Source organism: Xiphophorus hellerii, chromosome 7 (assembly GCF_003331165.1).
Source record: "Xiphophorus hellerii strain 12219 chromosome 7, Xiphophorus_hellerii-4.1, whole genome shotgun sequence".
In the NCBI taxonomy this organism is placed as follows: Eukaryota; Metazoa; Chordata; class Actinopteri; order Cyprinodontiformes; family Poeciliidae; genus Xiphophorus; species Xiphophorus hellerii.
The window spans coordinates 31116008-31349522 of record NC_045678.1 but is presented as its reverse complement, the minus strand read 5'-3'; the positions used below and the strand labels follow the sequence as shown (position 1 = coordinate 31349522).

General features: G+C 42.8%; 6 protein-coding genes and 3 long non-coding RNA genes across 23 annotated transcripts; 6 read left to right on the top strand and 3 right to left on the bottom strand.

The window, feature by feature from the left end:
* Window positions 1-1445: 1445 nt before the first annotated feature.
* Window positions 1446-20360, top strand: plcd4b (phospholipase C, delta 4b). 2 transcript variants are annotated; one of them, XM_032568761.1, is made up of 16 exons: window positions 1446-1635; window positions 6931-6982; window positions 8410-8568; window positions 9255-9483; window positions 9622-9751; window positions 10715-10946; window positions 12112-12313; window positions 12440-12584; window positions 13643-13795; window positions 14775-14936; window positions 16155-16305; window positions 16420-16530; window positions 17339-17517; window positions 17603-17735; window positions 17812-17961; window positions 18993-20360. In XM_032568761.1, the coding sequence occupies exons 2-16, from the start codon at window positions 6964-6966 to the stop codon at window positions 19082-19084; spliced, it is 2247 nt and encodes a 748-aa protein (XP_032424652.1). In that variant the 5' UTR covers window positions 1446-1635; window positions 6931-6963; the 3' UTR covers window positions 19085-20360. The 2 variants fall into 2 exon arrangements, with proteins under 2 accessions (XP_032424652.1, XP_032424651.1); XM_032568760.1 differs by having other exon boundaries at window positions 1449-1635; window positions 16414-16530.
* On the bottom strand, window positions 19990-28238 carry znf142 (zinc finger protein 142). Its single transcript, XM_032568759.1, has 8 exons — window positions 27893-28238; window positions 26967-27077; window positions 26803-26871; window positions 25851-26666; window positions 25256-25433; window positions 22165-24829; window positions 21064-21169; window positions 19990-20984 (listed from the first exon to the last, which is right to left on the bottom strand). The coding sequence occupies exons 2-8, from the start codon at window positions 27073-27075 to the stop codon at window positions 20464-20466; spliced, it is 4464 nt and encodes a 1487-aa protein (XP_032424650.1). The 5' UTR covers window positions 27076-27077; window positions 27893-28238; the 3' UTR covers window positions 19990-20463.
* Window positions 28239-28608: 370 nt separating this feature from the next.
* On the top strand, window positions 28609-32364 carry bcs1l (BC1 (ubiquinol-cytochrome c reductase) synthesis-like). The gene is made up of 7 exons (XM_032568765.1): window positions 28609-29116; window positions 29744-29883; window positions 30015-30209; window positions 30292-30355; window positions 30427-30599; window positions 30676-30793; window positions 31902-32364. Exons 1-7 carry the CDS (start codon window positions 28797-28799, stop codon window positions 32152-32154), a joined length of 1263 nt encoding a protein of 420 aa, XP_032424656.1. The 5' UTR covers window positions 28609-28796; the 3' UTR covers window positions 32155-32364.
* A 1513-nt stretch (window positions 32365-33877) lies between these two features.
* LOC116723685 (sterol 26-hydroxylase, mitochondrial-like) lies at window positions 33878-39214 on the top strand. Its single transcript, XM_032568764.1, has 9 exons — window positions 33878-34125; window positions 34420-34601; window positions 35543-35742; window positions 35826-36023; window positions 36881-37044; window positions 37191-37357; window positions 37432-37513; window positions 37625-37825; window positions 38229-39214. Exons 1-9 carry the CDS (start codon window positions 33949-33951, stop codon window positions 38343-38345), a joined length of 1488 nt encoding a protein of 495 aa, XP_032424655.1. The 5' UTR covers window positions 33878-33948; the 3' UTR covers window positions 38346-39214.
* Window positions 39215-40735: 1521 nt separating this feature from the next.
* LOC116723684 (sterol 26-hydroxylase, mitochondrial-like) lies at window positions 40736-47826 on the top strand. Of its 2 annotated transcripts, none has more exons than XM_032568762.1 (9): window positions 40736-41347; window positions 42730-42911; window positions 44195-44394; window positions 44473-44691; window positions 45464-45627; window positions 45795-45961; window positions 46055-46136; window positions 46566-46766; window positions 47492-47826. In XM_032568762.1, the coding sequence occupies exons 1-9, from the start codon at window positions 41126-41128 to the stop codon at window positions 47603-47605; spliced, it is 1551 nt and encodes a 516-aa protein (XP_032424653.1). In that variant the 5' UTR covers window positions 40736-41125; the 3' UTR covers window positions 47606-47826. The 2 variants fall into 2 exon arrangements, with proteins under 2 accessions (XP_032424653.1, XP_032424654.1); XM_032568763.1 differs by having other exon boundaries at window positions 40743-41347; window positions 44473-44670.
* A 1394-nt stretch (window positions 47827-49220) lies between these two features.
* tns1b (tensin 1b) lies at window positions 49221-164783 on the top strand. 13 transcript variants are annotated; one of them, XM_032567637.1, is made up of 35 exons: window positions 49221-49333; window positions 83244-83358; window positions 90136-90173; window positions 110241-110279; window positions 120846-120887; window positions 124307-124356; window positions 125400-125571; window positions 126373-126423; window positions 126506-126628; window positions 127857-127921; window positions 128450-128533; window positions 128658-128770; window positions 128844-128904; window positions 129494-129569; window positions 132203-132332; window positions 132412-132477; window positions 132593-132709; window positions 143079-144551; window positions 146701-146781; window positions 149733-149914; window positions 149990-150128; window positions 153351-153446; window positions 153712-153738; window positions 155203-155377; window positions 155490-156502; window positions 156729-156815; window positions 158934-159062; window positions 159183-159275; window positions 160141-160218; window positions 160296-160364; window positions 160465-160491; window positions 160717-160885; window positions 161167-161235; window positions 162204-162233; window positions 162311-164783. In XM_032567637.1, the coding sequence occupies exons 1-35, from the start codon at window positions 49247-49249 to the stop codon at window positions 162447-162449; spliced, it is 5505 nt and encodes a 1834-aa protein (XP_032423528.1). In that variant the 5' UTR covers window positions 49221-49246; the 3' UTR covers window positions 162450-164783. The 13 variants fall into 13 exon arrangements, with proteins under 13 accessions (XP_032423528.1, XP_032423533.1, XP_032423527.1 ...); XM_032567642.1 differs by having other exon boundaries at window positions 132587-132709; window positions 149990-150065; XM_032567636.1 differs by having other exon boundaries at window positions 132587-132709.
* On the bottom strand, window positions 152456-168983 carry LOC116723080 (uncharacterized). Its single transcript, XR_004339898.1, has 3 exons — window positions 168794-168983; window positions 157869-157874; window positions 152456-152466 (listed from the first exon to the last, which is right to left on the bottom strand). It is a non-coding gene; the product is annotated as an uncharacterized LOC116723080 (long non-coding RNA).
* LOC116723081 (uncharacterized) lies at window positions 165891-181716 on the top strand. Its single transcript, XR_004339899.1, has 4 exons — window positions 165891-165901; window positions 168636-168638; window positions 176617-176621; window positions 181652-181716. It is a non-coding gene; the product is annotated as an uncharacterized LOC116723081 (long non-coding RNA).
* On the bottom strand, window positions 180687-185160 carry LOC116723082 (uncharacterized). Its single transcript, XR_004339900.1, has 2 exons — window positions 184423-185160; window positions 180687-181963 (listed from the first exon to the last, which is right to left on the bottom strand). It is a non-coding gene; the product is annotated as an uncharacterized LOC116723082 (long non-coding RNA).
* Between the last annotated feature and the right edge of the window lie 48355 nt (window positions 185161-233515).

Sequence of the window (233515 nt, the reverse complement as noted above, 5' to 3'; positions counted from 1 at the left end):
CCAATAAAATGTTTTTATAGTCAAAGTGATAAAGAAGGCTAGTAAGTTATATAGTAAAATCATTTTTAAAAAAATATTTAACCATTTAAAAGACTAACAATAAAAACAGTATTTGCTGAAAAATACATGTTGAAATTTATTTTGTAAAACTGATTTCATGTTGCAAAAAAGAGCTAGGAGCTCCTGAGACAATAAAACAGCATAATGATAAAGAGTTATTCAAAAACATTTTGTCTCTAAAGTCTAAATAAATACTGAAATTGAACAGCATTTCATTCCTTAAATGCCTGATGTTGCTAATTAGCATCACAGCAAAATTCTCACTAATGGTGCTGCAGTGTTCCAGTTTTTAATCTTTCCGTAAACAGCAAGAAAACTAGACTGCAACATTTATTTCTGTTACTTTTAGTGTCTTTGGTTTATGGAAATTTAATGCAGTGGCTTGAAAATTCAAAACAAAAATCAGGTAAAATCTAAATGTGTTATCAGATTTATATTTGGTTTTGTCTTACGTTTTGGGGAAGGTAATGAGAGACACGGTGGAAAGTCCAGGTTGTGGTTGGGAAGCTCTGGAGCCTCACCGCCTTAACAGGCTCATCTCCCGCAGCATCAACACATCATGGACTCCATTAACGCCGCAGACCAGGACGGATGGACAGGAAGCATCACGGAGGAAAAACACCTGAGTCGAATCCCGGTGGGAGACGATCCGGCGTTTAAAAGCTGCAGCGGCTCAAATGGAGCAGAGCGATCAGGCCGAGTTTCCGTCTGCGATCTGCTGAGGGAGACGGGCTCTTTACCCTGGGCTTCATCAACACGGCTCCAGTTTAACACTTTATTAAGACATGAAGGAGAGTCGATGAACGCTTATTACTGTTGTGAAATGTCATTCAGTAAATAATGATATTTTAATGCAACTTTGAATTAAAAATGTCATTATTTACAGAATGACAACAACAAAGTGTCACCATTTATTGATGACATCATCTCCTCGGTACAGCAACATATTAATAACATTACAGACGAGGGGAAAAGCAGATTGTCAGATTTCTGACAAAAAAAGTCAGAAATTTAGAGACTAATCTCAAATTTTCTAGAAAATCATAAAAAGTAAAAGATTTGTGACTTTTTGAGTTTTTCAAGAAAATTTCTGATGTGTTGAATGAACCTGTGTGATCTGGAGAAGATGGTTTACTGGGAGGAAAATAAAGATTTGCAGCCAGAGATCAGGACTCACTGTTTGGTTTGGTTAGATTTAAACACAGTTTTATCAGGAAGATCTCTCTCTCTACAATCAGAGGAACTGAGGTTGAGCCTTTAATGGAGGTTATTGTTCTCATGCATGGTTTAATGGCGGCTCTGTTTCCAATAATCAGGAAGCTGAAGTCCTGCAGCGCGGCGCTGATGCGAGAGGAGGGAGTGGCCGGGCAGGAAGGCAGCGGGACGAGGCGGTGCTGGAGCAGGGAGCGCTGCGGAGCCGCTGGGGAATCAGGTTTCTCACACCCAGCAGCAGCAGGACTGGAGGAAAGGGAAGGGAGGAGTCAGACTGGGACTCACTTCCCCTCCAGTACTCCCAGTTCTTAAAGCCTCAGACTCTCCTGGAGTCGCTCTGAATCCGAGGAGCACATCCTTCAGGTAAGCATCAGGCTGCCGTTTCCCTGAGTCATTCTGGCCTCTCTGAGCTGAGCATGCATGAAAACTTTCTTTCTGCTTCTGCTTCTAATTTACTCTGAAAATCCTGCTGGAGTTTCACATTCCTGTCATAGATGCATTAAGGAAATCCAGGATTACAGCTCCAGCTCTGACTGGGGCTTCAGCATTCCTGAGCTGCATAAACTCCCAGAAAACTTGAGAGCCGTCAGATGCTGCTGGTCCTCATGGCGCCTCCGAGTCACGCGTGTGTGTTTGTGTGTGATCAGTGAACTCCCTCATGAAGTGACTCACTGCCCCCAAAATAAAGCAACGGCAGCAGCTGAAGGTCTGGCTGCTGGGAAGAGCAGAGTGATGCTGGCGCGCTGCAGCAGTGGCCGGGCGCTGATGATACACGCAAACGTGGCGATGCTCTGTGGAAAGTATGCATCACTGTGACCAGCTCCAAACTCAAACAGTTTGCTGAAGGAAGCTGGAGCTTACAGACAATGAAAGGAAGAGATAGTTATTACACGGCAACCTGAGAAAGCGTTTGCTTTCCGGGTCGGTTTGTCAGCAGGCAAAATGCAGAGGCCAGGCTGGCGGTTCACCGGGTCGACTGTAACCTGGTCAGAGGGATTAAAGTCAGAGTCGTCCTTGATCGTTCTGCAGCTCATCAGTGACCAATGAACAGATTTGATGCAATGATTCCACCAAACGCCTGCTGGCAGCACCAGCGACGTACTGCAGGGTTCTGCCTCCAGCAGGTTTGCTGCCTCTCAGTGTTTTGCAGATGAGCCTGGAGAGAATAAGATGTTTTTCCTCGTTGACGTTGCTCCCTTGCTTTACCTTCCTCCAACTCTCAGCAGACCGTTATCCAAAATTGGATCCAGTTTGTAGCTGGAACTTTGTCTGCTTACTGTTCCTGTTGTACAGTAAGCAGAGGAAATAGCAAGGAGGAAATGTTGTTTTCAAACTTTTGCTGCTGATAATAGCGTCTGATGGCTAACTCTAGATAAACAGCTTTCTTTTAAAAATCACATAGCAAATTTGTTACGAACATTGAAAATGAAGATTGGGTTTTATTACTGAAATGGATCTTGTTTCTCTCAAAGCTGGAAGTAAATTGGTAGCAGCAACTTTCCTGCCACTCCTGGATTATGGAGACGTTTTATATATGAATGCTTTGACCAAAAGCCTTCAAGCACTGAATACTGTGTATCATTGAGCTTTAAGGGTTGTAACCGGTAGCAGACGTCTGAGTTGTATGCAGAAGCTGATTGGCTCCTTTAAGCGAACGGAGAAACAATCACATGATGATCCTGATCTATAAATCTCTACTCGGCTCGGCTCCAGCATACTTTAGCTCTCTTACATAGATCTGTTATTTCCTATTCTTTACGCTCTAATAACATTTTTCTTTTGCATGTTCCACGTGTTTGAACTGAAAAGGGGAAACAAACAGTCGGTGTTTTGGCTCCTTCAGCCTGAATCAGCTCCAGTCTGAAGTCAAGATGTCTGAACTGATTTCATTGGATTTATTTAGAGGGGTTCTTAAAAACAGGCAACGAGATTCTATTAAACAGTGTCACTGTTTTTAAATTGTTTTCTATTGTTTTACACTTGTGCTTATGTATTAATTAGTTTGATTTTGTAACCAGGTTGCTGTATTGCAGACTTTCTGCCCAGGTCCCTCTTGAAAATGAGATCTAGATCTCCACGGGGTTTACCTGCTTAAATAAAGGAAATGAATAAAATAAAATAAAAAATAAAAACTCAGCTTCCAGCAACTCTTTGGGCTTTAGGGTTTCTGTGCTTCCACTGGCCCATCATTCAGATCAGGGTCCTGCAGACGATTTGCCTGTCGACTGAACTGCAGCAAATGTGTTTTCTGTCAGGATCTGTGTTTTTATCTGTGTTTATTTTGAGTTTTCTGTGTCCCTGAGTCTCCGTGCTGTCCTGTCTCCCCTTGATCATTCCCAGGTGTGTCTCGTTTCTGTGATTACCCTCTGTGTATTTAATGCCACCTGTGTGTGGCGTCCTGGTCGGGTCCTAGTTGTTTGTGCGTGCTGTCTCTGTCTTCATGTCCATTCGTGTAGCTAGTGCTACCTGTGTTGAGCCCTGGTCTCCGCTCTGCAGTGCTGCCTGGTTTTGGACTTTGTGTTGGCTTTTTCTTCATTAAATCATCATTATTCATCTAACCTGGTTCCATTGCGTCTGCCTCACCACTCATCCACACTGCACCGCAAGACATTTTCAGCCTGAGAAACCAGGAAATCTTAAGTTTCCTCCATTCTGTGACAATCAGTGGCCTTGATTGAATCAGCAGCAGTGGAGTTCACCAGAACCTCCTTTGGATCACTGGAGTCCGTCTTTTCATCAACAGGATTTTCTGGCCAGAATTCCTCAGACTTCCAAAGAAAACTTACAATCCAGCTGCGGTTTGAAGGAAAGCTGGTCACTTTCATTCCCCTCAGTGCAGAATCAGCCGGGTTGCTGTTGGAACCAACATGCCTCCACTGGAAGGGCTTGAAATCTCTCTTATGGTGCAGATCCGATTTGCCACAAACGTATGGAAACGTTTATCCTGATAGTTGATTCAGAACTGATGAACTGTCTGTCCGACTCATCCAGCTGCAGCTCTGCGTTTAGCATGGCGACCGCCCTGGCAGCCCAGGCTGCAGCTGGACGTTCCAGTCGTCGGATCGTCGCAGCTTGTGAAGGCGTGACTGCGGCCTTGCCCAGTAAGAAAGCAAAGTGAATACGATCTCTGTTGTCTTTCAGCCAGATGCATGTTGCAGTACATAACAGTTTGTACTTTTATATCAGCAAAAGTATATAAGTGGCTTTAATCCAACTATCTTCATCTTTACTGTTTTGATTTAACCCACCTTTTCACATTTTCAATAAATTCATCAGTGAACATTATTTTTGCTTTAAACCATGTTTTATGTTTTACTTTTTCCTCGACTTGCAATAAATCCATTCAGGGATCATGCATGCATCTTATTTTAATGAGACTGTTGTACTTCTGAAACCAAACCATTTTGGATTAAACCTCGGATCCTTTTCTTTAAACAGCTTCATTTAGTCTTTCTACCACTTTATTGACGCTGTAGAGGCCAACCAAAACCTTTAGCCCAAAGCTTTAGCCCAAAGCTTTAGCCCAAAGCTTTAACCAAAAGCTTTAACCCAAAGCTTTAGCCCAAAGCTTTAACCAAAAGCTTTAGCCCAAAGCTTTAGCCCAAAGCTTTAACCAAAAGCTTTAGCACTAAGCTTTAGCACAAAGCTTTAGCCCAAAGCTTTAACCCAACGCTTTAACCTAAAGCTTTAGCACAAAGCTTTAACCCAAAGCTTTAGCACAAAGCTTTAGCCCAAAGCTTTAACCCAAAGCTTTAGCCCAAAGCTTTAGCCCAAAGCTTTAACCCAAAGCTTTAGCACAAAGCTTTAGCCCAAAGCTTTAACCCAAAGCTTTAACCCAAAGCTTTAGCCCAAAGCTTTAGCCCAAAGCTTTAACCCAAAGTTTTAACCCAAAGCTTTAGCACAAAGCTTTAACCCAAAGCTTTAACCCAAAGCTTTAGCACAAAGCTTTAACCCAAAGCTTTAGCCCAAAGCTTTAGCCCAAAGCTTTAACCCAAAGTTTTAACCCAAAGCTTTAGCACAAAGCTTTAACCCAAAGCTTTAACCCAAAGCTTTAGCTCAAAGCTTTAGCACAAAGCTTTAACCCAAAGCTTTAACCCAAAGCTTTAGCCCAAAGCTTTAGCCCAAAGCTTTAACCCAAAGTTTTAACCCAAAGCTTTAGCACAAAGCTTTAACCCAAAGCTTTAACCCAAAGCTTTAGCTCAAAGCTTTAGCACAAAGCTTTAACCCAAAGCTTTAGCCCAAAGCTTTAGCCCAAAGCTTTAGCACAAAGCTTTAGCACAAAGCTTTAACCCAAAGCTTTAACCCACTGCTGTGGTTCACCAGGTCAACGCTCTGACTGTTACCTGGTCAGGTGGATTAAAGTCAGAGCCGTCCTTGATCGTTGAGCAGGTCATCCGTTTATTTTCTTTGCACCAATGAAGCCAAAAACTTATTTTTTTACAACGATTCCACTAATCGCCTGTTGGCAGGACTTCGTTTCATTCAGCTGTCAAAAGCTGAGGAACCAAGAAATATAAACCGCTGACTGACCATTCACCCAATCACAAATTCATTCATTCATCATCTGATCCTACAATCAGCTGTCAGGTTCCAGCTGCAAGTGCAAACGCTTTGATTTTAATCTGACTTAACCTGAGCCGAGGCTAACAGGCAGAAACTGATTCTTTACAGGAGAAACATGAACACGGCAGAAGAGCAGTTAGTCGCTCAGGTTTAGTTGTTTTTATGCAACTAAATTAACAGAAAAGTACAATCAGACTGTAGAATCAAGAAATGACTTAAAAGACTAAAAGAAATTCGACGACAGAAGAGGCGACACATCTGGAGAAACACTAGCAGCAGCTACAGCGAAGCACGGTGGTGGCAGTGTGGTGATCTGGGACCTGGACGTCTGTAACTGTTGGAGCCATAATTACAACTGAAGGAGAGGATCTGACCAACATTTTATCTCTGAAGGATTTGGAGTGTCCCAGTCAAAGTTTGGCCTTAAAGCAGGCAGTTTACGCTGGGAAAACCGAACTTAAGCAATTCTGCCCAGCAGAGTGGGTCAGACATCTTCTGCACTCACTGCCAGTTTTCAACAAGTTCTCAAGTGAAGGTTGCAGTTACTGGATCAGGTTTGGTGGCTTTATTTCCTCTTAAGAAATTAAATCATTGAACAAAAGGGATTTAATTTCTTTGATGAGAGAAAAAACTATAACAGAAGACTTTTTCCTTTTCAATCAAAATGTCTGGATTTGTTTAGAGAGAAAACTGCAATACAGGCAATAAATCAGAGGGAAGTCGGTCCGGTCCAGTGCGGTCCGGTCCGGTCCGGGTCGGTTCTGATTCCTCCTCGTCAGCACTGAGCTGCTCTCTGCTTCCAGATAAGCAAAGATTCAGAAACTCTCCCATGCTGTTAAATGCCGTTTGTCCAGCGAACAAAGAGGAGCTGCTGCTTTCTTCACGCCGTGCTGGGAACGATGGTTTATTTCAACCAACAGACCAGTTCAGAAATGGCACCAGCCTGGTGGACAAACACAAATCTGAGCTGAGCTGTGAGGTCCAGAGAAAATCCTAAGAAAGTTTGAAAACCTTTCAGACAATCTGACTGAATGTGATTCTTTTTTAGTTTGGATTTTCAGACGACAGAAATTCACCAACATGTTTCTTTTACAGGAAAATATTCCCACTCATGTTCCAGAGATAAAGATGGAGCCTGAAGGTTCATGTGAGTATTTTACCTCCTCAAACTGAAGACTTTCAGTTTAATGAACACCGAGTCAAAATCATGAACTTTGACCTAATGGTTGTCATAACAACCAGAACCTCAGTAAATACAGTGAACCCTCGCTACATCGCGGTTCACCTGTCACGGTCCCGCTGCTTCACGGATTTGCATCGTGCATTGTGTTCTGCATTCTGATTGGCTAAACAGTCTCTCCGCTTCTTCTCTACCTGTGTGTCAACAACGTTGCGGTTTAATATGTACACGTACGTAAAACAGCTTGCCAAATTTAACATAATCGATGGTGGCATGTCGGTTTATAAGAATCTTTTTGCCCAGAAGAAAAAAGAGCGACAGCAGCTACCGATAACTATGATCTTCTCTCGTAAAAACACACCTTTAGAAGAAAAACCCGCTACAGAGCGGAGTCAGGCTGCAGCGGCTCAGTCAGAACAGAAAATACACGAGAGTCACTATTTGTGCTGCTGTACTTTGTTTTGTTTTTCATAATCATTTTTTATTTTCTCCCTTTCTAATCCAGTAACTCAGGTCGCGGTGGGGCGGCGCTGATCTCCGCAATTCGGGCAGGGAATCCGCTTTGAGTTCATATTAAAATTATTATTTTACAGTACAGTAGTTATTTGTAAAAAAGAAAAAAAAACGTTTATACAGTACTTTTTATTTGTTAAACAAATGTTTGGGCCTGTAAAAAGGTTTTGTTCTTTGGTTTCAATGTATTATTGAGTATTTTATTGTATAATAATTGTAAAAATAAAGGTTCCTACTTCGCGGATTTCACCTGCGGGTTCTTTTCAGAACGTAACACCGCGAAAAACGAGGGTTCACTGCACCAGGTTTTTACTAATCAGCATCCTGTTTATGTCATCAAAAAAAGAAAATCCCTTGGAAATATATTGGTTAAAGGTTAAATTGTGGGTTCAAGTTTGTATTAGAATTTGAAATTTCCAATTTTGGAGTGAAAAATTAATAAAAATGTTTCTAAAAGTAGAAACATTTCTACTTTTAGAAAATGTTCTTGCTTTGCATCTTATCAAAGCACGAACACAGCATTCTGATAAAAATAAAATCTGTTTGTTCTGATACCTTTTATCTCGTGTCACCTTTCAAATAGAGGAGAAAACCTTCAGTGGTTTAAAGCACGAAACACAGAGAAACGTTAGCATGTTAGCTTGTTTGCTAACAGCTATAGCACGATTATTGTGGGTTGGATCCAACTCTGATCAAAGTTGGGACTTCAGAAAGCGACAGTCACCTCCAGCGCTTCTTCCTGGTTCCAGTTCATACTGGGAGTTCTCAAAATGTTGCTAACTGGTTCTATCTTTTGAGAAGTTTCTGATGAAGTGTTCCCACCACTATTGAGATCGATGGTTTGTAGTTTTGGTCCTGACTATGTCAATAATTCCCCTCAGACGTCCAGGACGACCCGCACGTCAGGCTGATGATGGCGGGCTCGACCCTGAGGAAGGTCAAGTCCCGCTCCTGGAAGAAGCAGCGTCATTTCCGCCTCCTGGAGGACGGCCTGACGATCTGGTACAAATCCAGATGGGCGGGGAAGGGCCACTCCACCTGTGAGTGCAGAAACACCGTCAGAGCACATATGATCCGTCAGGAGGGAGAGGAAAACTCACATTATAGCCTTTGGCAGCATTTCTAACTAACTGGCGCCTGAAGGGAATGTAGCAACAAAAAGAAAATGTCCAACAGAACCAGGCCAGACGCTTAATGCAAGTTATGCATGAAGCTCCTTTGGTAATAAAAATTAATGTGATCCTGGAACTCCGAATACTTTGATCCTCATAAACATTGTCTTGATCTTGTTTCTCTTTTTTTGACATTTTTCAAAATGGCCACCAAGATGCGACATAAAGTTATGAAAATGGGTAACATTTTATGGCAATAATTGGTTCAAAAGGCACAAAAACGGCGGCCATCTTGGGAAATGGTCATTATCCTGACTATTGGGAAATCTGAAAAACACAACCTGAGGGGTTAGCATGCTAATCCTTATGCTTACCCACACTTGGAAGGTTTTTACAGGCGCATGCTGCACCAGAAGAAATGACAGTTTAGCTGAGATATGTGCACCGCTTTTTAAAAACAATGGAGGTAAACTGGTTGTAGATCAGCGACTGGGAATCAGACAGTTTGATGCAGCAGAAGTAAAGGCGGTTGCCATTCAGACGAAGCTGTGTTGTGCAGAGGTGAAGGACCAGAGGCAGCCTGGGCTAGCTAACGGTGCTAACGACTGTCTCAGTCTCAGTGATGGACGTGGAGGCGGTGCGTGAGGGCCATCAGTCTGAGGTCATGCTGAGCATCTCCGAGGAGTTTCCTGCCGAGCTCTGCTTCACCCTGGTGTTTCACGGTCGCCAAGGAAACCTGGACCTGGTGGCCGACTCCCCAGAGGAGGCCCAGGCCTGGATCCAGGGGGTCCGGAAGCTGATCCACAAAGCCCAGACCATGGATGAGCAGGAGAGGCAGGACCAGTATCCCACATCTGCCTTAACTCCCTCCAGCAGCTTCCCTTTTACTGTCTCCAAACCTCTGAATAAAAAATACCAAATTAAAGTTTTTAAATATGAGAGTTGATTCTATGACTTGAGGTTTTCCTCAGCGTTTCTCAGATGGGTGCGAGACTGGTTCCAGAAAGCCGATAAGAACAAAGACGGGAAGATGAACTTCAAAGAAGTGAAGAAGCTGCTGAAGATGATGAACGTGGAGATGAACGAAGACAACGCTCTGCATCTGTTTACGGTACGGATCTGACCTGATCGCAGGAGAAACTGGAGACTATCAGCCAATAATGACTTTGTTTTAAGACCTGGGCTGATTAACTAACTGATTGCAGGTGTGAGGAGCGAGAGATGAGGGAGGGTACACAGGGAAATGAATCTAACTAAAGAAGCCTTTTCGTTACCTTTTCTAGGAGAATCATTCAAAGGGTTACCCGTTTCAGTCCTTTTTTTTTCTCAGCGAGGCGCGAGCTTCTTTTCTCTTCAGTCGCGTTGTCCAGGCAAGAAGAAATGAGGCTCCATTAGCAATTTTTTGACTTTATGTAGTGTCACTCTGCGTCCCAAAAGTTCGTTGTACCACCTTTGCAGTTTGTCTAACAACAAATATTTGAATCACTCGACTGAAACCAAGTCTTCTTTTATGATGTTTACTTAAAGAACTCCAAAAGTACACTTACAGAAGAAATGAAAGGCTCGGTACAGATCGGTCAAAAAATTGTGTTGCTTCCACCGCATCCAACTGCAATCTGACCTCAAACGTGCATACGGGCAATATTAATGTTATGCATTACGTAGTGGAAGCCAAAATTACTTTTCACAATAAAAGTATCCCTTTATATTAACGAAGTTATACATTCTAGAAAATATACTCATCATGAATTTCTTAAAATTAAATTAAGCATATTTATACATTTTTAATCTAAATTATTATTCTATATGAATTCCCCATTAACTGGCTCTTACACTAACAGTAAAACAAACTAAACATAGGAAACATAATTAAACTAGAGAAAGAAAAACTAGACACAAGAAATAAGATAGATTCATTAAGAAGGAACTGAACTGCAGAAAACCAGGAACAAGACTGATCTAACCTAGAAACTATCACCGAATAATTATGAGACTCCAAAACAACCCAAGATCCCAACAGACGTTTTCTGTTGTTGTAAAGACGTCTTCTAAAAACCAGTTCCTTTGTTTCCAGATGGCCGACAAGTGTGAAAGCGGCTCCCTGGAAATCGAGCAGTTTGTCCACTTCTACCAGATGCTGACCCAGAGAGACGAGGTGTGGAAGGTTTTCCAGGACTACTCTGGAGACGGAGAGCGGCTGACGCTGGAGGAGCTGGAGACCTTCCTGAGGCTGGAGCAGGGCGAAGGGGACCAGAGCTCCCAGCATGCCCAGCAGCTGATCCAGCGCTACGAACCCTCTGAGACGGGTAGCTGGATGCATGAGAATCCCCCGTTCAGATCAGGAGTTATTCACACATTCACAGAATCGTGTTCAGGGTTGTTTTACCAGTAAGACGACTATTTATAGAGCAGAAAAGGTTTCGTTGGACGTAACTCCATGCAGTGTCTCTACTGGTTTCACCAACTCAAATTTAAGACTTTTAAAGACCATTATGAATTAAATTTAAGACCTATATCACAACAGATTTGTACAATTAAAATTTGCAGCCAAGCTTTTTATGCAAAATGCACGCCGAGTTACGTCGTCCAGCCAACTGGAAATAAACTTATACTTAATCCTAACTACTAGGTAGCAAGAGCAAATTAGCAGCTAGCTTTAGCCTCGACTGCTTCAAGTCTCTGACTGCAATGAAGATGTCAAACTTTGCCTGACAGAAAAGTCCAGCAAAAAAAATAAACTACATAGATTATAAGAGATTAAATAATTCTGTGTGGTGGGCAACATGGATTTAAAATTTTATTACGATATTTTGTGGTTCTATTGTGATAATAAAAGTGGCAATAAGAATTATTTAATACTTATTTTTTAGGCGACTGTACATCTGTGACTGCATGGCAGAGCAATCACAGACCCACAAACACAAATAATGTCCTTGGAAAACATTCCTATGTGTAAAACATTTATAGGACACCAGTCACACAAAACACTGTGATTTATTTCACTAAAATAAATCTGTGAATAAAATGCACATTAAATGCACATTTAATCACGTTTTCACCTCTACTGAACAAATAATGGAGAAAAATAGTAAATATAACCATGTCAACAATACAGACAGCTTCAGGGTTTTTTACAATATTTTGGAATTTATTGTGACAATAATAATAAAAATATTATTATGACAAGAAATGTATCATGATTAATGATAAGCAATATGATAAATGCTCGCCCTTATTCCTGCCACAACAAAATTTAAGACTTGTGATTCATGTATTTAAGGCCAATGTAAGAAATAATAAGGCCTTTATTTTAAATACATGAATTTAAGACTTTTTAAAGATGTACAGAAAAATAGAAACAATCATAAATTATTCTTTTTTTCTAAATATAACGGGTTAGAGATTTAAACGTCGTCACTGAGCAGCAGAGTAAAAACCTGTGATGTGTTTCGTGTCTCTGCCTCCGTCCAGCCGTGAAGGAAAGCTCCATGTCGCTGGAGGGTTTCCAGACGTACCTGTGTTCCCAGGAGGGCTCCGTATTCAACCCGGCGCTCCTGGAGCTTCAGCAGGACATGAACCAGCCGCTCAGCCACTACTTCATCTCCTCCTCACACAACACCTACCTGCTGGAGGACCAGCTGAGAGGCCAGAGCAGCCTGGAGGCATACATCCAGTGAGCACTGCACCAACTGCACCAAAACCACGTTTTCATGCTAAAAAGGCAGAAAGGAAAATGTCTGACTGTCTTTATGACTCTTGAGTCAACCTTGAGTTGGTAATAATGTGTCTCTGACTGCAGGGCGCTGAAGAGAGGCTGCCGCTGTGTGGAGGTGGACTGCTGGGACGGCAGCGACGGGGAACCCGTTGTCTACCACGGCCACACGCTAACATCAAAAATCCTCTTCAGAGACATTATCTCAACTCTCAAAGAGTACGCCTTCAAGGTGAGCACCAAACTTTGAGTTTTTCCAGCTGCTGTGGTTCTCTTCCTCTCTGCTCTGACCCAAACCAACCTGTTCCCCTCCTGGCCTGTGGGGGCGCTGTACCAAGAACCACTGAAGGAAACGACACAGAAACCTCTGAAGACACTGAGAGCAACTTCCTTCTTCACCAGATGGAAACACAAATGAAGTAGCGTCAGATTTTAACTCTTTAGTCTTTGGCTAAAGACCACAGTCATTTCTCCCATGATTTCTCCTGCTAGCGCTAAGCTAGCACATTTGTTTTGGTTGTATTTACCCAGAATGCCCTGCGCTGTAGTCCACTTCCTGATTTTGGAGCAGTCTGCAGTCCACTTGGCGTTCACAATGCATTCGAACTGAACCAGAGTTCACTTCAACCGAACCCAGACGAAGGTTTGGAGGACCGGAGTTTCTGGACAAACGGACTGGAGTTGGATTAAAGCGGACTGAACAGGGAATGCACCCTTAGATTTATGATGGTTTTTACAATTATTTAACATATTTTTTATATTTTAAACTTTATCAATCAATCAAGGTTATTTGTATAACACATTTCAGCAACAATGCCATTCAAAATGCTTCACATCATAAAAATACAAAGTCATAGAAATGCAGTTAAAACCTGAGCGTTTTGCCAAGTACCATCATCATAACGTTTACTGCACATCAGTCACTTCAGCTGAACCTGCTGGGACTCGTCGTTGTCCTGAAACTCAGGAAGCGTCACCATGGGAACCGTTCTCCTGACGATCTGCCTATTTGTTGTCACGGGAAATGCCACTAATGAATTTGCGATAACCTCTAATGTATTTGAGTGGCTGCAGAAGAGCCTTGACATAATTATCTTATAATGAACCCAAGTGAAAACAACTCAATCCTCAAACCACAATGTCCGTCCTCAGAGGAGGCGGCGCGGTGAGAAAAGAGCTGAATGTTTTCATCACCGCAGGCAAAGCAGAGGCATTTAACTGAGCTGAAATTTACCAAAAACAACAAGAACTGGTTACAATATTTGTGCTTAACGAGTTTTTCCCCTTCAGGTATCGGACTTCCCCGTCATCGTGTCCCTGGAGAATCACTGTGGCGTGGAGCAGCAGACCGTCATGGCAACACACCTTCGCCAAATTTTGGGCGAGATGCTGCTGACGGCCCCGCTGGACGGACAGATCCCCCACATGCTTCCCTCGCCTCAGGTCACAGGTTTCACTTTAAAGTTATTATGCTGTAAACCCACGATGTTTAACTGTTTTGTTCAGAGTTTGTTCTTTCAACACTTGAATGATTAAAGATCTCAGACTTGAAAGGTTTCTGTAGGTTGTCCAGCGGTGCAGGGTTTTTGAAAAAGTTTCTATCTAAGGAAAACCAGCGGAGCATCGAGTCACTGACCTGCAGAACCAGAACCAGAAAACTGCAAAACAGCTGAAACACTGATCACTTTGGGACAAACGCCCAGCTCTGCAGTTACATTTACAAGCGCCTGGTGCTGACCTCATTTAGAGACGGTTCTGTTCAGACGGATCGATATTCCGGGTCTTTGTTGGAAGAAATGGAGCAAATAGAAGCTGAGGTCAGCAGCCACACTGAGACGATGCATCGCAGTTTAACCTGCAAGTTCAAGTTTCACATTTAAGCAGCTGAAAGTGCTTCAAATATAAAAACACCAAACAGTCACCAACTGTGAATATTGATGAATGTTTCTTTTAAAGTGAAGAAGGCTGATTTGTGACTGTCTTCATGTGGCTCCAGGATCGTTTAGTTCAGATGGGACTAGAGTTTCTGGAGTCGGCTTCTGGTCACTGTTTGCTTCTTATCTAGTTTTTTTCCAGACTCTTCAGGTATTTATCGTCATTCTGTCAATAAAAAAAGTTTTTTCCAGACGTTGACCTGAACCATAAACCCTATAGATCCAAAAGTCTCGTTTTAAAAATTAATCAGCCTCCCTGTTGTTCTCCATTTAGCACTAATGCTAAAAGCAGTAGTAACTCTAACTTATGAACTCCTCTCCATTAGAGCACTCACAGCAATCAATGCTAAATGAAGTAATGGTGGAGGAACGCCGTGAGAGGCTCCACTGAGGGTCGATGCTTTGCTTCCTTCAGTTAGGACACAATGCAGTGAAATAAAATCTGGTTCCTGCAGAGACAAACTTATTTTTGTGATTCTTCACTACAGGAGCTGAGAGGAAAGATTTTGCTGAAAGCCAAGAAAATTGGCGGGTTGGAGACTCACCTGGACGAAACGTTGACTGACGAAGTCAGCGACGAAGACGAGACGGCGAACGATGACGCAGAGAGTCCGAGCGCAGAAGATCCACCGGCGGAAACGACAAACAAAGTGGGTCAGACGCATCGAACGCAAAAGTCAAGATAAACATGATTTACTGTAGAGTTAGTTTCTAATCATTATTGGTTCTCTGAAGTTCAGTCAGGAAATCAAGTATCGATAATGAAAATATTTCTCCTGGTTTTCTGAACCAAAACAGATTCTGGTTCCAACGGATGAAGTGCAGCGTTATGAACGCAAAAATAAAAATCTCAATATTTTCCACCTGAAGCTGTAAATTTGTTAGTGAGGACAGATCTGGCTCCCCTGGTGGTGGCTGAAAGACCAGCATGTCCACGGATAAATTAAGGCCTTAAAATGTCTTAAATTTATTTTAAAAAATGTAAGTTTGCCTTAAATACGTAAATTACAGCAGGACTATTTAGTTATTTATATTATGTTTTCTGTCTTGTAGAAGGTTGAGTTGTATACAGACATCTTCACTTCGTTCTGTGACTTGAGGCGGTTGCAGCTATCGCTAACTAGCTTCTAATATACACCTGTTAGCTAGCTGGCTAGCTGTTTTGAATCTGTTATGGGTTAAGTCCAAATTTATCTCTGTTTGCTGGATGATGTTTGTCTTCACCATTGGCTAACTTAATAAAACTTAAGTTAGTTAATAAAACTTAATAATTAAATTTAAGTTGGTGAACCCTGAAGATGCAGCAATCTACGGGCTGGTTGACTTCAACCCTCCTTCTCCACATTGTTCCTTCATAAAAGCTCATGGAAACGGCTAAATGGCAAATTAATTACGATACTACTGTTACCTAAGTTGTTTTTTGTTTCTAATTTTTGTAGATTGTTTTCCTCCAGAAATCTGAATAAAAATGTGACCCAAAGATTGATTTAAAAAGTACAGCTGGAGCTAAATCCTAACTTGCTCTGATTTAAACTCCTGAATCACAGATGAAGGAAAACAGTCGTTTTGTGTCTCTGAGGCGAAGGCTGCTTGAGGTTTAGCTCCTGTTTACTGGTTTTAGACACGATTTGTTGTCTGTTTGCTCTGACAGGATGTTGATGATGAGTCAACAGTCCCAGTGTTCATGTTTATCCACGTTTATTAAAACTGTTTAGCAAACCAGCGAAGTCTGACTTTCCTATCATTTACCAAGCCACTGCTGGTCTAACCGGATGTTTCTGTAACCCTGAAGAATCAGGCGTTCAAGCAGAAAATGCAACCATGAATCCAGTAGTTTGTTTTTTAAATATTTGATGTGTGTTTTGCAGAAGTCCAAACTGTCCAGGGAGCTGTCAGACCTGGTGGTCTACTGCAAGAGTGTCCACTTTCAAGGCTTTGAGCACGCTCGCTCTCAGGCTAAGTGCTACGAGATGTCGTCCTTCTCTGAATCCAAAGCAAAGAAACTCGCTAAGGACTCAGGTAAAAAGGATTTATTGTGGAAGTTATGACTTTTTAGACAGAACGTAGCGCAGTCTGTGCAGGAGCTCAGTGTTCAGGCTACAGGAGCTGCTGTGTGTTCCTCTGTAGGGTCAGAGTTCGTTCGGTGCAACGCTCGGCAGCTGTGCAGGACTTACCCCAGCGGCCTGAGGACCGACTCGTCCAACTACAACCCTCAGGACATGTGGAACGTGGGCTGCCAGATCGGTATGAGAAACACCGCCGCCTGCTGCTGTCAGATAAATACTGAACATTTCCTGTGTAATTTACATGAACATGACTTTGACTTTCAGCTGAAGGTTTGCATAATGCATCATTTAAATGTGGGTAAAGATTTTAAAAGCTAATCTTTGTTTGTGTGCCGTTTGAGAATCAGATTCACAAACTGTTTTGCACAGATTTCATCCTTCTGACCTCTGCACAGATCGGCCATTTCTAACGCTGCAGTCCAAAACTCCCAGCAAGAGTTTTGTTAATTCAGCATAATTAGCAAGTTAGCCGAGCAGCTAAATATTTAATTGGCTAAATAAATATTTAGCATGCTAACTAAACATTAAGTTTACAAACTAAATATTTAGTTAGCAAGTTAAATATTTAACCTCTAAATAAATATTTAACTTACTAACTAAATAATTAATTAGGAAGTTTAATTTGTTGCTGCTAACAAGCTGAATATTTAGTGAGCTAAATATTTATCTCTGTTTAATGTTTATCTAAATGTGACATTTATAAATGAATGAATTTATCTAAAAATGAACCACATTGTAGAAAGAATAATCCAAATTATTGCTGTTGATTTTTGACTTTGCAGCTTTACAAACAGAACTGTTTAACAAACGATTCTTTCAGGATGTAAAACGTTTAAATGTTCAAAGAAAGTCAGACAGGGATAAAGCGGCGAGTGTTTATTGATCAGAAGATTCCAGAAACAGAGAATCAACTTGTCTCTTTCTGATTCATTTTTATGTCTGGAAAAATGAAAGTTAATTAATTTATTTTCCTCTCTGTCTCAAAGTGGCTCTGAACTTCCAGACGGCCGGCCTGGAAATGGACCTGAACGACGGCCGCTTCAGGCAGAACGGTTGCTGCGGTTACGTCCTCAAGCCCGACTTCATGACAGACGCCGACAGCAGCTTCAGCCCGGACCGACCCGAGGACCGGCCGGGCTACAAGCCGGCCCGCCTGTCCATCCAGGTCCAGCTGTCCTCCAGAGCGGGTCAGAGGGTGTTTGGTGGGGTCAGGTGAGTCTCCAGGTGAATGTGTGTGTGTGTCGCGGCAGGTGATCAGCGCGCAGCAGCTGCCCAAGGTCAACCAGAAGGAGGGATCCATCGTGGACCCGCTGGTCAGAGTGGAGATCTATGGCGTCCCTCAGGACCAAACCAAGGAGGAGACCGGCCACATCAACAACAACGGTACGAAACTCATCAGCCCACCTGCAAAGCGGCGGGGTGTTCACCTGGCTGCTGACCTCTGACCTCTGACCTCCAGGGTTCAACCCCGTCTGGAACGAGACTCTGAACTTCATCGTCCACTCGCCTGAGCTGGCGCTGGTCCGCTTCGTGGTGGAGGACCACGACAAAACGTCCAGGAACGACTTCATCGGACAGTTCACTCTTCCCTTCACCTGCATCCAGCCAGGTGAGGCTACGGCAAGCCAATATCACATAAAATCAGTTTCATCTGGAACGTCATTAGAGACGTTTTGACCAGACACACCTATAATTTACGCGCCATACAAAGAAAAAGTAAAATAAAATTACAAGAATAAACCTGTAAAGTCATAATATTAGCAGAATAAAGTTATATTATGACATTATTCTCCTAATATTTCAACTTTATTCTCATAATTTTACAATTATTTTTTCTAAGTGTTGCCCTAATAATATGTTGTAACACTTTGAACATCCTGCATAATAACTTAATATATCTGCATTCACATTCTGACTAAGAGGAAGAAGTCAAAATAAATGTAATCTCTCCTCATCTGAAGAGTCGACATCTGTAATTACAGTTCAAGGTATCTCAAATGTAACTATAATTTGTCAAAATTTCATGTTTATGTATCTGAATGAAGAGCCTTTGTGTAAACTGGAGATGCTGCCACTAAGCTGTCCAAATAGATGCCTGTAGACTTTTGGATTTTCTGCACAAAATAGTCAGATGATGCCACAATAGAGAAAGAAACCAGCATTATGGGACATAAAGAGAATGCAAATGCAGAAATATGATAATAATTTCCCCTTTTATTCTCTTCCAAAACTTAAACAATTCACTTAAAACGGCTTTGAGGAGCTAAAAGTGCTGCTGAAAATTAAGCTTTCAAAATGTATTTTTTCTCCCTTTTTTTAATTTTAATATCAAAATGCTACATAAATCTGGGATGTTTTGATAAACAGAATAATTATTTAAAAATATCAATGATGTCATTCGGACTTTCCGATATCTGGAGTGTGATTACACATACTCAGAAAAAACGATTTTATGTCAAAATTGTTTGCCGTAAATTTTGCAGCGTCATTATTTGCTTTCAAGATATCTGCAATTTAATTTAACTTTACTTGGCATCATTAATAACAGTCAGAATGTGATTTCAGATATCTGGAATGTAAATGTGTTGGAGCTGATTTTATGTTAAACTGGCCTGCCATACATTAATTTTGTCCATCCAGGCTACCGTCACATCCACCTGCTGTCTAAAGACGGGACGGCCATCCCTCCGTCCTCCGTCTTCGTTAACGTCAGCGTCTCAGAGCTCACATGAAGGTCCCGGCGCCTCTGACCTCACAGCTTCACTCCAGTGTTCATGTTTTAGTGTTTTAGTTGCTTCTAAACTCATAGAAAACTTTCGAATGTTTACTGATTCCAGGAACGTCGTTTTACATTTTTATCTGGACTCTAAAGAATCACCTGCTGGGCAAAATGAGATGAAGGAAAACTCCAGTGTTACTTATTATTTAAGAACAAACAGGAAAAGAGATGAGACTGAATCATTCCAGTCAGACTGAAGCTTAAATTTAGACTTTGACTAGGACATTGCAGCACTTTGGTCCTCATCTTTTTCTGCCATTTTGTTGTAGATTGTTGAGGTGTAAAATGAACAAGGAAGGACTCAACGTCTGCATTTTATTCTTTTTCTCTGAGAATATTTTGAAGCTTAAAGATCCACAGATTTTATTGTTTATTTCACATGTAAAAACCACAGGACAGATACTGTTTTTATCAATTTAAACGAAATATTGTTACAGGAACATTGCCATGTTGTTAACGCTGCAATGCATGCTGGGTAGATTACGTATGCTAAGTGCTACAGCGCTAGCTCCGTCCAGCCAGAAAAGTTTTTTTGTGACTTTAGTGACATTAAACTCTTTGAATTTGAACCTGAGCGCGTTGAAATGTAAAGGGAATGAAGATGAGGAGGACCAAGAGGAGGAAGAGCAGAAAGTCTGAAAAAACTGGAGTTTGTGCTGCTGCTAGGAATGCTAACCAAGAAGGAGAGCGCTAGCTGCTGAGGTTTCTGGCTCTATCTGTTTACGGTTAGCATCAGGATCAAAACATTTTCTCAAGAATGATTTTTACAAAGTTTAACCATCCACTCATATTTCAATTTGTTTTGATTTAGAATTAGCGTCTGCTAATGTTTTTAGCTCTTGCTAATGGCATTAGCTCTTGCTAATGGTGTTAGCTCTAGCTAAAGTAATAAACAGTAGGTCACAAGCCATCTGGTGTTTAGTAGCAGTTTGTCTCAGTTTCGACGTTTCTGTGTTTTGACTATAAACTTTGCGTCACCGGCCCAGCATGCATTGCAGGTGGTAATAAAGATGTACAATATTTTAATTATGAGTTTTTATTCATCACAGTTTGCAGGTCAGTAGGAAAATGACTCTTTAAGATGTCTGAACATGAAGGATTTCTGCATGTTAAACCTGCCTGAACTAACAGCAACATAACTGGACGACTGTTGGAAACAAACGTCCAAACTGCCAGATATCAGTATTATACATATAAAAACAGACCTTATTAAAAACAGTGTGAACTGATGATGCTCTACCTTATGGCTCATTTCTTTGTTCATAAACACGTTTACAGTTTTTTTCTCAAATGGAACCAAGAGTCCATAAATATTCATACATCTCAGAATCTTCACTGGGTTTTGGTGTTTTGTTTTGCTGCTGCGTCTCCTTCAGAAACAGCTTCTTCGTTCCTGGCTGGAGGACGCTGCTCCCTGACCGCCGCGGCGTGCGGCGCCCCCTGCAGGGCCTCCTTCAGGGTGAGGATGCTCCGGTCTGAGTCCCGCACCACGCCCTGCTCCGCCGACTCCTCGGGATGATGCCGCCTCAGATGTTTGACCACCTGGAACCGCTGCTTGGCTCTGTAGGCGCAGTGGCGGCAGGAAAATGGCCGCCGCTCCGTGTGGGACAGGAAATGATGTCGGAGACCCGCCGGCCACCGAAACGATTTCTGGCACAGTCCGCAGGCGTACGCTCGGTCGTCCGTGTGCTTCTTCTGGTGGGTCTTCAGGATGAAGCTGGTCTTAAAGGCTTTGCCGCATTTCTCGCAGACGTAAGGTCGAAGGTCGCGGTGCTGAGTGTCCCGGTGTGCGCGCAGGGCGTCTGCTCGGTTGGTGCGGTACCCACACTCATCACAGGGGTATGGTTTCTCCCCTGGAGGATTAAACAATTCAGCAGATAAGTCAGATTGCCATTTTACTCTGGTGTTATTGCTGTGTTCTGACGTTCGTGCCTGTGTGCCGCGTCATGTGGTACTTCAGCTGCGTCGCCCATTTGCATTTGTAGCCGCACTCTGGGCAAAGGTACTTCTTCTCTTCTTGGTGAACTCTCATATGCAGCTTTGGTAGAAATGAATGGAAAATTAGATGATTCTTATTTTATTTACAACAAAGCAAATAAATTCAGCTTAAACACACAGCTGACATATTAGTGAGGTGAAAACCCGAATGCTGACCTCAGGGCAGCGAAGCAACCAGAGAAACTTCCACATATCATAAACATTAGTTATGCTAACGCTAACGTGCAACACCAAAATGCTAACTAGGTAACTAGGTTAGATACAACTCAAAGTACCCAGATTGCTGAGGTGATGCATTCTGGGTACAGAAAAAAACTGAAATTTCTAAACCACATCCTGCATGGAGAACGTGAGGAGAGGAAACAAGTGCTGCAAAAACCGTCTTCACCTACTTCAAAATAAGAGCGTGAATATTAATGTCTAACTACTTAAAGAAGAGTAGCGCTTTAGAATTTATCTGGAAGAATTAATTTATGAGAAGCTGAGTGCACTAAATGTTTTCAATGTTAGTAAAAATGCTAAAGCGTAAATTGATAAACTAGCTCCGTTATTGTCGTTTTAGCGCAGGGGTGTCCAAAGTCGGTCCTGGAGGACCAGCATCCTGCATGTTTTAGTTCTCTCGCTATGGTACCAACAACCTTTTCAGGAGGTCAATGTTCTTCTTAGGCCATTTAACGATCCATCATTTGATCCAGGTGCGTTAAACCAGGGAGAAAACTAAAACACGCAGGATGCCGGCCCTCCAGGACCGACTTTGGACATCCCTGTTTTAGCGGATTGAGGATGCAGAGTGCAAATCAATGATGAGGAACAATTGGGCAGAACTTCAACCACTAGACAGCAGCAAACTGCTTCCAACATGATCCTTGGTATGTGTAGAATTTGCATCAGTAGGTATTAGCGTAACATAACCAACTCTGGCAGGATTAAGACCAGAAGTGGTTTGAAGAAATTTCACAATGACAATCTACAACCTATACAACAAGAAAGTTGCATTCATTTTGATATCTGGGTGTTGGTCACCCAGGTGTCTACCTTCAGCCTGGACGGGTCTGAGCAGGCGTAGCTGCACTGCTCACAGCTGTACGGTTTCTCCCCGGTGTGAATGCGAATGTGCCACGTGATCTTCTGCTTGTTCCGGGTTGCGTACTCGCAGTCTGTGCATTTGTACATGCGCTTGCTCCCATGTGACCGGAGGTGCTGCTCCAACACCAGCTGATGCCGACAGGTGAACTCGCATGTGCTGCAGCGCAGAGGCTTGTCCTCTGATGACCCGTCCTCATGTTGGCTCAGAAGGTGCTGCGCCAGCAGCGGCCTTGTTTTGGCTGCGAAGGGGCAGAGCTGACACGGGTGTGCCAGGTGAGTCCTCTGATGAAGGCCGAGGCTTTCTTTACTCTGAAACTCCTCCTGGCAGGTGCTGCATTTCACCTCAGGGTGTCTGCTCTGCTGGTGCTGCTTCAGTGTCCCTTCGCTGCTGCCTGTAAAGTCACATTTCTTACATGAAAAGCAGGCCTGAAGTTGATGCGCCCGTTTGCAGTGGTTCCTCAAGGCAATCTCAGAACTAAACCGAGCGTTGCAGTGACTGCAGATGTGCTGCAACTCCCCCGAGTGACACCGGCGGCCGTGACGTTTGACGTCGTCGAGAGCGTAGCCGGCAAAGTCGCACAGCGGGCAGAAGTGTGTGGGCTGTTTGTCGTGGATGCGTCGCTTATGCTGGCGCAATTTGGACACTGAGCCGAAGGTTTTGTGGCAGGCGTCGCAGCTGTGACGGCCGACGCCCGTGTGCAGAGACTCGTGCTCCTCCAGGCGATGGCGCCTGGAGGAGCTGAAGGAACAGTGGCTGCAGCGATACATCCGAGCGCCTTCACGCTGCTGGCAGTGCAACCGATCCTCTACTGGATCCTGAAGCTTTTCCTCCTTATGATCAGAAAGAATGTGACGGGATAGAGAACGTTTGGATCTGGTTGAATAAGGGCAGCTGGGACACCGGACCTCAAATGGCTTCAGACGGCCTTTCTTTTCGGTCACAGCTTTTCTCTGACTACATCTTAATGCACAGTTTGGTCGGTTTTCTCCTGAACTACCATCATTGGTCTTTCCTACATGCTCCTCCATACTTTTGAGTTTTTCACTCCCTTCTTTGTCCGTTTCAGAAACGATCTGACCTGAAGTCTCTCGGCAGGCCTGGAGGTGTTTTTTAAAAGTTGCCAGCTTGGCTGAGGAAAAGCTGCACACCTCACATTCAAATTTACCGTCTTTTTTAACATAAAGGGCTTTGCTCTGTGCTAATTTAGATGTTTTAGTTAACTCTTCCTTCGCATTTGCCATGATTTGACCAGCCTGAGGTTCTGACACGGTGGGTGTTTGGTTGTGGGCGGTGCACGGTTCTTGCTGTTGATGTTTCAGTTCTGTGGACGTCTCGTTTGCAGAGGACAGAAGTTCAGTCTGATGTGAACTTGTTTCTCTGTGTGATCGTCCGGATTCTGCCGGTGCTGCAGCAGGATTTCCTGGTGAAGCTGTGTTGGGTGGAGGAGCAGGATGCTGATGTTTAAGGTGGTGATCAAACCTTCGCCTCTGTTTGAATCGCTCCCCACACGACGGGCACTCGTGTCCCTTTGTCCTGCGGTGACACCGATTTCTGCAGTGCTGGTCCAAAGCCGTCTCCTTGCTGGTTACGTAGGAACATTTGTCACAACGGTAAACGGCTTCAGATGGCACCGCCAGCATCTGGACCCGTCCCTCTAGAACCATGGCGTCTGCTTGGTCCTTGTCGTGTTTCCTCAAAGCTTTCAGTCGGACCTCAGAGTGTGACGGGTCGGTTTCCTCGGTTGGGAAAGCAGAACCGATAGTTGAAACTTTATTTTCCCCCTCAGGGGTGAAGGTCCGACCGTCCACAGACTCAACAGATCGACTCGGGTTGGTCGGAGGCTCACTGGCATCTTCTACGTCACTTTGCTCACCAGGTCCGTCTTGCAATCCCAGATTGTCTTCCTCCAATGAGCTGGCAGGTGTGGACGGGTCTGGCGCGGTTAAAGGCGGTGTGCTTCGGCAGATTTCGTTCTCATTTCTTAAAGCTGTGTTTTGGTCCTCGACGGTCGGCAGAGTGGTCAACAGCAGGGTACAGTACTGCTCCGGACTGCTGGCGGATCTTTCAGAAACTTCTTGGGCGAGAACCGAACCGTCGGCTTGAGAAGCGGCAGAGCTTTCTGTGCAGGCACCGGTTCCTGACTGGTTCTGCTGTGTACCGGCAGCTGGCGGTTTGGACTTCCTGTAAAAGTCCTCCATGAACTCTGCTGACTTCCTCTCCTGTTCCTTGGCTGCATAGTTCTCCAGCCAGGCTGCGTCTCCAGGGACGTAGCCGTGGACCTTCCTCTTGTGCAGGAAGAGGCTGATGCTGCTGTAGGACGAGTAGGAGCAGAGCGCACAGCAAAACTCCTTCAGCTTGGTATGTTTGCAGTTCTCGTGGTTCTGGAGCGCCTGCCGGTACCAGGTGGTGTATGAGCAGTACTTGCACTTATATGCAGCAGATTTCTTCTCCTCTCCAGAATGTTTGGCCAGCATGTGGTTGCGGAGCTCATACTTGCGCTTGCAGGCGTAAGCGCAGATCTCACACATGAGCGATTTAGCTTGATGCCGTAATTTGTGACTCTTCAGCTGATCCATTCGGTGGCATCGGTAGGAGCATTGATCACAGGAATATCTAGGAGAGACAGGCGGGTCATTTGGGTCATCTGACCTTTTACCAGAGAAAAACATGGTGGTTCGTTTTCCAAGTCATATTTTGAACGTGGATTTATAATACTACAGTTTCAAACTAAATACTTAAATTACAGTTAAATATTTACTTTACAAACTAAATATTTACTTTACAAACTAAATATTTACTTTACAAACTAAATATTAAATATTTAGCTCCAAGCTAAATATTTAGCCAGCCCTGTTATTTGCTAATAATTTAGTTAGCAAATAGTTTATTTGCAAACTAAATATCACTAACTCATTATTTAGTTAGCAAGCTAAATATTTAGCTTCAAAATAAATATTTGCGAAAGGATATTTGGAAGTGGTTAAATGATTTTTGTTTCCACAATAAACAGAGGGACCATTTGAAAAGTGTGTTTTGTACCTGAGCTCTCCGGCGTGTTTCCTCATGTGGACGGTGAGGTAATGCTTCCACTTGGTGACGTAGCCACACTCAGCACACATGAAGTTCTTGTGCTCAGTGTGAACCAGCATGTGTTTGGACAGGTAGGACTCGTCTCTGCACCTGAACTCACACAAGCTGCACTTGTGAGGTTTCTCACCTGGAGAGCAAACAGACGGTTCAGCCACAGCCAGAGAAACTCGTCCAGTTGGTGAAGTTAGTCAGTCAGGAATGAACAGCAATAATTTGGATTATTCATTTATTATTCATTTTTCACCATGTTATTCATTCATTTATAAATGTCACAATTTCAAGCTATATAGTTAGTTAAAAAACTAAATATTTAGCTTGATATTTTGGCCAGAGCTAAATATTTAGTGCAGAGATAAATTTCAGCTGCAAAGTAAATATTTAGTTAGCAAGCTAAATGTTTAGCTCAAAGCTAATTTGAAGCTAAATATTTAGTTTCAAATTGTGATATTTAGAGGTGAATGAGTAACACGGTGGCAGTGTGACTGAAAACCAGCCCAGGTTTAGTTTTTTCTGAAGAACTCAGATTGTTTCTGTTGCTCCTCACCGCTGTGCATCAGGTTGTGTCGCTTCAAGCCGCGTTTATGCGCCGTGACGTAGCTGCACCGAGAGCAGCGGTGGATCTTCTCGTTGGCGTGCAGACGCGCAACGTGCTGCTCGTGATCCACAGGGTTAAAGGTCACAAAGGGGCAAAAGTCACAGCAGAGCTTTTGTTGGCCGGTGTGGCCGAGTCGCCGGTGCTGCAGGAAGACGTTCTTATTGGAGCAGGAGAAGCTGCAGTCTGAGCAGTGGTAGGCCAGGTGGGTCCGGTAGTGATCCTCCATGTCTGCGGCGCATTTGAAGACGGCGCTGCAGGCGTGATGACGACACTGCGCCGCTCTGACCCCGTGCTCCTCAGCGGCGTGTCTGAGCAGGTCTTTGCTCTGGGAACTCTGGAAGGAGCAGCCGTCCTGGAAGCAGGACACCGGCGCCCCGTCCCTCCGGATGTTGTGTGTCTTCATGTGAGCCTTCAGGGTCCGGCTGTGGTGGAAGCTCTGACTGCAGGCGGGACAGAGGAAGCTCTGGCTGCTGCCAGCGTCCTCTGGATGCACGCTGGCCAGGTGGCGCCGGACGGCGTTTCTCTCCACGGCTGAATAATCACACAGGTGGCAGCGGTGGGCCTTCTCCCCGGCCTCCCGGAGGCGGTGTATGCGCAGCTTGCTCTGGCTGGTGAAGAAGCGGTCGCAGGTGGGGCACTGGAGGCTCGGGTCGGGGAAGTGCAACCGAAGGTGCTCCTGCAGGTGGGAGCGCATCTTGAAGCAGCGGCGACATTTGGGACAGGCGTGGGTCCGATAAACGTCCTCTGATCCCTCAGAAAGGTACGCTGGAGGACAAGAACAAACAACCACTCCTTCTTAGAAAGCATGTGGCGACAGTGGAGAGAAACAACTCCTTTAAATGTGAAGACACCTCCAGCAGAACCAGGGTCAATATGAGTGACCCCACCTCCTGAGGTTTACCTGCAGGTGGCGCTGAAGCGTTGGGGTTGTGTTCTGGTTGTTTCCCTGCTGGTGACCGGCTCCGGCTCCCTAAACACACGGGATGTTTTCAGGATGAAGAAGAAGAAGAACAATCAGCTTCTGCTGTTCTACATTGGGTTCTGATGTCTCCTCCAGGTGTTTACCTGGACCCGTCCAGACCGGCAGCTTTGGACAGCGGTGGGAGACGGACATGGACGTGTTTGAGAAGTTCTGTCCACATTCACCACATGATGGTTGCACCGCCTCCATCATGCCTGAAAAACACAAGGAGCTTCAACAAATCCTGATTTCCTTACAATTTAAATTAATAATCTAAATTTGGAAAAATATCTTTGAATCTTTTTAATCCAGCTAATTTATCATTTATTTTCAGCACCGCCCCTGATGTCTTGTTTACTCCAGTCTTTTATCAGTGACAGAGAAGATTTGATGCTCTTTTTAACCAGGTTCATGAATCCACTTTATCAGAAGAAAACTGGAAATTTGCCTCGGAGCAGTGATTCTCATGACCCAAAAGGGTATGGACTCAAAAAATAAAATAATAAAAAATAATAGACAAAAGTCCTAAAACATGATCTGCACAAAAAAACCAGATTCCAGATTCTCCTTCTACTGTCTGATTGAAGTTTCATTTGAAATAAGAGGAAGTATGAAGGAAAGGGCCGAGACGTGACCAATCATCAGTAAAGCAAGGTGGAGGCTGCGTCATGCTATGGGCAGACATTTTCAGCCAGTAGTGTGGGGTTTCTAGGAAACAACTGAAATTTTAGCATGAGAGGAATCCCAAACTGTCATGAACTCCCACAATAAAGCCGTGTTTTATTGATCATATAAAGTTTTCTGGTTGCATGTTTGAACAAATTTATGCTTTTTTCTCCAGTTTTCCCTCTAGAAAAGAAACGAGGGTCGGATCGAGACTTTTGCAAAGTTCTGCGTCATTATGAGTTACAAACCGCTGATAAACAAGGAGCAGATCTGTGTCACGGTAACAGAGCTGCTGCAACAACAGGTAATAAACAGATTTACAATCAAATAAGTCGCCAGCCAGACCTCCTGCCTGAGATCTCACCCTCAGTCCGCCTGACAAACAAAAGATCAACGTTCAGGTTTCGGTTCTCATCGCCTCCTCTCGTTTCTGGACTCGGTTCTGTTGTTGTTCTTCATCTGAATCCCTGGTTACACGCAGACTGGCCTGCTGCGAGCCTCCATTTACTCATTAATGTTGAGAGAGCGGAATAGATCGACTGTTACCGCTAGCTTAGCTTAGGTTAGCTAACTGCTAATCAGACGGTGCTGAAGTTAGCGTCCGATTTGTAACTCCAGCAACAGTAAATGTTCACACAGCGGGACAAATATAAAAATCAACATTTTGATTTTAATGTATTTATTTACTTAATATAATTTCAACCCATATAACCTTTACTTACTTGCACTGATTACTTTTTTTATTAATTAAATTGTATTTGAGTGGGAACAAAAATAGGTATTTTGCGTGAGATTTTCTTTTTGTGTTTTCATAGTTAGTAGACATTCTGCACAGATTAGAAACAGAATAATCTGGAACCAGGTTCAGTCCAGGTTTAAATTGTGTAAATCTTAAAGTGGGGCAAAAACCCAAAATAAGAAGTGAAATTTATCTTTGTTATTTTCACAAATGGAATAAAAGTTTGACAAATAACAAGTAATCGTTAAATAATCCAGGTGTTGTACTAGAATTGAAAATAATCCCGATTACATACAAAAGTGTAATAATCATTTAATAATGGAGCTTCGAATCAGAAGCTAACTTCAGTGCCGATTATCTGAACACCGGAACATACAATGATAGGTATTGGTGGAGAGTCGGAATGTTTTTCCGGTAACACAGGAAGTGTAGTAAAGGTCGCTGCATCACGTGGATCCTCCAGCTGCTGTGGATTTTACATTCATTGAGTTAAAACTCTGGTTCTAGGAGGGGCCGCGGGGCCAACATCATGCCGCTGTCGGACTTCCTGGACGGCCTGAAGGACAACCCGTACTTTGGTGCTGGGTTCGGACTGGTCGGGGTCGGGACGGCGCTGGCCGTGGCCAGAAAGGGAGCCCAGGTGGGCATGGTGTTCTTCCGAAGGAACTACATGATCACCCTGGAGGTTCCCAGCAGGGACAAGAGCTACCACTGGCTACTGAGCTGGATCACCAAGCACGCCACCCACACGCAGCACCTCAGCGTGGAAACCTCCTACATGGCCCACGAGAGCGGACGGGTCCACACGCAGTTCGACTTCCACCCGAGTCCAGGGAACCACATCATCTGGTGAGGAAAACCTCCAGTTCCGTTCAGTTAAACTTTGTTGCGCATCTAAACCGGATTTTACGACTGCATGCTGCCTTTATGTACACCTCGTTAATTTAATCATCGTATCATTTTAGAAACTTCGCAGATATCTTGTTCATATAGTATGTTGATGTGTACTAATTGTAGTAGATTTCAAATAGCTATTTCAATATATTATCCATAATATATTATTTATTATAGTACATTTTATATACAAAGTGTCCTTGAATGCAAGCTCGACCGTAATAACTACTATAGAAGCGCAACGATTTTAAAAGATGTGTTTCTGAATTGTTGATTGTGTGACCACAGTGTTTTAATATGTGGTCACACAATATTTATTGACAACTTTTGTGTAGTTAAATCATGTTGACCTTGTTTTGTATAACCTCTATTTCTTTTAGCAAGAAAAAAATTCCTTATTTTCCTTATTGACCAGGGACAGCGGAGGAAAAATAGGGTTTTGGCTAATTCTGGCCCATTTACAAAAATGTTAATTACTATGCAAATAAATTAACAAATTTGAAATAAACACACGCACAATCAGTATTTGATATAAAGAAATCAGCTGGATGTGGTCCTGGTCTCCTGGTACCTGGTCTCCAGGTACGGCAGGAAGTGGATCCGGGTGGAGCGGACCAGGGAGAAGCAGATGCTGAATCTGCAGACCGGGACTCCGTGGGAGTCCATCACCTTCACCGCTCTGGGCAGAGACCGGCAGATCTTCTTCAACATCCTGCAGGAAGGTACACAGGAAAACTCTCAGCCTTTGATGAAGGCTGTTGAAAACAATTATCTTAGTTATCTACCAATTATCGATGAAGCTAATTATATATATATGAAATGTCGATGTGGATGTTGTGATGGTGTCGTGCAGCGCGGGAGCTGGCGCTGAAGCAGGAGGAGGGACGCACCGTCATGTACACGGCCATGGGCGGCGAGTGGAGGCCCTTTGGGTTTCCACGGCGACGCCGGCCCCTCAGCTCCGTGGTGCTGGAGGCCGGTGTGGCCGAGCGCTTGGTGGACGACGTGAAGGATTTCATCGGGAACCCGCGCTGGTACACGGACAGAGGTGAAGGACCGGTTCTGGTGTCAGGTGGTGCCGGCCCGTCCAGGTCGGGTTGCCGGTTCTGATCCCGTCTGTGTGTGTTCAGGGATTCCCTACAGGAGAGGGTACCTGCTGTTCGGGCCTCCAGGATGCGGGAAGAGCAGCTTCATGTGAGTCGTCCTGCCGCGGCGTGTCGGTCTGAGCGTTTCCGCGGTTCTGACCCGGTCCGGTTCTATTGCAGTACGGCGCTGGCTGGCGAGTTGGGCTACAGCATCTGCCTGATGAGCCTGAGCGACCGGACGCTGTCGGACGACCGGCTCAACCACCTGCTGAGCGTGGCGCCGCAGCAGAGCATCATCCTGCTGGAGGACGTGGACGCCGCCTTCGTCAGCCGGGAGCTGCTGCCCACCGAGAGTGAGAGCCGAGCAGAACAGAACCGGCCGACCCGACCAGAACCGGAACGCTGACCGGTTCTCCTCCTCTCTTCCAGACCCGCTGGCCTACCAGGGAATGGGCCGCCTGACCTTCAGCGGCCTGCTGAACTCGCTGGACGGAGTCGCTTCGTCTGAGGCCAGAATCGTCTTCATGACCACCAACTTCATCGACAGGTGCAATATTGATTATTGATTATTAATCATTGATTATTGTCTCATAATTGAATTAAATGTTAATTTTTTTCCATTTTCACCACAAAAACTGCTTCAGACCTCAACATAAAATGACAATAAAATCTTTTATTTTCTGTGTTTTATATCGTTTTTTTTTTCCATGAGAAAACTTTTTCTAAACTATTAGCTGCAAAGGAGAAAATATGCAATGAGTTTATTACAGATCTGATTGATTTTATGCATTTACTTTTTAACCTTAATTATTTACATATAAAGGATGTTACATGTAGCTTCACATTTTATTCTTTTCAAATTGGTGGCATTTAATTGAACTAATTTAGTTTAATGTAAATCTTTGTTTCTTGTGATCCTGTTTAGTTACAATAAAACGTTTCATGGATTTCTTTTATCACTCTTCTATGGCGGCCCAAATGGGTCAAAAAATGCTACAGCTACAATGCAACAACCAAAAGCTACACTGCAAAAACAAAAACCACAACAGCAGTAAATAAATAGGGATAAACCTGCTAGCATAGCTTTCGTTGTTGCCTTTGCTTCCATTGACCCTTCTGGGCCACCGTTCTCCCCAATACTTGTCATTTAAGAGTCATTTAAACCTGTATCTTTTGGTCTATTTTGCATAATGTGTGTGTGAGTGATGCATTCAGGAACACCAAGAGAAAAATAGACTCCAGATTACATAGACAGATAACAGTGCCTATAGAATATATATATAATTGGTCGTCATAATGTTATTTTATACACCATCTGTGTCATAAAAACACTTCAGATGTGTGAGATGTTCTATTGACAAATTTTGTAATTTAAATTTTAAGGAGATATTTGTACTTTGAAATATAAAAATAAAAATATCATCAGCATAACCGGAAACTGTGACTTCAGTTTGACTTTTCCCGATGTTCTGAAGAAACTCAGATTTAAATTTTTATCATTTTAATCCATAGATGTGCATCTAAAAGTTTGTTCAGAACCTTTTGGAAGCTTTTTATTGTGCATCGGGCTTTGTTCTGATTTTTATAACTTAGCCGACAGCCTCCGCCTACAGTCTGCTGATGTCTTTGCTAAACCGCCTCTCTTGCTCTCCCAGGTTGGACCCGGCGCTGGTCCGGCCCGGCCGGGTCGACCTGAAGCAGTACATCGGTCACTGCACCGCCTGGCAGCTGGCCCAGATGTTCCGGCGGTTCTACCCGGACCAGCCGCCGTCGGAAGGAGATCGCTTCGCTAAGCTAGCGTTAGCCGCGCACACGGAGATCAGCGCCGCTCAGGTCCAAGGACACTTCCTGCTGCACAAAACGGATCCAGCAGGATCCATAGACAATGTGGCCCAAATACGAGGATGATGGATCAGAACCGGACTCAGACTGAACAGAATAAAGACGTTATTTAACAGAAAACCTCTAGTTTATTGTTTATTAAGTACAACAATAAACCAGACAAAGTTGATTAGATATGCAGTTTGTTTTATGTGGTAATATTTATTTGTAAAAAAGCTGCTTGTTTTCTGACCTGAAGTTTCTAAATATTGGAGTATAAAAGAGATTTTTTGGTTATCTGGGAATGTTTTATTCCACCTGCAGTTCTCATAAAATATTTTGAAAAAAAGTTACATATTTTAAGATGTTTTGCTGCAGATTCTGTGCTGAAATCTTTCTTTAAATGCAAACAATGTGAATCAAAATGAAAAACAGCCAGTTACTTGAACGTTCAGTGGCTTAAAAACATTACATATTAAATGTGATGAGATTGGACCACTTTGTAATTTAAAGTTTCCTACGGAAACTATAATTACATAGGAATAATGTAATTGTACTAAAAGCCAGTTTTCTCTACCTAGATGTAATCTGAATTATTTTCACAACATTTCCACCACCTAGCTCTGAATTTAGCGCTATAGAGGTGAAGCTATGAAGCTAAATATCCTAAATAAATGTGTTGCTGCTCGGGAAATTGATAAACATTTGGCCAATCAGCATCGCTGACCTTAATGTTCGCTCCGCCATAGAAAACGCAGGAAAGTCTTTGGTTGCCATGGTGATAAATTGATAATGGCGGTGGGCAGATAAGGGGGAGTAAAGACTGAATTCTCCATCTTGAATCGGAACAGAGGATTTTCAAGATGGCCGCTAGACTACAGGTGAGTTTTAGCTTCCATGTTGCTGTTTACCGTCTGTTGGCTCTGCTGCTACACCGACATGCTAACGCCGTTAGCCTAACGGTTAGCTCACTTCCTGCTTTCTTCTTATTGCTCCTGGGTTAGTATTCATAGTTTAAGTATTAGGGATAAAATGGCTTGTTTTTTGAAAATATGCATTTTTAAAAGCCAACCACTTTTGAAAATGCAGATCCGGTTCCTTTCTAAGAGCCAGAATCCCGATTAAGGAAAATGTTAATAGGCTAGTTTAGCTCTGTTGTTGAAATACTGTCCAGAAACAGCCAACATTTCATTTTCCTGCGAAAAAGGATTAGAGCCTCTGAATAAAAAATAATTCTGACTTTTTCTCAAAAGATTTTAGTCAGAAAAAGTCAGAATTTTTGATTTTAAAAACTCAGTTTTTTTCTCATTAGTCCTAATCGTCCACCGTATTTCCATAAGCTTATCCTGAAGTCTGGTTAAAAAGTCAGTCTCTTAGAAAGAAGTAGTAATTTTGAGATTAAAGTCCAAATTCTGTAAAACAAACAAAAAAAAAACTTAATTCTAAGAAGAAAAATTCATTCTGTGAAAAAAGTCTGAATTTTTAGAAAAAAGAGATTAAAGTGAGCATCCTGTGAATTTTTTTTCCTCATTGGCCCTAATCTTCTGTATTTCCTTAAGCTTTGCCCAGTTTATTCTGAATTCTGACAAAGTCAGAAAAAAATCTGAATTTTATGAAAAGAAATAAAAATTTTGAGATTAAATTGAGAATTCAGAAAAATCCAAATCTGTATTTTTTTCTCATTTCCTTAATGCTCTTCCATATCTCCTTAATCTTTGCTCTGTTTATCATGACGCCCCCTGCAGGTCTGGAGCCGCAGGTTGCAGCCCTCTGCCAGAGCTCTGGTTCTCCCTGTCGACGGGTCGGTTCCGGTTCGGCGGTGAACTGTGGACTGAAGCGAGCTGCTTGGCTCCTCCCACTGCTTGTTCACACTGAGCAGTAATGGCTGCCTGGTTGTCACGGAGCGCTGCATGTGGGATCGGCGGCGCGCTGCGGTGGAGCTCCTCTGCCCTGCAGGAGAAGCTGCGGTCGGTGCAGGACCTGCCGCACGTCAGCGCCCTGGAGATGCTGTACCGGGTTCTGGTCCAGGGCTACTTCTCCTCTCTGCACACGTTGCAGGTCCGTCAGAACAGAGTTCTGGGTTAAATGTCCAGCTGTCAGTTACAATCCATCATATTTTCTGATTCATCTCTATTTTTTGGTGTAACTGACCAACCTGCACCTTATTTATTTAGGTCTGGGTGTGTTAAACAGAAAACATGACCTTTGATCTCATAGATAAGAGCTGAATTTCAGGAAAACATGGCTGCAAATGTATATTTCTTTATTAATATTACTGCTGCAGCAATTAGAGCAGCTCTGCTTTTTTATTGCGTGTTAATGCTGCATGTAACCATGTTGTGCTGTCTGAAGGTCTATGAGAAGCAGCTCTATGGACCCATTTATAAAAACGGACGCAATGCGGTGTCAGTGAGCAGCGCCGAGCTGCTGGAGGAGCTGGTCCGGAACGACGACAAGTTTCCCACCAGAGGAGACATGGATCTGTGGACGGAGTACCGCGAGATGAGAGGCCTGGGCTACGGACCCCTCACAGAGTAAACACCATTCACTTCCTGTTCCTTCACCTCCTGTTCCTTCCCCCGGTGGAACCGTGCAGACAGTCACTGTTCCATCTGGCATCAGTCTGGTCGATTACCAGACCGATCCTGATAGAACTGGTGGAGTTCATCTGAACTCGATGGTTTCCACTCAGAAACAAAACAGATTGCTTGTTGGAGCACCAAGTGATTAAGGGCACCGTCACACCTGATAGTCTGGTACACTCAGTTCGATTGGGGACTTAAGGTCGAACATCTGAACTGTTTGAGCAACCTGTTCCCCTCCTCGCCTGTGGAGGCGCTGCAGCAGGAACCACTGAACCAAAAACTTCTGAAGAAGACAATGAGAGCAACTTCCTTTTCTAGAAACGTAAACAAAAATGGATTGCCATCAAATTTTAGCGGTTGGAGGATTTCTCTTTTGTTGTAAAGGACCACCACTCATTTCCCCGCTAACGCTAGGGTAGCATGTTTGTTTCGGTTGTATTTGCCCAGAATGCCCTGCGTTGTAGTCCACTTCCTGTTTCTGGTCCACTTGGTGTGTACATATGCATTCACCAAAGAATAAAGCCTGCTGTAGAGATTGGAGCTTCATACACAGTGAAAAGGGAATGGGCCTTAAGACCCTGAGGTACCTCAGATATAAGTGGAAACGGGTCACTAATGAGGAAAAACAGATTTAAAAACAATCAACTTGAAAAATACATATAAGAAATGCCAAACTAGAAGCAATAGAGGTTTAAACTATGACACAATGCAGGCGCATAGAATATAAATAGCTTTCTGGTGTTGCAAAGGAACTGCAACAAAAGGATTGAACCTAAAAAGTCTAACCTAACCTGATCGATCAATCCAGAAGGTCAGCTTCAAACCAAACATTTTCCTAAAAGCTCATGAAACGTTTCTGATGGAATGTGATGAGCTGTTTGTGCTGCCAGGGAAGGGGAGCGCTGGTACAAGCTGAGGGCGGTTCTCAACAAGCGGATGCTCCATCCCAGGGATTCAGCTCAGTACGACGGGGTGATCAACGCCGTGGTGACAGACTTCATCAAACGGATCAAACGTCTGCGTCTCTGCAGCCCAACAGGCGACCTGGTTCCTGACATCGCCAATAAGTTCTACCTGTTTTCACTGGAAGGTGTGTGCCATCAGTGTCCATAAGTAATGACTCTCTGAGAACAGATTTTATTTGCTTTTGAATATTTAGGTTTTGCCTCTCAGGTATTTCCTCCATACTGTTTGAGGCGAGGCTCGGCTGTCTGAGTGAGGAGATTCCTGCCGGTACCCAGGAGTTCATCACTTCCATCTCTCAGATGTTTTCCAACGCCGTTTATGTGGCGATCTTCCCAAAGTGGAGCCGCAGCCTGCTCCCCTACTGGCAGCGCTACATCGCTAGCTGGGATGGCATCTTCAGCTTTGGTGAGCTGCTGAAGCTTTACAGAAGAGCCAGTGGCCTAAACCAACTGGTGATAAATTTGCACTGAAATATTATAGATGCAAAAAGCTTAGTAGCTAGCAAGAGTATGTTAGCAGCTAGTTAGCTTCAGCTGCAACCGCCTCCGGTCATGAAGATTTCTGTGCCAGACAGAAAAATCCTGTAAGGTTAACTTGCATTTTTTTAATGAATTTAAGACATTTTAAGACTTCTTAACTTTTGGTTTTGCTTCAGGTTGGTGCTACCTCATCCACCGTAACCGACTTTCCTGCTTTCAGCTTCACTGTTCCACCTGCTTCTGCTAATTGTCCCACTTCTGCTCCACAGAGCATACCTCCATGTCTCTACTCTCACTGAAGAGCACAACGTCATCTGCAAACATCATGACTCCTGTGATAGCTCACCAGCTAAACTCTAACCATCAGCACTGCTTTTGTATCTTTGATATAATCCCATCTCTACCTATATCGGATTTACCAAAAATGCTAGAAGCTCTGCGACCAAATGGAAGATATTGCTTGGGGCGTGCTGTGGTGGCGCAGGGGGTTAGCACGCCCCACGTTTGGAGGCCTTAGTCCTCGACGCGGACGTCGCAGGTTCGACTCCCGGTCCCGACGACCTTTGCCGCATGTCTTCCCCCCTCTCCTCACCCTCCTTCCTGTCTGCCTACTGTTGAAAAAATATGAGCCACTAGCGCCGCAAAAACTCTTCGGAGAAAAAAAAAAGGAAGATATTGCATCTTGTTTGAAGACGTTTGCTAAGCTAAGCGGGTGTTGGCGGCAACTGCAGCAAAATTAAACTGTCGGGTCGTCTCTATTTTATCCGACTTCTGTTGTTTAAGGTAAAACTTTGATTGACAAGAAGATGGAAGACATTCAGCAGCGAGTGGACAACGACCAGGATGTGGAGGATGAATATCTGACGTACCTCCTGTCAAACTCCCAGCTGAGCACCAGAGATATCTACGCCAGCGTGACGGAGCTGCTGTTAGCCGGAGTGGACACGGTACTCGACTCATTCCTACGACAATAAAACCCTGACCCGTTTGTATTCCAGGGTTTGGGATTCTGACTCTAACTGGATTCACAATCCAGTTAGATTCTGACTTATCTACACTGTGATTTAAATGTGTCTTTGTTTCTATTTGAAAGACCTCCAACACCCTGACCTGGGCTTTGTACCAGCTGTCCAGGAACCCAGAAACCCAGAACAGACTTTATGAGGAGGTTTCCTCTCTGGTACCGGCGGACCGGATCCCCAGCGCCGCAGAGGTCACTGCGATGCCGTTTTTACGAGCCGTGATCAAGGAAACTCTCAGGTCAGACAGCATGGAGTGATGTTTGGTGTTAACTACATGCAGCCTGTTTGTAATCTTAGCTCATGTTTTTACAGGATGTACCCTGTGGTTCCTATAAATTCAAGGATCATAAAAGAAAAGCCTGTTGCTGTTGGTGGATATCAGTTTCCAGAAAAAGTGGGTCTGATTTTTGTTTTGTAATCCAATAAAGTAAATTTTCTCCAGATTTAGTTTTATAGAACAATAGAAAACAGGATTGTAATATTATTTCCTCTGTTGTTTTGCCAGACTTGTTTCACGCTCTGCCACTACGCCATCAGTCATGATGAGAACACTTTCCCAGAACCGTACCGGTTCAAACCGGAGCGATGGCTCCGTGACGGCCGCCAGAGGCCCAACGCCTTCGGCTCCATCCCGTTTGGCTACGGCGTTCGAGGCTGCGTTGGTCGCAGGATCGCAGAACTCGAGATGTACTTGGTTCTGTTTCGGGTAGGTACAAAACCCAAACACAGCATCATGATAAAGAAGCGTTCACATCCGGATTCAAACCAAACCAGAGTTCACTTGAACCGGACCCAGACTGAGGAGGACCGGAGTTCGATTAGCATTTACCTGACTTCGAAGCAATGCAGCAATTTAATAAATCATTACATTTATTTCAAAATTGAAGTCAAATTCATAGATGAATTACACCAAGATTGATACTTCGAAAGCGTTTCCTTCCCATTAAGAACATTGGATTTCTGTATTAAAAATCTGTGTATTAGTTTTATATAATTCGGTTTTCATTATCTTGGAGACATAATCATTAAAATAAATACTTAAAGTTTATCTGTCAATGTCTTTTCTACAATATTCTAAATTATTATGTATTTTTGGCATTTCTTCTCAGCTTATTCGAGAGTTTGAAATCAAACCGAATCCCACTGCGGATGATCTAAAGATCGTCAGTCGGGCCGTTTTGGTGCCAAACAAGCAACTGGACCTGCACTTTGTGGACCGACGATGAAGGAACAGTTTGATTTAACAGTTTAACTAAACGTCCCAAAAGTGCTGCTTCTGTTTTGTTTTCATGTGAAAACTTCTGTTTAGCTAAAACTAAAGTTATTGACAGTTAGCCTTTAGCTAGTTAGCTAGAGGCTAACTGTCATTATCCAACCATTCTATGTGCAATCACAGCAGGAATGTATTTAGGTCTGGATGATAGAGTTAAACTTACATGCATTTCCACACTTTAATTATTAATAGGGAGAAAAACTATTGAAGCACTTTCTGTATGCTAACGTCAAAGCTAGCTGCTGCTAACCGGCCAGGCCTTCCTTTTCCTGGAGAGTTTACATTGTTGATGAGCAGAAACAATCAGGAAGTTAACAACCCAAAACAGTTTTTTTGTTTAGCTAAATTCTAATGTTTGTAGTTTAGTGTGTATAATTTATAGATAAGGTTTCTAAAATTTATGTCATTTGGCCAAAATTGTCAAGTAAAATGCTAGGAGAAATACAGTATATATGTATTTTGTAAACTAGAATAAAAAAAAGATCATTATGTACTGGTTCAACAATAAGCTAAACAGGCAATATTTTAATTAAACAAATAGTCAGTTCTATTGTTGCTGGAAAGCATTGTATAAATCATTGTAGATTGAAAACTTAAAAGAGGAATTTTTCAGGTTTGCCTTATTAAAAGAAAGACATTTGTGTTATTAATTCTTTTGAATTGGTTGGAACAAACAGAAAGCAGATCTGGGTGAACCGAAGTCTGAGCTTGACTGAAGGTCACTGGGAGATGTGGTTCTATTTACTGTGAAATTTAAAGAGAATGCAAAAACTGTGGCTATTAAAAGATGAATACTTTATTGTACTGAATACATTCCATTGTTAAAAGATTTAAATTCGTCTAATCATTTTATCTAAATTATAATTTGAAATAAAAGGCTGTAGGTCAGATTAATGTGATTTTTGCAGTTCTTTATACTTGAGGTTATGTCTGTATGTGACTGTAGGTTTGAATATCTGATTACATGTTTGTCATAAACGCTAATTATGTTCAATTAATTTGCTTTTTATAATGTAATTAGTAATATAATGTTTTTACTGTTGTGGTATAATCTATATTTGTGTTCAGTTTTATTTTTCTAGTTACACAAATTTAAGAGATAATTTTTATCTTCCACAGATTTTATGAATGTAAAGTAATTAAATTATAACATCTTTATCTAAAAATATTTGTTTCCTCTTTTCTGTTTGCTGAAGTCATCCATCCATCCATCCATCCATCCATCCACCCACGTTTGCGCAGCTATCTTTGCGGGGACTTTCCATTGTCTTCCATTCATTTCTACAGCCATACCCTTATCCTTATCCTAACCCTAACCATTGCATACCTAACCCTAACCAAAACTCAATTCACACCTTAGTCCTAAATCTGACCCCTGACCCAAAAACAGCGTTTCCCCTTGTGGGGCCCAGGCTTCGGTCCCCACAAGGAGCAGTGGGTCTCCACAACGTAGTATATGTCAGGAAAATGGTTCCCACAACGTATTGGAAACAAACACACACACCCAGGTGTCATCTGCGTAGAGTTAGATACTCGCTTGCTGCTGTTGCCTGTTGGGAGCTGATAGACGGAGGAATAATGACTCTTTCTCTGTTCAGAACATTGTGGAATGAAGCATCATAATCTGCATGAACAGATTAGCTTTAGCTTCATGAAAATCTTTAAAATATTTTCAGAATTTGGTCAGGAAAAAGTCAGAAATCAAACATCCTGTTTGATAATCTCAGTTAGTCCAGAACTTCAGTTGCTGTGTTTCCATTGTTAGTGTCGAACACTTAACAGAAATGCAATTAAAATCACATATGAATAAGTTTGTTCATGCAGTAAGTCATTAAAAACATGCTCCGCCATCATCCTCCAACTACTTCCTGTCGTCTTCTTCGTGGATTGTGACACTTTGCAAAAAAAGTGTTTCCATTGCAGTTTTCCGAAGTAAACCAAAAAATTATATGGTCAATGAAAACGTAGATATTGACTTCTACGTCGAGACGAACAGGGTAACCAGATCATCAAGTTACTTTAAATTACTCAGAGTTTTGTGCCTCTGGTAAGGCACAGACCTCCAGTGGATGGGAAAGTTTGCAACATCAGAACTTATTTGGCAAATGTTTTCTAATGTGAATTAAAAATGTTGATAGAAACACGGCTAGTGCACACCTGTGAAGGTCAACCATCAGGTCATCCTGAGCCTAATGAGGGAAATGACCAACAGGTGTGCAGGCGCCAACAGACTCCCCCACACACACCAACAGAGATCCTCTGAGCAGGAAGAGGAGTCACTTGCACTGCAGGACTGGTGCAGTTCCTTGAAGACATTACTGTGAAACATTTCAGCTTGGTTTTCAGCATAAGGGCTTCTGAGTTCAGGAAAGTTCAGATTCTCTAAACAGTCGGACGTTTTGCTGTCAGCAGCTGGTGTTTCTTGCTCAGCCCCAGAGGTTGTGTAATCCAGAGCGAGGAGGTTTCACATGCTGGGCTGTTCCCTTAAAAGGGAAACCAAGCTTCATTGTTGGGAGCAGATCGGCTTATTAAGACGCTTATTAAGTCCGTCCAGACAGATTACACAACTGAAAAGGCTTTAAACCAGAGAAAACTGAACATTTCCTCAGACTCCTTCCTTTGTGGTTTGGGTCTTCAGACCTGGACGGGTTAAATCGTGCTCCGGACCGACCCCTCCCTACCACAGCAGCTTGGATGTAACAGGATCCGTGTGTTTTCCACTCACCTCCTGCCATGGCTGCGTGGCTGTTGAGCAGAGCGCTGTCGGGGAGAAGCGGCGGTCTGCTGCCATGGAGCCGGGTCTGCTGCCGGGAGGGGTGCCGGATGGCTCCCTCCGTCCTGCCCGCCCTGCAGGACAAGCCTCGGAAGGCCTCGGACCTGCCCCGGGTCAGAGTCTGGGAGATGCTCTACAGGATGCTGGTCCAGGGCTACTACAACCGTCTGCATGAGCTGCAGGTACCTGACCGCTCTGCAGCTTTCACACCTGCAGCCAAAGCCTGAAGCGCTTCCACATCCTGGTGCCAACAAATCTAACGCTGACAGCACGGTTCTGTTGGCGTTAGGTATGTTGCATGACCAAATCAAGGGCAGGTTTTGGTTATGCATTTGTTTTTCATGACCAAAGCAAATGCTGCTCAGGTAGCTTTACCTTTGTTTCTATTGGAGACGCACTGATCCGATTGCTAATGACGTCACTACTGGATGTTCGGAGAAACAGAACGGCGATATCTGAGGAGCGCGCAACGTTCCTGGAGATTTGTTTCCATATTCCTCCATGCAGAAGCTCAGTGTGGAGAAACCTAAACAATGGTTGAAATGCAGAAGCCTCAACGTGAGCAGAGAGAAAGCAGCGATGGCAACAGACACTGTTAGCTAGCGTTGCTAGCACTACTCTATCTGTGCTTAACGGGTTCCCGCCAAGTAATAAAATATGAAAATATTGACTCCTCAATGCCTTGCAGTTAATTTTTCCAATGAAATATCAGTTTGTAAAAGCCTGTGAATCGATTAGACCTCCTGTCATGAGGCGCTGACTGTCGCTACACCGGTGTTCTGTGTCAAACAAAACGATTCTGCAGCTGGAGTTTATTTGTAGTCATCAAAAAACGATTGGTGGGAATTAAACTGTGCATATTAATAACCTAAAGCACCCAATCAGAAACAAAATCAGTTCAGACGTTTCCCCAAAACAGCTTACCGTTTGTCCGAAGCTAAAATGGCCGCCAGAGCGCTGATCTAAATTTAGTAGTTTTACCTCATTTGCAATCGGCCCGACATAGAAAAATAATTCTACATATCAGTGCCGGTCTTTCTGATCTACAAGGGCTTTTCTATTCAGTCTAGTTCTATGCTTTATTATTTATTTTACATCATATTTAGATTCCTAATGGCACTTTCTGAAACATGTGGAAGAATTTATTTTTTATGCTTTGTGTTGCTTACTTTATAATTTATTTTACATTGTTATATCGTTCACCGCACTGACTGGACAAATTAAAGTTGTTTTTACGTTTGACCAAACTTTGAAGCTGTTGGTGTTTTTAGTTATTCTCTTCTGGTGCAAAACCAGTAAATGAAATTGTAATTCAGTCCATTTCTGTCTGTTTGGAAAAAAGAAACGGTTTAAATCAATTCAGATACTAAACCTCAGATATCAGTATGAGTATCGGACCGGAAAAAAGTGGGTCGGTGCAGCCGTAGTTTCTATAGCAACCACCAGCTAAAGGAGGGCGTTCCTCTGCTGGGAGCGTCCAGCTGAGGTCAGGTTACAGGTTTTTATCAGGATTCTGATCAGGATTCTGATCAGGTCTGACCGGGTTTCCCTCTCTTCCTCTCAGCTGTATGAGAAGCAGCTATATGGACCCATATACTGGAGCGGGATGAAGTCGGTGTCGGTGAACACGGCCGAGCTGCTGGAGGAGCTGCTGAGGAAGGACGAGAAGTTTCCGTCCAGAGGAGACATGTCTCTCTGGACGGAGTACCGAGACATGAGGGGGTTGGGATACGGACCCTTCACAGAGTAAACCCACACTGCATCCAGTTTGTAAAAACCAAACCAAACTGTTGTGATGGATGTAAAACAGCTTTACAGGAATAAAGGATGAACTGAAAGAGGCTCAATGACCAGAATTTTGCAACATTTTTTCCTTCCAAAATCTAAAAACAGAAAAAAATCAGGCAGACTGGACATACAAACATTTTAATTTTGTTTAAGAGAAGAGCTAGCTTAACACAGCGATCACAGATAACTTGACATCAGGTCAGGCTGAGGCAGCAGAGTGGTGGAAATAAGAAATACTGCCACCTGCAGGTCGGAGTTGGCATCAATACAAAGTTTTTGACAAAAATTTACAAAACTGACAAAAATGTTTTTGAGAAAATTTACAATAAACAGAAGTGATGAAGTCTGTCAAAGAAAAGATGGACAGCAGCGTTTTAGGCCAGCACTACCCAGGATCTTCCCTTAAATCTGGTTTAGTCGACATTATCGCCACCTGCAGGCAAAGCACAATTACTGCATTCTTGATTTAAGTGACTTCGTAGACCTGATTTTTATTTTTGAAACATATTTTTAAAAATAGCGACTCAGAACTTCCTATCACTGGTTGCCATGGTTATTCCCGCCATCTCCTGGATGCAGGGCGAAGGAAACCCCTGAAAATGACATGTTGTATTGAAATAATATAATGAACTGTGGAAATATTAATGTGTCTACACGTTTTTTAAATGCAAAACTCATGTCTCAGCATTTCCACACTGAAAGAAAAGTATATTGGATGTTTTTGTGTCGTTTCCTTCATTTGCTCTTGATGCAGCGCCCCCACAGGCGAGGAGGGGAACAGGTTGCTCAGCTGAAAATGAAACAAATGTTGCAACTTTGGTCCCAATCGAAGGAGTTTATCACACTGTCAGGTGTGAAAACACCTAAAACTGGCAATTCTGTAAAAACTGTAAATTCTGTTTAAATTTTGGTTTAATCAAATAAGGACTAAAATGCATTTTTAAAATCTGTTTTCATCTTTTTGTCTGAGCTGTCCAGGCTTTGAATGGTGTTTCTGCTGTAAATGTAGCTGCGCTGTGGAGCTCCTCAGGGCGCTGTGTTCGCACCACTTTGACCAAAATATCCTTTTAATGCGTAGGAAAACATTTCATATATTTTGACTTGCAAACCTAAACATCAAGATATGCATCACAACCACAAAACACAATTCACTCAACATCACCAACAGACTGTCAGCTTTGGGCTTGGTATTAATTTTCTCTCCATTGTTAGAAAATGTGATGAGCTGTTTGTGCTGCCAGGGAAGGGGAGCGCTGGTACAAGCTGAGGGCGGTTCTCAACAAGCGGATGCTCCATCCCAGGGATTCAGCTCAGTACGACGGGGTGATCAACGCCGTGGTGACAGACTTCATCAAACGGATCCAACGTCTGCGTCTCTGCAGCCCAACAGGCGACCGGGTTGTTGACATTTCCAATGACCTGTATCTGTTTTCTCTGGAAGGTGAAATGCAGCAAACATCATTCCCAAGAACCAGTACTCTGGTTTTTAATTTGGTGTTTAATTGTTTTTGTCACCCAGGAATCGCCTCCATACTGTTTGAGACTCGGCTCGGCTGCCTGGAAAAGGAAATTCCTGCCGGAACCCAAGAATTCATCAACTCCATCGCCCAGATGTTCTCCAACAGCATGGCTGTGGTGATAACGCCCAAGTGGAGCCGCAGTCTGCTGCCGTTCTGGGGGCGTTACATCGCCGGCTGGGAGGGCATCTTCAGCTTCGGTGAGTTGGAGAAACCAACTGGTGAGCATCGCAAGTCGGTAGTGCCATAAATCACCATGTTTTGCTGCCATGTGTCTGTGATAAAAAGTCACACAAGAGATGGAGGCTGTATAATATCGCACTGCTTTCTGATTGCCGAAAAAAACCTGCGTTTATTCAGGCCATTAAACATTAAACACTACGTTGAACACAAAAAGCAGCTTTCAGTTACCTGAATAAACACAGGTTGTTCTTCAGATGGTGTAAAAACAGCCTTCAGACTGGATTTACTGGTATTTATGGAATCCTGACTTGCTTGATTTTTTTTAACCAAATGTGAAGGAAAGGTGACAACTTGTGGCACTTTTGGGTTGCCGTAGGCGAGGATGAGTTTGTAAGAGTTGAGGATGCTCCAGAAACATCCTGAGTGAGACGCAGACACTCAGCTGAGGGTTTTTAACCATAACATAGTTGGAAAACATGAATACATGAATCATCATTCGTTTGCCTCGGAGCTGATTGGCTGAACTACTGAGAGCAGAAATGAGGAAGACTGTAAATGTTGTAAATGTCTACGATAATGCCAAGACGGCTTCCACCGTGTGCGTTTATTCATATTAAGGTATATGTGATGTTTAAACAATTAAAACAGGCAGTTATAAGAATATTAACTGATTTTTGGTGTAACATCAGGGAGCAGTAAACTCTACCTGAACTCTTAGCTCAGTTATATCCAACAGAAAGAGAATCTGATCAAACAAAACTAGCAATAAGAGATTGAAACAACACCAAGCTTCATTTGCTCTTCCTGTAGCTAAAACTTTGATAGACAAGAAGATGGAGGACATTCAGCAGCGACTGGACAACAACCAGGATGTGGAGGGTGAATATCTGACGTACCTCCTGTCCAACACCCAGATGAGCAGTAAGGACGTCTACGCCAGCGTGACGGAGCTGCTGTTAGCCGGAGTGGACACGGTACGCACACACAGTTCCTGAACAAGTCAACAGACTCCTTAGTTCAAGTATTTCTGACACACCAGATGCCTACAGCTCTTTCCAGGAACATTTTGGTGTTTATCAACTTTGTTGGTATTAATTTGTAAGCTACTTTCTGGTTGCATGTCTGTGTCTTTGTCTCAAAGACCTCCAACACCCTGACCTGGGCTTTGTACCAGCTGTCCAGGAACCCAGAAACCCAGAACAGACTTTATGAGGAGGTTTCCTCTCTGGTACCGGCGGACCGGATCCCCAGCGCCGCAGAGGTCACTGCGATGCCGTTTTTACGAGCCGTGATCAAGGAAACTCTCAGGTCAGACAGCATGGAGTGATGTTTGGTGTTTCTAACAAGAATCACTCTAATAACCACACACTGTTAACAATCTGCTGAACTGATCTTCAACAGGATGTACCCTGTGGTTCCTATGAACGCACGGATCATAACAGAAAAACCCATTTCTGTTGGTGGATATCAGTTTCCAAAGAAAGTGGGTCTGATTCTTCGTTATAAACCAGTATCATATATTTTGCACATATTTACTGTGAACATCTATAACACCTTTGTAAGCATCACTAGTGATGAGAAACATTATAATTAAAGGTTATTGGCTTCACAAACAACTGATCTTTAATTTATAACTTAAATGTTTTAAAAGTCTCCTTTCCTGGCCAGCTGGTTAGAATAAAAATAATCCACATGTGAATCTGCGGCGTCTTTTCAGGTTGGTGTCTTGGTCAGAATTTATGTTACCTTTTGTGACATCAGCAAGATGGCGTCCAGATCAGTCCGTTTGAGCAAAATGGAGACCAACACTAGTATTTACTCAGTGTAAAGGTTTAAGTTGGGTGGATGTCTTCTGGAAGGTTGAAATGGGCCGTGCTAACGTTCCTGAATCTGTTGACTCGTCTTTCTCCAGACTGGTTTCACGTTCTGCCACTACGCCATCAGTCATGATGAGAACACTTTCCCAGAACCGTACCGGTTCAAGCCGGAGCGATGGCTCCGTGACGGGCGCCAGAGGCCCAACGCCTTCGGCTCCATCCCGTTTGGCTACGGCGTTCGAGGCTGCGTTGGTCGCAGGATCGCAGAACTCGAGATGTACTTGGTTCTGTTTCAGGTAACAAACAATGCAACATTGTGATAAAGAAGCTTAAAAAGGTACTGATTCCAGAAAGATTAGAAATTCAGAATTGTATCATAAAACATTAAATAGTCCTAGCACACAACCCTGTGGAACGCCGTGACCAACTCTGGTGTGTGAGTGATGCTTCCAGCTAAGATAAGGAACACTGACTGATTCTTGATTCAGGGTTGGATTCAGATACAATCCAACCCTGGAATCTGTTATAAATAATGTTTTAACACTAAACATGAATAGAGCGGAGTGTCGTCTGCATAGAGTTAGATTCTCATAAACTGTTACTGCCTGCTGGGAGAAATAAAGACCTTTTCTCAACACAGAACATTGTGAAATGAAGCAGCATAATCTGCATGACAATATTATCCTTATCTTCAGAAAAAACCCTGAATAAAATGTGAACGTTTGAGGCACAGTAAACAGACAATAGATCAAAATATGAACCAAAAAAGAAGCTTTAATTTAACATGGAACCAATGAGCTTCCATAGAAATTCACTGAGGCATGAAACATCACAAACAGAAACAGATAAAGTCCAAGATCCACAGATCAGAACCAGGACCTTTCAACACCAGATGAGATCAAATTTGAATCTCTGAAATCAACGCTTCAGCTTCTCACCAATCCATCCATTTCTGAATTTACATAAAATTATTAAAATGAAGCTTCATTATCTTTATTTACTTTCTGTTTTTTGTCTTCAGCTTATTAATCACTTTGAAGTCAAGCCAGACCCGACGACCAGAGAGTTGAAAAGCATCAATCGAACAGTTCTGGTTCCAGACAAACAACTGGACCTGCACTTTGTGGACAGATGAAGAACCAGACCTGACTGAGTCCGACCGGGTCGACTGGGCCGTGGGATTACCGCATAACCACAGCTTTACGGGGGAGTGGCAGCAGATCTGAAACAAATGTGCAAAACAAAACGGCTCTTTTTCATTTATTACTGTAATGAGCATATTTAATGTTTTTACTGTTATCACTTCCAGCTTCTGTGGATGAACCATCAATTATCTGAGTTTATATATATATATATATATATATATATATATATATATATATATATATATATATATATATATATAAATAATATGTTTTGTTTGCTCACTTTATGTAAAACACAAAATAAATCTCTATGCTTGTGGTTTTGCTCTAACCTTCATCGCGGCTGCAGCTGAGATCAGGCGGACGTCTTCCCGCATCGAGCAAAGTGCTGAGAGAAGCGCCGTTTATTATGACGGAGAGATCAAAAGACTAAAATATGTGGAAATGATTTGGAAGATTAAACAATCTTATAACATAACCATAACATAACTTGGTTACATAACCAAGCAGCTGTGGACCATGAGAGCAAGAATCTGCTTCTAAGAGGCTGCAGGCTTGACTAGTTAACCAACTAAATAATTAAATCCAAACTAAATATTTACTTAGCAAGCCAAGTATTTAGTTTGAATCTAAATCTTTAGTTAGAAAGCTAAATATTTAGTTTTAAGTTAAATATTTAGCTCCAAACTAAATATTTTGAGCTTGCTAAATATTGATACAAATACTGATTTTTAAGCTAAATATTTAGTTTTTAGCTAAACATTTGGAGCTAGTTAAATAATTTGAAATGAGATATTTAGCTCTTAGCATGATATTTAATTTGCTAAATAAACATTTAGGTTAGAGCTAAATATTTACATTCTGAACTAAATATTTTGCTTAGTTAATATTTAGTTTGGATCTACATATTTAATTAGCAAGTAAGATAATTGGTTAAGAAACAAAATATTTTTCACTCTAATTAAAATTAAATATTTAGTTACTAATTGTGGAACTTATATGAATAGCATGGTGAAAGTATGACTTTGAAAAATGATGCCCATTCTTATGGCTAAATGATCCAGATTGTTGCCAGTTTGACTGTAACGTCAGTAGACTTGCTTTGCCTTGAAGCAAACAGCAGGGGGCGGTGTTGCTACATCAAAAAGCAGTTGAACTTCAGGGCCAAATAATGTTCGGAGTAAATATTTGAGTCCAGACTAACAGATGCCGCTGAATTTAAAATATGAAAACAGGAAGGTGCTTTAGTTTTATAGCTGGTAGTTAAAGTAACCAGAAGCTTTTTAAAACTTCTCCAACATGTGCGCTTTGATCCTGAGCGGCAGCACGAAGAGCCAATCAGAGAGCGGCTTGTTGGGACACACGTGAAGGTGAGTGAGTGTCGCTTCAGCTTCAGTCTGCAGACTACCTGTTTGTTCCCTCAGACTGGCGGAGCAGCTGCGGGAACACCTGGAAACTTCCCCGCAGGGCTGATCGGGTTCTCCAGCGCAGTGATGCCGGGCGGGCCGCGGGCAGCTCGGCCGCAATGAGGTCCTGATTCCTGGCCGCCTACAGCCGCAGGGAGCCGCGGGGAGCCGGGCGAGAGGCCGGGAGGAAGCCGCTCTGCTGGATGGGTCTGTGGAGGAGCTCGGATGGGATGCACGGTGAGCTTCATCTGCTGCGAAGAGGATTTTCTTCAGATGCCCCTTTACCAGCATGAGGACGAGAAGAAGAAAGAGGTGAGGAAGCTGCGAAAGTCTCAGGAAAGCCATTTTTAATCTGCTCATTTGGTTTTTATCAAAAGTTTTCTTTAAGTTAAAAAGTGTAACTGCTTTTAAGTCCAATTCTTGAACCTTTAAGCAGAAACAATCATGTTCCCATGTGGCGGTGGGCATTTAACGTGATAAATTTGATCATAATGAGAATTTAGATTTATTGTTACGATAGGTTTCAATTAATGACGTTTAAACCCCCCAAACTGTCCCCGTTGTTAGGATTGATACTTTTACCGTTTTCTCCAGTGTTTGTTCATTGAAAGGCTTAATAAATCCTAAATCCAGTCACCACGTGCAGTTTAGTGATATAAATAAAACGTCTTTATGTGACTGGTGTCCTAAAGAAACTCAGTAAAAATGGGAATTTAAGAGCATTAGTTCTGTTTGTAATAAATAGTTCTTATCATCACTTATCAGTATCATACTGCATAATATCATACTAAAACTTTAAATATGATGTATTAATAAGAATTCATGTTTTGTATGTTTTAATCTTCCATTTGGGAAATTAAAAAAGCAGCCAGTTGTTTTGGGCAATAAGTTAAAGAATTTCTGGTGTCTGGAAAAAGACCCCAATCGTTGAGTGGCACTGCTCTGTTACCTAGCAACCACAGCGGAGCTCCACCCGTTACTTAGCAACCTGGTCCCTTTGATCAACTGGTTTTCAGACTGTATGCGCTGCACAATGGCTGCTGGAAAACACAAGACAAGTGTTTTGTTGTTGTCTTGCCATCCAGAAATCACTTGCTGCATTCTGATTGGTTGTGCAGGAGGCTCCACTATTGCTTTTCAAAGTTGTATGGTTGTATAATTGCTCATCTGTTTGTGGCCATTTTCACATGCAAGTGTAAACCTTGAGGCCGACTAAAATCTCCTGACCTAAGAATGATTTTGAGCAGAAAATGAGATGAACCTGTTTTGTTTCGCCCATAAATCGATCCTAACCTGTTTGTGGAAGAATAATAAAACTTTAAGTCCATTTTGTCTCTGATCCCCGTCAAATCGTAGGTTTTTCTTCTCAGACTGTCTCCAGGTTCCTGAACTGAGTCATGTTCCAGCTGGGGAACATCTGGAGGATCTAATGCCTCCATCTTAACTCTGGTTCTGTGTGGGAGGCAGGTAGACCAGGTAGACTGAGTGGACCTTTTACCTTAATGAAAGGAACCTGGAAGAGTCCCACTTCCTGCTGCAGCTCTTAGCAGGCAACGGATCACAGATCCAGCTGATCACAGATCCAGCTGATCACAGCTGGAGGACCTGGGCTGGTTTGGGTTGTATCAGCTCCTCTCCTCCATCACAGACGTCTGTTTTGATTCTCTGATGTTTCTCTGTCTTCTCGTGGCGTTCAGCTGCGTTGTCGTCCATCAGAGCAGCAGGAGGTGAAGCCGATTCAGCTCAGAGCTGCTGTTTCCGTCCGGTTTGCGGGAAACCCGGCTGACGTCCCAGCAGGGATCCGGAGTCTGCCTGGGTTTGGTGGGAATGCCGCTCCGACCGGCGCCGCCGTGTTTCAGCTTGTTTTGACGTGGAAACATAAATATGTGGATGTTTGCGTGACAGACGATATCTGATCAACAATTTATCCAAAAAACAACAAGAGAGACGAGCGAGTCCTGAACACATCAGGAGGAAAAGCTTTTGGCTGATTTTATTATAAATACACATCTAATCCCAGCAGGGATTATTGAGAAGAGTTGGAATAATTTTTCCTGTAGAAAATCTGCTGCCAGATTTCTCCTGAGACTCGATCCTTAAAGGGGCAGTATCCTGTGAAATGTTATTTTGTTAGTCCCTCATCATACACATACCTGGAGGGTTGCTTTGATTCTTTCATGCTTGTTTGAGAAATCCTTTGATCTCCATGGTAACCATAGAGGTTGCCATGGGACACATACAAAGCGCTGCCTGTCTCTTTAAGAACCTCCTACTCATTAAGAACAGGAGGTTCTTAAAGAGACAGAGACCCAATTTCAAATCACCAACTTTCATCTGAGCCGTCTTTCATGTATAGAGCATTTTATATCAACGTAAAATAACATAATTATTTAATTGTGCTATGAAATGATCCTATGTGCCTGGATTATACATAATACTGCCTCTTTTTGCCTGGTTTTTATTGAGTTCTCTTGTTTTTTTAAATCTCCTCTTGGCTGTTGGACTGTTTAATTAGTTTATCGTGAAACACTTGTATCTTTAAATACCATACACATACAGGTTTACTTACTTGCTTTACTAGAAGCTACCAAAGACTTATGAAAAAAAGAGTTTTTTCCTGCAAAAATGTCTGTAATGTTTTATAAAACGGAGTGATGGAGTGGTGGATGGAAGCAGCTGAAAGTCTATTTTCTCTACAGAAGTTTAAACGTTGCTCCACTCAGACTCTGCAGTTTTTTCTGAGTTTTACTGATTTTCAGAACAGAGAAGTATCGTAATTTCTGGACTATTTTAATGCACCTCAATATGTGCAATTCTGGAGCCAATCAGAAAATTCAACTGCAGGAGCCACCGTTCAACCCAAAGATGGCAGCACTGAGGCGGTTTAAGGAAAAAATATATCAGAATGGAGCAAATTTACACAAAAATGTCAGAATTTACAAAAAAACAAAGATGAAAAGGAAAAAATTATTTTAAAAAAAGTTAAATGTTGTTTTATGATATTTATACAATAAGGTTATTTCAGGTTGTTAATTTACTTCCTCCTCTTATAATTTATAAATAAACCCATTTACTGTTGCATTGTTCAGGATAAATAAATATTGAAGGTGGAAAAAACATTTCAGTTTAAATACGGGAGTGAAAACTTGAGTCACTGAGTTAAGCAAAAATTATTCAGAACTTTAGTTTAGATTTCTAATAAGAAATAAATTAACCTCTAAGTTTGTTTTCCTGGGTAAAATGAGACAGGTGCCTCTAAAAGTTAATAAAACAATGTAAAAAAGTTCTAAAAGTAATTCCTAATTTGCTTTTTATTTTTCAATAATCAATTTAAAAAAGCAGATTAGCTTCTCAGCTGTTTGTTTTTCTCCTGCTGCACATGATGGACACACACTATGTCTCCAACAATGCACAGGTTGTTTTAGTGTGTGTTGGTGTGTGTAGCATTCCTCAGTGTGTTTCCTTCAGAGCTGTGAAGCTGTGAGGGTCCTGCATGCCGACGAACAGCTGGCTGAGGCCAACGGCAGCAGAGCTGGACTCTGCAAACGGCTTTTAGATCAGATCAATAAATCTGGGTTTGCTGTTGGATTTTAAGGCTCTAAATGGAGCTAACAGATGATGCTAACAGTTGCATATTGTTTCTTGTTTCTGCTCCATAGTAAACTTGAGGGAGCCGCTCCCAGCTCAGAATAGCAGATAGAAACTCTGGTGTCAAATGTTGAGCAGCTGATCGTTCAAATAAAAAGCGATCGCTGATCGGAGGACAAGCTGCTGCTGCTGCTCGCTTCCTGTCTGAGCAAAATGGACAATAACTTTTATTTATGGAGGTTATTTATATCGCATCAGTCATTTTCTGAAGGAGGGTTGATGCTCGGCATTTAAATATCTGCTTGAGGTGATTAAAATGCACCAGGCTGGAGTTTTTATTGTATTGTTTCTTGTTTTACAGCCAGAAAGTGAAGTGAGAATCCAGTTGAATATTAATGGTCGAGCTGCATCCTGTTTAGATGGAGACTTAAACAATAAAAACAAACTTTCTGAAGGAAAACCTATAAAAATGTTTTACAGCTTAATTATTCTGTGTCATTGTATTATAACAACATTAAAACAATAAACTTGTCAAATGAAATCTTAAGACGACTGGATGGAACTGTAAATAAAATCCTGGAGAATTATTTCACCACCTCAACATTTTCTGGTTGTTTTATCATCAGATTCTGCTTGATTGGTCAAGATTGTGCAGAAATATATTTTATAAATCATAGAGGTGGATGGACGGTCTGAGGGATGAAACTGTGTCTGTGGCGCCGCCCTGCAGGTAAAAGTCCAAACAGTTCATGTCCAGCATGTGTGGGATCTGCAGAGATGTTATCTGCTCTTTTCCTGACCCTTGACCTTTCAATCAATCAGTTTGTTAGATTGATTGATTGATTGACAGTCATAAAAGTCGCCATGCAGTCACCGTTTGATCTGGACAGAACTTTTACTGTGTGAAAATGAAACTTGAGAACTTTGGAAACGATGCTAATGGGCGGAGCCAAGCTGCAGCACGCTGAACGCTTTGTTAAACCAAAATGGAGGATGACTTTAATGTCTCTGACTCGTAAAGAGGACTTTAGTAGATCATGAGGATCCGATAGATGGAAGATGGAATCATTTTCAATAATCGTTTAGAACTGAAAATTGATTTTGAATTGAGTCGTGCCTCAAATGTCAGAGCTTGGATCATGAGATGATTGAAGAGGCTCCGTCCTCCAGGACCCGAGCTCTGATTGGCTGGACCTGATGGACGCGCGTTACTGAACGGCTGAACGTACTTTGATAATCAGGAGTAACAGCCTGAAACACCTGAAGGTTCATGTGTTCATGTTTTCCATCAGTTTGAGTTTCCCACCGCGGTGTGAGGCGGCCGGCGGGCGGTTTGGGTTTTCCTGGGTTGAACATGAAGGTATGAAGTGAACTCGCAGTCACCTGCGGCCCTCGCTGCATTCCAGCGGATGTTTTACCGTTCGGGACACAGAGCTTCCTCTGTTAGCGTCCCTAGGAGGCCGGTGGTTCTCCTCGGCCCGGCGGCGCTGAGCGGCCGCGCGCCGCAGAACAACGCCGCCTCTGTTGGTCTGCTGGGGGGGGAGGGGCGATTCAGAGGTCAAGTTTAACCGACCTGGAGAAATGTTTCAGTTTTTGGTTTTAGATTTTTGATGTGTAGAAATGAGAGAAATAATTTCTCCAGATTAATAAAAACGCTTCATTAATGGCCACCGAACATCCCAGTGTTTTACACTGAAGAGTCACCATGAGGCCTGTCATAACAGTTGCAATAAATAATAATATTTTATTGTTGTTGCAATAAATAATATTGTCATTTTGAGACCATTTTATAATAATAATAATAATAATGATCACGTCTTCCTACAATCATAAAACAGCAGCTGATTTCAAAAACTCCAGACTCCCCCTAGTGGTTAGGAGGACTTCTATTTTGCATTTTTTTCCTGTGATTTTTTTTTCCAGTGATTTGCATTTCTTTTGTTTTTGTTTTTTCCTTTTGTTTGTCTGATTGCGCCTCTCTGTGAGATGCTGACCTCTTCAGCCAGCCAGTGTGTTTCAGCAAATGTACTTTGGCAGGAAAACTCAATGTTGTATTTTTATTCTTAAATTGAGTCTAAATACATTTTTAAAGAAGGATTCATATTATTTTTGTTGCCACTTGTGTGTTTATTCCAGATTTGATAAAGAAACTCGTTTTTTTCCCTTTTTAAACATACAGTATATTTACTTTCTTTTGACAGAAGGTTGACCTCCTCAGGTCAGACCTGTCCATGGTGGTGTGAAGGCTGTGTGAAGGCTGTGTGAAGGCTGTGTGAAGGTGGTATAAAGGTGGTGTGAAGGCTGTATGGAGGCTGTATGGAGGCTGTGTGAAGATGGTATAAAGGTGGTGTGAAGGCTGTGTGAAGGCTGTGTGAAGATGGTATAAAGGTGGTGTGAAGGCTGTATGGAGGCTGTGTGAAGGCTGTGAAGGTGGTATAAAGGTGGTGTGAAGGCTGTGTGAAGATGGTGTGAAGGCTGTATGAAGGTGGTATAAAGGTGGTGTGAAGGCTGTATGGAGGCTGTGTGAAGGCTGTGTGAAGGTGGTGTGAAGGCTGTATGGAGGCTGTGTGGAGACTGTGTGGAGGCTGTGTGAAGGCTGTGTGAAGGCTGTGTGAAGGTGGTATAAAGGTGGTGTGAAGGCTGTGTGGAGGCTGTGTGAAGATGGTGTGAAGGCTGTGTGGAGGCTGTGTGAAGGTGGTATAAAGGTGGTGTGAAGGCTGTGTGGAGGCTGTGTGAAGGCTGTGTGAAGGTGGTATAAAGGTGGTGTGAAGGCTGTGTGGACGCTGTGTGGAGGCTGTGTGAAGGCTGTGTGAAGATGGTGTGAAGGCTGTGTGAAGGCTGTGTGAAGGTGGTATAAAGGTGGTGTGAAGGCTGTGTGAAGATGGTGTGAAGACTGTGTGAAGATGGTGTGAAGGCTGTGTGGAGGCTGTGTGGAGGCTGTGTGAAGGCTGTGAAGGTGGTATAAAGGTGGTGTGAAGGCTGTGTGAAGGTGGTATAAAGGTGGTGTGAAGGCTGTGTGGACGCTGTGTGGAGGCTCTGTGAAGGCTGTGTGAAGATGGTGTGAAGGCTGTGTGAAGATGGTGTGAAGGCTGTATGGAGGCTGTGTGAAGGCAGTAAACCTTTGCTACGTTTAGATGAGATGAATGAATTCATCTCAGACCAACAAGAAGCGTCGACTCGATGAGTTTGGATTTGCTCTCGGAGTCAAACTCGGCTGTTTTGCATTCATGGGATCGGAGAATCCGATTAAGGATTATTTGTTTGGTCGAGTCGTTGATGCGGAACATGGTCCAGGAAGTCTGTGGAATCAGGAATAAAGACGCTTCATTGAGCTGCTTAAAGTGACTCTGATTCAGCAGGCTGGAGGTCAGATGATGGATTAAGGCATGAAGTGACTGTATGCTCACTTCAGTCACAGTGATGTCTGCTTTTTAAAATGTAAATCAGAAGCTTCCTCCAGCCGTGTAGCATCGCTGCTACATCACACTCTCTGTTTGGCCCTCTACCAGCGGCTCCTATGGCTTTTGTTCCTCTGAAAGTGGCCTTTATCCTCCAGTTTTGTTGATTTTTCTCCATGTGTGGGAGGAATTTTCTTGTCTTCTCTCTGATACTTGGCAGGGCGATGAAGCATTTGCTTTTGGCAACGTTGAAAAGCCCCCCAAAGACTCTCTCTGGGGGCTTTTGTAGCCTTTCAGTGCACTTCCCAGTGATGGACAGGCAGCTCCGCTTGCCCACATTTCATCCTTTTTCCTCCAAAATGTCCTTTGTTGATTTTTCGTGGTTCCCTTTTCTTCCTTTCAGGACTTTTTCAGGAAAAGTCGGATGCTCCGGGGCCGTGAGGGTAATTGCTGTCACGGTGGAGCAGAAGTTAGTCGGGCTCCCACGTCGCCCAATCATGTTTTCATCATCAGGAGAAGTTTTTTCTTTGGGTACGTAATAAATCTCCCCTCTGACATGCTACATTTATTCTGAATGCAGGCGCGAAGAAAGACCCCAGGATTTATTTTCCTCTCTTTACTTGAACACCAAGCCTTGTAACAAGCTGAGGCAGATCATTGTTGCTGCTTCGCCCTCACTGGTCCTGCAGAGGAGCGGTTTGCACACCAACACATTCCGATGCTGCAGAGGAATTCCAGAGGTATTCACACCGGAATGACTTCACTCCGCGTCTTACTGGACTGAGAGGGAAACTGTGGCTGCGCTAACACTAATATGCTAATCGTAAAGAGTAGTTCACTAATGCTAAAGCACTTCAAAACATCGTATTTAGCTGAAGTTGATGCTAAAGCGCTATAAAAATACTTTATGTAGCAGCAGATAATGCTAAAGTCCCATAAAAACATTTAGCAGAAGCTAATGCTAAACTGCTAACTTCAAAATAACCATGCGCTAAGGATGCATAGCATTTCATTGACACATGATGGCTACCAACATGGTTGAAATTGTTGCTTTGGCAGTATCTAATTACTATCGTGGTATAGTGCTTTAGCGTTAGCATGACTAATGTTTATGATTAGCACTATAGGGTTAGTACAATTAACGTTTTAGTTAGTGGTGTGTGGAAAATGTATTTATGGGAAGCTAAGTGTGCTAAACATTTTCAAAGTTAGCGCTAGATGAAGAATTAGCTCTGCTATTAGCACATTAGCGGATTAGCAGTGTTTCAGTCAATGTTTTTATGCATATTTTGAAGTAGTTTGAGAAAATTTAAAATAACTTTCTAAATTTTTCATAAAAGTTAAAAGTTTTTCTGCTTGACTGAGGTGATTTTTGGCTTTTCCAATAAAGAGTTATTGCTTAAAGCGAGAGATAAAAACTCAAGACGTTTGCTACATGCTAGTTTGCTACCTCTACTTCCTGTTTTCCAGTCGGTGTAGCGTTAACATCTGGTTGACTTGCTTCAAGCTAGCAGACAGAAACACGCCTAATTCACATTTCCATTTTCCCAGCATTTTAAAAGTTCACGTAACAATTGGACGAACACATAACTGCTAATGAAGGTAATAGATTCTCTGAGGCCAACATAATAATAATAATAATAATAATGATATTAATAATAATAATGATATTGTTCAGTCTGATGTACCGGCCTTTTACTTCTCCACAGAAACTGTTGATTTCCTAGGAAATAAAGTCTACAGCAGATAAATGCGTCTGTGTGACTGTAGCTGAGTCATTAGTTTCCTGACCCTGATCCCTGTCTGTCTGTCTGTCTGACAGCCTGTCTGTCTGTCTGTCTGGTGGTCTGTCGGCCTGACAGCCTGTCTGTCGGCCTGGTGGTCTGGTGGTCTGTCTGTCTGTCTGGTGGTCTGCCGGCCTGGTGGTCTGTCGTGACGTCAGCCTCCTCCCCTCCAGCCTGTGCAGTTCGTGTGTTTAACTCGCCAGGCGCCGCTCTGCCACGTTCAGCTGAAAACCGACTGATTCTTTCTGGGTTAAAGTTTCATGACTGGAATTTGTTGCGTCTGTTTTTCATTAGTTGGATGATTTAAAGTTGCTCAAACACTCATAAGTTCATCATGTTGTTGACATCAGAGCCTCCTCCCTTCAGGGTTTCATCTTCATGCAGCTTAATTTGTCCAGTGTGAAATATTCAGATATTTCACAGGGTTCTGGTTCTGGTTCTGGTTCTGGTCTCCATCACTTCTCCTCTTTTGGTCCAAATAATCACCTTTCAGTCTCGTCTTCATCATTCAGGCTGCTCTGCAGGAGTTAAGATCCTGTTTTCTCAGGACTTTTCCTGATTATTGGTGAGAAAACAGATGGAAATGTTTTAGTTTTTATTGATGTGCTTAAAGTGAATCACGTTTCTCTTGTTTGATGTCAGATGAAAAGAAACTCTAAAGATTCTTTCCCATTTTGGCTTTTTTATATTTTTTCCTTTTCTCCCCTTTTTTCCATTTTTCCATTTGTTTGTTTTATTTCCTATTTTTCTTCTTTTCTTTTTCAATTTTTTTGCTTTTTCTTTCTTGTTTTTTTGGTCTTTTGAATTTTTTAAAACTTTCTTTGTTTTTTTCCACTTTCTCCCTTTTTTCTTTTGCTTCATGTTTTTCTTCTTTCCCTCTTTTTTTATTAACACATTTTTTCTTTTAATCATTTTTGGTGATTATTTTACAGCCTTGTTTTTTGTTGTAATCATTTCTAGTGTTATATCAGGTTGATTCTCAGTAACGATCATTTTCCTGTCATGTTTTCAGTTGGTTTTAGGATAGATTATCTTCATCTGTTGGTGTTGAACTCAACCTGCTCAGCTCCTCGTTCTTCATCCATTAAACTCATCCGTCCTGTGCAGCTGCTGCTCTGTGATTGGCGGCTCTGCAGTGACTTTTCTAAACGATGTAAGGACAGAAAAGTATTTTCCAGCGCCGTGTCCCATCAGAGCAATGTGAGGAAACAGCCTGGATTTTGTTTTATTGTGAAAATATCTGGAAACGAGACAAAATGATTCAGTCTTTGTTTCATAACCAAGTGCAGCTCTGCCTCAGTCTTTCTGTCTCTTAATGACATATTTAAAAAAAAATGTATTATTTAATTTGGATAATAAAAGGTATATAATGCTGGAGAAGCTTTGGTTTAATGAAGAGACCAGCAGGTTTTTATCTCTGACCTCACAGTCTGGCAGAAACAATGGAGCAAACAGTTTAGATAAAGTGTTGGAACGAACGGAGCTCGTTACTTTAACAGAGCCGTTATCAGGAACAGCTTATCTGCACCTGATTTCTCCTTCTTTTCTCTTTTTCTCCTTCTTTTCCCCTGCTCTTCCTCTTTTCTGCCGTGTTCCTCGTCTGTTTGTCATTCGGTGTGTTTTTATTTTACTGCTGCTAATCCGTGGCGTGGCCATGCCTGAAACACAAGTGCAGATTAAAATTAGACCGTGAGATTAGAGTTTGGCATGTCGGTGTTTCTGTGGAGCCAACGGAGCCGGGAACACACAGCCGCTCCAGATACTTTAATTAGGACATGAAGAGGATATTTATAACTTTTTACCAGGAGTTTAACTCTTTAAACTTTGAGTTGAATTAAACCGTGATTCGATAAAGTGCATAACTTTGTTTGGTCTGTCGTATGCCGGGAACAGCTGCATTTTAGAGGATGAATGCAGATCGTCATGGTAACTGATTATGAATGTAGAGCTGCAGCTAATAATTATTTTAAATAAATTATTCTGTCGATTAATCAATTCAAAAATAAATTGCCATATTCTGCAGATTTCAGGAGGAAAATCCTGCTGGAGGTCAAATATTTCCTGAAACAAAACCTGAAGAGTCTGGATGAACCAACAGCAGCAGCAGAGCGTTTTGTTCGGCCTTTATTTGGCCTCAGATCCTCCAGCAGCAGCTTTTGCTTCCAGTTCGGTCCGGTCAGTCTGGGAGTCCGCTCCGTCTTTTCCTGCCTCCTGCAGTCAGAAACCGAACCGCTGCAGCTCTTTCATCAGGAAGGAGGAAACAAACGTCAGGCTGTTTGTTTGGCGTCTGGGTGGGTCTGTGTCCGTCCCGTCCAACGAGACACAGACAGACAGAGACACAGACAGACAGACAGACAGAGACACAGACAGACAGACAGGACAGAGACACAGACAGACAGACAGACAGAGACACAGACAGACAGACAGAGACACAGACAGACAGAGAGACAGACAGACAGAGAGACAGACAGACAGACAGACAGACAGACAGACAGAGACACAGACAGACAGAGAGACAGAGACACAGACAGACAGACAGACAGAGACACAGACAGACAGACAGAGACACAGACAGACAGAGAGACAGACAGACAGACAGACAGACAGACAGACAGACAGACAGACAGGACAGTCCTCGGTCCATCGGCGTCTCAAAGTGACAGTAAAGTGGATTTTCCAGACGCCTCATTCTGACCTCCTGTCTCCTGAACACAGAGCCACTGGGCTGGAAGAGAAAAGCAGTTGTTTCGTTACCTTGGAAACGGTTTCAGTGGATCTGATTTCCCTCTTGGTGCCAGATGTTGACAGATGTGCAGGAGCTCATCTGTCTGTCCAAGAACGTGGCAGCAAGAAGTTTTTGAACAAAAGTGATTGTTTTTGATTAATTGATCACAGAATCTGAAATGTAATCATAATATTGGCTGAATAAAGACACAAATCACCAGAACAACGATTTTAAAATGTTGAGAAAAAGACGTTTTACTGAGAAAAAAGCTCCTAATCAGGACCTGACAGCTTCTTCTTTCTTCTTAATAAACTCAATCTTTTCAAACTCCTTTCAAATTACATCAGATATTGAACCATCGCCATGGTTACGGTGGCGCTGATCGGTGGGTTCCTCAGCATCACCACTCACAGACCTCAGACCGGCGGCCATCTTGTTTCAACCATTCAAACCAGCTGTACAAGTTGAGGGTCATGACCTTTGACCTTCTAACTGAAGGCTGTAGAGACAGAGATGAAACTCTGGTGTTGAGCTGAAACGATTAATCGGATTAATTGTGAAGAAGCGATTTTTGCAATAACCGGCTAATTTAGTAATCGATTAATTGTTAACTGGAATACACAGACACAGTCAGAGCGTTAACAAAACAAAACTACAAAACATATACAGGAAAAAATGATCAAGGAATTGAATTATTGACATCTCTTAATGTATTTCTAGCCATATTAATCATTTGAAACAAATAAATGTATTTTTTCTCTCTTAAGGCTCCTGGATTCACCTGTTTGGTTTTGTTTTTTTTCTCCATGTCTGCATCGGATCATGTGTTAAATTAGTCAGAACATGTGAGAACCAGAGCGTGTGCAGCGTTAGATCTGATCTTTATTCACAGACTTCATGACTAATTTAGTCTGCTTATCAGGTATCAGTTATTTCTGTAAGAACAGCAGCTGCTTCCACCGCTGCTTGTAACCGAAACTCAGAGCCTGCAGTGTCTGAAGTGACCAGCAGGGGGCAGTGAGCGCTCTGAGCTCACAGAAAGCTCCTGTTTCTGGAGGCTTTCTGAGGAATGAATCCTGGATGTTTCACTTCAGGTTTTCAGATTGTTCAGGATCCATGAACACAAACCGCCTCCGTCAGCTCTTAGCTGCTCCTTCCTCTCTACAAACCGCCTCATGTCCGCCTGCGTTCCCCCTCTGGTTCTTATCTTGGTGATCAGATCGTATAGTAAATATCGTGGTAAATATGTCGGATGGTAAATATCCAGTTTCTGTGTGCAGAACAGAAACATGGCCACCATTTTGTCAGCCAGAGAAGAAGACGCCTCCTCTGCGTCTGAAACCTCTGTGAGTCATGTTGAGACTGCGGCCATGTTGATGTCCCATGGATCCAACATGGCTTCCATTAACCGTCCCTCTGAAGCCAGAGGGACGTCCTTGACCTTTGACCTCCCTGTACAGAGCGTTGCTTTGTTTGTCTGCAGCCAGGAGGCTTATTTTAATGACTTAATAATAAAAATAGAAGTTTGAAGACGGTTTAAAGTTTGTTTTCTGATGGAAAAGTTGCAACAAAGAAAAAATGTTGGAAACATTTGAATCTGCATCAGGCTGTTTCCAGTCTGGACTTAAAAAAACTGAGAAAACACAAGAAGTGCTGTTTCTGACTGATTTTTTCCTGTTAGCAAACCATGAGGATAATGACTGGATGTAAATGTTTTGGAGTCTGAACTTGATAAAATGCTATTTCTACCATTTAACGGTTTGGACCTGCTGTCGTCTGGACCAACCTGTCGGACTTCTCTGGGTTCGTTTGGAGCAGATAAGAGAAAACAATCGACTCCGGTTGTTCCCACTTTCCATGCAGTGATCTCTTGACTCCAGCTTTCCACGTCGCTCACGTGTTTCCTTCTGCACCGCTGGAACAATGCAGCTCAGGAAGCTGGTGGAACGGAGCCAGACTGCTGGGCTGGCGCTGGTCAGTGCGTCCCAACGCTCCCAGTCCATCGGCTCTGGATCTGTGGAGGGAATAACGGCTCCTGGTTCTTCAGACCCAACTCAGCGATGTCCCTCTGGCTGGTGAGTCTGTCAGGGGTCAGGGGTCAAACCCGACAACACAGCGTCAGGACTGATGCTTTGGATTGTTTTGAAACTGCTTTTAGCAACGAGCATAAAAGATTTCTGGAATCGTTTTTCTTTGCATTTAATCAAGAGCCTCCAAGAAAACAGGAAAAAGTTAGAAATTAACAATAATTTTGGTTATTTAGTTTGTCATGAGAAGCAAAGAAATTCAAAAGTTTATGTTTCAAAGTCAAATTTTCACTGTTATTCATTAATTTGTAATTGTCACAGATCCAAACTAAATATTCAGAGCTAAATATTTAGTCAGCAAACTATATATTTAGATGGGGGCTAAATAATTAGTTAGTAAGTTAGTTACTTAGTTTGAGGGTAAATATTTAGTTGATATGCTTTTCAGTTATCAAGCCAGATATATATCGTTTGGATAAATATTTAGTTGGAGGGTAAATAAATTTCTAGTTTTAGCTTCAAACTAGAAATTTAGTTTGAATCTAAATAAACTAAACATTTAGTTTGAAGCTAATTGTTTAGTTTGAAGTTTGAAATGAATGAATATTGAGAAAACAGTTGGACTTCAGTCGAGTTTTCAGATGGACGGTTCTGATGTTCTGGTTCTGATGGCCGTTTTTATGGATGTTTTCTGACTGGATTGCCTGACGGAGTCGGTTCCCGTTCACCCGATGATGTCGCCACCTGCAGACTCGCGTTCTGACAGCGTGACTGGTCACTTCCTGTTCTGAGGGGAACAATGACCCGTGACCCGGTGACCTCTGGTCTAACCAGGCTGAGCGCTCAGCCGGCCCGGTGTGACCCGGCCGAAACCGACCCATTGTTTGTCCTGCAGAGAACAGGAAGACAACAGTTTGGTTCCTTGTCTGTTTGCCAGGATTGTTTCAGTTCAGGAGCTGAGCAGTAACTGGTTACATTCACTGCAGTAACTGGTTACATTGACTGCAGTAACTGGTTACATTCACTGCAGTAACTGGTTACATTCACTGTAGTAACTGGTTACATTCACTGCAGTAACTGGTTACATTGACTGTAGTAACTGGTTACATTGACTGTAGTAACTGGTTACATTCACTGTAGTAACTGGTTACATTCACTGTAGTAACAGGTTACATTCACTGCAGTAACTGGTTACATTCACTGCAGTAACTGGTTACATTGACTGCAGTAACTGGTTACATTCACTGTAGTAACTGGTTACATTCACTGTAGTAACTGGTTACATTGACTGCAGTAACTGGTTACATTCACTGCAGTAACTGGTTACATTGACTGCAGTAACTGGTTACATTGACTGCAGTAACTGGTTACATTGACTGCAGTAACTGGTTACATTGACTGCAGTAACTGGTTACATTCACTGTAGTAAGAGAAATTAACCCTTGGTTGGCTGAGAGAAGCTGCTGTTGTTAGCGGATGTTAGCGGAAGTTAGCAGTTGTTATCGGATGTTAGCGGATGTAGCTGTACATCAGATTTACTGCCACACCCAAAGCGAGTTCATTCTAAGGTTCTAGCTAGCGATGAACTGATCTGATCTGTATTGGTCCCGATGTCGACAATAATTTGGATATCTGTGACGATCTATTCAGTCTAGTTCTATGCTTTATTATTTATTTTACTTTATTTTTAGAATTCCAGATTAAACTTTCTGAACCATTTGAAAGAAGATATGTTTGTGCAGTTAAATTTTGTTAATTTGTTTCTTTATTTATTTTACATTGGCTGTTTTTCTCCTGATTCCACTGACTGAATAAATTATATTTGTTTTTACATGTTTGGCCAAACTTAGAAAACTATATTTAATTGCTCTGTAATGTTACCAAATTAATTTAGTTCATTTTTGTCTGTATTTGAAAAAAAAGGAAACGTTTTAAATCAGTTCGGTTGTTTTTCTGTATCGACCGATACTCAGATATCGGTATCGGTATCGGAAGTGAAAAACTGGATCGGTGCATCTATAGTTCCAGCTCTGAAATCTTGTATGTAAAAAATATTTTAAAATTACACATATTAAATCTTTTCTCAGAACCTTGAACGGTTGGTTGTGGGTTCGGTGAGAAAGCGGTTCTGTATCATTTGTTCTGGTTCCATCAGGCGGGTTGGACCGATTCCAGATTAAAACGCTCCTTCGTTTCCCCGCGCCGTCGTTTCTACATTAAACTGCAGACGCCCCTCTGCCCCCCCAGCCTTTTCCCATCATTCTAAGTGCCTGGCTCCATACCAGGCGGTTCTGCCCGACCCAACCCGCCCCGCCCATTTCTGTCCTTAATGTCGCTGCATCCAGAGACGGAAGGCTTGTTGGATGGAGGGATGGCGCAGGAGAAGAGACGTGATTTTGCTTTAATTGGACAGAAAGTGTCCTGTTTTCGTCCCCGGTGAGACGAGCAGAGCCGGACGGGTCCAGGACGGGTCCAGGACAGGATGGGAGGAGTTCACTGGTGCCTCCACATTGTCTTCAGTTGGGCGAAATTGTTCTTCTTCTGCATCTTTCCGTTTTGGAAGCTGAGGAGCGGCAGCAGCCAGGTACAGCGGTGCAGCACTGAGAGGCTGAAGGACGGCTGCCGGAAATGATTTCGGTTTTTATCCTCAGTTTGTTCAGATTTCTGGTTTCTAAAAGCAGCTGGAAAACACCGAGCCTCTCACTGGAGAACAGTTGCTTCTCTGAGGTCATTGCTAACGTCTTTCCACCCTGATGCTGTGCTGACACACACACACACACACACAGACACACACATGCACACACACGTATGCAGACTTTACTGGACATCTGCCTGGAGTATTAGGAGTAATGATGCCATGTTAACTTCCTGTCTTGTTCTTGCTGAATATTGTGAGATTTTTGCTCATTTTGAGTTTCTGCATCTTAAAAATTCAGGAAATATCGTCTACTAAATATCTCATCCAAGCAGTTGCTGCTGTAGCAGTCAGCAACTCAGTGTTTCAGCTGTTTTTCAGTTTTCTGGAAGTTTGTTCCAGATTTGTGGTGCATAGAAGCTGAATGCTGCGTCTCCAGGTTTGGTTCTGCTCTGCGTCAGAACCAGAACCAGATGACCTGAGAGGTCTGGAAGGTTGCTATGACAACAGCAGGTCCTGGAAATGTTCTTCAGCTGATGGAGGGCCGACTCTATGTGAAGGTTAACGTCAGAGTTCAGCCTGATCTCTAGTTTCCAGCTCTAGATTTATTTCTTAGCTAGGCTACTTAGCAGAAGCAGAAGCTAATGCTAAATCAATACTTTCACTATTATGCCTGCCCTTAAGCAACGATTTAATTTTGACATAAACATGTTCTATAACACCTTTAGTTACTGTGTTTATGTCTATATCTGGCTCTCTGCTGTCTGTCTTTTGTTTTTTTCTTGTATGAAATGATTATTGAGAAAAAAAGAGAGAAAACTTGAGAGGAAGCAGAACTGCTGTGTCCATATCACCTTCAAAATAAGAGCATGAATATTTGAAGTCGATAACCAAAACTTCAACTCGAATTTTGATGTTCATTCATCTGAAAGTTTACAAAACAGCCAAATAAATTAGCTCTTTAGAAACTATATGGAAAAATGTATCTGAAGTTAAGTTGGCTAAAGCGCTAAGAGATTAGCAGATTAGCAGATTAGTGTATTAGCGAAATTGCTATGGAGTATTACACAGAGGAAGATGAGACACCAGAACCAAGGATGATGCAGGAATTCAATCAAAGGAGCCACAACCAAACATTACATAAAAGTGAACATAATTCACAGAAACCAAATATTTCTCTTTAAAACATCCTTTGTATTGATTTGATATATTTGTGAGTCATAATAATCAACATTACAAGAAATTACGGCTTGAAACATTTCAGTCTATGTCCCTGATTTCAGAAAGGGAAATTTGTATATTATATCCATCCACTTCACAAAGAATATTTAACGTTTCTCCTGTTTGTAGTTTCCTGCTCTGGTTGGTTTCCTTCATGCTGTGGCTGCAGGCGGCCTGTAGGGGGCGGCGTTGAGCTCTGTGCTGATTGGCTGCAGCTCCTTCAGAGGACAGAGAAACGTTTCAGCACATGTGAGCTGAGGGGGGCATTGTTTCAGCCGAGGGGAGTCAGAGCGGGGCAGGGTGTGTCCCTGGTGGGGGGGGGTTCTTCCTCTCTGTGTCAACAACCCCCCCAGCCCCCACCCAACCCATGTGAGGACACGCCCCCCTCTGTCATCACTGCTTCCTGTTTCTGCTGCTCTCTGGGCTCATTTTGCCTCGTGGCCACCAGAGGGCGCTGCAGGTACAGCTGGGAACAGCCTGAGGTCCTGCTGAGCTCGTCTTCATCATCTTCCTCTTCATGACGACCTCCAGATTCTGTCCGTCACCATGGTAACTAAAGCTGGTACCAAGGCCTGCTGGGAAATAAAGATTCTCCATGAGGATCATCAGCAGAAAGAAATCTGAAATGTTCTGGTAGACGGCTTTGTTCATTTATCTCTGTTGGTTATTTTTCTTCCACTCAATTTTCCATTAGAATTGGAGTCCTGCTACTGCTTTCTAACTCTCTCTCAACCTGTTTACCTGTTTCTCTCCTAGATGAAGCCACTAAAGGAGCTGTTACTACCATTGACTTTTTACAGTAACAGTAGTTATGGTTTCATCCTGATCAAACTTTTAAAATGTCGTAAAAATGCCAAGTTTCTGTGTTTCCATGAACTGGTTCAGAGAATCAAACCGGCTTCATAAAGCATGATGTCATCATGTTGACGCTACGCATGGCTGGAATAAACAGGAAGTAGAAGATGCTAACTAGCATGTAGCTCGAGGTTTGGTGCCTCTGGTCAGGCACAGAGCCACCAGTGGATGGCAGCGTTGAGTCATTAGAACATGTTTTCATCTCCACTTTAACTCTTCATTGTTTAAGAAAAGACAAAAAAACGAGCGTAAAACTTTTTTTGCAAAATTGAGAAATTTATTCTGAATTTTGCCGTTTCTGTTAAGCTTTTCTAATGCGATACTTTGTAAAAAGTCAACGGAGTCACAGCTTTATGAAGTTCTCTTGGTTCAGTTCTTCTGTTTCCTCAAACCTCCAGTCGACTGGCAGATGGCTTCTGGTTCTGGTTCTGGTTCAGGTTCTGGTTCTGGTTCTGCTGGAGGTTTCTTCCTGTTAACGGGGAGTTTTTTCTCTCCACTGTCACCACATGCGGTGCAGGAACAGGTTACCGATCAGCTGGTTGGTTCCAGTTATCGGAATCTGTTTTCATTTTATTTTATTTTACTGTACATCAGTGGTTTATGGCAAGCCATTTTAACATAAAATCAGCTTCAGTGCACTTTTATTCCAGAAATCTGAAACTGGTTTATAGACAGACATATTAGTTTATTAATATAATTAATAATCTAATTACATTCTAACTAGTCTTTAGTAATTAGACAGAGGCTTTTACAAATTCGCTGTAACACAGACTGCTACAGGAGATCTTTCCTGCAAACAGCCATCAGCTACAATAACTCTTTGAATTAATGAGTTAAAACAACACTGAATTTCTCTTTGGGAATCAATACAGTATTTTTCAATTGAATTGATATTAAATAAATTATGCCAGATTTATCATTAAGTTGTCTTTAATTATAAATATCTGTAATGAATTACTGACTTTCTGAAACATTTTCCAGGTATTAGCAACTAAATTATAACTAGTCATGAAGTAAATTTAAGAAGTTTTTTTTACTTATAATATTTCTAATTAAAGATGTATTAAAGATATAAGATTCAACTTTTGCAGAGATTTTGAGCAAATTATGACTCAGCAAAACTAAATTAGTGATTTCTACAACTGTTAGTTTGACTCCAAATGAATTAGAGATATAATGAAGTTTTAAAAAAATCCAGATTACTTTTTTATTTCAGATATTTCTATCAACATTTTGACCAGTCAGAATGACGTCACTGATACTTTGAATAATTATTCTGTCAGGTTGTCGTTTCTCTGAGCTTCATGCTAATGAGATTAGCTCATTAGCACCTGGATGCTAACTCTTCAGTTTCAGCTTTTATTTTGATTTAACTTCAGCATCAAAGTTGAATTTGATTTAATTTCAGAGCCTCGTTTTGAAAGATGCCAGGTCTGAAGACGGAGTGGACTTTCTTTTTAGCCGGGCGTCTCAGTGTGGAGGAAATGCCAGCAGATTAACGCTGTGTGTGTGTGTGTGGGGGGGGGGGGGTGCGTGTGTTTCTGGGTGTGTCTGACTCTGTGTGTTTGAACAGTGTGTGAGAAACTGGCAGACCTGAATACAACACAGCAGCTAATTGTGAGCCTGAGTGGGTGTGTGTTTACGGGTGTGTGTTTATGGCGACGGAGGGTGTGTGTTTACGGCGACGGAGGGTGTGTGTTTACGGGTGTGTGTTTATGGCAACGGAGGGTGTGTGTTTGTTTGTGTTGCGTCATCAGGAGCTTCCAGTCCAGATCCGAACACCGGGCATGCTGGGAAAACCTCCGACTGGATGGAGAACATCTGAGAACGTCAGTCTAACTCAGATTAACTATTGATCACTTTTCTCATTTTTCATCTTAGAAACAATAACTTTTATGTAATTTATGAACAACCTGAACTGAAGTAAAAAAAACAACAACTTTTTTTTTACAAATAAAATCTGAAAAGTGCGGCGTGCATCAACCTCCTCTGGTCTTCTAGTTTAGGTTCCACCTATTTTGAAGAGAGCTTAGTCTGGACTTTGACTAGGCCATTCTAGCCCATAAATCAGCTTTGATCTGAACCATAACATCTCAACTCTTCTTCTGCTGATTTAACTCCGTCCTTCCACAGCATGGTGCTGCCACCACCATGTCTTCTTCTCTTTAGATTCTCACACCTTTTGTTTTACATAATATTTTATAGAATTTATTTTCTGTATTGGTTTTGCTGAAATTTGTAAGAAAGAAATTAAAGTTTTTGACCAGATTTACATTTGAAGCAGTAGTGTATGTAAACTTATGGACCGGACTGGATGAGAATCTGATTTTCCTTCCTGCACATATTTGATGATGCTACTTGTGTTTTTCTATCCTGCATTTGTTTTGTTGAAAGTTTTAATCGCTCTAAATTAAAGAAAGAAAAGTTTTTTGTTTTTAATGCAGATTTTCCAACCAGGACTGAGACTAAATGTCGCGGCTGCATTTCCTGTTGTCAGGGGAAACGTGTTCATCTGAAGGGCAAACGGAGGCAGAGCTGATGAAATATTAAAAAGGACGCAGAAACAGGAGGGGGAGGGGCAGAGGGGCAATGAATGAAATGAAAGGCAGTGAGAGTCGGAGGTCTGAAGAGAGAGAGGGAGAAACGGGCGAGCGGAGCACCCCCTCCCCCAGCCAAACCCCCAGCTGGAGGAGAAACGCTTTGTGAAAGTTTCCCTCAGAGCAACGGAGCGGCTCAGAGAGGCAGCCTGGTTCTGATCCGGAGCGGACAGCGGAGCACGGTGCGGTCCAGAGGGGTCATGACCTTCCTGCGGCCAGCGGCCGGGCTCACCCTGAGGAAGCATCATGCCGTCCGTCTCCCTCAGCCTGCCTGCGGCTCGGACCTGGGTCTGCCTGTCCTGCATGTTCTGGGTGAGATCCGTCAGAACCGAGGCCGAGCGGCGGCGCCGGGTCAGGAGATGCTCTGGGTGGTCCGACGTGTCGGGGGCTGGGTGCGGGGCGAGGGCCCGGCTGCGTGGGGCCTCTGAAATGAGCTGCTGCTTTCAGCTCAGGGAGAAAGTTTTAGATTCAGTGAGTTGGTTTCATGTGAAATGGTTTGGTTCTGATTTGTCTCAGAACGTTTGTTGGGTTTGGTCGTCATTAGACGTGTGAATCTTTTACTCTCATGTTTTCATTCTGAGTTTTGGTGTAATGATTGTTTCTGCTTCAATCTGTCGCCAAGCAAAAGATCCTCATGATCTGATCCAGTCTGAACGACAGATGGAGACGTTAAACCACTTTTTCACTTTTATTCAGCTTTAAACGGCAGTTTTATGTTTAAGTAACTATATTAGTAATTATATTACACTTTTATAACACTATGTTCTAAAAATCCCATATGTATCAGATATGACTTAAAAGAATGTTTACTTTGTAATCTTATCACCTTGAAATTGGGTCTCTGTCTCTTTAAGAAGCTCCTGCTCTTTCTGAAGCTCCACCTCCATGAAGTCATCCCAACATGGCTCCTCTGTCAACCCTTTAACGTTTTTACCAGCATTTCACTGAGCAGCAGCTGCTGTCACGAGCTCAGCAGCTCCACCAGCTGTTTGCTAATTGCTGCTGGCTAGTCTGAAGGAGCTGAGTGGGGGAGGAGCTGTGCCTCCAAGGTGGAGCTAAGTCCACTCAGGCGTTTTCACAACTGAATGGTTGCCATGGAGATGAAAGTATTTCTGAAACACGAAGGAATCAAGGCAACGCTCCAGAGAAAGACTTAACATGATGGAAAAACTAAAGTGGTTTTTTTTTATGATACTGGCCAAAGATTTAGACTGTTCATTTTTAATGAAATGAAATGTTTTACATTGTATCTTATATAAAACTCACAGGCCAATATGAAGATTATATACATTTTTATTAATGTATATAATCCTCAAATATGTGACCAAATATCTTTTTGGGACCAACATGGAGCCAAATCACATGGGACATTTTCACCGCTGCATGTACTTTAATGTGCATGAGTAAAATGCTTATTTTTATTTATTTGTTTTTTGGGATGGGGAACCAGAAGTTTCTCCATCCCAGGGGCCCTGATTCTCCTGAATCCGGCCCTGGGAACGCCACTGGTCGTTATCCACTGGAAAAGCTGGAAAAATGTTTCCAATGCGACTTTAGGGAAGGAGTCTGAATGTTTTTGCTCCAGTGTGTCGGCGCTCACAGCCGGGTTGTGTTTGCATTCTGATCTGGTCCGGTCCGGTCTGTGCTCCGGTCCGGTCCGGCCCGCGCTCCCCGTGTTTGGACCTCCGTCTGACATTCCGTCTTTAAGCGTTACGTTTGTGCGGGTGTGAAGTGGCGTTCCCGTCGCTGATCGCCGCTCTGAGATGAAAGCGGTCGGGTCTGAATGGACCTTTTCAGATCCGTCCCTCCTCATCGGGCCGCTCTCCTCCGGGACACGACCGCACCGCCGGCGCCCGGCGGGGGGGCCGGATAATCTCACTGAGCTCTTCATCAGTTAATTACCATTCTTCCTTTTGAGGAACGGTAGGCGAGGTGGAGGGGCTGGGGCTCCGGGTCGTAAAGGAGCTCAAAGCCCCCCAGCTAAGCCGCGGGTCACTGATTGACTGGATCAGAGCGCGGGGCGACAAAGCGGGCTCACTTAAAGGGGCGAGGTTCAATCTGAGCCCCGTGTTGAAGGCTGAGCTTTGTTTGGTGCTGAAGCCTCTTTAATTTGGACTCACCTTCCCTCCCCCTCCGGATCGGTTAATATCTCTGATTTAAAATCCTTTGTCAACTTAATCCTCAGCTATTTGCTTTTAGCTTCCTTTCCAGACACGATTCTACGTTTGCCAGGAACTTCTGATCTTCTGCTTGAGCTGGAAAACAGTTTATATCTTTAAAGTGACACTTTGTTTGGTCCAGTTTCTGCAGAATAAACACAAAAACTGAGTGTCAGGGTTGAAAGTGTCCCAGGACAGGTTCAGGTTGGGAGTTGTTCTTGCTGAGCGTTTTAATTAATAATCAACTTCAGCTCCTAGTTTCTGTTCACTTTCACTGCAGTAGGATCTTAATGATTAATGTCTGTAGAAAATCCTCCATTTAAAATCATATTTGGTGGCTTTAAGCCGATTGTTCTGAGTAGATCAGCTCAATACGTCCATCCACAGGCTTCATTGTCGTGACCTTTCACCCCACAGCTTTAAAGGACCTCCCAGAATGTTGAAAGCCTCCATTAGGACCATAAAACACTAAAAAAGGACAATTAGCAACTTGCAGATCAGGGAATCTCAATGTTTTTATTACAATAAACTAGGATTAGTAGTTTATCATTAAACTAATAATGATAAACTAAATATGTTTAGAACTACAAATGGACTTTATTAAATAATTTAACACTGTAAAGCTAATAATGTAAACACTTTGTCTGAAACTGTACTGTATAAATCAATTTTATATCATATTAAATGTTTCAGAGCTCATTATAACCAGATTATTATGGAGACAATCAGGTCTGGAGCTCATGTTGACTCTACAGCTGATAACTCCGTCATGAAGAGGAAATCTCAGGATGAAAGTCTGAGTTCCCCGTCCAGGAAACGGGCCGCCTCAAAGAACCAGACAGGATCCGCTCCGCAACCTGGAGGTTCAGGAGAAAGTTTGCTCCTGGATAAACGCTGATTCCTCCTCCAGCAGAAAGAAAATCCAGAGGAAAGTCCTGGGAAATGGCCGAAACGACTTGAAGGAGGCAGGAAATGAAGCCAAGACGCTTGGGGCAAACAGTCGGCGCAAAATAAACACAAAGCCGTCAGAGGAGAGCTTCGACCCACCAAACACGCTGAATAATTAATGAAGGCCAAAAAGGAGTCCAGAGATTTTATCAGGTTTCTCAGAGACGACCTCGGAATAAAGCCAGAGTTTTCAAAGGTGTTGACATTCAGGAGTCGTTGTTATTCTGGATCAGATTGGTGCCAAGCGACTGGAAAAGGTGTCAGTCGGGGGGATTTGATCTCAGAAACTGCGGCTGCTGATCAGGTGTGGATCCGATCCGTCTGAGCTCAGCAGTCGTTTTTTAAAAAAGTCCAGCGCCACCTAGTGAGGGACTCAAGGTGGTTTACTGTCACAAGCTGAACATGATGGCTTTCACATGATGCTGATTTCTGTTTATTTAAAATTGAATGGACATGCAGACAGAAAAGAAAATACATGAAGAAATAGAAGTAGAGGAGAGAAAAATCATGAGGAAACACTCCAGAAGTCACCTGCAGAAAGAGAGAAAACACTAAACTTTTCTACGTTAGTGATTTTCTGACCGCATCTAAATGAAAGTATTTTGAAAAGCTGTGATGGAAACACTTTTTTTGCGTCACATAAATCATGTGATCCACAACCGGATGTTACTACTGGTGGAAAAGACAAAGAAGACGACAGGAAGTAGGAGGAGGATGATTTTTAATGACTTTTTGTATCAACAAACTTAGTCGTGTGATTTAAATTGCGTTTCTCAGTTAACAGAAACGTCGCCATTGTAAAATAGTTTTTCGACTTTAGTGAAATATTGACATTTTTGGCCCTTTGTAATGGAAGCAGGTTGTGACTGTTTACAGCTTCCTGTTGTCATCAGGACCGTCTCCACCTCCTCCTTTCCCAGCTTCAACCTCGTTTAAATCCTCTTTTCTTTCTCTCTGGAGTTATTTTGATCCCCAGCCTGTTGTAAGACGAGCGCTCCACGTTTTAAATCCAACATCTGACCCATCTGGTTGCTCTCGTTGCGTTGTGGCGATCGGTGATTTTTTAAAATCTGTGGCTGGTTTCATGTTTGAAATGTGTGAAGCAGCAGAATAATGGAGGTTAACACTTTGCTCCACTGATTTATGCAACTTGTGGAGCTTTGTTTTGTCCTCCCACCCACCACCAGCAGACCCCCCGCTTTGTGTTTGCTCCACTGGATACATTCGTCTCAACCCTCCCACGGCCTGAAGACTCAGGGATTCAGAATCAAACCGAGAGTCACTTCCACCTTTATCCTGTCAGAAAAATTACATCTTTTTTACTCCTATTTTAATGAAATAGTTGGGCTGTTTGACCTCCTTTCTTAACATAAAGGTTGTGTAATTTTATAGTTTGTTGCGTAAGAAGAGTCTAATTGCCATCATTCCCACAGCTCCACATGGTTTCATTGTCCTCTGAAAACCAGATCTGGTAATTGACCCTTTGACCTCTTGCAAGGTCCACAGACATACCTAACGGACCTTTAAACCTGTGTGGATGGCCCATCATGTAGAACAAAGTATGACGATAGCAACACACCTGGCATCAGGACACTGTGAATTCCACACTATTGATCCCAGTTTACCTGAACTATTCAGAACAACAAACTCCCTTTAAAGACAGAATATCAAGGATTTCTCATGAAGAACAACCTGAAAATCCAAAATGGCATCCGTCCCAGATTAGCTGCTCTTTGTTGCCACAGTGCTGTGTAAAATGCTGAGTAATGGATAGAGGTTAGCTTGTTTTGCTAGCAGCAGTTAGCATACAATGAGCACTTCCAAACTGTTTTGTTTTCCTTGTTTTTGATCCTCAGATGTGTCATTATCCATGAAAATACAAGGCGACAATTGACCTTAGCTCACCTTAAGCCTTTGCTATCACAGTTAGCATGTGTCCAAAAGCTAATTATGATTTAGATTCCTTTAAAAAATCCAGAAAATATTTTTTGCCTTCTGTAATCTAAAAGATTTAAGAAATTATGGGGAAATAATTTACTTCAAGAATATTTAAAACCTTGTTTATCAAGGATCAGGGCAGCTAAAGTAGAAAGCTGATGGGACCGTCTACAGGTCACATTCTATACGCTGTGGTTCTATCTGTCACTCAGACACGTCAGGTTCATAAACTAACTTCTATGTTTCAGGGATGACATGTTACTGGTTCTAATGATTACCCTGGTAAAGAGTAGCATTAATATTTAGTTTTAAAGCTTGATAAAACTAAATATAATATTAAATTATGTTATTTAATATTAAAACAATATTGAGTTTATCAAAAAACGTAGAATGTTTTGTTGATGTTTATCTGGAAGGCAGTGAAACTACAGCAACCCGAGAGCATAAACTCATAAATGTAGCCGCACTTTGGTCCAGCCAGGCTCTTTATGCTGACTGCTAGCACAAGGAAGCTACATCCTCTCCTCCTGCAGCTGTTAGCGCCTAGCGGCTAATGCTACGTAAGTAAACATTCATGCTTGATTCAGATTGACCTGGTTTGGCTGTTTAACTTGTTCCCAGAATTTCAGGTTTACTGGGCTGCTTACACTCAGCAACACGTCCTGAATAATACTTTTGTTCCTCTGCTTTGTAGTGCAGTGCAACTTTCACAATAAAAGCCTTAGAAATGGTGAAAAAAAATCTGGACTGTCTGAAAGTTCAGATCTTTAAGGAACTGGAATTAATGACTTAATGCCGTACAGAAAACCTGAAAGTGCTATAAACATCCTGGTTCTAGTGAAAATGTAAAAAAACAAAAAATAACACTAATTTATCTGCAGTGTTCTTACATAATTATGACCTAATTGTCTCCAGTTTTTCCTTGAGTAAAAAAACAAAATTCTCCATCTGCCGCCATCATATTTGAAACATAATTTTTGCCTTTCTGCTATTATTATTATCTGACTTGTATCCGTTTTATTGATTAATGATGTTTTGGTTCAAATATTGCTTTTGGTTTATTTTGATCTTTGTAGATTTTCAGTTGTTCAGGTTTGTTTTTCCAAGTGGTTATATTCATATTCATATCCATGAAAGCTGCAAAACTCTAATATCCTGTCTGAATAAGATGGACAGAATATCTGGACATAAACGTCATTTTCTAATATTTAGAAATAATTTTGACCTTTCGGTCACCTTGACCCCGACATGTTGAAGTTATGAGTTTAATTAAAACGATAAGAAGCCCAAAGTGACTCCCAGCAACGAGCTGCTGCGTTGATCAACCTGACGTCTCGGGTTAAATTCTCCTTTCATGGGAATGTTTCAGCAGAGCTGCTGTTGGTGTGAAAACCCAGAACCGGTTCTGGTCCAGTCTGAGTTCTGCTGCCAGAGGCAGAACGTAGAGGCCAAGTCAAACTGCTGTGAAATGTCCTGCGTTTGTTTCTGCACAGATAAAAACCACAAAGCTGACCCGGTCAGCTGCAGCCTGGTTCTTCCTGACCCGGCGGGTCCGATCCGCCGACGGGTGACCTTGACCTCTTGACCTCTGTTGTGGTTCAGACCTCCTGCAGTGGTTCTGCGGACGGTCCAGATGGTTTCATGTTGAACTCCACTGTGTGGTTCTCAGTTCTCTCTCATTCATGTTCTGCAGGAATCGTTTGTTTTCTTTGGTTCTGAAAACGGTTCACTGCTTTGTTTTGTTTAAACAGAAATCTCCTCTGTGATTTTCTCTGAAAACAAATGAAACTGAAGCTTAATATCCTGCTTTATATGGATTTATGTAACACATACCTGAGTCCAGGCCAGGATAGCAACATGAGAAACGGAGAGGAAACAAAGACAAACCATGGAAACATGAAGAAATGATTCTGTTTATGCTAATTTACTCGTTAACATGCAGTCGCCTCATAAATATTCATCAAATTTAATAAACTTATTGGTAGAAATGAACAGCTGAATAAATCCAGAATGATTACTGTCTCTTTAAGTGATGAGGGAAACCAGATGATGATGTCATGGTTTTGGAGACTTCTGATTGGTTAACAGAACCAGTTGAGTTAATGGGAGCCAGAGCTGTTGACAGGATGGGATAGTCAAAGGCCGCTCAGCCAGACTGTCTGAACCAACATGTTGTTTTGTTTGTGTTTCCAAACTCATAAAAAATGAATCAACTTTCATTTCTGCTGCTAGATGAAATGAACTGGAACATTTCTAGAAAACCAGCCTAAATCAATAAATGTCCTCTATGAATTATGAATGAATGCATTGAATCAGAATCTGAACATAAATAAAAGTAACTTCTGGACTCTGTCCCCAGAAGGGATGCAGCCATATGGTCCCCATGGCAGCTAGCATGTTAGCATGCTAGCCTGTTAGCATGCTAGCTGGTAAGCACAGATGACTGCAGGCATCTGATCGGTGGGCCGCTGCCTTCTCTCTCTCTGGGTCCAGATTGTTTTATTGTTCTGACTCTGTTCTGACCCGGGCCCACTTCCTGCTGCCGGTCCGATCCGTTAGCGACGACGTTTCTGTCCGCTGCTGGATCGATACGACCTTCAGCCACAAAAGTTTCCCAGAACTGGAAACAGATCGGATTTTAGCCGAGCCTCCACCAGAACCAGAACAGTGTGGATAATGTGCAGGTTCACAAATTGCATAAAGTTGTTGCTCCACTTGTTGTTGATGGCTTTTTGAAAAAGTTTTTGCTTGTTGAGTTTTTGGAAAACTGATGCTAGATTTGTTTCTCGTGGCTTTCTTGAAAAAGTTCAGGACGTCGCTAATCGATGTTTTGAGAAAAAGTCTCTAGACAATCTGAGAAGTTAGACAGATACAGTGGAAATGTCACTCATTGGCTGCGGTGTTCTTGGCCACGCCCCTCAGCATTCCCTGACTCCGCCCACTCTGGTAGGATTGTTTGTCTGGGGGCGGGGCCTTTAGTTCCACGCTGGCGGCTCTCTGTTATAACCAGAGATTTAAATTCAGATGAGCTTCAGTTTATTAAAGTGAAAATAATCAATAACTGCTGCTGAGAGGCGTCTTAATTTATGTTTCTGAGTGATGTCATCCGCTGCCCCAGTCAACATGGCTGCCTCTCACTGAGGTCATGTTTGAAGTGTAATCAGAGGTGAGATCGCTCTCTGCTTGCTGACGTTATTCAGCTGGAATGTCTGGTACCGGTCCGGGTCTGGAACAGTTTAACATTACCTAACTGGGTCTGGTTCTGGTCCAGGTTCTGGGCCTGGTTCTGGTCCAGGCGGACGGGTCAAACTGAACGTCCTTTAAAGGAGATGTAATGAGGCTCAGCTCTGATTCCTCTAAATAATTGGATTTTTTCTCGTTTGTTAAATTTCTTCAGTTCTGATTCAGATCCAGAGAATTTCCACAGCAGAAAGGAAACCACAGTTCATGAATTAATACCTGATTGAAATTTTGTTTCACAATCGTGTCTCCTTAGTGCCAGTGACCTTTGACCTCTCTCACCTTCAGCTTCATGCATCATAACATTATTAAAATGATTTGGTCTAGTAGAAAAGGTTCTGTGTGAAAAACAAAGTTTCATTTTGTGGTAGAGACATTTTGATCCCATCTCAACCTGTCAGTTAGTTTAAGGTCTGGTCTTTGACTAGGCCATTGGATAGCTTGTTTCTTTTCCTTCTGTGTTGTAGATCCGTTGCTGTGTTTTGGATCTTTGACCTTTGACCTGCTGACTGAGGCCTGCGGAGTCAGGCGGCGCTCCGGGGCTTCATGCCGTGACGTTGGGCTGGATCTGGTTTCCTCCTTTTTTTACTTTATTATTTACAACTTTTTGAATTTTTTCTTTTAAATCTTTGTAATAGTTTATTTTTCTTTCTCTGGAGGAGGATGGACTTCAGATAGCTTGGCGATGACCTTTGAACCCTTCCCAGATTGACAGGGTTCCTGTTGCTGACGTGTTTCTGCCTCCTGATGTTAGTATGAAACATTAAACTGTAAATATGTCTAAAAGTAACAAAAGTCCAAATAAAAACACTATTGAAGGATCTTAAACTGTTTGAAATTAGACATAAAGATTCTTTCTGCAGGAGTAAATCAGAGATGTACCAGCAAATATTGATCATTGATCAGTTTTGACAGTGTGAACATGTTAATAGCTGGTAGGAGTGATGGCAGGGTGAGGGTGCGCCGTTGTCTCATTAATGCGCGTCCGTCCACACAGTTGCTGCCTGTTAGCGCCTGTGTGCTAATGAGCGCTAGGCAGGGATTAGCATGCGTCTCTAAGGGAACGGGGGTCAGTTCCCAGGAGGGGGGGGAGAGAGGGGCCTGTTCCCACCCTGACCCCGCCTCCTGGGTCCTCTCTGTCTGTCTGGAACCATTTCCTCCCTCTGTGACCCGGTCCGTCCCAACGGGTCACAGCAGGCAGAAGAGTCAGAGGTTCTGGAGAACACTGAACCAGAAAATAACCAGAGTGGGTCCCACCGGGTCCCATGGCCTCTTAGCGGCGTCCTGGCTCAGCGCTGCATGTCAACTCGGTTCTCCGAGGTCAAACAGCGTTTTGTTCAGGAAGCCATCTTTGTTTTATCTTCACCTTTTAGGAAGTGCTGCATCACCAGCGGGCTGCTGGCTCTGCCGGTGATACGGGGAATTAGTGCCTGGAGGCCTGATGAGGAAAGGTGTTGCACCATATTTTGACTGTATGAGGCGCTGTTGCATTTTTTTTTTGTTTTTTTTACCCCTCCAGGGTCTTTTTCCTACATTTTGGGTAAATTCTTCCCAGAATTTCACATGTGGATAAACTTCAGACAAAGTCGTATTGCTTCCCTTTCAGAGCTTTTTCCAGGAAAACCTGAACAGAAACGGAGAGAAGAAGCAGAAAAAGTGGAGAGAAAACTTTAAAATATTGAGGGAAAGTCCGACTCTGCTCTGCTCGACTTCCTGAAACAGAATAATTCAAACAAAAACAAAACCAGTGGAGGCTGTGACCCCCCACCTCGCATTCCCAGTGGGCCTGACTGGTTCAGTTTGAGTGTGAATGGGAGAACTGGGAGACCGGGGTTGGTGAGAATGCAGCTGAATAGACAGCTGAAGCTGAGGCTGATGTTTGTCTGGACTGGAAGGAAACGCTTTGCATTTTGTTAAAAGTTGTTTACTGACGAAATGTTTCACACGGTTTCTCTGAGTGGAACGTCTAGTTAGCAGAAAGACCAAGTTTAGTTTCTTTCTCAGTGTTTTTAGTGAAAGGCTTAAAGCTGTAAAATGATTCCTAAATGTTAGAACAGAGTTTTCAAAGTGTGATGTGCGTCTCCACTAGAGGGCGCCAGAGTTCTTTATAAAGTAAATCAGAAACAGAAACTGCTAACATTTAAGCAACTTCACAGCCTCTGCCAGGATCAGAACGGATCGGTTTTTAGTAAAGTGAGTAAAGCTAACTTTACAGTTGATGGATTGAACTAGGCCATCTGCGCTCCAGTAGTTTGGCCTCATGGACTTGGTTACACACCTCCAAATTCTTGTAACTCTGCACACATTGCGTTCGCCAACTTTCTCCTAAACTGGACGATGTAGAAGGTGCTCTTGCAGAGGAGGTTCACCTGTACCGGTAATTTTGTGATCTGCCCATTAGAGTTCGTTTGGAGAACACTGCACCAGGTACAGCTGAACCTCCTCTGCCAGAGTAATTCCAAATTGTCCAGTTTGGGTGAAAGGTGGCGAATCCGATCTTGGGGGCGGGCCAGCACTCCGGGCGATGAGCGTTGGCCCGGTTCAGTACATGAACTTTAACCCCAGCCCTAAGGAGACAGTCTGGGCTAGCTGGCTCTCACACACCTCGAAAACCCCCGAGTTAGAAAATAACTCGTCCTTCCTTCCAGTAGGTGCTGCTTGAAGCTTTCAGCATGTGGAGGTGAGTGAATCTTTATAAGCGCAGACAGAGAGTCTGCATAGAGTTACATGAGGTTTAATTACTTTATTATTATTGGACCTTTGCTGAGATATGTGAGTCACACTTGCTTACATTTTGTAGCAGTTGGTGCACAAATTTTCAAATGGATTTAGGTCTGGACTTTGACTAGGCCATTTTAAGACATGAATCTCCTCTGATCTAATCCATCCCATATTATCTCCATATGTAACCTCCACTCCAGTTTCTGGGTTTTCTTCCTGGATTTAGTTTCATCCAACTCTGACCTGCTTCACTGCCCCCACAGCATGATGCTGCCACCACCATGCTTCACCAGGAGGGTGCAGTTTCAGTTTTCATGCAGGCTACACAGTGCCAGTCTCTCCTGAGCTGCATATTGACTGACTGAACTTCAGACCATTTTCCAGTAACAGCATAATAATAACACAAGAACATTCTAATGAACATTTAACACTGGAACTGGAAGACATTTTAAATAAACAAACAGATGAAATGAATAAAGAAACAAACTGAGAGCAAAACTCCAGACTGAAAACTTTTATCATCCAGGTTTTGTTAAATAGAGAAAAACAGTAAATCATGCAAACGGAAATTGAGTTTGTTTTAATTTATCACGTGGTTAATAAATTAATAGATTATTGCATCAGGTCTATTTTGCTATCAGTTCATGTTTTTGATGCTGAAACTCTCTGAAGTCTCCATGGATACGAAAGCAGGCAGAGACTCCCTCACCCCCCATGTTGTAGTTAATTCATCTGGAATCTGGAAAATGTGTTTCATGCATAAATCATCCCTAATGACACTGAAACTTGTCGCTCCCCCAACATCGTAACTCTAACTACATTCATTCCCTGCTGGGAAGGAATATATTAAATTATCTCATATATTAGATTATCTGGGTTTAGGGAGCCTTTTCCCAGAGCCTGACTGCGCCCCCTGCTGGCGGCGCTCGGCGCTGCAGCCCTGTCTCCTGCCAACATGGCGCATCCTGCACAGCCACGGTCATTATTCCAGCCTGAGCAGATTAAGCTAATCGCGTTATGTCGTAGTGAAGCGTAGCCGGCGGCGGAGAAGAGGTCCGGCTCTTCTGCTGTTACCATGACAACCCCAATAAAACAAACACTGGGCTGTCTCCAGACCTGGTAAAAGAGAAAAAAACATGATGCAGCAGTTAGAAACTTTACATGAGGAAAACTTAGCAATAACAACCAAAGAGCTTCATTTGCTCTGCAGCTTAAAGATGAAGCTCAACTTTATGTCCAAACGGCTGATTTATCACCAAACTGCAGATCTGATGATCCAGCCTCATCATAAATTACATTAAGAAGAAATTACAGGAATCTCTGGAAAAACCCTGGCGTTAGTCCAGTTTGTAGTTATCGTTTAATCTCGTTAGCTCATAATGTTGCAACAGTCAGTGTTATTCTTCACTCCCTGTAATAACCAGTTCATTCATTCATGTGAACAGATGGAAGTTTGTTTTCTGTAAACCATCATGTGACAAATGAGGAAAAAATCAGAATTAAAAAGAATTTTCAACAGATTTGGTTCTTTTTCACTCTGAGTCAAACCAACCAAATCCTTTGAGCAACCTGTTCCCCTCCTGGCCTGTGGGGGCGCTGCTCCAAGAACCACTGAAGGAAACAACACAAAACAAGACACTGAGAAAACTTCCTTTTTCGCCAAATGGAAACAACAAAGGAGTGTCTGTAAGATTTCTTTTTTGTGTTTGACTAAAAACCACGACGAATTTCTCCAGCTAGCGCTAGGCTAGCATATTTGTTTTGGTTGTATTTACTCAGAATGCCCTGTGCTGTAGTCCACTTCCTGTTTTTGGAGCGGTATCCCAAAAAATTGTGTATTTAGTGGATTTTACATTTATGTCTTGAGTGAAGGAAATGACTCTGAATGCCTTTGTATGAATTTAACCTGATTGTTTTTGGGGCCACGGCCGCCGCTAGCTCCATGTTTTTGGGGCCACGGCCGCCGCTAGCTCCATGTTTTTGGGGCCACGGCCTCCGCTAGCTCCATGTTTTTGGGGCCACGGCCCCCGCTAGCTCCATGTTTTTGGGGCCACGGCCACCGCTAGCTCCATGTTTTTGGGGCCACGGCCCCCGCTAGCTCCATGTTTTTGGGGCCACGGCCCCCGCTAGCTCCACTCTTGGAAACGGGGCTAGCATCTGGAAAATCTGTGATTAATTGTTTTGACAACACAACTTGTTGATTTATTTTTGACTTTCTCAGGGTTTAGTTGTTTAGTTGATCATATGCCTGCCATCACCACTAGATGTCCTCGGTTGCCATAACTACCACCTGTTTTCTCACTGAAGCTTCAGCTCCTCAGTTGAATTCACAAAGACTCTTTAAAAATGTAAAATCTTGTTTCTGACTTGTCTCCCCGTCCTGCAGCCAGAAGAGTTGGAGGCGCTCCACTCTCACACGTTCCGGGTGAAAACGTTCAAGAAGACGAAGCACTGCGGCGTCTGCAGACAGAACATCGCGCAGGACGGACTCGTCTGCAGAGGTGAGTCAAACCCTGAATGCTAAAGCGCTACATCACCGTGGTATCTAGACAAAGCTAATTCTAACGTGATTGTACCAACATGGTATATAGCAGAAGCTAATTTAGGGCAAGCTAAGTGCACTAAACCTTTTCCAAGTCAGTAGAAACACTAAGTGAATAATTAATTCTCCTACTAGCGTGTTAGCACATTAGCGGACCACACATGCCCGCCACTCTTGATTACCAAAACTTACACTTTATTCAACTTAATGTTTACAAAACAGCCAATTAAATTTACACTTTCATAATTTATCCATAAAAGCAGAAGAGTTAAATAATTGGCTCCACTCTTATGGGCATTAGTGGAAGTGTGCCCCCTGCTGGTGATTAGTGTCTCACATGGGACAGGGTTGGTCTGGAGATTTTTCGTCCGTGTAATAAATCATGTTTCATCTTTAATGGGGGTGAAAACTTTTCGTTTGGTGCCGTTGTGGAGGAGGAAGTGTCTTCCCCTGATGTTTGGTTCTGCAGAACTTGCTGCTGTAGTTTTCCACGCTCCGGCCGGACCGCCGTTCCAGCTGCTTCCTGCCTTTCATCCCAGATCAGCAGAAATAAAACGGTGTTGACGTTCCATCCGACTCTCTACTGAAGGAGCCCAAGGTTTTCCTTCAGTTTGGATCTTCTCAGATCACATGTCCTGGAAAAACACGAGCACTTCCTGTTTGGCTGTGCAGCTGCAGGTCATGATGATGATGATGATGACGATGATGATGATGATCTGGCTCCCAGTGTAATGGGATTATATTTTAATCCAGTAATATCCATATGATGGAGCCAAACTGCTCAGATCTCCTGGAGTCAAGAAATCAAACTGGAGGAGCAAGTGAGCCCCCTGCTGGATGGGCTGAGATACTACAGCTGTTCAAAATGTTGCAGATTTATGAAGATAATCAAAGATTTTAGTTTCTAAATGAAGACCTTTAGTCTAGTATCAGAAGCTCTTCTTCTCTTCCTGCCGTTCTGCTTTAGTTTTCTGATCCGTATTCATAATTTATCGTGTTTCTGGAAAAAAAAATGTTCAAAGAAAATATGACCAGATGGTTCTGTGTGATTGGTAGACAGTGTTGGTGATATTTAAACACCAAATATAGTCTTAAAACGATAAACACACAAAATATCATTTTCAGTGAAGCTATTGCAATGTTGATTAAAAGTAAAATAATTTACCTAAAATGGATAATAATTAGTCAGTATTTGTTTGAGTAACTTAATATTCTTAGGCTTTAAATGTTTCATTTTAATAGGTTTTATTTTCCTAACTCTGGACGTTTAGTTTGTTAATTCCTGAGGTTTGGTTCAGGATTTTAATTTTCTGTTATTGGTTTTAATTTATTCAAGTGAATGCAGGATGTAGGAATTACACTGCAAAAACAGAAAGTCTTTTTTAGTGCAAATACTGTAGGCTAGTGCACCTGAAATAAAACCAAACTAGCTCAGAAGTAACTTTTCAGCAAGAAATATTAGCTTATTTTAAGTAAATTTTCGAATATTGACGAATTGTTCCACTGGCAGATTTTTTCATTTATGGGAAAAATGTCTTATTGGTAGAAAAACAAACACCAAAAAAAAAAAATACTCCAGAAGAATATTTTCTAATATGAGATGAATGAATCATATTTTTAGGATTTGATTGAGATAAAAATGCTTTTATCTCTTTTGATCTTCAGTTTATGATGCCCATTTGGTGGTTACCATGGTTACCATGGAGTCAGATGAATAAAGTACATCCTGACCACCAGGAGGCAGCAGAGATGCATGAACTTGTTTCTGGTTTTCACTGTAAATTTCCCACAAACTCCATCCAGATTGTTTAACCAGTGTGTCAGTTTTGTTGTATTAACATGAGGTGTGTGTGTGTTGGGGGGGGGGGGGGGGTGAGAAAGCAGCTGTTTAAACAAACGCAGTGACACACACAGTAAGGCGACAGAAATGGTAAACAAACAGGAGTCGGTGTCTGTTTTTGTCAGGAAGATCCGAACATGAAGCGAATCGTCAGCAGAGATTCTTCTCTTCCGTGTCGGGAAAACAGCAGCAGCAGCTGGATGAAGGCGAGTCGTTTCCTGCTGTACTCCCACCCGGACCGGTCCGGCCGGGGGGTGGAGGGGACCCGGGGGGGCGTGGCCTAGGAGATGACGGGCGCTGTATGAGTCAGATGAAAGCTGATAATTTCCGACATTAATACCAAGGAACACAGGAAGCAACTGGACCGTCTGTCATCATCTACACATTACAGCAGCTAATCTGCAACTAAATGGCCTAGTCAAAGTCCAGAGCTCAGTTTGGGATTCTCAGATCAGAACCCTGAGGATCAGAAGATTGGGCCAAAATTCCTCCTCATCGACCCGACGGATTTTTTCACAGGATTGTTTTTCCATAAAAAGTTAAAAAATTAAGCGGAGCGGTTTAAGACTTATGCACAGTGACACTGCCAGGACAGTGTGTGTCCACGGTGTGTGTGTTCACGGTGTGTGTGTTCACGGTGTGTGTGTTCACGGTGTGTGTCCACGGTGTGTGTGTTCACGGTGTGTGTTCACGGTGTGTGTGTTCACGGTGTGTGTGTTCATGGTGTGTGTTCATGGTGTGTGTTCACGGTGTGTGTTCACGGTGTGTGTGTGTTCACGGTGTGTGTGTGTTCACGGTGTGTGTGTGTCCACGGTGTGTGTGTTCACGGTGTGTGTGTGTTCACGGTGTGTGTGTGTTCACGGTGTGTGTTCACGGTGTGTGTGTGTTCACGGTGTGTGTGTTCACGGTGTGAACAGAACGGGGAAAGTGGGCGGGGAGGAAGAGCCCCGCCCTTGGATTGTGTTCGGCGGTCCGAAGTGGACCCGCCCGGACCCGAGGGGGAAAACGGTCCGAGGAGAACCAGGGAACACTGCCCCCCTCTTCCTCCTCCTCTTCCTCTCTGCTCTCCCTGCCTAAGAAGGGAAAGTCGGACCGGCTCGGTCCGCTCTGTAGTGCCGCTCTGCTCTCACCCAATAAGGAAGTTCTGGCCGTCCTCCATGCGGGCCTGGACCGAGCCTCACCGGGGAGTTCTGGCCCGGCTGACCGGTCCTGCTGCTTATCGGGCCGACAGACCAGAGGAGGCTGAAATCACAGAACCATCAGAACCAAACCAAATCCGGCTGATGGGAAACAGACACAGGAGCGGGTCAGAACCGGGCTCAGAACAGAACCGGGCCCAGAACAGAACTGGTACTGCAGTTTTTAGTGAATAAAATCACAGTAATAAAATAAAGCTGTAAGTTTATAAGGAAGTGATTTTGATCAGAATCTGATTATTTCTGCTGCTGATAATAATTTGATCCTGATGTTTTCAAGATTAATTATTTCATTATTTGTAAAACCAATAATTATCAGGTAAAAACCTGAAAATTAGTTTTTGTTTTTAATGCTGAATGTTCAGTGAGTGAATAAATAAAAATAAAAGCTTCTGCATTTTAAAAAATGGATTTTTAATGGGAGTTTGTCACTAAAGAAAAATATCATTTGGAAAAGAAAAGCAATTAAAAGTTTAATTTGCATTGATGCAAAAATAAAACGTCCAGAGACTAAATGGAATAAATGGAGGATCAGAAAAATAGAAGAAAAGCAGGAAATCTAATTCAAAGTCTTTATTTATTCTGTTATTCAAAACGATTAAAATCAGTTATTTAATCTGAGTTTTGATTGAATCATGATAATCAGCTCATGTTTCTGCTGTGACTCTGATATTCCTGTCGCCATGGCGAAGACGGCGCTGGGAACCCGGCGGGTCGCGGTGCCACCCGCGCGCCGAGGCCTGTAATCAGGAGGTTCTGACCCGACATGCCAGGCGGTTCTGAAATAGAACCCAAACGGGCCATGATGTAATTACACATCAGCTTCCCACCGTCTCCACAGCAGCCGGTTGACACGCCTGAAATCTGTATTCACATCGTTTCAACAGGAAGTACTCGCACCGTTTCAACAGGAAGTACTCGCACCGTTTCAACAGGAAGCACTCGCACCGTTTCAACAGGAAGCACTCGCACCGTTTCAACAGGAAGCACTCGCACCGTTTCAACAGGAAGCACTCGCACCGTTTCAACTTTTCCACATCGTCACGGTTCATCAAACGTTGCAGTTTTTAATATTATTTTATGCGTTAAGTCAGTTTATAAGTTAGTTGAAATAACTGCAATTACTTCCAGAAGTAGAAGAGTCAGAATGGCCTAGTCAAAGTTTAGACCTTCATCCAATCACTCTGGCTGAGCTTGACTTTCAGCTTGTTGGTGCTCAACAAATTTAATAGAACTGCCACTAGGTGAGGTTCTGTACAGAATATAAATGCACGCCGCACTTTTCAGATTTTTAATTTGTGAAAAAAATAATTTCTCTTCAGTTTTGTTCCGTCACATAAAATCATAATAAAAAAAACTTTGAATTTTGTGGAAAAATTGTCAATATTTACACTTAAAGTTCATCATTTGATGATTTTATATTAACTTTTCGTCATATTATTACAGCGTTGTCCAAAGTGTGGCCCGGGGGCCGTTTGTGGCCCTTGGACTGCAATAGTGGGGCCCCCAACCTCAATTTAAAAATGCTACACAGCTTAATAAGAGTAAAATTTCTAAATATTTCCAATGTAATTTTATTGCAATAGAAAATATCAAATAAGTTTTATAATAAAAGAAAAGCCGACTGTGCTGGACCCAAATCAGCTTTTATTTAATTTATTAAAACATGACTAAAAGTTAGCAAGTGATAAATCCTGTTTTTATAACAAAGTAAATTTCAGTTAGTTGAGCTAAAAAAAAAAAAACTAGATTTCTTTCTTTTAACACAACAAAATCATTTTTAAATTTTGCATTTGCAATAAAAAACATCCATTTCCCACAAAAATAAAAATAAAAACTTTTTTTTGGCCACCAAGTGACAGAAAGTTTGGACACTCCTGTATTAGTCGATCAGTAACTTGAATCTGTGAGTGTTCATCCGGATCATTTGATCAATATTAGTTTTATAAAACAAACGTATTTTGTTGCAGATTATTGAGTCTGACTTCAGAACCAGAACCGGGCCGTGTTCTCGTTGGTATCGGATGTTTACGCGCGGCTCGGCGGTCCGACGGCCGGCCGGAGGAATGCGTCTGGCCTCAGGAAGAATAACTCATTACAGGAGGAGGAAAGCCTTCCAGGAAAAGCACACGGCGCTCCGCTTTGTTTGGAAAGCCGACACCTCTGCTGTGTTTGGGTTCCCGGTTCTTCTTGAGGTTCTGACGGTTTACGAGCTGCTGGTCCAGGTGCTCCAGTCGGCCCAGTCTCTGGTCCCGGCCTGGTGGGAGTCCACAGAGGGGACATGGAGACGGAGGGCCAACACGTCCAAATGGATGAGAAACAAAATACATTTACCCTGATTTGTTATTTTAGATTTGAATTCTCTCGGTTTCGGACCTTTTAAGGTTCGTTCTTACGTAATCGGAATGAATCCTGAAACAGAACCAGGAGGGAAACTTTTTATGGGTATGAAAATTAATCCAACACAGTTATGAAAGCTTGTTTTTGGTTTGGTTGTTTTCCAGTTGAATTCATTTCTGAACATCTTTGAAATCCATTTAGATTCATGAAGCTTTCACTGAAAACCAGCTAACTGGTGAGCGCACATCCGCTATAGCTGAGCCAATTTTATCTTGGCTTCCTCTAAATACATTTTTCCGGGTAGATGCTGAAGTGCTATTTTACCGTATGGTTTTGGAAACATTCAGTTTAATAAAGTACAGCATCTGTTTTGAAGTTGAAGTTTTAGTAATCGACTGTTAAGAATTCATCAATGTTAGCCGCTACTGTGTTGGTAGGTGAGCAGTTACCAATTCTGCCCTGTGGAGGGCGATATAACACACCATCGATGTAAGGGTATCAACAGGATTTAAATGAGTGCCTCAGCATCAGCTTCCACTAATTATTATGTAGGAGTATCACATTAGCATAGCATACTAATGTTTAAAATCAGTTTTTTTTTTCTTTTGAAAAATTTTATTGTTACTTAACACATTTTAAAAACATGGCTTTTTACATTTATACAAAAATGTTTCTAATCTAATGTTTAAAATCAGTGCTTTAGGGTTAGCATAGCTAACTCTTTGGTTAGCGGTGCCCAGCATAGCAGTTGTTGTTCAGGAAGTGATTCTTTGGTACCGACTGTTCTCTCATGGTTTCAGTTTTGTAGCTGCTGAGTGTTGCTAACTCTGCTGCTGATTTAGCCTGGATGGAGAACGCGAGGAGTGCATAAATATAAATGGCTAACTAATTGAATAATCCTTAACAGTCGATAACCAAAACATGAACACAGATATTTAACTTTATTCAACTGAAAGTTTACAAAACAGCCACATAAATTAGAGCTTTAGGATTTATCCAAAAATTAATTCAGGGGAAGAGCGCTAAATGTTAAAGTGCTAAAGAGCTAAGCTAAAACGTAGCTTCGATATTAGCATATTAGCGGACGTTTGCTCACCACTGTTAACCAGTTTCCTGACAAAGCTTCATGAGTTCAAATGGATCAGAAATGATAAATTAAAGCTAAGTGTGCTAAACATTTTCAAAGTCAGCAAAAGAGCTAAGTAGAAAATTAGCTCGGCTATTAGCACTTTAGCTGATTTTTCATCCTTCTGCTCGTGTTGAGATGTTGGGCAGGTCCAGCTGCACAGAAAGCTTGTTGGGGCGTTTTCATCTTAAATGTCTGTGGAGTTAATCTTGTTTCTCTCTGTGTTTTCTCCAGTGTGCCGAACGGCGTGCCACAAGAAATGTGAAGCCAAGGTAAGAAGCAGATCGTTCTTCACCTCCAGACTCCAAAGGGAAGCAAGTGTCTTGATGAAAAGCTGACTTTAGGCCGGAGTCAGCTTCCTTTTAGGGCCTGTAGATGTGGAGAGGAGGGGGGTCTCTGGAGAGTTTATGGTTCAGGAGGAGAAAAAGAAATGCTAAGAATGTCTAAACAAGCTCTGAATGTACCAGAATATGTTTACATTGGATGAGCTTCTGCGTGTAGGAGATCGCCTCAGGTCTAAAAATAAAGCCCTCTGGATGGAGCCGTTTGATCCTCTGAATCATCCTCCTGTTAGAGAAAGATGCCATTTAGCTTTACAGCTAAATCCGGCCCAAACGCATCACCCTCCTCATCCAGCAAGAAATTATTTCTTAAGAAAGATGGCTGGGTGCCATTTAACCTAAACCTTACTGCAGCGTTTGAGCTCAAACTAACAAAGACGACTCCATTAAGTCATCGGTTCTGATTCTGTCCGACCCGCTCCGGTCTTTATGCAGATGAAGATCACAGTGTGCTGAACAAACGCGGCTCACAGTCGCTGATAGCGTTCAGGAAGCCGCAGGCGACGCCGACGTCCAGAATGAACAAATCAGCCACTTTCCATCTCCAAACCCGCAGCATTATTTCCTTTTCTAAACATTTTGGCTGATATTTGTCATCGCTTTGGACAGGAAGTAATTTGCTAACAAGCCTGAGATGAAAAACAAGGGAGTGACTGCGACAGGGTCAGGCGTGATCGCTATCGGCTCTCAGTCCAGACTGAAGCAGAGGATTGTTTTTAAAAGCAGAACCAAAACCGGTTCCATAAACCACCTTGTGGATAATATTAGCTTCATATTTAACCTCCAAACAAATGGTCATCAGACCTGTTTGTTCACAGCTGGATGTAAAATATGTGTTCAGTCTTGTTTGCAAAACTTCTCATCAAGGTGACGACGGAAAGGAGCCAAAAACAGCAGCGAAGGGATCAGAGCGCGATTAGAAACGGCAGGAATTTCCTCTAAAAGTCTGAATCCTTCGGCTTTTCCTCCATTTTATTTGGAAAATGTTTTCAAAAGGCTGAAGCTTCATTCTGCCAGAGGTGCATTTCCATTTTCAGTAAAAAAACAACAGATAAACATATTAATTTCCACAAGAAATTAGAACAAAACAGGCTAATTAAATCCTGCTAACTGATGTTAGCACAAGGTTTTAAGGCCTGATATTGATATGAGTCATAAACAATCAAGATGCAAAGAAAATGTTTTGTAGGTTTAGTTTGTTGTAGAGAGGTTAATATGCAGCTTTTTGAGAATAGTGTTTGATACTTACTGTAGTTATTTTAACCAGTAGTCGACACATTTCTGCTAATTTGCTAATAGCCGAGCTAATTCTTAATGTGCATTTTTGCTAATGTTGAAAATATTTAGCGTAAGTGCTTTACTTGGCTGTTTTGTAACCTTTCACAGTTTGACTTCTGTGTTGAAGCTTAAGACGTTTATATTCATACTTTTATTTTGAAGAGGGTGAAGGTTGTTCCATTTAAATGCTAGTGAATGTTTAACACCGGAACTGGAAGACGTTTACATATCCAATATAAATAAACAAAACAATTATGAACAAAATTATCTTTTAGAAAAGGACTAGTTAAGACCAAAACAACAGAAATTAGTCATCCTATTTTTGGTAGAAAGAAAATAATCATAAATCAAGCAAATGGAAATTATTGATCTCATCTTGATTTATCATGTGATTAAGTGGTTTATTGCTTATTGTATAAACACGTTCTGCTGATATTCAAGGCTAAAGATTTGATTTCCAGACATGAGGCTGAGATGTTGCAGAGTGAAGAGAAAACACAACTTTTGATGTTTAGCACGACGTCATCAGCATACAGCTGGACATGAGAACTGCCAGCAGCTTAGACTCCATCATTAATGTAGACAGAAAAAGGTTTGGCCAGAAATGGAGCCCTGAGGCATACCTGTGGATGTTTTACATGGTTCTGATGAGATGTTTTCAATCGTCAGCTGTTGGACACGGTTGGTGAGATAATAGATGAAGTCAAACTCTCCACCCAGAACTTTACGACGTCAGATGGCATCAAACCATGAAGAAGCTCTGTGGTTCGTTTCGGTTCAGTAAAATATAGAACAAGATAACTGCTATGATTAATGTCCTGATATTTTGTTTGTTAAATTATTGACAGCAAATTCACCAAATCATCCCGAGATGGAAACTAAGACTTTGTTTTTCTAGAGCAGTAATGAAATCTATCTGTTGAGAGGGAAACGGTTACGATCCTCCCTTCAGAAGGAAAAATGTCCATAAAGCAACGTGCAGTGACACGCCCACCTGCTTCCTCATGTTTTCCATTCCTTACTTCAGGATAATGAAGCACTTGTTTTCAATTTTCCAGCTCTTTAAATTCTCCAGATGAATGTTTTGACAAAGTGGAGTCTGGGTGACTTTGTTATTTCAGATTTGTTGTTTGTGACCCTTCAGTTCTTTCAGCGGGTTCAGGGTCCTGTTAAAGGCCTCTGGCGCGCCGATGAATGTGTTCCCCTTCATTCCCACCTTTGTGCCAAAGGAAACGCTCATATCTCCTTCTGAGGAGCTAATTATGAAAACATTTCCAGTCATAGTTGAGTTTTTTCTTCATGCTGAGCAGGTGTGAGGCTCTCTACTGGAACTTTTAGAGGACAAATCAATTTATGCAGCAATAAATAACAATCACAGTGATTGGTTGAGTCACTGCCCTGTCCTACAGAAAGTTTTATGGCTATTTTGGTAATGGGTGCAAATCAGGAGCTAATATTTCTGAGGTATTTGAGTGGAAAAACATTCAGTGGTGCAGCCAGCAATCATTTCAAACTGGTGTATTGTTTAGTGGCTCCTGAATGATTATTAATGGGATTATATCAGGACACTTAATGTTACCAAGTCAGGGTCCTTAAAACACTTTAAAAAATCTGTTTCTGCCTTTTACTGGTGAAAAACTATTTTGGACTTGAGGTGTTGAAGACGGGCAAGTCAGAAGTTTTTCCAACATTTTTCTCATATTTGAACGATCATCTGAAAATATAAATTTCCTGCTTCAGCCAGGAAAACAACACTCCACCTTTCCTTTGTTATTTATTACCTCCAAACCGTTCAAACACCTGCAGGCACACATGTGAGGAGATTTAAAAATATATACAATCAGATAAATATTGGTTAACTCAACCCAAATGAAAAGGTTTGTCTAAGTATCCACATATTAATATTAAATTGTTGGTAATATAAACGCATTTACTTCACAACTGTATAAAGTATTTTAATTAAAAGTTCTAGAACAACATACATCATTACTTTCTCCTTTTAAACTTTTAGTACCAGTTATTATTATACAGTTTTACAGCAGGCTGGGCTAAAGGGGGGTAGCTGTTAATGTCAAGCTAGCATGCTATGTAGCGGCTAGCTAGCTGTTAATGTCAAGCTAGCATGCTATGTAGCGGCTAGCTAGCTGTTAATGTCAAGCTAGCATGCTATGTAGCGGCTAGCTAGCTGTTAATGTCAAGCTAGCATGCTATGTAGCGGCTGGCTAGCATGTTGATAGCCATAATGCTACAGCCAAAAACAAAGCATTTTTGTTTGCGTAGCAGCATAGATTATTAGATTATCATTTTATGTTTTTGTACCAGTTGATGTTAGATAAAGTTTTAAAGCAGAGACAGAAAAATGTCTCTAGATTTTCTGTTGGAGGATCTGAACGTGACGAGACTTGAGTTTTTTGGTCGATTTGTCCTTTTAAATCAAAGTGTTGTCTCTGGATTTCTGCTTTACAATAATACTGTATCAGTAGGCGCTAGATTAACCAATGACTAGTCACTGATAATATCACGTTCAACAGATTCTAGAGATTTCAAAAATAAATTATCTAATAAAATAATCGCAATAATTCTGCATTTTATTAGGTTTTTTGAAATAATTTTCCTCTGAAACTTTTCTAGGAACCCGACAAATGTTGTTAAAAGAAGCCCAAATTTTACCAACCCGCAAAAAGTTGTTTTTTCCATCTGAATGTTTTGGAAAGTAGAAATGGTCCCTCAAATCGGTGCAGGTGAACCTGCTCTGCCAGAGCGCCGTCCAGGCCGGCCATTTTGAGAGCAAGGTGCTCTGGTAGAAGTGTCGGTCATATCAGTGGGGCGATCTGTTCATACGGAGCCACAGTAGCTGCAGAAAGAGGCTGAGACTGATTAAAGACAGGCGCAGCCAGCAGCTATCATGCTAACTCAATTAGCAGTCAGCGGACAGAACACATGCTCAGCAGCCTGCTCTCCAAAACATCAAGAGGCTCAGCACGCTGATTTCCCAGCAGAGAACATCTTAAACATCCACTAAGAGGTGTTGAAAAGTGTCAAACTAGAACGTTTCTGGTATTTAAAGCAGTGAGTTTAGCGTTAAATGAGCCGTTTGAGCTCAGGTATGCTAATAACAGGGCAGCTAGCTGCACTGATCTGTAGCAAGAGCAACAATCTGTCATGTTCTCAGCTGCAGCAGCAAACAGCTTTCACAACCAGCGCTGGCTGCCGGCCATGAGTTTGGTAAGAGTACAGTAGTGAAATGTGCTTAGATACAGCGGAGAAAACAAACAGGAACGCCCAGCGCTGCACACCATGGAGTAATCAGGAGTTTAGGGAAGGAATGTCAACAATAGGCCAAGTGAACGGCGGAGACAGTGATGGAGGAGCCGGGATTTAAAACGCCACTCCCCAGATCTGCCAGCAGCATCAGAACGTTCTGCGTTTCTGTTTACACACATGAACGTTTCACCTCCTCTTTTGGCTGAAAACGACCCCATCGCTTCGGTTTGGCCCTTTCTCCTTCAGATCCCCACCCAGAAATCTGCTACATGCTCATTGCTGCCAGGCGCAGGATTTTCCTGATGCAGCAGGAGCGGAGGCGCTCTGATGCTGTCTGGGAAAGCCTGAGTCAGACTCTGGAACCGGACCGGACCGGACCGCTCTCTCTCTCTCTCTCTCATTAACTCTTCATCTTTCTGTCTGGATATCGAGAAGTGAAACGATCCGACGTTAAATCCTGGAGAAACATGGATTTTATGTTGTGTATTGATTTCATGCTTCAGTTTTAGAGATTTTTCACAGATTTTTTTACTTAAGTTTTTATACTTTTCAAAGGTTTTTATTGAGAAATATGTGAATCTAATTTGCGACAGACTGGTGACCTGTCCAGGTGACCCCGCCTCTTGATCGGAACGTTAGCTGGAGAGGCAGCAGCTCCTCCCGACCCGACTGGGGACCAGGTGTTAGAAAATGGATGGATGTGAATCTAATTCAGTCGACTGTCAGTGTGAAGATCTGGAAACATTAAAGAGTAGCTAACGCCAAATAAACTAATAAACTGTTTTTGTGTATAAATTGACTAAATATGTTCTTTAGGGCTCTATCTTTATGTTTCTGTGAAAATTGTGATTCTAATACCAAACTGTCTGTGCTGCCCTCTGTGGGTAGAAGTTAGCTACTGCAGTTGATTTTTTAAAAATTTTTTAAGTCTCAATTTATTGTTAGTTTCTCCTTTCAAAACAAGTTGCTAGATTTGGCACTAATCAATTTTTGTCAAAATTTGTCACTAGTTGCTTTTTAAAATAAGCCATAGATTTGAGGCTAGTCAATTTTTTCAATATTGTTGCTAGTTTTTTTTTTTTAGAACTGACGATATTCCCTTTTTTGAAAAATTTGCTCATTTATTACGAGTCACTTTTCCAAATAAGTCTAAGTTGTCGCTTGTCGATTTTCTTTTTTAAACAAATTGCGAGATTCGTCACATTTTAAAACATTTGCTAGATACGTAGCTTGTTGATTTGTTGCTAGTTACTTTGTCAAAAGAGTTGCTAAATATGTGACTAAGTTGTCAGGTTGGGTACCTGACCCCTGACCCCTCCACTCATCCAGACTCTTGGCCACGCCCCTCTATGTCTCTCGGCTCCGCCCACTTTGGTCGAATTTTTCCAGAATTGTCTGGGGGCGGGGCTAAACCTTTACATCGGGTTTACTTCCACTTTAGAGTTTGTGAAACCAGAATCTTCTGGTTAGAACAGATAAAGGAATATGAACATCCCCACATCATAACACCTGAGCCGCCGTGCTTCACAGTTGGATTCAGTGTTTGCGGATCAGGTAACAAACTCTGGACCCAAACGCAACAATGTTGCCGTTTCGGCTCTTCCATCCGTTTGAATCGTCGTTTTCTGTTTCCCCAAAATTGGAGGTAATTAAAACTCTGCAGCCTCAGTTTGATTCTACGTTTTTCACAGTATTCTCTTTAAAATCATTTGCAGTGAAACATTTGACTCCATTTCAGTCAAAAATCCAACCAACCAACATCTGCTGCCTTCGTCTTCGCCTGCTGGAGGAGCTGCGTCACCGACTGAACAAGACGGTCTTATTATTGTAATACTTATAATTAATGATTCATTTACACAGAATCATCAGCTGCTGTTCAACACTGTTGGGTTTCTGTTACTGAACTACAGCTCATAGTAAATTGATTGGTGACTGATCGGATGGCATCCTGCTGTGACGTAAAGCGTCCATGAAGCTCCAGGTCTGGAGGGAAGAGGCGCTCCATTATTCTGGCCTGAAAAGTGAAAGAGAAACTTTAGTTCAGTCAGAGGTTTGAGTTACACCTCAGGAGCTGGAGACATAAACCCAGCGATGCTTTTTTCTGATGGTTCAGGTATAAAACCAGCCGTCTGTCCTTCCTTCCTTCTTTGTCATTAATAGCGAATGAAATGTCCCGACATCTGGGAGCGAGACTGCAGTTAAAGGTGCTGCCTTCCATGTAATTACCTCCTGCCAGCATCAAAGCGGCGGCCATGTTTTCCATGTCAACGTATAATTTTTAATGTGCAGCAAATTTGCAGCAAACATTCCTGAGTCTGTTTGTTACTGGGAAACAGCAGAGGAGGCTCTGAAAGCAGCTGCTGCCATCGGCTCTGAGTGGTTCAACTTTTAAAGGTTATAAAGGTTCCTGTTAGGTGTTCTGGTGTCACTGGTGTCACTGGTTTCACTGGTTTTCCCCAGCCTCGCGGCTCGTTTGCAGAAATCCCACAGACTGGGATGATGGAGAGAAATCCACTGAAACGCTTCTGATTGCTGTAATTACTCCGCTTCTTTATACTCGACGTTTAACCGCTTTACACCAGAAACTTTCCACTTCAAAGCCAAACTCTCAGCAATTTCCATGTTTTGGTTTCTGCCAGGCTGATTAGCAGGATATTATACACATTTAACTGTTAGTTTTACGGTTCTGCTCACCTTTCCAAGGCGAGGCAGAGAGCAGCAGCAAACCTTAACAAAAATATGTGATTTCCTTTGAAAAATGTCTCATAATGGAGTGAATTTCAATAATATGAAGTCATAGTTTTAATTTTCTATGTGAGTTTTTGAGGAAAAGAAAGTAACTCACTGTTAAATAAAAATGACTAAAGTGTCTAACAGGTACTGAAGAGTTCATAAACACACCACAGTTCATATAAAGTCATATTAATTAATCCCAAAGAGAAACATTAAATATAATATTATCTTCAGAGAGTTGTTGTGGATGTTTATGCTGCAGCAGCAGTCAGTGTTACAGAGAATCTGAAAAAGCCTCTGACTGAAAAACAGTCAACATGCTAACAGCTCAACATCCAGGTGACATGTTGCCATGGTAACATGTCCTGGTTGTAGGGACCGGTTATTATAATCGTACAGTTTATCGTTATCATTACGAGAAACAATATCATTTATTTTCATTATGAAAAAAGTTAGCATGATAAAAATTCAGATTTACTTCCCCGATAAACTGAGAATTTTATAAATCAAAAACCTGCCGACATGTTTGGATTTCTTTCAAATTTATGAAATTAATTGTTAAATGTGTGAAACTAGTGAACTTTTCTGAAAATATTAATAATTTTCTTCCATCCGTGTCTCATTGAACCGGCGTCTCGTCCTCCAAACCGTTAGCTTAGCTCTGCACTGCCTCCAGTCAAAAGACTCTTTCATGCCAGTTCCTCTCATGTGGCAGCTGTGCAGAAAGTGAGAGTTGCGGTGTGTGTGTGTGTGTGTGTGTGTGTTGCAGGAGGGCGACTCATATTTAACCTGTAACCTGAGAAGCTGATAACAAGCAGAGAATGAGGAATGAGCTTATGAGAACATCAGAGTCAGAAAAGTTTCTGTTCCTCTCCTTTCCTTCTCTTACGTGGGAAATTAAATTTCTTTCTCTCTTATTTCATGTCTGGGTTTGGATCTAGATTTGTAGGTCTAGGTTTGGGGGTAATTTTTGTTTGGCTTTGTTTGAATTTGGGTCTAGATTTGGGGGTTTGGGGTCTAGTTCGGAGTTTGGGGATGTTGGGTCTTTTTTGGGGGTTTTGAGATTCTGGGTCTGGTTTGGTTCTGTTCTGGGTCCGGCTGTGGGAGGAGGTGGATCGGTCGGAACCAGAGGGTGGAGGAAGCCTCCCAGTGCTGCACTGCGCCGCCTCTCTCTCCTCTGGCTGCTCTCTGCTCCTCTCACACATTACGACTCCTGAGGAATTTTTATGCTCATTTTCTTGGAGGAGGGCTGAGAGAGGGGCACACACACACACTCTTCCCTCCCTGAAACACACACACACACACACACTCTTCCCTCCCTGAAACACACACACACACACACACACTCTTCCCTCCCTGAAACACACACACACACTCCTCCCTCCCTGAAACACACACACACACTCCGGGCTCCGCGCTGCGCCACGATATCGCAGTGGATCTGTGCTCAGCCGTCCGGCGCAGGCGGGAGGAGGCGAAGGCGATGCAGCAGTGAGACCCGGAGAGACGCAGCGATCCGGACGGGATGGCCACGGCCGTGTTCCAGGTGAGGAGGGCCGTTTGCTCCGGTCCGGTCCTCATCAAGTTCTCTGTGTTGGTGTGAAGGACTGGTTCAGATGTGAGAGCGAGCCTTCAGGAGTTTCACGCCGTGTTACTGTAATCTGAGTGTTTTCTGTGTAAAGCCGGGCTGGTTTCTCTCCGTGTGTGGTCTCCACTGGAAGGACTTTTCCCGGTTCGGCGGGACGAACCGCCCCGCGGTGAGAAACCCGGCGGCGCTGGGGAAATCTCTGCCCAGGCTTCCAGCTGCCTCCTTTTTATTCCTGCTGAAGGGAAAAGTTAAAGTCAGATCCCTGCAGAGATTTGCAAGGCCAGCTGTTCAGAGACAGCTGTGAGAGCGGAGCAGCTTTTGGGTTTTTAACATCAGATTAATTCATCTCCATGGATTCAAGGGTTTTGTTCCTACAGTATGAAACAAAACGGCTGTTTTGTGTTAGACCAACTTCTAAACGCTTCATTCATATAATTGTGCGTCATTTCTGATTCTCCTCACTGTAATTCATACAGGTGACATTATTATTATTACTATCTATCATGTGATTGAGAGAATGAAAACCAACAGCACAGACTTTAAGGTCAACTGGGGTTTAGTGCAGCTGTCTAAAAGCTGGAACAATACTCAATATGAGTATCGCTGCTGGCGCCGATATTTACCGATATGTTTCCAAACCTCATCGCTGACGACACAAAAACCCTGAAGACACGGAGGCAACTTCCTTCCTCACCAAATGGAAACAAAAATGGAAAATGGAGTGATGTCAGATTTTAGCGGCTGTAGGATTTCTGTTTTGTTTCTGGCTAAAAGCTAGCACATTTGTTTTGGCTGTATTTACCCAGAATGCCTTGCATTAAAGTGGACTAAGCACACCGGTGGGAATGTAAAGACATCTAACGTAAACTCTGAGTAAGAATTTTGGATAACCTGATAAAATAAATCGTTTCATAATTTTAAGCCTAAGATAACCAAACTGTATGCTGATGATGTGTTTTTTTATTTACCCGTATGCAAATCCAATCCAGTCACTGTCTGATAAAACGGCAGACACCGGTCCGACTAGATGAACGTCTAGACCTGGTAGACAGAACCAGGATCCAACTTCACCTTGAATCAGAGCAGAACTGGATTTTGTTTCTGCTGCAGTATTTCTAGCTAAAGTTAATCTCATTAAGAAACTTGTTTTCTGCTGTTGAAGGAATTCAGTAATTAAAATTTTCTTGTTTGAGCGACAGAAGCATCGAAAGAGCCTCCATTTTGAAAGAGTTTATCATGCTAACGATTAGCTGCTAACAATGCTAAAGCTAGCATGTGCAGCCTGACTAAGCTACGCTGCGTTCCAGCTAACGTAGCCGGAGATGCCGGGATTCCAACATGGCGGCGCCCAACAAGCCGTTGTTCCTGATCTCTACCGACGTTTTCAGCGTCACTTTCCATAAGCAAACACTTTGAGCTGCAGCCGTTTATGTAACATTGATCTTAGACACACCCTCACTGTGTCTTATTAAATAAACATGTTTTCTCCACAGATTACTAGTGTTGATACAAGGAGCGGCCATATTGAAACTATCAGAATTATGAACTTTACTGTATTTTATGAAATAAACATCAGAAAGTAAATTGGCAACTGGGATCAAACTAAAGTTATTTTGGTTGGAGGCCATCCTGCTGTAAGTTAATGTTCAAATAAAACCAGAATCCCCCCCAACCCCCTACATGTGTTTGGGGGGTAACCTTCTGAAATAAGTGGCTGGGTGCGTGTGGGAACGGGACTTCAGCGTGTGGACTCTTCATCAGGCGGAGGAAGACGAGGAGCGGGGCCGTTTAGGAAGGTGTGAGTGGATTGACCGCCTGTCTGGGATTTGGGATAAAGCAGTGGTTCATGGACCGTTTCAAAACCAAAAAAAACACACCAGCGTGGAGTTTCATGCTCCTCTGCTGATGTAATGCTTCTGCGCTCGATGTGTGTGTGGGGGTGTGTGTGTGTGTGTGTTTCAGTCCTTGCAGACACAGATTAACTGCTTGCATCACTGTCTGTTAAGCTAAGCTTTTTGTTTTTCAGCCACCATCGTCTCATTGACTGAGCAGCTTCTGTTAATGAATAATTAGGTTTAAATGCATGTTTTTAATGAGCTAATTATAATTTTTGTGCGTTGATACTGTACTGTGCGCTGAGGTCCGTTTCACCCGCTGTCCTCTGGGCTCCATGTTGGCAACCTGCAGGACTTTGCTCACATAAATAAGCTGCAGCGGTGCCAGAGCTCCAGCTTTTAGTGTAATTAATAGCATCCAGTCAACAGAGGGAAGTTTTGTGTTTATGGCGACGGGCTGCAGCAGGAAGCTGCTGTCCCAGCACTGTATGGACCAGACAGAACCAAAGGCTCTGACCATTTATTGGTACTATTGTGATAACGACAAAAATGACAAAAATAACAGTTTATAATAAAGTTTTTAGGCAACTTTATGGCTCCACAAATATAAATACAGCTTTCCAAAGAGTTTCTTTAGGACACCAGTCATATAAAAAGAGTGATCTGTGTCACTAAGCTGCATATTTACTGGCATGCTTATTGAACAAAGAAAGAACAAAGAAAATAGGAACGATAACAATTCAACAATACAGGGAGTTTGGGACGTTTTAAACATTAAAACATTTAGCCATTTGTCCTACAAAAGCTGGGCTAGCTTGTTTGTTTTGGTTAATTTTGTTTGAGTAATTTGTTAGTGAGAAGATAAAGGTTTCATGTATTCCCTTGAAGTTAATCAAACAGTTAAATGTCATTATTATCAGTTTATAAATTAACAATCGATGATGATGGGATTTTTTTGACTCTCAGTCATAATGACAAGCAGCAGAACTACTAGCGCCCCCTGTGGGAATCAGTGAGACGATTATCCGTCTCCTTCCTTCAGGTTGTTGAATATCCTGGCAGACTGATACTTGGACTGGTCCGTTTCTCCTCCATGTGAACGCTATGTGAAGCATGTGGCCGGCGGCTCTGGCTGGAGAACAGAACCTGTTTTCTTTCTTCTCTTATCAGGACTGGAGCGTCGGGGGAAAGCAGTCTGGTTTCCGTGCTTTTAGCCGCCATATTGTTTGGGTTTTTATGGCTGATTGATTGGGTTTGCCGGCAGGAAGACGGGAAGCCGAGCTGAAAGTTCTGCATTGTTAAAGCAACCTGGATGCCGATGTTTTCTCTTCATCAGATGTTTGAAATCAGACCATAATGCTCCTCCAGCCTGTCTGGACCTGCAAACAGCAGCTGTGGTCCTGCTCTCCACGATGGATTATTAATATTTTTGGCAGTGATGTTTGTTCTGGAAACGCAGAGCAGCGCTGATTAATTGGAGAGAAAGATAGAATCAGAACATCTGGTACCAGAAGTCAGGAGGAAACTCCTCATGCATCAGGAAAACAGGGAGTCTGTCTGTTTAATTAGCCTGAGGTTCAGTGAAGATGCATCCATAAGAACAGAGACCAACGAGCAAAAAATAGATTTAAGGGCTGCAGAGTCGGTGCTGTAGCCTCCCAACTATCCGGGTTTAAATTTATTATTTTTTTTCTTATGATCGTTTATCTTCTATGGTGGTTCACAGGTGTAGACATGATGTAAAACACATGAATGATTCAAACTCTACAAGACAAAAACAAATGAAACAAAAAATGCACCACAAACAGGAAGTATAAGACGGAAGTCCTCCGGGCCACCAGGGGGAGTCGACCACCAAATCAAATGAGACCAGACTCCCAGTAAAGACAGGGTGTCCTAAAGAAAACTGGATTAGGGTTGATCAATATGGCTGAAAAGCTTTTCAGATATCAGTCTACTGATGATTATTGATTAGTTTTAAATATCTGAAATGTTGACAAACTGATGATGCGTTTCCTGTTTTCTCCGTTTCCCCTCAGTCCGTGTTTTTATATTAAGCAGTTATGAGGCGCGGTGGTAAACCTGAAAATGCTGCTGCTAAGTTACCCAACAGGCTGTTGCTAGGCAACCAAAGAGTGCGTGAAGCCTTTCCTCTGCCTACTACCCCCAGAGTGCTTTACGGTTCTGGATTGGAGTTCACTGAAATCATTCAACATTCTGTCAGACATATTATCTCTTGATGTTTGTCACAATTTGGCATATTCCTGAATATCTCAGACTCTAGACTCCCCCTAGTGGGCGGGAGGGCTTCCGGTTTGTGGAGGGGTTTTACACTCGCTGATGTTTTTGCCATTTGCAGCATTTTATCTTCCATCTCCTGCAGTTGAAGCATTTTCAGTTGCATTAGTTGTTTTGTTTGCGAACGTTGTAATTCTAACCAGCTAGTAAAAAGGTCCATGTTGGGTAACTGGTGCATGAACTCTGACCTGTGTGAGGTTCCCTCCAACCACCGACCGGAGGACACAGGAACCAGTTGTTGGTCCAGTTAAAGGACAGTTTCAAGCTCAGATTGAAGATGAATTGCGTCATTGCAGTGACTTCAGTAATAATCACAAACCTTCAAGTACAGCTGGAGGACGCTATGTGTGACCTCCTGACCCCTGACTCGCTGCGCCACTCGGTTAAACCTGCTGTTCTTAACGAATGAATCAGCTGCTGGAAGTCTGACTCTCGGCTGTAAAATGGCTGCTGAAGCAGAACAGGACCTTCTCTACAGGTGTGGACCCAAAGAACCAGTCCACCTCCAGTAGAACTGGGTGTCTGTCGGTTCAGGACCGCTCAGTCTGGCTCCGGTTTCCAGAAGTAAGACGCCACAAAGGCGCAATTTAGACCAATTTAATGAATTAAACCAATAAAAATACCAAATAGCTTGTATTTAAGGATGGCTGATATGAACAAAAAGTTTATCACCATTTTTGTAATTGATGCTCCAAACTGTAAACCTGGAAGTTCTGTTAGGAACATTTGGACCAGTCAGATCTTTAAGGGCTTCAAGTAGACAAATAAACTTAAAAAAACTGGGATTATAATAAAAAAGCATCTCTTCTAATAAATTTACCCAGAACATTCCTGCAAGTGTCTTGATGGTTTATTTATTTCGGTCTTTCTGCTCTAATGGCTTTTACCGAATCAATGCAAATCTCTGGAAACAAACTGGAGCTGACTGGTGCTGTAAACACATCCCAGTAAGGCGGCGGCCATCATGACCAAAACGAAGATAAAAGAGAAACAAACGCAAACACACAAGTGCTCCGTTTAGGGACGTAAATCACTCCCTCAGACAGGGGAACAGTGTTTGGACTCCGTCGCTTTCATGCCCTCTGCTCCATTACGCTCAATAAATCTGAGGCTTTCCAAAAGTTTCCCTTCAGGGACGCGGAGAAGCCGTAAGTTTCCCACAGACTGATCAGCTCCGGAGAAAAAAACGCCGTTTAAAGAGGCAGGAACTGACGGATGGTGAAACGCGATCTGGACAACTGAGATTACATGTAGAAGCTTTAAGACTCCTAAAGCAGTGGTTGCCAGAGATGGCACTTACTTTCAGCGCTGTGTCGGGTTCTGATGATATAAGAACCGGCGCTGGCACAGTCAGCCGTGACGGGCCCAGAGGAGCCTCTGGTACCAGTTACACTTCACAAATTGAATTTACACACCGAATACTTGAGCTGGGCTTTGCCAGATGCAAAGATCTGGATAAACATGAAAGCTCTCAGGGCAGCGATGTGTTTGTGCTGCCAGAGTTCAGATCCAGGAAGGTTTTTTCTTTTAGCCTCCTGGCATCGCTCTCCTTTCCTCAGTGAAACCAGCTAACCTGCACGCTAACCGTTTCTCTAACCTGCACGCTAACCGTTTCTCTAACCTGCACGCTAACCGTTTCTCTAACCTGCACGCTAACCGTTTCTCTAACCTGCACGCTAACCGTTTCTCTGCTCACAGCAAAGCTCTCCAGCATTAACTAACTAATGAGTCAGTTCATCATCGATGCTTTACGGGTTTCTGGAACAAAGCACATCATTAGCGGGGGATTTTAAACGTATTTAGACCTGCAGAATGACATAAATCCCATTAGCCGACTGTATCTGGAGTGTGTTAGCGGCTAACAGGAAACTTGCTGCATGTGAGCGCTGAACACGACTGACATGGACGTTTGTCTACAGGAAATGGGGCCTTGTTTAACATTGTTAACATAAGTATGTATGGTATGCAACAACACAATTATCCCTTATTATATTACACTCATTTGAATGCAGCCGATAAGCATCAGCATGCGTTCCTCCTCCCAACGCACCACAGCGCCGGGACAAAGACCCTGTGTGGGTTTCATCTGGACACATTCACTGTAATTTACTTTCTTTGGCTTTATAGCTGTAATGTATGCTAATAAACCCCAACATATTTAATGGGAGTAATAAACAAGGAGCCTAAAATGGCGACCATTTACTGGTACTTGGAGCATAAAGCTAACATGCTAACGCTTTCTGATTGACTGTAGTCTAAATAGTTTTATAACTGTAGCTAAGGTAAGTTTTACTTCTGTTAAATGTTATATTAGAAGTAGTATTCTCTAGTTTAAAATATTTGTTTTATTTACTCCTGGTTGTATAGAAAAGCAACATTATCAGCATTTGGAGCATGAAGCTAACATGCTAACTCTGTCTAAAAGACTGTAGCCTAAGTACAGTTTGTAGCTGTTTGTAGTTTGTATCTGTAGCTAAAGGAAGTTTTACTTCTACTAAAAACAAAACATTTTAGGACGTCTTTCCTGTTACTCAGCAAAACGTCCGGAAAATTTCAAGTGGAAACCAGAAAAAAAGTAAAATTTTAAGCTGATAACTTCCAACCTGTTGAAAACGCTCCGTGAGCAGCGAGCCAGTGAAACCTTGATCCTATCATCACAGAATCTCATAACTTCTTTTCCTCATTAAATCTATTTTCCAATGACTTGAAGATTAGATGTGTACCTTTGAAGCTGCTGAGGGATCGTCCTGCTGCTGCCATGAATCATGAGTTGGTCATGGGTGACTCACATGCTTTAATTTAAATCTGATTGGCCAGCAGATTTCTCAGATTAGATTAGCTGAAGGTTTTAGTCTGGAGTCTTTTTCACACTTTGGTTTCCTCCGGTGGGGTCGCGGTTCAGACTCTCTGGGTTTGATCCTGGTTAAATGGTCCAACATATCGCAATGCTTCATTACATAAAAAAAACAGGAACGACATTTACATTTTAAGAGAGTTAAAGCTCTGAAATAATTTAGTAAACATTGAATAAATGCATTATTGATTTAAAATTTTACTTCCTTTTTTTGTTGCAAAAATAGATAGTAAATTGTTCTACTTAGTTTGTATTTTCTTTCATTAATTTAGATAAAAATGCACTAATAATAAACATTCATTAAGTTTTAGGTCAGTGAACCAATCAGGGGGTTGCATTAACCAAATATTTTCCGGCATTTTTCTAAACATTGATGGAACACTTTGATGTCATTTTGACAGTTTACTCCCCCTGGTGGCCTGGAGGACGTTCACTTTGTGGAATGAGTTTGCAGCGTTTTATACTGGCTGTTTTTCTGTTGCGTTTGTTTTATTTATTGCAGGTTTTTCTTTAATTTTCTGGGCTTTGCGGCGTCATTTTCTTTAGATTTTGTGTGTGTGTGTGTGTGTGGGTGGGTGTGCGGGTGTGTGTGTGTGTGTTTTGGAGAGTTTTGGATCAGTTGGTTGCAGTTGGGTCTTGGACTCAGGCTGGTTGTGTTCAACCCCCTGTTTGCCATCTTGGATTCTGTTATAGAAAACCTGAAATGTTTGATGAGAGGAACAAAGGACTGTTAGTGGTGAGCGATTGGGTGAATGTTGACATAAATACAAACTATTTACATGAAGGTTACAGTTCCAGTAACCTTCATGTTTTCCTTAAGCGTTGCTTCAGTCCCAGCTGCTGCTTGGTTTTCCTGGTTCTGCTCCAACGTTTCTTCTCTTTGTTTCATGTGGATTCTTAGATTTCTCTGCTTCAGGGAGACTTTTAGTTTGTCAAAACAACTCCTAGTTCTGTTGTCTCTGCTTTTTGTCCCGTCACCTCAGCCTGAATCCTGTTGTCTTGCAGGCGTGTAAGCAGATACTGTAAATATTTTGTCGGTATCTCGGCCTGTGATGGTTTGCTTTCTGCAGGTGGATGGGCTGTCAGCGGTGCGCCGTGCAAACATGGAAACACAGAGCAGACCTGCTGAGTCCGCTGCGATAAGAGCCGACTTATTCAGGAATAACTTTAAGATGGACGTAAACACTGCGTCCATTGCACATGCATGCCATCATCTGCTGATCAGAGCTCATGATGGAAGGAGACGATGTTTCCACGTCGCAGTCTCAAACTGTACAAACCGAAGCGCAGCGGCTCCTCCAGCAGAAACACAGAATGTGATTAGGGTCATTTCCTGTTTAGAGAGAGCATTCCTGTAATCCAGACAGAGGAGCAGCCATAGAGACATGCAGAAGTGACTCACGTGTTTCTGTGTCGTGGTTTTCCAGCTGCTTTAGCATCACCTGCTGCCCGTTTCCACCTGGTTTCCTTTAAGCGCTGCTGATCCATAACCCTGATCAACTCTAAAAGGTTTCCTTTGGATCATCATTTAACGTTTAAACATTTAAAGAAAAACTGTCATCAGATGAAAATATCAGTCATGACTTTTTAAATTTTATTTTAAATACCTTGATCTCCATCACCCTACTGTAAATCATCCACTGTAACCAGATGATTATTTGATACAAACATTCAGTCAGAAACTGGTTACAGATTGGCCTGTCGCATGACAAATTATTCTGGATGATAAAGTTATCGCGATAAATGATAATATTGTTGCTTTGAGACCCTTTTCCAGTAATATAATTGTAATGTCATAAAAATAATGCATGAAGGCATTCTATAATCAAAACAGCAAATAAAAGTAATTACGAAGTAGACAACGTTCATCATCCAGTTTGGATTGAAAGAGAAAAACGGTAAATCATAAAAATGGAACTCAGCTTGTTTTAATTGATCAATAAAAAGTTTAAAACTGAAAGTTTTCTGACCCAACAGTGGTAATCTGGTTAGTTAAACAGATTTATTTGAGTTTAAAGAGCCGAAGGCCAAAAGAAAACGTCATAAACCTGGAAAACTGTAGAAGTTACCAGGAACTGGGCTCCGGGTCCAGCTCTGGTTCTGGTGAACACCTCTCGGTTCGGACGGTTTTCAGACATCATCCGTCTCAGCAGGATTGCGCCGCAGCGACACTAAGCAGACACGTCGCTATCTGCAGCCGTGTGTTCATGCAGCGGCGTGATTAGTGTCGGATGGAGGAGATGAGAGCCGGCCTGGTGAAAGCTGCAGGTCCGACCTGCTGTAGTCATGGAAACGGTTTTAAAGGAGCATCAAACCGTCGACTCCTATCAGCCGCCGCTGATAAAAACTCCAACTGCTGGAAATGAAGTTTGCAGGATTTTTTTCTTCCAGTGTTTGACGGGAAAGAAACATCCTGTTTGCTTGGATCCTCATCAGGATGGATCCCACCTTTTTCTATGATTTCAGTCCTGGTTAAATGCTATTATCGTTGAGTTCTTCCTGTTTATGGCGGCGCTGAGCTCATGGGACGACCTGGACCGCAGCCGGGTGCTAATCGGATCAACTGGGCCATCATGAGGCCTTCTGGCTCGGTGTCATGTAGGTCTGTCAGAAAAAACACGAACAGAGACGGAAAACCGGAAGAAAGGAAATAAACAGGAAGAGAAAAACTGACAGAAAATGAAAACATCAAAGCTGCTGTTTTTGACCACCGGAGGGCGCCAGGCCAGGCTTTTAAAGATGCATCAACGCATTTCGGCTCCAAAATATAAGACAAACATTTTCACCTGTATTCATTTGTTATCATGTTGTTGGCTGTTCCTGACCAGAAGTTTACATACACCCAATATAAAGACACAGCCACCTTTTTCCCTCCATCTGAAGTGAAATCAGAACAAACTTCTCTTGTTTTTAGTTTGTTAGAATCACCAGAATTAATCATATCTTCATTTTTTAAGATATATATTTTTTGTAACTTTATTTGATTATCATTGTTTAAACTGGATGATTGGGTCAAACCTTTTCCAGAAGATTCTCCCAGCAGTTTGCTGGAGTTCTGGTCGGTTCCTCCTGACAGAACCGCTGGAACTGGGCTAATGTTCCTCACAACCTCTCCAATCTGAAGTGACGGAGACCGAGGCTTTGAGGCGGCCACCAAAACATCGACTCTGTCACCAGTTTGGGTCGGAGCTTGGAGTTTTGTCCGTTTGGAAGACCAACCTGTGCCCAAGCTTTAACTTTCTGGCTGATGTTGTTTCAATATTTTCGCATAACATTATTTCCTCATGATTCTGTCAAGTTTATGAAGTGCACCAGTGAAACATCCCCACAGCATGATGCTGCCACCACCATACTTCACAGTGAGGATAGTTTCGTTACCTCAACCATCAGACCAGGACGTCTCTAAAAACAAAGATAATGGCTTCCTCCTCGCTGAGCCTTTCAGCTCATGTTGGTGCAGGACACGCTTCGGTTCAGTCCAGTTTACTCAGAACCAGAACAACAAATATCTTCTAAAGACTCTTAAGGTCATTTCAAGTCAATCATCCAAACGTTCCAACTGATCCTAGTCATCAAGCATTTTGCTCGATTAATTATTGACCAGCATCTTCACAGGACCTTTGTCTTTTGTTTGGGAGACGATTTGGACATTTTGGACCAGAACCGTCTCGTTCCTGAGCGGTACGATGGTAGAACGTTCCCATCATGTCCGTACCTGACCAGAGGAACGCGACTCCTTCACGCATCGATAAAATTATCAAAAGGACGAAATGGACTGAAATGGACTAGACTGGACTGGGCCGGACTGGAGCAGACTGGTTCGTCTGATTTCCTTTGACTTTCCCATTGGGTCGAACCAGAACGTGCAGCAGTAAAACACTTTCTGTTCCACCCAAACATCAGTTAAAGTTTTGGCCAAAGTCATGCAGCCTGATTCTGACCAAATGTAAGTAAAGTTCTGATTCTGAAGAAAGTTGGATTAAATCTTTAAGAAATGTTGTCGCTTTACCAAATGGAAGTAAGTTTAGTGATTCTGACCTGAAATGAGACGTTCGATGAACTGCAGACATTTTGAACCACTCTGCTTGTTTCTCATTCATCTGGTCACAGAGGAGGATCTGACCAATGGGCTTTCTGTTTGTTTCCAGGTGTCTTCTTCTTGTGTTCCAGCTACAAACTACGAGCTGGTGAGTCTGAACTTTGACTGTTCCTCATTTTGTTGATGTTTTCTGTTGCTAAAGCATGAATTCAGCCTGAGTGTGTTGTGTGATGTAGCGTCAGTAGAAGCGGAGCGTGTTTGGAGAGGAGGACTCGGGCTGCGTTGCCTTTTTTGGTATGGCTTTAAGAAGCCGTGTTGGGCTTGGATGGGATTCCTCACATGTTGTGTGTTTAAGTGGTTTTGGGTGCCTGACAAACCAAAGCAAATATCCCCTGCACTTTACTGCCCTTGCAGAGAAAACGTCTGGGTTTTCTTTCAATAAAAGCTGCCATAATTAATCAGGAACATGCTGTTATCCTCACAGATGCTTTTTGCTCGAGATGTTTTCTGCATGAAGACATCTGGTTGAGATGTGCACAGGGAGGCGGGGGTGAAACTCACTTCTACCTTTCTGAGCTCACTCTCCCACAACCAAACTGGCAATATTCTCTGTTCATCGTGGATCCTGAAGGAAACGGGAACCATAAACCGCTCTGCCAGGAATCTGCTGACTAATCATAACGTTTTGTCCCTAAACTTAACAATAAAGCTCATGAGTAACCCTCAAGTCGTTTTCACACCAAACCAGAACAGGAACGTTTGTAGAAAATTGGTGTTTCATCACAGTTAAATAGCTTTTGGACCAATCCAAGCCCGGTTATTTTCATCCACACTGAAAGTTGTTGCTTGACCTTAAACTTGTGTTTTAGTGCTGAAACCCAACAAAGATTAACTTCTCATCCCTAAATCTTCCCATAAATCTGTTGTCTAACGCTAATGTCGCTGGTTAGTGATGACTAACCCAGACCAAGGCTTTCCGTGCCAAAACTGAACAACTGTGGTCTAAACCCAACCATGAAACCGTTGCCTCACCACGAAGCACTTTCTAACTCCAAACAAGTTTTTCTTCATGCCAAAACGTAAACAGCTGCTTCATCATTAATCTGTTTCTGTCACATTTGTTTTGTGTAAATCCTAACAAGGAGGGCATTGACAAAGTTAGTAACCAGGAAATTGTTGCCTGATCCTAAACTGTAATATTTAATGTCTGAGCCTGACCTGCATGTTTTATTTCCCAAATCTAAAAAACAGATTCCTGACGCTGCTGAATAATGGAAGACCTGATATGTTGCCAGTTTGACGAATCCTAACCAGACAGATTTAGTTCTTCAATCTCTACTGGACTCGGTTGCTCGTGTTAGTGTTAGTTGCCTTAACAGTTTGTTTTACAATTTAACTGGAAAACTGTCTATTGTCACCTAGTGACTAACCAAGTGATTTTAGTCCTTAAAACAAACCAAAAAACTGCTGCCCAGACCTACACAAGCAGTTCTAGTCTTTAAACCAAACAAGAAAATCATCAAAACTTCACCTAGTCTTAACCAAGTGATTTAGGTCCTCAAACCTATTCAAAAACCAATTCCCAGGTTATAGTCTATCAAATTAACTAAAAAATGGCACCTAGTACTAACCAAGCAGTTTTATTTCTCAAACCTAGCAAAGATACTTTGACTAGTCCTTAGTTATAGTCACCAAATCTAACCAAAAATCCATGGCCTAGAACTAACCGAGTAGTTTTAGTCCTCAAACGTCACCAAGTCCTAACCAAGTCCATCACCAATTGGTTTTAGTCTTTAAATCTAACAAAAAAACTGTCGCCTAGTCCTGATTTAGTAGTTTTAGTCCTTAAACCCAAACAGAAACTTCCAGAACCAGGTCGGGTCGTACAGAACCAGGACGGGTCGTACAGAACCAGGACGGGTCGTACAGAACCAGGACGGGTCGTACAGAAACTGAACGTGTTACATGTAGTCTGGATGATGAGAACAGCTGGGAATTTCTCAGTTTGGTGTTTTTATGCGTAATGTAAGTGAGTAAGACATTCCTGGTGCTTTTACAGTATCTGTCACTTCCCAGCATGCAACAGGAGCTGGATGATGCGCTGCGTCTCCACGGCGTTCCCACCGCTCCTTGTTTGGCAGATTCCTGCTCTCACTGCCAGAGCAGAGATGATTTAGTGATGCGTTCAGGTGCCATCTGATTACAGCCGCCATATTTTACCTTCCTGAAGGGAAAATGTTGGCAGCGAATGCGATTCTTTTCTCCTCTAAATCCTCAAAATTCCAGGGATTTGGATGAGCTGCATCTGGACACAAAGTAACTTTAATATCAGAAAATTCTGCTGATCATGAAGAAATTAAATATGTTCTTTTTTTTCTTGTGTTAGCCACAAAAGTTATTTATCTGCAGCGTTTTCCAGGTCAGCCTGATCCCAGCGGTATTCACAGCAGCCATGGTGGGAATTCCTACCATCCTGGACAAAATACAACCTGACGTTCAGAATGACTGTAAAACCAACCACAAGCCAGCAGTCCTGCTTTAGAGACGGGGAGATTAAAAATGAGTCTTCAGAAGAGAATCTGGGCCGTCGTGTTGAAGGGTGGCGCTAAAACGAAGAGCAGCAGGAACGATGGGGCGTCAGTGCTGCAGATGAAACCAGGGAAGAATAATCGGGTTCTGGTTCTGGTTCTGGATTTGGGCTTCTACAGTTAATTACATTTTAAACTCCTTAAGGATGAGAATGCCGCCATGGTGGTTCATAAATACCACAGATGTTGGTTGATACTTTTACCGCTCACACTAAGGACACTAATAGAAGCGCTTTGCTGCCATCTGGTGGTCAGAATGTGAACTACAGCTGGTTAAAGGAAGTAGAACAATAACAATAGATTTACTTATTAACCTTTGTGCCATAATAACATTCTATGTCCTATGGGTCAAAAATGACCCGCCCTAACAAAAGCCCCAAAATAAAGCAAATTAATTGAATTTTAAATCCACAATCTATTTTGCATGATGAAACAATCTGTTATTTATCAATTTGACTCAATTTAATTATTTTTTTATCATGTATTTTTGTTACACAATACAAAAAGATGATCAACAGTATTACACCCTTTTACACAGTAAGGTTTTATTATTGTAATTATATAAATGTGAAATTATTACTTCTGAATTAATTAGGCTGAAAGGGAACAAAAAGTCAACAATTTGAAACTTTTTAGTCAACGGTTCATTTCTTTATATACTTTTAGGAAGTGAATTATAAAAATAACACGTAACACAATAAAACAAAATGTTGCTTGATTTTGTGAACATCAGCTCTTATATTGTGTCTCATAATTATATGAGATGTTCAACACAAGAACATCTTCTGCTCACCATAAGGTGTTTTTATGCTGAACATTCTCAACACAAGATAAAGAACATTTTCTGTTCAACATAAGATGTTGAACTTATAAGATGTTCTTAGGTTGAACATCTTCATCATAAGCCGAAGAACATCCTGTCCTTCCTTCCCCACATTGAACATAAGATGAAGAACATTCCACTTTGTACACAAAATGTTCAACACGAGATGTTCCAGAAAATCTTCATAGCATGAAGATGTTCTTCACCGTATGAAGACGCTCCTACGTTGAACATCTTCAGCACAAGAACTTGTTCAACATAAGATGTTCAACTTCTTATGTTGAAGATCCCATGTAGGTCAGTATGTGCAAACATACAACGTAGCACCTTTAGTGAAACATCTACTCATGGCGTCAGCAAGGAACCAACAAGCAGAACTCAGATTCAGCGTACCTTCATGTCCTCTATACCTAGTTTATGTTTCCTGTTGTGTTTGGGAGTTTGTATGATGTGGGAGGGCAGGTGCAGATTGAGGGGGCAGGTGCAGATTGAGAGGGCAGGTGCAGATTGAGGGGGCAGGTGCAGATTGAGAGGGCAGCTGCAGATTGAGGGGGCAGGTGCAGATTGAGAGGGCAGGTGCAGATTGAGAGGGCAGGTGCAGATTGAGAGGGCAGGTACAGATTGAGAGGGCAGCTGCAGGTCAAATGCCAGTTGAATTCGTACATCAATCCAGTTTCTTTGATATGTGTGTATAGATGTGTGTGTGCGTGTGGGAGGGGGCGGGGGAAGTGTGTGTGGGGTGGTGTGTGTGTGTATTAGAGAGAGTTTGTGTGGCCTTTGAACTCTTTTTCTGGTGTTTAAATGGTTTTATAATTCGCGGGTCCAGAATGACCCACAAGACAATCCTTCCTTATGTACAGCTCACATGGAATATAAACAAAAACAAAGTATCACTTTTCTAATGACAGGGTCAATTTAGGAAAAGTCATCAAATTGCAAGTCGGAAACCGGCTGGTTTACGGTGTTATTTCTACAGCTAAACGTGGTAATGGGTCACCTCTGGCCCGCAAGACAACACAGGGTTAATACTTTACTATTCTATATGTCAGAATAGTAAACATGTGACCAAAACGATAAAAGTTATCTCTAAGTTTAGGTATGCATCTTTTTTGCGACACTAGGCACCTAAGGAATGGAAATTAATAATATAATGTATTTTTGTAGAAATAGTAAATTCTGTGCTTTTACTTCCATTATTAAACTTTGAATCAAATCATTACTTTATATGAATAAATGTGTAGTTACATAAGAAGATACCGCAATAACAGAGTACTAACTAGAGATGTTTACTCAGTTATCAGGCTGGAGCTAACGATTATTTTACTAATTGATTATTCTGATTCTAATCAGATTAATCAATTGACCTCTTCAGCTTATTTTATACAATATAAGAAATACATTAAAATATGCAAATTAACAAATAATTTAATTCTTTTAAATCAAATAATCAAAATTTTCTTGCCAAAATTGCAATAACAGGATTCCTTTAGCGAACTCATCAGCAGCTAGAACAAACAGCTAGAACCAGAACCGGAACCAGAACCAGAACCAGAATGATGACCAGGTCCATTTAGGATCTGCAGTCAGATGTTCTGGTTCTGGTTAAATTAACCCAAAAGGTTAAAGAGACGAGAATCATTTCTACTGCCTGGAAAAAAGAGGAAAGTTTAGAGTCAGAGATTTCTGGGAAAAGAAAATAAGAGGGAAGGAAAACATCTGTTCTTCCGGATCGCATCAAAGGTTTTTTTTCCTTCCTTCCTTCCTTCCTTCCTTCCTTCCTTCCTTCCTTCCTTCCTTCCTTCCTTCCTTCCTTCCTTCCTTCCTTCCTTCCTTCCTTCCTTCCTTCCTTCCTTCCTTCCTTCCTTCCTTCCTTCCTTCCTTCCTTCCTTCCTTCCTTCCTTCCTTCCTTCCTTCCTTCCTTCCTTCCTTCCTTCCTTCCTTCTCTTCCCTTGTCCCCTCTTTCTTTTTCCTGTCCTTTCCTCTGTCTTTTCATCCTTCCTTGTTTGTTTCCTCTCTTCCTTCTGTCCCCTTTTCTTGTCTTCTTTTCTCTACCTCCTTTGTCTCATTCTGTTCTTTTCTTCCTTCTTTATTGCCTTTATTTTTCCTTTCTTCTTTCTTTCTCTTTACACTTCCTTTCTACCTTTTGTCCTCTTTCTTTTCCTTTTGTTCTTTCTTCTTCCCTTCCCTCCTTTCTTCTGACCTCTCCTTTTCTTGTTTTCTCCCTTCCTTGTTTCCTTGCTTCCTCTCTTCCCTCTATCCTTCTTTTATCCCTTCTTCTCTTGTCCTTTCTCTCTCTCTCTTTCCTCCCTCCCTCCAGCTGCAGTACTTTTGGCCGTATCTCCCTGCTGAGCTTCATTGTTTCTAAACAAGAGCAGGGAATTCTGGGAAGTTGAGTCTGTTGAGTTTTTCCCTGCGGTTTGAACCAAACGCTTTAATCAGAGAATTAAACCAGTGAAGTTTTTCTGTTGCTTCATTTTGGAAACATTTACAACCTGTTTGGTTTTTTTAACCCTTTGTGTCCCACGCTGCCTCTGAAGCCAACATGCAGTTCCTTCATCTCTCCAGCAGAGGGCGCAGTGTGCCTCTCTGGTTTCCTGTTTCCAGCACCAGATTGGTTATGGAGTTTTTTTTTCTTCCTGCAGTTTTAAATATCTGGAGACCCGCCCATCAGATTTGTTGCCATGGTTTCAGGATGCTGTCACTTTAAACACATTTTAGTTCATTAAATAGCCAAAAAACAGGATTTGACATGAACCGGGTTTAAAAGATGGACTCTGCTGGGTTGGGGCGCAATATGGAGGCGGTGCGCCGCGCTCATTAAGCAGATTATTACTGTAAAAATCTGTTTAGTATGAACACAAACATAAACATTCAGGTCATATGTTTATCATATTTCCCATTAGCATTTCAAGAAGACTGCCATTTTTTTAAGATGGCCGCCCTTTTTCACCCTTTTAAACCAATTGCCACCATAAAATGTCACATGATAACAAATGTGTGAAAGTAAAACAAACCAGAGGGAATAATTAGCCAAACATCGTTTACTCTGAACTATAAACATCATAAAGACTTTATTTATCTCTGCAATCCAAATCATAAATTCAGCTTAATATTGTGGGGAACACACAACATTAAGCTAGGAATGCTCATGGAAAGTTGAGTGGAAGGAAAAAGTGTTACGTGCATCACAGCAGCTGAAGAATCCTTCCAGCAGGAGGTGAAGTTGGTTTCCTCCTCAGAAGCTTTTATTGTTTATCAGAGTTTATCTGAACGTTTTGATCTGATCCGGCGGTTTGAATCTCCCGATTTGGTTCTGGAAACTCGGAGCGGAACCGGGTCGGCCTGACAGAGATGTTTCTGTTCTCAGCCGTTTCCCTCGGAGGAGATAAAAACCCATGTTTTCTGTTGGCTGAGTCGTTATTTTTAGTGTCTGACATGAGAAGCTGACGCTCAGCTGACTCGGCTTACGGCCGCGGCGTGACTCCAGAGAACCGGACCGGACCAGACCGGCCCGTTAAAGGAGCAGCCACACATTTTAGGGGCTTTGCTTATGATTTCTGCTCTGCTGCAAAAATCACACTTTTCCCAATTTTCAGATTTAAAATCGGCTTCAGAACCAGATATAGAGGAAACTTGTTTTAACCAGAAACTAAAATCAGTTTTAAAGTGAAAATCAGTCGACTCGGGGGTTTGGATGAATACGACTGACTGGGACCGGACCGGACCGGACCGGTCTGCCAGCAGGTGCAAACAGAAGATGGCGCCCTCGGATCTGAACCGTTTCCACATCATCCTTTGTTATAATGAAGCAAATCAGTGGAGAATCTATTTAGAATAAATAAAATTATGTCTTTATTATAACTTTATTCTGCAGAGAATCTGAATTTCTAGTCTTAGTGATAATGAATCAAGTCAAAATGATCAAAATCAATTTTAGTCTGCTTAATGTTTTGTTAAATTATATTTTGAATAATTCTTTAAAAAATGTTTTAAGAAAGCGCCAGGCTAACCGAACAAAGGTGATTTAAGTTGAAAGATTTTGTGCAGAAACCTATTTTTGTTTAAATGTAAACTGATGGAACTTTATAAATTGCATAAATCAAATGTTTTTTTGTTTAAATTGTTTTTTCCCTTGTCAGTCGAATAATTTAAACAGAATCTTGAGACTGCACAGAAAAATCATTTCTAACGCAGAATTTTAGCGCTAATGCAGCATTTTAGCACTAATGCAGCATTTTAGCGCTAATGCAGCATTTTAGCACTAATGCAGCATTTTAGCGCTAATGCAGCATTTTAGCACTAATGCAGCATTTTAGCGCTAATGCAACATTTTAGCGCTAATGCAACATTTTAGCGCTAATGCAGCATTTTAGCACTAATGCAACATTTTAGCGCTAATGCAACATTTTAGCGCTAATGCAGCATTTTAGCGCAAATGCAACATTTTAGCGTTAATGCAACATTTTAGCGCTAATGCAACATTTTAGCGCTAATGCAATGTTTTATTCTCATTTGGCCTCATTCTATAAAATGAGGTTTTTCCAGCTTTGATCTCTTCATCGTTTGAACCCGATGAAAGTTGGTTCTGAAACAAGTCATTTAATACGGCGTTCAATTGGCCGTTACTAAGGAGCTAAAGCTAGCATGAACAGGTTGCTATGAGCCGATAGCATCCCATAAACATCCCCCAACATCACTAATAACCAATATCATCCCTTCACAGACCAGCTTCATTTCACCGAGAGTCCGGAGTCTCAGAGCTCAGGTCCGAGTCAAGCCTCCAGTTTTTAGTTTTTCTGATTTGAGCCGTTTTCATCGACTGACTGAAACCTAAACGTTCAGATGTTTAAACTAGAATATTCTGAACGATTCGACTCTGAAGACGTGAACTAAAGCTTCCTGGGTTTTCCTCCAAATGTGGACCAAACAAAGTTTTTCTGCTGTCGGCTCCAACGTGCTCACGCTTCCTCCTGCCATCTGGCTGCAATTACACAAAGAGGAAACGCACGTTGAAGCACCCGGCTGGTCCTGCTGCATAAACACACAACAGGCTGTGTAGGTGTGTGTGTGTGTGTGTGTGCGTGTGTGTTCGGGTGTGTGTGTGTGTGTGTGTGTGGGTGTGTGTGTGTGAGATGCCTGTGGCTGCGCGCCGCAGGCTGCATTTAGCGCCGCTAACAGCAGCCCGCTGCGTCCTGCAGGCACGGCGGCTCTTTCCAGGACTGAAGGGACGAAGGCCGGCGGTTTCATCTGGGCGTTCGGCGGGTATTCTCGGCCGTTGGGTCAGACTATAATTTACCCCCTGACTTCTGTCTGTTTATGCTGCGGCTCCCTGCAGAGGCAGGTCATGCTGCGGGCCGACGCGGGACGGCTGCTCTGCTGCCTGCGACAAACCAAACATGTTCGAAACTTCCAGAAAATTTACGGATAATCAAGTGGCTGCTGCCGACTCTTCAGATGATTTGGCTGTAAATGTTGGTGAAATGAAAAGAGCAGCAACTAAAATGTAAGGCAACTTCCTGTTTGCGTCCTGGTTGCTGCGGTAACCGTATGACGGTTCCACCACTCCCAATGTTGGAACAAAACAAACATTTCTTCATCTGGAGATGATGATGTTGCTCATCCAATCACAGCCTCTGTCACAGGCTCCGCCCAGATCTAACACCTAGATCTACTGATGTGTGAAATGTATGGAGCTACATTGAGGACAATGTTTCTTTAAAAAAGAAATGTTGAAAAAAATTATATGAAACTGAAATAAAACTTGAACTTGAAAATGTTTTACATTTTTTCAGTTTCAAATTTATTTGACTTCCAATTTTTTCCCCACTTTTTTCAGTTTCAAATGTTTTTTTGCCAAAAAAAATTTCTTCAGTTCCAACATTTCTTCTTCAGTTTGAAAACTATTGCAAATCTTTTTTCAGTTTTACTTTTTTTGAGTTTAAATGTTTTTTTATTTAAATTTTTACATTTTTGTTCTATTCTGTGGCTTCAGAATAGTTTTGAAACAGTTTTTTCCCCCAGTTTTATTAATTTTTTAAAACAAACTTCTTGGCCATAATGTAGCTCCATAGTTGGTTAAGGTTAGCAGCTGCTGGCTTTAGCTTCACATCTGATCCGATATTGACATCATGCCATGGTCAGATACAGATATCGGATCGATCTGGTTCTGGTTCTGGAAGGCCGAGTTCAGCCCAAAGGTGGAAGCTGATTCTGATGGATAATCTAAACCCTGATGACCCGTTTTAGTCCAAAAACCCAAAAGTTGGTCAGAATTCAGGCAGCATGACGATCAGGAAGCTTTTACTCTCTCTCTCTCGTCCCTCTCTCTCTCTCTCTCATCTCTCTCTCTCGTCCCTCTCTCTCTCTCTCTTGTCTCTCTCTCGTCTCTCTCGTCCCTCTCTCTCTCTTGTCCCTCTCTCTCTCTCTCTCATCTCTCTCGTCCCTCCCTCTCTCTCTCTCTCTCTCTCGTCTCTCTCGTCCCTCTCTCGTCCCTCTCTCTCTCTTGTCCCTCTCTCTCTCTCTCGTCCCTCTCTCTCTCTCTCATCTCTCTCGTCCCTCTCTCTCTCTCGTCTCTCTCTTGTCCCTCTCTCTCTCTCGTCTCTCTCGTCCCTCTCTCTCTCGTCCCTCTCGTCCCTCTCTCTCTCTTGTCTCTCTCTCGTCCCTCTCTCTCTCTCGTCTCTCTCGTCCCTCTCTCTCTCTCGTCTCTCTCGTCCCTCTCGTCCCTCTCTCTCTCTTGTCTCTCTCTCGTCCCTCTCTCTCTCGTCTCTCTCGTCCCTCTCTCTCTCTTGTCCCTCTCTCTCTCTCGTCTCTCTCGTCCCTCTCTCTCTCTCTCGTCCCTCTCTCGTCCCTCTCTCTCTCTCTCTCGTCCCTCTCTCTCTGTCCGTTGCTGTATAAGGCAGTGGATTCTCTGCTCTTGGCTGATTTGGGTGGTTTTGTCTCTGTGTAAATATTTGTCCAGTTGGGAGATTAATGAGTCACTGAGCAACATCATGGCCGCCGCCGGCTCTTAAATATGAGCTAATGAAAGATCACTGTAGTTTTCCTGGTCGCTGTAGTTTTCCTGGTCACTGTAGTTTTCCTGGTCGCTGTAGTTTTCCTGGTCGCTGTAGTTTTCCTGGTCACTGTAGTTTTCCTGGTCGCTGTAGTTTTCCTGGTCACTGTAGTTTTCCTGGTCGCTGTAGTTTTACTGGTCGCTGTAGTTTTACTGGTCGCTGTAGTTTTCCTGGTCGCTGTAGTTTTACTGGTTGCTGTAGTTTTGTAGTTTTTGTGTGTTGATAATTTTCCGTGTTTTGCTTCTCCACAGGCTCCGAGCAGCAGCCTCGCTCTCAAGCATGTAGACACCATGGTGAGTCCAGACGCGCCGTCACTGACTCTGTGTTCATGCTGTTATCCAATCTTTACTTGGATTAGACCGTCCAGGAAACAAATGTAGGAATCCTGGAGTTGAGGTCTTTCCCAGCTTCAATTTTTTAAATTATTTGTATTAATTTTTATTATTTTATATTTATATGATTATTTTATGACTTTTTAATCTATTAAATATAAAGTTCTATATTGTTAAAATCATTATTTATCATTTACTTTATGATTATTTAATATTTAATTTTTATGGATTTTATTTTTCCTAAAACTATCATAAGTATCATTTATTATTATCTATTTATTACTGTTATTTGTTTTCACTAATAGAATTATTATTTCTTATAACTATTTTAGTATTAACATTAACATGGTTTATAATTATTATTTTTATATTAGTTATTGTAATTATTTTTCATTATTTTGTCATTTTTTATTGTATTTCTTGCTACTTTTATTAGTTATTTCAGTTGTTTTTATGTCTTTTATGGCTCTATTTTTTTTAGTTAAAAATATTTTTGTCTTTATTCATAAGTGTGAAGCAGCGATGTGAAGTTTTAGATCACTGTTATTATCGTTAAAGTCTCTGATCCTCGTTAATCCAGAAATGTGCAGCAGATGAACTTCATAATCCGACATCAAAACCTAGACCAGTAAAATCAGATTATCAGCTGATGAAAAGAATAAATCCTGGATCCTGCTGTGATCTGTAGGAACTCTTCAGTTCTGGGTTTCTCACATCCTGGATCCTCCGACTCTGTTTAGTTTGGACTCGTTTTCCTCTGGCGGTTTCTTTCCAAAGCAGAGTCCCACGGTTTGTCTTTGTTTGTGTGTGTGGTCGCTTTTATCGGCATTTCCGAACTTCGCCCAGACTGGAGTGCCAGCTCAGTTTCTAAACAAGGTTTTCTACTTTTAGCCTCGTTCCAAACTGGGAGCAGAAAACACGACCAGAGGTTCTGCTTGCGATGCTTCCTGCAGGACGGTGGCGGCGAGTTCGGGTCGCTCCGCCGCTGATGTCAGGCGGACGCTGGCTTCGCTTTGCCTCGCAGCAACAAACGCTTGTCTCATGACTCCACTGATCCTCAGATTCATGGAGAGAAAACGATGTTGATGTGAACAAACACGCTTCAGTCCCACATGGGGGGAAGCTTTGGAGGCGGGGAGGCTGAGCATCAGGGCAGAGCTGGCTGGAGGGGGAGGGAGGCCGGAGCGCGAGGGGCGGAGGAGTTCTGCTTGGCCCGGCTGGCCTAAAATTAGAACTTTTTTCTGCTGGGCTGAGAGGGAAAAGGGAGAGGTCTCCGGAGGAAAGTTCAGTGCTGCGCCGGAGATGAACCACGGCGGCTCTCTGCGGCGGCGGCTGTCCTCCCTGAGGGGGGCATGGCGCTGGAGCACGGGTCACCTCTTCAGGAAGGTAGGATGCAGGCGGTCCGCCGCTCGGCTCGGTTTGCTTCGGTTTGATTCTCCTCCATCCTCCGGCTCTGTCTCTGATGTGTATTTTGTTGGGCTGGTTGTGAAGTCGGCCTCCAGATGGTTCTCATCTGGTCCCACCTCCTCCGCCTCTCCAGGATTCACGCGGGGCGTCTGTCCCTCTGCCGGGCCGGGTCGACCTGGAGGCGGATTTAACCGCCACAGCTTCAGGATTTAAGGGAGCGCCGATGGTTTCTGCTGCTGCTGCTTCACATTTTTACAACCCAGACAGTGAAAGTTTGATTTCCTTTACTTACCCACATGGCTGCACTTTGATTGAAACGTTGTGGCTCATAAAAAGCTCCACTCAGAGGAAAGCAGAGCTGCTCTCCATGCTGGAAGCCTGAGGCTAACGATCGGGTTGCTCTGTGCCTGCCTGGTTCGGCTGCAGCTTCGTGGGAACTGCAGGAGCAAACCCAAACAGTCCGAAGCGTCTAAAAATGCCTGTTTTATGCTGTGGCTCGGACTGCAGGAATGTCCTCATTAGAGCGTATCGCCTGGATCTCCAGATTCCCATGAATCCCCCGGGAGTTTTCCTGTAATCATCAGAACAGAGGAATGCTGCTTTCCTGACGTTCCTCTGCAGAAGGTCAGGATCTACTGGCTGCTTCTCATGGGAAACCTTCTGCTCTACGGGCCTTTATTTAAGAAGACCTGATCGCTATGGAAACGGTGGATCAGGTTCTGGGTAGAGCGGTGGGGTAGTCATGATGTGGGAACAGCAATTTGTGCAGCTCATTGAACCAGCAGCTGCTTCTGAGTTACAACAATTTTGACAAATAAACGTTGGATGTAAAATCAGTCAAGAGTCTGAGGGGATTTCAGAGTTTTGACACAGAATCATGTTTCTCTCTTTTCTTGGTGAAGCTGGTAGCCAAACTGGGAGTTTTATCTGGTTATCTGAGGAAGCGGACTGGTTAGTCGTCATGGTCTCCATGGTAACCAGCTCCTCATTCGGATCGTTTTTCACTCTGAGATCTTCCTGCTGCTGCAGATGGGTTCAGTTTGCTGGAGGAGCACAGGGGGTTAAACCCCCCACCTCTCAGGGTCATGTGACCCCGCCCCCCACCAGGAGGAGGGGGAGGGGGTTGGGCCTCCCGGGCCTCCGTCCCTGTTGGGTTCAGTGGAGCCAAACAGAGTCAGGCACCTCCAGATCTAAACCTCCCTGCTGCTGCAGGAACACGTCATGTGAACCAGAAACCACACACACACACGCACAGACACACACACACACACCCGCACGCACACCTACACACACACCCCCCGCACGCACACACACACACACACCCGCACGCACACCCCTACACACACACACACCCACACACACACACACACACACACAGGCTCATGGTCTCCATCATGTTGAGGGTTTTGCTGCAGCAGAGTTTCGCTCTGATCTGCTGACTGAACCATGAAGGAGAACCATAAAGATCAGAGCAACTTCCTGTAGAAACAGGAAGTTCATCTGTTAGATGGTTCTACTGTTTTAAACTGCAAAACTTTACTGAGTAAGAGAAGAAGAGATCTGAGTCCGAATGAAGATCAGGATGGATGGATGGTTGGATAATTGGTTGGATGATTTTCCAGACTTTTCCAGACTCTGTAGAAACTAAGCTCTACAGAAATCCTGGAAAATCCTTGAATTGAGCTGTTTATCCTTCAAAGTTTGAGTTGTGTAAATCCCGTGGTTAAACATGACGGGGTTGTGGGTTCAAATCCCAGCTGTGTTTCCGCCAGTCCCAGTTAGTCGGGTTTCCCTCCCAGTAGATCAGACCGATCTGATCAGAACTCCTGGTTCTGGTTCTGGTGAAGCTCGGATCTCTGACATGTTTTCTACAGATTCTGTGTTTCTCTCCCATCAGGTTTCAGTTCATCACAGTTTAGATCGAAGCGTTTGTCTCAAATTTCTGATGTTTGTTGGTTTTCTGTCATTTTCAGGGTTCAACAAAATCCTCGAAGAGCGTGGAGTCACGGAGACGACCGTCCAGGTCGGCTTGCTCTCCTTCTGCCTCACTTCTGCTTCATTTCATCAACATTTGCAAACGGACACAGTTCCACTCATCAGTCTGTTCAATAAGTAGTGATAAAAATGGAGAAATAAAGATCAGGAAGTGATGTTTGATGGAATAAAGTTGACTTTCAGACACTCTGTTTTTCCAAAAACTAGTTGTGACAAATCGAGAAACTTTTACAAAAAGCAACTAGTGACTCGTTTAGCAACTTTTAAAGAAAAAAAACCTAGAAAAGTTTCTAAGTTTCAACCTTTCAACAAACTGACTAGCGACAAATCTGGCGACTCTTTTCAAAGCAGCAGCTGACCAACCAGAGAGGCGACCCGTTCCACTCCGCGTCCACATTAGAAATGAATCACATGCAAAGTTTGGTAATGCTAACAATCAATGCTAGCAAGGCTGCTACTCCACCTCCTGACCCGCCACCAGGGGGCGTGTGTGACTGGTGTCTGGTTTTATACCAGAATGGGGCTGAGTGTCGCCTGACCGCTGGAACCAAAAGGAAAATCCAACTGCAGTACCAACGTTCAACCCAATGAGGGCAGCACTGAGACCTTTTCAGGTCAAATATTGCGGAATTCAACATGAAAATGTCACAGAAACATTAAGTTATAACCGTTAGGGACCAATTTAGACATTGAATCTGTAAAAACAGGTTTAGGTTTCGTTACTCTGTTGAGTTCTGGCAGATTAATTCAAACTAAACGATCCAGTTAGTCAGTTCTGGTTCTCTTCTCCTCTGACTCGTGTTAACTGACCCGATCTGACTCCCAGCCGTCCCGTCAGAATCCTTCCCTTCATCACATGATGAACTTGCGAGGCGCTCACATTTCTCTGAATCCCTCTCGCTGTGCGGCCGCACGGCACGTCAGCAATCAGCTGCAGGAAGTGACTGATGTCGCCGTGGATTCAGCGTTTATGCTGCAGGCTCTGCCGTCTCCATATTAGGATGTTTGAGGTGAAGGAATGTGAGCGAGCGGCAGAGCTGCTAACCTCTGATCTGTGCTGTTTGCCTGCAGGAGCGCGAGTCTCCTCCAGGCGCTGGACGAAGGCTACGAACTGGACCTGATCTACATCACAGAGCGGATCATCTCCGTGTCGTTCCCCAGCAGTGTGGAGGAGCAGAGCTACGCCGCCAACCTGAGGGAGGTGGCCTCCATGCTGCGCTCCAAACACGGACACAGCTACCTGGTACCAGAACTCACTCATGTGCTTCAGCTTCACGTCCAGCTGCCATCATGAACAGTTTCTGTCCAAACAGTGGAAATGTTTTCTGGGACTCAGCTAATGCTAAAGTCCAGCAAACTACACGTCTACGTTTGTGATGGTAGAACAGAAAAGGCTTTTTCCAAGCAGCAGGTAGCCTCTAGGTAGCATCAGATGGTTGTCATGGAGATCCATGCTACTAGTTCATTAATTGTAGCTTTGGAGATATTTTCACCTTCTGCTAATTACAAAGCTAATTTTTAGCTTAGCGCTTTAGCATTTACATTACCAACCAAGAGAGTTACTTAGAGAAATACTTGCAAAAATTAAAATTTCTTAATTGTTTTGAAGGGCCTAGTCACGTTTTCCTTGTGACACACGTGTTAGCATTAGCTTCTGATAAATGCCATGTTCATGTAGCGCTTTAGCATTAGCTTCTGATAAATGCCATGTTCATGTAGCGCTTTAGCATTAGCTTCTGATAAATGCCATGTTCATGTAGCGCTTTAGCATTAGCTTCTGATAAATGCCATGTTCATGTAGCGCTTTAGCATTAGCTTCTGATAAATGCCATGTTCATGTAGCACTTTAGCATTAGCTTCTGATAAATGCCATGTTCATGTAGCGCTTTAGTTTTATCTATATCTTCCACTAAACTAAGCAGCTGCTTTTGATTTTTTAAGGATTTTAACACAACTAGGATATAAAAAATCTAAACTTAACTAAATGAATTTGTCTCTAATGTGTCAAAACGCCTCTGTTAATATTTTTTTGGTTTATTTTCAGCTCTTCAATCTCAGTGAGAAACGTTATGACATCAGTCAGCTCAATCCGAAGGTGAGTTTCTGCTCTCCACTCGTCTCTCCCACATCCTGATTGCTCTTCATCTAATCCTCCTCTTCCTCTTCCTCCCTCCCAGGTGTTGGACTTCGGCTGGCCTGACCATCACGCTCCGGCTCTGGATAAGGTCTGCAGCATCTGTAAGGCCATGGACACGTGGCTGAGCGCCGACAGCCACAACGTGGTGGTGATCCACAACAAGGTGAGGCTGGGAGGGTGCAGTTCCCTCTGCAGACAGCAGGGGGGGGCTGTGGGCTGCTCTCTGGGGCTCCAGCTGTGGCTCTGATGCCCGTCCTGGTGGAACAGGGCGGTGTGTTTGTTTGGGTCAGGTTCCACTCGCAGGCTTAGGAAAACTCAATCAGAACCGTCATCATGGCTGCTCGGCTTTATTTACTCTTTCGCCCTCAACAGTACCATAAAATCTCAACTTGACCAATATTTCCCTGTTGTTGCTTCACGTTAAACTTTTGTGGCGAGCCGCACTCATCTGGCGGCAATAAAAACAACATCCAAGAGCAATTACCGCGCTGATGCCCCAAAATCTCCCAACGCCTGGATGTTTTCCTGTCAGACCCGCTGCGCTCCTCGTTTTCAGGCTTCGTTCCAGTGCGTTCCCACTGGGAAGTTGCCATGACGACTGCAGCTTTTTTTATTATTATTATTTTGCTCGAAAAGTTGGGAAATGTAGCTCAGAGGAACCGGGCCATGTTGGGTTTCAGCAGATCAACAAATCATTTCCACTGGCTTGGTGCGGTTCGAGCAGCTGCAGTTTATAAGGCAGAAACGCTTTGAGTCGCCGCAATCTGCTGCAGAAACGGGAGGAAAGTCACTCCAACCGATCTGCTGCAGAAACAGGAGGGAAGTTACTCCAACCGATCTGCTGCAGAAACAGGAGGGAAGTTACTCCAACCGATCTGCTGCAGAAACAGGAGGGAAGTTACTCCAACCGATCTGCTGCAGAAACAGGAGGGAAGTTACTCCAACCGATCTGCTGCAGAAACGGGAGGAAAGTCACTCCAACTGGAAACAAGAGAAAGCAGAAGCTTCACTTCAAACCGCTTCACTGTCATAACATCCGTCCATCGTCTGTTTTCAGGTTTTAGGTTCAGAAACTTCTTGGCTGAAAAAGTTAACAAGTGATTTTAAATTCCAGTTTCTAATGAAATTTAACCCGATCCATTCAGCCCAGTTGGTTCCAGTTAGTTGTTTCTAACTGGTCAACTGGGTCGGTTCTTGTCCGGGAACCTCCTGAGGTTTGCAGATAACGCGGCTGTTATTGGTCTGTCCCGGGATGGAAATGAGTCCGGTCCACCGGTGCGGTCAGACCTGCCCGGAACAGTACCAGGTCCAGACTTGGAGCGGACTTCTGCAGGTCTGGGGTTCTTCTGGGCGGCGCTCTCCTTACTGATGCCTCTCTGGTCTGTTTTCAGGGGAACCGGGGCAGAACCGGCGTGGTGGTGGCAGCCTACATGCACTACAGCAACATATCTGCCAGGTGGGTCCGGAGTCTCCGATCAGGCGCCATGTTGATGGCCGGACCATGTGATGCTTTCAGTTCACACATCTTCCTCAGGAGCAGCAAACTCCAAGTTATCAAAAACAATGAGATACGCTCCATGTAATTATGAGCAGAAAGCAGCAAGTTAGCTAAAACTGTCTCTGCATCATAAGACTCGGATTATGCCAGATGGTCTCTGCTCTTTTTTTTCATGGGTTTGTTTTTAGGATCAAATGGTAACAATGAGACGAACACATGATGTTTTCAGATCAGCTCCCTTCACAAACTTCACTTTCTGCCTTAATCTGATTCTCCTGGAAGCTTTTCTGAAGCTGACAGTGAGCGACCTGAGAGCCTTTATTAGCAGCAAGCTGCCTGAATGTGATGAATATGATGGATTATGGGTAAATCATATTTACAAATACAAGATGGACTCTTTGGAAACAGTAACGGTTGCTACGTTAATCATGAAGGTGATGGTGGTTACGGTAAGCGGCGTGCTAACCTCGCCTCTGTCTGTTGCAGCGCTGACCAGGCTCTGGACCGCTTCGCCATGAAGCGCTTCTACGAAGACAAAGTTCTTCCTGTGGGCCAGCCGTCTCAGAAAAGGTCAGTGACCCAATGACCTTGTGATCTTGCTTGTTTAGACGTCCAGCATGTAACTAGTTGTTGGATTAGGAACAACGACTATAGATCATCTGTGATCTGTGGTCCCGGTTCTCTGATCCTTCAGGTATGTGGAGTACTTCAGCGGCTTACTCTCCGGCCAGATCAAGATCAACAACAAGCCGCTGTTCCTTCATCACGTCATCATGCATGGCATCCCAGACTTCGAGTCCAAAGGAGGTCGGTGTCCCGCGCGGCTCTCCATCTCCGTCTGACGCCTCCAGCCGTTTTCTAACAGCTGTTTCTGCCGCAGGTTGTCGTCCCTTCCTGAAAATCTACCAGGCCATGCAGCCCGTCTACACATCTGGGATCTAGTAAGTCCTAACAGAGGCTCACGCTCAAACAATTTACAAGATTCCAGGGATGGAGAACTCTTAAGGGCTGGGTAATAAAGCCCCTGATTTTCCTTTATTGCCTTGTAGTATCCCCTCCTCTCTTGTATAAGAGGTATAGGATATGAATTTGTGACTAGAGACCCAATGAAAGAGCCAGTCAGGCATCCATGTGGACGCCCTCAAGGTTGTTCCTACGTGAGGACCCTTCAGGGTTCCAACAGTCAGAGGGGAAACACAACTTCCTTTCAATTGAGGGGACGATTCAGCTCTTCTTCTATGGTACCCCAGCTGAAGAAACGCTTTGAAACAATGATTTGGGAATCTACAGGAAGATTTCCCAACTTTTGTAAATCTCAGATCTTCACCGAGCTCCTTGGTCATTTTACATCCAACACGCCTTAACCCCTGTGAGGTTAGAAAACCTTGAACACCTTTCTCCACCATGAGGTCACTCCTGAAGAACAAATGGGCTCATATCCACCCGGCAGTGGGACGGCGTTGGCTGTTTCCACCACTGAAACCAGGAAGATGATGTCATCATCTAACATTTTGTCTCTTCTTCCTGCAGCAACGTTCAAGGCGACAGCCAGACCAGCATCTGCATCACCATTGAGCCTGGTCTTCTTCTGAAAGGAGACATCCTGGTAAGAACCGAGCCGAGCCACAGAGCAGGTGGTTACTGGGAAGGAGGGCAGGGTTCCAACTGGTTCCAGTATATGTCCAGGAACCTCTCAGGAACTTTCCTTTGGGAATCCATGGGAATGTTTGGACCTAAATCAATAAATGTTTAGTCATGGGAAGCCATACATGTGATGTTTAATGGATAATAATATGTAAAAATATCAGTTACAAGCCCAAATGTTCATATCTGTGTGTCCTCATTATGCATGAAATATATGTAGCTGGTAATTTCTTTAAACTTACCTTTCTGTTGTCCACAAGCTCAGATGTGCAGCTCAATATTTACTTTCAATCTAAATATTTAGTTTGAAACTGTGGCATTTAATAATGAATGAATGAATAACATGGTGAAAATATGAATCCCCTCTTTATTTACTTATAATAAGCTAAATAACCCAAATTGCTGCAGTGTATCATCAGCCTGGCGGGCCACCAGGCTTTACTTGCACCCCCACCAGGTTAAGCATCGTTTGTTTATTTTAGGGTTTTTTAATGTTCACCTTTAAGACTTTAGCTGGTGCTTTGGTATTGTTAATAGTGTCATCCGATAACATAAATATCTAGTGATATTTTCACATTTTTAACTCAAAACCACGGTGGGCTGCTGGATCTCTGCCCCAGCATCGGTACCGCCAGGCTCAGGGAAACCCTGCTGCTGTTAATACTTCACTCTGTAACTTTACAATGGAACCCCATAAAACCTCTTCCGGACCAGAAACAGTTTAAAGTTCTATATTTTCCTCAGTAATGATCATTTTAGATCCCGTAAAAAAGCGGCATGCCCAGCAGGCGGAGTGATTCCGGGTTCTGGGGAATCTTGTTGGTTTTTTCCCAACAGGACGGCCGTGGAGAGCCGGCTCTGTTCGAACACTCTGCAGAGGTTTATGGGGATTATTGACAGAAGCAGTAAAACGAGGGGAACGACTGCCGGACTGGATCCTGCAGGCCTGTTTATAGAACCTCATTAGCATACAATGTGTTTCTGGAAACCGCGATGCAGCAGTGGACCGCTGCGGACTGTTAACTCTGACATCCGGTTCTTTGGGAGAACCGATCCGGCAGTCATGTTATTGGTTTTATTTCCATCCTGTCGCTGAAACCATAAAGTTCTCCAAGAGCCGAGTCCTCCGGGTCCATCAGAACAACCACTCTGCGGTTCTGCTTCTGGCCACAGACCCAAACCCGTATCTCATCCCGTGTTTAAGGCAGACTAATGGATTCTACTGAATTAATGATCAGACTGAGCGCCGCGCTGAAGCTTGTTGTTGTTGTGATTACAGGAACGGAGATGATGTCATTGTGGGCCGGGGGCCAACCCGACGGGGCCCGGGGTTCTCTGATTTATCTTTAGGACTTAAATTTATCCTGAACATTCATGCTGATTCATTTTCAGGATGTACAATGTGAATGAATTTCTTTACATTTAGGTGAATTTCTTATTTCTAACAATCATTAAACAACAAAAAGAAAAATAGCTTCTGGTTTTCCATCCAGTAGAAAGCAGAGGGACGAAATTAATGCATCAAATCATCTGATCTGAGCATTTATCTGATTTTTACTGAACTCAGTTTGGTCACTGATGAGTTTAAAGAGCAAGAAGAAAAATCTGATTTGTCAGTATTTGAGCTGCTGCTGGTCATCCAGAGGAAACTGGCTGATTATAAAACTGAATCCAGAAAAAGAATCGTTCGACGTTGTGACTGAATCATTCCTGAATGTGAACACAGATCCAGATCTTGTGTTTATAGTGGAAACAGGAAACATTAAGAAGCTGCTTCTGGTTCAGAGCTGTTAGGAAATAATAACAGAAACATCCCACCATGTTCCTTCAGGTTTGGAAAAACTGAATTTGTTCATATTTTTGTTTTTGGTTCCTTCTGGAGAGAAATGTGAACATTTGGTTGTTTGAAATCGACCAGTTTTGTCTTTATTAAAGGTTTTCTTCCTGATCTGTCTGGAGCCAAATCTCTAAAAACGAGCATCATGCTGCCACTTCTGTGCTTTAGCATAAGGATGATAACAGGGAGAGATAAACTTCATGTTCCTTCAGATTTTCCAGACGTGTTAAAAGAAGCTGCTTCTTCCACCAGAGAAAGTTTTCTTTGTTGAGTTTGAGGTTTGACCCGGGGTTCTGGTGGTACCTCTGGACTCAGAACCAACTCTCACATTGAGGCTCTAATCCTGTATCCAGGGGTGTGCACAGACATTCTGGGGGCTTGGTGTTCAAGTGGGGAAAAGGGCCACCCTGTGCGGCACATGGGCCTGATTCAAACCATTAGCCACATGCTAACAAGCTTGAATCAAGCACCATTACATAAATGTGAGAGATAGTTAATGTAGCCCAGAAATGCTACTTTGGGTCACACAATATAAAAAACATTTAAAATATTATTCTTAGAAGGGCACTTCCTTTGTCCAGGGGTTAAAGGTCATGTGCTCCAGCACCACATAGCCTCTCTGTGCTCATTCCTGCCAACAGCTGTTAGAACCCAGATGAGCTCCTGGGTCAGAGGTATCAGGACATGCGGTGCTGTAGCAGTCTGTGAACCATCCAGCGGTCTGACGGTGACCTCTGTCTGCACTGTTTGACCCCCAGCTGAAGTGCTACCACAAACGCTACCGCAGCCCCTGCAGAGACGTGATCTTCCGGGTCCAGTTCCACACCTGCGCCGTCCATGACCTGGGAATCGTGTTTGGGAAGGACGAGCTGGATGAGACGTTTAAAGGTAACAGGGAGCTTCTCCTCTGGGTTTCACCTGTTTGATGTAAAAATGATTCATACTTTAAAATGCTTCCTTTGTTCAGATGACAGGTTTCCAGAATATGGAAAAGTCGAGTTTATTTTCTCCTTTGGACCAGAGAAAATCCATGGTAAGCATCAGAGAGTTCAAACCTCTGTCTTTACCTGTCAGTCACTGTAAAGTCCAAGCGTCTGATGTAAAGACATTCACGTCTTCTGCTCCGTCTCTTTGTACTTCTGGTCAAGGTATGGACCACCTGGAAAACGGGCCGACCGTCTCGGTTGACTACAACACCCAGGATCCTCTGATTCGCTGGGATTCCTATGAAAACTTCAACCAGATCTGCGAGGACACCACAGATGGTGAGAACAAGAGTCTTTGATTCAGTCTAAATATTCAAGAGGAATAAAGCTCTGCAAACATTGTTCAGGTGGAACAGGTGATTAAATGCCGGTTCTTCTATGCCTCGTTCTTACTGAGCGGTACGGGTCGGTATGGGTCGGTACCGACTCTCCTCCATGGGCTCAACCAGTTCTTCCCCAGTCCACCAGATTTGTCTCCAGTGGCAGATCCAGTGTGGTCCTTCTTCTTTTTTGGAACCACCTCAGTGTTGGTACCAGCCGGTCCAAGCTGGATACTGTCCACACATGATTTGATTGGCCCGTAGATTTATTCCAACCTCCCCACCATCGTTTTCAATCCATGATGAGACTCTAGTAGTTACAAATGGGTAATTCTCTGGTCAAACCTTGAGGTTTAAATAGTGGAGGAAGAGTTCACACAATGCCAACTGGACGGGCCAACCTGGAACGAACAAGTAGACTGAGATTTTGGAGAAACTGGTTTGGAGACGCACACAATGACATCATCAGCGCGGCGACCACATCTCCCACTCACACACTGGAGACACACCCGACTTGGCTATACCAGACATCAACCACTGAGAGTGAGGCTATGGAGCAGAGAGGCCCAGTGAGAAGTTGGACTCTCACTGGGCAGGCAGTTAAACCCAAAACACCAAACATCATCCTAGAGCGACAACAAATGTGGCTGACACAAGCAATGACGTCTTTCTGTCCATCAGTCAATGGACAGAAAGACGGTGTTGTCGGTGTTGTGTGATGCCCGTAGCGCCGCCCTAACCGAACCGTTGTCCTATGAACCTTTAACTGAAGGAATGATGCAGAAACAGTCAGAATGCTGAACTGTGTCGACCCGTTCTGAAGGTGTATAAACCTGTGGTTGGATCCAACTCTAAGGTCTAGTACAAGGACTGAGAGATTTACTGACTACTGGACCTGGTAGTTTGTCTAAATAGATTTGTGTTTCGTGGACTTGGAGATTCGCTGTGGCCTTCTGGGTGAAGGTCGTCTCAGCTCTTGGGTTTTGTGCAGCCATCTGGTTCCTGTAGGACCAGACTGAGAGCTTGATCCATATTGAGACTCGATCCCACCAGGGTTGGGTTGGTTCTGTTCCAGTGCAGCAGGTCTTGGTGCTGAGCAGCTGGATGGAGACAGATCCATCTGCTCTAGATGTCACAGTGTGAACACGTTTCTGTGTTTGACAGGACTGTGCTATCATTGGCACAAAGACCTCTGAACCAAAGCTGCTCTTGTTTTCTTGTGGGCCGAGACGGAGCGTACCGTTCCCGACGATCTGCTCTGCATCAAAAATATCCTCACATCGTAAACTTGTTGTGTTTTATTATCTCCTGAAAATCTCCCCACCCTGGTGTAAATGACGGCCAATGGTGAAGGGAGACGGTTTTATGGCCCAAATCATCTGCGGTGAAATGATCACAACAGAGAAGCCAACCGGGCCCAAGAGACCCGGGTCTGCAGACATTCCTGGGCCGAGCCACAGGCATGGAGCGAGGTTCCCCTGAGGCGGCCGCGGTCGCTCTGAGACCGGAGCGCCGCTTTCTGTGCCACCCAAAAAAGGAAGCGACGCCACGCCCTGAGCAGCACCGAGGAGCCGACCCGGCCCGGACCCGAGCCGCTCAACAAAACACTCTAACAGGAAGTGTGTGTGTTATGGGAGGGGTCAGGCTGCTGTCCTCACATCCCCTCCCCCACCTGTTTTTATTAGGCTCCCAGTTAGTCAAAGGTCAGAGGTCATTTGGCTTCCCTTTATCACAGCTCATAAAGTGTTGCAGCCTGAAATAGATGTTGCTAAAATAGAGCAGGTGAAAGTCTCACCTCATTCTGCGGAGGTGTGTGTGTGCGTGCGTGTGTGGGGGTGTGTGTGTGTGGGGGTGTGTGTGTGTGTGTGTGTGTGTGTCACATCATCCTGAACTAGTGGGATCAAAACAAGACAAACCTTTTATAAAACCAGCAGCCATTTTAATTTTAATACATTTTATTAATTCTTCTTAAATTCGGTTGTTTAAAATCTGAATTTAATTGATTTTATATTAAACTTTAATTTATTACAGTTTTTCTGTATTATGAATTATATTATATGTATATAAAATATTCAACATGTCAAAATGATGAGACTGAACTGGCTGCATGTTGCGATGATGATGTGATTTATGTAGCAGAACCGTTTGGATCCACTTCAGACTCATGAACAGAACCAGTTTGACCCGGAGCCGTTCGGCCGGCGCTCTGGCCCGGAACCATCAACCTCTCTGGTTCTGGGTATCAGTCAAAACTCATCTGTTTCACACGGTTCTGCTCAAAAACTGAGCTTCTGGTGGTTCTGCTGAAAATTCAGCCAAACCTGCAAAGAGATGGTTCAGATCCGACCAGATTCATGTGGCAGCGTGGCCTAGTCAAAGTTCAGATCTAAATTTGAGTGAGCATCTGTGGAAGACTTGAAAATTGATGTTGGAAAAGTTAATGAATAATGGAGAGAAGTTTCAGCTCTGAGTTCGTCCTTCCAGATGACTTTCGGTGGATTCCTGTCAGAGCAGTGAACACTCAGCGTCTCAGACAGAAACATGCTGGATACTTTCTGTTTTTCCCTTATTTATCAGAGTTTGGAGGCAGGTTGTTGTGTTTTTGTTTTTTCTCGGCTGCAGGATCAAACTCAGCTGGTTTTTATTCCCCGGTTCGGCTGCGCCTGCCGCTGCTCTGAGGAGCTGCAGGAGTTAACGCAGACTCCTGGTCCAGCGGCGGGGTGACGCAGCGGGGCGGCGACTCTGTGCTGCTCTGCTTCAGACTGCTGTCTGCAGCCCAGGGTTCGGCTGTGCTGCTGTTTTTCCTCTGTGACGCTGTGGGAAGAAAAGCTGGGAGGACATGTGAGTCGGACCCTCCGGACGCAGCGGAGCCACAGCCTCTGATTCACCAAGTAACATCAGGTTCTGCATTATCCTGCTGTCTGGATGTTTGAACTGTGTGAATGTTGATGTTGGTCCGGTGCTTCTGTCCGTTTCGTCTCCATATTTTGATCATTTCTGGAATCTTCCTGGAATGACAGAAATGGAGAAAAACCTCCAGAGGTTTCAATCGTCTGCTTGAGTTTCAGTGGTTTAGAGACCCATCAGCCTGAAGGTTCAGATGTTCTCCTGGCTCAGCTGTGGTCGGGTTACCTGAGGTTCTGTTACCAGAGTGCAGCAGTGACTTCATTAGAGGAGTAACGTCTCCAGGACAAGCTCAGACCTCCAGTGACCTTGATTTCTCTGTAAACAGATTTTCTCCTGCCACAAAGTTGCTGTTTCACCTCTTCCAGCAATTCCTCGATGGCCTCATGCAAGTTAGCTCCGGGTCGTGGTTGTTTTCCCAGCCGAGCCCGGTCCGTCTGTCCGGTTGAGCTCCTGCAGTCCAAACAGCAGAACTGGGCTTCAGGAAGTCAAACTGAACTGAGCCCAGAAGGATTCAGATTAGGATTGGAGCCAGGACTTTGTTTTCAGCTGTAATGTGAAGCTTGTTTGTGGATAAGATGGAGTTGGATCATTGAAAAGATCTATAACTGAGACTTTAAAATCAACTTCACTCATTTTTAGCATTTTGTAGCTATTAATCTGTAAACAACAACAATTTAAACTAGATTTGACCCGGATGTAAGAAACGTACGGCAAACTAAACGGCTAGATTCCCAACATCTGTCATCAGTTACATTTAAATATTTATTTGATTGAAGTTATTAAAATAAAAGTGGATAAAGTTAAAATGAGATGTTGGTTTTTTAAATATTGTTTCAAAAGGAAACCATGAAAAGAATAACTGGGCCGAAAGCAGAACCCTGAGGAACTCCTACAGGTTACGGCTCAGGATCTGATTCATGTAAACAGTTGGTTGAAAGGCAGCATATGAACCGTGTAAAATGGATCCCAGGAAAATAATTTCTCCATGTGAAGACGATGCTGACCCATTCCACCGCCGGGTGACCTTCAGTGGTTCGCTGAAGGTCACGTTCCATCATGGAATAAAACCCAAACCTGACAGTTTGAGACACTTGTTGTCGTTCATCTGAAAGTTTCCCTGAGGTTTGTTGGTCGTCCCTCCAGCAGGACGCTGACGTCTCGGCCTTTGTGTTGGCAACAAGCTGCCGCGCTATCGACCCGAGTCTGGTCCCAGACTTTGGCAGATTATTCTGCTTTGACTCCAAACAGCTCTGGTTGCGTAACGACCAAGATGGAGAACCAAAGGTCCTCTAGTCGAGGCTGCATGGGACACAGAGACAACAAGTGCCTTGTGCTGTGGAGTGTCCCTGTTTGGCCATGAAGGGGCCACAGAGGCAGAGGGCCTCTGCAGGGCGACCGGGGATACGGAGCTTCGTTAACAACCAAATGCTTTGTTAAGGACTTCCAGGAGAATTAATGGTGTATCTGCCTGTTTTCTTGTAGTCTGTGAGCTCCAGAGCGGTGCTGGTTATCTGCTGTCCATTATGTGTTGGAATGAATGGGAGGTCTGTTATCGTCTAATGGAAACAGCTTTATTCCAGCTGTTAGCAGTCAACAGCACGGCTTTATACAGCTGATTCGGCTGAACGAGCCAAACACGACCAAAGATGTCATTAATTATGGGCCTTTATCCATCTGGATAAAAACCATACATGGACAGAGGAAAACAAGGTAATAGCAGATGATGCAACCCCTGATATCCGTACGTTAGCTGCTTCCTTCTGGCCAAAGCTGCTGCCTTCCTCTAACCGCAAATGATTAAACTAGCATAAAGGTAAAACTCAAACTTCTTTTCTGTTAATGTAATTGTACATGTATGCTGCCATCTTTTCATAAAAATTCCTCCTGACATTTTCAGACATCAATTTCCCCATCACTATCTTTCTATTTATAAGCACTTTAAAACACCGAGACTAACAAAGGTATTATACAGAAATCATAAAAGCATCAAATACAAATCTTTCCCCTGACTCCCTTTCTTCTTGTTGCTAAGTACTTTCCTTGTGTTTGTTAGCTAGCTAGCTAGCTAGCAATCTCAGCTTCCAAAAGAATCTGAAATGTTTGAAGCCAAATTAAGAGCCTGAACCACCAACCTTTGGTTTCCAGTCGTCCTCCCAGCATTCCCAAAAACATCATGAACACATGACTTCTGTGGTTCTGCTGCCTTATTTATTGTCCTGCGGCCCGTGGGACCTGTTAATGTGGGTCGTTTATCTTCCTGAATAGGCCCGTTCTCAGCAGAGCTTTGAGACGACGAGGCCTCGGCTTCTCTATCAACTCATTCTGGTTCCACTGGGAAACTGGTTTCTCTTTGGTTACCGTCTTTCTTTTGATACTCCTGCTCCTTGTCATAACATGATACTCCTCGTTCCACATGGAGCCGTGTTTTATTATCATGAAGCGACTACAGTACAGACCAAAAGTTTTCACACCTTTTAATTCACTGAGTTTCCTTTATTTTCATGACTATTGACATTGTAGATTCACACTGAAGGCATCAAAACTATGAATAACATGTGGAAATATGCACTAAACAAAAAAGTGTAAAACAACTGAAAATAGCCCTTATATTCTAGTTTCTTCAAAGTAGCAACCTTTTGCTGTGATTACTGCTTTGCACACACTCTGCATTTTCTTGATGAGCTTCAACAGGTAGTCACCTGAAATGGTTTTCACTTCATAGGTCAACCTGCCCTGTCAGGTTAATAAGTGGGATTTCTTGCCTTATAAATAGTCATGAAAATAAAGAAAACCCATTGAATTAGAAGGTGAGTCCAAACTTTTGGTCTGTACTGTATGTTGGCACATCCTACATCAGTGGCTGGTCGCATTAGATTTTGGTTTATCGTTTCATCAACAGCCTTTCTAACCAACCTGGGGAAAAGCAATCACCCCTAAACCCAAAAGAACCCAAAACGATTGAGATTGAGGTCAAGAACTGATGAACAGAGTCGGAGGATGTTGAGTCGTTTCCTTCAGTGGTTCTTGGTGCAGCGCCCCCATAGGTGAGGAGGGGAACAGGTTGCTCAGAGGATGTAGTTGGTTTGACACGGAGCAGTGAGAAAGAGAACCGCAGAACCAAAGTTGCAACTTTTCAATTTGTTTCCCAATCAAACCAAAGTCTACCAGACTAACAGGTGTGGAAACATGACTGGATCTTTGTCGTAATGTGGCCACAAGGTGGAGCTGTTTTGACTCTGGTGCTATATGTCAGTGTGGACGGTGTTAGTTGTTGCTACTTTCTTATTTGTGGTTTCTTTAAAATTGCTGACGTCATGATTGAAAATCAATGACCTTGTTTGTTCCATTATCTTGTCCTTTATTTTCCAGTCCTAAACATTTTGCACTTCCAGATATCGACTCACCGCAGCTTCTGATGAATATTGGATGAGCTGCAACACAAGTGCTTATGGGACCAGTGTTTTGGGGAGGGAGGGGTTATGCACTTTGCCAGTTTCACTCAGATTCAGCTATGCTTTACTGCATATTGTTGCAGATCTTGTGTAAGTATCTCCAAACCCTCTGCATTACTGTAAGTAAGAATCATTGAGCTCCGGTTTACAGTAAAGTCAGCCTTTGTTGGCAAATCAATCGTTCAGCCATTACATTTGTCCAAATACGGCCGCAGACTAAACTTACATACGATTACAGCATCGTGCGCCTCTGGGGCGTATTAAATGTAAATACATGTAGAGCTATTCTGGTCCTGCTATGAGTCGCCGTGGGGAACATTCCCAGAACGTGTTTCATGATTTCTTTTTATTAATGCAGCCTTCAAACGCAGAGAGAGACCAACGGGAGCCGCACACATGTGTGTTTGTGTACGGACGCCGCAGGAGTAACATGCTATTTCCGTTGTAACGGGGGTATCTACTGCCACTGGGGTGAGAGGCCAAAGTTCAAAGATGAAGAGGTCAAACAGTTGCACCATATGGCTCACAGAACCTTAAAATATCTGGCACCACCTAAACGCGCCTTAGATTACAGCCGTAAAAAGTTTGAGTTTATCAGCTGCTGTTCTTGTTGATGAGGATCTGAGAATGAAATCAACTTGTGTTTCCCTCCACACCAGCTCAACACATGCTGCGTCTTATCACAGGGACGGCTCTGTCAAAGGTTATTTGTAGAGGCTTATGTGGATTCATTTCAAGCAAATGAAAACAGCAGCAGACGCATCAACATAAATAGTCATTCGGACCGCAGACGAAAGTGTAACGTGACGGATTAGATGTCCTGTAGTACAAGAGGAGATGCTGTTCGTTCGTCACATCAGTTTAAGGGCGGATGACTAAAGTCCTGGAATCGTCAGTTAACTTCCTCATCAGGGGCAGAACAGAGGCGTAGGACACCGAGACGGTTGGGGGAAATTTGTTGGACATTTTTAGACTAATTAAAAATATTTTTCATATTGTTATAAACCTGCTTTGAATTGGTGTAAAATATGTTTATGAATTTAAAAAAATGTGATCCAGAGTTTGGAGTCTTCTGACAAAATGCAATAAAGGAACTGAATGGTTCATATCTTCAAACAGTTCAGAAAGAATGATTCTTTCATGGCAATAAATCAACAGAAAACAGAGTTAGCGGTTCTCGTTCTTCTGTTTGGTCCATCTGCCTGCAGCAGGGTGGAGCTCCTCCTGCAGCAGGGTGGAGCTCCTCCTGCAGCAGGGTGGAGCTCCTCCTGCAGCAGGGTGGAGCTCCTCCTGCAGCAGGGTGGAGCTCCTCCTGCAGCAGGGTGGAGCTCCTCCTGCTCTCCAGCTTGTTAAATGTTGGATGAAGTTCTTCTTTCCATTACAGCCATGTTTTTAACTCCAGCAAGCAAACTGAGCAGCATCCAGGTGCAGGGAGAATAGGTTCTGAATTATTTAATGTTAGTATAATAAAGGCCTTTTTGCAGTTTTCATCAGAATTGGTGTGTAAAGGAAGGATGTGTGTGTAATAGAGTTGGATGAGGCTCCATCAAACCCCGGTCTGTGGAATTCGGTGGCCCCTTAGCCTCCACCTACACGCACCATCACACACGCTGTTGTGACAGACCTCCCACATGCCCAAACAGAACAGGGGCAGCCTGTGGAGCAGAGCGGACCTCAGCAGCCTCAGAGCAACACCAGCAGCTCCAACTCAGACACAAAGTGGCTCCGCAGAGGGAGGAGGAGCCAGGATCTGACTTTCAGCCTCTGCTGATCCGACTTTCTGCCGCAGGGCTTTCCCTCCGTAGTTTGGGGATGAATGGTTGTCTGTCACTCACACAGGTAGGAGACCTGCTGGCTTCCCGCTGTTTCCCTGGACCAGGCTGCAGCGCAGCGTGTTGAGGTATTAAATCTGGGAGTGTTGACTGCAGGACAGGTGATAAAAAAGGTGCTGAAATTAGAGCAGAGAGCGCGAAAGGCTCTTCTTTCATGAGCAATGTCTATGTTTATCTGCAGGACTGTGTGCACAGCTTGATATCAGAGTGTTTTTATGAGCTTTACAAATATGCAGTGATGACTTGTTCAGACCAGCTGGCCATTCAGGGACACCTAATAAAAACCCCAAAATGGACAAACTTGGTCCCATTTGGGTTTGAGCAGTGTGATAGTTGGTATCACTGCTGCCTTGCAGTAAGAACTGGGATCCCGGCCTGAGCTCTTTCAGCATGGAGTCTGCATGTTCTTCCTGTGCATGTGTGGGTTCTGCCCAGGTACTCCAGGTTCCACCCAAAGTCCAAAAACGTGACTATAGGTTGATCGAGTTGGAATATGTTGGCGAGTGGAATGGCTATTTTCACCTGGTTGTTGACTGAAGTTGGTTGTGGTCCTGCAGCTCTGGTAGAGCCAGAAACCTGGCTGGTTCACCTGAACAGTCAGTGAAGGAGAAAACAAAGCTGGTAAACAGTTTGACTTACTAAGCAACATGCAGTTTTTGGTTTAAGTACCGTTTACTTAGCAACCAGAATCTGATGCAGGACATCAGCACCACCTGCTGCCACGGCTCCACCTGGAGGTAGCTTCTTGTCCTTCAGGCTGAGTGGGACCCTGAGGCTCAGCCAGCAGGTTAGATCTCTGATTGGCCAGGGCACGACGGTCACAATAACCGCCTCTTCTGACCCTCCTTTACCAAGGTTTAGAAACTGCTGCCTGACATTTCCACATAGGAAGAGATCCCAGAACTCACCAGATCACCTTGATATCCAGGAGTCAGACGGGAAGGGATGCTTGGGTTTCTTCCTGAGGTTGTTACCATGGCAACCCACCACTTAGATGAGTAAAGACGGATGAATGAATCACATGGTCACTGCCCATTTCTCCTCTGCTGTGTTTGCTTTTGTCTAAAATGAAATGAATCCAGCAGATGAATAAAAATCAGTTTTAAAAACTCATAATTACATATTTATTCAACTGTAGGACTTGAACCTTTATAAGTTGTGTTTAAAGCTATATTGAGTGTCTTTTCTTGATCATCTATGCGTCACGTCAAACATGAACACGTTTATATTCTATGCCCTCCCTTCCCTTGGCAGTCTGCCTGGGTCGGCCCGGGAGGCTCCGCGGTGCCACTGGGCCTCTGAGAGCCCCGTATTCACTACCACCGAGATGAAGGTTTCTATAGGCTGCAGAGACACAGGCAGCGTCTTTGTGCAGCTCCTTTCTCAGCTGGACAATCAGAAAAGGATACATGTCCATGCTTTGATATGGGTTTCTTAGAACGTTTTGTGAAGGAGGAAAGAAACAGGTATTGCTTTTATCTGAACTCTTACCCATGTATGACGAGCAGAAAGTTTTAAATCTTTAGTCCGACAAGTTGACTGCTTGTTCACCAATGACAGAAAAGAACTGGGCTTTGTTTGTGGTTCTGTTTTAACTGTCTAAGTTCCTCTCCTGGTATGTTGTACTTGTTTTTTAAACACAGGAGAACCCTCCTGGCCTTTCTTTGTCAGAGGAAGGAAAATTTCCAGTGATGACTAAATCTTTCTGACTGGGACACCCTATATCCTTACAAGCCTTGGCTGCAGCTGTAGGCTGTAAATACAAGAAAAATCTTTGTCTGATTGACCAGTATTAGTCAGATGGCACATATTTATATGGTTAGCTAAAAAAAGAGGGGCAAACCCTGGTGATTTCATATTTTCCACAGCACAATCTGCAGTAAATGTTCATTTCCTGAAGCTGGTAGAAAAGTGGAAATAAGCCAGCAGCGCCGTTGGCTGGATAGCCTTTCTTCATAGCTGCACACACTTTTCTTCTTAATGTCTTGATTTATTTTTAGTAGTTTGCACAGTTGTATCGGTAGTTGCCGAGTCACTGTGGCTATGAGAATGTGTGGGCAGCTGAATATAAATGGGTTCTGAAGAACAGACACATTGTTGATCAGACTCTAAACAGACTTCGTTCTATTTGTTTCAGACGTCATTCACACCCAGGGGCCTCTGGACGGGAGTCTCTATGCCAAAGTTCGTAAAAAGGAGCCAGGTGAAGGAACGGTCACGTCAAATGGCCTTCCAGCCACAGCCGTTGAACACGCTCTACCTGCTGGTGACCACGCCCTGTCAGTGAGCAGTGATTCAGGAAACTCCACTGCCTCTATCAAAACTGACCGAACGGATGAAGCCACATCAGCACCTCAGACTTCCACTGTGAGTCAGACACACGTCACCGTGGACGAGGTGGTACCTTCAGTCCGTCAACAAGCTCCACCAGCACAACAACCAATAAGTCCCAAGGAGAAGAAGGAATTAGAGCAACTACTGAGTGGACTGGAGGGGCCCTTGCACAGACAGGCCTACGTGTCCACGCCAACATCTGCTGCCGCTGCAGGAATGCTTCACCTGGTGCCCGCCCAGGTCCATGTAAATGGGCACAGTGGTATTGATCGTGAAACGGACATCCTGGACGATGAACTGCCCACCAGTCAAGAGGGCAACAGTGTGGACAGTCTGGGGACGTTTTCCTCCACAGATGGACGAGCTACACCGGCTGATCTTTACTACCAGTCTGACCCGGTTATCAACGGCCAGGAACCTGTGCCGTATCTGGAGCGCAACATCCCAGAGAAACCTCTGGAAACCATTCAGCCACATGTTGGCAGATCTGATAAACCTGTTGCTCTGATCCAAAGTGATTTAACCCCATCATTGGAAAATTACATGGCTACCCAGAACGGCAACTTGTTTCGTTCTCGTTCCTTTGGTGCCGAGCCAAAGTCCATGCCACAGGCTCCCACCCGCACCACCAGCAGCAGGGACGCCGTCCAACGTGGTCTCAATGTCTGGCAGCGATTTGGAGTTCCAGAGGAGCCAGTAACTGAAGGAATCACATTCAGTCCACTCCCATCTGTGTCAATGTCCACTCACCACAGCCTGCCGCAGTTCCCACACCGCCACAGTGCTTCTCAGGAAGAGATCGAGCAATCTATCGAAACCCTTAACCTACTCATGTCGAACCTGGAGCCCAGCCGTTCAGTCGTATCAAAATCCCAAAGTGCTCCACTGAGGGAAATGGTGGTGACCACGCAACCGTCCTTCTCCCAGAGCCAAACTAGACCGTCCCTTCAGACTGATGCTGCTCCAGTGCCCAGCCTGGCTAGCAGTCTATCAATAGCTCACACATCATCTGGGAAGCCAGGTTCACCAGAGCCCTCACCTTTCAATCGATCTCCAAATTACTCCTCTGCAACCAGTGGTTCATCACAGATCCCTCCCTCTTTAAGCCCCCACCTTCAGCTCAAACCTATCACCAGATTCCCAACAAGTATCCAGCCCTCAGACGTCTCAGAGCCCCAAAGAAGCCCAAGTTCTGCCTCAGCATCATCTCAGCCAAGAGACGGTGAGCCAGAGGAAGTCTTCAATGTAGAAGGTCTGGTGGCCCAGAGAGTGGCAGGTAAGACCTTTTTATCTGTTGTGTTAGAGCAGGAGTCTCAAACTCCAGTCCTCGAGGGCTGGTGTCCTGCAACCTTTAGATGTGCCTCTGCTGCACCACCTGAATACAATAATTAGGTCAATAAGGCTCTGGAGAACTGATCTACACAAGGAGGAGGTAATTAAGCCGTTTCCTTCCAGGGTTTTGTACCTGTGGCAGATCTAAAAACTGCAGGACAGCGACCCTTGAGGACTGGAGTTTGACCCCTGTGTGTTAGAAAATAATGTCCTACCTTTTTTTATTCTTTTTTTTGGCCACTAAACATGTACACACCCCAGTTTGACCCTACTGGGTTCTCATCTGCCATCAATCTGAAGAAATTAAATAATCTGGAATAAAGTTGGGCTGCAGTTTCTTGACATGTTCTAATCTGCAAACATCGCCAATGCCAGATTTTGCAGAGGTTAGAGAGCATACTAATAATGTTACTATTCAAAGGTAACAGTCAGGAGAAGGGTACAAAATGAGATCTACAGCAGTATGTCAACTTTCTATAGCACAGTTAAGCCATTCATATTTAGAAACAAAATAGGATGACTGACAGAAAATATTTGCATTTCAAAAATTACACAGAAAAAGTGTGGCTGTCCAGCGGTCCACCACCGAAGGGTCAGCAGAAAGTACTGGTCATTTCCAACGTTATGTCTGGACTTGGTTGAAAAACAGATTCATTCAGGGAAAACATCCAGGCTTGGCTAAAATCTCCTAAATCCTTGTGGGAGAGCGTGTTCTGTATTCTGGTTTGAAGGAAACCAACTGGAATGTTTGGGCCACAATTCCAGAAGTTCTGATCGGCACAAAAACAACACGGGTCATCACTGACAGAAAACAAGCCCTGTTGTGAAATGTGGTGGTGGCAGTATCTGTGGTTAGTTTTCTTCAGATGGAGCTGAGGTTTCGTTTAGGCGGATGAAGTTAAGAGTAGTTCTTCATCAGTTTTGACCAGTAATGTGAAGCTGACTGCCAGAACGTTACACACTCGTCTTCAGGCAGCCTGAATGCAAACCCAAAACAAAACCTTACCAGAAGAAAATATATGTTTTGGTGGTCCAGAGATAAATCTGATCAAATCTGAGGGGTCGCCTGAAGAGATTGCCTCCCAATTTGAAACGTGAAAAACTTTTACAAGGTGGGGAGAGTCAACATTACGCCTCGTGTCCACTGAGGACACCGGATGGGTCAGGACAGTAGCTTCTGTTTCCACTGTAAAATGGAAACAGAAAATAGCAGCTTGTACTGCATCATTCCTTCAGCTGTTTGTCCTTACGGTAAAGGTTTGGTCCGGTTAGGGCGGAGCTGCTGACATTTTGTCCATTGCTTGGGAGACGAAAAAATGTTATTGCTTGCAACAAGCACAAGACATAACAGTAAGCCACACTCGTCATTGTAACGTCATGATGCCATGTTAGGAGACTGGGTCTAACCCCGCCTGCCCAGTCAGAGTCCAGCCGCCAGTGGAAACCAGGGATCATCTACCCAGCTTTTAGCTTCTCTGCCCTGTTCTTCTCCTGGTAGATCAGTTTATTTTGGGGTCTAATTGTACAGAACTTAAGTCTCATTAAATGTGCAAACAAAAAAAAATTTTGATTTAAAAACCTGGAGTTTTTATTTCATAAAGTCCACACAGCTTGCCCTCATTTGGTCTTTATCTTCTGAGCGGCAGGACAGAGACCAGAGCAGAAAAATGGCCGAAGCCGTTAGCTGAAACATAAACATGCTCTGCCTTTATCTGGTTTCCTGGCCGTCTCCATCACTCAGCCTTAAACAGGAAGAGGTTTCCAGTCCGGCAGGTTGACAGTGTCCAGATAAAAGCATCTGACATCCTGCAGATGGGTTAGCACAGGGACATGAAGCACAGCGACGGAGAGAAGGCATTCTGGAATCAGAAACAAGCTTCAGTTCGTTTTAGTGCTATTCAAATGTTTAACTGTTGCTGTTTTATTTGAGTTTTCATGTGAGAGAACGTTGTGTGTTCTGAACAGGAGCACATGATGTCTGTTATCTTGCTCTTCTTCTGCTGTTATTTTCAGATGACCTCATCCTCCCTCTGCTCGTCTTTCTTCCAGTTTATCATAATCTCCTTTCTTTCATCGTTCATCTGTTTGTCCAGAGTACTCGGCTCGAGTCCAAAACATCAACCCCAGCATGACCTCTTCTCAGTCTGAGCACCGCCGCTCTCACTCCCTCTCGGGTTGGTTCTCCCAGCCGGTCTGAAGGAACGCTTCAGGAAAACAGGACATGATTTTCCTTTTGTCTGAGCGTTTCTTCAGTCTGACTTCAAATCTCTTTCTGCTTCGCCTTTTCAGTGTGGTGGGCTTTTGTTGGCATTGAATCGTCTTTGTTTCACCTCTTCTTCCTCAATAAAAACTCTTTCCGTCATTCTCCAGCTTGAGAAACATCAAACTTTCTCACCGCTCGTGTTTGTTCTGAGCTGCAGTTTCCTCTCTGAAGGTGAAGGAGTGGTCCGAACAGACCAGAGGGGATAACTTTAAAGTTTCACAACAACGGGACAGAGGAGGAACAAAGGAGGCTCTGTGTCCTGCCAGGAGAGAGCGTGTCACAAGATCTGTTTTGCCAAAGTTGGGGAACAATGCTGCAGCCAGGATACACTGGCCTCATTCAAAACCACTTTTATCACTTGAACCGTTTTCACGATTTACAAAAGCAGACAAAGTAAATGCAGACCACAGTTGTCCTAGTTGGAAGCATCAGTGGACTTGTGTTTGTCCTCCGGAAGCTGGTGGCCCAAACTTCACCACGGAGGAAGATTCAAACCATGGAGGTGGAATTAGGTAACGATGGGATTCACATTTCATCAGAGCTGCCTTTACTTTAGTAGGTAGTTTGGTTTAACAGGAGCAGGTGTGACGATCAGAGGAAGCCACATGGATCGATCTCAGACTCACCGTCATGCTGTGTCCACAGAATGATCGGAGAAAAGGCCTCATGGTTCTGGGATCGGCAGCTGTTAACCATTAGCCGTTACCATGGTAACAGCATACTGTAACAGGGAGGTGTGTGTTTTTGGACACATCTGGGCCTCCGTTTTAGAGCTCTGTCTCTCAGTGGGTGTGTTTCAGTTTTAAAACCAGGAAAAAAACAGAGTTTTCCTGAATATGAGGCGCAGTAGAACAGCTGTTCTCATGTCCTCCATCTTTTCCATTCTGCCTGACTTCGTTTACAGCTGAGACCAGGCATCCGTCCAGCACAGCTCTGCCTTCAGTGCCTGCACACCAAAGTACAGCAGCAGAGTAAATTGCATTTCCACTTTAGCTCAGAAGCCAGAGGTTTCCCACACTGCCCAGAGTCTCAATCCAATATGGCCACCTCATGTGAAACTGTTATGAAAGTTGAAGAAATAAAATGTTTATTGGCGCTTCTGATAGTTTGTATTGGATTAGACCAGCAGTGTAAACAATGTTGTAAGCCTGTAAACTGGACAGCTAGGATCTGTCCTCCCAGCTGTTAAACTAAACATTTAGCGTTGTAACTAAATATGTGGCTTCCTAAATAAATATTTAACATTTTACACATTTTAAATGATTTCCATCAGTAATAAAGAGGGAGAAAATGAAATACTTTATTTGGATGTAAAGCATCTGTTCGATTGTCTTGGTAATTCTTCCTCCTGGTGAAACTTTAAAACTGCCTCAGAACAAACACAATAAACTAAAATGTTCTTTGTCTTAAACTTTTTTTTTCCTGCCTTCCTCCAATAAGAACAAATCTTGATGCAAAATGTGATGATCTAACACAGCGGTCCCCAACCTTTTTAGTCGCGCGGAGCGGTCAGCCCTTCGCAATTTTGCTGCAGACCGGGGAGGGAGGGGGGGGGGCGGCTAACCCCCCGCGATAGGCGAAATTCGCGAAGTAGGAACCTTTATTTTTACAATTATTATACAATGAAATACTCCATAATACATTGAAACCAAAGAACAAAACCTTTTTACAGGCCCAAACATTTGTTTAAGAAATAAAAATACTGTATAAACGTTTTTTTTTTCTTTTTTACAAATAACTACTGTACTGTAAAATAATAATTTTAATATGAACTCAAAGGGGATTCCAGTGCCCGAATTGCGGAGATCAGCGCCGCCCCACCGCGACCTGAGTTACTGGATTAGAACGGGAGAAAATAAAAAATGATTATGAAAAAAAAAACAAAACAAAGTACAGTAGCACAAATAGTGACTCGTGTATTTCACTGCTGTTCTGACTGAGCCGCTGCATCCTGACTCCACTCTGTAGCGTTTTTTTTTTTCTTCTAAAGCCCGCGGTGCAGGTGTGTTTCTTCCAGAGAAGATCATAGTTATCGGTAGCTGCTGTCGCTCTTTTTTCTTCTGGGCAAAAAGATTCTTATAAACCGACATGCCACCATCGATTATGTTAAATTTGGAGGGGCTGTTTTACGTACGTGTACATATTAAACCACAACATTATTGACACACAGGTAGAAGCGGAGAGACTGTTTAGCCAATCAGAATGCAGAACACAATGCACGATGCAAATCCGTGAAGCAGCGAGACTGTGACAGGTGAACCGCGATGTAGCGAGGGTTCACTGTACTCTGATGTTGTTTTGTTCCTCATTCTGCTGCAAGTTGGCTCAATTTTGACGCGCAAGACGTAACCGGTAAAATCCGGTTTAGGATTTTCAAATAAAAGATCCGGAAGTAGTTCATTATTTCTTGCGCGGCCCGGTACCAATTGGTCCGCGGACCGGCCCGGTGGTTGGGGACCACTGATCTAACACACGATTCTGTTTCTGCCGTCATTTTTCCAACTCTCCACTTTACACTTTGTTGCCTATTTGCATAAAAATCTTAACTCCAGTCCTGTTTGTTGTTGTAATGCTGCTAGCTTTCTGCCTGGCTCTCCAAGTTGAAGCAGATTAATGAAAATCAGCTTAACTCAGCGCTTTGAGGAGCCGCCGGTGTTTGATTTTATGAAAAAAGGAGCCTGTTTATTTACCCAGGTTGAGAATTTAACAGCATTTATTGGATATGATGCTAAAATGTTGGTGTGTGTTTGCTCCTTTAGCAACTTTCTCCAGTGTGCATGTGGAATATGAAAGGATACTTTGCTTGGACCAACAAGCATTTGTCATCTCTGACCTTTGACCCTCATTTATACATCACCTCAGGGGTCCAGGCCCGTTCAGCACCTCCAGATGAACCGACAATCCTTCCCCGACGTCGCATCACCAGTGAGGGACACTCTGATGACGCGCTGTCCCCAGATGTCCCTGTTCGTTCTCCAGTGCGGTGCGTTTCTCCAGAGTTCGTCAGCGCCATAGCCATGAACCCTGGGGGACGGCCCAAGGAGGTAGAAAACTCGCTCCGGATGCATCAAAACATTTAAAGTGATTGTTTTCTGATTGGATTTTTTCCGCCTCTACAGAAAAACATGCACAGCTACCGGGAGGCCTTTGAGGAGATGGAGGGAGGCCCCATCAGTCCTACACCCACAGCTGGTGGTGAGGCGTTACCCCAAACCCCCGCCTTCCCCGTCTCACCGCAAACCCCTTACTTCAATCTGTGTAAGTGCCCCCCCTCCGGCTGACAGATGGCACTGTGGAGCTTTGACTTAGATACTCATGTAATTCATACATGATTGATCATTTTTAAAATACAAGTTAAATTACAACCAACTTCTCTTCCTGTTTGAGATTTTCCCCCCATATGAAAAAACAGGAAAGAACGTTTGAAGGATTATAACCCTGATAAAAAATGTGACCGTTCAATCTAGATGTTTAACTCTTCTTTCTATTAGTGTCTTATAAGTCATGTTGTCTTACTAACTTTTTCAGTTTATTAAGTTCTGTTCCAGTTAACCTTTTGCCAAGATGACCTCTAAAAAACATGCAGAAATAATGTTCCTTCATTGGCTTTCAGACGTCTCAGGCTACGTTCACACAGCAGATCTTGATGCTCCGTTATGACTTTGTTACGTGGTTGTTCATTCATTGAACGTGACTGTAATCAGACTTCTGTTTATGGAAGCAATAATGGACACTGCAGTCTATGAATTGATTTTCCAATTTGGATCGAATTGTTACTCTAAATAATTAAAGTAGCTCACTGTCTTTCTGTTGATTAGCTCCATCCAGAGTCAGCACTGCTTGCTTCAGCCATTGTTTGTGTTCAGATTTATTGTGTCTGGATTCTTCTATTGTAGTTTAACAATGCATGTAACACGTCAGCAACATAAGCGTCAGATAAAATGAAACATGACCATTCAGACTTCAGACTCTTTAAAAACTATCGGATAGGTATCTGATTTGTACCCCATATAAAAGTGTCATAAATCAGATTTTTTTAGGGTTAATAGATTTGAATTGGGTCATTCAGAGTACCAGGCAAAGATGGAATATGGGTGGCCTTCACCTGTTATATGAATGTAGCCTAGAGGCTAAAGCACACCGCATCCGTTTTGGTCTCTGATCCAACAGGAAATCAGATTGGATGATGTAGGCATCAATTAACACGGGGTCAACAGGGTCTCACAGACCGTTGGTGATTCCTCCATGACTGCATCTCCAAGGGACCAAGATAGCCCTGGGTCTATTTTGGTCACACAGCAAATTGAGGGGAATGTCATGAGTGAGACACAGTGGCAAAGTAAAACAGGGGGATATACAAACTTAAATCTTTTACTCTCTGAAAAAAATCAGTGTACTTAGACATGGTGGGAACTCAGAATTACCAAAATAAATTAAAAAGTGACACGGCGATCTTCTTCGAGCAGCTGGCGGGATTTTCCAGTTCTCTCTTGCAAATACTCAATCTCGCACGTCCGGTGGTCCGTAGAGAGACGGCTGTGTTGGAGTCTTCGTCAGGGAAAAATTGCCGAGTCGGATGCAAGTGATGTGTTTTGGACCCGAGTTAGCTTCCTTATAACTTACATGCCTAGTTTTTAGTTACACAGCTCAGTTCCTCTGCTGTCGTCTTTACGTCTTCATTAACAGGTAACGCTGTTCTTAAGAACACTAGAGTTTTCTCAGCTTGGCACAAAATGCAGTGTATTAGTAAAAATGACCAATTCCCCAGCCAATCTTGTTGAAAGTGCATGTTTGAGGATCAGTGCAGTCTGTTCTCAGTAGAAGGTGCTTCAGTCTTCATGTCTCTCCCACTCGTACCATCTATGACCAAAAGGTGCGGTTTCAAAGAATTGATTGCGATTCTTTGGTAAGTGGAGGGAGTCCCACCGTCCCAACCCGTCAGCCATACTGATCCCTGAACCCTGTTCTGTGCCTGAGTGTCTCTCTGCCCATCACTTATCACAGTCCTGCACGGCTTTGGCGTGAAAATCACACTGAAGAGCAGCACTGTGATGAGACTGCAGAGCAGTCAAAGCTTCAAATGAAAACTTGTCTTTACAAACCAAACTCTCAGCAGCTGCTGCTCTTCCTGCTCCTGTGACTGAGTTCCCATTGCTGCCCTGTTTCCCTGCTACAACCTGCTTCTTTCATTGTTACCTTTTGTTGTTGTTCAGAATAATTACTTTTTGGCATGAAAAATGCTAAATCATCTCAAGTGATTCAGCAGGAATAAAACCTTTTCCCAGAAACATGATTTCACCAGTGTTTAGTCGAGTCTCTTCCATACTTCATTCAAAGCTGAACAGTCGATGTGCCGTCACATGGTATTACTCACACCTTACATACATATAAGACGCAGACCACCTGGGGTCACCTGGTGCTTCCAGCAGTAAACGCCATAGAGAGAGAGCCACACCTTTCTTCTCTTCCACTGACAGTGACTTTGCTATTTCCATTCAGGAGTTTTTAGCCATTTTGACAATCTTTATAGGTATTGTGTGAATATCCATACAAATTACCGTAATTTCTCACCATGTCTGATAAACGGTCCTCAAAACTAGCCATGTCGCCTGCAGACACAAAAACCGGATAGTTGAAGAGAAGCAGTTGAAGCGAAATATTAACACTGCCATCAGGGCAAATATCTGCATAAAACATGGCAACAAACTTCTGGACAAATTCCACAACATTTTGCACAGAGCTGTGTGCAAAATAGTTTGACTCAAGTCTGGTGACGAGAAGGAAAGGAAGACACATCCTAATTTCAACGCTTTGGGTGAAGTAAGGGAGAGCCTTTAGTTTCATACATCTTCATAAAAGATTAAAAGTTGTTTAACTGATAATGTATGAGCCTGTAAATCATATTTCTTAGTTTTAACTGGTAGGAAAAAAGTGTCAATTAAAAGGAGTAAGCAGGTATTAGTCCAATAAACTCTTTTATGATTAGAGGTTAGGGCATAAAAACCTTTGCCTTTATTTCAGTTTATCTCAGTTTGAACTTAGATGTGTTTATGTATCTTTAATGTTTAATGCCTGATTTGCTTCATGGTCCAGACAGGCAAAGACCTCAAAACCTTTAATCAGAGGTTCTTCATCGGTTCATTGTTCAACTCAGCTCTGCTTTAATGCACCTTGTTCTACTAGGAGTCAGGTTGGGTCAGAGTTTGACTGAGATTGGTCACATGCATGTTTTGATCCTCCATCAGAGCATGAAGCATGGGAACACCCACCTGAATATGTCCGTCTTTGTACCACCCAGACATGCTGATGGTTCCTTACCTGGTTGGTTGTTCAAATCACATTTCTAAGAGTTGGCAGAAATAAAAATAGCATCCTAAATGGAACCACAGTTTGTAAGTCAGATGGTCAACAGGTAACCGCTGTCAGCATGGCTGTAAGTCTCTGTCTCTGTGTGGTGCTAACTGCCCCGTTTCCCTCCAGGTCGGTCTCCTCCTGGTCTTGCCAAGACTCCTCTGTCAGCCCTGGGCTTGAAGCCTCACAACCCGGCAGAAATACTCCTCAACCAAACAGGCTCAGGTTGGTCCTGAAACCATGAAGATGTCTTTAGGGTCATAGGTCAGGGATTACTGTGCAGTGACCTCTTAGTCACTGTAACAAGACCTTCAGGTCATCTGAAGAAACAACAATGAAAATAATGTTTAAATCAAAAGGATGGGATGTTGATTTGCTTAGAGCTGTAAGCTCCAAGAAAGACGCCGCCATTACTAGGACTGTGAATTCCTACATCATGTTGTTCTTTACAATATGTTGTTTCTGCGTTATCTCCAATGATGCCAAACAGATGATGAGAGCAGTGAAAGGGAGGAAGGTAAGAATTGGAGATTGTTGCAGTAGCCACCTCATTTATCTTAAAGGGCGATTATCATCATTTTTATAACTTCTGTTCAGGCTAATAGCTCAGGACAGGTTCCTTCCCTCCCACCAAAGACCTGTCTAAATTGAAACACACAAGGCATTCAGGAACACAAAGTTGAAAGTTGGCACAGAGTGTTGACGTTAATTTTAAAACATAAAACTTGGGCATGAATGCAAAAAAAGAAAAAACGCCCAACCAGGTCAAAAGTAGTCATAGTCAGCACTTTGAATGGGAGTGAAGATTAATATGGTGATTCATTCCATGAGGAGGAAGAAGTCAAAAGAAACAAAACAGAAACACCTTACCCAGAGATTTAGGATGTTTTCACAGTCAGACTCAGTTTTATTGGGGACCAAAACTGCAATATTTGTTCCATTTTTTAGCTGCTGTGGTTCTCTTTCATACTGCACCGAGTCAAACCAACCAAATCCTTTAAGCAACCCGTTTACCCACTTACCTGTGGTGGTGCTGCACCAAGAACCACTGAAGGAAACGACACGAAAATAACAGTTTCTGGTCTGCTTGGCATTCACATATGCCTTAGAATCGCATTAGTTCACTTCCACTGAGTCAAAAGCTAGGTTTGTAGGTGGACCAGAGTTTGCCTTTTTGGTTCCTTATCAGAGTTTGATTGCACATTCACACCTCCCCAAACAAACCAGACTTGAAAAATCTAGCTCAGTCACAGAAACATGCTGCAACAGCTAATTTTTAGCAAGGATGTTTTTTCCAGCTAAACTTAATTCTCGTGAATAGCTGCCTCCGTCTCTACATCTGATGTAGCTGCATTGTGTAGCGTTTTTATCCCTCAAGCTTTGGTTTGTTCCTTCTTAGGAATTCCCATTGTCCACTTCCCCACCTTTAGGGTTAGGCTTTACTTCCACAGAGCTCCTCCTCATTTCCTGGATGTGCTCACTCTATCCTTTCACTTTCTCCAATAAGCGGGCACACTTGATCCCGGCTTTGAGAAAGTTTTCTCGTCTACAGAGAAATTTGTGTGGTACTGTTCAGTTCCAGGAAATGAATCATTGTTGACATATATAGTAATGCCATTTTGTTTTAGTGGGCATCTATCAAAAGGCTAATTGGGGTTACCAAAAAATTGACTGGATTTTTAAAACCCCTTTATTTGTCTTATTTTAAAGGGTTTGTAGGTTTTCTGACTGGTGATGATGGTGATACGCCCTTTAAGATCCGTCTCACTTGTCCTTGTCAGCATCATCAGCTACTCATTTTATTTTATTTTTTTAAAGGAGCATTCACTATTAGTTCCTTCTCCTTTGACTTGATTGTTCCATTGTATTAATCTCTTGCTCAAGGGGAAAAAAAACACAAATCAGAAACCAATCATCAAAAATGTACAGCATGAGGCTATACATTTAAATCTTACACTTTTTTTTTTTTTTTTAAATCAAGGCCCAAGAAGCTATGTGGAGTCTGTGGCGAGGTCGGCAGTGGTAGGCGGACAGCCACCAACATCAGCTCGGAGCCTTAGTCCTCCTGGAGACATCAAGCAGCGAGGTCCAAGCCCAACCACTCATACACTGAACCCACCTTTATCCAGCAGCAGTCCCATCCAGGACTCACAGGGGTGAGTCAGTTACATAGTGCCAAGTCCTGGTCCTCAAACTAAGGCTACATTCATACACCAGGCATATGCGATCCATACAACCCAACTAATAGATTTCTTCCCTCAATTGTAGAGATCATCTCCAAGCAGAAAGCAGCATTAGCACTCCACCCCAACCGACTTTTGATTCTGGGTTCCACTCACACCCTCCAGAGAGTTCGTACTCTACTCGCACGCCATCAAATCAAGACCTAAATCCATCCACTTCTCCTTACCTGGACTCCAGCTCTCCAACCTCTTCCTACTTTGGATCTACAACCCCAACACTGTCCTATCTTGGTCCTAGCAGCCTACTGGGAAGCTATCCAGGCTCTGAACCCAGCCCACCTCTCTCAGAGCCCTCAAAGACCACACATGGCAATGAAAGTCTCCAGCTACAACCGAACATCCACTGCTCCAACTATAAGCCCGTCCTCCAGCAGAACTTCAGTGTCAAACAAGATGGATCCATCCAGACAGGTCAAAACCCCCCATCTAACGGCTTTGAGATAGTAATGGCAGATCTTGGTGGCAGTCCGATCCTTGGTCGTCATCTGCCTCAGGGAGCACAGAGCAGTCCAGTTCTCAGCAGACAGACTTCTCAACACAGCCCGATTCTCAGCCGGCAGCCGTCCCTGGGTCAGGCCATTCAGAGCAGTCCTGTGCTTAGCCGACAGCCATCTATCACACACCCTCAAGGAAGCCCAGTGTTGGGCTGTCATCCATCTGTTACACAAATGTCCCAGAGAAGCCCCAGTTTAGATCGTCATCCCATGCACAGTGGTTACACCACACCAGATGAAAGACATGGAAACTTGTCGAGGCAGAGTAGCTCTTCGGGATATCAGGGGCCACCCACTCCCTCCTTTCCCATTTCCCCTGCTGGCTACTCGGATGGGGGGATGAGTGTAGGTTTCAGGCAAGGTAGCCCAGCCCCTGGCTTCCAGCCACAGCTCCCAGAGAAGAGACGCATGTCGAGTGGCGATAGACCAAATGGAGCACTGTCCTATGGGACGCTAAATGGGAAGATCATGTCCCCAGTGAGTGGAGGGAGTACTCCTGGCTACTTCCACACCCTCTCAGACTTCTCACGGTTCAATATGAATGGTAAGAACATAAATTTTGACAACACATACTTATTCAGATGTTCAGAGGGTTCTTCCAAGCTATCGCTAGCAGAATTAATAAATATCTGAATTCAGATTTGTCATGTCCTCAAGACAAGATTTATAATGTGATAAAAGAGCCTTGAAGCATTTTTCTATAACTGTATATCATCATATCTCATCTTTCACAAACAAAGGTTCTCATCGTAGTTTTATTTTTACTGCAGATGGAACCCCGGAGACCAAGCTGAATGTTAAATTTGTTCAGGACACTACCAAGTTCTGGTACAAGCCAGACATCTCCAGGGAGCAAGGTACGCTGCTTTTAGACTGTCGAGTTCACGTTTTCAGCCTCTGTGGGGTAACTTGTTTTAGTTGTTGGAAAAGAGGCTCCTCACATTCAGAAGGAGCAGTGTGGATTTTAATCCTGGCTGGGGGATATTGGACCAGATCTTTAACTTAAATAAATCATTGTTTTGTTGTCTTAACCATGTGTACTTTGTGGATCTGGATGAGGATCACTAAACAGCCCCCTTGAGGTATTTTGTGTGGGGTTTTGTGTGAAAACAATTTCTTTCAAGGGCTATTCTCTCTTTGTATTCCCAAAGCACTGACTTTGGGAATACAAAGACAAAGTTTTCAGAACAAATTTGTCTTGTTCTGGGGTTGGAGTGTTTTATGTTCATGAAACATATCTGAAAGTGTAGTTACGAAGGAAGGGAGTGTCTGTTAATCTCAGGATATCATCTATGGTTCTGTTGTCATCAGCATCTGAGGGGAACAAAAAGTAGAGCCACTGCTCCTCCCCATGAAAAGTAATCAATTCAAGTAATTCAGGCATTGATCAGGATGCCTCCTTCATGAATTCTTTCATAGAAGTAGTGAGGAACTGGCTCTAGCACCAGCCCTGGTTAAGAAGTTGAACCTCAGCGGTGGAAAAGCCCTTTTTGATATGAACCTACCTTTTAGGGTGTTTCTAAGCCTGATTGTCTAGTGGACTCTGTTTGTTGACCAAAATTGCAACATGTATTGAAATTTCAGCAGGTATGGTTCACTTTCACACTGCACTGTATCAAACGAACCAAACGAACGTCATTGAGCGCAACCTCCTTCTTTACTAACTGTTAATAAAAATGGAGTGGCGTCAGATTTTATTGATTGTAGGATTTTGCTTTTGTCTTTGGTACAAGAACACAAGCCATTTCTCCTGCTAGTGCTCGATACACATGTCTGTTTTGGTTGTATTTAGCCATTCTGCACTGCACTGTAGTCCGCTTCCTGCTGTTGGGGCAATCCCTAGTCCACTTGGCATTGCATTCGAACAGCACCAGAGTTCACTTCAACTGGGCCAAGGGCTGCGAATGCACCCTTGGCTTCTCCCACCAAGCATAAGTCTGGACACTGGCTGGGTCTCTTCAAAATTCCTTTTTTTGTTTTGCATTATGAATCAAGTAAGGAATCATTTACAGTTTATCTTGTGTTCTTTAGGCTTGGTTAATGGTGGGATATGCACATACTTTTAGAAGGTGTGTTATGTTTTCATTTAATGCTGCACAGATGGTTAAGTATTCATGGTTTTCACTCTGAGATGATGGACATAAAATCAGTGACCCTGTAACATCATTTTGTAGAAATAATGAATATGCATGTGGTCTTTGGTTTGGGTCAGTTGCCACCAGCCATCCTGCATGCATTTTCTCCCTTGCGTTATATTGCATCATCTTGAAATCATGCACAACTGCAATGACATCAGGCGCATGCAGTTTATATTTAGTGCAGTCCCAAAGAGTGAAAACCACAGCATATGTAGAGAATTACTGAATATCTCATTCATCTCTCTTAAACTGTCACATGTGCAGAAGTGCAGCAGTAAGGACTAAGGATTGTCTCCTGAGTGTCTGAAGCAAGTCGTCATGCTGGAGACTAAGCTCATGGTTTACTTCTTAATTTTTTTAAATTTGCATCATTTTAGAGCTTTATTGCTTCTTCCTATCTTTAAATGTTAGCACTCAAATCTAGTTAGTGTCACCGCTTTGCTATGGCTAAGAGGTTAAATTGAAAAATTACAACAATCTATATTTGTTTTGTTAAAAAACAAACACTAATGTGACCCTAGTATTGTGATGTTCTTGTTACTCTATCTGCTGGAACAAAGCTCTTATTTTTGCCCATTATTCTTTTAACATCCATGCAAATCAATATCTAGACATTAATCTCATGATACTCATATGTTTTAAAAGATTTATACCAGAATAGTGTCTGGAAACTGAATAATCAGAGATTCTCTTGTATAAAAGTATCAGTGCTCTACAGAGGCACAGTGATTGGCTGGTTGAGCATCTGAAGGCGGTCCCAGGGCTCAGACGACAAAATGTTGCTCTCAACATCCACACTTCCTCTGATGTATTCATAAATATGTTGTGTGATTACAGCCATCAACCTGCTGAAAGACAGAGAGCCGGGAGCCTTCGTCATCAGAGACAGCCACTCGTTCAGAGGGGCGTACGGCTTGGCCATGAAGGTGGCGTCCCCTCCACCCTCTGTGCATCAGAGCAAGAAAGGTAGGAGGCTTCTGTACTGCAGCCATTGTTGATTTGGCCCCAGTTAAGGTTGAAATAATATCATGACAACAAAGAACTGAGAACTGGTCCGATGTTAATCGGTTGTTCTGTGCCATGCAGGTGACATCACCAACGAGCTGGTGAGGCACTTCCTGATTGAGAGCAGTCCTAAAGGAGTGAAGCTGAAAGGCTGTCCCAATGAGCCTTATTTTGGTAAGCAGAACATCAGCAGCCATCTTTGTACAATTAGACAAGTCAAACATAAGCATATATCTGCTTTTCTCTAACTTATTAAAATGGTGTCTTTATAATCTACATTAACACTGTGGACTGTTTTCAATGGGTTCAGGTCATTAGAGCAAGGGAGCCATGTTAGCAGTTTTATCTATAATACCTCTACTGGCTACTTGGATACATGTGATGGAAAACTGTCCTGCATGAAACCAATGTCTTTGTTTTCCTGAACCACTGTTTGAAGAAAATGTCTTCTAGAAACTAGCAGCAGGTTCTGAAGTTAATTTCGAGGCATTCTTTAATCCAAAAAGGCCCAATCAGCTCTTTACAGTACCCCACCTCACCCATCCTAGCAGGAAGTGAACCTCTGTACCTGTTACTGATCCACCAACAGGATCATCCATCTGGTCCTTCAAGAGCCACTCTCATTTCATCCATAAAGCCTTTGTAGAATCTGTCTTCAGACATTTCTTGGCCCAGTCTAGATGCTTCAGACTCTTGTTCAGCAGTGTTTGGGTGAGCTCTGAACTTCTTGTACTCTAGTTCCTCCAAGTAGGTGGCAGTTATAGTCTATGACAGATGGATTCCTGGTAGCTTCAGGATTGATTCTTCTCAAATCCTTGGCAAGTCATTGGTGTCTTTTTCTCTCAACCTGCTTCTTGCAACCCAAAACATTTGATGGTTCTGTGAACACACCTTGACATCTTAGCTATTTCAAGAGTGCTGCAACCTTTTGAGAGACTTTTGGTGATTATTGACTAAATGTCTCCTTATTTTCTCTCACAAGTTGAGGCTACTTTGAGTATGAAAGATTAATTGAAAGAGTTGTTTTTCTGTTTGGCAGGTTGTCTCTCTGCTTTGGTCTACCAGCATGCCATCACACCTCTGGCGCTCCCCTGCAAACTCCTCATCCCTACCACAGGTATTGATTGACCTTCCACTCTGTTTTTAGAATTATTGCTTTAGGTTTTTTTAAGGTTGTAAATGTGCTTTCTGTAGATCTGATGGAAGAAGCTCCAGAGGTCACAGCTACAAACCCGCTGGCTGAAAGGCTGAAACAAGGAGCAGGTAACACATCAAAAACATCTAATCCTGCTGTTGAAAGTTCAGTTATCTGGTGTCAGAGGCAGCGTTTAGATTCTCACAACCTGACTCCTTGTTATCTCAGTGCAGAGGGCCCCAGCTGAGTCCCATGGTAAAACCATTTTCACATCTGGAATGTGCATCTTACATGTTGGTCTATGTTCTTAACAGCAGCGTCCAGCATCTCCTCAGTAACCTTTCTGTGGAATGATTTTCCTCCTAAAACTCCCAGATTCCTTCCTGAAGCATGAGCCACGTTAAAACATTTTCTGCATGAACAGAGGTGATCCTGCTCAACACGTTTGATCTATCTGGGGTGATTTCTCTCTCCTCCCAGCATGCAACGTTCTCTATATCAATTCGGTGGAGATGGAATCCCTGACGGGTCCCCAGGCTGTTGCCAAGGCGATTTCTGAGACGCTGGCTGCGGCTTCGCCCCCCACCGCCACCGTTGTGCACTTCAAGGTGTCTTCCCAGGGCATCACGCTCACTGACAACCAGAGGAAGTAAGTCGGAAACATCCTCCCCGTTCTGACACCAGTCAGAATAACACAAGGTTTCGGTTTTATCTTTAGGCATGAACCTTACCAGAGATACATGACGCTGCAAAATGAACTAAATTCAGACTACCTAACCACACATTCTCAGACACAAACTGAGTGTTGTTTAGATAACATCGTGTAACTGGTGAATAAACTCAAAATGACCAAAACATTCTGGTAGAAACTTTCCACAGCAACATTTGTAAGCAGTTCCATGAAAAAACTGATTTTTTCCTCTTTTCCAGGCTTTTTTTCCGACGCCACTATCCTGCTAATACCGTCACCTTCTGCAATACAGACCCTCAGGACAGGAAGTAAGTCAGACAGAAATCTAGACTCATGATTTCTTTTGTGGTCAACCCTTCCCTTGTTTGAATGTATCAAAAAACAAAATGTGAAACAAAACTAAACCAGCTACAGTAACCAGCTTTCTCTCTAAAAACTGGATTGGTGGAGAATTTCCAACAAATCCGACATGCACTGATGGGCTAACTAAAACGTTAGCCGTGCTAATCATATAGCATGAATCATTAACATTAGTTTCACTAACCCTAAATCGCTATATCATATCAAACTTCAATGCAAATTATATTTACCCTTGAAAGACTACAACCTTCAAGCATCAATTATGTATATGTATAATTACATAATAACTTACATGTTGTATGACACCTTTAGATATAGTATTTATGTTTATATCTTGTTCTCTACTGTCCATGTTAAAACTTGAGGAAACAAAAAATGCTGTGTAAACAGACTTCAAAATAAGAGCGTGAATAAATGTCTAACAGATTTTAAACTTTACTCACATGAAAGTTCATAAAACAGCCAAGTAAATTACTGCTTTAGAATTTATTTTGAAAAATATTTTGCAAAAGCTAAGTGTGCTCAACGTTTTCAAAGTTAGCAAACGTGCTGAATGAAAAACTAGCTCACTATTAGCAAATTAGAGAAAATGTGCCCTCCACAATTTTCTTTTGCAACAAAAATATTTAGGCCAAGATGACTAACAATTTTAAATAAGGTGTTAATTACAATCTAGTTTTGAATCTGTTAGAAAATGAAGGGATTACAGATTTGGAAGCATTTTTGGGAGTAAAACCTTTGAAAGATCAGAAGGATTTTAAAATTACAATTTAGTTTCCTTAGAGGCATGTAAAGAAGCTGTAGTTGTGACTGGAGGTCCATTTTTCATCCTTACTATGCATTTGAACAGTTCTCTGTGTCCAGGGAAAACATGAGAAAAAGAAATCCCTAACTTGTGTATTTTTTACCCTTCCAGATGGAGCAACCCCGAGGGCGGCCCAGCCAAGTGAGTGGCCGCTCCATCAGCAGCGTTTCCTGCCGAATCCGACCTTCCTCCTCTTTAAATCTCTCGTTTCTTTTCAGGCTCTTCGGATTCGTGGCGCGGAAGCAGGGAAGCACAACGGACAACATCGGCCACATCTTCGCGGAGCTGGACCCGGACCAGCCGGCCAGCGCCATCGTCAACTTTGTGTCGAAGATAATCGCCTCGCAGCCCCGATGAGGAGCGGGCTCAACCCCCGTCCCTCTTGGCCCGGTTCCTTTAAAACCTTTGGTTGCTTTTCATTTCTTCTTCGATGTCGCCCTTTTTTCTTGCTCTGTCTCCTTTAAGACGTGTGGTTGTTCTCAGTCGGGCTTCAGAACAGAGCAGAGGAAGTGACGGATGGGGGGTAGCTGTGTTTGACGGGGGGGTAATTAAGCCTCCAGGGAAGAAGGAATGATTGTGTGCAAATGTGAACATTTTTATGTTGTTTTTTAAGGAGGAAGTGAAGTTGTGTGAAAGTGGATTGTTTATCTTTCAGACTGCTCAACCAAAGATTTAACAAAGGTAGTCCAGGGTGTGAACCGCGCACGGCCGAGGGAGGGTCACAAGTACTCTTTTGTAAAACAGATATAGCTGCTTTATCCAAAAAAAAACAAGTTTCTGTCTGTATGTACTGATACTGCAGGTCAATCCTGCACCACTGCTGTCTTACATGAAACACTGTTGGACATTTTGCAGCTGGTGGGGGTCTGTAAATATTCTGAATGGCTTTTATTTTGGAGTAGGAATAGCAGACGACATCTGGCGTTTGTTTTCTAAAGCTTTGGAAAAAAAAAAATCCACGATGTCTTAAAGATGCAGGACTGAAGCTGATGACCGTCACTGTGCCCTCACTTCATGTCCGCCACCATCGCAGCAGTTTAACTCACGACTCAAAGGCTCAGAGCTGATCGTTCTTTACGGCTCTCGGGTTTTTGTCTGTGGAAACGAGTCAGATCGCTCACCCTACTCAAAAGTAAGCTATACCTATAAATATATATGAGTTCTATATATAAACTTCCATTGGTTTAAGATATTTATTTTTTTGCTTCATTTTAACTTGTATACCTGTATTATAAAGTATACATTACTAAAAACAGAGAAGATGGCTGAGAAGTTGTAAAGCGTGTGCTTTTAAAGTGCATCACTGTTGTTTTGAATGTTTTTCACGTTTTGTTTTCTTTTAACACTTTTGTTTTATGTTTTATTGGGGAAATATTTTGTATCAAAGAATATTATCAAAGTCCAAATTGGAGTTGATCTAAAGTGAAGCCAGAAACAAATGATTTGTTGCCTTGAACCTACCTAGAAAATACATCGTCCACATTCAGTACCTGAAGTATGTGGGATGGTATCGAGGTCCGGTCCAATACGGTTTTCATTCTGATCCCTCAGAGTCGGTTTAATTTCTTAAAACCCAACGAAAGCAGCAGCTGTGATGATGAACAGGTCAGAATCTCTTTACCTGTAATGTACAACTGGGTCCACTCACTGACCACAACGGGTCACCACAACCTTAACCATCCAGGAGGAACGGTCTGACCTGGATGCAGACCATTTAAGGAGACGAAAACGTCTAGAATTGTTTCATGGAGTTTAGCGACACAAAAGCCCACTGCTGACCGTCCAGAACCCTCAAAGTAAGCCTCTACAAAGCAAAGACAGGACAAAGATGTGAAAGGTTGTGAAAATTAATGCACTTACATCTACACCAGAACATGTAGGACATAGAGATGTTAAAGCGGGTCGTCCAGAGCTCACACACTCCAATAACACAATGCAGACCGCAGTCCTAATAGGGGACTGAGGCCTATACAAGCACTGTGCCTAATGCAAACCCAAAATTTCAACCCAATTCAGCTCCATTGATGCATTACCTAACAAATGTAAACCTCCTCATATTCCCAAAAGACAGAGGAAAGATTTCAGGATGAGAACCGATTCAACCGGACTCTTCGTCTGCATGTGCGACGTTGAAAACCCAAATCCTCCCAGTCAGGTTAAATGAGACACTACTGCCCTCCTGTGGTGCAGAAGAAGAACTACAACAGATTCTAATTCAGTGTTTTAACTGTATTGGATGAGAAATCAAATCTGAGAAATTAAGAACTGGTTGGCAGCAGGATGATTGATTAGACATATTTGGAGCCTTATGATAAATTTTTAAAAATGCAGCACTTACAGGGTTTTTGTATCTAGAATGTATTTATTAGCTGGGGGGCTTGCACGCTCAACTGTAACCGTAATGCTGCTGACTAATCTCTACACAGCATCCAGTTTTACTCAAACCAGGCCCGTCGGTAGTTTATAGATGCTCTTGACTCGGCTTATGCAACAACAAAAAAAATTTAAAACGTCAGTTTTTGCTTCCAAAACAATTACTGAAGTAAAATGACTTTGAGCTAAGAGTCTGGACTGTAGAGTGTATGAATGAGCTGCGATTTCTGTAAAGAGCTTTGTTGATTTTGGTTTGCTACATGGTATGCATTTTATCATTTCAGATTGATAAAAACATTAAAAAGCAGTACAAATCAACATGTTGGGAGTTTTATTTGTACTTATGAAGAGTCAGTTTCTTTTGTTGACTGGAGAAAAATCCCTAAAGAATCAAACTTTATATGCTTCTTTGGGTGGCTATTACTGGGATCGTAGGAACGTGATGTGAAGATTATTATACAATACAAACAGAAAAGATTTAAGATACAATTTCTGCATAGACATTGTAAAGTTTTAACTCTGGTTCGTATTAGAGAGGCAAACAATCTTTAATCAGTTGCTATATTTGATATTTGATGTGGTCTCTAGAGCTGACCTCCCCTTTAATAAAAGGGTTAACATTTTTAAAAATATTTGTTTTTATATTATATTAATTCATTGTGCAATAACTCAGTTAGGGTTCATCAGTCATTTTAAACTTGAACCTGTATGAATTAGTCTACAACCATCTAACCCTCCGAAATGATAAAAAGTTTCACAAATCACAAAGTTAGGTAAACATAAATAAATAAAGTAAATAAAGCAATTTAGGAAAATTATTCCACGTCTATTATGTTAAATGGGATTTTGAGCTGCATTATTGAGGCATTTAATGTACAGTAATATAGGGTTTCTATAAAAAAAACATGGAATCTGGAATAAGTCTGACAAGCTCTTAACGTTTGAGATTAGACTAAAGCTCATTAATACAATATAAATAAATACGTAGCATAACGTTTTAAAAAAGCGGTCAAATCTTCCATTTGTAGAAGTGATTAATCGCAACCTACTCCAGTAATTAGACGGCACTCGAAGGTGCGCATTTACTCTATTTAGCTAGCAATAGCGGCCCCTTTAACTGCAGTTAGTTTAAAATTATTTTAAACATTTTATTATCTAAAATAAATTAGGACAAAAGAAAGACGTTTACATTTTTTTAAAAAAAAGAGCCTTTCACAAGAAGAACAGCTAGCAATGATGCTAACTGACAAACGGCTTGTTTAGAAATACCAATAAATCTAAAACGAACATTAGATGTTTATATAACATTAAAATGACTAAAACTGTAAAAACAAAACAAAAAACATCGAACTCACCAGCGGTGAAAACTTCTTGTTTCAAAGCCAGATGATCAAAATAAGCAGCAGAAACTTTCAGGCGCGCCACGGACACCACAGGTCAGAGACGTGACATTTTGTTTAAAGGTACAGTTCATTTATTCAAACAAACAGCCCTCAGTAAAAGCATACATGTCAATAATGGCGGCTCTAAGACGGACCACTGCAGGATGGGAACAAAAAGGTTATTAGATGTTCTGACCCAATCATTTTGCTGTCACAATTTATTTTCATTTTAAAACTATAGAGAAAAAAGTCAAAATAAATTTGAATACGTGATCATTTTTATTCTGAAAATTTTTACCCTAAAAGTGGTTTAGAATAATACAGAAAATTGTATCGTGGTTAAATCAGTTCTTTACATGTAACTAAAGGCTCACCTGTAATAATGCGCCTGGCCACTTGGTGTCACTGTTTCCTTTTCATACATACAGTTGCCCTCTGGGCTACGTCTACCCTGTAACATCCGCTGCTTTTGGGGACTTTAATTTCATGTTTTCCAATTTCATCTCAATATTTGCTTTTCTTGCACATACAGCCTTAAAATAATGATAAAAACAATCAATTTCTGGATAAATCTGAATAATAAACATCGTATTTTAGAGATTTCAGCAGGTCAGGTGCTTTGTTTCCCTATATGAAATCTTCACACAGTGCAAAGCCTCATTCTTCACAGCCTGTAAAGGTTCTTTTACAAGTAAATGAAGTTCAACCCTAGTTCATGGGAAAATGTAACATCACCACTGGAAGTCCTGCATAATGCTTCCTGAGAGGAAGCATTATGCAGGACTTTAATCCTTTCATCTCCCTTACAGCATGGGATTGAATTGTGATTCTGGAAAATGGTAATTTGTGCCTCCACAGGGAGTCCAGATGATGAGTTGGGGGTCTTAGATTGTGGTTTTGGGCAGAAGAAAGGTTGTGTGGGGGGGAAATCTGCATTTGGGTCAGTCTCCTTTTGGATTCTGACACATTTTTCACTCCAAGCCCAACTATTGCCTTGCATCATACATTAACTGGCCTGGGTAGGTCTTATTGTAAGTGTAAATTTCAGCAACATAAACATATTTTCTCTCTTTGCTGTGATTTTTAGGGTTGATTTCACCAGAAAGAGATGCTGCATTTCCTCTCAAGACCCTGAGAGTTTTCTGAGCGTCTCTGAGCTGCGGAGACTGAATCCGGTTTTATGAGGACAGAAATGGGTAATTTAGGTTTTGTGTCTCCAGTCGCTGTAAACATTGACTTCATATTTCATCTACCAGGTTCCACTGAGGTGCTTCAAGCTGCCTGATTGTTGCTGTTGTTTATAAATGGGAGAACAAAGACATACAGAGAAGCTGCAGCATTGACCTCTGACCTTCCTGCAGGTCAGTAACTGACAGACCAACAGAGACAGATGTGTTTCATTTCATATCAGCTGATGAACTAAAACAGGACCAGGACTTTACTAAAGAGTAGCATATCAACAGAAAGATAGCGCTATAGCTAACTTTGTAAACATTTAGCCCACTTAGCTTAAATTCATTTCTCAGGATAAATTCTCAGTCGCTAAATTACTTGACTGTTTTTTGTAAAGTTTAAGTTGAAAAAGTTTGACATCTGTGTCGAAGTTTTGGTTAACTGTTCAGAATTCTTCAAGTATTTAGACGTTTATATTCATGCTCTTATTTTGAAGTCTGTTTACACAGCAGCTCTGTTTTCTCTCATTTTCCCCCAATAACTTTATATAAAACAAGAAACAGACAGGACCGATATAAAACAGATCAAGACTAACATAAGCACAGTATCTATAGAACATGCAAACTATTAATTTCACTGTTAATTAAATTGGTGCCTGAGGATTGTAGTCTTTCCAGAGCAGATATAATAACTAATTATAACTAATACTGCTTTAGGGTTAGTAAAGCTAACTTTTTAGTTAGCGGTGCTGAACACTGAACTGCTAAGGTGGTTAAATACGAACAAGAATCAGTTCATTTGAACTTGGTTGAGATGACTTTACTTTCTTTTCAAAAGGAACTGGTACAACAGTGAATGTCAGTTAGAGATAATGAATCGCAGCCTGTAGCACCTTTTAGGTGCCGAGCTCTAAAATAATTTAATGTTCGTCACAACAGTAAAAATCTAAAAGAGAAAACAGAAAACTGAACATAAAACCCCACAAGTTATGAAAGAAAGTCTTAAAAGGGACGAAAACATTTGCTTTGTGGATGGAACCAGATGAGCTCTGGGTGCGTTCGCTCATCTCTGACGTCTGCGATGAATGAAGGTGTCCATACGGGTCCAGGCGGAACGGCCTCGTCCAGAACGCTATCTGTGACTCACTGCTGCTCCGTGTCAGAGGGAGTGTTTCCATGTTGGCGCCTGTAACGGCCAGAACAGTCACCATCTGGACCGTAAGGGCCCTCCTGGGCTCCCACCTCGCATCCCTGACTCAGAGAGAGGCTAAAAATATAAAAATCAGGATGTGATTCCAAAACACACGACAGCCTGAGAAGGTCCTCTGAATCTGGAGCTTCATGTTTGTCTCGTTTCCATAAATAAAGATAAAATGACTCAGACTCTTCAGATAGGAGACATGATGGAGTCACACATCTTAGAAATCATGCCAACACTTTCTGTAAAATTGTTTCTTGAAGTTTGGGATGTCTTCATAGAAGAAATGCTTACTTTTGTGGCCTCTGCAACACTTCTAAGAAAACACTTAGGCTGTTTAAAATATTCAAATTTGACACAAACTTCATCTGGTGTTCTTGAGGAAATCCAAACAAATGTTGAATACAACTCCAAGCAGCTCGTCATGGAAGCATGTAAAATCCAGAACAGAATCTAGGTTTGGATTAATCTGCTTTAATCCAACTCCAGTCCGTTTGCCTAGAAAGTCCGGTTCGTTTGGGGTGTGAATGTAATCAAACTTCTCCAAACCTCGATCTGGGTTCGGTTGAAGTGAACTCTGGTTCAGTTTGAATGCATATGCGAACACCAAGTGGACCGGAAACTGCTCCAAAAGCTGGAAGTGGACTACAGTGCAGGGCATTCTGGGTAAATACACCCAAAACAAACGTGTTAGAATAGTGCTAGCAGCAGAAATGGCTCATAGTGTTTAGCCAAAAACTAAAGAGAAATCCTCCAACTGCTAAAATCTGACGCTTCCATTTAGTTTCCATTCGGTGAAGGAAGTTGCTCTCAGTGTCTTCAGAGATTTCATGTCATTTCCTTTAGTAGTTCTTGGTACAGCGCCCCCACAGGTGAGGAGGTTTTCCTCCCCACTGTCGCCCCCTGCTGGCCAGGAGGAGTTGATGCTTCAGGTCAGCGACTCGATGCTCTGATCAACTTTATGCCATGAGGGCCAAAATCGTTGCACTTGGTGGTTGTAAAAAGTATATGAAGACAAACCTTTTGTGATTTTTTTCTTTAAATCTGATTTGCTGAATCACTGTTGATACAAAACATAAAAAAGGTTTGCACAGTTGCATAATGATTGGCCAACAGCTTCAGACTCTGGGGCTGATTGTTTTCTGATTTGGGTTGAGCGCTTTGTGTTATTTATCTGTAAAATTTTGCTCTACAAGAAAAAGAAGTGTTTATTTGCATCAACCAATTGTGTCTGCATTGAGGTTGGGGGCCATGAATAACAAACTGATCTGTTTGATAATTAGGATCAGTTGGAATGAATGTGTGACTGAATTGATTTGAGGTGTTTGTTGTGAATCGGCGCTGTGGAAACAGAGTTGACCCATCCTTATGCTGCATTTTGAAGCGTTTTGTGAGGCCCATCAGGTGGGCCCAGTTGTTTCTCCTCGCAGCGCCGCTGGCTTTGGGGACGAATAAATTATCAGCTTGGATTCCTGCTGCTGTGTTTGGCTCCAAGCGCTTCATCTGTTGTGCATTAAACTGTGGAAAGCAGCATTATTGGGAAGCTTTATGAACTCCATCCATTTTCCAGTTCATGCTGTTTTCTATCATAATCTTTACATATGAAGTGGAAAAGTGAGCGAACGGGGCCAGGTTTTAAAACCCGGCTGCTGCTGAAGGTCGGGATGAGAAGAGCTCCAGGTCAGATTAACAGACTCACACTGATGGAGAAAATATGAAACTTCAGACCAGAATTTGGTCCATTAGGACCTCAGACTTCCTCTGTTTTTCATTTTTGTTACGCTTAAACATCAGAGACAAGCTGAATAAATACAAAAATTATTTTAATTTTAAAATTTCTTCATGGAAAAATGTTAACCAACCTTTGTCCCCAATGTTAAAACATAAATTAACTGTGATGAGTGGAGTCAGAGTTTAGCGGTTGGAGGATTTTTGTTTTGTCTTTGGAAAAAGATGCGTTTGATTTGGTTGTTTTTACCCAGAATGCCCTGGTTTTAGAGCGGTGTCTGGTTTTGATGTGGATGGTGCTGCTGTGTGAACCTCAGCCGGCCGATCATGGTGGAAAAGCCTCCAGAGCGTCTGACTTAAATACTTGCCAGCAGTGGAGGAAGCAGTTTTTAGGTTTAAGGGCTGATTACTTTCCAGGCTGGTTTGATTAGTTTGTTCCTTCACTAAATGAAATCGTTGCTTGAAACCAGCTGCTTGTTTGTCTTCGTCTGACAAGCTGCAACATTTTAGGGTCACATAAAATAAAAAAGGAACCAGAGGAAACGGTCAAATACAACATGTAGTCTGACGAATATCTAAAAATATCAAGTTTTTTATGGGTTGATCAAATCTTTCTGTGTAAAATCTGTAACGGGGATAGAAACTATCAGCGCTCAGCTTCACCCTCTGTTCTCCTGACATTCCCCTCCCTGCAGCCAATCAGCACGCCTCAGAGGCCTGAAGCAGATGGCTGCAGAGGTCACCAGGGGTCAGCTGAGGTCAGGTCGGAGCGCCGAGGTGTTGGAGGTCATTGCAGGATGCAGGTGGGTGAGACACATGTCTCACACAGATGTGCTGGAGTCAGAGCTGTGAATCATGAAATGGAGGTTTAATGATAATAAATACAAACACAAAGCAGCTCAAGCCTCCAACATGGCCGCCGCAGGTAAGAAGTAAATAAAATAAAAATGAGTGAAAGGACGTTCCCTGGTTTCAGCTTCACTTCATGCAGATGATGTGATTTTATTGATGATGATGCGTCCATCAGGTTTTGCTGATACAAAGATCTGAAAACCAATGCATGTTGATTTTATTCAAAAAAGGGTTGACAGCAGGGCATTCTGGGTAAATACAACCAAAACAAAACAAGCTAGCTTGTAGTCTTTAGCCAAAGACTAAAGAGTTAAAATCTGAAGCCTGAATTTTAGTTTCCATCTGGTGAAGAAGGAAGTTGCTCTCAGTGTCTTCAGAGGTTTTTGTGTGGTTTCCTTCAGTGGTTCTTGGTGCAGCGCCCCCACAGGCCAGGAGGGGAACAGGTTGCTGTAACGGTTTGGCTGCTTTGACTCAGACAGAAATGCAGCAGCTGGAAATCAAACTGAGTCCACTGGAGTATCAGGTGTGAAAACGCCCTTAGATTCAACATAATGTCTAAAACCTATAAAGGAAGCCTTGTTAGGTTTGGCTCATGTGGTTAAAAGTGTAAGAACCAAGAAAGTGAGAGGAAGATCTTCACACGCCGTGTGAAAGAGAACCGCAGCAGCTGGAAATTAAACAAACGTCGCAATTTTGGTCCCCAAACGAACCGAGTCTACCGGACCATCACGGGTGGAAACATTGTCATTTTTCATTCAAATAAATCAAGCCGTAAATGAGATCCAGCTGACTGACCTCCGATTGTCGCCCAGACTCCCTGCTGTGAGCGGATCATGGCGTCTTCCATCGTGTTTTCACCTCCGTCCAACGAGCCGCCGGCCTCCATGATTTACCGAAGCACAGCGGCGTCCCCGAGGACGCAGACTGAGGAAACACAGGGCAGCGACTGACACATCAGGCTGTGTGTGTGTGTGTGTGGGGGGGTGTGTGTGTGTGGGGGTGTGTGTGTGGGTGTGTGTGTGTGTTTGCACGTCACTGATATCTCTGGGAAAGTCTTCTGCCGCTCAGACCGGATCTTGGCTGGCAGATGCATTCGCCTGGTGGGACCGACAGAAAGCCAGCGCCTCTGTGTGTGTGGGTGTGTGTGTTGGGAGGGGACGTAATGCTGTAACCGTGGCAACAGTAAACAATCACAGGTATCGAGTTCATCCCTGATTTCTCTGTGTTTTCCCCGCTCGTTGCCTTTTGCAGGATGGGAGTCAATTCTTTGAAATTTATGATATTTTTAAGCGCTAAACCAGTTCTGGTGTTCTGGACGGTCTGCTCATATGGGTTTGGATCGCAGCGGGGGCCTGAGGTCGCTCATTTATCCTACTCTGTCCAGTCGAGCCCTCCGGAGGGAGCGCGGCGCTGAAGCGCTTTAACAGACGCGCTTCGGATTCATTTGCTCACCGAATATTAAAGAGGAAAACTGATCCTGACAAGAAGTTTCCCGCCACATGGTCCAGAAAGTGCTAAGTATCCTGTCGTCATGGCGACAGCTCCCTGCCACACCTGTTGTTATGGCAGCTCCCATGTGAGGAGTCGCTGGTTTAATCACCAAAACCCATTCTACATTAAATTTAAGCTTTCATTTTGTTTTGCATTAAATGTTGCATCATCTTTTGAAAAAAGAGCGCTCACATTTAGAATCGTCACTTTATTTCTGTTTTCAGATTTTAAAATAAAGACTACCAATATTTTTGCAATAAAGCAATAGCAATGGATCCATTTTGTTCTATGAGATGGTAGTTGTGGAAAATTACATGAACATTTCTTTATTTCTTTTCCTCTAGAGTTTAGTTATGTAAACTTATTGTCTGCACTGTGAAAACAGAAAGTTTCCAAACTAATCACAAAAAAGGTCAGAAAGGAACATTATTGATTCTTTTCTTGAGGAAATTTACTGCAGTTACTCCAACAAGTCTGTAAAATCTGCAGTTTTATCTATATTTTAAAACCTTTTTACTTTTTATAAACAGCCACAAGATAGATAGATAGATAGATAGATAGATAGATAGATAGATAGATAGATAGATAGATAGATAGATAGATAGATAGATAGATAGATAGATAGATAGATAGATAGATAGATAGATAGTTTACGACACCGATCCAAAGCGTTAAGCAGCTTTACGGACGGTGAAAACGAGCCGCCACACCTGCTGGAACAGAAACAGAGCGAGGTCAAAGGTCGTCCCCGACCTCCACTGGCTCAGCGCACAGCTGAGTGTAATTGGGTTCAGGGGTCAAGGTCAGGGAGCAAACGGGCTGGGGGTCGCGACCTCGTGTGGCCCGGCTTGATTGAGCGATCTCTGGCCCGACCCTTGAAGCACCTGCCTCTGCAGTCGCTCTCTATGTTTCCATAGCAACGCCGCTGTCGGGGTCAAAGGTCCTAGAAACGCTGAGTAAGCATCGTTCAGCAGAGATAACCTGAGGAAAAGTATTCACACCCCCACAGACTTCAACCCAAACAGAACCTGTTCATGTTCAACAGCAAGAGAGACCCAGACAACACAGAGGCCCGCCAAAATAAAAGAGGAACATAATTACAACACTGCAGTAAACATGGTGGTGGCAGTGTGATGATCTGGGACTAGTCAAAGTATGGGCTTAATTCCAACAGAGATCCTGTAATGTGACTTTAAAGAGGCTGATCCTGCAGGAAAAGGCTCAGCTATACCAATTCAGCAAAGAGGATGGGGTCAAAGTTCATCCACAGACATGGAAAACATCCAGGTGTTTCCAGGAGCTGGCAGCAGCTGGTTTCCTGCTTCGTTTAAAATTTATTCAGCCGATTTTTGATATGAAACAGTTCAGCTGAACAAAAAACTCTTTTTTCACAGAACTACAACCAAATGAAGCGGCTGTTTGACGTTTAGCGGACGGTTTAAAGCTGCTGGGACAGAACATGAGTCTGCTTTAGCTGAGCGGAGGAGATGGAGCTCAGAGGAAGGCGTGTTTGTTGGGCTGGCTGCGTGTTAATGAGCGGCAGATGGCCATGCAGGGCTGCAGCCTGCAGCTCCAGGCGGCCTGGCAGGAGGCTCTGGCTCCTGGCTGACCTCTGCCTCCACCAGGCTGCCCTCTCTCACCCTCCTCATTAGCCTGGCTGCGGCGGCCAAACACGGCCGGGCCGGCGGCGAGCGCCCCGCTTCTCCATGGGAACATGCTGCCTCTCATTCCTTCGCTCCCCGCCCTACAGGCTCCGTGGTACCGACACACCGCCAACCGGGTCGCTGCTGCTGCTGTAGGTCGGATTTACAGTAAAGTCCCAAACAATCCTAATTATTTAAAGAGGCCAAAAACTAACAGAAACTGGTTTACTGATTTGCTGATGAGCTCAGCTGTGGTTCATGGACGAAACCAACAGGGAGTTTTTGGCCCAACTGATATCAGTCCGTTCTGTTGGGCAGAACGGACTGATATTGGACCCTAACCCTTTAAAAACTGCTTCAAATCAAACAGTGGTGCGGACAGATCCGCTAATCTGCTCATAGCAGATCAAATCTTTTGCTTGGTACTTTAGCATTTTGCAGCAAATGTTTTAGCATTAGTCTAGTTAATTTCAGCTGCTTTCAATCCTCATAAACATTTCCACTAATCCACTAATAGCAAAGTTAATTTTCCATTTAACACTTCAGCATTTTTGTGAACTTTGAGAACATTTAGGCCACTTAGCTTCCAGGGTGCTAATTAAACAAATACATGCAAAAATTCACACATTTGACATGGTTTGTTGCATAAGGTCATCTGGATGAATTCTAACAATTATTCCCATGAGAACAAGATAATGATGGAAATTCAAAGTAAAAGCCATGAATCGACTCATTGAGCAGGAACTTTGAAGAATGACCTTCTCATAGCTGTAGCCTTTGGTCTTTATTGCAGACAGAAGGTTCAGGCTGAACTTCAGGCTGAACAGGAGGCAGTGAAATAAGACACAGTTAAAGAAGTGCTAAAGAGACAGGAGGAGCATTCGAGAAGCCAATTTGTTCAACAAGTTGAACTCTGTCATCTCTCACCTTCATTCTTCTCTGGCAGTTTTGAGTCACGACCACATGGAGCAGCTTTCAGCTCATTGTTTTAATTTTATGGCCTGAACTTTGAATGAGCCGTTGACTCTCTCGCTCATCATCAACCCCCCTCCGATAGCATCCAGACAGCTGCCACACGGGTTCAGAGCAAACGAGCAGCTGGTGGAGCTGGACAACGGTTTGAACAGATGTGTCTCCGAGAAGACATCCAGACAGTTCATTTACCGAGCCAGAGATCCTTCAGACGGGCCGAGTGAGCAGAACCTGGGAGAAACGTCCAGAGAAACGTCAGAGAGACATTCAGCCACTGTTGAGGGAAGCTCTCTCTGCTCGTGTCTTCCAACAGCTGTGTTTCTATTAACCATAAAATTTTGCAAATTGAAATTATGAAAATAAATTAGCTTAATGGAAACACCAATTTTGAAAAAAAACTCATGTTTTTCAGTAAAGATTTTGCACTAGAATGATGGAGTTTCAGAGACGTGATCAACAGCCCGATGTTACTACTGGCGAAAACGCCAAAGAAGATGACAGGAAGTGGTCGGAGGATGATGACTTGTTTATGTTTTTTCTGGCTCCATCAACATCACAGTTGATAAAAAGTTGTGCATCGTTCCAACGCGTTGAATCTATATCTCTTCTGTAAAATGGAAAGACTTCAAAACAGAACATCTACAAGAAACTACTGTCCATCCAGCTCAAAGTGGTTCTCATATTTTTGGAAGCTGGAAGACCTTTAGATTATTAGTGATCATTGAGATAGAAAAACTTAATTTAGGGGTGACCTCTGACCCCTAAGCTCTCTCTGACGTGAAGCCTGGCAGCTTGGGATTGGTTCAGCTAACTTTTCCACTTTTCCTTGCAGAACCACATCTGGCAGAAGAAAAGACTCCTGAAACAACCCCGGGTTTAAGATTTAAAGTTTCTGTCTGACCTAAAATTCAGCTCTCGCTGATATTTTCGTTTCCCAGATCCAGCTCTTGTGCCCAGAGTTTCTGTCAGACATTTGGCTTATGTAACATACGACCATGTAAACACACACCCTGTGCCTGATGGTGCTGACATCGATCCCCGCTAAATCATTCCACGGCATGCGATGGGCGTTCACCTTCAGTCTCGTTAAAAGTATTTTTAGCTTCGGTCTCAAGGTCCACACGGCCCGTCCTTCTGAACATCTTCCTGATAAAAAGGCATGAAATATGATGTGTTTTTAATGTGAAACATGCTCCTGCACGCTCTGTTCTCGAAGTGTAAATACAGCTCCAACCTCTGAATGAGCAGCCTCATCCGTCGGTGTCAGGGAGCGATGTTCCCAGAGTGGATCTGAGGTTTAATCGACAGGCCACAGAGTATTTTAGCCACATCTGGGATCCTCATTACAGGCCTGAAGCTGCAGCACAGAAGGGAAGAGGACGTGTTTTAGTGGTGAGGACGGTCCAGCGAACAAAACGGAGGAAGGAAACCAAAAGTGGGAGGAAGAAAATTAAGGAGAATGCTTTCCTCTTGGTGCAATGGACTGGCGACCTGTCCGGGTGACCCCGTATCTCACCTGTTGACCGCTGGAGGTCGGCACCAGCACCCCCACTAACCGCACTAGGGATCAACATGTTAGATAACAGATGGATGGATGGATGGATTTCCTCTTGATTCTGTGATAATATCTGCCTTTCTGCTGCAAAAATGACCTCAGTTTGTAAACTAAAGTCCAGTCCTGGAGAGAAACCTGCTTAATCCACTTTAGTCCAGCTCCAGTCCATTTGTTAAGAAAGTCTGGTTCGTTTGGGGAGGTGTGAATGCTAACCGAACTCTGATGCAGACCGATAAACAAACACTGGTCCTCCAAACCTCAGTCTGGGTTCAGTTGAAGTCAACTCTGGCTCAGTTTGAATGCATATGAGAACACCAAGCGGACTGAAGACCAGTCCAAAAGCAGGAAGTGTAACAACGTGCAGAGGATTCTGGGTAAATACAACCAAAACAAACGAGCTAGGCTAGAGCTAGCAGGAGAAATGGCTCGTGATTTTTATCCAAAGACTAAAAAGAAATCCTGACGCCTCCATTTTAGTTTCCATTTGGTGAAGAAGGAAGTTGCTCTCAGTGTCTTCAGAGGTTTTCATGCTGTTTCCTTCAGTGGTTCTTGGTGCAGCGCCCCCACAGGCCAGGAGGGGAACAGGTTGGTTTGAGCAGAGAGAAAGAGAACCACAGCAGCTGGAGATGGAGCCGATGGTGAAGTTCCCAAATCAAACTGAGTCTACTGGACGATCAGGTGTGAAAACATTCTTTGATTCAACCCAACTTATAAAATCTTTAAGAAAGTCCTGTAGAGGTGGACAAACCAAGAGATCTACACCTACAACCAGCACTTACACGAGTTACCTTATGTTGGGAAAAATCCAGTGTGGTTTGGTAATAAATTCACGTCGACGATTCCAGTTGTCTTCTGTTTCCAGTTTGTAAATCATCCCGTTACCCTCGATTCACAGATGGAAAGCTAAAGCACCTTCAAGAACCAAGACAGAAACGTTCGTTGGCCCGGCCTTGTGGAAAAAGAGTCGACGAGGAATGGAAGTCGTCTTGGTTTTGATTCAGGCACTCACAGCGTTTTCACATCTGTCGTTCGTTTGCTTTGGTCCAACTCAGTTGATGAGTTTGATAACGTAATTTTTTCCACTGGTTTGGTTTCTTTTCACACAGAGAAAACTCAACAAGAGCCAGAATCTATCACCTCAAATGGAAGTAATTCATCCATACATCGTTTATACCTGCCTGACCTGACCTGGCAGGGCTGAGGTGGAGCTGTGCCTAACTCCAGCAGCTGTTGGGTGAGGGTCAGAGGTCACTAAATCCTATTATGAGTGAAGTACATTGACTGATTGGGAAGTCTTGAAAGTTATGTGTGACTTTACGCTTTAGGAAAAAGAAGGACAATATTTATTTACCAGTTTCTTTACCACATCCCACAATGCAATGCAGACCTGGTTGAGGTGTTTGGATCAAGCTGGTATCTGTGTCCTTTCACTCTGAGCCGCTCTAGTTTTGTTTGCGTCCGAGATGAATTGGAGAAGATTTTCTTGGTTCGGTTGTTTTGGTTGTTTCTATGCAAGTGAACGGCACCAGGGGAACCGAGCCAGCGCTGCCGTTAAACCGACCTCGGTCTGTAAGAACCACCTTTTTAAGATGATCATGACCCGGTTAGGACTGAACCCAAACTGACATTCCTACCTTTACACAGAGGAACACACTGACAGCTGGAATAAGATATAGTGGTCACCAGAACAGAACCAAAACAGCCAAGAAGGTTTTATGGTTCCCCAGAGTTCAGCCACCAAACCCAAACTATTTCCCTGTGATCTTGTTCTTCTCTATGAAACGCAGCTTTTTCCTTTCTGTGTGCCGATTTTAGTGAGTCCTGTTCTTTCCCTGTAGTCTGGATCCAGTTGAAAGGTGGTGAGCTTCCTGTGCTGGGTCCACTCCAAGGCCCCACTGAGCATATGAAAGGTCTGCAGAGGAAAAGCCTAAATCAGCTGCTGAGGCTGAAACTCATTAATTCCTGAACAGAGTTGGTGGTTTGGGATGACCGGAAGATCAGCAAAAGGGATTTTTGTTTTATGAAACAGAGAGCTCTGCCATCGACCTGAATCCGGAGATGAGGGGGAAAAGGTGGAGAAGTGAGAAAACATCCCAGATCTACAGCGAAGAGGCTGGCTTCTCAAAACATGAGAGACGGATGATGGAAAAACACACGACTACTTTTTCCAACGCTCTCCTCCAACAACAGCTCGCTCTTCCATCCAGCGCAGCTGTATCTGCTCGACTGCAGCCAGGTGATGTAGGAGGAGCACAGTCTGCAGTCAGTCGGCAGTCGGTCTGCGGTCGGTCTACAGTCGGTCTGCAGTCAGTCGGTCTGCAGTTGGTCGGCAGTCGGTAGAATTTGATTTTATTTAAAATCTGGTGGAATATTTAAAGTGTAAATCATCTCATCGCCGGCGTCCAGCAGAGATGAGGCCGGATTGTGTTTCTGATCACGGCGGCTCTTTAACTGCTGGAAACAAAACAAGCTTCGTTCCTGTGAAGTCACAAAGTTCATGCATCGCTTGTCCTTTAAACGTATTTCTAATTTATTTCATCGCATTGTGAAGACTTCCTCCCATAAATGTTACAACTAATAAATAAAAACATTTATCTCAGAAACTGCAAACGTTTATAAATGTGATTTCCAAGTCAAAATTCTTCTTTTATTTCTTTTAGGTTGTCTTTAGATGAGAAGGAAAACAACATCTACAGGTTTTGTACTTTCAGTTGCACTTTTTATTTATGTTAAAATGATTTTAGCAAAATACATATGAAGAACAAAAATAAATCATGACAATTAGCATATTAAAAACTAAATATTTAGCTACTGATATGCTAAATAGCATTTGCGCATTGCTAGCTAGCATAAAATATAAACTAGTATACTACTAATACTGTATGCATTACATACAATTAACATAACATAAACCTTATTAGTAGCTGATTTACTAGCTAACGACATGCTAACTAGCATGTCGTTAGCTTTAGCTAGCTAACATTGACTAACTTATTACCTAGTTAGGAGCTACTAATTAGCTAAGTAATATTATTGTTGGTCGGCATGACAACAGTTAAATAATTCAGCAGCCACGTCACACAAACAATTTCTAAACAACCACAGCAATTAAATATGACATCAATATATTTAGAATAATGAAAACTTAGCAACATCACTGCAACAATGGTGTAGAACCAAAATAAATGGTTTTATATTTTGGTTTTCTGAGTTAAAAGTTATCGTTATTTTCCGAGGCTGTTCTCAGATTTCCCGTAAATTCCTGAGCCTTTGTGAAGTTAGCGTATCTTCATCATGTTTGAGCAGCTCTGCTTCAGAACCGCCAGGTACTTGCAGGCTTGTGTTTGTTAAAGCGACGTGCTTTGAACAATGGCTTCACTGAGTCTTTGAACTCTGTCACATTGGAAAGCTGGTGGCCATGCTGGCGCCTCCATCAACATGGCCTCCTGAACGTACTTAACACGCCGCTGTTTACAGAAGCTTTATCTGCAGGAATAACTTCTACAGCTGATTACAGAGCAGTTTGAAGCCTTTCTTTATATCTGTCAGGGTTTCAGACTCTGAGGTATGAATACTGACAGACGACGAAACTAATGTGAATTTGAAGAAAACTATTCCTGCTTCTCTGTCTTGGCTTCTTGATCCCAATCAAACTAATTTTATTTTTAGACAATCGGTAAATGCAAACCAACCCAAACCGATCTGGTCCTGGTTCTACAGAACTACAGTGTGAACCAACATCCACAAACGGAGAACTTGAAACAGCGGGAAACCTTCCCAGGAACCACGGGCCGACCCAAATTACTCCAACCGCTCATCCGTCGTGGGTTAGGCTGCAGCACATCAGCAGTAAGATAAAGTCGATGCTTTTACCTGAATTCAGGTAACTGAGTTGGTTTGAACCTTAACAGACATTCATGCTAGAAAACCAGTTTGAAAGCAGCAGGAATCGTCCATGTTTGTGGTCTGAAGGTCCCTCAGCTCCACTAAAACTTCTCCCTGTTTTGAACCTTTCTGTTGACTCTGACTCAGGTATTATTTAGTGACTGGTATGGAGTCCGAGGGGCGTTGCTTCCCTGACCTTTAAAAACCTATAAACCTATGAATCATGCACCAAAACAATTTTACCACTTTGAAAGGTGACTTCAATAATTCAAGGTACACAACTTCTGTAAAATTTTATATGTTTTGCAAAAGATTAATAAAATATTAAAACAATCAGATTGGATCTTTTGGAAAATGGCTTTATTTATTTTTTTTATTTTATTTTATAATTACGCCTGGAAATAAGGGATGATCTCACCTGTTTTCGACAAAACACTTTTCAGTAAATGAAATAATTTTTTGTAATGACTCTGTTTGTTGAATGTTGAAGTTTTATGATGATTGGGAACCAGGGAAAGTTTTTCCCAGCGCCCACAGCTGTAGTTATTTTTATCCTTCGATCAGCAGGCGCAGCACTTTGTTCGACCCGCTGCATGAAAACCAGGAAGTGCAAGAGACTGGCCATAAAACGCGGATGGCTGCAGGACGGATCTCTGCAGGAACCGCACTCGTCTTCGCAGTCTATGTCAGAGCGCCAAAGTTCCTGTCTGAAAAGGTCGAGATCAGTCTCACTTTCTCCCAGCGTGAGCGCCGAGCCGAACGAAACGTGACAAAATAACCGCCCTGAGCAACCGCCGCCATGCGCTAAATCACAGCAGCAGGTCCGCAGCTTTTTGTAACGTGGGACCAAACGCTAACAGTAATGAGATGTAACTGGAGTGAGCCTGCAGGAGAAAAAAGTAATTTAGTTCGAGTCAGAAACTGCAGCAGGGTGTTAACCGTTCTTCTCACAGATCTCAAACACAACCACATCATAATGAGAAATTGATGAAGCTGTAAAACTGTTGGCTCATGTTTGGTCCTAAAACTCTTTGGTTGTTGTACAAGAAGTTCTGTTGTCTAAAGTTTTCCTGCCTTCACAGATGTTTCTTTATGTGGTCCTATTGGGAAAATTAGTTCGTTAAAAAGAGCAACCAAGGCCGAACTCCAAAGTTGGAGAGTCTCTTTTCAGATGATTTACCTGAACGCCAGTTAGGAGAAAATGCAACGAGTTACTAAATGTGTAACGTGTCGCATTTCCTGACAAACACAGCAAATGGTCTTGATAACTTGCCTGTGCCTGGAATTAGTGTCCTGAAAAAAAACCAGCCGGAAACGATGGCTCCTCGACAGGAAACGACGGCTCCTCGACAGGAAACGACGGCTCCTCGACAGGAAACGACGGCTCCTCGACAGGAAACGCCGGCTCCTCGACAGGAAACGACGGCTCCTCGACAGGAAACGCCGGCTCCTCGACAGGAAACGACGGCTCCTCGACAAAAAACAACGGCTCCTCGACAGGAAACGACGGCTCCTCGACAGAAAACGACGGCTCCTCGCCCGGAGACGGCGGCTCTTCACCAAAAAACGACGGCTCCTCGACAGGAAACGACGGCTCCTCGACAGGAAACGACGGCTCCTCTATGGATCAGGAAGTGATTATTATAAGGAATTATTCCTCTGCACTGCGAATCCTTTCTACCAGGAACCCTCTGACCATAACAAGTACACTGACCCCGTCAGTGTACTTGTTATGGTCAGACTGGACTGACCTCTGACCTCTCCATGACCCCGTCATGCTGCTCTGAGCAGCAGCTGAAGCCGGACGATCTCAGCAGAGGCTCCAGGAATGTTTTAAAAACACAGCGGGCTTCCCATTACTGCCAGACGAGGTTTATGGGAAATCTGGAGCCAGCGTTACCATGACAACAAGACAATTAATTACAACGCGTTACAATTTTTAACATATTTAACTCATATTTTCTCCTAGCCGGGAACCTTTGTATCTGCTCGTTTCTGGTAATTGAAAATGTTGCTTATTTTGTCAATAGTTTATATTTTAACAGAGGGAGAAAAGAGGCAAAAGCAAAGGAGGAGGATTAGCAGAGCTGGCTAACAACTGATGATGTCATCCACCATGTTGCTGTGGAAAATCGTCTCTGCTGCCTCGACGTTGAGCTGTTAGCATGATGCAGCAACAGTCTTCAGTCAGAGGCCTCTTCAGATAGATTCACTGAAGCACAGACTGCTACAGCATCACCTTTAAAACCAACTGAGGATGTTTGTGATGAATAAAATATTTTTGACTTTTAAACCAGAGAAAGTCCAGCTGGGAGGAGAAATGAGGGAAGAGTGCAGAGTTCCTCAGATGCTGCTTTCAGGGAATAATTTGGGATTTGATTCTTGGATTAAACTTCACTTTTATAACTTATTTCTCTAATTTTTTGCTTCTGTTCTTTTCACACATCTCTAGCGATGTGGAAACACCAGCTGGATGAGTTCAGGTTTGATTTGTTGGGAAGCAAGCAGCTCATTTCTCCCGGTTGGAGGGAGCGCTGTGACTGGGCCGGGCCCGGCAGCGCTCCTCGTGCATGTCAGGGTTCTGTCTGCGCCGCGTGGCGGGCCGCGCCCCGCCATCTGATTTGCACCCCGCCGTTCGCTGGCAGCCGGCCGTCCGGCTCCTGCAGCGGCTCAACCAGCGACCCGCTGGGCTTCCTCTCGGTTGCCACTGTACCACACCTAGCGTGAGCCGGGCTTGAAGAGAACCAGTGTGTTCAGATTACAGCAGGAATCTATAAAAGCCATATCAGCGGAACCGTCTGTCGGCGTGGGCAGCAGTCCGGTCCGGCTCACTGGTACAGAAACTCTAATCAACGCTCAGGTTTTATAGCCAGGAGCCATGTTCACTCTGCAGGCAGAAACATCCTGGTCTGCTGCAGACCTATGGAGCGCTATCAGCGCCAAAATTAGGACGGTCACACACCCAGGAAACTGCATCCACTCAGAAACCAGCTACTGGTCTGATTAACCATCGACCAGCAGCGCTAAATGAGCACTGGGTGCTGGCTAATGAGCAGGATAGCACTAGCTAGTATTAGCTGTGGACAGGCTAACAACTAGCATGCTAGGCTGGTCACCCACTGTATTGCATTCTTACTCGGTTGTCCATTAGCACAGATAGCCTAGCATATGCTATGGATTGTATGTATATATTCTAACAACTAGCATAATTGACTAGTCACCTGCATATAATGTCTGTTCATTAGACCAAATATAAACATGGTGTAATATTATACAAAGCTGAAGTTGGCTTCTGATTCAGCTGATGGCTACAGGTCAATTCCACATAATTTTTCACTACACTGAGCATCTTTAATTAGTTTAAAATACTTTATGGTACCTATTTTTATGGATTTTTTTCTGTTTAACAGGAAAAATTTGGAATTGAATTGCAATCTTCAATCACAAGCCAACTTCAGCTCTGTACGTACGTTACAGTGTTTTTATGCTTGATGCCATGTTGGATTACAATAAACTGACAAAAAACATGCCAATGCATCTAATGTATGACGCTTATTTTTCTTGATGAAGTTTATTTTAAAGAACAAAATAGGCTATGCTAGTTGTTAGCCTATTCAAAGCTAAGGCTAGCTAGTAGTCCTTCTCTTTTGCTAGCGCCGGTTCCTCAGTTAGTGATGCCATTCAATCAGTAGGTAGCTTCAGCATGGATATAGCATTAAGCTAAAAGGAAGTAGCCACTGCTTGGTGCGTCGTTGTCTTAATTTAGCGCTGAAACCGAGTGACGAGATGATTTAAATATTCACTCATTTAGACAAACCACGTCTTACAGGAGTCTGAATTCAAATGAGTGAAGCAGCAGCAGCATGTCTGAGGTGCAGGTCTGTAATTCCTGCAAACAGGCGGAGAGCTTACAGGGCAGAGAGTTACAGCATGAGAACCATCCAAACATCTGGTCCCGGCCGGCTCCAGGAAACTAGAACATTATGATGCACGCATTCAACACGGCCAGCACAGATTACATGAGCTCACTCTGCACGCGCTCAGTCCAAAGCAAACATCCTGAACGGCCGATGGCTCACCTGATCGGCCAGAAGCAGCGAAACGAAACGCCGAGGTGAAAAGAGGAAGACAGGAAGAGACGTAGGACAGAGGAGAGCAACAAGATTAAGGAAAGGAGAGAGGAAGGAAGAAAGGTTTGGCCCCTGGTGCCTTGCTCAGAGGCTCTGTGGCCTGTAGGGATGGAAGGTAGCGAACCAGCAGCCATCAGTTTTCAGACGGTGATCACCAACAGAAGCGACCATGCTGGTGTGGGCAGCCATGTTTATCTTGTTGCAGCGGCGTCAGAACCGAGGAGTCTGGTTCTGAAGATCCCGCTGTCCCACCTGCAGCTGCGGTCCGAAACCGAACAACCAGAACATCTCCAGGGTGATTCCAGGAAAACCGTCTACGCTGTGATTTAACTCCCAACTGATGGAACCACGGCGGCAAAGAAATGGAGAAGGAAACAAAAGGAAATGTCCTTCCGCTCGTTAAGGTCCCGCCGCTCCATGTTTGTCTGGACTCTCCTCTCTTCCTGCGATTGGAGGAAACCAATCCGGCGCTTGACGCCTCCGCGAGGCCACTGGCTCAAAGTTCAGCAGAAAAACTCAGCTGAAGTTCAGCTAGCACAGGAGCAACTTTCTGGCAGCGGATCAAAGCAGCTGCACCTGATTATGAGACGCCATCTTGTCCCTTCTGATGCGTGTGACAGCCATTTGACCCCAACAGCTGGCCCTCAGAGGAATCTATTTATAGGCCAGCTCAATGGGAGCCAGGTGCTTCCAAAACGCCGACCAACCGGCCGACTCCAGACCGCATGGCTGGAAAAACACCAGCGGGATCGGGAAGCCGCGCGATCAGGGGGATTATCCTGACCTATGAACCCTCCGGTCAGAAAACTGGATGAAAACATGCAGGGCGTGAAAACTTCTGCCGTTACAATTTGGAACAGTGTAACTGTTCGGATTAGATCTGCTGTTTTTGTGGGCCACAGGATGCATGACGACCTGTATTTGTGCTTTGGGTTTGTGCTAATTGTGTGCGATTTGTGCAACAAGCACGATGCGCGTTAGCAGATGTGCTCAGTGGCGGTTTCTGATATGCGCAGACCCCTACAAAAAACGGAGCCTGTTAAGACACACAGCAGGCTGGAGAAAACAGCTTTTGGGTTTTGGTTTCAACATATATTTTTAAATATGGTATCCCAAAAATGCCATGTCTGCTGTTAGGGTCAATATTGAAATTTATATTATTTTTCAAAATGACATTTTTAAAGAATCTTCATTTTTAAGTAAGCTATTTATACTGTGCATTTTCATGTTTTGCAATATGATTTATATTTCTTTGAATAATGTCATTACAAATGAGTGTCAAATTGATTTATTTTTTAAGTAATCAGCTTTGAAAAACCTCATCTTTTTCTACTCAAAGCTGGATTTGTGGCAAGGTACATCTACCCCCCAAAATGTCAAAAACCTTTAGACATAATGGGCTGAAACTTTTTCTGCTCTTTTCTGGTAATACATTTAATAGAAAAACGCATTTAGAGTACTAAAACTGTAAAGAAAAAAAAAGACTGCCGGTACCTATTTAAAGTCAGTGGAGATAATATTTAGGGTTAATGCTTCACATAGCATAGCTAACCTTTTAGCTAGCATAGCTAGCCTTTTAGCTAGCCTAGCTAACCTTTTAGCTAGCACTGTCCACCACTAATTTGTCCTGATGCCAAATGTTAGGACAGGATTAGTTTACCATTAGAATTAGAACTGCTTAATTTCCTGTTACTGCTCAGCTCTGGAGGGCTGGACTTTGAGTAGGCCATTTCAGGGCCTTAATCATTCTTCTTTTTAAGGCATTCCGTTGTATTTGTATCTGTTGTTTGGGATCTTTGTTTGGTTGGTGACCCAGTTTGGTTATTCGGGTCTAAAAAGGCGATCCTTGTCCGCTCTGTGGCTGATAGGAACCAAACGAGCTCAGACCATCAGGTTTCCTCCATTTTGGTCCAACGTCTACAATCTGGTCTCATCTGTTTGGAGGACGTTGTCCCAAAAGTCTCATCCTTCATACGCAGCTCTGCCGACCTCAGTCCTGCCACCATCTTGTTTCTAGAGAGACTAGGCTTCCTCCTTCAACCCTTCCAAGCAGCTATACTGCATCATATTCATGACCTTTGACCTTTGACCTGCTAACTGAGGCCTGTCGAGTCTGCGGTTCATTTCTCTGATCTCTGACTTTGGGCTGAATCTGCTGGGACATCCAGTACTGGGAAGGTTGGCAGCCATCTTGGGAATAATCTTCCTCTCTGGAGATTGAGGGACTTCAGATGATTTGGAGATGACCTTTGACCCTTCCCAGGTCAACGCTAAAGAACGAATCATTTTACCTCGTCCTGATAAGTAGGGACTGTAGAGTTTGAACAGGGTGAACTGTGGTGACTGCTGCTGTACTTCCAGAGGTTTAGAAATGTAAGTTTTCTGAGAATGAGGCACGAAAGGTGAACTTATGGAAGTATTTAACAAATCCAACTTTCCTCGGTTCGGAGCTGCCAAACATAGCTTGGGAACCGGCCACCTCTGAACCCAGGAAATCCAGACAAGGCCTTCCTGACCGCAGATACCATCCGCTCCTCGGCCTGCCAGCCTCCTGATCTTCTCTCCATTACTTTAAACCTGATCCTTTAAGTTTGCATTGAAAGAACAGATTAGTCAGTATTTTGGGGTTTAATGCACCACAACCAGGCACGGTTCTGGTGTTTGGCTCTGGGTTTAGAGAGAAACAGGAATGCTGAAGAACAAATGTGGAAAAATGTTTTCTCTTTCATAAAGTAAAGCTGCTAGAGGATGTAAGAACTCACTGCTGTATCTGTCCGGTCTCCGGTCAGGGCTTTGGAAACGGTGGCATGCTGCAGTCCAGACGTTTCAACGGAAAACATTTCATTGTCTACAACTCAAAGCGCTTCATCTGAGCGTCCTGGATGGCTCTGGATGTTTTCACTTCGAAGACATCCAGAACCGGGACCACCGCTTCCTGGACCCACACAAACTGAAGCTGCTGCTCACCAATCAAAGTTCGGGCCAGTAACGGCTTTGGCTGGTTGTTCCAGATTATTGCAAATGGTCCCAGTTTTCTGGAACCACCTCAGGGTGGATCGAGCTGATCTATCGTTTTGAAACAAAGTGGCCCAAATCCTCTTCTTATTACTGAAAATAAATGTATTTAATCAAACTGAAAACTAAATTTCTTTCTTTTAATACAAAGCAGCATATCAGGGTCTCTGCAGAGAACAAAAGGAGAAATTTCCGCCAAAAAAACTAATAAATTTTGACATTTATCCCAGAAATTTTCTACATTAAACTCGAACATTTCTGAGAGTCAAATGTTTTGACTTTGAAACCTGGAAAATTTCCACGTTTTTTCTAGAAAATGACTGAGATTAATTACTAAATTTCTGAAGTCTTTGGTTGGAAATCTCCTCCCCATTTTATTTGTTTTTATTTACAACGGCCCTGATACTCTGTAGCAGCAGGTTTTGTTTTTCTAAATCCATTTCAGGTTTTGGATCTTCAGTAAAAATCCATTTTGAAAAATCTAAAAATCAAAACAATGGCTCCTATATTTGCTTTATTTTAGGTTGGGGGTTTTTGGCCTGCGATTACGTTTGAGGCAACAGTTTTGTCCCAAATGATAAAAAGTTTGGACTGCTGCAGGTGGCTTAGAGGTGACCTTTGACCCTTCCAGATGGATGGAAAGCAGAACTTCTCTAAAGTGGTTTTGTTGGACAGATCTGCGTTTCCAGAAGTGATCAAACTGCTTCCATAAAGTCTCGCTCCCTCAGCCACTTTCACGCTTATGAAACATTTCTCAATCCTCCGAACTTAATCCAGGCTAATCCAGGCTAATCCTGCGCAGTAAAACAAGGCCGCATCGAGATTTCTGCTCGGCAATAAACATGGCCGCAAACATTATTGTAAGGAAATATTTCACTTGATTAAAACTTAAGGTTGAGTAAAGAAAACTTTCAACAAGCTGCTGAAATACCATCTGAATAACTGAAATGTTTTTTAGCTTGTAAATGTAGCAGCAGGTTTTGTTTTTCTGAGGAGCTTTGATTTTATTTCTATATTTACATTTTGATTCTGAGAATGTTTTTTACACATATCTCCACATCGAGGCCCAAAATGCTAAAATGTTCGCAGCCTGCCAGTAGGTGTGAAGAAAGTCTGAGTAAAAGTGCAAAATATTTAAAATATCACATCCACAATAACATAAAATGAATGAGTTTCTAGTTTAATGCTGCAGGTTTGTCTCAGTTTCTTCACTGCAGAAAAAAGTTTCTTTCATTTTTTCACTCTTTTCCTCTCAGGCTTTCTTCTGCCAGTTTTTCCTTCAACCTAACTTTCCTCTTTTTCTACGCTTCTGTCAAGTTTCAATTACATTATTTTGTATTCTGAATCCTTTTTTTTCGTTTTTTTAAAACAAAACAACAAATTTATATATTTTACTTTTTCAGCTGATTTTATTAAATGATCAGTTATTTGAATGCACCTGTTATAAAGTTCTTCACATTGTTGCTATTTTCAGAAGAGGAAAACATTTGCACTGCTAAGCTAACTGTGTTAGCTTGATATATTAGCAGTTAGCTTTGTTAGCATAGCACTTGTTGGAAGCCAGTTAGCGTAGCAGTATTTGTTGTTTGGCAAATAGTGATGAAGGGCAACATTGAGAACCATCTCAGTGCTCCAAAGGTTTTGGGTTTGAGTTCTTGTAAGTCGTTGTTAGAGCGACTCTTAGCAGCAGGTAAGATGCTAACTACTCGTCTCTGCTCTAGATAACCACCACTGCCAACCGATCAGGCAGTATTTGTGTTTCCTGATGACGAAACCAGCAGCAGGTAAAACAGGCGAAATCTTGAGGGAGTTCCAGGCAGATGATCCGTCGTAAAACCCGACAGACGCAACGGCCACAGAATCAACAAGCACAAAGCAAGCAAACGATACTGTGGCTGTTTTCTCTGGGATGGTCCTGAGCCAGCAGAGCGAGGAGATGAACGCATGAAAACAAACTTACACACAACCTGAGTCACGAGGACGGAGCCTTCCCATTGGTCGAAACCACAAACACTCAGCTCGCCGCGCAGGAACGTTTCCATCAGCGTCGGCTTTACTCAGCAATCTGAGTTCACTAACCCACTCAGAAATGATCCACACCTGCTTCTCCAGGCTGATTTTTACTGGAGTGCCCAGGGAGCCGGACCGAGTCCGGATCCGAGTCCAGGACGCCACTGGAAAATGCTAAATGTGACTCAGATTTTCCTGGTTTTCCTGGCGCTGTCATGGAAGGTTGTGTGAAATAATTAGATAAAAAAGAAATTATTAATTTTTTTATTGTAAAGTTTCTGTTTTCTTTAAATACAACATTTCTGGATTTATTCTTTGACTTAAACTTTAAAGTTTCTCTTTTTGTTTTTGCTCAGATGTAGAATCTAATTAGTTGAAAGTTTAAATATAAGCACCTATAAAGCAAGGGTGTCTAAAGGGAGGTAAGGGGGCCAATTGCGGACCTAGAAGTCATTTTGTTCGGCCCTTGACCGAAATTCAGAAATGCTTGGTTTTCAAAAAAGTGGAAAGTACAACACAAAGTAGATATCTGTAATCAATAAAGTTCAGTTTCATAGTAAATATGATCGAAAACATCCAGTAATTTAGTAAACTCTGATAAACAACTCAAGACTCAAACCCTGTTAACATTTAGCACTGATTTTATGTTTCAATAATAATCCACAGCTCTGGAGCACTCAGACTGTTTTACTAAATCTATAATTTTTTTATGGCTGTCCAGGTGAAAGGGAAGAAGGAAATGTTAACATTTTGTTTCTCATTGACTTTCTGTTTTGGTCAAACGTTTGGACCTGCTGCTGCTGAAGTTGCATCATCACCTTCATGGATCTGGTGAACTGGAGTTAGACGCCTTCAGGCTCCAGTGACTATTTTTTATGAATAACTTTCATAAAAAGGAAAAGGTCTCGGGCGTGCCGTGGTGGCGGAGGGGTTAGCGCGACCCACATTCAGAGGCAACGTGGCCTCGACGCGGCTGTCGCGGGTTCGACTCCCGGACCCGACGACGTTTACCGCATGTCTTCCCCCTTTCCTGTCAGCCTGCTTTGAAAAAGAGACACTAGAGCCACAAAAAGACCCCTTGCGGGGCGATAAAAAAGGAAAAGGTCTCTTTAATAGAAGAGTTCTGGTCCATTTCGGTGGTTTGTAATGAAGAATAATCTTTATTTGGTTGTTTTTATTGGTGCTCACAGGTTCCAGCCAAACTCTCAGCTCTTTGTTGTGAAAATAACTTCTTCCAGTTCTCCTGAGGAAAAGCTTTTCTTCAGACCACCTGACAAATTAATGAAGTGGCTGCAGATCCTTTTTATTCTCTTGGCAACGCTGCGAATATTTGTCGGTGCTGGCAGGCCTGGTCCGTAGGACGGCTCTGTCTGGGTTTCGCTCCGTCCTGGTTGGCATCTGCTGCAGACAGCTTGGCGGACGGAGCGGCCGGCCGCTCCAGAAGGGACCGGCCCGTGTTTACTGGAGCTACGGCTCGCAGCAGCATGGGTGGCCCGGCTGCGCCCAGGCATGGAAACACCGCAGCCGTCTGGTCGGGTCAGACCCACAACATGACAGCTTATAAACCACCTGCTGGCGCTTTCAGTGCGGATGTTAGCTTGCAGCATATTGGTGGCCCCTGAACCCGAAAACAAAAACATCTCAGCGCTATCTGTGCCTCTCTGCATCGACTCCTGGAGGAGTTTAGAGAAACCGGAGAGACCTGATGCTGTCAGGAAGTAAAGATGAAAAGTCCAGAAGGCGACGAAACTTTCGGTCTCTGACCTGTTTCATACGGTGGCCCAGAAGGGTCAACGAAACTCTAGAGCCACAGAACTTATCCTAGCAAGCTTAGCATGAACTCTGTGGTGGCTCTTGTTGTTGCTCTTGTGGCGTTGATGTTTTGTGACTTTTTGTTGTTGCTCTTGTTCCTTTTTTCCGTTTTTATTTTCTTGCTGATGATGTTTTGAATCAGTTTATTCAAACTCTGAATCCATTTTGACGAGTCGTTCTGATGCTTCGTTGCCTTGTTTCAACCATTGACCAACTGAACTCAGTTGCTTCCTTCACATGTGAGCAGAATGGATGACAGTAAACCAAACTGACTGAAATCTGATGTGGATTCTTAAAGTTCTCCTTGAATCTGGAAACAGGTCCAGCGTTGACCCGTTCTCGTTTCGAGGTCGGACACGGAAGAAGTCGTGTTTGTTGTGCGTTTGACCTTCAGCGACCTCTGCTGCAGTCCTCCCTCGGCGGCCGTGTCAGCATACATTTTGCATGTGAACTCGACTCAGTGCATGATAAATGCAACATGTGAGCCTAGAGGCGCCGGAACGGGGGGCCAGGGGGCCCCCCCATTTTACGGCCCTGCCCCGCTGGTCCCGCCAGACATTCACAGGCTGCACACAACTCTGACAATCCGTGACTCACATCTCTGTGTTTACGCAGACAGATACAGAGAAAACCTCCAGCTCTGAGATCTGGACCAAATCTAATCTAAGGCTCCAGATCAACAGTCAAGGTTTACACACATGCAGCAGCTTTGGGTCGGGTCGGGATCGTGAACCGGTCTGACATCTGAAAAAAGGCTTGGACTCTGATCCGGTCCAGGTCTGAACCAATTCTGTCTAAAACTGAAATGAGATTTCTGTTTTTGTCACCATTTCTAGAACCGTGACCGGATCAAATGCTCACCACACTTTGCCCAGAGCAGAACATTTTGGCTCAGGTCGAATAATAATTGCGTGAATGTTTTTTTTTTTTTCTCTTTGCTCTTCCAAAAGCCAATCAGCTGCTGCGGCGCCGTAACGTCATGATGCACTGGAGCCACCAGGTTGTCCTGCTGCTCTAAACTGGTATTGCTGGAGGATATTTGACATCTATTTTATTTTTTTAATGTTCCAAATATTTGTGGGTCAGTCGTGATTTTTCTCATAACTATCTGTCCTCGGCGTGTTGTATCGTTCACAGGACGCCTGCAGCTGTAGCCACTGTGTGGACCTTGAGATTTTCCTTTAAGTAAAACAGAAAAGAATAATTTTTGAATTTTTTTCATTATCTAATCCTCTTTACTATTAACAACACTTAGGAGAAAAACAGATCTATTGTGTCAAAACGTTTTGTACGTAGCGAGTCTGTGTGAGTCCTGCAGGTCAACACAAAGCCTGAATCTGATTGGTCAGTTTACTTTTGTAAATCTGGCGGCTCGGCGCTTTTCCTGCAAGCTAAAAATGAACAAGGAGTTTGAATCCTGCCGTAGTTCTAAGATCGGTCGTTTGGATCCTGCCAGAGTAAAGAGAATGCTCTGAGTAAAACTGCCTTCTGCTTGTTCCCCACTGACAACAAAACATTTTGTTCTGATTATTTTCCACCAAATCTCTACGACCGCAGAGAGTTTAATAGCAAACAATCATTAAATCAACCAGACCAGCGTGGTCGACCCAAAACGTTGTCCTAAAGGTAAGAGATGTTTACTGTTTACTTCGGGACAAATTGCAACAACAGCAACAACAACAGCAGCAACAGCAACAACAACAGCAGCAGCAGCAACAACAGCAGCAACAACAACAACAACAGCAACAGCAACAACAACAGCAACAACAACAACAGCAGCAGCAGCAACTGCAGCAACAACAACAACAGCAACAGCAACAACAACAGCAACAACAACAACAACAACAGCAGCAGCAACAACAACAACAACAGCAGCAGCAGCAACAACAGCAGCAACAACAACAACAACAGCAACAACAACAGCAGCAACAACAACAACAACAGCAACAGCAACAACAACAGCAACAACAACAACAACAACAGCAGCAGCAGCAACTGCAGCAACAACAACAACAGCAGCAACAACAACAACAACAGCAACAGCAACAACAACAGCAACAGCAACAACAACAGCAACAGCAACAACAACAACAACAGCAACAGCAACAACAACAGCAACAACAACAACAACAACAGCAGCAGCAACAACAGCAGCAACAACAACAACAACAGCAACAGCAACAACAACAGCAACAACAACAACAACAGCAGCAGCAACAACAGCAGCAACAACAACAACAACAGCAACAGCAACAACAACAGCAGCAGCAGCAACAACAGCAGCAACAACAACAACAACAGCAACAGCAACAACAACAGCAACAACAACAACAACAACAGCAGCAGCAGCAACTGCAGCAACAACAACAACAGCAACAGCAACAACAACAGCAACAACAACAGCAGCAGCAGCAACAACTGATTTGGAAAAAATCTATTTTGCCTGATTTTAATTTTTGTCATTTTGCAAAATACAAACATTTCCACTAAAGTTTATATTCTGGTCCGTCTGATGACGTAACCTTATAATACTAAACGATTCTTTTTTACTCCGACTTTCTTTGACTGGCACTTTTCACTTTAACTTGATTTGAATCTCTTGAATATCATTTTTGGGTTTCCTTCCCGCCTCTCCTCGTCTCTCTGCTCCCATCGGCTCCTTCGTTGAGATCGGCGTTGTTCGGTTCGACGCGTTCTCAACCGAGCCGCTCGCCGTTTCTTCCACGTTTCCAAGCGTCAAACAAAACGAAGTGGAGCAGGGAGTGGAGCAGCCGGCGTGATTTATGCTGGAGAAGTGGAAAAATGTGTTCCAGCAGAAGAAAACGTGTCTGATGGATAGGAACTGGAGGAAAAGGTGAAGAGGAACTGGCGATGAAGGAAGGAGAAATACGAAAACAAAACCAGGATGAAAAATGGAAAGTCAGAGAGGAATGAGGAGAAACTTCATCACGGCGGCGTCCAGCAGCAGGAGGCTGGTCTGATCATGGTTCTGGTTCTGGTTCTGCTGGATGCAGCCCTCAGTTCAGTCTGGCTTCAGAACAACCTGACTATAAATTACTGGGATGTTTACGTCTAGATGTGGTTAAATCTGCCAATTAGACTCATCTGGATCTTCTGTCAGTCTCCGAACAGAGACGGGTTCGTTAGAGCGGGAAAATTCAGGAACAGGCTGGAAAATATCCGTTATGAAGTCACAACAGAGATGGAGGACGGCGTCGCCACGACAACCAGCAAGACGGCGCTAACGGCAGCAGCTAGCATGCAGCGAAGCTTTTGTTGCATTTTCCTTTTGTTCTTACATTGTTGCTGTTTTTGTTGTTGGTGAATTTTATGTTTGTATCTGAATTATTTTGCGTTGAAAATCACTCTGAAACATTTGTGTTAATATTCTGATACAATTTTAAAAACTCTGAAAAACATTTTTATTGTTGTAAAACAGTAAGATTAAATAAGGTTTTTATTAATTAGTGAATGCTGGAAGTCAATGACTTGACGCTGAGTTTCCTTAGAAACCTTTTAAACTACTTTAACCCTAAACTATTACCCCGTTTTTGCTAACTCCAAAAACATTTATCTCAATTTTCTGTTTAGCGCTTTTGCCAACTTTTCACTTAGTTTTCCCTACATTTATATTTCTGGATGAATTCAGAAACAAATAAACGCAGCAACTGTTCAATCTTCCTTCCAGTTCAAATCAATCTGGTTTTAACCCGACCAGAACCAGAACTGGTCTGTTTGTCCATAATATCACACCAAAAGCAAAAGAGAAACCCCAGTATTTGGTGAAGGGTAGAACTCGTTCCATTTTCAGGGTTTTATCCTGATAATCTGTTATGCATGTTGGTCCTACTAATGAATGCTCAGTTTGGATTTATTTGCGTTCTGCGGAGGATGAGGTCTTTATTACTTGAAGTGATTAGATAAAAACAGCAGAACCACCCTCCCATCATCCACCAGCAGCTAACACGCTGCCGAGTCGTGCTCGTTAAAATCTGCTGGACGACCCAGAAGTTCTTGGTAAATTCAGATATTAGTTGGTTTAAAACCTTGACGGAGAGGAATGTGACTTTTAAACGGCGACCATCCATCAGTTTTACTGCAGCATTAATAAAGTGTCTGGAAACGGTTTTTAAAAGTCAGGACTTTTACTGAAGAACAGTTGATTAAGAACCTGTGAGGTACTCCCTGATATCCGCCTGGATAACTCTGGATCAGGAATGTTTCCGGATTTATTTGGTATTTTGGTGCCGTAGTCAGAGCAGCAGCTGCACCAGCGGATGCAAACTGGAAAAAGTTTGCTGAATTTACCCAAACGCCTTCCTGCTGGTGTTTTATGGAACCTTCCGCTAATAGAGCTAATTTTAAGTTTAGCTATTTAGCAGATTTGCTAACTTTGAAAACGTTTAGCACACCAGTTTTTGCAGAAGCAATTTTCATGAGCTAGCACAATTTGCTAGAGCTAACAACGTTTGCTGGCGTTAGTGAACTAACGCATTGGTAAGAGCTAACACCATTAGCTAGAGCTAATGCCATCAGCAGGAGCCATTATGATTAGCTAGCGATAGCACTTTTAACAGGAACCAACGCCACTTGTAGGAGCTAATGCCACTAATTAGAGATAACACAATTAACTAGCAATAACACCAATAGCAGAAGCTAACACCTTTGCAGAAGCTATTGCCATTAGCTACAGCTTACACTATTAGCAGAAGCTAACACCATTATCAGGAGCTAAAGCAACTTCAAAACAAATTGGCAGATAATAAAAGAACTGAAGTGATTTCTCTGATAAAGAAAACGTTTTGATCCTGATGCTAACCGTAAACAGCTCGACGCAGAAACTTGTCGACTCTTTCCTCTTCCTCCATTAAGCCCTCCTTGTCTTCATTTCCCCTCATCATTTCTACATTTTCTTCTATTTTGATGCACTCAGGTTCAAACCAAAAGCTCAAAACATTACTGCACAAAAATTAGTGTTCTGGCTGGAGAGAGATAGCTAACACTTTAGCACCTAGCATACGCCATTTACTCAGAATACATTGAAGCGTTAGCAACACTGTATAACGTGTAACATAACATGTATAAACACTAAACATTCAACAGTATCTTTAGCATTTTAATGTTTCTCAAATAAAGTCTGTTAAAACTAATCTAGGATCCCTTTAAGAACCAACGTAATGATTCTGGTTTGGCCCAGTCTGCCAGTCTTCATATTCTCCTTTATTTTCTGTTTATTTTCAAAAGTGAAGGTTTGTTAAAAATATTCCCTCCACCCAACAGGAAGCTCCTCTGATCCGTCAGGTTGGCTGTGGACTCTGCAGGGCTTCCCAGGCCTCCTGCCTGCTTCCACCGCCCCCCGTTTGCAGTAATATATATATTTATATATACATATATATATACAGGGTGGTAATTAAGCCCAGGATCAAAGGGCCTCTGCTTTTTAAAGGCGTGTGAAGGTAAAGGAGTCTGTAGAGTAAAATCCCAACAGACCACATCTTAAAGTTTAGTGTGAGGTGGACGGCTGCTGCTTTATTCTGGAAACATGGAATCACTGGAAAAAGGATAAGCTGGAAGCAAGAACGCTGCTACAGCCACACCTTATCAAAACACGGCCCCTAATTGGGACACCGAAGCCATCTTTCATGAGATGAAAGGAAAACGATTTTAAAAACAATGTACTAAACTTCTGAACCGCTGGTGTTTAAAGCAGAACCAAGGATACGTCCGTCAGGGCGGTGAACACCCTCTGATGTTCAGCACAGCTCTTTCCTCCTCGCCTCACATTTTCCACCAGTTTTCACACGAATCCGCTGTGAGAAAATCCCGGCTGTGAAGCACCAAGATGGCGGGAAGATAAAGTTTCTCCTCTGGAGAAAAACCCAGAGAAGATAAAGAACATGGTGACCCGGTTTGGTTTCTTTTTCAGAACTGAAAACTAAAATTTGATCATTGAGTCGACTGGAAAACCAACAGCACCACCAAACTCAAACTGGACCTTTGGACTTTTTCATTCCACTTTGATTCCCAGTCAGAGTTTGGAGGAACCTCTCTGTGAAGTCATGGTTCCCCTCAACTCTTCTTCTGATTGATCCGGGTCAAACACGGCGCCACGCTCACCAGGAAACGTCTCTCCTGCTATTTACTTCTTACTTTCACATAGAAAGTTCTGCTGGTTCAGTTCTGCTTCGTCTTCGTCTCAAACCTCCAGACGGCCGCTGGTACTGAGCCAGGTTCTGGTTTTGGTTCTGTTTTCCCGTATGTGCAGTGATGTCATATGTACTGAGCATGCTCAGTGGAAGTAAGCACGGATGCTAATGGTGGAGCATGTCTCTTGAATCTGAAGATGTTGTTGAGGGCCAAACAGTAACAATTTGGCCCTCACTGCTGTCCGCCATGTTGTTGTTTCTCTTGGCGGACGCAGAATGTTGATGTTTGTCGAGTGTCGGTGACGTTCAGGTCGGCCGTTCAGACTCAGGTCACATTTAGAGCCACATATCCAAGTGGTTTGGGTCGCATTTCTAAAAATCTGATCTGTTTTGCTCAGACTATCATGAGAAGATCAGACACAGATTTCAGAATGACCAAAAAAGAAAGGCTGCAGTGTGAACGCAGCCCAAGCTGAAGTTATGCTGCTACAGGATCATTCTACTTCTTTCTCCTTTTACTCTCCAATTATGCACTTATTACAATTATTGGAGATAACTTGAGTTCCCAGTTTCTTCAGACTTTGACCTCACCTTGTTCCTGGACCTGGTCTAGTTTTACCTCTAAATCAGGGTTTCTGAAACGTTTTCAGGCTGAGAATCATTTTCCCCAAACGCTCACAGGTCACCGAAGTAACAACATCTAAATATGTGGAACCTGAAATGAAAATATCAGTCTCTTAACTCATTGTCTTTGTTGCTCTTAATGTGAAGGATGGCACTTTTTTATAAACATGACTGGCCACAATAAAAGCATGAACAAGTCTACTGATGTGTTTTGAGTTGTTTACAGATTCTGAAAGTATGAACTCTAAGCTCTCCTATGACAGAAAACACATGGAGATAAAAACAGTTCTTTGTGTGCATTAATAACGTTTTAGGGTAATTTGTAAGAAAGAAACAGACTTGAGTTGCTTTGGCAAAAACAAACATCTTTCAGCCCAATATAAATAATTTTATTTTAGGCGTTAGGATGCAGTTAGTGAGCGTGGGGCGCAGTGCTGCTCAATGCTCTGTTACAGCCGCATTGCATTCAGATCTATTGTAATAATGTTCAAAAGCAAGTTTCCACCATTTTCTTTTCAGTGACCTGATCTTAAGCCAATATTATAAACAGAATCTTTTATAAGCTAACTGTAGCGTTGCACTGTTAGCTGACATCATGGCAGATAAACAGATGTTCACATGCAGTAGCTCCCGCAGACCGCCAGTTTGAGATGGACTGTTTAACCGTTTCCGTACCTCAGACAGGTCCGCTAACCAGTCCTCTGCTTCCATTAGCGCTGCTGGATAACTGTTCAGTGTTTTTACTGCAGAACTGAAACGTTTGCAAAACAGAATTTGTGTCCCTCTCAAAACTAAGGCTGCACTCGATTAAAGCTCTTTGGGAGACTCGTGCGACGTCGCCGTTCGCCCACGAGTCGGTGTCGCTCCTAACCTAAACAGCACATTTACAAGAAGGACGGAGGAAGAGAAGCCCACGTCAGAGCGTCACAGTTGTAAATATTATTGGGAAGATGTTTGCCAAAGGGAAGAGACAGATAAGCAATAAAACCACTAAGTATCGGGATGGAAATCTGCAAGGAAGTGCTTGAGCGTCGCATGGATGGTAATTTATGACTCCTCTACTTGGCAAGATTTAAACTTGGCATCTCTGACTGTTCTCGCTGAAAAAGCCGCAGAGAATCCAGCACGCAAGGATACAAGCGATCACTCCCAAGCTCTCAGCAAGGAATAAACACGAATCTGGGCCCTGCTGAGGCAGGCGATGGTTGGAGACGCAGTCATGAAGGATGGGGTCGTTCTGGACAAACGCTCTGCTTCTGGCTGCAGGCTGAGGGTCAGAAAGGCACGAAAGATTCACAGAGTCCCGACAAGAGTTCAGTTTCATCCTCTTCAAACCTGATTCCACAAATATTCAGGGATTTTCATCAACAAAACAATGCAAATAAAAAAATGTTTTTTCAAATAAATGAATGGAAATACAGTAAAACATATAGTTATACACATTTTATGATCAAATTTAAAAAAATTTAATTTAAAGTAACACTACAATGTAATAAAAAAATGCATTAAAATTGTTTTAAAATACATTTTAAATTCACATAATGCAAAAATACATATCTGTTTAGAATAAAACTTATTTAAAAATAAATACAACTTTATACAACAATACCAAAATGTATAGTTTACAACAAATTATTTTAAAATTGTAAATTCTCCAGATGTGTTTTGCAGTTTTACAGAGAATAAAAGATATATAATTCTTGTAAAACATATTAAAAATATTAAAAATACTTGTAAAATAAATCTAAAATTAAAACAATGCAAAAACACAGCTTTGTGTAATCAGAAACTATTTAAAAGTGAAATGAAATTTCTGAAACATTGACTGGTGTTCTCAGATGTTACCAGTTATGTTCAGAACTAAAGTAAGTAAAAATATAATTTTCCATAAATGCATTCTGCAGTTTTACACATAAAGTCTCAGATTTGTTGACGAAGCAGCAAGATTTAGAGGAACCCGACTTTGTTTAAGGAGGCCGAAGCCGCGTATTTGAAAACGTGATGTTTGGGGATTCCTGAGACGGAAGAATTGGTTCAGAGGTGGCAGGAAGTCCGGCTCTGGTCTGAGATCAGCCAAAGAGTTTAATATTAAATCATTTCTGCTTCATTAGGAGGTTTGAAGGTAAACAAATCAACTCCAGTCATAACTTTTTAAGCATTTTTCTGTTTACTAAAAATTCACAAGATGCTAAAAAGAGCAGAAATTTAGGGCGTTTTCACACCTGCTGGTTTGGTAAACTGCCACATTTGTTCCATTTCCAGCTGCTGTGATTCTGTTTCTCACTGAGGGAAACATTGTTTTCCCAGCGCATTACAAGCCTGGCGGGTCGTCCAAAGCCCCAACAGGCTAAGCATCATTTGTTTAGTAAAAATAGGGCTTTTCTACACCAGTAGCAGTAAAGACATATTAAGCTAGGTTAGTAGTTGACATGTGGGTTGCGCTGTTCCTGCACGGTGGTCTCACACGCCATTATTTACAAATTAAAATGCCTGCTCTCGCACCTCTGAATTTTTGTAATAAAAAAATTTTAAAAATCCAACAAAAATATGGGGGGCCTCTGGAGGACTGTCACAGCGCCCCCACCAGGCTCTGCAGGTTTTCTGGGGAAAACTATGCAACTAACCAAATCCTTTAAGCAACCTGTTACCCTCCTTGCCTGTGGGGGCGCTGCACGAAGAACAAAACAATAAGAAAACCTGCTGAGAGCAACAAAATTTAAACAGAAACGGAGTGGTGTCAGACTTTAGCAGTTGAAGGATTTCCCTTTACTCTTTGGCTACAGATCACTAGCCACGTCTCCCGCTAGCGCTAAGCTAGCTCGTTTCTTTTGGTTGTATTTACCCAGAATTCCATGTGCTATAGTTCACTTCTTGCTTTGATCCGGTTGACATTGACATCCGTTTGAACCGCGTCGGAGTTCAACCGAACCGAGACCAGGGTTTGTAGGAGGACCAGAGTTCGGATTCGCATTCACCCGTCTCTGCTCAGGAGTCAGCCATGGGATCGGATCAGAACTCCAAACATCTGCTCAAAGTTTCCAAGGTAGCGTGGTTGAGACATTCACACCGACTCCCAGAACACGCCTCGTGCAAACATCTCTGCAGAGGAGTCAGACGGAGCAGCTGCTTCCAATTTCTCCATGAATGGAGTCTGGGAAAACACAACTGATCAATAGGCTGGAAGAGGAGCGCCACGCCCGCGCTGCAGACGGGACGTATGGTCTGTCAACATCTGGCCCGGGTGTGGTTTCCACTCTGAACATCCCCCACCTCTTCTCTCAACTACATCCATAAAGATCTGAAATGATATTTTATTAAGGACGTTAAATCAGCGGAGGCCTCCCGTTTACCTCGTCGATTCAAAGAAACAGGTCCAACCACAGCAAGAGAAATCATCAAGACGTCCACATTTAATAAGTTCAGAAGAAGAAGCTCTGCTTCCCGACACTAAAATGACGAAAACTGTTTTTCGCTCAAACAGCTGCAGCTTGATAAGAAAACCCTGCAACTGAGAATCTCAGTCCGTGGGAAAGGACGGTCCCAGAGGTCCTAAAAAGTAACTAAAAACACATTTGGTAGGTACTTCAAGGCCAAAGCACAAACTCTTGATTCCCAGAGGGTGAATAACTTATGATTTGGAAACTTAACATCTGTAAATAGACTGAATTTACGACCGGACGAAATGGTTTTAGTAAGATTTTGGCTCATCGTTTTGATGGACATCTAAATTAAGACTCAACTTCCCACACTTTTTCCTCAGGTGGTTCATTGGGGCACAGAAGCAGAATAGATGTTGATCCGGTTCCTGTATTCCAGATGGTAAAAAAAAATCAACTTTCTGCACATCAATCGAAGACCTGAGTGATAAAATTAAAGCTTCTTTGAGTGAAAGTTAATGCAGACATGAGCAGATTAATAGGCTGTCGTTCTGTTTGCTTTAGTTCAGACTCTCTAAAGTCCAATCTAATCCATTAACATCTAAACTACTCTGAATAACTATATTTTAAAAATCTCCCAGCGTAGCTAAAAGGACTTTAATGCACCAGTAAATTCCTCGGTTTCGGCGCCGGTATGGGAGAGCCCAGACACCCTGTGGATCCGTGATCTTGTTTTTTCGGTCATGACCATTGAGAGTTTTGCCTTTTGGTTCAGCTCCCTCTTCACCATGGCAGACCGGTTCTGTTCCCACACCAACCCGTCTTTCAATCGCCCGCTCCATTTTCCCCTCATTCCCAAACAAAGATCCCGAGATATTTCAACTCCTCCACTTGGGGCAGAACCTCTTCCCAACCCGAAGGAGGCACGGCACCATTTCCTGGCTCAAGACTCCAGACCGGATCTGAACGTATTGATTCTCATTAGAAATGTTTGATGATTGGATGATTAAACCCAGTGACATCATCGTCTCACCAGTAAAGCTCCCATTCCAAGTCAACTTGGACTCAGAGGTTCTGATTAGGCCTGTCATGATTCGCAGTAAATCAATTAACTGCATGACAAATTAAAACAAACTCCATTTGGATGTTTCATCGTTCCTCACTTTCTACCAAAAACTGGATAATAAAAGTCTTTTGTTTTTGTTTACAGACTCATAATTCATTTTATTTGTTGTTTTGTTTATTCTGGATATTTAAAATGTCTTCCAGTGGTAAATATTCACTAGAGTATAAAGTTTATAGATTTTGAGAATGTTTTATTATGCTGTTAGCGTTATATTTCTGGAACATGGTCTCAAAACAACATTATTGTTTATTGTGATAACAATCATAAAATTAAATTTGTTATTGATTTTCATCAGTGAAAGAATCGCATCATCTGTAAAATTAGAGATGACACCAAAACGGATCTTCTTCGTAACCTTCTGTCCTGAAAGGTTACGATCAGAACCAGCAGCAACGCAGCAACCTGAGCCGAGTCCAGCTGTTATATATTAATATTCCTTTGGACATGAACAGGGCACGCTGCTCAGTCTGCACTGAACATTCAGCTGTTTGCATAACTTTCATTTCTAGTGGGTGAAAACAACATGACAGTCACCAGCGGACCCTGAGGTTCTGTAAGAGGAACAGGGAGGGTTCTGAAGTACTTCCTCCATATGTTCGGGTCTTTTCATGCCTAACATTCTTCATTGTGCAAACATTTCCTGCCAGAGACAGAGCATGACTGAGAGCTGTGCACGTCTGCAGGAGTACAGGGTACAGGATGCACCTAGTATACAAACAATGTGATCATCGTCTATAAAGGTCTGAAAGCATCAGCGTCCAAATGGAAACAACTAAAATTAATGTACAATTAAGATTTTTCAAAGCAAATGGAATTTATCAAGAAGAAATTCAAAATCTGCTCTTAATTTAGTCAAAACGTTAATAAACGCATCCAGTGCCCACCGATCTGGCTCCGGTGACATTTATTGTTCTGATGTGACTTTTTAAAATCCTGAGAAACACAAAACTGGTTTTCATTGGCCAGAATAATCAGGAATCCACGTTAAATAAACCAGAAAAAAGAGCTGCTAACAGAAATCATGATGAAAATTCGAGGAAATATCAAAAGTTTTTAAAGTCTCTAACTTTTAAGATATTTATTACTAAATTCTTTTTCAAATGTATTTTTATGTAAGTTGTGCTTTAATTCCTTTAATAAATTCTTTTTAACTATATTACATTTTTAAGTAAACTTTTTAAAAAAATATATATGTATTTTTAATTTCTTTATTTCTAATTTGATCATAATATTTTGAATTTTATTTTTAAATTTGTTATATTTATAATTAAGTTTTATTAATTTTTTAATTGGTAGTGTTTGGGTATATTTTAAGAGCATGAACAGTGTCATCACATCCCTCACTGCAGCATTTAATGCAAATCCCATTGATCCCATTGATCCCATTGATCCCACTGACGCATCATCATCCAGCAGCTGAACCTGCGGCTCCTCTGGGTTTTCACAGGCAGGAGCTTTGAGCAGCAGCAGCGGGGAGACGATAAATCAGCGGTGATTCCCATCACCGTCGTCCCAGGCGGCGCTCAAACCGATCCGGCCGTCAGCTTTGCTCCGAAACATACGGGCGAGATAAAAGCTCCTGCATCACGTAAACACAGCTGCTGCTAAGGAACTGGTGCATGGCCCATGAGATGAACTTTGACCCAGCTTCTGGAGAGAAAACGTGTTTTCTCTGTGAGGCAATCCCTGCTGTCTGCAGCGCCTCTGCAGTCGCTCCGTCCCGCAGCATGCCACCTAAATCAGACCATCTGGGGCTGGAGCACGCAGGCTGCAGCTGCAGCAGAGGGAAGCCGGGGAACGGCTGCAGAGAGAACGCTCTGAATCAGATAGCGGCATTCAGCGATGACATCACCGTTTCATAAAAGCAGTGAGTCACGGGCTAAAAATGCAACCGTACCAACCTAAACCCACCAAGTAGCAGAATGAGGAACGTGCGTTTTCTCCTTTAGGGGAAGCAGATAAAACCGAGACTGACACAAAGAGAGATGGAGGCAAATAACGGAAGATTTCCCAGAACATTAAAGCAGCACCAGCTGGATGTTTATTAAAGAACATCTTTAACTTTCTATGTGTTGTTTGCTTTTCTCAGGAAACTCTCACATACTCGGGTGTTTTTCACTTTGCTGAGGAAATGTCATTTTTGCAGTCTGAGCTTAAAATGTTCCGAGTTGGCACCACCTTGTGGACGGCAAGGACTCGAGTTTTGAGTAGCGTCTGTCGTGGAAAAAAAACTATTTCCAAGCACCGTTCAGGTGAAATCACTCAATCAGGTTTATTCATATATTGTGCACAATACAGAGAAGCTTGTAGGACAATCAGTAATAAAGCAGGTCTGCATGAAAAGCTGCCAGGCAGAGACACACATGAGTTTTATACAAAGGGATAAGGGATCCTAAGCATGGGAATCAGACTGGCTCCCATGCAGCTGGGAAAAACAACGTCCAACCTTGTGCATGAAACCCAAACAGCTTTAACTTGGTGGGAATATACAGAACTTAGAATAAACATGTAGCAATACAACTAGCAGGTGTGAGCTTATTGTCATTTTTCCACATCACGTCTTACAAAAGAGCTTAGAAAACATAGAATAAGCTTAATAACCTCACATATCACCTTCATCAGTGTTTTTAAGCTAAAAGGTAAAAATGGATCATCCATTGATGCCATGGCCAAAAATTGCAGGAAATGAAGGAATCTGTGACGAGAAATCAGAGTGAGAACGAATCAGAGGGATGCGGCTGCTGCACTCCTGAACTCGACTCTGTTAATCTAAGGCTGCGTTCACACAGCAGGTCTTGATGCACTATGCCGATGTTTTGCTGAATTCAGATTTTCTGTGTGAACTGTTTATGACCTCAAAGCCAAGGATGAAGCGCTGTTAACGTAGGCATGGATGGATTTTAAAGTTGTTGACCAATGGGAGCAGAGAGTATCATCACAAGATCCTAAGACGAGAAAGATAAGAAAGTTTTACATGCCTGGCTTCTTCTGGTGCAGAACTATGATGCATGTTTCAGTTCAGTCACATAAAAGTCAGATAAATGTGAGGCGACCGTTCAGACTGCTGAAACGCTGCGTGACGAGTTACGTCGACATCAGCTGAACTGGACTGTTGGGACCAAAAGAAAAATTCAACTGCAGTACCACTGTTCAACCCATAGAGGGCCCAGAGGCAGCTTTAGGTAAAATATTTGAGAATCAAATAAACATAAATAATTTGCACACAACATAAAGTCAGAACTCTTAAGGACCAAAAGGAAGTTTCATTAACCAAAACCAAAACATTGATTACTATTAAAGGTTGGAAACATTTATTTTTCCACATTGTGAGACAGCTACTCTGCTAACAACATATTAGTTGACCAGGATGGTGCAGCCTTCAGTGAAATTAACGAGGAAGAAATTCATTCAGGTTTGACCTGAATCTGCCCTCTAAGTTCCCATGGACAACCAGCAGACAAACACCAATTACTGCCAAAGTTTACTGATAAACACACCAAATGTTTGACGCCGAGAGTAAAACTGGTTTCATTTCAGCGCAGTAACGAATAAACACGGGCTGGGAGTGAACATTCTTCTGGCAGAAGATCAGACCTCTGAGTCCTCATTATGGAGGTGGATTATTTTTGTTCCCACTTTAAAGAAGAGTTTATAGTTGCTTGGGTGCACTTATTTAAGGTGACCACTTTTAATGCCTGCAATAAACCAATTTGGCTTAATTCACACTGAGAAAAAAGAAACTAAACTGACATACTAAACTTAAAGTCCTGCAACAGAATAAATACAGTTCCAACAATATTTATTAAGAACAAATAAAACTACATTATAGAGAAAAAGTGTGAGAGAGTTAGGAATATTTGAGGAGCAGAGACTGACATCCTGAGGTTAGAAGACGGGAATCAAACCCGACAGGCTGGGCAGGAGCGTTACTCAGCTGACAGGACAGCAATTAGTCAACGGGGCAACAAATCTGGCTTTACTGGACGAGTGGTGAGAAGAAAACCAGCGCTGAAAAGACAGAAGTCGTATCTATGTCTGGAGATCACTCCAAAAGCAGGAAACGGACCACAGTGCAGGGCATTCTGGGTAAATGCAACCAAAACAAACATGCTAGCCTAGCGTGATTATTAGCCAAAGACAAAAGAGAAATCCTCCAACCTTTAAAATCTGCCACTCCATTTTTGTTCATGTTTATATAAACAAAAATGTATATTTAGAGAACGTTGCTCTAAGTATCGGTTCATTTCCTTCAGTGGTTCCTGGTGCAGCGCCCCCTGAGGCGAGGAGGGGAACCGGTTTCTCAAACGGTTTGGTTGGTTTGACTCAACAGAGAAGAAGAAAACCAGCAGCTGGAGATGGAAGAAATGTTACAGTTCTGGTTCCCAGTTGAACAGAATCTACCAGACTATCAGGACGGAAAAACACAACGTTTTTGATGCCTTCTCAACCTAACAAGAACATGGGGTCACCAACAACAATTTCAGCTAACTGCAAATAAGGCTAATATTAGCAGTAATTGTTAAGTAACAGTTACTTTTGTTACGGCTGCAGTGGGTCTCTGCCCTTTTTCCTTGTAGGGTTCTGGATCCAGGCCTTCTGCAGGTGTGATGTTTTTCCCTGATTGGTGCTCTGCTGCTTTAAAAGCTGCCATGCTGCAACTTTTCCCCTCTCCCTCCTCAGAACCCCATTTGGTTTGGTTTGTATCTTATGGTTGAGTTTTGTTAGGTTTGTTTTGCATTTGCTTATTTCTGGTTGGTTATGGGTTTTGCATTAATTTATTTTGGTTTCTCATTTCAGGTAATTCCCTTTTCAGGCTTTATTTCTTTAGTATAATTTAATAAATTAAATTTTCATTTAATCAGAAAATCCTTGTGTGGTCTCCTTTAATGTTACCCCACCAAACGAGCCTGGTGGACGTAACACTTTGCTATATAGAAAATTGTAACAAATGTTGCAGTTTTGGTCCCCAACCAAACCGAGACTACCAGGTAGGTCCAGCCTAAATAACTGGGACAGTCAAAGCTCAGTTGGAAACACTTCATACCTTATTATGGGAAAAACATCACAATCAGCCTGAATCACTCTGTCGGCCTACTTCACATGCAGAACGTATGCCATTATACTGTGCAGGATTTCTTCAGCTGATAAATGCCATCATCTTATCAAGGCGCAGTCCACGCACGGAGCTGAGGTGTTCATGTTGTGGCTGATGTGAAGCGATGCAACCGTCTGACAGGCTGCTGACCTCACGGTGGGAGAGGATGTCGGTGAGCAGCGGAAGAGCAGGAAACGGAGCCACCGCCCGCCCTCCGGTTTCCACTGAGCTCCTAGGGATATTATCAAATGTTCTGCTCTGCAGCTGAACCAGAGAAAAACTTCAAATATTTGGTCCTGTTGAGGTAAAGTTCAACCAAAGTTCCCTAATTATTCTCTGGACATCTGCCTTCTTTTCCTTCCATGTAATTCAATGATTAAAACAAGACAGTGCTGCTAAAAGACCAAAGTCTCTAGGCAGATTGAACACATTTGACAGGCTGCTCATTTAAAACATACATGTGAAGTTAAAGAAAGATACTGGTGAAATGAACGCTTCAACTGCTTTCATATCTAATTTTGAAAATGAGCCTAAAGGCTGTAAAAACAAATTTCTTAAGCCATCAGTCATTTCACTAAATGTGTTTCAGATGATTTTAAATTCAAAAATATCTTCTGGAAAAGAGAAAACAAAAACTGACTACTATTCTGGCAGTAAGTGTAAAGTTTAAGGTTAAAGTTTCAATGAACGGTTTCTTAAGGCAAAGCAACAAATACTTGACCTTACCAAAGAACAACTATTAAATATTTTTGTATTCTTCATCTTCGATCTGCGGTTGTGGGTTTTCTCTCCAAAACAAACTTGAGTCACCATCAGGAGGCGGTGGGATCGTATCCTGTGTGGAACTTTGTTTGAAATCTGTCCTGGCACAGATTTCAAACAAAGTAACGTCATTCACACACATGTTCGCTCTCCGGTGATCTGTGGGAATATTCCCTCTAATGTCCGATGAGTGTTGCCAATGTCCCGGGAAGAAACGAGGCATCTTTCCAAAAACGGGTTGCACCCAAAATGGTGTTGGAGGAAAAACAGCGAGTTTATCTTCAGAGGAGCACGAACTAGTCACAATAAAATTTTAATTCGGTAGCACGCAGATGTTTAACTGAGGGTGGATTCACACGAGCCCCGTTCAGTCCGCTGTAGTCCAAAACGAACCGCTTTAGTCCGGTCCGTTTCGGGAGGCATTAATGCGTAACTGACCTCTGATCCACCTACAAACCTCGGTACCGGTTCGGTTGAAGTAAACTCTGGTGCGGTTTGAATATGTTAACGCCGGAAGTGGCAGGAAGTGGACTACAGTGCAGGGGATTCTGGGTAAAAACGACCAAAACAAATGCTAGTGTTAGCCTAGCGCTAGGAAAAATGGATTGTGAGAAATCTGACGCCACTCCCTCTCTGTTTACATTTCATGAAAAAAGAAGCTGCAAGGAACGAAGGAAGCAGAAAAACTGGTGGTCAGTTGGTTTTTGTTTTGAAAAAGACAAATTTAAGCTTGTTGTCTTAGCAATTTATAGCGATACGAAAATAGTATATGCTTGAAAAATACCACCATGGGATAATTAGAGGGGCCATAAAAACTGATATATATGTGGACTACTCAGAAAATGTTGAAAGGTTTCATATATAATTGGACCTGTTCCCCTGTGGTCATTAAGCTAATCGGTGCAGGCTGAGTTGTTTTTATTTTATTGCGTAAAGTCAGATAAAAGCCCATTAACATTCATCAGCCAAGCAGATATCACCTGAGGTAAAACCACCCGCATTTATACTAGCTTTAGAAACCAATCATGAGGTTTCAGTATGATGATCAGCAGAAGTGAAAACCTCTACAATCCCACATGAAGCATGATTTGTGCCAGAAGTGGAGTTGCCTGCATGAGGCTGTGTGATGGAAACAGTCTTCCCTCTGTCTCTCTGGAGAAGCTTTAAGGGAATAATGTTTGGTCTGTAGCTTTACTGGATGGACTTTCAGTGCAGCGAGGCCTGAAACGCAGCAGCACAGCTGGAGGAACCCTCAACCCCTGCATGGAAGAGGAGAACTACCCCGTCCTTTAGCTGCAGACACAACAACAAGAACTGAAAACGGTGGACATTACGTCTGCCAAAGAGCTTTGTCTAATATTTCTTCTGGACAGTAATACATTTTTCTGCTTGATTTGGTGGCGCAATGGAGAACAAAAGAGCGAGAGGTGTGTGTGTCCACTGAGGGATTCCGGACATGCCAGTTAGCTGTAGGGTGATATTTGACATTGGAAAAATTCTGAGTGTAATTTGTCAAAGCTGACAACACGAATAGGCCCAAGCTGAAGCTGTGAAAGCACTAAGCCCTTAGTAAAACAGAGGAACTCCCAAAGAGGCTGAAATCTGTTCCAAAGCCATTCTTTTCTTTTCCAAAGCTAGTTTTCTTCAGATTTGCCTGGAATTTGTTGTGGGAAAATGAGAGCAATTCTTCTTAGAATCAGAAAATGTTTTCCAATCGTTCTTTCTACGCACGTCATGTTTGCTTTCAGAAGCAGGAAAAAAAAAATCTTAAGCAACTTTATCAACTACAACATGGATGTCGTGGTTGAGTTAACAACTGTTCCACTTTTAATCACTCACAACCAGGAAGCCACTGCAGCCACTAGGTCTGTGGTTAGCTCACAGAGGATTGAGTGGCTAGCTTAAATAGCCTTTAGCTTTAGATGTCAGCCGTTAAGCTTACGTAGTTCTTGGGTAGAATAGCTTTTAGCTTGAGTAGTAGCTAATCAATTCTTAGCAAAGGTGGATGCAAGCTGTTAGGTTTTAGCTTTAGTGGTTGTTATATTTACTAACCTTTTGGGATAGAAGCTTTTTATTTACATAGTTGTTAACTTGGGTAGCTTTTAGTTTTAGTAGCTGTTACTGTAGGTGGCTGTTAGCATAGGTAGCTTTTAGCATTAGTAAAACGTAGCCTAGATAGTTGTTAACTTATAGCTTTAGCAGCTGTTACCTTAGTAATTGTTAGCATAGAAAGGGTTTAGTGATAGTAGCTGCTAGCTTCATTAGTAGTTAGCTTAGATAGCTTTAGTAACTGTTAACTTGAGTAACTTTTAGCTTTATTAGCCATTAGGTTGGGTAGTTGTTTGCTTGGGTTTATTTCTTGTTAGCTTGAGTAGAAGCCCATTTAATTTGATGTTAGCTGAATTACATTTAAGGTTGAGAAGTTGCTGGTTTGAGTAGCGCTTAGCTCAAGTAGCTGTTAGCCTGAGTAACTGTCAGTTAACTCCCTCGATCGCAACCATCTTCAGTTTTCATATCTACAATAAAATATCCCTTCCTAAGCAGAGAAAAGCAAAACAAACCAAGTACTGTGTGGTGAGCCACATTGCAGCAATAGTAATATTTTTTTTAAAATACGTAGATACATTTTTAGTATTGTAAAAAGCACATACTCATAACAATGCAAATACCTGAAAAATAAAAAAGACAAATAATTAAAGAAAAACAGTAATATGACAAGAATGAAAACTTATTTAATTTCATCCAAATCAAATAAAATTAGCCCAAAAAAAGGAAATTTCCTTCACATTCTTTAGAAAAGACAAAACAATCCTGGAGTCCTGCACACAGTAACTGATTTGCAGTAGATATGTGAGGCATGCTGGGTCACTGATTTCTCTGGTCTGTAGATGATTATGGAGCTGAGTCAGCGCCGCAGCAACGAGGGGAAAACTCCCACCGATGAAAGAGGAGATAGACGTTTCTCTGCACTGTACAGGTTCCACTTAGCTGGTCCGATAAATTTCCCTACACCAACCGTGACGTCCCCCAAAAATGTCTAACCACCCCGGCCACAGAGGCCGTTCCAATCGAGACTACATCACAGCCGTCCTTTCTGACAGAGCAAGAAGTGCTCAGGGTAGATAAACAGTTTTTTCTCTGGACCTCGATAAATGTGCAGAAACATCTGTTTTGTGACTTCAGGAATCACTGGAAAATATGAGCAGTGGTACGTCTATGTAATAGATGGGTTTGGTACGCGAGAACGTGGTCTTAAAGGTACATTGTGCTCTGTATGACTAAGCAAATAATTTCTCATTTCTGTGATGACAAGATGATTTCGAAACGGCTATCCAGTTTCAGCAAGCCGCAATATTTTTTAAGTCCAGAGCCAAACGTATCTCTGTGCTTGCTCTGCATTTGATAGGCTGTAATTATTATTGAAAGGGGTTTCTCAGATTTTTTATAACCACTTATCTTTTGTAAATCAGTGTTTCACAGTCCTGGTCCTCAGGGTACAACGTCATGTGTGTTTTAAACACTTAGGTAAGAACAATTATTACTGTAGAAAAAGGGAAAAGCAAGACTTAGAGTTATAGAAGAAACTCAGCAGTACTTACTGGTCTTTTCACACCTTATCCAATTGATCCGTTTTAAACGGACCAGAGTTTGTTTCCCCCCGTTGATCCAGATTTTTTCTACGGATCTGAATACACTACAGCAAAACCTGGTGCGGCCCAAACAACTGGACCCAGACTCTTTCTGAGGTGAAACTGATCTAGTGCGAGCTGCAGGAAATCAACACCTTTTTGACCTTCATGAGCCACCGTTGCTCAGGATCCTGGTAAAAAAGCCCTTCAGTGTTGCTATTGCTGCATGCTGTGATGTAATGACATCGTACCTTCCCCGAGGTCCACTGCTGCCAGCATGTTGCGGGTCAGAACATGCGGAGCATCTCATCTCCTTTGGCTTGCACCAGGATTCGCCAAAGCTGCTCCAAAATTATGAATGTCCCATTGCAAAACCAGCGTTGAATGAGCTGCTTTGCACATTTAAAATGGCGTTCAAAATGGAAGTATAGTTTTAATAACAATACAAATGTGCACAACAGAGATGCAGCCTGACGGACCTCCACAGATTGTCACCAGCATTGTTTAGAAATTATAGTCTGCTTGCGAAAAAGCACAATGTGAACGCAAACTGCACCACACACAAAAAAAGTCTGCGTTGGTCCGAACCTTTGGTTCTGTGTGAACGCAGCCTGGAGAAATTTGATCTTCATGTTACAGATGGTAATTCAACACATTTGGTAGTTACAAATCTCTCTAGCATCAGCGAGAAGAGCATCCGAGATCATGGAGTTGCTATGGGGATCATGAGGTTTGGGGTTTGACACACAGAGAGCGTCCAAAGACCCGGGACGAACCAACAGGGGACACGACACCCGCGGTAGTATCGCGTTGTGCCGATGTGTACGAGCTCAAAATTTCACATGCACCAATTTTCGCCGGTTGCTTTGCTGAAGGAGGACAAGCGATTGTTTTTCAGGGAAAAGAATGGAGAGGGAGCGACGTCACTTCCTGAGGGTTGAGTCTGCAAAGTGGAAATGTTTTTGTCTCAAGGGGCATTTCGTCCTTAGCATGCTTTCATGGCTATTAGATAGGCAAAGGCAAGACAAGTTTATTTATGTAGTGCTTTTCACACACAAGGCAATCCAGAGAGCATCACAGGATGTCAAAGGAAACAACTCCGCATAAGTAAAAGAGCATAAACCAAACAAAGACCAAAGTCTGCCTCTTCGGGTCAAGGTCAAGCTTTTTCCTAGTACAGTTTGGACTCCGTCAGGGGTTTCTCTGGTCACTGATCCCGTTTTTCGCTGCTGTTTGTTGGGATCTTAAGGTGTACTCATGAAGAGAAGGGTGTCTAGATTGGGAACTTCTGAGTTTTTCAGGGTAATTTAGTTCTGATAAAATCTTGAAGTCATGGTTATGAAATCTACTCCTCTAAACCAAAGGGCCTGAAGTTGAAAAGTGATTGATCTTTCCTGGTCATGCAAAGGACTTTAATTATCCTAGCAACTTATTCAGAAGGAGCTCCATTATATGAGGAAGCTGGAAGTAGAGTCTCTGTTCTTCTGCATAAAGAGGAGTCCAGGTGGTTCAGGTATCTGAACAGGTCGCCTCCTACCTGCCTCTCTACACAGGTTTGTCTGAGCATGTCCCACTGGAAAGAGACCCTGGAGAAAACAAATGGCAAGTTGGAAGGACGAGATTTCCTCCATGGCCTGGAAACAGACATCTAGACATCTCAGGGTGTCCATGCATCCATGAAACATCTTAAGTTAATGCATCTAAAATTAAGGCCTTAAAATGTCTTAAATTCTTTAAAAAAAGTTTTTTATAAAGTAATTTGGCCTTATATACGTTAATCGCAAGACTATTTAGTTTATGTAAATGCAGTTTATTCTTCTCCGTCTGCCAAAACTGTGAGACAGCTGCAGACTCGAGGCGCCTGAGGCTACCGCTAACCTGCCGCTAATGTATCCTTGCTAGCTAGCTTTTTTGCATCTATCTTGGGTAAGTGATTTAATTTATTGCCAGCTGACTGGATGATGTCTGTTTTCACCGCTAGCTCAGTTCTGTTGCCAACCCATACGACACTAAGATGGACTCACTTATCTGCCAGAGCTTGAAATTAAATACAGGAGCAGTTTCTCATTATAAACTCATTATCAGATTTACATCTTGTTAAAAGCAAAATATCTCGTTTAAGTAAGAAAGGTCATAGCAGTAAAACAGCAGCCCTTCTTGGGATGGCTAAGTGTTGTCTACCAGAAGCCTCAACAAGGAGTCAGGGGGGAGCCACTTTATGCCTTTTTAAGAAGTCCTAATCTGTCAGAGGAATGTAATTTTATCTCATTATAAGGGAAAAGTTTGTCGTTATAATGAGATATAAAACTTTCCTCGTTAAAACGAGAAAGTAACGAGAAACTTTTTAGTTTTAACAAGTTTTAAATCTTGTGAAAGTTTCTTGTTATAAGGACACTCTGCTCCTGAATTTATTTCCTCGCTCTGGCAATTAAATGCTTCTGTAAGGCTAGGTACATTCTGTGCCACTAAACTTTTAAGCCGGGCACTATGGGGGTTAAGGCTGTGGAGAGGCATCTGCAGAGCGAGAAGCACAAACCCACTGCCAAGAGTCAAAAACAGACCTCAGAAACTTTACAGTTTTTGCTATTCTTAATCTTATTGCAGCAGGAATCCCCCCATCTTCACTAATATTTAGGGGTTTTCTGTCTTAAATTTTATTCAAAGTGGAATTAAAAAATCTCAACTTGCTGGAACCTGCTGAACCTCTGAGTCCGGAGAGTGTTGCTAAAGAGAGGGGTGTAGGTTTCCCACCTGGACCTTCAACGCCTACAACCTAATCTGAGATTCGAGGAAAACAACAGATGGATGTAAGATTGGCGCTGCCAGCCAGGAAGTGGCATGGCGGGTAAAATAAGGTTTGAACACATCGCAACCTTTCATAGTAAACATATTTCTAAAGGTGCTGTGGACATTAAATGTTCACCAGGTGTTGGCAAGAACCCAAGTAGAAAGAAACCAAAACAAAACTAATAATGTTAAACAATGTAACATATTGAGCGCGCTTACTGATATTTAATACTTTGTAGAAAAGTCTTTATTCGTAGTGACGACTTCATTGCGCCTCCTGAATGGAGAAACTGGCCTCATTCATTGCTCAGGTGTGATTTCCACACATTCTTCCACACAAACAGTCATTAGATCTTCTATTAACTCTGGTTTTTAATTCTTTCCATAGATTTTCAGTTGGATCCATGTCAGGTTGTTGGCTGGGCCAGTTTAGCCGATTTCTTTCTTTCTCTGAACTCAGTTGAGTTTCCTTGGCTCTGTTTTTGGGATCGTCGTCTTGCTTAAATGTCCCCTTTCATTTAATCTTCATCAGTCTGGTAGATGGCAGCAAATTTCCCTCAAGAATGTCTCAGTACATTTTTCCATTCATCTAGTAACATACACAGAAAAACAATCCCACACCATGATGCTTCCAAACGTCCCCGTTGTTTGGGTGTTTTTGGGGTGCATGTCCTCCTAACGTGGTTGAGTTATGGCTTCCAAACAGTTCAGTTTTGCTCTCAGCTGACCAGAGTGTTTTCCCAGTAATTTACAGACTTGTCCAAATGTTGTGCAGCAAACTTTAAACAAGCTTCAACATGCTTTTTCGTCAGAAGTGGAGTCTTGCATGGTGAGCGTGCATACAGGCCGTTGAGTACATTGCTTACTGTTTCCTGTGAAACAGTTGTACCTGCTAATTCCAGGTCTTTCTCTTGCTCTGTACTAATAGTCATCGGCTTTTGGATATCTCTTCTGAAAAGTCTTTTCACTGATCTGTCAGAAATCGTGCGAGGTCTTGGCTGCTTTATGGTCGAATTATCTTCCACTTCCAGATCATGGCACCAATAGAGGTTTAGAAATTCTTCTGTAACCAATACCATCAGAAAGTGTTGCAACAATAAGGTTGTGAAGGTCTTGAGAGAGTTCTTTGGCTTTGCCCATCACGAGATGTTGCTTGTGCGACACTTTGGTAATGACTAGCTGATATTCATTTGTACTGATAATGGGCAGGACGGCTTCCTGGTCATTTTTCACCTCTTTTTCTGTGTGGGAAAGGGAGGTGGAGGTGTACATTTAACAACTTATTTGTTTTGGTTTCTTGGGTTCTTACCAACACCTGGTGAACATTTAATGTCAACTGCACCTATAGAAATGTTTTCAATGAAAGATTGTGATGTCTTCAGTATATGAGGCTTGTTGGTTCCCAATTCCTTTACAGAAGTAGAAACAAACTGCATTCACTACAATAACTTGACACATCTAGTGTCTCAGTTGATGTTTTTGGCAGCTGCTATAGCACTGGAACTGGTTAGGTGAGGTGAAATTCCCCAAAAAGTAGACAAGACAGCAAGTTTGACATGACTGCCAAAAGAAAAAGGACGCCTGTTTTAAGGTAGAAAATCGTCCATTATCATCCACATCTGGCATTTCAGTCCTTAAGGACACAAAGCCTGGAACTTGGACTGTCATCCCGGTGAAATCTCAGTTTGGAAAAAAGCAGATTATGTTGATCTGCAACCAACGAGTTGAACCCTGAGTTGCTGCTGACCTCAGTGTTTGTGTTAGAATATCATCTTTTCATCATCCTCACATTTATGAAACCAAAAACAGGAGATTGTAAAACCCCTGAAGTGTACCATCTGCTATGATGGCACACGAAGCGGAAACCTGTACTTGCTTTTGTAACGACCAGGAATGCACCGTCCTAATTCCCTTTCCAAAGCCTGAGAGCAGCAGAAGAAGAAGCAACAGGGCACATTGGCTGCGAGTCCTCCAGGTCCAACCAGCACATCCTTGGTCTGGTTTCAGGGGAAGAGCCAAACAATCTGTGCTGGCTTGTTTGAGTTGGAGAGACAGAGCCGCTTTGAAACGACAAAGAGGATGTATAAAAATGGAAAGAAATGGAAGAGGAAGCAGTCTTTTTGTGGAAATGGTCTTAAACTCACACTGCCATACTTCACTGACAGAGTGGAATTTGGACGCGCTCAAATGCAAACACATAAACACAGTACAGTAAAAGGCCGGCGAGGGATGGTGTGAGCTAATCTGCTCTGCGATTCTGAGGAAAAAGACACAAAGGACGTGGCACTTCTGAGAAGAGACGCCATCCGTCACAGGGAACTTACAAGAATAAAAGCTACAAGTCAAGTGAAAACAGTTTGTTAATAGCTGTAGCCGTTAAAAGTAGTTCTGAGAAAACACGATCATATACAAGGAGACAAGCCAAATATTGAGGTTTCCACCAGAAAGAGGAATTTCACAGACAAGAACAATGATGAGAAATTTGGATAAAACCACAAATTAATGCTGAAAATGACAAACTGATCAATCTCACATCCTCAATGCTCTCTGAAATCCTGCTTCACTTTGCTACGTTTTTTAGACAAATTTCGGTACAACTCTCTTCAGGTCAAGCATTTTAACCAGTTGGAGGTTTTGACTAGGCCATTGTAGAACCTCGATTCCTCTCTCTTTCAGCCATTCTGCTGCTGGGTTTGGGATCACGGTTCACTTGATGACCTGTTTTGGACTCACCTTCTACTCTGAAATGTGTCGGCATGCAGAAAACATGGTGGTCCACTCAGTGACTGATCTGCTGGTTGGTTTCCTCCATCATGGTCCAATGTCTCCACTTTGGTCTCATCTGTCCAGAAGACATTGTCCCAGATGTCTTGTCCTTCCTTCAGATGCAGCTTTGCTAACCTCAGTCCTGCTGCCATCTTGTTTTCAGAGAGAAAAGGATTTCTCCTTCCGCTCTTCCAAACATCCAAACTGGTTCAACCAATGTTTTGGTAAACCTGCTGGGACGTCCAATCCTGGAAATATCGGGATGTTTTCCTTTTGGGAGTAATCTTCCTGTATGGAGAATGATGGACTTCAGATGCACAATTTTGTGAAAAACATTTTTCTGCCTTCACAAATTTTTTTATGAATCCCATTTTAAGCCTCGGGATCTCATATGATGTGGGCCCACCCAGCAACAACAGCTTCAACTCTTTTGCAAAGGCTTTCCAGAAAAGTCAGAAAGACTAAAACTTTTTGATATTTATGGACTCCTTGAACAAACAGTGGAGAAAATAAAAACTGCCGTGTCATCGGTCTCCTAAAATGGCAGCAGCTGTGTTTCAGTTTTATTTGTCACGCTGCTGCTGTAGCTACCAGATTTTCCTCGACTCTCCACCTTACATCAATCTCTGCCTTGTGAAATGTCTTAGCACTTTTCTCTGTAGTTGCCATTGGTGACCTTGATCAGCTGACCATTTGTGGTTGAATGCTGACATGTAGAAGTGCGAACATGAGGCAGAAACGTGTAGCAAATGTTGAGGTGAAGCTCAGTGATACAAAGGGGAAACTGCTTTCTGGAGTTGCTGTCATGGTTTTATAAATATAGATTTTCTCTGCTGTGTTTGGTGTTTAGAAAACAACATTCCAGATATGTAAAACCAGAGAAGTGACAGACGTTCTGCTTTGTTAATCCTGTAAAATAAGGGCAATAGAGGAAACTCGGACAGAGAAATCTTCTTCATGTTGTCACCAAATGAATTAAAGATGTAGACTTCGGGACTATCGAGAGGATAAATTTTTCTCTAAACTTGATTATGATCTCTGCTGCTACATTAAAAAGCAAGTTTTTAGCCTCGTTTTTGTTTAGTCCAACTGAAACCTCTCTCATCTGTCCAAATCCTTCTTGGTGTTTTCCCACACATTAAGCTTTATTAATGGCTGAGGGGACTTTACGCTGACGTCGTCACTGAGCTCAAAAACGGGAAAACATTTCAGATAATAACCATCAACTGTTTGATTCCATTTCAGATGTTGAGATTCTCGCAGTGTAAACTCCTCAGGTGTGCCAAGGAGCCAATCAGCAGCCGTGTTTACCTGGACGTTTCCGATGAAGTCATCTGCCAACAGCGAGAAGCATTCAGCAGAGTTACTCTTCTGGATAATTATGGAAATTTTTGAAAGCTGGTTCTAAAAATAAGCGCTAGAGGAGAAAAACGGAGGAAGCAGACAGAACTGCATAAGCCTGCTGGGACGGTAATCCTCTCTTTTGTTCCCGATTTTACAAGGTCTTTATGAACCTCTTCAGCCCGAGCGTTTAAATAAGCACCTTTCTGTAAACACGCTCTCACACCTTATATTTGGATGATTACCTTTGGGTTTTTACAGCAGTCTAGACACGGAGAAGACTCCTGGAAATGTTGAATGTAGGACAGACTAAACGGCAGATTAACCAGGAGCCTTGAAGAACTTCACTCAGGCATCTTCTGCCACAAACAGACATTAACACCTGACTGACATCATGTTATTGATCCAATCTATCAGCTATCTTCTTTCTTTTAACTCCTCTGGAAACCAGGATGGACCTCAAAATCTGAATCCGCTTTAATGGCACAAACATGAAATCTGACTTTGGCTTCAAGAGTTTACAAAATTCTCTCTCTCTCTCCAATTAGTCCTATTTTCTGGACCCTCTACTCTCACACCAACTACCTTCACCTGGTCTTTCATCACATTCATTAATCTCTTTTCTTGGATTTCCCTTTGGCCTCCTGCCTGGTGGCTCCAACCTCAGCATCCATCCTGTCTCCTACATACATGTCCGAACCATTTCTGCCCATCTACAAAACATCAGACCCGAGGCACTCCTCTGCCTCTTTACCGTCTCTAGACCCAACATCATCTCTGCAGCTCTTTCCTTCCATTCTCTTTGATATTAAGGTTATGCAAGATTTTCCCAACCGATATTTGTCAGTCCAACAAACGATGACGGGTGATACACATTACGCTTTGGACTTTTTTTGAGTGGCGGAACAATTTAATCATGAACGGACTGATCCACCAATTTAGAACAAAAAATTAAAAATGCAGGGATTAGTTGCCAAAAAGTACAAAGTTGTCCATTTGTGATTACTTTAAACGGGATGAAGATTTAAACCGCAGGCAGCGGTTTGCAGAATCTCAGCAAAGGACTCAAACCATGCGGCTGATTACGCGATGCCATCACCAGGCGCTCCATCAACCAGCTCTGAAAAAGCTTTTCACTAGCAGAAATAAGAAACACGGTTAAATATGAAAACGACAGTCCCAGATGGACACAGCGGGCCTTGGCTGTACATAACTGGCAAAGGAAAATCCATGGAAAATGTTTCCCTTTAATTTCACAAATGGCAGGAAAATATACCGGTCTGAGCAAAGCTAATCAATAAGAGAAGCTAACGTCGGCTGGCTTAGCCGCCAGAACTTGCCCACCTACTCAAAGTGCAAAGGCATTTCCTTATTAAAACATTTCTAAGCTTTCTCCAGAAGAAACAGCATATATTCCTTTATTCTGCTTGTTCTAATTTTGGATAGTTTTTGAGTGAATAAATTGTTGCTGCACTTGGAGGCACTCTCTGGAAAATAAAAACTTTGTCTGCACCAATAAAAACGGCATTAATTATTGTTTTTTTACTGTGAGCTGTGTCCTTTGGCTTCAATCAATGTGACGTTACAGGGAGTAGAAGTTAAGGAGGTAGAAAACATTAGAATATGAACCAAGATTGGATGACTGGATAAATTCATCGACTATTCACGATGGGCTGCGTACTTTGCCAGTTTTTTATTCTAGACAACATCATCTGCAAACATCATAGCTCATGGAGATTCGTGTCTAACCGCATCTGTTAGCCTGACCATCACCAAACTAGCAGTTAGCACTGTTAACTAAAAGGTTAGCTGCACTAATCCTAAAGCACTAATCATAAACATTAGCACTATTCCAAGGTAGTTGGTAAAAGCTAATGCTTAACTGCTATATGAAAATGGTCTAAAGTGGAAGCTAATGCTAAGGGGCTAACTTCAACTGTGTTGACACCCACCATGTGGCAATCACAACCCGTGTGACCACACACTACATCGTCCTCATCAGGGTCAAATTTGATATCACACACCAACCGTCTGGTTTGTACTTCAGGAAGTGATTGTTTTACTCATGGCTTCGAAATAAGGGCTTGAATGAAATCCCGTTCTGCGTAGCAGATGAAACAGTCAGAGGGTTTATTTGGTTTTGTGGTACATTGTCAAAAGAAAAATAATTATCTGCCACGTATTTGGCAACATAAAAACTATATATGAAGAGAGCACAGCACACATATTGCATAGTTCAGAAAATGGTTCATGCTCATTAAAAAAATGACTCAAATTTAATAATTTGAGTTCCTGAAAAAGGCAGAGGCTCCTTTATGTGAATCAGACTCTGTTGTTGAGGGGCAGCAATGTCTTGTGGTTTCTTTCATTGCGAAAAGCAAAACAAGAAGAAAGTACAGAGGTTTCCTTAGCAGTGTGCTGACCCATAAATAGTTCTTTTTAAGACATGCACTTTTCTAATTAAATATGCCCCTGCTTTTAGTTTTAATTAAAAGTCTTAAAATGTCTCCGTTATGCAACAGAACATGGACGTAATGACTCAGAATCTTTAAGACTTCCAGAAATAAAATAAAATAAGGTTTTATGAGGCTGTCAAAAGAAGAATTAGCTCCACATCTATCAGAGCAGGACAGTAGGATCTGTTCTGAACCAGAAGGTTCTGACCTGTCTCAGAAGGATCCACAGAGCCAGGGTAAACGTCTCGACACTCCTCGCAGCTTGGAAGTTCATTTCCTGCTGAATTCTTGTGTGGCACGTTGTAGGAGAACCAGCCCTGCTCCTGAGGTGGGAACATCTTAACACTTGTGCTGCAAAACATTTCGGGTCAGAGGAAGGAAACGGTTCTCCCGCAGGATGTGTGCCCAGATCCCTTCGCAACAAGAAACCTTGAAAGTCTGTCGACAGGAATTGAACTTTAAAGTCTTTTCATTGCTGCTGCAGCACAGGGGAGCTGTTACGGAGAGGAAAAGCAGATCCAGATCTGGGAACAATGTGTTGTTATAAAAGCACTTCATAATAACAGGACAGCTTCATCTCCAAAGCAGGACAACAGATGAGTCATCTTCAGTTACTAGCTCCAATCCCAACAGGTTGCCGCTCCAAACGCTTTACACTTTTCATTCTTCCCATCATCATGAAGCCGTTTGGATGGAAAGAAGAAACAGGAATCAGGTGTTTGATAAAAGCTGATGAAAAAACCTTCCAGGTGAAGAACGTCCAGCTCAAATCACAAGGCAAGTATTATTCAGAGACGCAGCCAAGAGTCTCTGCTGGGACAACCTGTCACCAGATTAGCAAAACGAAAGTCAGCACAAGTCCTGTCTGCAATTTACAGCAAACTGGAGAAACAGCAGACAAGCTGAAGGAGGTGCAGATAAGACCGAAATGAAACTTCCTGATTGACTTAGAAAACATCGACTCCACTGTGGGAAAACCCGGATTAGGAAGTTGGAGAGAGTCCTGAATGAAAACCAGATAAGACCCCCAAGGTTCAATGCTGGGACCCCTCATATTTAATATCCATATGACCCAACCAGCTCAGCAGTAAGATTAGCGACCGTAACTATGCAGATGATACACAGCTCTACATTATGATGTCACCAGGTGATTCTGAACCATGCAATCACTGAGCAGACGCTTAGAACAGAAACAAAACTGAAGCTGTTAAAGAAGAACAATCTAGATCCAGAGTTATAGATCTAGAGTCAATGAACAGCTTCAGTTATTCCAGCTGGAAGCTAGAGATCAGGATGACCTCTGACCTCTGACCGCTCCACAGTGGGCCTTCTACCAGCTGCAGAACATTTCAGAGGACTAAAGTCTCAGCATCAGATAAACTCATCCAGCGTTTCTCTGTAGTGGCTTTGATTCCTGCAGCAGCTCAGAGAATACAGTTTAAAATATTTCTGTTAGTTATAAATCCCTACTGCTGTTGGATCAACCTTCCAGACATCTCAGGTCTTCTGGTTCTGGTTCTGCTGTGCATCAGAACCAGAACCAAACCCGGAGAAGCAGCATTCAGCCTCTGGACACCACAAATCTGGAGCAAACTTCCAGAAAACAAAGACAGCCAATTCTAAAATCCCGTCTGTTTAGTGTTGCCTTTGATTAGTAGTAAGTGGAACATTGATCAATATATCCGATGATTATTATCTTGATTTTGACTATGGTATTTAACAAATTACTTTTTTCATAATTGGTTATTTTCTGATGTTTTTGTTTGGCTGAAAAGTTTTTTTACGAATAAACATGTCCTGAAAGTTGCAGGGCGAGAAACGCTCAAAGATCTTTTTCTTCTGGTATTTTGGATATATTACTGAGGATAGTAGATGTCTCTGGAGCCCAGCCGGCCCAAGCTATACCCAAACGAGGCTGCTCCTTCTGTCCGTTTGACCCCAGTAATCTGGATCAAAACGCTGTTTGTGGTGGCCCCAGATCGCTGCAGGGTCCGTTTCCATCCCAGTGATGAGCCGTTGGGCTTCGACTCCCGTTGCATTGAAAAGCGTAAACCTTTGACCTCCAGCTGCTGGAAGCGTTTGGTGTACATTTGGCCACATCAGGAGCCGTTGTGTTTATTAGGTGTTTGAGTGTTTTGGCCAGTTCCAGAGGAACGTTAAACTCCTGGCCTGTAAATCTGGGCTGATGCCCTCTGAAGCAACCTGAGAGCCATTATTCATGCCTTCTTTGGACTGGGTGGGATATTTAGCCTGGATGCAGTTTGTTGAACGCGTCTGAAGCAGGTTGGGGTGCCATTTCTTTTGTCCAGGACACCCTCTGAGTTCAATATCCAGCTCTGTCAGCCAGCTTTACCCAAAACTCTCTTTGAAAGCAGCGGAGAGCTCAGCGTTTAGGTCAGAGTCATAAATAAAATGTAATTTATTCATCCTTGCTGCCGGCCAGAGCGCCACAGATCATGATCATGCAGAAATCAAAGGATTACTTCAGCTGCTGGCTTCAGGGAGACTTCTGAAAACACACACGAACAAATCCCTTCAGATCCTCCGAGCCGCACAGAGCGTCCAAGAAAAACTGTCTGAAAGGTTTCCAACTCAAAGAGACTCCAGATTATTTTCTTCATAGCTCTCTTTGAGAAATAAACTTCATTAAAATTCTTAATGGGCCACTGAAACCTGCTGTTCTCCAGTGTCTGCTGCAGCTTCGCTTGTTTAGAAAGCATGTGAAGCGGTTCCCGTCAGCCGCCTGAGTCACTGGCTCCCTCCATCCATCTGGACCAGTCACACACACTTTCAGTCAGACAGCCCTTTCTTGGAAAACTAATCAAACCTGTTGACGACTAATTGGAATATTCTGTCGGATCAGCACACATCGGGGCAGATGTCTCTGAGAACGCTGGGATCTGAAAAGTGTGGCGTGCTTTTCTGTCTTTACTGCTGCAGCGTTTTAACATTTCTGACGCCTTAAAAAAAGTATTCGCACCTCCTGAATCGATTTGTTCACATTGCAACCAAAACCTTCATGGTCTTTTATTTGGATTTTATGTGAAACAAAAAGAAGATCCTGAATGTGAAGCAGAAGGAAAATGATTCATGGATTTCACCAGATTTTACTGGTAAAAATCTGAAAAGTGTGGCTGAAGTTCAGTGAGACAGGACGGAGAACACAAGCGTTTAAGCTTCGCTGCAGATTCTCGGTCGGATCTCATATTTGTGGCTGTATGTTCAGGGCATGATGCTGCCACTGCCATGCTTCATAATGCAGATGGATGGTGTGTGATTCATTCAGTTTTGATCAGAGAATCTTCTCCCACCTGTCTGCTGGGTTTCTGCAGGACGTCTGGTTTTCTTTCAACTTTTGTTGCACTAGATTTTATTTAGAGGCACTAAAGTAAAGGAGACATAGAAGCTTTAAAAATAAACAGCATCAAATAAATCCCAGTTTAGCTCATTATGAAGAATCTGCACCAAGACAGAAACACAGGATGGATTTCACACATAAATCCTCACTGCTGTGTCCACATTCCATGTCAGAAACTATTAACATTTTTATTTTATAATTAATTGAAAATAAAATTTACAAAATAAGCAACATTTTCAATGAAATCTTTTTGTTGCTCAATCATTGAATAAGACATATGAGCTCAACTACAAATATTTAGTTTTTAATCAGTTGTTCAACCATCAGATTGGAGCACAGTGTTTTTCTATCAGTTCATTTTTCCATTTTCTATGATCGTTCATGGATCTTCTTCTGAAATGTGGACGCTGACATTAGCATTAGCTGCTACATGATAGCATAGAGATGCTAAATAGCTTCTCTGATAGGCTAGCTCCTTTTATTACAACTTGAACACAACAATAGTCTTTTCCAGTGTCCAATCAAATTGCTTAGAAGCAGAAATTAATCGCCAGTGGGGAAAGAGAAGGAGCTTCCATCATTACTGTTGGCGAATGTGAGTCAGAATTACAGAGAATTGCAGAAATGCGTGAATACCAAGGCTCCAGCCAGAACAAAACTGCTGTAAAATGTTTTACACATTAAAACCGTTGTAACTAAATATTGTGCTAAAGTTATTACCCTAATTCCAAATGCTATGAACTTGTATTTTTCTTATTTTAATATAAATATCTGATGGAGTCTAACTGCGGCAGATGCTCACGTTGGACAATAATGAGATTGATCAAAAGGCTAAAGGTCAAAGAGCGATGCCAAAACAGACGAGAAATGAAATAAACCTGATATCAGTATTTACCAATACTATATTTGTGGCAGGATTTAACTGGTTTGTTGTGACAGATCATTAGAACGTCGACTCTTGGACAGCAGGAGAAGAAAGTGGTGTTAAAACTTTAAAAACAGCAGAAGAAGAGATTTGGGAAGCAAACCCAGAAGCTGAAGCTGTGGACTGTCCTCCAGAGCTTTAGCACAGATCCTTGATGGAAGAAAAACCTGCTGAGATACGAAAAATGGAAGCTGTGTTTTTTTAAAACAACCCTCCATGAGACGGAGAAGGTTGAGGTCCTGTGGACCAATGAGGTCTGAAAACCTTAAAAAAGCCGCTGCAGCCTTTCTATTTCAGGAAAGCGTCTGTAAGGCTGAAGTCTAGCAGGTCATCCAGCGGTAGTAACTCTTGTTCTTGATGGTTTGTTTCCTGACGTGCTGCCAGGTCAAGCCAGAGTGCCGTATTTATAGCAAATTGCAATAATTATTTGTTTTTATTAGCAGAAGCCATTCCATCAGTGCTGTGTGTTCGCTGGGTAGGGAAACCAATCGCATTCCTCAGAGCGGCCATCACTTCCTCTCCGCTCCATCGGCGCGCTGCAGGGCAGTCAGGCTGGTGTTTACGCTTTGCCCTGGTCCGTGCCGGAACATCGTCCCATTCCTCCAAGCTCTTCCCATAATGCGAACAAGAGATGCCAGGCCATGAAGCCTGGCAGGTCTGAGGGAAACTTGTTCTGGTCTACATTTGGGGGTTTTATACTCCAGCAACTAAAAATAGGTCTGAGTGTAAAACCACAGAAAGGGGCAGAGAAAAAAGTTGATCTTAATGCTGATCAGAATAAATAATTTAGGACTCAAATGCTCACAAACGTCTTGTGAAAATGTAAGAGTCATGTGACTCAAATCAGTAAATTAATGGAAAGTGGAGGTAAAAAGAATGATTTATATAAAAACCTGGAGAAGTTGCTGAAAGTGAAATGATAATAGCACAGCAGGGAAGCTACAGACATCGACCCCAAATCTCAGAGGAGTTGAAGGAAAGAGAAACCGTCTCTTCCATCCACCGTAACGAGGTTCCTTTCCCCTACTCCAACATCCCTCTAACCATACAGCCAGACAGATTTAATGAGAAATGACAAAAGCAAAGGAGGTGGATTAGCAGCTGGTGGAGTCATCCAGGATGTGTTACTGTTTAATATCGTCTGCTGCCTGGATATTGAGCTGCTAGCATGCCATGATTCATTTTTCAACTGACAGATACTGAAGATCCTTTCAGCCCACAGCATCACCATCCAGGACGACTGAAGATCCTTGGATGACATGAGTTACAACAACAATAAAAGAAGGAATGTCTGTGACCAGGACTCGGCTTAAGACTTTCCTTTCTGACGAAGCTGAAGACATGGATGTTTGGCCAGTTGAGTTGAGTGGGGATTAGAGGAAGGACGCTTCTCCCAGACTGCCTCCCTCTTCAAGGTTTAGACAAACTGACCAATTTCCTCACTTTCTTCTCCAACTTGCATTATTTGCTGTTATTTAGGTCTTCTCTAATTTTTTGTCTGTGTTTCCTTCCTGGAGAGGAACATACGATCAGTTAATGCTGCCTGCGGCTTTAAATTAACTTTTCTCTAACAGGAAGTTCTCCTGGTTCAACTTCTCAAACCTCCAGTTGGTCATGGCAGACAGTCAGTGGTACCAAGCCAGGCACTGGTTCTGGTTTAGAAGGAGTTTTCCTCTCCACTGTCGCCCCCTGCTGGCCCAGAGGACTGAACGCTTCAAGTCAATGTCTAGATGCTCTGCTAGGTTACCTCTTAAATATGAGTAATAAACAGAGTTAAATGCACTGATTGGTAACTAGGACCAATTAGAATAGATGATTGAACAGAGATGACGTTTTATGAATTGGAGCTATATAAATGAACTGATTTAGGTTCATAGTTGGGGATTTGAATCCCAACCATTTCAAAAGTAGTGGATCTGTGACTGAGTCAATCCAGGTTCACATTTCTAATACACGACCAAAACCAACTCTAGATAGAAAAACATATTTTTAAACTAAATATCTACCAATTTCACTGTATACAACATTTTTCTGGTGTATTTTAAACAAAATGTCCAAGAGTCAAATTTGGTTCTACTAGCACTGTGTGTTAAAAACAAAATGTCTGGCTAAATCAACAGATGCCGTTTGTTCATGCTGCAGTTTGGAGCCTTCCAGGTTTCACAGTGACTGACGAACCAGTTTATTGGGTGGAAGAGCTCAAAGTGTTTCCATCCCAGGTCAGAAAGCAGCAGGTAAACCCTGGATGAAGCTCAGCAGGTGGAAACAGAACCTGATTTGATAATCTTTTCATCTCCACAATACGACATCGGCCTCAGAGCGTGGCCTGCATTTTTCATCCGTAATGGATTGGGACAAATTGTTCCCAGGCACGTCTTCGCTCCGTCCTGCTGGGTTCAGAGATCCGGGGAGGAAAATAATCCAATTTTTTCCCTTCCTTTATCTTCCAGAGCGGAGAGAAGAAGCGAAGGAACGCCACGTCTGCTTGTCACGACCCCTTTGTGTTTCCGTGGACCCGGCTTTAGACGCCATCCTGTTTTCAGCGGCTCACTGTCACAGCCTGAAATAAACCTGCTGGAGGTGCCAGCTCTGCTTTCCATTTTCCCATCTGTCTCTCTTCCCCACTGCTAATCAGACTCCGGCCTCGCCGAACAACGAGGAGTCTCTCATGGCTAAGTGGTCGGGTTCACGCCGAGGTTGGAGGAAATTCACCAGGTTCCTTACAAACTGTTGTGGTGAGAAGAAGCTGGAGTCGGACGGCTGGGCGGAGCGCCACGCCAGGCTCCCCTGTGTCAGGAACGAGTACACAATGCGGAATAAGCACTTCTGCTGGTCCGGTCATGACATCCTGGAGCTGAGTGCCGTGCCAGCTCTCCTGCTACAAAGACAAATTGTGCAAGCTGAATTCCCTGGAGTAGCTCCGAAAGCTCCCCCGCAGCCTCGCAGCCAGGCGTTCCGAGGGGAACGCCGCTGCCACAGATTTACGGCTGTAATTTGGGCCGTACCTTCATCCCGGCCCGGTGAAATCCTATCAAAGTCGGCTGATTAGCAGCTTCCAGCAGGAACGCTTGCGAGTTAATTCCCAGCAGCTTCATGGCTCCACCCTGGTAACCAGGAATGCAGAGAGGAGAACGTTGGGGAAAACAATGGGCTCGGTTCTGAGCCCGGTTTTAATCTGGAACAGGTGAATTCTGGGTAATATGATCAGGACTGTTTGTTGGAGGACTGAAACGTGATTTGAATCTTCCCAGCTGCAGGAAAGGGGAAAATTTAAAGATTGGTGGTCCAAAAGAATGAAAACCAGAAACAAGGAACCAAAGTTTATTTGCAACGTTTCCATCCTGCAGGTTTAACAATGACCTGGTGGACCTGAGGTTTTGTTCTGATAGTGTTACAACCAGTTCGCCATTCAATTAAGGCTACATTCACACCAGCCCTCTTTAATCCACATTAATCCAACTCCAGTTCATCTACCTTTAAAGTCCAGCTTATTTGGGGAGGAGTGAATGCGTAATCAAACTCTGATATGGATCAAAAAAGCAAACTCTAGTCCGACTACAAACCTTGAATGGGTTTGGTTGAATGAACTCTGGTTTGGTTTGAATGCATTTATGAACGCCAAGCGGGCCAGAACCCCAAGCGGAAGTGGACTACAGTGTGGGGCTCTCTGGGTAAATACAACCAAATCAAACAAGCGAGTCTCTCACTAGGGAGAGAAATTATTTGTTGTCTTTAGCCAAAGACAAAAGAAAAATCCTCCAACCACTAAAATTTGACGCGACTCCATTTTGTTTACATTTTGTGAAGAAGGAACTTGCACTCAGTGTCTCCTGAGGCATCCACAGCCTCTGATTGGTTCCCTCACTGTTTAAAGAGACGGTAAACATTCTGAATGTAAACTAACCCTACTAACTAACCTAACCCTAACTAACCTAACCCTAACTAACCTAACCCTGGCCTTCTGCTTTTGAAAACCTTCAAAAGCAGAAGGTCTTCAAATGTTATTAGATTTACATTTAATAAATCTGACACTTATTAAATGTCAGATTTAATAAATAAATCTGACATTTTCTGTCGTTATTAAGGCTTTTAGCAAATGGATCTAATTTTGTTGATTCTGACCTAAAATAAAAAAGTGAGACAAAAATGATGGACATATCTTTTTATTTAGTGTATGTAATTTCTGGTTTCAACTATGAGATATTACTTTGTTAGCTTTTTTAAGCAGTGATATTCCTAAAATCATGCAGCCTCTCAGTGAAACAGGTGGTTAAAAGCTCATCAGTTCTGAGGAAATCAGAGGCAGCCATGGTTCTGGTCTAGTTTTCACTCCTCATAGGCTCAACTTTCAGGTAACAAGGACTAGAGACTCTAAAAAACCGAAACTGATTTAGTGGGAAAGCTTTTTTCAGAGGAAATTCAATGACACGAGTCACTGTTTGGACCGCGATGCATCCCAACAGAGCTGACTCATATGGTGGACTCTGGTGTGAGAGTGTTTCCAGGATATGAGCCGTGGATGAAGAACATCACGTCATGTTAAAGGCCTCGGCTCACTGAGATTCCTCTCCTGACAGAACTTTCCAGATATGGTTTCAGTGATGCTTGAAAGGAATTTGATCCTGGATCACACCTTCGTCCCAAGGCTGACGCTAAGGATGAGGAATTGTTTGGAAACATCTGAAATGTCAATGATGACCTCAACGGTGGTCTTAGAGGCCCACAATCCCTCCAGTTTGATTACATATGCTAGATGCTACAGCGCTAGCGCCATCCAGCCAGAGTAGGCATTTTGTGTGATAAGTAACATTCATCACTTTTAGTTTCAACGTTGAAATTGAAGGAAATGCAGAAATGACGAGGAGAGAGTCAGATGCAAAAGCTGCCATTTGAAATGCCAATTTGAAATCAGAGCATGTGCTGCAAATTACTCCAGTTTTTAACAATCTGTTCATAGCTAGCATTGGAATAAGTGCTAACCATTCTAACATATTTTCTCAAATGTGTTAGAATGTCTTGTTACAGAGACTTCATTGTCATTTCATTATCTTCCAATTTGTTTTTATTTTGTGTTAGCTCCTGCTAATGATGTCGACTCTGGATAATGGTACTAGCCAGGCCCGGCGGCATGGGCGGGCCCACAGAGTCAGCCGTGCCCCCCCCCCCCCCGGACTGGAAGCTGTTTGTTGTTTTTACCTTAAAGTGGCCAACTGTCTGTTATTCCTATATCAATTTGATAGAGTAGAGGCTTCCACACTTCCCATATCTGTGTCCTCTGTCACTGTTTTCAGCAGCTAAAACTGTTTAATCCGTTGTTAACCTGTTTTTCCGAGCCGCCTTTAAACGCAACATGAGCGCTACGACGCTCGCGCTGGGTTTACACCTGTGCGGCAGCGAAGGAGACCTGCTGCTGCGCAGGTGTGTTAGAATCATGGCAGCAAACCAGCAAAACGCAAAGAACTTGGCACAGTTTCCCCACCCGACTGAGTTGAGTAATGTGGTTGGATGCAGGTAATGTTAGCTAAAAGATGACTAGCTAATAACAATACAGCACCTAAAGCTTGTTAACAGGTAGCCTGTGGACTACTGATGTTATTGTCTACATTTAGCTACGTAGATTCATTCCCTCCCCCCAAACAGGCCGATGTCCGCCCGTTAAACTCGTCTGGAGCTGGGCTGGTACTAGCTCTAGCTAATGGTAAACAGTAGATCACAAGCCAATCAGATATCTGGGGTAAAACAGTGTATGAAAACTTTGAGGAAGGCCAGAATATAACTTCGTCTCATCTAATGAGTTAAATTATGGTTGTGAATGATGGCAAAAGCTTCACTTTTACCCAGTCAGTTCAACATACTGGACTGTTAACATGGACAACAGAAGGTGATGGTTTTCCAGCCAGGTCTGATGCAGAGTTATGCCAGAAGGAGAGTTTATTGATGAAATTATGGTTTGTTTTTTAATTATCCTGAATATCAGTGATTTATTTGCATTTGCACATATAAAACCTTTACTTAGTTACAGCAAAGTTACGTTTGGAGACTGAACGTTTCTTGCTGAGTTGAACCAGATATTCTGGATTTTGGAAACTGGACAGGATCCCATCATTACTTCCCTATTTCTCTCCTGCTGACTTCCACATTTCTTGTAATCCATCTGAATTTTCCTTTAAATTGCCACTGACTTGACGCGCATCATCATCAGTGTGCCTGTTTTCTTTTCATAAGCCTCCCGTCTTGAGTTTCTCTGTGGTTTTCTGCGTGTTCAGGTCTCTGCTTTCTGCTGCTCTTCCCCTACGACTCTCCAATCATGACCTGAGCTTCGATACCCAAACACTGCACAACCCATAATCTTTACATGGTGGCTAATAGGAATATTGGAGGGATGGTTCTAATAAAACCAGAACAAGCGCAGCCACAGGAGTTCACAAAGAGGTCGAAGAGGCCACAGTTGGGAAGGGAGGGGGACAGACGGCAGAGGGAAGGAAAAGGCGATGGGACGAATAAACAGGAGGACAGCCTTCGGTTCTGTGGCCTCAGAGGTTAGAGACAAATGCAAAAGTTCAGGGCTGAAACACCGGGACGCAGCGTTCCCCTAAGTTTCTGTTAATGAGGAAAGGTTTGCAGCTGAGACCCAACAGCCGAGCAGACAGTTATTAGTTTCAAAAGTTCAGCAGTAATTTCAGAGTTCAAGAACAGGACTCCTTGGGATCTTTGAAGTCTGTCCAGTTATAAAAATCACACAAAAACGACGAGTTAAAGGGTTTCCAACATATGTGTGGTGTCTGATCCAATGAGGGTATCTGGTTCTTGCTTTCTGCTGATGATATTATCTTCAGAACATGACCTTCAGCATGAAGTAGTTGTTTATGATTGATGGAACAGGAGGCGGACTGATCTGGACCTCACTCCAGACTGTCGTGGGGATCAAAGAGCTGGGCCAAAAAGAAAAGCTTTCAATAAGGTCACATTCCCTCGAACCCCCACCCTTGCTCATGAGATTTGAATCAAAACCTGAAGAACCTTATCTTGGTGCAAGCAGCTCTTCCTGCGTGGTTGAATTCATCCTTAGAGACAGACATCCCTATCCCCATCAATAATCTCCTGCTCATGCTGGGAGGGATTATTTCTGACCATTCACAGGTCAGAAATAATAGTCCCTTCAATGTTTTCAGAGTCTGCTCCAGGCTGTTCTCCCAGTGGGATGTGCCAGGAAAATGTCACTGAAGGAGGTATCTGAGAAGCATTTGGACCATCTGAATTGATCCTCTGGTTGCCTTTCAGGCTCCATGCATTGAATATCCACCAGAGCATGAGAACATTTCCTGAAGGTGTTTTAGATCTCCAAAAGTTTGTCATCACCATTAACTTGGGATCTCCAGGTGTTTCTGGTAGCCTCCCATACCTCAAATATCAGTCGTTTACCTTTAGCCCAAAGTGACTATAGTAGCAGGACCATTTCCTCCCTACTAACCTCAAGGCAACCACATTTTAAACTTTGCTACTAAAGTACCCAAGGACCACAGCAGAATGGAACCCCTCCCAAACACCATCCAGAAAGTTCAAGAAGGCTCAGTGCAAGAGTTAGAATTGTTCTTGTTGCAACCTGAAAAGTGGCGACTCATTCTCTCAGCAAAGGCAACTTGAACTCAGCCGTGGTCATCTGAAAATCCCAACTACAGTCTTCGGAGGGGTCTCCCGGAAGGAGTTCAAGCTGAACTCCTCTGCAGAAGTTCAGCTTAAGAATCCAAGATTTGCTAGGAAATGAATTAACCTGGCCCACAGGCCCAGTCTCTTACCCACCCACACATTATGT

What these genes read in the sequence shown, in the direction of transcription:
- plcd4b (XM_032568760.1), top strand. An exon ending in GAGCAGGAGAGGCAGGACCA is followed by an intron (nt 9,484 to 9,621) that starts GTATCCCACATC and finishes AGCGTTTCTCAG; the next exon opens with ATGGGTGCGAGACTGGTTCC. An exon ending in CGGCCACATCAACAACAACG is followed by an intron (nt 17,736 to 17,811) that starts GTACGAAACTCA and finishes TCTGACCTCCAG; the next exon opens with GGTTCAACCCCGTCTGGAAC.
- tns1b (XM_032567636.1), top strand. Translation starts at nt 49,247, where the DNA reads ATGGGATGCACGGTGAGCTTCATCTGCTGCGAAGAGGATTTTCTTCAG. An exon ending in GCTGGATGAGACGTTTAAAG is followed by an intron (nt 132,333 to 132,411) that starts GTAACAGGGAGC and finishes TCCTTTGTTCAG; the next exon opens with ATGACAGGTTTCCAGAATAT. An exon ending in TCCCAATGAGCCTTATTTTG is followed by an intron (nt 159,276 to 160,140) that starts GTAAGCAGAACA and finishes TCTGTTTGGCAG; the next exon opens with GTTGTCTCTCTGCTTTGGTC.
- znf142 (XM_032568759.1), bottom strand. Translation starts at nt 27,075, where the DNA reads ATGATGGAGGCGGTGCAACCATCATGTGGTGAATGTGGACAGAACTTC. An exon ending in ACACAACCTGATGCACAGCG is followed by an intron (nt 25,434 to 25,850) that starts GTGAGGAGCAAC and finishes TTTGCTCTCCAG; the next exon opens with GTGAGAAACCTCACAAGTGC. An exon ending in CCACATGACGCGGCACACAG is followed by an intron (nt 20,985 to 21,063) that starts GCACGAACGTCA and finishes TTAATCCTCCAG; the next exon opens with GGGAGAAACCATACCCCTGT.
- bcs1l (XM_032568765.1), top strand. Translation starts at nt 28,797, where the DNA reads ATGCCGCTGTCGGACTTCCTGGACGGCCTGAAGGACAACCCGTACTTT. An exon ending in TGCGGGAAGAGCAGCTTCAT is followed by an intron (nt 30,356 to 30,426) that starts GTGAGTCGTCCT and finishes GTTCTATTGCAG; the next exon opens with TACGGCGCTGGCTGGCGAGT. An exon ending in GGAGCTGCTGCCCACCGAGA is followed by an intron (nt 30,600 to 30,675) that starts GTGAGAGCCGAG and finishes CCTCTCTTCCAG; the next exon opens with ACCCGCTGGCCTACCAGGGA.
- LOC116723685 (XM_032568764.1), top strand. Translation starts at nt 33,949, where the DNA reads ATGGCTGCCTGGTTGTCACGGAGCGCTGCATGTGGGATCGGCGGCGCG. An exon ending in GTGATCAAGGAAACTCTCAG is followed by an intron (nt 37,358 to 37,431) that starts GTCAGACAGCAT and finishes ATGTTTTTACAG; the next exon opens with GATGTACCCTGTGGTTCCTA. An exon ending in GATATCAGTTTCCAGAAAAA is followed by an intron (nt 37,514 to 37,624) that starts GTGGGTCTGATT and finishes TTGTTTTGCCAG; the next exon opens with ACTTGTTTCACGCTCTGCCA.
- LOC116723684 (XM_032568762.1), top strand. Translation starts at nt 41,126, where the DNA reads ATGGCTGCGTGGCTGTTGAGCAGAGCGCTGTCGGGGAGAAGCGGCGGT. An exon ending in GGATACGGACCCTTCACAGA is followed by an intron (nt 42,912 to 44,194) that starts GTAAACCCACAC and finishes TTGTGCTGCCAG; the next exon opens with GGAAGGGGAGCGCTGGTACA. An exon ending in TGAGTTGGAGAAACCAACTG is followed by an intron (nt 44,692 to 45,463) that starts GTGAGCATCGCA and finishes CTCTTCCTGTAG; the next exon opens with CTAAAACTTTGATAGACAAG.